Genomic DNA, 254,057 nt, shown 5'->3' with positions numbered 1-254,057 from the left:
AAGATTTCTGTAAGCATGTTGGGCACTATTGAGATGAGGAAAAAGCACAGAACTACCGTTACGGTTACGCGAAAGAGATTAAAGTACCTTTATGAGAGAGCAGACAACATAAAAAAATTGCCAATGAACGCTAGATGTACTAAAATCTCTTTGGCGTCACGCTATTTATGCAGGAATTTGAAAATTGAATCATAATAATTTGTATCTTATTTTAAATTAAAAGTGCTTAATAAAATATAAGTATCAGTTTTTGAATAGGATGATAGTGATAGGAGATAGGTATTATATGATGACATTAAAATGATATCATCATGAGATTTTTTTTATGTGAAAATTGTTGCAATTATAGAAATTGATGAAGGTAACATATTCAAATTCAAATATTTTTATTCAAAATAGGATTTAAAATCACTTATTGAACGTCAAAATCTACCACCCATTCAAAAGAGACTACCTCAGACCTGAGAAGAATGGGCGCAAGAAACTCAGCGGGCTTTTTTATTTTTTATATAAAATATTGATTACAATGTGATATCGTACAATAAACATTTATTATTAAAAAGCCTGAGGGTGTTCGCTTTATTCCCAGTCCGTGGTGTCATTAAGAAAATTGTTAATGCTATAGTAACCTTTCCCACACAAACGTTTTTTAACAATTCTTTTAAATTTCTTAACACATTTGTTTTGTACATTTTCTGGGATCATATTGTAGAAGCATATACATCGCCCAACAAAAGACTTACTAACTCGACCCAACCGAGTAGTAGGCATAACAAGTTTATGTTTGTTCCTCGTGTTAACATGATGAATGTCACAGTCTCTAGAAAATTCCTCAATGTGCTTATGAACATACAGAACATTATCAAAAATACATTGAGAAGCAACAGTCAAAATGTTTATTTCTTTAAATTTTTCTCTTAATGATTCTTTAGGACCTAGGTTATAAATCGCGCGAATAGCCCTGTTCTGCAGCACAAAGATGGTATTTATATCGGCCGCACTGCCCCATAACAATATACCATAGGACATAATGCTATGAAAATAACTAAAGTATACTAATCTCGCCATATCTATGTCAGTTAACCGTCTAATTTTCTTAACCGCATATGCTGCAGAACTAAGCCTATTCGCCAATCCTTCAATATGGGGGCCCCACTGCAATTTAGAATCAAGAGTAATGCCAAGAAATACTGCAGATTCCACTGGTTTTACCACCTCTCCATTTAATAAAATATTCGCATCTACATTTTTGACATTTGGCGCGGTGAATTTAATATATTTGGTTTTATGACTATTTAACAATAAGTTATTGGCGCTAAACCAGTACACGATGTCTTAACAAGCACACAAGATAAGGAAAGCGAAGCGATCACTAGTAATATATATATATTTAAGCAGCTGTTTACATTAGCGAATTTGAAATGATTAATCTCTGAGACTTTCTTTTAAATCGCTTGGCTAATTTTCTTAACCGCATATGCTGCAGAACTAAGCCTATTCGCCAATCCTTCAATATGGGGGCCCCACTGCAATTTAGAATCAAGAGTAAGGCCAAAAAATACTGCAGATTCCACTGGTTTTACCACCTCTCCATTTAATAAAATATTCGCATCTACATTTTTGACATTTGGCGCGGTGAATTTAATATATTTGGTTTTATGACTATTTAACAATAAGTTATTGGCGCTAAACCAGTACACGATGTCTTAACAAGCACACAAGATAAGGAAAGCGAAGCGATCACTAGTAATATATATATATTTAAGCAGCTGTTTACATTAGCGAATTTGAAATGATTAATCTCTGAGACTTTCTTTTAAATCTCTTGGCACGTGTTGGTGTTTCATCTTATGCAGTGTTGGCAAGGCGTACAATTTTAAGTTGTCATTTGTTAACATCGCATCCTGTATAAAGGTAATCAGTTTGCTGTAAGAAAAAAAAGTATTTTGGGCATATAAATGCACAGTTTTAGATAATGCACATATTTATAATTTTACTAGCTGACCTGAAACGTTGTATTGCCGATATTAAAATCGCGATACAAAAGTAACTATTGATCATAGATGGGTGAAAATTTGAAGTTGTATGTATTTTTTAATGCTGACTCATAATCCAACTTAATTATTACTACTACTACTACTAAAATTTAAAAATATAAATAAAAAAAAAATGAAAAAAAAAAAGTCGTGTGGACCACCCTTAACATTTAGGGGGATGAAAAATAGATGTTGTCCGATTCTCAGACCTACCCAATATGCACTCAAAATTTCATGAGAATCGGTCAAGCCGTTTCGGAGGAGTTCAATGTTTAACACCATGACACGAGAATTTTATATCTTAGAGAATTAATATTAAATTAACTAACATACCTTTACAAAAATTGGCAGTAGTAAAATTATTATTAAAAAAACAATACTTACAACAACATGTTTTTAAAAAGAAGCGGTGTGTGCCTCAGACCTATTTATTATAAAAAAAACCGTGGAGTGCTTTATTATTATTATTTGAAAGGGGTAGGTATTTGGCTAGTTTTAATGAGTCCTACTGTCCTAGTAACACCGCGTCCAGAATGGAACTATTGTGTTTGCCACTCATACTTATAGCTCGTCGTCAAGCCCTGCGTGCTTGATGTCATTTGCTACATTAATATAATTTATTGAGAGATATTGGTAAATGTAGAGTCATTTTGAAAATGTCTAAAAATGTACCCCATGCTTTTTTACAATAAAATATTAGAAAAAAAATACTAAAAGCTTTTAAGAATTGCTAATTAAAATTTATTGAAGACTAGCCCGACAGACGTTGTTCTGTATATAATAAATAAAATAATGTTTTTATATGAATTTGTCAATAATATATAATAACATCAAAAATTACTTCGTAAAATATGCACCCTGCTGTCGTAATGAAATTGTTTCACAGCAGAACTGTCAAACCGTGTTGCTAGGATTACATATGATTTCAACCGCTATGAAAGATATTCCTACCACCATATATATATATATATATAATATGTTCTCCTGGTGTCTATATAGTAATGCGTCGTGCGCTTGGAGTCAGAATATATTAAGGTATACTCGCGCCATACTTAAGACAATCTCTTCTTTAACTATGATCGCCTGGTACCAAAACATTGTATTATGCTTCCTATCTCATTATCTCCCATGTTAAATATAATGAATTGATGTGACTGTCGCTTTTTCGTTTCATCGACTTTCAAATCACAACGATGATAAAGAAGTTGTCACTTCAATAGTATGCATATTTCTGTCTCATTCTTTGCTGGCTTCATCCTACACGTTTTTGTATTTCTGTCTCTTACCTGTCGTTTTTTCCGTGGCATCATAACGATCCTAAAGAAGTTTCACTTCAAAAAATGATATAATATTCAAATTCAAATTCTAGCACTCCTTATATTCCTTATTGTTTTTTTTCTATTTTTGTGTGAAAATCTTAATGCAGTTTACAGAATACATCTATTTAGCAAGTTTCAACAGTTTGGTTCTTATAGTTTCGGAAAAAAGTGGCTGTGACATACGGACGGACAGACAGACACACATGAAAAATCTGTAAGGCTTCCGTTTTTTGCCATATGGCTACGGAACCCTAAAAATGGAATTCATAAGAAGGCAGGCCCTTAAAATTGATTATTGAGCTTGTACGATTAATGAAGATGGGAAAAAGAACTGGACCATCGTCGGAAAGAATAGTGATGTAAATGAGTTCGCAAATAAGTAAACAGTAAATCAGGTCATGGATATGTCCAGGTTGGATTCTCTCAGAGCACTAGGGACAAACTTCATATGGAAGCAAGGAAGAAGTCCTACGACCAAATTGGCCTTATCACAGAAACGTCCTCACTTGTCATTGACCTCTTGCGTCACAGAATAGAGAGGAATAATACAGATATTTAACACAGTCAACAAATTTTAATGAATTAGCTACTTTAGCCGGCAAGAAATAAAATTCATTTTACGTCGTGCTCAGTTCGTAGCTACACTAGACTTAGACATTGATAAATTGGTTTACGCACACTACGATCTACTCTTACTTACTGGATAACTGAGGACCGCCGCACATGAGTAAATAACGGTATAGTTACTCATGTGCAAACAGTTTTTTCATACGAGAGGAGGATGGGCAAAAATGTATGAATATTGGTCTACCTTTCCAACACTAACGCCCTCTGTGGAAATGAGAAGCTTATAAGTCCACACTCAAATTATGGTTATCGTTTATGTCTAAAAGCATGGGAGTTTTTCTTATATTCTTTGACAAAAGGTCTCGACTGTATGATGTTCAGAGTTATTTAATAACGGCGCTGTCGGAAAACAGAACGGCTGCACACAACAGTTAACTCTCGTCTATTTTTTTCCATTTTAATAATAAAAAGGAAAGCCAATAAATAATTAACGCGCACAGTTTGAAGAGTAGAACTCAATAGTCCGTTTCAGCCCAGTTTACGTCTTAAACCCAAGGACTTACAGCGATATTTCCATAGAACGAAATTAAGTACTTAAAAATAAGCTTTTCACTGATATACAGGGTGGACCAAAAGTCCGTTTACATTTGAATCGGTTGCCGCGTCTAGCAGCGGCGGCGGAGGGTGGTGGAAGGGTTACGCATTGCAAGAACGGCCAATGGGAATTTAGTACCATGGCGTCGTTTAGCGGTAGTCAACGTGCATTTTGTGTACGCGAGTACTATCGAAACAACGATTCTGCGACCTAAGCTCAACCAAAGTTTTGCAATCATTACAATCTACGACACAAAAATCAAGCTCCATCAGGTGTGTTAATTAAAAAATGGGTGCTCAAGTTTGAGAAGACGGGATCAACAATGGATTTACGTCGATCTGGCCGGCCTAGAACGTCGAGGGACCCCGAAAACGTGGAGCGAGTAAAATCGTCTGTTCGTGACCAACCTGGACTATCAACTCGAAAGCAGTCTGCTGTCCTTAACGTGCCAAGATAATGATGTATTAAACGGCATTCTCAAGAAAGATTTAAGTCAACATTCCTATAAAATCCAAATGGTGCAGGAATTAAGGCCTCAGGACCATGCTACTAGGTTGCAGTTTGCGAACGAAATGGTAGAGCGATTCACCAGTTTTACAAACATTTTTTTCTCAACAAGGCACACTTCCACCTAAATGGGCATCTTAATAGATAAAATTGTCGTTATTGGAGTGACACTATGTCATGGTATCAAAAACCCCTGCATTCCAGCCAACCAACCCAGTAACTCTTGACGAATTAAAGGATCGTATTCGCACAGAAATCCAAAACATCTCAACAGAAACATGTAAAGCTGTCATCGAAAATTTCCGCTCTAGATTGCAGCAATGCCAGAATAATGAAGGATTGCATATGGATGATGTGATTTTTAAGAAATAAATTCCCTCTTTGTTTACTATTGAAAACAATAAACCATTTTAATCTACTGTAATTAGTTTTTTTTAAATCATCATTCCAATTATAAACGGACTTTTGGTCCACCCTGTAGATTTAATTACTGTTGAGCAGGTAGACCACATTGCCCATTCTTTTTTCTTTATTTTTATGGAATAGTAGGACAAACGAGCGTACGGGTCACCTGGTGTTAAGTGATCACTGCCGCCCACACTCTCCTGCAACACCAGAGGAATCACAAGAGCGTTGCCGGCCTTTAAGGAAGGTGTACGCGCTTTTCTTGAAGGTACCCATGTCGTATCGTCCCGGAAACACCGCACAAGGAAGCTCATTCCACAGCTTCGTGGTACGAGGAAGAAAGCTCCTTGAAAACCGCACTGTGGAGGACCGCCACACATCCAGATGGTAGGGATGATATCGTAACTTGTGGCGTGTCGTGCGAAGGTGAAATGAAGGAAGGAAGAAGAAGGAAGGAAAGGAATCAGGTTGAACAGCTCTTCGGTACACTCCCCGTGATAAATGCGGTAGAAGACACATAATGAAGCGATGTCTCTACGCAACGCCAAGTGATCCAGCCGTTCACAGAGTACTGGGTCCCCGACAATTCGAGCTGCTCTGCGTTGCACGCGGTCAAATGGATCGAGCTGATACTGGGGTGCGCCAGACAAAATTGGTCCTTGGCTTTGGTAGTATGAAGTGGTCATTATTGCGTCTATGTTGTATTTGTTTATTTTTTGTAAATGTAAATTCTGAATGTATTTGTTTGTCTATAATTTTTCCGCTTAATAATAGTAAAAATATGTTCCAACTAAGGACTGGAATAAAAACGGTACGCTGTAACACTTACGGTACTTGTGTCGCCTAAAATTATCACAATGAAAGATTAAAACAGAAATCTTTAATCGCACTGAGTAATCTATGCTGTTGGCCAAAAGCTAACATTGGTTTTATGTCAATGAAATGTGTCACTGGTGCTGCACTACAAGAAACATAATTTTCAAATGTATTTACATCTAATTGGGTTTCGTTGCCAAATATTTTAAATGGCTCGTTGTTTTGGAGCGAATCTATTTGTTGCTATTTATAATTCGCTTTAAAAAGCAACTGCGACTGGTATACAGTTTTTTGTTGAAATCATCTTTTTAGGTCCTACCGGCTGCCTATTTGATGCTATGGAACTGAGCCACAGACAAGAGCGCATACCTTTTCTTATGAAAGTGAAGGACAAACACCATATTCTGATGGTTTGATGACCGCGGCACATTCTCACTTCTAACACCATAGTCACAAGAGCTTAGCTTACTAAAAATTGGGTGCAGTTGCCCCACATGACTCTATCTAACAAAAATATTGCAAAATCTTAATCTCATATAAAATAGTTTTAAGAAACAACAATTTTTATAAGCACTGCATGCTCAGTCACATCTTTAGGTATGCGAAGTCGCAGGTTTTTGTTTTTTTTTCTCTTTTTATTGAGAGGAGGAAAATACATTTACGCATTGAAGACGCCGAAGCGGGGCCCATATGTCGGGATCGGGTGTAAACACCCAACTAAAAACCTCCTCTGTGCTGATAGCCCTAAAGGCTTTTACAGCGAAGCCGGGCGGGGGCCTTGGTGCCCGAAAAATGAAGTCGCAGGTATGATCTTTTTTGTTATAGTCTGATATATATATACATATGATAAGATTGTTTATCGAATCTTTGCCGTTTGTGATTTGCATCATTGTGTAGCTACCTACAGTTCTAGAGGAGGCCTAAGTATACCCAAAGTGGGGTTCCAATTAGATAACTTTTATATTATACGCGTAGTTTTAAGATTATAATACATTATATATATATATGTATTCGAAGATTGTTGGAATCAATAAAAGGCGTATTATTATTATTACCTACAGTTAGGTAAAGCCTTAGTGCTTAGGGTAAACCCTAATCAGAGTTGCGACGTGTTTGTTAGCTAGTGATGTTATCAATCGTTGCTAGGAAACGAGAAGACAACAAACATTACAAAAAGTTGTTTTTGCGTTATTCGTGTTGTTCTTGGTAGTTGTATTACAGCTTCTTAGTACAAGTTATTACTGAAAACATGGACCTTAACATCATGGATAAATTACGAATACTAGGAATAGATGTAGAATTGCGGCCACAAATAAAGATGAAGCCGATGTGTAGATACTATTTTGTAACATCGACCAACCCCGGTGAACAATTCTTTGTTTTCGCCTCAATAGCTGCATGGCTTATTAGAAAAACTGGCAAAAATTTTGATCAGCCAAACGAAGAGGATGATCCAAACACAATTATTGCAATGATTGTGGATATATTGAGGGAAAAAGATATTGCAGTAGACTTTTCTTCACATAAGTTAAAACAAGGCTATGGAGACGAAGTCTGTTATATTTTAAATGTTTTAGCGGACGAAGCATTGAAATTTGATAATTTTGAATGGCAGAAACCAATTGTAGACATACGTGATACGGAAGAATCTGTAGAAGACACCGACCAGATAATAGATGAAACTGAAATAACACTGGATAAAGTTGAAGACGAAATGGCTATTTATTCCGAAGAATCGGAAGGAGAGCAATACAATGAGAATGATGAAAAGGATTCTAGTCTAGTAAATAAGATTCATGATTGGGAGGCGTGGAAATTGGAACTAGAGAGGGTTGCTCCAGCATTAAGATTAAAAATAAGTGCAGATGGCCGTGATTGGCGTGCTAGACATAGCCAAATGAAGTCTTACAGAGACGAACTACTTGAAAGATTTAAAACAACTGGATCGCAATTGAATAAAGTCCACAGTAATATCAGTTCTACAATGGATAAGATTAACGCTAGAGAGAATATACTGAATGAACAGTTTCAGTCAAAAGTACGAGAATATGGAACTTTACTAGACGAATTAAATAAAGTCACAAATGAGTATAAAGAGGTGAGTGTTGGTGTTACCGAGAGACAGGAAATGTTAAATGAACTCACTTTGAAAGTTGAGAATATAAAACAACGAACTGAATCGAAAGGATCTTCGATGAACGATAATGCCCCATTAATAACAGCTAAGAAAGCAGTGGAAACGTTGAAGAAGGATATTCAAGAGCTTGATTTTCAAATTGTCATACTTCTATGGATGTTAATATCACGAGAGAATCCGAAAAGTAACAGCTTTTACACGAATGCAGAGTCTAAAATGATAACTAACGAACTTTACTAAGATTTTACTTTTTGAAACTTCCATGAGATACTGCGAATTACTTTCGTAGTGTCAAATGCTATGTTGTATGCTATGTTATGATAGATAGGCCTTTGTCCAGCAGTGGACGTCTTCCGGCTGAAATGCTGATGTATGTAGATCTTGTAGAAGGTACTATACAATGGATGATACTGATCGCGGTTTGTTGCATTTTTTTGTCCATTTCTCAATATAATAATGAAGAATTACTTCATAAAATAAATATGGCGGGTATTTTATGATCCATTATAAATAAAAGGAAGACATAAAATGCAAATATTTTATTTAAAAAAAGTAAATTACAACACCTTTTTGATACAACAATAATTATAAATATTTTATTTGAGTACAAGTGATAAGCTTTGGTAAAGAAAATTATCAATTAATAATAATTATTATGAAAACTATAATTGACTTTGGTTTAAAAGGAACTCATATTCAATAAACAAAAACACTACGCAAAAACAATAATAATATTATGACGAACAGGCGATTCATTAAAATTAAGACTTATAATTATTAAACTCTAAATAAAAATACTGCGAGGAAGACAAAATATTATCTGTGACAATGATATAAATAAAAATTCTGTTCACAGAATTAGAAATCTGTAAATAAAAATTAAAGTGTTTGTTTTTAATATCAAAATAATAGTTTTTACTAAACAAATATCACTGTTGATACGATTCGATTGTGTATTCAATTGAAATAGTCCTATTTGGACAGGTCTGCCACTGACATTGATTTATTTTACTTATATTACTGACCAGTGCGGGGCTCCTTTGCACAGGATGCCGGCTAGATTATGGGTACCACAACGGCGCCTATTTCTTCCGTGAAGCAGAAATATGTAAGCATTATTGTTTCGGTCTGAAGGACGCCGTGGCTAGTAAAATAACTGGGCAAAAGAGACTTAACATCTTATGTCTCAAGGAGACGAGCGCAATTGTAGTGCCGCTCAGAATTTTTGGGTCTTTCAAGAATCCTGATCAGCATTGTAATGGGCAGGGCGTATCAATTTCCATCAGCTGAACGTCCTGCTAGTCTCATCCCTTATTTTCATTAAAAAAACACAATACTTACAACAAAATGTTTTTAAAAAAAGGTCGTCTCGTCCCTAATTTCCATGAAAAAAAATCTTGTACGTGGAAGGAATTTTTTTAGGACACTAAGGGACGCCCTTACTGTCATAAAAAAATAAAGTTAAGCAAATAAGGATATAAGGGACAGATTATCACCTCAATGAAAATACGAGGGTGAAATTGCAAGTTTTGATCACTTCAAATCGAATATCAGGATTTCTTAACTCATTTTACCCACGGGCTTTGTTGCGCTTTACAACAGCTGCGAGCCCTGTACCACAAAACAGATAATTTAGCGACTGTCGCTATCCCAGACGTTTCATAATATTTATCAACTCTAGGCGAACAGACTATAGAGGTTGTACTTTAATAATGTAATTTGTATTTAAACAAAACACTTTTAAAGGATTAAAACGCGTGTTATTGTAACTGTTTTAATCATATAAAAGTGTTTTATTTAAATGTGTAACACTCGCGTTAATCAAAGAAAATACCATGTAATTTGTAATTTAAAGCTTCTTTCGTGTATAAGAATGATTTACATCTGACTAGTAGGTCCAGAGATTAGCACTTAAAAATAAACGAACAACTCTTAAAATTAAATATTGTACAATATTATATTATTAAATAAACAACAGAATCTCAAGTTCCTTAAGACTAGCATATATTAAAAAAAAAATTGATTCTAAAATTTTGGTGAATCATACATTGATTGCATTCAATGCATCAGAGCTCATTGCGTCTGTTATGTTTAAAAAAAAACACTAATTGAAACCCATATAATTATTAATTATTACACATTTTTAAAAATGATTTTATTTTGTCGGTCATTGTCGGCCAATTAGTAGCATTTCTGGAAAATAATAATATTATATCGAACATACAACATGGTTTCAGACCAAATAGAAGTACAACAACAGCGCTTACTTCTTTTACTAATGATGTTAATACTTATTTAAATGAAAAACAATTGGTGGTAGCTATTTTTATAGATTTTAAAAAGGCTTTTGACACGCTGGAGCACGACGCCTTATTGCAGTCTATGGATGAATGCGGTATACGAGGGCCTATTAAAATCTGGTTCCAAAACTATTTCAAAAACAGGCTACTTAAAGTAAATGTCCTTGGAGCAGAGACTGATCCAGGTACAGTATTAAATGGTGTTCCAACTGGCTCCATATTTGGTCCGATAGGATATAGTATTCATGTGAACAGTATGAGCAAAGTTATAAAAAATTGTAAAGCATATATGTATGCTGATGACACATGTTTATTGTATAGTAGTAGAGACCCAAATCTTATTCAAATCATATTGCAACAAGATTTTAATAATATTAATAAATGGGCACATGACAATGGAATTATTATTAATATGGAAAAGACAAAATGTATGCCTATATTCTCACCATATAGTCAATATAAAGATATTAAAATTAAAATAATAGGACATAGTTACTCTTGCTTGCATAGTTCCTCACAAATATGTCAATGTAGTCAGTTGGAACAGGTAACGTCGTATAAATATCTAGGGCTCATTGTTGATAAAAATTTCTCATGGAATGCACATGTTAACTCAGTATGTTCGAAACTCCGCACAGTATTTGGTAAAATTTATCACTTAAAGTCATCGGTGGGTAAAAATATTTTGTACACCCTGTATCACTCTTTGGTCGAGGCAACAATTAGTTACGGATTGAGTAGCTATGGACTAACTTTTACTACGAATAAAAATAAAATCAAAACTTTGCAAATAAGAACATTAAAGCTCTTAGTGAACAGAAATGTAAAAAACAAACTTAACGGGAACTATGAACGCTTGTTTAAAATATGTAGTATTATTCCAATTGATAAAAAGGTAAAATTATTAACGTTAATCGAACAATATCGAGATATAAATAAATTTGTAGTACAGAGAGTGCATACCTACTCAACTCGGCTATCTAACAAAAACAAGCTAGTGGTACCTAAAATATGTAATTATTACGGTATGCGTAGCATGCAATGGGTAATACCTACATTAATAAATGAATTAACTACCCATATAGCGTCACAATTGTCGAATTGTAAAACAAAAAATCAGGTGAAAAACTTATTGCGAAAGTTCTACTTAGCACAATGTCCATAATAAATAGACTTAAGAAATAGTGGTAGGGACTTTTAAATTGTCACACACAAAAACATAATATTGATTTGATAATTTGCGAAACACGAGAATTACTGCCGACAAACTGCTGCGCAGTTTGGCAGAATAATATGTATACATCGTTTTATAATGTTGTATCAGAAATAAATGGTTAAAAAAAAAAAAAAAAATTTAAATGTGTGATGCTCCCGATAAATAAAATATGAAAATAAGCTCTCCCTATAATTGCTATTTGACCCTAACAATGGTCAGAGGGCAATAGAGAGGGCTATGCTCGGAGTTTCCCTGCGAGATCGAATCAGAAATGAGGAGATTCGTAGGAGAACCAAAGTAACCGACATAGAGCCCGCGCAGACAGAGAGCGGTCAGAGTTCTGCGTTCTAGTGACCGTTGACCGCCCAAGAGTTCCAACACACACAAGCGGCGTGCAAATTCTCGCGTTCTAGTTTCGTTTGGGTCTTTGCACATGCAACATGTCACTAGAAAGTTCGTCATCCGATGAAGAATTATTGATCTTGTGAAGCTCAGCAGCTTCTAAGAAGAAAAGGAAGTATTGGGTGCACCCAATTAACACAATGCGAGAAGAACAAGGCGAATTCAGTATTATTTTTCAGGATTTACCTAAAGATGAACAACGATTCTATGTTTATATTCGAATGTCGATTAATAAACTCCTTTCACTAACCAATTCAATCAACTTTTCCGTTATTCCAAACTCAGACATCGCGGCATTCCGGCGTTCTCTGTCTTGGTGGGAAAACAACTCTTGGAACGCGACGTTCCGCTTTGACCGCCGCGGTTAGTCTGCCCGCTGTGTGCGTTATTGTTATAGACTCAGTATATTCTAATGAACGCCGAACGCGGAACTCGGAACTCCTGACCGCTCCCTGTCTGCGCGGGCTCATAGTGATTGCGTGACTGAAGTGGCAGTGGGCAGGGCACATAGTGGGGCAGTAAAGTCCTCGAATGGCGACCACGTACCGGAAGACGCAGTGTAGGTAAGCCCCCCACAAGATGGACCGACGATTTTGTCAAGAACGCCGGAATACGTTGGATGAGGGCAGCGCAGGACCGATCGTCGTTGAAATCTTTGGTCTTTGTCCAGCAGTGGACGTCTTCCGGCTGATGATGATGATGATTTGACCCTAACAATAACAGTCCTTCCCAAATCGGCGGAGCTCCGGGGCACTAGATTTTTCAGATACACCAAAACCGAATATACCGTACAGCACCCTACTCCCTCACCAAATTTTGACCCTTATTTTGTTTATAAGATGGTTTATTTTGCATGGTCTTATAGCTTGGTTCAATAACTTTCTGATACATTCACTCAAATCATCCTAATTATAAGCAAGATCACAGAATGCTGCGCGAGAGTCAATATCACGCTGATCTGAGGAATATAGCGCGATCAGTTTCCAGGAACTGAAAGGTTTGACTCATACATTAACTAAACGATGTAGCCCAATTGTCGGCTAAGTGAAATTATCTTTATTCCACCTATTTATTTCTGCCGTGGAGAAGTAATGTGTAAACATTACTGTGTTTCGGCCTGAAGGGCGCCGTTGCTAGTGAAATTCCTGGGCAAATGAGACTTAACATCTTATGTCTCAAGGTGACGAGCGCAATTGTAGTAATCCGCGCTCGGAATTTTTGGGGTTTTCAAGAATCCTCAGCGGCCCTGCATTGTAATGGGTAAGACGTATGAATGACCATCAGCTGAACGTCCTGTGCGTCTCGTCCCTTAAAAAAAAATTGTTCATATTGCTTATTCAGAGATAATTTTAAATTGCCTCAATCAATAAGTTGCCTCTGTCTGGCAATCCATGGTAATAAAGTGCTCAAGCTTTTCTCTGAATATTTTAGTTATTTAACCCACGAGTTATTAAATTCTCGAGTTTTTTTCTATTTGTCCCTAAAATTGACTAATTCTTTGAATTTCTCTTCTATTATATTTCGTTATTACTCTATTTTTCACCAGTGGGATGCTCCTTTGCACAGGATGCCGGCTAGATTATGGGTTACCACAACGGCGCCTATTTCTGCCGTGAAGCAGTAATGTGTAAGCATTACTGTGTTTCGGTCTGAAGGGCGCCGGAACTAGTGATATTACTAGGCAAATGAGACTTAACATCTTATATCTCAAGGTGACGAGCGCAATTGTAGTGCTGCTCAGAATTTTTGGGTTTTTCAAGAATCCTGAGTAGCTGTAGTAGCTGAACATCCTGCTCGTCTCGTCCCTTATTGTCATAAAAAAAAAATTAAGGGCTCGAGATTTTATGTGCTTATTCCTATTTCACCTTAACGAGACATTGTAAGGGTAAGTTTCTATTGAAGTTTTCAAGCAGTTTCTGCAAATTCTAACTTAACCCTCACATCAGTATCCTGTGATGTTATCTAGAATGTCTATATATTATTGCTATTTGACGCTAACACTGACAATTTCATGTCATAGGCACTTATATACCACCATTTATTACGTTTCCCACCGCAATGTACTTTTTACATGATCTATTTAACTTGACCGAAGTGAGGTGGTTCGTTCGCAGTTTCTAAGGTGATGTTGTATTTCTTGTTCAAATCGGCCAGGAATTCTTGTTTTAGCAGCGCCAGACATCTGTAATAAAATATATATAATGAAAAAGATCCTTGTTTTAGGCTCAATCACGCCTTAACCACTGATCGTATCGCTATGAAACTACCAACATTTATGAAATGAATGAAATTTAACCTAGACGGTTTAAGGTTTATGATTTTTTATTGCATTTGTAATAAGGTGAATAAAATTTAATTTATTTCCTTTTAAAATTCTCCCAGCTAGGCAGTAAAAGTATATAATTTTTTTAAAGTTATTTTACTAAGACTATAAAACTAACTATTACTTATATTTTAAAGTATATTAAATAATTTATGTTTATATTAAAACATAGGTTATGATCTAAACAATTTATGAACGATGCGGGACTCGATCCCTCGGACGGAACCCGAGAGGTCTCGGGTTCGAGTCCCGCATCGTTCAGCAATTTTGGTTATAAATTTTATTTAATGGTTATTATGTCAATATTAAAAACTTGAAGTATAAGGTATAGGTTTAAAAGATTTGATATAAGTTTGAAATAGTAGTAATTACAGTATCGCGATTGACCACGAAGTATAATCCGGCTAAGTTTGGAACCGAGCAGTTGCTTGTAACGTAGTGGATTTCGGCTATCTCCATTCTTTACAAGATTTTAGCCGTCATCTGTCAATCTAACAATGACTGCACATTTCACACAATCGAGTTTATCGCTTTTTATAGTTTCGCTAGCCTGCTGTACTGTTCGACACCAAAGAGTATATAATGACGAGGCAACATTTCTTCGCATGACTGCAGCGCCGCGCACAGACTTCTTTCGTGAAATGGACTCTACAGACTTTTGTCATCAGTTGCATAAAACGTAGTTGATTTCGATTTCCTTTTTACATGATTATAGCTGTCATCTGTCAATGACTGCACGTTTAATTTTTCCTCATCATTATATCAGCCGGAAGACGTCCACTGCTGGACAAAGGCCTCCCCCAAAGATTTCAACGACGATCGGTCCTGCGCCTGTCCTCATCCAACGTATTCCGGCGATCTCGACCAGATCATCGGTTCATCTTGTGGGGGCCTACCAACACTACCTCTTCCGGTATGTGGTCGCCATTCGAGGATTTTACTGCCCCAACGGCCATCTGTCCGTCGAGCTATGTGCCCTGCCCACATCCACTGCAGTTTCGCAATCATCCGGGCTATATCAGTGACTTTGGTTCTTCCTCCTACGGACCTCCTCATTTCTGATTCGATCTCGCAGGGAAACTCTGGATATAGCCCTCTCTATTGCCCTCTCGGCGACCATTAGCTTCTCATCAGGCCCATAGTTTTCCACTAAATGTTCCTAGATGAATCCAAGATCTATCATTATACCTACTTATAAGTTACATTTTTAAATTGACAAATAAGCGAAACAGTGAAACGGCTCATTTCTAGAAATGCCTGGCTGCCTGATTTCTGGGTTCAAGCCTTTTAGTGAACCACGATAACGCAGTACGATTTTTCATCTTCACACATAATTTGAAATTCTTCGTAGGTGTGTGTATTTTTTGTCACGTAAAAGAAAGATGCTAAAGAGTTTCGCTTAAGCAATATAGATAACACTAGAGGGAATGGAACCTCTGTTTCCCAGATGAGAGGCAACGGCCTAAGGCTATTAGCCAGATCCACATCGATCAATCCAAAATGGATCGGCGATCCTGCGATCCGCGATCCAAGATCGTGGAGCGTGGATCGTACAATGCCGATCCAACAGCGATATTTTGTGATCCTGACTGTCTGCTCTAACACGCTCCTGCCGATCCATACTGAATCAGTTGAACTTTGTCTGGCTATGGAGACACATGTGCAACGACGTAGCAGCAACAAGCTATATTTTCCTTATATATTTACGACAAAAATTACGGAAACGAATAAGACAGTATTGGATTAAAACAATGTTTAAAAACCGGTTGGAATATGCGACTCGGCTTAACAAAGAGTTAATCGATGATGGAGCTGAAGCTAATTTGGAACGAATGACTGCAAATCAATTTGACTTATTGTGTTCACTAGCGAAGAACAAAATTAGAAAGAAAGATACAAAATATCGTGATGCCATTAGGATCCCATAAACATTTATTCTCCCTATAACGGGATATTAACCGGATACATTGCAAATTATCCATGTGACCAAAAAACCGACAACAAATGGATCGCATGCGGTGGGGAGCGCGCGATCCCCGCCGTGAGCACGGATCGCGCGGCACGTCCTCATCGCCTGCACATTTGGATCGCGCTCAAGCCGCGCGCGATCGGAGCTTGGTGGATCGTTCGGTGTGGATCCGGCTATTTAAACCCCTGCTTTACAGAATTGAACTTATTTCTTTTTTCTTCCAATAAAGGTTCGTCCACAATAGCGAGCATAAAAACGATTGTATACATTACCTTCTCCTATTGGAGTAGTGTATGATTAAGACATGAAAGAAAGAGAAAAAATTATTAACGCAATTCAAAGGAATATTGAGGGGTCACCTGAAAGTAATGATTTTTCACCTCTCGCAAACGTACAACTCCAGAAGTATTGGGCAAAACCGGTATAGATGCCGCAGTGGGATAGATGCCTCAATGTATTGGTTCATAAAGTATGCAGCTGGGTGTAAATAGCTGCTCTTTTATATTTAATTTATTTAAAAAATACTTGGGCATCTATCCCTATGATAAAGGATATATGCCCTGATTTTTCAAGGTTTATGTGCCCTTAAGGGTATCTATTCTTCCATACACCATATATGGTATCAGGGTACCTACATTTTTAGTAGTCTGTTATATGTATTTTATATATGGACTTTTTACTGATTGGAGCAGAACCAAGCCACGAAAATAGAAAAGACCGGAAGGAGTGCAAGCTCGAGAAGGTATGTTCTTGGACTGCAGAATAACTTTCGATGAAATGGACAAAAAAACCTGTGGGGGTAAACGAAATATCCCGACAATTTGGGATTACATCGTGAGCATTGTCATTTTCAGTTTTAGTGAAAACGACGATGACAACCTAGCTGATTTATGTGATAAAGAAAATGATAAGTTGAAAGTAAACCGAGCGTCACTAAATCTGCACTACTGTATGAAACCTGTACACCTTTTCAGAAAATTGGGTAGTGTTTTTCCTTTACATAATATTATTAAGAGCATCTATGCCGCACTGCAGGCATCTATCCTTCTTAGTATTTTCATGGTTGGGCAACTATCCATACTGGTAGGTATTCTCAAACAAAGTGTTCAACAAAACGCTAAATTCTGACAGGACAGAAAGATTAAAGTATTATTTTAAAATTAGAAGGCTATTTCATAAAGTGGGTTATCTATCCTGGTTTTACCCTAACGAGATTATTTTCCTTTAAGTTGGGAGCACTTCGTGTACAGAAATACGTTTTCTAGAGAAATACAGTGTGACAATGAAGAATGTTAATGGGCATCGAAATCCATTAAAACTTTGTCACAAAATCTATATGTATATAAATACACTGGTGTTTAATTTCAAAATACCAATTAGTTTAGATTTAACACACATCTAAAGGTCCCATAAATATTTATTTTCCGTGCCGGCGCGCAGCCGCTGTGTGACGTCACAGGTCAACACTCACTCCTTTATTTCCTTACTAGCTGACCCGGCAAACGTTGTTTTGCCATATAAATTATTTTTAGAGTTAGACCATTTCTTGGACATTGCTTTATTTTTCTAAAATAAACGTAGCCTAAGTTACTCCTTATTACATCAGCTACCTGCCAATAAAAGTCGCCGGATTAGCCGGAACAAACAGGCAGACAGACAGACAGACAAAAATTGTAAATTAAATGTATTTTGGTGTATGTACCGTATATATATTCATAATATACATTTAGTAAAAAACGGTTATTACAATATTACAAACAGACACTCCAATTTTACTTAAATGTATAGATAATAGATAGATAATTCACACAATATTTTTATAAATTATAGCATATATGTTATTCTGGTGTGTAAGCTATATTATTGCAAAGTTTCATCAAAATCAATTTAGTATTTGTGCTTTTACATTTCGCCACAACACATGACTTTCTTATGTTTAAATTAAACATATCAAACAATATTTGCGCAATCTCCTAGTGACCCGGAGCGGGCAAAGTATTGCGCGAGTGTTGACTTATGACGTCACACGTAGCGACCTCCGGCCGGCGAAACTCGCGCCATGCGCATATGTTTGCAATTCCATATCTCGGAAACTAATTGGAGTATCGTCTTAATTTTTATTAAAAGGCATAAAAAGGCATTTATTTTCTCGAAATTGATTCCTTTAGAATTCTTTTTGATGTCATTTCTTATGCTACTAGATACTACTACCGCTTCGGAAACAAATGGCGCTCTGAGAGAGAAGAAGGGGCGCAAGAAACTCTCCCAGCATTCTTTTTTTTTGCGCTCTTTTCAATAAAAATATACAATATTGTACAGTCATTTCTATCGCTATAAAATAATCACAATCTAGTCCCCAGGCTGTCCGATCATTTAGATATTCAGCAGTGGAGTAATAGGATTTACGACAGAGCCATTTTTTTATAAAACATTTAAATTTATTTATAGATAATGCCTGAACAGTGGCTGGGACTTTATTGTAGAAGTGTATACATTTACCCTTAAAGCTATTATGTATCTTATGAAGCCTACTAGAATTCGTTACAAGCAATCCCTTATTTCTAGTGTTATAATAATGAAAATCACTATTAAGAGCAAAAAGGTGACGATTTTTGTGAACATATATTAAATTTTCATAAATGTACACATGAACAGTCATAATATTTATTTCTTTAAATTTTTCTTTGAGAGACTGTCTATAACCAAGCTGATATATAGCATTTTCTATAAAGAATACGAAAAGCTAAAAATCAAAATGAGTGAACATCGTATAGTTTGAAAATCAAATCATACACACACACTACACATGAAACTTCCCGAATTTTCGAAAATTTTGAATATTCTTAGCGGGAAGTTAAAAATACTAATTGTACAATAAGAGTAAAATCTAAAAATATATGGTTATCAGAAATTAAAACTCCCTTTTTTCCTCAACAAATGTAACAAGTACAGCACAGTATTCTTGTTATGGGCGGTTAAGCCTTTTATAACTCGGTGCCACAAACTTGTAAAGTAAAGATGCAGTATAGATTATAGGTATCACAACGTCGCCTATTTCTACTGTAAAGCAGTAATGTGTAAGCATTACTGTTTTTCGGTCTGAATGGCGCCGTAGCTAGTCAAATTATTGGACAAATGAGACTTGACAACTTATGTCTCAAGGTGACGAGCGCAGTTGTAGTGCCGCTCAGAATTACTAATCCTGAGCGGCACTGCGTTGTATATTGAATGGGCAGGGCGTATCAATTACCATCAGCTGAACGTCCTACCCGTATCGTTCCTTATTGTGATAAAAAAAACAAAACTAAATATTTGACTATTGAAAATACTTGCATTCTATTTAAATCTTAATTTTCTTTTTGTGGTGGTGCATTGTAATATTATTAATTATCAAAGTCAACTTGACTTTGACGACCCATATAGCCGAATGGTAAGTGACCCTGACTACTAAGCTAGAGGTCCCGGGTTCGAATCTCGGTAGGTGCAATGATTTATATGATGAATATGGATGTTTGTTTCCGAGTCATTGATGTTTATATGTATTTATGTATGTTTAAATAAGTATATAGTACAAAATATATCGTTGTCTTGTACCCATAGTACAGGCTATGCCTAGTTTGGGGCAAGATAATTTGTGTAAAAGTGTGCTAAAAAAACTTTCGAGGTAGGACAACAAATTTTGACTTACATTCGATAGTGGGGATTCCCTCGGAACGCCGTGATATCTGGAGAGGGTGCATGGGGCGTATGCACCACGAAGGCATCTGGCAATACCACAAGTCGGTATCCTTGGGCCTTCAACTCCACGCTGTGTGACACCTGGAGTTCATGCGTCAAACGTCATTTCTAAATATTCGATATTTTGAAGTTATACTTCTTTAGGCCCGTTATGAAAAAAGTATGAGAGTGAAATTTTAAGATGCGCGCGCATCACTGTAACACAAATGTAACAGGGTGAAGTTGGTCCCTAATATTTTCTGACGTTTGCGTCATTCGTTATTCTTTTTTTGGTTTCTTCGTCCATTTATAATACAGGCAAAGGGTTCCAGCCCATACAGCCGTATTCATTATTTAAATATGAATTGTCAAAGCCATCTTTGCAAGATTTTTACAAAATTGATCTTTCTAAAAACGTAGAATAGCACGAGGAATAAATCATTTTAATGATTTTTGCTTTGATAGGCCAAAGAAGTATAACTTCTTTCGTGCATACATAAGTACACACACACTTTTTTTTCATACAAGTGGGGACTATCAGGTAAGTGACGGGATGGGAAGAGATGAGGCAACCCAGCCACAGAAATCCGCAACAGCAGAGGTCGAGAGATGTGTTGTCGGCCTTTAAGTTTAAATTTACCAGTGGGAGGCTCCTTTGCACAGGATGCCGGCTAGATTATGGGTACCACAACGGCGCCTATTTCTGCCGTGAAGCAGTAATGTGTAAACATTATTGTGTTTCGGTCTGAAGGGCGCCATAGCTAGTGAAATTGCTGGGAAAATGATACTTAACATCTTATGTGTCAAGGTGACGAGCGCAATTATAGTACGGTTCAGAATTTTTGGAGTTTTTCAAGAATCCTGAGCGGCACTGCATTGTAATGTGCAGGCTGTATCAATTACCATCAGCTGAAGGTCCTGCTCGTCTCGTGCTTAAAAGCACCTAAGTCGTATCAGTTCGGAAAAACAGCAGCCGGTAATTGATTCCACAAAGAGGCAAGAAATTTCTTGCAAAACACGTGGTTGTAGAATCCCAGACGTTTGCTGAAAGAAAATATTTTCTATTTGTTATTTTACATTTTTAAACTATTACATTACAATTTCTTCGTCTTGAAATATAGGTACAAAATTCAATTACAAAAAATTCCTACCTTATTCCATCCGAAGCCAGAGAACCGCGTGTCATACTTCGGTATTGATCTGTGCACAACCAGATACGGCTCATAATAAGACTGCCATTCCACCTGGAAGACATTCATATTCATAAGGGGCTATCCATAATAATTTATTTATTTATTTAAGGAAAACCAACAGCTAATACAATTTCTGTAGAAACTTAAATAGTAACAGATTAGCCAATTACAGGTTTACAGGTGGAGGGATATATCTAAGAGTTTTTTGAGGTACATTAAAATTAACTTTATGCAGCAGGATCTGGGCAATCGACATGATTGCTTATAATTTTTAACATAAATAAAAAGACAGTTATATTTCGCCGTTCTTTAAAGATATCTTAATAAATCGCCTCTGAACACTTTCTAGACGGTCAACATACGTACTATATGTAGGATTCCAAATTTGTGAAGCATATTCCAGATTACTTCTAACAAAAGTACAATATAGTATCTCAATAGTCTTAATATTATTAAAATTCTTTGAAATTCGCTTAATAAAACCTAATGCAATACCCAATAACACGTATTTTATTTTATTTATTTATTCTAAATGATACATCAACAGTACATATAAAAATTACATATAAAACTATCTAGGAAATTCCATTACTGATGCGAGTACCAATAATAGATGTACACAACATTCATACTTGCTGCTGTGATTATTATTAACTACTAGCTGACCCGACAGACGTTGTTCTGTATATAATAAATAAAATAATGTTTTTAAATGAATTTGTCAATAATATATCATAACATCAAGAATTACTTCGTAAAATATGCACCCTGCTGTCGTAATGAAATTCTTTCACAGCAGAACTGTCAAACCGTGCGTCAATAAATTATCTCGTAGGAATTATGTATGGACACATCAAAGGAAAAACAAAATTGTTGTTTTTATTTAATTCCGAACACTTTCATATTTATTCACCTTTTAAACCTTTCCTGGACTTCCACAAATAATTCAAGACCAAAATTAGCCAAATCGGTCCAGCCGTTCTCGAGTTTTAGCGAGACTAACGAACAGCAATTTTTATATATATAGATTACATACTTATTATTACTAACTATTAACTAATTACCAATATAATTTAAAATAAAATTTAATAACAATTTCAATTTGATTATAGACTTTAAGTTACATAAGTTTCATTATTACATATAAAAGGAAAAAAGATATTTATTTATTTATTTCTATATATACCGAGTGTTTTTTATTTATTGTAATGTTTTTTTTTATGGAGTAGGAGGACAAACGAGCGTACGGGTCACCTGGTGTTAAGTGATCACCGCCGCCCACATTCTCTTGCAACACCAGAGGAATCACAAGAGCGTTGCCGGCCTTTAAGGAAGGTGTACGCGCTTTTTTTGAAGGTACCCATGTCGTATCGTTCCGGAAACACCGCACAAGGAAACTCATTCCACAGATTTGTAGTACGCGCAAGAAAGCTCCTTGAAAACCGCACTGTGGAGGACCGCCTATTATTGTAATGTTTCCGAACATTACGTTTAAATTCCTGTAGACTATTGGAAAATATGTCTATGTTCAATATTTCTTTATTTATCTCATTGTACTGCCTAAGCAGTCGCGGTACTGGTGAAAATGAGCCTAAGTTTGTTCGATAGCCTGGTATATCAAAAATACACGAATTAGCTTTACGAGGCATGTTGTGAGGGACGTATATTTTAACAGCTTCTAATAATTTAGGGCAATAAATAATACCATTTATTAATTTAAATAGGAAAACTAAACCTGAATTAATTCGTATTTTATGGATTTTGTAATATAGAGTATGTAATTTCTATAAATTTTGACACGTGACGCTGACGTCACATAGCTTTTCTTCCCTCTATCCCATGTCTCACAATGTCACTCACATTTTCTTACATGTTGTCTCCGTTTGTAAAAAGCTGTAACACTTAGTTATGTATCTACTTCGAAGTCGTTTAATAATTTTTATTATTAGTGTATACAGGGCGGACTTATTTAATAAATAAAAATGAAATTCATGTTTATTCTGAAAATTTATTCTAAGAATGAATCGTCTTCAAGTTGTCTGCTCATGCACTGGCAGAGGTGAAAATTCGTGTCAGAGTTGAGCCCTACCACCCTTATACCCTGGCTCTTCTTCTTCCAATGCTCTCCTTGGAAGAGTCTTTGGGATTTTAGGCTTTTTCGCTATTTCATCGGACTGAAAACAATCACTGTAAAACTATTGTATGCATAATAATAGCTTATATTTCACATCTACAATAAATTAATATGTATATTTATCTATATGTATACAAGTACCCTTACATATTTATTTTTAAAATTTATTATCTTTAATACTTTATTATATATTACTAGCTGCCCCGACAGACGTTATGTAGATAATAAAAAAAATACTGTTTATAGGAATTTGCCAATAATATTTCAAAACATCAAGAATTATTCCGTAAAAAATGCTCCCTGTTTTTACAATGATTTTGTTACACAGCGGAACTGTCAAACCTAAACGTCAATGTCAAACGTCACTAAATTCTCTCATAGAAAATATGTCCATACAAAACAATTATTGAAAATAAAAATAATTATGGGTCCCAGATCGACATAAAAACTATCCTATCTCTCAAGTTGGACCAAACTGCACTCCATCAAGTACTCCCCATTAAAATCTGTTCATTAGTCCATGGCGGACAAACAACGTGTCACGTAATTTATATATATTATTAAGATTACTTTTAAAAGTTCAAAATAAACCCAATCAATAATACCTCACTATATTATTCTATAAAAATAACCTCTTTGTAGTCAACCCAAATGTTTTTAAGAATACCCTCAATTTTATTACTGACCGCTCAAGTACTAACCAGTAATATGTATGATAGATAAATGCTATCTATTTTCTCGTAGAACTGTCAAAAATTGTTTTTATAAGTTAAATTCTTATATACCGCTTTTATGTATTGAAGTAACTGTAAAAAACAATGTATCTGGAAGTAACTAGTATTAAAATACAGGCCCGGCCTAGTTTAATGCTAGTGACAACTAAAATAATATAAAATATTTTAATTAATTATTAGAAGCACTAACTAATTATGTAAAACTATAATTACTTTCGTCTTACGCTTATTTCTTGTGATAACATTCATATAACATCTTCACAGCTATAATATTATGTTTTATTTTTATGTTTTTATTTTTCAGCTGTTCGTATTAAATTTGCAAAATTTGGACAAATGTTTTCCGATGAGTCGCGATTCGGGTTTAGGCCTGATACAAGAAGGGTGCGAGTGTACCGTCGGCCCGGAAATACTGAAAGGCTCAGGTGCATTCAGGAAGTTCATCCATACAGCGGCTCAACAGTTATGGTATGGGCGTGTATTATGAAGTGTTCTTCAAGGCGAACTGAGCTCGTTTTTGTAGATGGAAACATGAACGCTGAAAATTACGTTGGGGATATTCTAAGACCTTATGTCCATCCATTTGCACAAACCTTTGGCTCCGATTTTACGTTAATGCATGACAATGCGCGTTCACATACAGCTCGGCGAACCAGTCAATGCTTGGCAACGGAGAACGTCCGGGTATTGCCCTGGCCTACACAATCGCCAGACCTCAACTCCATCGAGCACGCATTGGACATGCTCCAGAGACGTGTTTTGAAGGACTTGGACGGAGTGACAACAACCCAACAGCTGAAGGATTTGCTTCAATTCCATTGGGAGCGAATACCGCAAGATGGCATAAACATTCTCATTAACTCAATGAATAATCGTTGCCGACAAGTTCTGAATAGCAGAGGAGGCCATACTTTGTATTAAATTATCCTATTCTTTCACAATAAATACATTTTCTTTAGAAACTTCATTTTGTTAAAAAAATGTTAAGTTGCTAATGTACCTTAGTTTCTGCAGTATATTCTAATATTGTCAATTTCTGTTATTAAAAGAACTTATAGAGACAACAGCTGTTCTTTTTACATCATAGGACCGTAAAAATATTATTTTAAAAATAAAATACAACGTTATAATGTGAAAAACCATCCTAAAATTTAAATTAGTACATGTTGCTTAGACTTTTTGATGTGTGTATTAGTATGCAATTGCTGAGTTTGCGAATAAATAAATAAAATATTATTTATTAATTTCTACTATCATTTTTCATTTTTTATATTGCGTATCAGTTACGTTTGTTATTTTAACTGTAAACTAGTTCTACCATCTACCAAGTATAGAAGTATCAGTAACCTCGTATGGGGCAGTTGCCTCCGCCCACCTGGAGTAGTTGGTGGCTCGGTGACCCCTGGGCCATTCTCTGGCTCGGAAAGGGGCAACATCACCCCCGCGCTGATTCGCCAGTCGCGACAGCAGCGCTGACTTATACCGGGGCACTGAGGCGCGGTATCGCTGCGTTTCAAATGCCGGCACCACCAGACACTGAAATTAAGAGATTTTATTTTTATCTCTCGAAGCAGTTGATGGTGTACAGTCAGCACAAAACAATTTATACAATTTCTGGTATAATATCAAATCATTGTTTTTAATATCTTCTATTTAAAATAGTTAGATATTTATTAATTGTCCAATTAGCATGGCAGTGCCACTTACACTAATTGGACGAAACACTTAAAGGAAAAATTGCAAACAAAAAAGGAATATAAAAGAATAATTGAATTAATTATTGACACACATTTTTCACACAATATATCTTGCCCCAAGTTAAGCATATATTAAGCCTGTCTTATGGGTTACAAGATAATGATATATTTAATACAATATACTTACTTAAACATACATAAATTCATATAAACATACATACATCCATATTCATCATATAAATGCTTGCACCTACCGAGATTCGAACCCAATTATTATACAATATCGATGATCTGCGCGTACCTTAGTATTTCAGAAACTAGGGAAGTCCAACCATCATTAAACGGGTCCCATTGAGCATTCTTGTCCGAGCGCGTTGAAAGATGCCAATGAAAGCGGTATAGTTGCCATGGCTCGGGAAACGGTGCGATGAAGCGGTACCACGAAATAGTAGATTGTTAGTGGTCGAAGGAATCAATTCCCGAGGTATTTAGACCGATTTAGCCCGAGCGCAGCAAGGGCGGCTATAGTCCGAGTAGGAATTGATTCTTTTACCCGTGTTAAGCGCTTTACTTTTCATTTCGAATATGAGGTGAAACTAGTTGTTTATCTAAACTATTTATTGATATTAAATCATAAGATTTAAAATTAATTGTCAAATTAGGACAATTTATGACGACTTTTTAAATTTTAAATATGGAACTCTCCGCGTAATTGTTGCGGCTTATTCCGCTCAAAGAAGTTTGCGCTAAGTTCACACTGGCTGTTTAGAAAGTCACATGGCCGCAGCTTTTTTTTTAAATAGTTTTTTTTTACATAAAACTCTTCACAGCTGAAAGCAGTTCTATTTTTGAAGTTCATTCCGGCCCTTAGGTGGAAAGTAATTTGTATGAGTTTTTCCCTCTCTATGGAGGGTAGCAGCATTTTCCACCCAATAATCAGATCAAGACAACATTACTTTCCGAGTATGAGAAATGAAAAGTTTATTTTTTCGTGGGCGAAGATTACTGAATTTAGGGACACGTATACGACACAATTGCTCGTGAAGATCTGGAGCATCAGCGTTTCCTCGTAAAATTCGACACATAATTTTTAGTTATTGATATTAAATTAATTAATATTGATCTTAAAGTTGATACGTAATAAATATTTTAATATAGGCTGAGCCAATATGATCAAGCAAAAGAATCAATTGTTTAAATATTTCACAACGTTTCTCATATATAATTTTATTGTATTTCAGCATGATTTATACTTACAAAAATAGTAATCAATATTGATATAACAATAACAAAAATTAAATTGTGTTAATTTATACCATGTGTAATGTTACATACCAGGACTACAGGAATCGGAATACAAGATTTTAATTCTGCATAATATTAATTAACAGCAGTCAGTAATATACTTCTTACTAGGTACCAATACCGTAACAAACTAATACGGTTCTTCAATAATACCTACCCTAGCTGGATTAAAAGGCATAAAAAAGGCAAAAAAGGCATTTATTTTCTCAAAATTGATTCCTTTAGAATTATTTTTGATGTCATTTCTAATAACAACTAGATACTACTACCACTTCGGAAACAAATGGCGCTCTAAGAGAGAAGAAGCGGCGCAAGAAACTCTCCGAGCATTCTTCTTTTGCGCTCTTTTCAATGAAAATATACAATATTGTACAGTCATTTCTATCGCTATAAAATAATCACAATCTAGTCCCCAGGCTGTCCGATCATTTAGATATTCAGCAGTGGAGTAATAGGATTTACGATAGAGCCATTTTTTTTATAAAACATTTAAATTTATTTATAGATAATGCCTGAACAGTGGCTGGGACTTTATTATAGAAGTGTATACATTTACCCTTAAAGCTATTATGTATCTTATGAAGCCTACTAGAATTAGTTACAAGCAATCCCTTATTTCTAGTGTTATAATGTAATCTTATTAATAAACGCGATGTAAAGGTACTCCAAGTTTTTTTGACGACCTCTATAGCGCAGTGTTTAGTGATCCTGCCTACTGAGCTAGAGGTTCCGGGTTCGAATATCGGTAGGTGCAATCATTTAATCGATGAATATGTATGTTTAGGTAAGTATATTGTATTAAATATATCGTTGTCTTGTACCCATAGTACAGGCTATGCCTAGCTTGGGGTTAATTAATTTGTGTAAGAGTGTGTCAATATTATTATAAAGTTAACATAACTTCTCCCTGTCATGTGATTCTGTAGTGACAAAGGTAAGATAAAGACAAAAAATAAATCAATTTGGAATAACTTTACATCACGTTTATTAATAACTCAGAAAAGTTGTATCGCTTGTTGGGTGATTGCACTGACTGAGTTCACTTTATCGCTCAGTTACCTACTGAAAAATGAATGCAACTCAATCAAGTGCGCCTCTATATATACTCGTAAGGATTTTTCTCGAATGATGTCAAAAAGAATGAGGTCGAGATTCCTCTACGGTACGTAGTTGACAATTTCATAATAAACAAGTTGTTTACAAAACAGTTAAGTAAGTCGAGATTCCTCTACGCCGGTACGTAGTTGTCAATTTCATAATAAACAAGTTGTTTACAAAACAGTTAAGTAAGTCGAGATTCCTCTACGCCGGTACGTAGTTGTCAATTTCATAATAAACAAGTTGTTTACAAAACAGTTAAGTAAGTCGAGATTCCTCTACGCCGGTACGTAGCTGTCAATTTCATAATAAACAAGTTGTTTACGAAACAGTTAAGTAAGTCGAGATTCCTCTACGTCGGTACGTAGTTGACAATTTCATAATAAACAAGTTGTTTACAAAACTGTTAAGTAAGTCAAGGTCGAGATTCCTTTACGTCGGTACGTAGGTGTCAATTTCATAATAAACAAGTTGTTTACAAAACAGTTAAGTAAACGTAAGTCAAGGTCGAGATTCCTCTACGTCGGTACGTAGGTGTCAATTTCATAATAAACAAGTTGTTTACAAAACAGTTAAGTAAACGTAAGTCAAGGTCGAGATTCCTCTACGTCGGTACGTAGGTGTCAATTTCATAATAAACAAGTTGTTTACAAAACAGTTAAGTAAACGTAAGTCAAGGTCGAGATTCCTTTACGTCGGTACGTAGGTGTCAATTTCATAATAAACAAGTTGTTTACAAAACAGTTAAGTAAACGTAAGTCAAGGTCGAGATTCCTCTACGTCGGTACGTAGGTGTCAATTTCATAATAAACAAGTTGTTTACAAAACAGTTAAGTAAACGTAAGTCAAGGTCGAGATTCCTTTACATCGGTACGTAGGTGTCAATTTCATAATAAACAAGTTGTTTACAAAACAGTCAAGTAAATGTTAGTCAAGGTCGAGATTCCTCTACGTCGGTACGTAGGTGTCAATTTCATAATAAACAAGTTGTTTACAAAACAGTTAAGTAAACGTAAGTCAAGGTCGAGATTCCTCTACGTCGGTACGTAGGTGTCAATTTCATAATAAACAAGTTGTTTACAAAACAGTTAAGTAAACGTAAGTCAAGGTCGAGATTCCTTTACGTCGGTACGTAGTTGTCAATTTCATAATAAACAAGTTGTTTACAAAACTGTTAAGTAAGTCAAGGTCGAGATTCCTTTACGTCGGTACGTAGGTGTCAATTTCATAATAAACAAGTTGTTTACAAAACAGTTAAGTAAACGTAAGTCAAGGTCGAGATTCCTCTACGTCGGTACGTAGGTGTCAATTTCATAATAAACAAGTTGTTTACGAAACAGTTAAGTAAGTCGAGATTCCTCTACGCCGGTACGTAGTTGTCAATTTTATAATAAACAAGTTGTTTACAAAACAGTTAAGTAAACGTAAGTCAAGGTCGAGATTCCTCTACGTCGGTACGTAGGTGTCAATTTCATAATAAACAAGTTGTTTACAAAACAGTTAAGTAAACGTAAGTCAAGGTCGAGATTCCTCTACGTCGGTACGTAGGTGTCAATTTCATAATAAACAAGTTGTTTACAAAACAGTTAAGTAAACGTAAGTCAAGGTCGAGATTCCTCTACGCCGGTACGTAGTTGTCAATTTCATAATAAACAAGTTGTTTACAAAACAGTTAAGTAAGTCGAGATTCCTCTACGCCGGTACGTAGTTGTCAATTTCATAATAAACAAGTTGTTTACAAAACAGTTAAGTAAGTCGAGATTCCTCTACGCCGGTACGTAGTTGTCAATTTCATAATAAACAAGTTGTTTACGAAACAGTTAAGTAAGTCGAGATTCCTCTACGCCGGTACGTAGTTGTCAATTTCATAATAAACAAGTTGTTTACGAAACAGTTAAGTAAACGTAAGTCAAGGTCGAGATTCCTCTACGCCGGTACGCAGTTGACAATTTCATAATAAACAAGTTGTTTACAAAACAGTTAAGTAAGTCGAGATTCCTCTACGCCGGTACGTAGTTGTCAATTTCATAATAAACAAGTTGTTTACAAAACAGTCAAGTAAATGTTAGTCAAGGTCGAGATTCCTCTACGTCGGTACGTAGGTGTCAATTTCATAATAAACAAGTTATTTACAAAACAGTTAAGTAAACGTAAGTCAAGGTCGAGATTGCTCTACGTCGGTACGTAGGTGTCAATTTCATAATAAACAAGTTGTTTACAAAACAGTTAAGTAAACGTAAGTCAAGGTCGAGATTCCTTTACGTCGGTACGTAGGTGTCAATTTCATAATAAACAAGTTGTTTACAAAACAGTTAAGTAAACGTAAGTCAAGGTCGAGATTCCTTTACGTCGGTACGTAGTTGTCAATTTCATAATAAACAAGTTGTTTACAAAACAGTTAAGTAAACGTAAGTCAAGGTCGAGATTCCTCTACGTCGGTACGTAGTTGTCAATTTCATAATAAACAAGTTGTTTACAAAACAGTTAAGTAAACGTAAGTCAAGGTCGAGATTCCTCTACGCCGGTACGTAGTTGTCAATTTCATAATAAACAAGTTGTTTACAAAACAGTTAAGTAAGTCAAGGTCGCGATTCCTTTACGCCGGTACGAAGTTGTCTAATTGTATGACTCTAGAGAAAGTTCGACGTGATCTTCGTAAGACTATTTGACCCATGAAAGGTGCTAACCTGACGATGTGCTTTCGGGTTTTTTTTTATGACAATAAGGGACAAGACGAGCAGGACATTCAGCAGATGGTAATTGATACGCCCTGCCCATTACAATGCAGTGCCACTCAGGATTCTTGAAATATCCAAAAATTCTGAGTGGCACAACAATTGCGCTCGTCTCCTTGAGACATTAGATGTTAAATCTCGTTTGCCCAGTAATTTCACTAGCTACGGCGCCTTTTAGACCGAAACACAAATATTTTTATACATTACTGCTTTACGGCAGGAATAGGCGTCGTTGTAGTATCCATATCTAGCCGCCATCCTGTGTAAAGGAGACTCTCACTGGTTGGCTTCCATGTTCCAGGACCTGATTTCTAAGTGACACGAGGTAACTAATATGGCGGCCTTTTAACTAATTGCGGAGTTTCTTTTCATACCTTTTTCTGTGGATAAGGGTTGGTGAGTTTGATGGCAGCGCGGAGATGCTCGTACAGGCCCGCCATAGGAACAAAATCTGCGTCCATCAGGAACACGTATGGCGTGTTAACGTTCTCCAGGGCTACGTTGCGGAGATGGTTCACAGGATACCGGACCTAGAGCCACCAAACAGACTTTTTTAATACAGTTGCTCAAAAAGTGGCGTATTGCAGGGACGTATAGCGTTCGGGATGTGGGCTATTACATACAAGAGCTCTTTCTCTTTTTCCGAACAAGTGCGTTATCTTTCCCAACTGTCAAAATAATCTCTATTAAAAAGAAAAAACAAACCACGAAGTTCTTAAAAAAAATAAATCATAGAAGTTTTTATTATCCATTCAAATATTTCTAAAATAAGCTACTAATTTGTATCAATATCACACTAAATGATTTGATTCAATGAGTATAATGGCTAGGTTTCATTTCATTTTATCTCATTAAATTTCATTTTCATTTCGTATCAATAAAAAAAATCTACTGAATCTACTAACTACTCTCTTACTACTAACTCTACTACTAAAATCTACTGGCTGTATGTATAGTTCCCTTTGCCTACCCAGAATGGGTGAAGAAAACAAAAAAATCTCTGCTTATATTCTTTTACGGTTGGCGCCATTTTCCATGATTAGTTAGTTGAGTTTATTGTGTTTTTATTATTCTATTAAATTGCTTCATTTTTCGCAACATTATTCAAAATAGCTGTTCAGTACACGTGCGGAACCGTCATTGCAACTTGTTCCGACTGTCAACCCTCACCTTCGGCTGTGCCTCGGCTCGGGTACACATTTGTCGGAACTCTTTGCAATGACAGGCTTTCCGCACTCGTAATGAAATATACTAAACACCTCATATTACATATATACAATATATTATACAGAGCAATTAAATATGCAATGTTCATTCATGGGTTCCGTAGCAGCAAGTAACATAATATAAAAGTTCCTGTAGTTCGTTGTAACTTTGATCGATGTTTTAATAAAAGTGTATTTTTTTTTTCAAATAATATATTGATAATATGATTTATGACGTCTAAAAATATTTCCTAGATCTCGTTCAAACCAATTTTTTGTGGATTTGTGCATAGTAATGTACATCATAATATACAACATTTTACCACTTTGGATGTGTCTCTTGCGCAAACTACTTCAGTTTAGAAAAAAAATATATTAGAAACCTCAAAATCATTTTTGAAGACTTATCCATAGATGGACACTAATGCTTTTGATGATTTTTTTTTTAAGTTTCAGCTCTAAATATGGGGAACACCTAAATTTGTTTTTTTCTATTTAAAATCCTAATGCGGTTCACAGAATACATTTACTTACCAAGTTTTAACAGTATAGTTCAAATAGTTTCGGAAAAAAGTGACTGTGACATACGGACGGACAGACAGACAGACGTGAATCTATAAGGGTTCCGTTTTGTGCCATTTGGCTATGGAACCCTAAAAAGGAGCACAAATAGCAATATACAATAGAAACCGTCCGAATTAGGAGGTATTTAAACAATAAGTTACGTTCACTTACACTTACGCATGACTAACTTAAACTTACCACGACTTATTACAATTTGATTTCTACCAAAGAGGTCTTATTATAAAATAATATCTTGAAGAACTATCTTTTCTCGGTGGTTCATTGGCGATTGGTGCGATATCTTATACCCGATCCACATAACGATAACTAACATCTTGACTGTTGCTTCTCAATATATTCTTGATAATGTAATCTATGTTAGGCACATAACAGCCGTTCCCAATAATTTTCTTACTTGAAATAAAAATCGTAACTATCGTTGACTTTTCTGCCCCAATAAACTTATCGACGGTAACTCAACTTATTAGTACACGCTGTCTGTCAATGGGACGACGTATAGCTTACGAGCGATAGAAGTTTGTATGGAAATTGCAATTCACGCGTCCCAATATAAGGCGATAAGAATGACTTATCGGGTATATTGGGACAGCTTCAGATTATTGACCGTAGAAGGTTGTAATTTATCTGTATCTGTAGATAGTATATTGGGAACGGCCGTAAGTGAATTTTCTAGAAACTGTCATAACCGTAATGTTAACATAGTTAATGGTATAAGAAGTGTCTGTTTGAGCGATAGTGCAGGCATCGCTTCTTTCAACTGTCTTCAGCTTGAGACATTTGTCCATCGGGTGTTGTGTAGGTTGTTGGTGAGATTTTTTTTATGGAATAGGAGGACAAACGAGCGTACGGGTCACCTGGTGTTAAGTGATCACCGCCGCCCACATTCTCTTGCAACACCACAGGAGTCACAAGAGCGTTGCCGGCCTTTAAGGAAGGTGTACGCGCTTTTTTTGAAAGTACCCATGACGTATCGTCCCGGAAACACCGCACAAGGAAGCTCATTCCACAGCTTTGTAGTAAGTGGAAGATAGCTCCTTGAAAACCGCACTGGTGAGGACCGCCACATATCCAGATGGTGGGGATGATATTCTAACTTGTACCAAGCGAATGAATATCAAGAGTGACCTTTCGATGTATTTCATTGGCAGTTGTTATTTATATATGGGAAGGCCTAATTAAAAATTGTATAACATATAATATTGATAAATATTGCCCAATTTCGAATTCCATTGCGATAATACTCACATTATCGTGTTTAAAGACCAGATGGTATCCGATATTAGTTCTGAAGCTCAGCGTATCCGACCATTCTCCGATGAAAGCCTCAAACTTCGTAACTTCGCATTCAGACAGATATATCGCTGCACTGAGCGGACCTGTTAATAGCATTCATTTAATAAAGTAAAATAATTAATGTTCATATAGGACTTGTAAAAATAGCTTAAATCTATTTTTTTTATTATCGTGCGCAAAGTTCGATTTTGCGCATGCATTTGCGTTCGCAAAGTACCACTTTCCCTCACGATAACATGAGCGTGCGGGAATATAGCTGAGCGTGCGGGAATGTGATGAGCGTGCGGGAATGTATGGAAATAATTATAGTGGTCGATCTTTGCGCAACTTAATAGGAAAAATACCTAATATACGATACTCGTGCGCACGTAGGTCAACCCGCACCCGCTTCGTTCGTGCGGGAACGACCTACTTTGAGCAATTGTATCGTAATGTACTATTTTTAAGTCCGTTTAACAGAATACATACTCAAAACTTTAATAAACACAAAATGAACGTACTAAATCTGCTAATATTGTTGTACATTAAAAAAGCACCGTGTGGCTAAAATTTGATACAGTATTTTTCAAAGTTAAAGTTAAATAAAATTTATTCAATTAGGCTTAAAATAAGTGCTTTTCAATCGTCATTATAAATATTTCTATTAAATTATTGAATCTACCATAATATGTTCGGAAAAAGTAGCGCTCGTGAGAAGAACATACAATAAACTCAACTGCCATTCTTTTCAGTCAATAGAGTATTTTACAATGGCTGTTATATACAAAACCAATAACTTTGTAAGGTTTATCCAATATATGAATTGGGTTTAAAGTTAAAAGCGTTTAAATATTAAATTTTGATAAAAGTAATAAAGACCAATTGTATAAATATAAGTGATCGTATATTTATACAATTGGTCATTATTAGAAATGACATCAAAAAGAATTGTAAAGGAATCAATTTTGAGAAAATAAATGCCTTTTATATTAGATGCATCAACCTTTAGAGCTTGAATTAATTGTTTAAGGATGCTTCGTGAACATGATGGTCGTGATTACTGTCATAAGTAGTAATCGCATCCAACAAATACCTACAATGATTTATTAACTACTTATATATTATAACAGGTCTAACTGGCACCAAAAAGCAGCACTCGTTCACAAGTTGACGCATGGACCAGCCATCGTTTCCCTTCGCACATATTTGAGGGACACGACGCCGCCGCAAGCAATGCCATTTTTGCTATACACATAGCATTTAAACATAAAGTTACAATATCGTATAAGTCTCACTATAATAGTCATACTGTAGGTACCTAAGACCGGTGATAGTATTATGCGGTTGGACCGGTTTTTTTATTAAATTAAGGAAGCGAGACGAGCATGACGGTCAGCTGATGATAATTGATACGCTCTGCCCATTACAGAGCGGCACTACAATTGCGCTCGTCACCTTGAGACATAAGATGTTAAGTCTCATTTGCCCAGTAATCTCACTAGCTACGGCGCCCTTCAGACCTTAACACAATGACGCTTACACATTACTGCTTCACGGCAGAAATACGCGCCGTTGTGGACATTATCTAGCCGACATTCTGTGCAAAGGAGCCTCCCACTGTTACTAACCGCATTAGTCATTGTCGACATTTGGCTCGAATGTGCAGATTTCAGTCTTTCACGGTTTTCCAGCTGCGGTGGTCGCGTCATTGAGCGGTGGGTCTAAATGGATACCCCCTTCGATGCAGCAAGGCACTCTATTGAAAGACGAATTTCAAATTCTATTTTTGGTACTAAATGATGCGCGCGCCCTTCGTCCGCGTAGATAAAGGGTTTTTAAAAATAATAAGCAAGTTTGAAATTGAAGATTATCTCGTGTCCTGTTCCAGTTCCGGTTCCGGTTCCCGTTTTCGCTCCCGTTCCCAACATATTGTATGAATCTTATTTCGATGATGATTGCTATGGCAAACTTAACAAAAATACCCTTTTTTTTCGTTATCAAATGTGTACATCAATATTAGCGATTGGAGCTTCTATGTTAGGATACTCCGCTATTCAATGGCATATTTAAGAGAGAGTTGTGATCAAATTAATTAAATACTTTTTACAATACTTGCATACTTACTTACCCTCCCAATACTTGACAAGCCTCTCGAGAAACTGCAGTCTATCCATAGACAACTGTACCGCCAGAGTCACGTCAAAAGCGTCGAAACTCGAGTAACTATAGTCCATGTAGTTTATATGAGTGCGCAGTTTAACTCTCGTGGCGGCGCGAAAACTTTGACATAAGTCGGAATTGTTTGTCTAAAAATAATATTCAATATCAATGACGTTCGATACATATGACCATAGCCTTAGGTCTGAGGCATTGGTTTTGGAATGGGTGGTAGTTTTTGACTTTCAATAAGTGATATTACATCCTATTTTGAATAAAAATATTTGAATTTGAATATGCTCACCTTATGTGTCACCACTTCATGCTGCCAGCAGCGGTGAAGTTTTTCCCTGAGCAGGTTACCATCAAAGTTAACATACGATAGGTGAATATTTCTAAAGAACTCGGCATCGCGTATCTTGATGTTGTACTTACTCGGCGAGTTCCAGTGAATTATCTGTAAATTAATAGTTATTTATGCAACAGTTGTGTAATAAGGGGTATTAAAACACGAATGCGGGTTTATATAATAGTATCACATATGTTTTAATACCTAATTATCAACAGTTGCATACAAGACTTTACCTACACCCATAATATGAATCCTCTATAAAATATTCTGAAACAGTTAGCTTACGGCTAACATTAAAAAAGCCAGTCCTATTAACCATTACATAATCCAAACGAGTGTTGTAATGTTGTACTGAATTTCATTACTACACTCGTTTGGATGATGTAATGGTTAATAGGACATTCATGCGTGTTTTAATGTTAGCAATAATCTAACTGTTTTACAATCTTTAATAGAGTATTTAAAGCGTGGGTGTAGATAAAACAACGTAATATGCCCATTGGTCAACATTTGATCACTTAACAGTTGGAAGTCTGTTCATAGGGTATATATTATAAATCAAGTATTGAAATAGCGAAATCTTTATGACGCCATTTGTGGTAATGTCATTTGACAGTAGGCCTACTCTGAGCTCTGAGACCAATAACATTCTATACATATAGGCATATCACGTCGTATAAAACAAAGGTGAAATGTGGAACATGCCACAAATTATACCATAATAAGCTTCGACTGATATATCTATACATTGCCGCATTTACTCCAGTTGTTTAAAATATTCTTGGTTAAAAAGGAGCAATGTAAAACATTATTCCGTTCAGATTTGATTCGGACAGTGACAGTTGACACACGACTAAGAAGAAAAGTGTGCTTACATTATTTTTAAGCACAGTTTTGCCGTTCCACTATCTGACTGCGAATTTAATTTTGAGACTTAAAATGGAATTTTTCATGCGAACTAATATGACTAAGGGGCCTTCAAGCATAGAACCTACTCCCATCTTAAGGAATAGCAACATATATCTGGTAATGCGGTTTGTCCATGTAGCATGGTTTTCGTCGTCCATCAGGTATATGTGGCCTTTATAAGGATTGTGATATATTAAATAAAATATTACCAATTAAAAAAATAATAATGTAGGTACTTAACTTAAAAAATAAATTAACAAGTAAGGCCTATTATAATGTGAAATATTATTTGAATGATAAATTGGGACTAATGTTTCTAAATTTATTGTTATTATACTAACTCATTTGAATGCTATTAACACTTAATAACTTATTCAAGTTTAAGAGTGAATAAATTTTGAATTTGAATTTAAATTTAAATGAAATAGAACAGGTCCTATCGTTCACCAGTGGAAACATACCTTGACATTATTAACATCTTCGCCATAACAATTCTTGGCTAAAGTATGCGTAGACATTTGCACATTGTAAACACAGCTCACATTATACACAAAACTTGGATTGGTCTTCAACACAGCATTGATAACATCCTGGTCAGCTAGGGTTGTCTTCTTGAGAGTTTCCAGGTACTTCGTTGTGACATCTTGCCAGAGCTTAGTCCAGTCTGTGAGCGCTCTAAGTTTCTGCAGGTCTAAGAGCATCACTCCTGTGTTGAAACCCCGACCCAAGGCAGGCCAGTGGTTCTCAATATAGTACCAGTTGCTCTCATTCTCAACCAGACCTATAAACTGAAATATCATATCTATACTGGAGAAAGTGGGAGGAGGAGAGGGTGGAGATGTCTATAAAAAGCGATGTCCCGGGCGTCGACAGACTTTTTTTTTTATGAAAATAAGGAAAGAGACGAGCAGGACGTTCGGCTGATGGTAATTGATACGCCATATGAAAAACCCAAATATTTTGAGCGGCACTACAATTGCGCTCGTCATCTTGAGACTTGTTAAGTCTCATTTGCCCAGTAATTTCACTTGCTATGGCGCCTTTCAGACCGAAACACAATGCTTACACATTACTGCTTCATGGCAGAAATAGGCGCCGTTGTGGTTCCCATAATCTAGCCGGCTTCCTGTGCAAAGGAGCCTCCCACTGGTAAAGCTTTTCAACCATTGACTAGTTAGGGCATTACTCTGTCCGATTACTGTTTCAATATTTGTTATGTTTTTAAAGATACCCTCACTTCTGGGATCAATTACACAAATAAAATTTGAAGACAAAATTTTATGAACGATGCGGGTCTCAAACCCGCGACCACTCGCATTCCGCCCAAGCACTCTCCCAACTGAGCCAACCGTTCGACGACGACATGTCCTGCGTTGAGAGTTAAGTACGCAGTGCAGGGCACAACCGTGAACTCATAAAACTCACCCTGAAGGACCTCCGATTGTTCCGAAAATAGTCGTATTTACACCAATTGCATATGAGTTAATATACAGTTTTTTAAAGTTTTAATCTACCATCCCTTGGCAAAAAGAATTCCTCAGGCCTGCGAAGAAGAGGCACAAAAAACTCAGCGAGACTTCTGTTTCTTTATAAATCAGTATGAATAAACCACATCAAAATCAGTATGTTAGTTTGAAAAGATAAGATAACATTTATTACGGAAAGATTTGGATTACCTGTTCATCTGTCATATTTTTAAACATACTCCATAGCTCAGCAACATCACAAAGGAATGTCAGATCGGAATCCAATACAATTACTTGCCTCAAGCTCAGAGGCAGTATACTTGGAAACAATAGTTTGACCAGGGTGTATATGCCCGAGTAATGACTGTTTGGTATCCACCGCACTTCGATAAGCCTATTCTGGGCATTATATCGAGTATATTTAACTGAAACATGGAACAATAATATGAAGCTATTTATGGAATGGATTTGCATTTCCTTAAGTATATCATCGGCTATGTAAATAAGAAATTTTGTATTGGTCATCAACAAAAAACCTGTATTCAAATTTGGAGTCCATTTATGTCAAAAATATCGATCATAATAATTGTTATTTATGCAACTGCTGTGTAATAAGGGCTATTAAACACGAATGTGATAATAGTATCACATGAGTGTTTTAATACCTAATTATCAACAGTTGCATACAAGACTTTATCTACACCCATTATATGAATATTCTTTAAACAATTCTGAAACAGTTAGCTTACTGCTAACGTTAAAAAGCCAGTCCTAGTAACCATAATATCACCCAAAGTAGTGTTATTATGAAAACGGATGATATAATGTTGTACTTACTTTCATTACAACACTCGTTTGGATGATGTAATGGTTATTACAACATTGGGTGGTTTATTGTTGACAATAAGCTAATTGTTTTAGAATTTTTAATAGAGGATGTAAAGCATGGGTGTAGATAAAATTTATTACTTAACACCATTTTACATTTTTACTTAATATAATTAATTTACACAAACAAAATTTTGTGAATGCGGGACTCGAATCCACAACCTCTGGCGTTCCATGCCAGTGCTCTAACCAACTGAGCCAACCATTATAAAATCTTATATGCTTTGTTCAACTCTCAGGTTCTCTCTCTGCACGGCGTTCCGTGAGAACCTCATTGTTCAAAAAATTATGTTTTTCAAATTTTATTTGTGTACAAACTGTATTATCAAACCAAATACTCATTCAAACTGAAAATAAATGACATACCATCAGGCAATTCCCAAGTGTCAAAAAGTGCACTTATAACATGTTCTGACATAGTATCGACAATAATATGAAAGTGTAACGGATTCTGTCTATGATGTAACAGAGATTTGAGCATGGGAGTTATATTTCGTGTACACTTTCCCATACACACAAGAGCTATATGCACTGTTTCACATAATGAACCCACATTGTCTGGTATCTGAAAATAAATTTGTTGCAATTTTACTTTTAACTTAAGAAATATGTTAAATTACATACTTAATTTCATCAAAAAGAACAACAACAGTGTTAAAAAAATATATATATTACATGTGAAGTATTCCCAACTATACCAGGAAAGAAATTAGCTGAAATTTCAGGCTAAAGAACTTTTAATAGATTAGGATTATGTTAAAAGGGATTATAGGGTCACTGTCAGCTTTCTTCAGTACATCTGGATCATGTCACTAAACAATATGAGATTTCTCAAAAAGAAATAGCAGAACATATCATTGCTATGGATGGCTTGATTGAGTTGGCTAACAATACAGAATGATTTAACTCAATTTTCAATTTTTATTTACTTATTATTTCAATCAGATTTGTAAAGAGAAGTAGGTAATACACAATTATTGTCTTGGTGAATCTGGAAAATAAATTTGAAATTCTTACCTCAGGTACCTTATACGAAAGTTCAGTGTAAACAGGCATTTGATTTAACTCATCCACACTTTTTGAAATCCTCAACTGTTTTTTGTACACTACATGTTCCTTCTCCAATACACTCATATTTGATATCAACCACCAATAGTATGTTAAGCAGAGGAGTACCCATAATCCAAGTGGAATCCCAAATCTGGTCCGGTAGTATATACAGTACACATTATTTGTACTGAAACTCATTTTTCTTGCGTCATTTTAAGCACTATAGAATTATTTTATATCGGATAGTAATGTCATTTTAAAATTACTAAGTATTGGAGAAAATTATAATTTATTTTAGATTTATCCATTTGGCTGAGTCTATAACTTGCTATAACTATCTATATTGTTCCATTACAAAAAAATATTAAAGAACTGTATCTTGTAAAATTTTAATTCTTTATTTAAATTTATGTAGGTTTCTTCACTGAAATCAAATTGTTTATTAATTATTCAAATAAATGGAAAGAAATTAGTTGCTACCTGATATATATTTTAACTAAATAAGTTTAAAACACACAAGGCACACTGTGATAAATACAATCGATCGATATTTTATTATTTATTTACTTTAGCAAGTAGTAATCTCATATCAAGGTCCAAGTGGTGTTCTGTCAATTGTCACCTGATCTGTCATAACTCTGCAGTCATCTGTTTTTTCTGACTGAGCTTGAAAAATTGTCAATGTCTTTATGACATATATTCTTTGGTGTTCGGAGACCAGTTTAGACCACAGAGTACCTACCTATTTTATTTTACTTGACTTAAAAGTAGGTCTACTTTTCATTTAGATTTCTTAAACTTTTACTGAATATTTGTAGTTTTTTGTAAATCTACCGTAATAATTGTTATTTAATTCAAAATGATATTTTTTTTGTATTGTACGAAATCATGCTAACCATTGAAATTAAACAGACCTATGTAATATATCGCTCATGTAGAATAATACCGTAAGAGCGATTTATGGCGCGGATTGTGACTGTGGCCCTCCGCCGAACCCCAGGAGTGAAACTAATAATGGCGGCGACTTCTATCTATCGCGGGGCGGTGGCTCTGCGAGAATGGCAGTAAAAGCGCGGGTGCACCACAGTACCTACTCTCATCTTCCGTGCTTCTTGTTTATAAGCATGGCAAGTGTTGTTGCAGCGTGTAAGACGACTACTTATATAAGATGCGTCTTAAACTCTGAGTTGCAATTTTTGCAGTAGAAGTGGAAAAAACCATGTGGTGTCGTGGGACACCGGATAGGAACGAAGTTCCTTATTATAAAAATATTAATCTTACTAATTTACTAAAAAAATGAGCAGTTGCCACTGGATTCCACTGTATAAAATAAAAAAAAGTTTGTGTATACTTATATGTGCACGCAAGAAGTTATACTTCATTGGCGTAACAAAACGAATCCTTAAAATTATTTATTCGTCGTGCTATTCTACGTTTGTAGAAATAACAATATTGTAAAAATCGTGAAATAAATTTTTGAATATTAACGAATATGGCTGTATTGGCTTGAACCCTTTGCCTGTCCTAATAATGGACGAAGAAACCAAATTCCAATTCAAATATTTTTATTCAAAATAGGATGTGACATCACTTATTGAAAGTCAAAACTACCACCCATTCCAAAATGAAGGCCTCAGACCTGAGTAGAATGGGTGCAATAAACCCAGCGGGCTTTTTTTTTCATCGAAAAAATATGTTGACAAAGTAATATTGTACAATTAAACTTATTATTTAATATCCTGAGGGCGGTCACTCCATTCCCAATCTGTGGTATCATTAAGAAAGTCATTTATGTTATAGTAACCTTCACCACACAAACGTTTTTTAACAATTCTTTTGAATAACGTAATACTTTTGTTTTGAACATTTTCTGGGATCTTGTTGTAAAAGCCCATACATCGCCCCGCAAAAGACTAATTAGTAACTCGACTTATTCGAGCAGTAGGCATCATAAGTTTATGTCTGTTCCTGGTGCTAACATTATGGTTCTGACAGTTTCTCGCAAATTCACTTATGTGCCTATGAACAGACATTACATTATCAAGAATATATTGAGAAGCAACAGTCAAGATGTTAAATTCTTTGAATTTTGCTCTCAAAGATTCTTTAGGACCTAGGTTATAAATAGCGCGAGTAGCCCTCTTCTGTGGCACAAAAAAAAATGTCGCAATCGCCAGAAAATTTCTGAATGAATTTTATTTTTAGATGTCGTTGTGTGTTATTGTGCGCGCGCAACGTAATAGTCAAAGAAATTTATCTTCAATAACATATAATACAATATAAATTACACTACATTACAATATAAATTTATGTCAATAATTGTTACTTGTCAATTATTTATATTTAAATAATAATAAATAATAAATAAATTTCGTTTATTTCAAAGATTACATATACATTTTTTTAGTGGTTAAGACTTCCCAGTAAGTTGTCTTAGGACACTTGTATTGGGAATATCTAAAAATATATCTAAATAATAATAATCTTAGGTTCTGGACTTTTTTCCCGGTTATGGTACCCCTCCGCATCGTCCCTTATGGAACTTCGATCCAAAAATGTAAAAGTCAATATAATTCTCTCGAACTACTTGAGATTTTTGTTTATATTATAATTCATCAAAATTGAAGACATCCGTATTATAAGGTATATCTATTTTTCAATAAAATGTACTTTTTGGGTTGTTCACCTAATCAATAACGGCCATTCCCAATATGCTATGTACAGATAGAGATAAATTACTACCTGCTACTGTCAGTAATTAGCTTTCAATAATCTGAAGCTGTCGCAATATAAGGCGATAAGTATGACTTATCGGCTCTCGTTACTTATCGGTCGGACGCATGAATTGAAATTTCCATTCAAACTTCTATCGCTGGTAAGCAATACGTCGTCCCATTGACAGACAGCGTGTTCGGATAAGGTGAGTTACCGTCGATAAGTTTATTGGGACAGAAAAGTCAAAGATAGTATATATAGATAGGGTATAAAAATTTCTTTATCAATCTTATTTTTATACTTGGAAAATTGAAATGATAATGGGAAATAATAAAAACAAACAAAATAGCGTGGAGCACTGGCACAAATGAGTAATAGTCTATACACTACACGGTCAGTTGTTACGAACAATAGGCGCCGCTCGACCGTCACGCGACATGCAACACACAGACGAAAAAGTTTGAGACGATGCAGATGTAATAAATGTTTCATTTTAATAAAAATAAGTAAAACTGACGCTAACAATTTTTTCTTCATAAAAAAGGGAGCAAATAAAATACATGATAAATACATTAATATTTTATTTGGCAATTATAAATTTATTGATAATAAATTTAAGCTAAAGTTAATAAAAAATAATACAGGCTCTTCAAACCCGCTTAAGTTATAATTATAATAACATTAGTGTTATGTCGAAGAATATGTAATAAGTACAAGAGTAAGTATCTCTCTTCTTAGAAAATAATACGCAAATAAGAAAAAATCTTAATAATAATTACAATATTGTCATGACTAACCTAATTCTTCCGATATAAAGGTGGGCACAAAAATCTTTATATTAAAATAGAGGTTTTAAAACATTTAGAGCTAAATTCGTAAATAGGTTCGTACTTAGCTACATATTATTTTTATATCGAAATACGAAGGAGGTTATGAAAAAACAAAATCTCCGAATGAATCTTTGAAATGCGTAGATACTAATTTCTTATTAATAGTAGTAATAATAGTGATATCGTGCCATACTATGCGAGAATACACTGTATAAGTATATATTTAAAATCAGTTTTAAATAAATATAAGTATGTATCTATGTACGTACATAATTTGTAAGGAATGTAGGTAATGAATGAAAGAAAATTAGATAAAAGGCAAGTGTGTGTGGGCAAGTCGATCGCGGGAGAGCTCGTAGAACATTCGTTGTCCAAATTGGGGACGTTTTGAGAAAAGGAGAGGTCCGTAGCACCCGCAACCAGCGAGCATGAATGAACGGAGTAATGAATGTAGAGGAAGCGCGTGAGGTTTATAAGGATAGAAGCAAATGATATTCTATTGTCTCTGCCTACCCCGACGGGAACAAGGCGTGTGTGTGTGTGTGAATGTAGGTAATGTAAGATTAGAGTGTATCTGAATTTCGGAGAAAGTAAATACTGAGTAGCTACAGATTAAACACTTACTATAACTTATTTAAATAAAAAATCGGGTTATTTAATTACCTTTGGCACGAATCTGTTTAGTTAGATTAGGAAATAGTTTTTTCTTTAATGTTAATGGGCATGGGTAGCATTTTCCAAAAAGTCAGTATTAACGAAAGATCATTCTAGCGTACCTACTCTATTAGAGTTACTTACTTTAAAAAGTAAGCGTACTGTAGAGTACAACTGGCAACCCTATATATAAAATAAAGTTACTAGAATCGGTACAATATACTTTTATACCTACTTACATAATAATTAAGATAAATGTCTACTCTCTATGTCACATGGCCGTAGCGGAAAACCTGATTAAATATTTATTATAAATATATTTTATACTTGGCCTTTCAAATAACCATAACTTTTCAAAGCATTTTTTGTTAGATTATGTTTATATAAAAAAATAATTGGAAATACTGGAAGCACCACTTGTTCTTACCAACTTATACTCTCACACTAAAAAGTCTATCGTTATTTAGTACCTACATAAAACAAATACTCAATAAATTTAAATTTTCTAAACACTTATTAGTTTATCTCAGTTTCTCCGCTCCATTGTAGGTTTGTTTGTGGTTGAATTGGTGGCGGCGGTGGAAGATTTTCAGTGTAAGATTGTGGGTAGCCAAATTCTTGGCTGTCAATATCAGCAACCTTTACCGCCTCTGTGGGTTCAGGGCTATCCTGGGAGTCTTTCTTGTAAGGAATGGAGTCGTCGTCCGAATTGATCTTCAAAGACTCATCTGGGTCGATAGGACGTGATCTGAAAGTAATAATTTAATGTCTACGTAAATTACATCGATTATTTTGAAAATTTATTGAATATGCGGAAATCCATAACTTTCCAGAATCCTGAGACTAAATTTGTCTCGTGCTAGATTTTGACGAGTCAACATCTCCTGAGGATGCCTCGTATAGAGGCGAATCACTAGTCGAATTGATTAAAGACAAATCTTGGCGGAATTTACGCTCGATAAAAATCACGACATTTGGACCGAATACTTTGGATTACCTATTCGTGGAACCAACATAAACCTGGTTCATAATTTTTCACGGTTTCCAATCTGGGAGAAAAAAGTACTATAAATGTTGCGAGATTTAAAATAATTCGTAGAAACGTCTGTGTAGTAAAGGTTATTTAAATGACTTTCTAAATGATACAAAATCTTGGAAATAGAGCGATCGCCCTATTTAAATAATACCTTATATTCTAACGAAATGTTATAAAACAAAAAGAAGAAGCTCTGTGACTTTCTTGCGCCCGTATTTACACGAGTGGGTGGGAGTTTTTGACTTCAATGAGTTCGATAAAATCCTATTTTGAATATGAATGTCTCCGCATTATATTTTTTTTATGAAAATAAAGGACGAGACGAGCCGGACCTAAAAAATTCTGAGCGGCACAACAACTGCGCTCGTCACCTTGAGACATAAGATGTTAAGTATCATTTGCCCAGTAATTTCACTAGCTACGGCGCCCTTCAGACCGAAATACAGTAATCCTTACACATTTCTGCTTCACGGCAGAAATAGGCGCCGTTGTGGTAGCTATAATCTAGCCGGCATCCTGTGCAAAGGAGCCTCCCACTGTTAATCTATTGAGTGCATGAGACAGAGGATAAATTTTAAGTGGCATTTTTAGTTATGAGTTTTTTGACATAAATTAATTTATTTTTTTACCTTACGGCGAGGAACTCATTTTCTTCCCTCTCTTCCTCTTTCTTTCTCTGCAGTATTCTCCATCCAATACATATGAGTACCACCAGGATGGGTACCATCACCGCAGAAATTATCCCCCACGTTGCACCCAAAGTTCTCGATGAATACTCCTGGTTACCTGTTAGAAAAAATCTGTTAAATGTACATAGCCCTGAAAGAAAGATCAACAAACCTTTCCCTTTATTATGAATCTATGTTTTTTTATATGAGGGGGCAAACGGGTTTATTTTATTTATTTATTCAATGAACAAACTTATCTAAATATATATAATAATAAAGACATACTCGCAAAACCTCTAAGGTTTATGTGCGAGTGTTTAAGTTTGCATTACAATAATTGTTTTAATTACTTGAGACTTAATATAACATATAGTAGTATTATTAAAAATATACATCATAGGTATTCCTGGTTATTAGCTTCTAGATAGTATTTTTCTAGCTTTACTTTGAAATTTTTCTTTTGCAGATCTATTAGATCATTAGGTAAGGGTAAGTGGCTCACGGGATGAGGAGAGGTGAGGCATCCGCCCATGGACATCCGCAACAACAGGTGTGTCAAGAAATGTGTTGCTGGCCTTTAAGTATGCTTTTTTCTTGAAGGTCCCTAAGTCGTATCTGTTCGGGAAGACCGCCGCCGGTAGTTGATTCCACAAAGTGGCTGTGCGAGGCAAAAAATTTCGAACAAAACGCGTGGTTGTGGAATGCCAGACGTCTACGTGATGCGGATGGTACTTTGCACGTAATGTCCGGTGGTGGAATACGGCCGCTGGAATCAACCCGAACAGCTCCTCTGAGTACTCCCCGTGATAAATGCGGTAGAACATGCAGAGAGAACCCACATCTCTACGCAATGCTAAAGAATCAAGCCGATCGGAGATGACTTGAACGTCGATTATTCGAGCCGCTCTTCGTTGTATACGGTCAAATGGAAGAAGCTGGTACTGGGGAGCACCCGCTCAGAGGTGAGAACAGTACTCCATGTGAGGCCGAATTCGCGCCTTATAAAGTTGCAGGCGGTGGCTATATGTAGTACATTAAGGAAAACCCTTTATATAGTATATAAAGAGTATGAAAACAAAATTTAATGAACGATGCGGGACTCGAACCCACGACCTCTCACGTTCCGTGCGAGTGCTTTTCCAACTGTGCTAACCGTTCGAGTGACGTATCGTTATAAAATCTTGTATGGTTTGTTCAACTCTCAGGTTGTGGCTTCATCTACAGGATCTACTTTACAGTTGATAACCTGCTCAACGCCAATATATATATTAGGAAATTGACTTGAGATGTCGCTCTTGCAAATCTAAACAATTCGCACCGTTCATAAAATTTTGTTTTCAAATTTTATTTGTGTATTAATCCTAGAAGGGTGGGTTGTCACTTTAAAAACATATCAAATTGTTTATATAAAGAGTTACTTTTATACAGGATGTTTCGCAGTATGTATTTGTCTTTACACGGCTATGCTATAGAATTGAGGGGAAGTACCTTTAATATCTTTGAACGCAGATTAAATTGTTTTTTAAATTAAAATAACTCTTTATAATATTTAAGGTAATTCCCCTCCATGTGGCGTAGTTGTGGGACGTCCTTTATATAAAAGGTAAAGACAGTAATAACTTTGATGTAACAAAAAAAAAATTGATTTTACTGCTGAATTGAAACTGCCAACTAAATCTATGAATGCGCAGGTACTAGTATTAGTTCCCAAAAAAATGATTAAGTGTTAGAAGAAGAAGTTAGAACATTCCACTATCTGGTGAGCTCTACGTACATCAGTCCATGTGATAATTATGTAATAAAATACCCTATTTGCACAGAACGTAATTGCAACATTAACTGTTTACTAAGCACTATCTCACTACAACCTTTTATGTAAGATACAAAAATGTTACTCACCTCAATGGCCGCATAACCCCATTTCATATTTATACAGCGATAAGAAAGCAAGCAATGTCAGTTTAGGATGTTAATAAAACAAATCAAGAGACGGAGAAAATTTCTATTCCACACTCTGTGGTCTATTCCTTGCTTTCTCATCGAAACAATAAAGCCATAGTGAAACTATTCTACCGGATGTAGGAACAGAAATTTCCTCACTCTGTGACTTTGTGGATATTCTTATAAACTTTTATTTAACAATCAACATATTATATCAAATACATGAACATTAAACAATCAATGGGTAAAATCACATCACGATCTTAAATCTACTTTTATAACTTCTACTTACGAAAAGTGCATACTTATCTAATATGTGCAGCCTACTCTAAGCCAAAAGTCTCCTAAGTTTGTCATTATTTGGCATAGTTTTTAATCTACAAAAATAAATTTATAATACGATTAATTTCAGTGGGATACACGAGCTGTAATAGCTGAGGTCCTAAACCATTGTTGAGCGACTACTAAATGTAGGCATTTCAGCTGCTGGTGGGTCAATAAGAGTTTCAACTGATTTACCCCTTTGAGGGGGAAGGGTAAAAGTTTTTATTTCAGTAGCTGGAGCACTTTTAGGGGGCTCTGGTAATCCAGAGCTATTGTACGTATTTCTTGGACTATTTTCAGGTATTGGGCTGATTGGAGGTGAATATATTTCAGAATATGTTGGCGAATAATGAGATGAAATTGGGCTGAATCTATCCTCGTATTTGGGAGAATATGGATCTTCTGATTCCTTGGTGGAATAACCAGATTCACTTGGTAAATTACGACGTCCTGTTTGTCTAGGTTTTAGGAATTCTATATCTTTTGCGGGCCGAGTTAATGTAGAATCTCTATTAGATTCTGTGTCTGATGGTGAAGTTATCGAAAGTAAATCTTCTTCAGACAAATCCCAAGGTTTGTCAGGGAACTCAACATCCGGAGCATTAGGTAAAGGCTCATTTGTTCTGTATGTCTTGTCATAACCTCGTCGTTTCTTTAAAGAGGACTTATCCGACTTATTAGAATCACTTTTGTTTGAATCAGTGTAACCTATCCCAGAACTTTCACCATCCAAAGGCTGGGGTGGAGCAGGTGCTGATCGAGATAGAGCCATATTAGCTTTAAGAGGAGCTTCCTCATTTGTCGTATCAGCTATATTAGGTTTTGATGAAGATGATTGGCTACGTAAAGTTGAAGATTTCATCGTATCAGTAATGTTACCCATTGACGCGGATCTTAGATTAAGTCGAGAAGCTGATTTTGATCGCGGGATGTTTGCGAAGCTGAAGCCTTCTTTGCCCTCAGATTTTGGTTTGTGGTGACACCAGAACCAAAATAGACAAATGAGTAGAGCCAACGGTAGAATAATTGCCACTATGACGCCCCAGGTTAAAAACAAAGAGCGTTGAGAGTATTCCTGGTTACCTGGTATAAAAATTTATCATGTCAATAATTTGAATTGGTATTTTTAATATATACAATATACAAATTTTGTTAAATAATATTATAACTTACGTAAGCATTCCGTGTATCCATAGTCAGGTAGGTTCCATCTGCCGTTGTCTTCGCAAATGCGACGTTTGTCTCCAATAAGTATAAAGTTTTGATTGCATTCAAAGTTAACCTTAAATATTTAACAATATTAATAAAAAAATACATGGTTGGACTCCGGGAGTGCCGGCAGTAGTCAAAACTTGAACATTAATGCATTTTGAATATTTTGGAATGGTTGGGATATAATAATGCACAAATTACTTTATCAGTATAAAAGTACTAGCATTTATGTGGTTAAATACAATATTCATGTATTGCGCTATCGTATCTATAATTGTTACAATTATTTTACATTAAAAAGATTATATTTATACATACATATTTCAACGATTCTCTTACGAATTTTCACGTGTTTAATATTTTATACTCATCTCAAGAAAAGTGCTCAACGCCGCTACAGAACTTTTCACTTGAAAAATTAACTATTGTGATTGTTTGCCTCAAAAGTTTATCTAGATGCAATATTTAAATAATTTTAAATAACTTCATTGATTAGCCAGCAAGTTGAACATTTCTTATATGTAGGTACCTAGTTCTTCTGATTTGTCAAAAATGATAATTGAATGATCAAAAAGATTGTTTACTCTGGAGAGATTGATATCAAAATCTATGCATACATAAATTAATTAGTTGTATACAAATACTCACTCTTGTACCAGGAGTGAAGAAGAAATTGCTTTTTCTACCAAATCGCGGTGTTTCTAGAACCCCACAGCTGATGACTCGACGAGCGTTCGTTTCCTTAATATTCGTCTGAGAAAAAAAAATGTCATTCATATAACCACTACCACAATACCAGATAAATTACTATCTACTACAGAGAAATATAACCTAACATGCGTTTCCACAATGAAAATCTATGACTGACTACGTTTTCAATTTTCTGTTCCCACAATAAAACCTTGGAGCACCATAATTATGAAAACAATAGAAACTTATGATATTTGCAAAGGAAGGACACGCTATAGTAAAAATCTATGAATAAGTACGAAATAATTACAATTTTATGATTATAATTCAATGAGTGTCAAATAAATAGTATGCTTTGTAAATTATGATTGCAACCTCAATCGGGAGACCAATTTATTGGGACAACATATTAGATTAGATTTTGCTTGCAATAAATAAAAATCTGGCTGCAACCACTGTTCTGCTAACAATCTTATATTAAATTCGGTCAGATCAAAAATATTAGGTGAAGTGAGAGCCAAAATCAACATTATAATACTGTAAAAGTTTAAAAGACTTGTATGGAGACGAAAGAGCGCTATGACGTTTTCCTCTCCTTTACTAGATGGCGCTCTTTCGACGCCATACAAATCGTAGTTAACTATAACGCGATTGAATAGGTAAAATATCTCTTAGGTACTTATTATTTTATTATATAACTGTTAACTTCAATGACAAATGAAGTGAGATCTAAATGGGTGTAAAGTTTAATAGTCAGCCCTTAAATTTATTTATTACAATACAAAATATTTTAAAGAGTTTAAAATATCATATCTTTTTATAGGTAGGATAGTACCTATATGGAAGCCTTAGGTCAAAATCACTGTTTATTAAATAAGCGATTGATAAACTACTGAAAAATTAACGAATTTAGCTAGACAAAAACATTTTTATGGTCACAAAAGTAAAAACAATCCGTTTACCTCAGACTAATCGATAGATTGTTTAAATTTTATCCAGTAGGTATAATAAATACACTTTTATTGTTAATTTGTTACTCTGTGTGTTACATTATTATTTTGGACATCTTCATGAATTACATTGCTAAGTACTTTAGATATGTTTATTTATACACTACAGTGTTAGTTATTCCCTATTGTATTTATTTAAATTAAGGTGTCTATTACTTAGGTCATTAGGACACGCTAATATGATTCATAATTGAAATTAATATGCATGATTCTTGTATTTATCTTCGCCATTGAATGCAATGTCATCTATGTTTCTCACGTTTGTATTTTGCAATAAAATATTAGTAAAATAAATATCTATATTGTTGTAATTGCATTAGTTGATTTTTCAGGTTATTAAACTCGTCTATTACAACCATAGACTAACAATATACTAGCGTTTAGACTTTAGACAAACAAAGCGTATGACAGAGAAGCTTTACTCCTTTTCATGAAATAATTTATATCAGGGGTGCTTAAACGGTAGATCGCGATCGACCTGACGGTGGCGAGTTCTAATTGAGTCGATCTCGAGAAAAAAATCCGATATAAAACTATTCACAGATTTTGTTTTAGGTAACTAAAATCGGTAATTACGTACCATCTTATGAAAAGTATGCTCAGGACATGTGTGTCAGGGTCGTGCAGATTCAACATCCAAAGTCACTCTTTAGTTAAGTTTAGAACTTTAGACACTAAAACGCGTTTGTTTTGTAAGAACCAATAAACTCGCAATTTTGAATAGTTATGAGTTTTTTCATTGACATTTTAGAACAGACCCACATTTACCTTGACAAAAAAAATGCATATTATTATGCGCATCATAGTGACACTCTACCTTGACGACAATTCTTCATCACACATACTTGAAGCCTCTCAGAGTCGATCGATCGTAGTCTAACAATTTTGAGGTAGATCGCCAGCACTTCAAGCTTGAGCACCCCTGATTTATATTATTTAAACACGTCTCATATATTGGATACAGCACCTTAGAAACTAATTTTATTACTTAAGTATGTTACAGCCATTGTAAAATTTTATTGAAAAGAGTGGCCGTTGAGTATCTTGTATGTTCTTCTCACGAGCTCAACTTTTTACGAACATAATATGTTAAATTCAGTAATTTAAAAGAAATATTTGTAGTGACGATTCAAAAGCGCTTTGTTTAAACCCATTTGAATAAAGTTTATTTGAATTTGACGTTGATATTTTTTTATGGAAAAAGAAGGACAAATGAGCGAGGGTCACCTGGTTTTAAGTGATCACCGCCGCCCACATTCTCTTGCAACACCAGAATCCAGATCGCAGGAGCGTTGCCGGCCTTTAAGGAAGGTGTAAAGCGAAGCTGTTGCTACTGTAGCCTTATTTTGATTGACAATTCGTAAACAGTTAGCCATGCTTGGAATTAGCTCCTTAGAATTTCGAATATTATTCAACCAGCTAATGCACACATTGACAAACCATAATTGGTCACGCATTAATGGGCTGTTAGGTCAACTATACCTACGCTAGTATATCCTAAAGCTGGGTTGCGTCATATTTATTTATATATTTGGGCAACTTACAAATTACACTCTTTACTACGCTTATAGGACAGTAATTTTAACAATTTATAAACTAAAATCTAAAAATATTGTAATATATAATTTAAAATAAAAATGAAAATATGAAAACAAGGTTTCTAAGTCACATGTGTAAATTAAGTATTATCTTTTTATATTAGCTTGTATAGTTAAGTTTAAAGTTAAATTTAACGTTAACAATGGTAGCGCTTACTTTAGCTTTCTTCCACGTACTACAAAACTGTGGAATGAGATTCCTTGTGCGGTGTTTCAGGGACGATACGACATGGGTACCTTCAAAAAAAGCGCGTACACCTTCCTTTAACATCGGCAACGCTCCTGTGAATCCTCTGGTGTTGCAAGCGGTGATCAATTAACACCAGGTGTACGCTCGTTTGTCTTCCTCTTTACTATGAAAAAAAACAATCCACACACACCTCACGCCTTACATTTTTGAGCGTTAATCGCGCCGTGATAATTCATAAAACATAATTATATAAATGAATCATAAATAGAAATACTTACAATGGAAGATAAATAGTTCTTCGTGAATTCCGCCATATCCCTATTCAGCGTCATACCAAAGTCGTACCTACATTGGTACGAGTCTTGGCATATTTCTATCGCCCGATCAACATCTTGCGATCTGTTCGCGGGGAGGAAATCAATCGGCTCCCTTATGAAGTTCGGCACAAAAGTATTATCGTTATAATACGCTGCTGTCCGTCCATACTCTCTCACGAACAGCGCTACACCGACGTCCTTTTGTTCACGATCCGTTAACTGCCCTGAAGCAAAGAATATAATATATTATACTAGCGGACCCGAAGACGTCCTGTACACACGTGTTAAATTTGAATAATCGGTCCAGACGTTAGGAGGAGATCACTAACATACGTAGGAGAATTCTATGTCGACTGTATTAAGAATCTAAACCAATCTCAAATTCACTGGAACACTAAAAAACATCAAAATCGGTCCAGCCATTTAGGAGGTAGTTCAATTGTGAATCTTAACGATCCTGGAATCCACTTGAACTCACACAGAAAATTTAATTCCAAACGGTCCAGCCGTTTAGATGGAGTTCACTGTCAACACATGTACAGACGACGTTTATAAAGATAGTACAAGTCAAGGCGTGGCCAACCAACGGGATGGAACCTTACTAAATACAAGGTGGCTTCAGGAAGCCTGCGAACATCCCAGGAGTGTTCTGAACTTCTTTAAGGAGCTGGGCTAGATGGAATGACTGGCCAATACTGCACGCAAAATTGACTATGCCACTTAGTGGTCTAATTGTAGAAACAGGATCCCCTTTATATTGGTAAAGTAGTACAATAGTACAAGTCGTGAAGGTTAATTTTTTTTTAACTAATTGTTTATTGACCTAAACACATGATAGGATTTGGTCCGTCCGATCCATCTGATACGGTCTGGTATACCGTAAGCGATGGTATGTCTCATTGTCGATCGCAGAAATGTAATATTATAACCGTCCGGAACGTACCAAGTACGACGCCGTACCAAATGGTGCGAGGCGCCCACCGGACCGTTCAATGGTCCGTCCGCAGCCAATCTGACCATGTTTTTAGGCTATAAGTTACATGCCTTTTCTTTAATAGCAAAATAACTATTGCTATCACTTTGATTTTTAAAGTTGAAACTATAATTAAAATTAAATTGTTTTACTAAAGTTTGATTTTTATATTTATTTATTTATTGATAATTTGAGTTATTGTGACTTCAAAAAAAAACAAACAAACAAATCATGCCTATTAAAATATCACATGCACTTTAAAGTCAAATTCAAATAAAATTTATTCATTTAGGCTTAAACTAAGCTTTCTTTTAAATTACTAAATCTATCATGTGTTCGAAAAAAGTAGAGCTTGTGATAAGAATATACATGAAATAACCTCGAAAACCAGGCAAGGCCTGTTGATTGCTATGAACAGCAGAGGGGCAGACACAGGACCTGTCTAATGTTAATTTAGATTTAGTTTGAAAAATATTATTTTTATAGCAAGGTATACTGCAACGGGGCGCGTCTATCATTTCTTCTTAAACATATGGGTGTTTTCTTACAAAATTAATGTTAGGTTTGTAAAATATATTATTTTCAATTGAAATAAACTAACAATTAAATTGAAATTATTGTGCATTAAAAGTAACTTTAACATAATCAAAGCAGGAAGCAAATGTAAAATAATAAATTGTTAGTTATTGTAAATATTTTACAATTTAGGACTGGTAATGGTTGTCCTATCAGAAGACAGAAAGAGCTAGAAAAACTTACAATATTGTGCAAATTCTCGATGTGCTGTCTGGAAGTTGTTCAAGTCAATAGCCGCCAAGGTTCCGTCCGGTCTGATAAAGTCATCGTTTATGTCTAGAGACCAATTGCCGAACAATCCTCGCGTTTGATTCTGCATTTAATAATTACACACAGATTATTTAGGTTCTATTATTTATGGGTTTCATCAACTAACTTTAGCAATAACAAAGGTTACCATATAAGTCCAAGGAAGATAAACTCTCGCAGACATGAATCCTTTATTCTCAATCACCTCAACGCCAGCTCCGGAGGAGAACATGATCACGATTTCAGACTGGTTGAGGATGTACATCGGTTGGTACACTGTGACACCTAGAAACACATAATGATAGTTGTTAATACTGTATTAATAGGGTAAGAAGTTAGAAAGAGTAGCAGTAGAACTTAATTATCATTTCAGTTGGAAGACATCCACTGCTCGACAAAGGCCTCCACCAAAGATCTCAATGAGGATCGGTCCTGCGCAGCTCATCCAACCTACTCTGGAGTTCTTGAGCCTACCAACACTTCGTCTTCCAGTACGTGGTCGCCATTCGAAGACTTTACTGCCCCAACGGCCGTCTGTCCGTCGAGCTAAGTGCCCTGTCCACTGCCACTTCAGTTTCACAACCATCTGGGATATGTCGGTAGCTTGGTTCTCATACGGATCTCCTCATTTCTGATTCGATCTCGCAGGGAACTGACCGAGCATAGCCCTCTCTTTTGCCACCGGAGCGATCATGAGCTTCCTCATAAATATATTATATGTAATATATTCATCCTGGGCAGCACGAAACAGTAGTATAATTGTACCATAGTTTACCTACTCTTTTAGTTCTTTAGCTCACGATTTTTTTTTCAGTTTTCTGACTTAGTGAGTTATGATGATGATGATGATAAGATGACTCGGAAGGTACCCATCCGAGCGAGGGACCCTTCCTTGAGCGAGTTTTGCATTTTTTGCATATGGGATTCAAACATTATGAAAAATAAAAACAATAATTGTTAGTGAAAACAACATTAAGTACCTGGGAAATATTGCACCCTGAGTGCGGGTCTATCGAAGTAAACTCTCTTTCCATCTGCGAACACATCCAACCTGTACCGCCATTGTGCATGTGTTGGACGCAGTCTTACCTAATACATGTAAAAATAATGTCATTAATTGTGTTTTTGTTATATTGAATTAAACACTAATGATAAATTGTACGCTATTTACAATCTTCGACATTGTAAAATTCGCGCTTAAACAGTAGGATATTGGGGAAATGTACAAAATGACATATAGTTTTGTTTTTGTGGTAGTTCCACTGACCTGTATTAATACCACTGGACAGGCTGTTCCATATGTTTGACAGCAAATTTTTTGTTCCTATTTGAAGTGCCGCTCGCGAGCGTCCAGAGAACTAATTTTGACGTATAATAAAAATGGCTGCGAGAGAAGCGTTCAATACTCTGAAGTATTTTTACATTTTGAATTAATTTCGTTCGTTTTCCGTCTTATTTATACTTCAAGAATAAACGTAATAAAGTACACATTTTTTTTTGTAAATAGTTTCCCATCCATCTATGTTGTCCACTAGGTTGTCATCACTAGTTTTAGTACCGCAGACTACGCTACATGGACAACAGCGCTCAAAATGGCGAATACCAAACAGTCACAAAAGCATTATAACAGCCGCCAGTCCAGTGGTATATAGTAGAGGTCACTGACTTTACCAGAATACGTCAATTGGCACTGCATTGCAATTGGTTCAAATGACAAACATAATCGTGCAGTAACAGTCAATAGAAGGCCATACAGATTTTGAAACGTGTCATTAATCATGCGTCTGCGTGATGCCAGTTTACAAACGGTACTTATTATTTTGGAACTGTATGCCTAGAAATGACAACACTGTGAAGCCATGGCCTGTCCTGCAGGCCTGTCCCCAGTTTATAATATCGATGAATCAAATCGTATATAATAATACCATTACGTAAATCATACTTACTTTTACGTTTATTAGAACTGTAGGCCCTTAACTAATATTATTCAACCAAAAAGTAAGAATATTCATGTCATGAATCAAATAATAAAAGTTTTTGGCGGTGTGTTTATAACCTAGTTAAATGACTATATTTAATCGACAAATTTAGTGTCTTCAACGCACTGGGAATTGGGGTGTCGGGTTAAACAGGGTGTAAGTAATTGAGCTCACAAACGCTTTTAAATCTTAGTTGCTGTGGCATAAAAAGGCATAAAAGGCATTTATTTTCTCAAAATTGATTCCTTGAGAATTCTTTTTGATGTCATTTCTAATAACTACTAGATACTACTACCGCTTCGGAAACAAACGGCGCTCTGAGTGAGAAGAAGCGGCGCAAGAAACTCTCCTAGCATTCTTTTTTTGCGCTCTTTTCAATAAAAATATACAATATTGTACAGTCATTTCTATCGCTATAAAATAACCACAATCTAGTCCCAGGCTGTCCGATCATTTAGATATTCAGCAGTGGAGTAATAGGATTTACGACAGAGCCATTTTTTTTATAAAACATTTAAATTTATTTATAGATAATGCCTGAACAGTGGCTGGGACTTTATTATAGAAGTGTATACATTTACCCTTAAAGCTATTATTATGTTATGTTAGTATCTTATGAAGCCTACTAGAATTAGTTACAAGCAATCCCTTATTTCTAGTGTTGTAATAATGATAATCACTATTAAGAGCAAAAAGGTGACGATTTTTGTGAACATATATTAAATTTTCATACTGAGAATGAACAGTCGTAATATATATTTCTTTAAATTTTTCTTTGAGAGACTGTCTATTATAGGTGTGACCGATCTAATAGGTTTAGTCACATTGTTATACAGACGATAGCAGTGTCAACAAAAACGTTTACGTAGATGACATGGCATGTAATATTTTATTATTAGTTTCCAAACAAAAGCTGCATCATATTATGAACAATGTTTTTTTAATTTCGATGAAATATTTAATTTTAATCAGGGCATATAGGGCCTATTAAAATACTTATCTATACTTTTCTATACATAGTTAACTAAAAAAAAAACAAAAAAAGGCAAATACAAATATTGAATATGTTATTAGCACTTTAAGCTCATAGCAGATGAAGGGCCAAGACTGAAACATAATTTGCTACGAGCCCCGCGCTTGACTAATCCGGCACTGGTTCAACCGTCTCTTGGACTCAAAAAGATTGTAGCAAATCGGAGAATCTGTATTATAATAGAAAAGGTAGACTCATCTGATGAAGTTATTGACTGATATAATTAATATTAGTATCCAGACGACTGAGCCTGGCTCGGATTTTTAAGAATGTACAATACTTGGAACAAAAAAAAATTTAATAGGACATCTGGATTCGAACCGGGGTCTTCTGATTTCCGGGTCACCCATCTGAGCTATTATAGTCTTGTATATAGTGGCGAAACCTACCTTTCTATTATAATGTTATTGTAGCTGTTTCTCATTAAAACACGGATAAAACTACATTTTTTAAAATTTTAACCTAGATCGATTTATCGCCCCCGAAATCCCCTGTATACTAAATTTTATGAAAATCGTTGGAGCCGTATTCGTGGTTCAGATTATATACATACAAGAATTGCACGTTTAAAGATATAAGTTAAGATAATAAGTATAACAAATACCTCAATAGGAACAGAGTTGTTCGAAGCAGCAACCACAGATGTGAGCTGTGTTGCATTAACGGGTCCATAAATATTTCTTGGTACTTGTTCAAATCTGCCCTGAACATCCAGCTTCAATTGGGGGTGATCCACTCGGACAAGCACAAATTCACCTGAGTTTTTAATTATGATATTAAAATATATTTTCAAATTACATCGAGAATAGCAAATTTATTACACAGCTTTCTATTACTAGTAGAGCTTAATTTATCAATGTCATTCTACATTTCATCTACGTAGGTACCTACAACCTTATCCAAAATTTTGATGCCGTATTTCTGAGAAGGATGAGTTGAAATACACTTTTTCTTTCTATAACAATACGGGAGTATTTACAAATAATGAATTATTTTCATGAAGGAGCCCAAAAAGAGACGGTAATTTCCAATTCATTTGCCGCTAGTTAGTAGCGGTAGTTGGACTTTTAGGTTATTATACTAGAATTCGTAAATATTTGATTTGAAGTGAATTCTGTTGCAATGAGTTGTCCCAATCATAATCCCATATTTTATAATAGACTTTTATTTTATAATAATATTTAACTGTTTTGATAAAAATTATAAAACTTTGAAGCTTAGAAGTGTCGCATATTATAATTGATAGATTACATTTCAGACAGAAGAGGTGTGTCATTGAAGGTTTTTAAATTAATTTAATTTAACTGTTTATTGTCAATGGTGAACATTGGTTGAAAAAACTGTTAAATCGTCAACAGTTTTTCAATTATCGTTTAATGCATTAATTAATAATTTATCAGGTTATTACCATTGATAAATTTAATTTATACCAAGTAGTTATTACTTCAATATAATATCAAGTCAATGTTTTCGCTCGCAACTTCGTCAGCTGTATTGAATTAAGTACAACAAAAATATTGTAAGTTTATGACAGCAGATTAATGTTAACATTTTCTAATGAAATGATCTTCCCTTGTAAATCTGCAAGCAATAAAAGCTGTTTTTGCGAGGTCAATCATCAATTTATTAGTGTTGTTCTGGCGGAAGTGCAACTGAGAAAGGGATAGGTGCAAAAGGGTCAGAATTATGCTTCATTTATTGCGAGTTACGAGCGAAGACGTTGATTGCATTTATTAGCTTATTATTTTCAACAGGTTTTTTCGTTGAAGAAAAACAGTTAATTCATTAACAAATAGAAAACTGTTTATAAAAACAGTTTATTGAATTAACGACCACCACTTTTTTTAGCATAACGTATTGCTGACACTGTATTCTTATTTTGTTGCGAAATGCTGGTGAAAAATCTTTTATGTTTAGCCTCTTCGCGTTTTATTTTACGGAAAATCATTTTAGGTTAAATATGTGGCTAATCCATGATATAATTGTGAGTAAGAATTATTAAATTATTTATACAGGATCTGTTGAAAACTATGAAATATTTTACCTTTTCCATTGAAAGTATATTGCAGGTCGTCAAATGTAACAATATGAGGGTCCCCAAATATACCAGCGACACCAGGTGACTGATATGCAACGCAGTCTTGCGAGGGCCGACGTTCAAACCTAAAAATAGATCATCAATTCATCATGTTGCTATAATATCACCATCTTAAAATATACAGCTAGATTTGGATTTTTCCTTATTTAAAAGTTCTAGATTCGTCCCATTATAAAAAAATAACTGTCGGACTGTAGTGAAAACATCTAATGTTCACAAAATTGTAATCATTATTTTTGAGTTGGATTGGAAATATTATTACAAATATTTTTACCAAAGTATTATTATAGTTAAAATTATTTAATGAATAGCGTTTTCCTACATGAAAAATATTAATGATTATTATCTGTATCAACGAATTTATAAATCTATTATAATATCAATTTTAACAAATTACTGATCTGGATTTTCAGCTTTCATCAATTTTCATCTAAAATTACAACAATTCTCACATTTTTAAAACATACCTGAATGTTTCGCAACCAACAGCTTGTTCCTCTTGCCACATACAACATTGATAAAAGGGAATCATATCATGGAACCAATGAGATAAAGATGGCACCTAGAAATAAAATGACTTTATGAAGAAGAAACACTCCAAATAATTTCATGTTTAGCTTCAGTTCAAGTTATTTTTTAGGAAGTTCAGTTAATAACCATTGAACCTTAAATATTTTTCATCCCTATGGGTTTATTTACCTTATTAGCTTCGTTGTAAGGTGTATAACCAAAATCATGAGAACGTTGAGGTTTAGAGCCCCACATTTGGTCATACGACATCATAAGGAAACCATTCTTGTCATAGCAACATTGCTGACCGGATCCTTCAGGACTACAAAAAATAAATAAAGTGTTAAATAGCCTGGCTTATTAATAATTTTTCTACGTTCTTTTGTATTTTTATTGAAAAACTAGTACAAGACCATATGCCATGACACATATTGAATTATAACAGTAATAACTTACCTTGGTGAAGCACTTCTGACGCAGTGAACCCCACCCCAATGATATCTGCATGTTGGATTAGTATCTTTGTCACAGTCGACATCGGGCAAAAAGCGTCCTTTGTCCAAAAGCGCGTGTTCCAAGGTGCACGGACATACCCAAACCTGAGCAGCGAAATTTTTGAGAAAACGGTCTGTCCTTAACCAATTATTGCATAATGATTGTGCCCATCGTTGTCCATGGATTCTCTCCCATTGAGGAGCAAAGTACCAGCCAAGCGGAATAGGCCTACTCCACAGAATTCTAAAAAAATATCGGAAAATAGTATTAGGTCAGTATCAACGTATCTATATCAACATATTAATAAGGTTACGACAAATCAAGGGACCGACACTTATTTCTACGAGTTGATGAATTTTCTAAGTCCAGTAAAATTATATTTATAAGCATTTTGTGCCATAGTACTTGATGACTATCATCCTTCATTTATCCGAGTTTTGCTCAAAAATGGGACTATGAAACATTTAAATAATTACTTACGGAGATATGGCCATTCCCTTAATATCTGCTGGTGAAGTCAAATTGATCTGTATAAAGCCAAATTGCATATCGTTATGCATAATATTGTCACGATTTCTGAAGTTTTGAGGATTTATAACATATTCGCCTGTATTTGCTACACCAGCTTCAATCATATCGATAAATTCTAGTTGAGGTCTTATTGTAACTTCTTTGTATCCCCACAAACTTATTTGCAGCTGAACATTTAGATTTGTTGTTAAATTAAATCGATCCCAACTAATTTTTATTTCTGGTGGATATCTTTCATGTATCGCATTGTCTGTGAAGAATATCTTTTCGGCTGCAGTAGCTGGTGTTTCTGCAAAAACACAAAATTTGATTTTTATTTTAAAATGAATCCTTTCTTAGATACGATCTTTAGATTTTTAGTAATTCATTGCTTACCGACAAAGTATCTTCCCTTCCATTTGTACGGTTCATTATTGATGGCAATTTCGAATCTTGCATATCCATTGTGCCAAAACCTTGGCTGTACACATATAGCCCGATTATCATCAACTACTACACCAACAACTGATTCTGTATCAAATCTACAAGTTATACGATCGGTTGGCCTGAAGCAAGGACCGGTAATGTTAACAATAGTCCCACCCAACATATTTCCAGACTCCGGAGCGAACATAAGTGGGAGATTTGCACCATCTGCGAATAAGTATTGTACACGTAAGTTATTTCAATCTAGTAGAAGTTTGTGTAACAACCATTAAACGGCTTTGCCATACTTTTTATAACCAAGATGAAAAGTTTAAAGCATATGAAGAGCTTGGATCTTCTAGGGAATTTGTGAGACTAAAAACTGAACATTTTTTTTTTGGAATAATTAAGTGAGACTGCTTGAAATAGCAAAAAGACGAATAACAGAGTAAAACTATGTTTGTTCATCTCGAACAAATAACAATATTAAAACTCAATTTGTTCAAGCTTGATCATTATTACCAAAATGAAATATTCTCACCTATATCTTTGTTGCAAGTGCCCATTAGAATTTTCTCGTCAATTCTGAAGATGTGTCTTCCCGGGAATCCGTTCGCCCATCCTCGACCAGTCAAGTCTCTGAGCACTGATGCTTGGGAGTATGGCTTGTATTCGTAGCTTTGTGTGCCGTTACCAGCGTTAAATCCAATCTTGAATGAATAAATTTTTCATTTATAGAATGAACACAGTTGTATTTATATATGAAGGGATATAATTCATTTAGGGACAATAGATACGTTTGGCAGAATGCTTAAAAAGTATTACACGTTACTTTGCTTTTCTGTCTTACTGTATCTCAGTTAGAGATTTTCTTCTCTTTTGAATGTATTGTTCCTCTATGCAGTAATATTTTAAAAGTTTAATTAAAAATCTCAAATGTTTACTACTCAAGAGACAAGCGATCGGACTGCGTGGGGATAATGTCATTTGCTTTTAATGCCAATGATATTAAAGTAAAATATTGTAAAAATTGAATTTACTTTAAAAGACTGGGAGAATTTGTCGCACCGTTTCTTCTTGCAAAACTGTTTGTATTACCATTTAATTTTATACCACCATTTCGGTAGTGCCTTAAATTCAAAATTTATACTTAAAGTTTTATTTAGATAAAATAAATGCATTTTTTGTTATACCTCCGCGGAAAGTATATGTATTGTTGACGCATGCCTCAACAAATTCAGAGAACCGAACAGTGTTTTCGCTTTCCTCCCGGAAAACTGGGTAAAAATGCGAACTTTCTATTACAGGTGTGGTAAAAATCGTATACGCGACACGGTTGATAAAAAAGGCCATCACAAACTCTAGTATTTGGCTCGGCTCTCATTTTGCGCGCGGATTGAAAGGGCTTAATGCCTCCCTAGTTGCATAATATACTATATGCCTTGAAGATATATGTCGTAGAATTGGATTTCTCTGGGTAGATGCCGGTATAGTTATAGTCCACGCGCCTTGATCGTGAACGGACGCTACTTGTGGTGGCTCGATAAAAGGCATAAAAGGCATTTATTTTCTCAAAATTGATTCATTAGAATTCTTTTTATGTCATTTCTAATAACTACTAGATACTACTACCGCTTTGGAAACAAATGGCGGTCTGAGAGAGAAGAAGCGGCGCAAGAAACTCTCCTAGCATTCTTTTTTTGCGCTCTTTTCAGTAAAAATATACAATACTGTACAGTCATTTCTATCGCTATAAAATAATCACAATCTAGTCCCAGGCTGTCCGATCATTTAGATATTCAGCTGTGGAGTAATAGGATTTACGACGGAGCCATTTTTTTTATAAAACATTTAAATTTATTTATAGATAATGCCTGAACAGTGGCTGGGACTTTATTATAGAAGTGTATACATTTACCCTTACCTTATTTCTAATGTTATAATAATGAAAATCACTATTAAGATCATCGGGAACTCTGCGTCATGTTATAAAAATTAAAGTTATTTAATGTATTTATAGTTACATATTTATAGTTACATCTTAAATACAATCTCTCTCATTATACCTTTATTTATTAACAGTGAGTGTGGATTGATGCAACATGTAGCTACTCAATAAATCGTTTAATTTTATTAATTTGCATTTTTTTCTTAAATTACTCGTGTAAGCATTATAAGTATTTTTGTTGCATCACTTTCCAGATATTTTAATTGATTTTAAGTAATAAGCAATAGGTTTCTTGCCACTTCTTCTCATTATTGCTTTTCCGAATTTGTGGTAAATGGTAAAAAGTTATAACATTTGACATTCATAAGAGTATATATTTGACCTAAATGAATAAAATGATTGATTTTTATTTGATTTTTCGAGACCACACCCTGATATGTATTTGTCAAGTGCACCGCTATGTCTAACAATACTTACATAAGCTGGAACACCACCTTCACCAGTCGTGGTATCACCACCAGCCTCGGTGTGGGAGCTCCAATTTATTTCAAGGTAATTGAAAATAGCGTACGTGAACACTTCATCAGTAGCTAAAACCATCTGGAATGTGTTTGTCTGTAACAAAAATAATTGACTATATAAATTACGAATATTGTTTTAATATATGAGGACTAGAGTTCTAGCAGCTATGTATTAGAATAAGAAGAATGTATTACATACATATATATAGGTATTAGACGTCTACATACGAAAGTTATTCAATTATTGAAGTGAAACTTCTTTAGAATCGTTGTGATTTCAAACCGGATGCAACGGAAAAAACGACAGGTAAGAGACACAAATACAAAAATGTGTAGGACGAAGCCGGCAAAGAGTGAGACAGAAATATGCATACTATTTTATTTTTATGTATGACGCGAGTAAGTATACCTTAATATATTCTTATGTCATACGCACGACTTATAACTGCATAGACACCAGGAGAACATAAATATGGTAGCGGTGTTAGTAATGTCTTTCATAGCGGTTGAAAGCATGTGTCATCCTAGCAACATGTACCAGGACTTCATATGCAGTTTAGAGGTTTATGCACAACGCAGGTTTCACTTCTGACATGTGTACTTTGTACACACGCAATTTTTTTATACTGCCCATTACGAAAATCTGATTGAATATACGATCTTTATTTTATTAACAACTAGCTGACTCGACAGACGCCGTTCTCAAAAGAAAAATAGTTATATGTCGCCTATACTTTTTCAATAAATCATTCCTTAAATTTTACAAAAAATAATTGAATCCCCCTACAAGATAGACCGACGATCTGGTCAAGATTTTCATTGCATCAATACAAAAATATATAAGTAAATACACTGCTCTCATGGAGCTCTTAGCAATCTTACTCCTCATGAAAATGGCACTTGTTGCTTAGATTTATATGAATTAACTTAAAACCGATCACTTCCCGATTTCTAATCAATGATTTTTTGTAGCGGGAAGTAAAAAATCAATAACTAATAAATATATTATTAATTGTTGTTACGTACCATAAACAAAGAGTTGTCAATTCCACCAGCAAAGGACATATTCTTCCAGGTGATGGTAACGGCATGCTTAGGGAAGAATGTCTCTGATCCTATGACACCCTCGCGTATGTCCCACGTCACCCTCTCTCTCATTTCAACTCCAAGCTGGTCTGTTCGTGTCTAGGAAAAATATATATAAAAAGTAACGAGACGTGTATAACAGACACCTATTATTAGTTAAGTCCCACTATAATGCTGTGGTTTGAGACAAATGTTGAGTCTCAATAGTAGGAACTCTTCTCGTGTGGGTGATAGATTATTATTAAATATAAATCCTCTTTTAAATATACGCCAGCTTGTTTTGCTACGATGCTAAAGCAACATATCACATGTGGCGAGGATCGAACCGGTGCCAAAAGGGGCAGGAGTCATCCGTTCTATCTATTGAAATGAAATTATTTATTTTGCTTTGTAAGAGGGTATGTCCAGATCTTAATTGTTTTTTTTATGAAATAGGAGGACAAACGAGCGTACGGGTCACCTGGTGTTAAGTGATCACCGCCGCCCACATTCTCTTGCAACACCAGAGGAATCACAAGAGCGTTGCCGGCCTTTAAGGAAGGTGTATGCGCTTTTCTTGAAGGTACCCATGTCGTATCGTCCCGGAAACACCGCACAAGGAAGCTCATTCCACAGCGTTGTAGTACGCGGAAGAAAGCTCCTTGAAAACCGCACTGTAAAGGACCGCCACACATCCAGATGGTGGGGATTATATCCTAACTTGTGGCGTGTCGTGCGAAGGTGGAATTCGGCGGCAGGAATCAGATTAAACAGCTCTTCGGAACACTCCTCGTGATAAATGGGGTAGAAGACACACAATGAGGCGACGTCTCTACTCAACGCCAAGTGATCCAGCCATTCGCAGAGCACTGTGTCCCCGACAAATATTACAATGTGTCCTCTAACCAGCTTATATTAAAAGCATGCAAAATCTTAACACTTATTTTAACATAATACTATAAAAAATATTTTGTAGCAGCTATTTAAGCCAAGAGTCTATTGAGCCACCGAAGCATCAATGAAATCCATCAATAAATAAAAATATTTATTTATTTGTATTTTATGCAACAGTTGTATAAGAAGAGTCAAAAAACGTAAGTGGCGTAGGTTGAATTATGGGCGATGAATGAGAGGTTTTTGATTTAGTTATACAAGGTCACTTACAATAATTTTTCTACGACTAGGTAATTTGTAGATAAATGAAACAAAAATTTTTTCTTAAAAAATTGCGTCACCAATCCTCTTTGTCAGTACAATTTCACTTACCTGTAAATCTCTGTCCATTCTAAAGTAAACACCGGGTCGCCTTTGGTCAGGCTCTTCAGGTCTTTGGCTTCCAATTCGACATTTGCTGAAGAAGATTCCTATGAACGAAGGATCGTTCACGGTCGGCCAATCACGTACGGGAAAAGAGAGTGGGTACGTGTAGTGATCTGGAGGGTCACTGAAGTAGATGTAGCCATTCATTGACAACTGGAATTTATATTTAGAAATTAGAAAATAAATGCTAACTGATTTCGTGACAAGCTTAAAATATATGAGTACCGAATTGCAATGGTACAAATCGGTACGATTCATTACCATGAGGAATCGTTGCTCTTTTTAGAGTATAGGCATTATTTCTATTTATTTCATATGTAGTATAGCAGAGGATTGATGCCTTGGAGATGTGGTGCTGGAGGCGTATGTTGAGGATACCTTGGACAGCCAAGCGAACAAATGTGTCGATCCTCTCACAGCGCAAGATAAAAACCCGTCTGAAACGATATGTCACCAACGAATCCTTTCGTATTTTGGCCACATAATGCGAAGGGCTAATGAGAGCCTGTAGAAATTAGATGTAGTTGGGAACACAAATGACAAGCAAGCCCGAGGCCGATCTTCTACCAGATGGATCGACCAAATAAAAGACTCCAGGTCCCTGAGGTTTAGCTCCATGTTTAGGGCTGCAATGAACAGAAACCGATGGAAACAAATAGTTCACTCCAAGTGTGGACCACTTGTTGATGACCACGATCTTCAGTCATGAGGGAACGACTAGAGAGAGACAGTATAGCACCCATTCTATTTTAGAATCTACGCCTATATGGCCTTACCTTAAATATTTCTAGCAGATATTTGGGTTTTTCAACAATCCTGTGTGGCACTGCAATGTAATGGGCAAGGCGTAATTACCAACAGCGTCCTGCTCGTCTCATCCCTTATTTTCATAAAAAAAAAACTAATCGCGAAAGGTTCTCAAATTAGATAAATTATAAGTCTAGACAGAGCCTCTTGCTTCTAGACAACATGATATTCAAAATGTATGAATAAGTTTCACCTATAATACCCATTATAAGTCTTTTATAGTACAGTCAGCAAAAATGTTATTGCTAAAAATGATTTAAAAAAATAGATAACCATAATTAAATCAACTTACTCTGGTATAATTGAATCTAAACCCAAAGAAAGGCAGCTGAAAGTTGAAATTCTTGTGAATCTGCGGCGTGGATGTGTGTATGTCTCTCTGGTAGTCGCCAATGTTCTCGTTTCCACCCTGATCGTAGAACCAGTACATGAAGTTGCCTCGGACTTGCTGCAGTCTTTGTGGCGTGATCACGTAGGATTGTCCATTGTTCTGGTAGCTCGTTGAAGGCAGGACTCTGCCGTCGATATGTGCTGGGGAGAAAAAGAGAACATGCTTTGTTTTATTTATTTATTTGGATTAAGGTCTACCAGCAGTTATTTATTTATTTATAGGACAACCAGTATTTGTTACATTCTAATACGCTTAAAATATATCAAATATTAACAAATAATGAGTTGAATGTACAACAAATTAAGGTGTCGTACTAACAATCTCGTAATATTTTTTTTAAGCACAGGTAAAGAATCTTTAAAAATATCTACACAAATAAAATTTGAAAAACAAAATTTTTTGAACGATGTGGGATTCGAACCCACGACCTCCGGCCTTCCGTGCCGGAGCTCTAACCAACTGAGCTAACTGTTCGAGTACCGCCTTGTTATAAAGTTCTGTTTGCTTTGTTCAACTCTCAGATTGTGGGTGTATTAAGCCTAGAAGTGAGGGTAATCACTTTAAAAAAAAATTTCATATTGTTTAAAAATATCTTCTTCACCACAGATGGAGTTATAAGTTCTTGATAGACCTGGTATGGGAGAAAATTGCTTAAGGTTAGTTTTGGCAAATGGCTGGTGGAACAGGCCAGCTCCGACCTGCGCACGCCTTGGTACTCGGCGGAGAACTCGTTAGCTGATGGAGTGGAGTGCACGAGTGATGTCCATCACTCGTCTTCAGTCGAGCTGATTTCTAATTATTTTGTATAAAATATTAGATCTAGCATTGGTCGTCGAACAGAAAGACTTTTCATGTTAAAGTGTTTTAACTTATCACAGTACGAATGCAATTGCTTATGAACCCCTGAGTGATTACCATAAAACTTATAAAAAAGCAAGAAAATTGTATAAAAACTACTAATTGTATAACATAACCATCCCTACCTAAACTTAAATACAGCTTAGATAATACGTGATCAAAAAAACAATAATAATAAAGTTAAGGTTAGAAACGAAAAAATGTATAAATAATTACATATTAAAATATATTATAGTTATGATTTTGCTTTATATTTGCCAAAATAACTGGAATTTGCTAAGCTATTTATTTTAAGTTATCTCTAATGTTCTTTCTGAATCATTGGAGGATGGCGAGATGGACCCACATAATTTTAAAATTAAGGAAGCATCGTACAAGTACCTACAAGTTTATATTATTTATAAACTTGTAGGTACTTTGTTTTTCAGCTTGACGGTGCATGATACAGGGGAGAATCTTATTTATGTTGAGCCACCTATTGAATAAAGTGGTTAGGCGACGGATGAAGATAGTGATATGTATGACGAAGAACACGGTGCCCTTTTTGAATCATTTGGGACAACGACGGTTACTGCAAAGTAGTTGCGTACTGCGACGTCTGCATGCAAATGATTTACCGTCTACTTCTTCAGGTAATCGTTACATTCTATTACCATATGGCAATTTCATTCTTCATATTTCTTATTTATATAATTCTGTATTTTAGGCCTCCGTACTTCAGGTACTGTAAATATACAGACATGTTCATCGAGTGACGACAGTGATGATGAGGATAACGCACCATTGTCTTCTCTAACACAAGATAAATAGTGGAATAAAAAATTATTTTGATAATATTTTTACATCCCTCACATTGATGAGACATCTTAGAGAGTTGGGTTTTTATGCCACTGGCACAATACGAGCAAATCGTGTTGAGAATTGTCCACTCAAAGACGTGAAAAAGTTAAAACGAGAGGAAGATGTTTATACAAAAATTATTGAGGCAAGATATGAGAGTCAAAAGAAATAAATTAATATAATTTATTAAAAATAAGTCATCATGCACTAACGGAACGTTTTGGGCAATTGATATCTACATTTTTTTGACATGACATTCATTCTTTATATGGATGTTCTGACACCATCAAACTATACCTACTCAAATCAGTAATTCAGTAGTAATCACAATAAGATTCAATAAGATTATTATCGATTTTTGATACTAAAATCAGTAGGTAAGACTTTAAAAGATTCGATAGCTTCTTGAAAAAATATTGAATTGTGTATCCTCAATTATTAGCTTCTGGCCAACCTTCCATATAAATATTATATTATCTTTTAGCAGATAGTAATTAGGCATAGACATAAGATACAAATAATTGACTGAACAAAAGTTATTGATTCATAATTTTAGGTTATATTTTACTTTTATGTATATCTTTTTTCTCCCACTTTTTTAGACTTACTTACGATTTGCTTTTTTCTTAGTTTGTTACGTTATACAATTTATAATAAGTTTCCATGATGTACGCCACTTCTTTCAGTGGGTCCCAAAATGCATGCATTCTCGCCATCCTCCTTTACGACTTTGTAAAATAGAAAGCAAAGTTTCGAAGCAAAAGCCGTGCTGTGTGTATTTCATTTGGTTTTACGTGCTCTGGAGCTGTTGACTCGTCAAACGCTGGTGCACTCCCCGACGAAACACGCATCGTGATTTTGTGAAACTTAGTGGAATAAGCGTAAAAGATCGTAATTTTTATACATTAAAAAAAAATAGTTTATAGGGTGTTGCGCGATTTGATTTAAGCAAATTCACAATTATAGCATTATGTCATTCGAATTTTACTGATAAACCAGTGTTGTGTTGGTGTCTTCTTCACTAACACAACTATTTACTGAGTCAGCTCCTTTTAGCAATGATCACGCAGCAGATCTTAATTTTAAATAATATTTGTAATCTTATTTAATTGAGTGTGTTTAAATTTTTTATATATATATTAAATTGTGTGTTATGTTCTTTTTCTTGGTAATAGAGGTATTATTTCAAGTATATTTTATTATATTTATAAGGTTTTGTTCTAGAAGTATTTTGTATCATTGACAGAACATTCGATCACGGATTACGTATTAAGACACGTTCTGTAATTCGGACCTTAGAACACACTTGATATCCTACGTGGAAACCTTAGATCATTTATACATCTAGATAGACTGTGACAGCTGTGAAAAAGTCGAAAAAAATGAGGTTGACTGGTCACCTATATTTTGTGAAATGCACGCACACTAAACACTCAGTGACATACAAATCGCGCGTGTAATACGTAGTTTGTCACGCACACTAAAGTAATAAACCTGGCCTGTGTTCATCATTTGTCTAAGTAAGTTCTAACTCCATATAAATTATCAAAGGAGTAGGTAGACATAATATTATTATTATCTATACATATAAATTTCTTGCACGCAGTGTTGGTACCCCCCACAAGACGGACTGGTCAAGATGGCCGGAATACGTTGGATGAGGGCACCGCAGGACCGATCGTCGTGGAAATCTTTCGGAGAGGCCTTTGCCCAGCAGTGGACGACTTCCGGCTGATGATAGTACATATAAACAATATGTTATGTTTTTAAAGTGATAACCCTTACTTCTAGGATTAATACAATAATAAAATTTGAAAAACAAAATTTTATGAATGATACGGGATTCGAACCCACGACCTCTGGCGTTCCGTGCCGGTGCTCTAACCGTTCGAGTACCGCCTCGTTATAAAATTCTGTTTGCTTTGTTGAACTCTAGTACAACTAACTATTTATTATTTACTTCAACAATAGCGATACTCTTGTTATCTGTACTAATATTTTAAAGAAGTTAATTTTGTGTGTAAATTCTGGATCTCCTGAGCTGGTTTTGAAAATTGTTTTACCCAGATAAAGTCACACTATTTGTCAGTACCTGAAAACACTTTTTCGTAATAGTCATATTTGCAAAGTAAGCCAGATAAAAAACTGTCGAACGAAAACGCTGCCTTAACGATGAGAGATATAATATGATTGTTTTGTGCATTGGACTTTTTAACTAATATTATGTTTTTTTAAAGAAAATAAGGGACAAGACGAGCAGGACGTTCAGCTGATGGTAATTGATACGCCCTGCCCATTACAATGCAGTGCCGCTCAGGATTATTGAAACCCCAAACATTCTGAGCGGCACTACAACTGCGCTCGTCACCTTGAGACAAGATGTTAAGTCTCATTTGCCCAGTAATTTCACTAGCTACGGCGCCCTTCAGACCGAAACACAGCAATGCTTACACATTACTGCTTCACGGCAGAAATAGGCGCCGTTGTGGTACCCATAATCTAGACGGCATCCTGTGCAAAGGAGCCTCCTTCTGGTTGTGATGTGAAACTAGAAAATGCGCACGAAGTCGCGGGTAACAGCTAGATATGAATATAGTCAGTAAATGACGACGCTCGTAATGAATATAGCAAGAACAAGCGTTATATTGTAACAAATATGAAATTGTTATTGAAGTCAGTTGCCGATAACTAACGATAAGTTATCGATCCGATAAATTGAAGCTATTCATGCTAATCTTACCTTCTACATACCTACCTAATACACAATGAATTTATGTTACTTTTATATACATGTTACCTACTCAATGTCTGAGTAATTGTCGTTGAAGAACATTTTCGTCTAAATGCAAGCACGAGCTAGTTTGACAGATTAATTTTAATATATGTTTGTCACATTCGTCTGTTATAGACTCCTACACTTTTCGATTGGTGACCCTTAAATATTTTAATCTTAAATATATCTGTATCAATAACTTTATGAGATACATTTTTGACGCACAGTTTGACAGTTCTGCCCTAACATTATTTCATTTTAAGTACAGGTAAAAACTAAATAATTATTGTAATGATTATAACTATTAATTTCTTAGTTAGCAAAAAAGTTTTTAGCATTTGTTTAGGTGAAGTGAATAAGTCATTTTAAAATAAATAAAGTAAAAAAATTGCTGAGAAAAAAACGCAAACGTTACGAAAATTATCCCAAGAAAATAATAAATCTATACTACTGAGTGAAAGTGACTAGTCTTTGCCATTTATTGGAACACCAACAATAGAATATATACATTACATTTGCTTACACATTATTATGATTCCATAAAGTCTAGTATATCTATTAAATAAAGACATTCTCAGCATTTTTTAAAAATAGGCAAAAATAAGACTTAAAAATTAAAACAAAATACTAGTAAATTAAATTTCTTACAAAATATGATTGAAATTAACAATTTATGAATAAGAAGAAAATCTTATGACTATAATAAGCAATAGCAAGTAATTTACGTCTGAGATCCGCTAAATTGTCGTTAAATAGATCTAAATCAGCATTATTTAAAATGTATAAGGAACAAATTCTATAGCAAGGTGCATTCCGTCCAATACTAGTTCTCGTAACCGGTAGATAGAAAAATTTCATTTTATTTTGAGTATTACGTTGAGGTAATTGAATTTTATTCGATTTAATATGTCTATAGAATCTATTTTATTATTTACAATTTGGTACAGATATGTAATGTCAAGTGTATTTTTGTATATTGAATAAAAGTGACTTATTAGCTACTCGTAATATAATCACTTCTATTGCTTATGTTTTTATTGTGTTTACAAAGTTGTCGGGTAAACGTACGATTTATCCTCCCGATTCAGTCACTATGTACTGAATCATATGGATTCCATTATGCTACTAAATTCGAGAATGCTTCGAACTAGTGCATTATATCAAATAATTTTAGGTTTGTTACTCTTAAAAACTTTTCTCACTCGCCATATAAAGCCTAACATCTGAGCAGCTTTAGAAATTATTTTATTGTAATGTGGAATGAAGCTCACTTTACAATCTAAAATTACACCCAAAATTGTAGATTGATTGATTTAAACTATAAGTTGTTTCAAGTGAGGACCGTTTTCTGGTAAATGATATGTCTTGCACACAATAATACTCTTCGGAACATTTATAATCATTTTATTTATATCACACCACACTTGAATTCGGTCTAAGTCTTGTTGAAGTAACATAGCATTGTCCTCTCTTTGGATTATTCTATATAGTTCGGTTTAAAGAACTTTAATTTCTCATTAAGACTGTCGTCACTTACATGAGAACATAAAATCAGTGAGTGAGAGGCGAATTTGCTCATTGCTGCTTTCCGGTTTTTTAAGGCGGTGGTCCAAGTTACAAGATATAGTTTATTGTTATTATGATAAGATGTTTTTATTCATTGCTTTGTAAATGATATAGCAGCCTTTTTTTGAAAATGTTGAGCGAAGTCGCTTCTCTAACAGTTTTCGGTAGCTTATTGTATAGCTGTGCTCCTGCAAATGTTATATTATTTTTACCATAGTTGGTTCATATCATCGGCGTATAATGAATACTCTGAGTGTTTAATGCATGAAATTATATCATTTATAAACTATACAAATAGCAGAGGTCCGAGATTAGATCCCTGAGGTACTCTAGAATTAGCATGAAATTTGTACGAAACCTTGCCCTTAATAGAAATTCATTGATACCTATTTGTAAGATATGATTCAAAAAGTTTCCTCCAAGGCCATATTGCTTATGAAGTTTGGAGTGAAGGATTTTATGGTTCACTTTGTCGAAAGCACTAGAAAAGTCTGTGTATAAGCTATCAATTAGTCGTTCATTGTCCATGGCTTGAGCTATGTTATTTATATAATGAAACAGATTAGATTCTACAGATCTACTACATCGAAAAACCATACTGCTTATCATTGAGGTATTTTTTGCACTTTTGCAGTCAATTTACAACGTTGTTACTCTCACCCTTTATAAATGGGTACAATGCGAGCTTTTTTCCATTTTACGGGATTGTGTTTGTTTCCAGAGATTTGGCCCAAATCGTTTATTAAACTCAAGGCTTTCAGTTTTTTTAGTACCTGTCTTTTTGTAAATTTGATGGAATTAAGTGCCATATTGTTATATTCATGGATAGGTATATTGGTACAATGAGAAAAAGATCCAGTTGAGTCTGAGTAAACTGAGCTTAAATGTGTGGCGAAAAGTTTTGTTACGCCTAGCATGGTGTGTCATTTACATGACCTCAATTCATTTCAAGGGGTAAATTACTTTTTATAGCTTTTTTATCATAGACATAGATTCCGAAATGATTTGATATTATTACATTTATTATTTTATATATGGATAAGGAAGACGAATGGTCCACGAATACCCTTGCGGTACCCCTAAGGTCAACCTGCCATTCACGTCGATATCAAGTGCATTCTGCGATTCCTCCCAGGCATGAAACAAATTTTTGATTAGCCTCAAGCCCGCTACTGCGCAACGGGCTTATATTATAGAGAAATAGCACAGATATAAACAGAGCAATTGGGCATTGAATTGCTCAAAAAAAGTGTATAAGGACAATGTACGGGATATATCCGGAGCTATAGTGTCAACCCATATTAATTAAAAACTAAGATTTTATATATATATATAGATATATAGATATTTTTGGGATATATACCTATGTTCGTTACTAAACATAAAGCTTAGTTTAAATCAGCTCATGACTTAAATCCGCGGAATCGGCGTGATCCACAAAGACTCGTTCTACATGATGTTCCCAAACTTACTAAATATAATAAAAGTTGTTTATGTAATTGATTTCGTATTTATAATAAGTTACTTAATAGCATTAAAAATTTAAATCCTAGATTATTTTAGAATAAACTAAATAATTGGCTAAATACAAAATACATAAATATATTATACTATGTAATAGTACAAAACACGACATTACCAAACATCATTTCAAAGAACAATTTCGTTGTAACTCAACATTTTTTATAAAAAGGCATTTATTTTCTCAAAATTGATTCCTTTAGAATAATGTTTGGTGTCATTTCTAACATACTAGATACTACTAACTACTACTAAGCGCCGCAAGAAACTCTCCCACCATTATTTTTTTTAATAAAAATACACAATTATTTACTGTCATTGCTATTGCTATAAAATAATCATAATGTAGTCTCAGGCTGTCTGATCACTTAGAAATTCAGCTGTGAAGTAGTAGGATTTACGACAGAGACATTTTTTTATAAAATATTTACATTTATTTATAGAGAATGCCTGTAGAGTGGCTGGGACTTTATTATAAAAGTGTATACATTTACCCTCAAAGCTATTATGTATCTTATGTTGTATCTTTTATTCGTCTCGTTACACAGCCTTTGTAAGAAAATTATTGTAATAAAAATTGAAGTGGCTTTGACGCCCCTAAGCTAGTTTTTTTTTATATGAGAGGGGGCAAACGGGCAAGAGGCTCACGGGATGGGGAGAGGTGAGGCAACCGCCCATGGACATCCGCAACAACAGGTGTGTCAAGAAATACGTTGCCGGCCTTTAAGGTAGGGTGGTGGTATGCTTTTTTCTTGAAGGTTCCTAAGTTGTATTTGTTCGGGAAGACCGCTGCCATAGTTGATTCCACAAAGGGCTGTGCGAGGCAAGAAATTTCGATCAAAACGCGCCTTTGTGGAATGCCAGACGTCTACGTGATGTGGATGGTACTTTGCACGTAATGTCCGGTGGTGGAATTCGGCCGCTGGAATCAACCCGAACAGCTCCTCTGAGCACTCCCCGTTATAAATGTGGTAGAAGATGCAGAGAGAACCCACATCTCTCCGCAATGCTATAGAATCAAGCCGATCGGTGATGACTTGATCGTCGATGATTCGAGCCGCTCTTCGTTGTATGCGGTCAAATGGAAGAAGCTGGTACTGGGGAGCACCCGCCCAGAGGTGCGAACAATACTCCATGTGAGGCCGAATTTGCGCCTTATAAAGTTGCAGGCGGTGGCTTTTAGTGAAGTACTGTAGCGCCTTACTGAGTACACCAAGCTTTTTTGAGGCCAGTTTGGCCTTCTCTTCCAAGTGACCACGGAACTGAACGTCGCTCGATATATCGACGCCAAGTATGCCAATACAGGCTGTGGCAGTTAGAGGAGTGATCTCGAATCGAGGGGATACGACAAAGGGTGACTTTTTAGTGGTGAACGCACAAACTTGTGTCTTCTTGGGGTTGAATTGGACTAAATTTTGTCGGCCCGAGACTTTCCGAGACTTTGCAAAGCATAGTCTCGATTTCAGACACAAGTTTGTTCCGGTTCTCCTCGACGCTATCCCGGGACATGTTGGCACGGCCGGTGTAGGAAGCATACCCTGTGCTGTATCTGTTCTGCATAGCAATGAATATTGCTGATTTGCAGCATATCATTAATATGCAGAAGAAACAGCGTAGGGGATAGCACGCAGGGTGAGGTATGCAAGAAGATCACCAGCTGAGCGACCCTGACGGAAACCGTACTGGCATATGACTCGCACCGCGGAATATGCGGTGGTAGTGCACCTTGGTCATCCAGAGTCGAGTTTGACGCGAAGAGGGAGCCCAGGAGATCACCTTTCTCTTTCGCGTCATGGGCCAGCGAGTCATCATCCCTGTGCAGTGGCGGAATGGCTAGCGGGCAGAAGTTTCCTTGGACAGCCTTGGCGAGTGACCAGAACGCACGAGTTCCCGAGGGAAGGCGTGCAAGTCTCTCGCCAATTCTGCCAATGTGATTCGAGTTCGCGTCAGCAATAACTCTTTTGGAAGGACCTGGAGGCATGATTGGAGTCTTTTTTAAGTTCGCTGGAATTCACATCCTTAGATACCACCGCATTGACCCAAGCCAGATAGCACTCCTGCTTTCAGCGAGAGCGGTCAAACCATGGTTGGGACCTGCCACCGATAGGCACAGAGGAGGATGGAATGAAGAGTTCCATACCTTTCAGTACCACATCAGCAACAGCGTCAGCAGCGGCATCTGGATGCAGCAGATCCCAGCGAAAAACAGATCAGCCTCCACGGGTAGGATGCAAAAAATCACCGCATCTCGTCCCACTCTGCTGCCCTATAGTGCCACACGCGGCGACAGCCTAAGAAGCGAGGCCGTGTTAGGCGCGTGATCGGCACGGTGCTCCGGATCAGGCAGTGGTCCGACGGTCCCAGAGGAGGGTCAACGGAACCTAGGTAGCCGTCCGGATGTGAGGTCAACAGAAGGTCCAACAGTGAAGGTGTGTGATCTTGCACATCTGGGATTCGCGTTGGCGCAATAACCAGTTGCGTCAGACCATATGCTAAGGCGAAGTCGTGAACAGATCTCCCTGCATGATCGGTGGTACGTGACCTAGCCATTCGGCGTGGTGGGCGTTAAAATCGCCAAGAAACACAATCTCTGCAGTAGGGATCTGCTCCAACACGGAATCTATAGCCATTTGGATGTGTTCGAGGAGCCGGTCAGTCTCTGCGTTACCGCTATGGGACGTATACAGGCATGCGTAGATTCGCGGATGGTCATCGCAGTCTACACGCAGCCAGATGATGGATAGGTCCTGTCCTTCAATAAAACTCAGGCGTCGAGAACAGACATCCTTCCTGACGTAAACGCACACCCCAGCCCGTGGTATAAAGGAGTGTTTCAAATTAAACCCCGGGTATGAAAGGTAAGATGAATCAGCCAGGGAGGATATCTGTGTCTCGGTTAAAAAGAGCAGGGCCGGCTTCGCCGTCTCCAGGTGAAAGTGGACGGAATTTAAATTTGAGCAAAGCCCCCTGATGTTGCAAAAGTCTACAGCGAGTGTGGAGGAGGGTGGTTTGAGCCTCCTGCTCTGTTTGCCCCGAGTCAGCGCAGATTTGCCCCCTCCAGAATACGCGGGGCAGCTTGGGCAACCACTATTAGGTACAGGCCCTAATTGTGCACGCCCAGGGACGATTTCTCCAGGGCTGCATAGCCTGGTACCACCCTGGAGTAGTCTATTTTTAGTCCGTGCTGCCATTTGTATTTGGGAGGGGGGGTGTAGGCCTCCGGATACCCCACTCACCGGACGAAACACAGCGACATACCCGCTATTTCAATACGGTTAGTTATAATAGTTAGAGAGATTTTGGACTTTGCTCAAACTTATCAGAGTTAAGTCTAAAACTTAATAATTCTATAATTTAGTTTTTTGGCCTCGACACGTATGACATTTTAATAAAGAGATACAGCGCACTTCCAATTATGTTAAATGATTATTCCGTTCATAACAATAAAAATATCGAATGATAAGGCCGCACCTTCAATATAACCCAATCAATAAAAAAGCCCTCCGACAACTATACAACACCTAGATTTTCATGATAATTTTGTTTCGTCGGTTTATAGAGCAAACTTCGCAGCTAATTAGGTGACGATAAGGGCCCCATACCCTTATCTTTGAGATAAACATTTGTTACTATGAAATTTGTAATGGTTAAAATGATTTCATCGCGTTAGCTCAAGGATCATATTTTTGGGTCACATACGTAGGAGATGAGACAATATCTCGATAAGAATGGTTGTATCTAATAAGTAAAAACTAGATTAAGGATGTAATGAACGAAACCAAGAGACAGCTAAGTAATAATTCTTGCATTCAACGTATTTGAAACTGTTTGGTTTTGCTTAGTGTACCTACTTGTTTATATTGGCAATAACATTTGAAATTTGTGATGCGTGTTTTCTCTAAGACATTTAGTGACTTCGACATAAAGACAATTGCTCTCTCTCATTTATAAAAATATCAGCAAGTAACACGTTTACAAAAGTAGAACTGTTCATTCTATTTTATGTATTCATTCAATTAATGTACGAGAAGTACTTACAATAGAGTATTTTTCATTTATGTTTACTCACCAGAATCATTTTTAGATAATACTTATAGATTTTATGCATAGAATTGAGATCATCTAAATGTATCAAAAGGAAATCTTTATTAAGAGCTAATGATTATACTTTTAATAAAAAATGATCTCAAAACCTCATCACACATCATAGGGCAGAGACACAGTAGAAATATATTTCTACTGTGGCAGAGATATTATTATTGCCATAGCTTATTTTGTGATGACTAATTAGATCATATTGTTACTGTTTTTAACACGTTTAATAGCTTGGTATGTATCCATGTAACGGATTCTTTGAACCTCATTTCCACCCAATTTAAAACATCGGATAGAAGGGAAACTTTGCTCACTTGATGACAATGCAGTAATTTAAACAGTCTGTCTCAATTTTATCAGCTTTGTATGTTTGTAAGTAACGTACTTATCAAGGACCGATGACAATTGTTTTATTTATAATCTGTCCCATTTTTCACACTAGGATCTTCAGTATAAGGGATTTTTTTATGTCCTATACCCGGTATTGTCTTTGTCAAAAAGTTTGCTGTCCTCGGCAGCCCCAGCATCCATTGAAGTGGCTTGGACAAGAGAAGAAGCCAGGGTGTCGACGTAAGTCGTATCAAAACTTTCCCCGAGCCCAAGCAACTAGGGTATTTCCATCAGTACCCTTGATATCGCAGCGGGAGCCATTTGGCTCTAAAATAACTGGTATATTAAGAACGGCAAATAGAATGCGGATGACTTCATTAATGTTAGTATGACGACTGAACAAGTAATCACTGTAATTATGATGTACTTAATTCAATTGACAGTATGCGTAACAAGTTACAGCCGCCCTGGTGCATATGAAGGATTGTGAAATGTTTATCAACGGATGTTACGTATTCTGCATAGAATATCTCTGAGTCAACCACTTAACTTTATGACTCATAATGTATAGTATGTAGTTAGTTAATATTTATTCATATAATCATTAGACTAAAGGTTAGTCACCATAGCAGATTTGCCATGGAAGAAAGTTCACATGGACAATACCCCATCATTATAATATATCATGATATTTTTTGAAAGCGACTCTGACTTTTATTTATTTGTATTAATGACTACAGTAGTAGATATATTTACAATTTTGATTAAAGTTGATGAAATTTTTGAAAAAGAAGATGCTCTATTGCTTGAATTATAAAACTAAACCAGTTTGTCTATAAAATCATACTCCTTACCATATTCCGTGTTCGTCGGCGATGTTGTGCTTATCATCTGTCTCTCAATTTGAACGTTACTTAAATCAACAGCTTCCAAATTGTTAGGAATGTCTCCAGTCATGGTGTCATCCAACATTTGGTATTTACCACTTTTCTCCTCCAAAGCTGAGAGTGATAATACTTCAACTGGGTCATCTTGTACAGGAGTTTCAGATTGCACTTCTACATCTTCGACAGGTGTTTCATCAATTGTATTGTCGACACTAATAGTTCTTTCCTTTCCACTAACAGCTTCTTGACCAATCACATTTCCACTTAAAGCTAGTAAAACTAAAACGGCTAACTCAAACTTAGCCATTATTTATTCACATTCACAATGTCCATGATATGAGTTCTTTTGTCACTTATCTCATTGATAATTTTTTTGCGACGACAGGTGGTTCACTATTGTAGCGAGAGACTAGTGTGCTGGCACACTGTGTGCTCAATGATATTGTCTTATCTCGATGGATTTGATAAGATAGTAAATAGGAACGTTGGGTGTGCCAAATTCTTTGTCATAATCCACAATGCCCGTTCAGTTTTAGTTATTTTACTGTTATAATTAACTCATTAAAGTTATAGTTAAATTCTTATATTTGGCTACTTGATAAACAGGATCTAGAAAATTTATAGAAACAAGTCTGCAATAGGTACTAGGGGTTTCAAATCGGGCTTACAAAGCCTTTTATCGGTGATTTGATAAGAACTATTTGTTATACTATGAAATTATTGAAAACGTACTATATTCTTCAAATTGATAACAATAAGACAAGGAGAAATTGAACTTTATATTCATAGTAATAGGATAGATAGTTTGAAGTGTCTATAAAACGTTTTTGTATGTACTTATTACGATGACTTCATTGTATTTTTCATTGGTACTTCCGTTTCGGTAGTCATTAGTACTGTTAGTCATTAAAATAGTATTAGTAACTTATGGTTAATTTATGAATCAGATTAATTTCATTAATATATTAATAGAATTTAGAAATAGCCGTGGAAAGAGCGAGGGAAAGAGTGTATTTCGCTTAACGTGGACTAAAGTATCTACAGTATAGTAGTGTCTAGTAGTTATTAGAAATGACATCAAAAATAATTCTGATTGAATCAATTTTGAGAAAATAAATGCCTTTTTATGACTTATAAGAAGAACGAAGTATTTAACATAAATAATAGGGGTTAAAGAAAGAAATTGTCGTTTTATTGTAATAGGTACTTCGAATTGACATAGAAGCTTCATGGCTTCCGGTTTTTGAGTGAAACTTTATTCACTCTGTAGTTCTTCTCTAAAAAAATGTGCAACATTCGATTGACGACTTACAGTTGTTTTATTTATTCAGCCTAGACAAAAAAGATGGATACTTCGAAAATTCGAGTGATTTTTGACTACTAATTAACGCACTGTGCGATTTTGATTTAAACGCTTTCGAGATGGAAAATTTGATTTGAAGAACGAAATTCGTAGAAGACAGGTGAATAGCAATGAATTGAATGAGGTGGTGGAAACCGATCCGACCCAAACTACCCAGGAATTAGCGACTTTTCTGCTCTGAAAAAGTTTCTGGATTGGCCATTTTTATAAATAAATACCGATGTATGAAATTGAACCATTGCGTATACTCCGAGAGCAAGTCACATTTTAGTTTGTATGATTATCATTAGTCTTTTAAACAAGAAAGTCGCCGATGAATTTAATTGGCATTTACTAATGAAGCACCATCTTGTAGCTCTGTGTATATCTGGTGCAGTAAATTCAGACGAGGACGCGATCATCTTTTGACGAATATCCTGAAGGTCGTCCGGCGACTGCTGATACCGAATCTACTATTGATACTGTTGTAATATATAGCTGTGGATCTGTGACTCTGACTGAAACAGATAAAAGAAGTTCATGTCAGCAAATTCCTACTGTATTAGGTAGATATTCATATGGGCCAAGTGCAAAGATTCTGCAAGTACATCTGTAGATTCCAAAGGTAACTTGTAATGTATACGATAAATGTTTTTTTAACAACGTTGAATTGTGAAATTACTCATTTTATGGAAACGGAGGCAAAGCGAGCGTACGGGTCACCTGGTGTTAAGTGATCACAGCCGCCCACATTCAACACCAGAGGAAACACAGGCGCGTTGCCGGTCTTTAAGGAAGGTGTACGTACTTTTTTTGAAGTTACCCATTTCGTATCGTCCCCGAACCACCTCACAAGTAAGCTCATTCCACATCTTTGTAGTAAGTGAAAGAAAGATCCTTAAAAACCGCACTGTGGAGGAACGCCACACATCCAGATGGTGGGGATGATATTCTAATATGTAGCGTGTCGTGCAAAGGTGGAATTCAGCGGCAGGAATCAGGTCAAACAGCTGTAAGTATCGATACCTACTCTGCGATACAAGAAAATCATTATTATAATCCCTTTATTACGCTATCAGCAAAAACACATTGCTGTGGAACAGTTAATATTGACATATAGGTGCCAAAGGAGATTGAAACGCTTCCATACATTCCTGGGCCCAGGTGATAACAAGATGAAAGTAGCACCATTTAAAAGCTTACATTTAAATAATCTATAATTGAAAATTTTGCAAGATTTGTCAATCTAGGAGCTGAGTAATAGAAGATATAAAAATGTGGTTATGTCTTAAACTATATGTTGACAGCTGATCAACAGTAGGTTTATTAAATGCCTAGCTGCTAAGGATTTATCACATACATTAGCTGGGTACCAACTGTGTTTTTTTTAGATAAAAAATATCTACCTATCTTCGTATAGGTACCTATCTACTACTAACGACATTTTTTTAGATTATATAAGACAATTGGTAATTAGATATAATACTTAAAATTAAAGATAGTTTTATTTGCTCGGATAATAATAATAATATATACTCATTAGGTCATACATGAACTATAAAACAGACTGCTAGAGACAACTAATAATTGCTCCAGTTCTGTTTTTTCCTGAGAAAATAATATATTTTATTTAAATTATGGTCATTCGAACATAAACTATGCACCTAACTATTATTATTTAAATAAAACAACTGGATCTTAATGTTATTTTAATCGATTAAATATTCATTCGATTACATTTTAATCGTTTTTCTTTATTTTAATGTTTTTTCGGTCTGTAGATTGCAAAATAAGCTAGTTTTTTGTATTTTTCATTAGAAAAATATACATTTTTTTTAAAGTATATTTCAACGTCCCATTCTCCTTTTTATTGTGATTTAATATTTACTACCTACCTACTTTAAATAAAAAAAAATAATAACCATAAATCATTGTAATTGTTGGATGCGACTACTAATTACTATTTATGAAATGTTTGACATTATTCAAACACGATTTATATACTAAGTCTAAAAATAAACAAAATATTACATTTGAATTTGAAATTTCGATCGATCGTTCATTGAGTTTACTCATTTTGGCGCCAATACATTGTACAATATTTTCCGTTATTAAAATAGAGTGGGGTGATAAAGAGACCCGAATCGCTGTGATTGCATTCCACAAAGTAGGTATGGAGCCAAATGCAATTTTTAAAGTTCTCCATAGGCTTGGTATTAGTAAAATGTTTGTGTACCGGGCTATTAATAGGTACAATGAGACCTCCTCTGTTTGTGACAGCAAAGAATCTAGCCGTCCACGTAGTTGTTCGTACGAAAAAGGTGGTCAAAGCAGTAAGGGAAAGAATTTGAAGAAATCCTATCCGAAAGCAAAAGATTTTATCTCGGGAGATGAAGATAGCACCTAGAACCATGGCGCGTATTTTAAAAGATGACTTAGGATTTGCAGCCTATAAGAGACAGTCCTTAATAAGAATAGGATGGTAAAATCTAAACTACTGAAGCGCTACGTAAAGGGAGGTCACAGAAAAAGTTTACGTTTTATTTTTACGTTGTTGTTTACGGATGAGAACATTTTTACAGTTGAGCAACATTTTAAGTAAAAAAATGACCCTAAATATGCTCAAAGCTGTAAGGAAGCATCCCAATTAGTCGACAGAGTGCAACGTGGGCACTATCCGACTTCAGCGACGGTTTGTTGGGTGGTTAATAGCTATGAAGGAGTGACTGAGCCATACTTTTGTGAAAAAGGTATCAAAACATCGGCACAAGAGTATCAAGATACCATTCTTGAGAAGGTGGTGAAGTCCCCATGTTCAATAACCAAGAATGGTCCTTCCAGCAAGACTCGGCGCCGGGTCATAAAGCTCCGTCTATGTAGTCTTGGTTGGAAACGAATGTTTCGGACTTCATCAGAGCTGAAGACTGACCGTCGCCTAGTCCCGATCGTAATCCGCTGGATTATGATTTATGGTCAGTTTTAGAGAGTAAGGCTTGCTCTAAACGTCATGATAATTTGGAGTCCCTACAACAATCCGTACGATTGGCAGTGAATAATTTTACCATGGAAAGAGTGCGTGCTTCTATTGATAACTGGCCTCAACCGTTAAAGAACTTTTAAATAGTTTTATAGGTATCTATAAAATGTAAACTAACACACTGTAAATGTAATAAATGTTATTTGCAATTAATTTTGTTTTTTTTTTTCGTTTCAGTATTTGTGTCAAGACTAGGTATTATTGCATTGGACCTTAATAACTAATTTGTTATATATAATACAGCAATTGTAAAATACTCTATTTGATTGAAAAGAGTACGTAAGAATGAAAAGTATAAAATAAATCAAATAAGAAAAATCCACATTAAAGTTTTTATTTGAAGTAATCGTAGTTTTCTAAGAAAGTTTAATTTAAATTAATATGGATTTATTATTTCCCCTAGTCATATTTTGGGGTTGATTTTAATTTTGAAATGATCTCTTTTTGTTTTTAATATAATCATAGACTGAGCACATATTATTTAAAATTATTATGATTAATCATTATTTGACTTTGACTTTGGATTCAATTGTGTCTTACTCCTGGTTTCCACAACCCGTTCATCTGGCCGTTTAGCCGTCATCAAATATTCAAAATTCGTCAAAAATATTATTTTCACCTCTCCAGCCCGAAAAGGCCGCTACTGCAACGTGAAAACTCGCAGCAAAAACGCTTTTTGCGAGCGTGAGGCAAAGTGATTTAAATTTCGAACCCCACGTGACAATAAATCCGGGAATTACTCCACGTTCCGAAACTCATTTTAGCCTAGCGTATTATCTCATTGTCACAAAAAATTGTTAAAAACTCCCACGGATAGCTCACGCCCTTCTGGTTCGAAAGAAGACGCAATTGAAAGCTTCATCACGCTCTTTTGAATGCCCTCCGCAACGCACAAACCTAGAGACAGAAATCTAACGTAATACGCAACTCGCAAGTAAATAATACGAGAATCACAGTTCCAAACGAAACTTTTATTTTTAATCTGCAAAATTGCAGTAATTTTACTTTCAACTTATAAGGGTTTGATATCTACAATAAACATTGTTAAATATTATTTTAATTGTTTCTCTTATAACACTATAACACTTTATGAGAGAGAAGAAGCGGCGCAAGAAACTCTTTATTTAAGGATAGCACTCGCAGCAAAAAATAACTTTGCTTACTTGTTGAACAATAGTAGATTTTACAACGAGTGCACAAAACGAACCATTTTTTATCCGAGACTGTTAGCAGCGCGAGCCGAAGGCGAGGGCTGATAGTAATGTCGAGGATAAAATAGTTTTGTGGACGAGCTATAAACTCTGCTTTTCATTGCGAGGAAATAAAACAGTAGTGGATGGACATGGACATTTTTAACAATTTTAGCAAATTTTAAGAAATTAATAAACACATGAAAGAACAAGACCTGTTTCCCGCCGCTTTTTTTTTAAATCTTACGACATTGGTATTATGCTTGGGCTCCAGACCTATACAGCCTACTATTAAATTAATTTTGTAATATATACAGTATGGTCTGCATACCTATGAAATAAATAAAAATATAAGTAATACTAGTCCACACAACTATCGCAAAATTAATTATTTAATTAAAAAACTTTAAATTGAAAAAGTGAAATTTTCAAACAAAATAAATATACTAAGAATTAGCAGTACTGTACTGACGACGTACATTGACCTCTGGATCGTCGGCTTCACTTTTGATTTGTTTGATTATTTGCGACGAAATAAGAATTCTCTACGTTCATTCTTACGAACACTTTTTTTTAGTATAACTGAACTGAACTGTAAATTCAATATTGTGCATCTTGTTTTATATTCAAAAAAACTCACCCGTATTCGCAAACGTCAAAGAAAAACTAAATGTCAAATTTACCGTAAAAGCAATAACAATTAACAAACTTAAAAACACAATTTACACATGTATACACATACACATACAGTAGTAGAAAGTGTCCATTTCAGCTTGATTCCTTCGAAAGGCAAACACATAATCTATTTGCCCAGAAGACTCGCGATACACTGGTCACTGATTAGTGATGACTGAAGTGGTAAACATTCAAATAACGAAAAAAATAAGTCTTTAATAGGGAATACCTCACAATTATAGTTTATCGATACTTATTTACCATTATTTAGCATCCATTACGAAATACCAACCCAAGGATAGTATACAATAGGATACAACTATTTTTGTGTTATTCGAACGTTATTATAATTTTAACAAATTATAAATTTAATGAACTTCTAGCAAGTATTTTTTTACGGTTTAACTAACGAAACTACTGTTTTGTGAGTTGTGGGTGACTCAAAAGGATTTTTTGATGTGACAGATTCATGCTGTCGTCCTATGACTACAGTACGATCGGACCAGACTCGTTCGGATTAATTTCCTCACTCGCATAGAATAATGAAAGAATAATAATATGGGTAGGTGTGTTTTTTGGGGAGGATATCTGCTGTTAACGTTTCGGCAATTTCAAGGGTAGGGTGTACACCCTACCTTTCTCTGGCTGCGAGTAGATTATGAAGACCACGTCCGGTCATGTCTACAGGTCATCTGGAAGGTGTCAAGGAAGCCAAATTGGCTTCAATGAAGCTAGGGGTCATTAATAGATCACGGTAATACTTCAAGCTGACCTAGATTCTAGCGCACTCCAAAAGCGCACAAACACTGATATCTTCTTTTCAAACTTTCTTATTTAAAAAAAAATATATATTGCTCTCCAAAATTTATAGATTTTAAAATATCACATGTATGTATTTCTTATAGTAATGTTGTGCCTACCTATAATTTAAGTACATTTAAACTATTTTATTATATTTGTTTAATTCTTAGTGCATAAGTTAATAAATTGTATATAGTTGGTAAGCCTTTATGAATAAATAAATAAATAAATAAATAGACACCAGATACTGCCTGTATTGTTGTCACCTCTGGTCGGACGCACCCCAGTATCAGCTAGAACCTAATGCCCGCGTGCAACGCATAGCTGGTCGAATTGTCGGGGATCCAGTGCTTTGTGAACGGCTAGATCATTCGGCGTTGCTGGGAGTTTCCGAACAACTGCTTGACCTGATTCCTGCCGCCGAATTCCACTTTCGCACGACTTGCCACTAATTACTATATCATCTCCACCATCAGGATGTCAGGCGTTCCCTTACAGTGCCTTTTTCAAAGAACTTTCTTCCTTGACATAGATATCTTTAAAATCAGCCTGTACACCTTTCTAAAATGTACAATGTACAGCATGTTAATATTCGCTCAAAATTAAAAGTCTACTTTTTGACCTAACTAGTGCACCGATTTTTTCATGTTTTGTATATCGTCAGCAAATGTTATAACAAGTATGTGGCTAAATTTAATTCATAGATGTAAGATACATACTGTATATATTTTTTTTTACTAAATAACCTACTGTATTTAAATTAAATTTTAATATCTTTTATGTCTTAAAAACACATGGGGCAAATAAATTAAAATAAATATTATAATATAACAAATTCTATCTCTGAACTTTTTTTGTGTTTGGCTGTATGGCTCATTTACTTTGCCTTAATAAAGATACATTTATGAGTAGATCCTTTTGTGTACTTGTGCACAAAAATCGATTTTGTGCAGTCTATATCGTGCACTAATAAGCAATTTCAGAGCATGAGAAGTGAAAATAACTATTCTTCATTTGCGTTGTAGGTGTGTGAGTGGCATCCCCAGCCACTTGTCTCGAGTTGAGTATTTATATATTTTATGGAAATTGTCGAAGAACGGGACAAATATGAGACATGTAGCAAAATCCCTTTTTTGCTTTTTTTCCGGAATGTTTAAATGTGGTGACAGTGCGGTATATACGAGACATATAGCAACTCTAACTATACGGTATATGATATATTAATAACAATAGTATATTGTGTAATCTAATATATAAAATTCTCATGTCATGGTTTTAAGCCTTGAACTCCTTCGAAACGGCTTGACCGATTCTCATGAAATTTTGAGTGCATATTGGGTAGGTCTGAGAATCGGACAACATCTATTTTTCATTTTTTCTTAAATTTATTTCACATTTTTTTTAATTTGTTTGTTTTTAAATGTGTGTTTAAATTTTCACCCATCTACGATCAACAGTTACTTTTGTATCGCAATTTTAATATCGGCAATACAACGTTTGCTGGGTCAGCTAGTAAATAATATAATATACTCTTACGATGCACCAGTAACACTAATATTGATCATCACTAATATTTAATTATTAATTAATATCACTTCTTATAAATACCTACTGGCTGTAGCCCAGACTGTTCACTTTAATGAATAATGTACGCCCCTTTTTTTATATAGTTTGGCGCTAAAACATTAAATGAACTCACAGGTAGAGCTACTTAACTGTAATCGTTAAAAAATAAATTCAAAAATAAAAATACACAAGTCACCTAAATAAATCAATTTTTCATAACATCATTTCGGAACATCCTGTAAGTAATCTAGTAGCCGCGAGCTATCGCAGGCACTAACACCGCCCACGTAAATAATTAAAATTATGTTTATTTTTATTTATTTTTTAATTTCGAAATTTCAGTAATGTTAGTTTTTTGAATTTATTTTTTTATGATTAAGGTTAGATAGCTCTACCCGTGCCATTATAACGCCATGCTGTATACCGGTAAGGATCATTCTAGAATGTTGGCGAGCAGTAAAGTAGATTGCAGTAACAAGAGAATCATGGTTTTAACCGACTTCAAAAAAGGAGGAGGTTCTCAATTCATCGGTATGTTTTATTTTTTTAAGTTTGTTACCTCAGAACTTTCGTTTGGGTGAACCGATTTTGATAATTCCTCCAAAAATAACAAAAATCGTTACTAAAATTAGATTAATTAATTAGATTCTATAAAAATACGCGATTATTTTTATACTGTTTTGTGCATATTATAATATTATATCTATTGTTTTGGAAAAGTATTTGCGAAGTTTAATTAAATTTTTGCATAAATTTTTTGTGTGTTCATTTAATGTTGCCATTTTGTGTTCATTTAACGCCACGCTGTATACCAGTAAGGATCATTCTAGAATGTTGGCGAGCAGTAAGGTAGATATATAGATAGTAATATAGTAACAAGAGAAACATGTTTTTGTAAGCATGGCTGTTTACAAAAACAACAGATATATCAAGGTTCCTTTACACCGGTATCTACCTATCGAGTTCTTGCGATCATTCGTCTTATACAAAATGTGAAAAATTTGTTATTTTTTTAAAGTAACCCCTAACTTCGAGGTGTAATTAAAATGAAAAACAAAATTTAAGAACGATGCGGGACTCGAACCCGCGTTCAAACAATCATCTACAGAGTTGACCAAAAACATACCAAGATTTATGAACTTTACGTCACACGAACAGTTGGCTCAGTGGAAGAGCGCTCGAGTCCCGCGTCGTTCATAAATTTTGTTTTTAATTTTTTTTGTGTTACATTAAATGTATTTGTTCTTCATTCGATTCTAATAGTATGCCATCAAAAACATAACTTGTAAAAAAACCAAGTCTCGCAACTCAGTTCATCTACCGTAAAAAGTTGTGAGATCGATGACGTAATACCAAGACAGTCAGTTTATTCAGTCCCTAGATAAGGGTTCTTCTGTATTAAGTTATTGCATAGATAATTAGCTCACCTATAGGCCGACCGTTTTGTAATCGCTCATTTCACTAAGCGCCCCCGCCGCCCGCACCTGTCTCAGTCCCCTTTGTCGTCATACCCCCGCGCCCCTGTACCCCGCAGATGAGGACTCAGATAAACGGTCGGCCTATAACAAAATCTTATGACCCTATCAATATAATTATGTTTTATATAAATAGATTAACTTGGACATCGAATGAAAGCACAATGTACCCTTTTTATATTTTTAATTATAATCGCAATAATACAATATCTATTATACATATTAAATTATTTTTCATAAGTTTTGATTTTATTTTATATATAATAACTTCATCTGTACTTTATTCACCGAATAGAATTTCGTTTCACGAAAGTGCGAAACCTGTGTTGTTTGATTTTCGTGTGAAAACAGTTATAGGAGAATTATATGAAGAAGTACCCATGTAAAATATTAATATATAAAACTAAATTACATTAGAAGTTTATTTATGTTGTATCATACAACATACAATCTGTCTTTACTTTCGTTTCAAACTCTCTTATATAAAAAAATAGAAAAAAGCTCAAGGATTCAACTTAGCACTGCAGATCAAATAACAATTTTACATTAATCCCCTTATTCATAATGGTCCGCTAACTTTAAACAGACACTCCTAAGAGTGTTTTTTCTCATTCTGACTTAGGTCAATAGAAGAAGACGGAGTGAAAATTAGCAATGCTTTAAGTTAGCAGACTATTGTGAATAAGGGGGTAAATCATTAACAACTTTTGTGTTTTTGCAATAAATTTTCACATCAAATGTTTTTGAATTAGTCAAGCGCTTGAAATAAATGATTGAAAACTGCTTATGTATCCAAATCAACGTTAATCTCATCGCAGAATTCAGCAAGCCATTGGTTGATAATAGAGCCCAAAAAAATGCTGGGAGAGTGTCTTGCGCCGCTGCTTCTCTCTCAGAGCGCCATTTGTTTCCGAAGCGGTAGTATAATATATAGTAAGATTTTAAAATCTTCATTTTACTAGGTACTTTTTCTAGGTGATTTTCAACCCGTGTGTGTTGCCAGTGATGACTTACGGTACGCAGACGTGGTCGCTAACTAAAGAAGAAAAAGAAAGCTCATGGTCACTCAGATGGCAATGCTATGCTTGGAGTTTCCCTGCGATATGGAATCTACGGATGGATCCGTAGGAGAACCAAAGTTACCCACATAGTCGAAGTGATTGCGAAACTGAAGTGGCAGTGGGCAGGGCACATAGTTCGACGGACAGATGGCCGTTGGGGCAGTAAAGTTCTCGAATGGCGACCACGTACCGGAAGAAGCAGTGTTGGTAGGCCCTCCCACAATAATCGCCGGAATACTTTGGATGAGGGCAGCGCAGGACCGATAGTCGTGGAAATCTTTGGGGAGGCCTTTGTCCAGCAGTGGACGTCTTCCGGCTGATGATAAGTAGTATCTAGTATATTAGAAATGACATCAAAAATAATTCTAAAGGAACCAATTTTGAGAGAATAAATGCCTTTTAACAAAGGATAACGGGTGACTTATATATTATATCTGATGTTTAATTTACAATTACTTTTGGTTCTTATTAAGGGCAGGTTTAGAATTCATTTTTGGTAGGTAAATTATAACATTCAGAAACTGAAATAGATTTTTGGATCCTCGATAGGAAAATATACGAAATTCCATTTGAAACATGTTTTACTCCTTTTCTTCTAAAATTAATATCAATTTATAGGTAATTAATGTTGGAATCGATTCTACCAGATCGAAGCTCACATAAGAAAACTCACAACATTTGGGTTATTATGTATTTTCGCAAAATTCACACCGCGCCTAATTCAAACTAAGCGCTTTTGAATCTTCACTACAAATATTTAATTTAAATTGCTGAATCTACTATTTATGTTCCAAAAAAGTTGAGCTCGTGAGAAGAACATGCAAGAAATTCAACGGCCACACTTTTCAATCAATAAGAGTATTTTACAGTGGCTGTAATATACATAACAATGAAGTGGCATATCAGAAGTGTATAGTTTTGTATGATTATCTATCTATATATTATATAAAAATGAATTGCTGTTCGTTAGGCTCGCTAAAACTCGAGAACGGCTGGACTGATTTGGCTAATTTTGGTCTTGAATTATTTGTGGAAGTCCAGAATAGGTTTAAAAGGTGCATAAATAGGAAAATGCTGCTAAATTAAATAAAAACAACAATTTTGTTTCCTTTGATGTGTACATACTTAATTTCTATAAGAGAATTTATTGACGCACGGTTTGACAGTTCTGCTGTGAAACAATTTCATTACGACAGCAGGGTGGATATATTATTGATAAATTCATATAAAAACATTTTTTTTTTATTATATACAGAACAACGTCTGTCGGGTCAGCTAGTTTCAAATAAAATTCTATGTTTTATGTTAATTCAAATATACCATAGATAGATTTAGGGACGCAACTCTGCTCAAAGATTAGTAGATATGATATTGAATTTAATTATAATAGGTATATAACATTGAATCTCAATTTATAATACCTATACGTGATCACAGATAACTCTAGTAAATATTATTAATACAGTGTAATCTAATCTTAAGCACGCTATAGATATTGCTTTATATTATTGATTCGAAATATTTCCACTTCTTGTAACAAGCACTGTTCCGAGTGCAAAACAAACCACCACACTCATCAAGCTTTTACTACTATAATAGAAAACTCTCGATAAATTACTATTGATTGATATACACTGAAGAATAAGGGCAGTTAATGAGACTAAGCGTCTTGAAGGCACAGTAATGAATTGTAAAATTCTTGTATGGCAACAGTAACAATATATTTCACTGATATAGTCCAGTGCTTGCTAATAGATGTTAAAACGTGCGATCGGATACAGAAATATAGGTAATAATTTAAATCAAAAATAATGTTTGTATTCATTATTTTAAGTAAGTGTAAAGAGTAGGGTTGGAATACTAAAAACATCCGATGATATTTTTCTCATAAATAAATCAAGGAGTCTTGAAAGTCCATTGTAGGTGAAATATTAGCTGTATTAACCCAGGATTCTCGGTGTAAGTGGGGTTGTCAAGTCACATCATTGATGATTTATTCCGATATAGCACACTGGTATCTGTTTAGACAGGTGCAATTTAAGCTAGTTATAAAGTTCTTCGGGTAGAACCTTACAATAAGCCTTGACAATTGAAAAGAGAAAATTATAAAAAAAGAATAAATAAATAATTAACTTATAATACTCTGTCGGCTTATACTCGTCAAATAGCCAAATAAAAAATATAATATAATGGCGTTGCGTAGAGACGTCGCTTCATTGTGTGTCTTCTACCGCATTTATCACGGGGAGTGTTCCGAAGTGCTGTTTAACCTGATTCCTGCCGCCGAATTCCACCTTCGCACGACACGCCACAAGTTAGGATATCATCCCCACCATCTGGATGTGTGGCGGTCCTCCACAGTGCGGTTTTCAAGGAGCTTTCTTCCTTGTACTACAACGCTGTGGAATGAGCTTTCTTGTGCGGTGTTTCCGGGACGATACGACATGCCGGCAATGCTCTTGTGATTCCTCTGGTGTTGCAAAAGAATGTGGGTGGTGGTGATCACTTAACACCAGGTACGCTCGTTTGTCCTCCTATTCCATAAAAAAAAACATCGTATACAGTTGGCAGGACGTTTCATAAGCAATGTAGTGATACACATAATACGACATACGATAGAGTGAAGCGGCAACAGGAACGTGAAATATAAGAACAAGCCAGGGAAACTCTCTTAAGAAAAAAAAACTACGTTTAAAAAAACCGACTTCAAAAGCTGAAAAGTATCAAATAAGTAAAAATTTTATTTAATACACCTCTTATGCAAACCTTTACCTTTAATATTAATAAAATACTATTATTTGTATGTGTAGCACATATTGATAGGTTTTAAGTCAGTGCCAAGCTGTAATTATATAGGTTATCTGGCCACGCATGTCTGTTCACTTGGGTTGTTTTGTTCTAGACGAAGCTATCCCGCTCAAAGTCACGCGTGACGAGTTAAGGCACCTCTATTACATTTGGCTTGGCACCGACTTCAAAGCTATTAATATGTAGCACATACAAATAATAGTATTTTATTAATATTAAAGGTAAAGGTTTGCATAAGAGGTGTATTAAATTAAATTTTCACTTATTTGATACTTTTCAGTTTTTGAAGTCGGTTTTTTTTAAACGTTGTTTTTTTTATTTTTTACATTTTAGTGTCAGTTAATAATAATATAAAATCAACCTAAATGAAAACTCAAAAAAAGCCGTACACAGAAAACAATTATGTCATCCAGGCAGACGAAAATTTTCATATAAATGTTCATAAAATCAAAATGAAAACTACTGGGCCAAACTATGTAAAATTTTTATGAGACCAAATGTCATCTATTTCGCATCAAACAAAAGAAGAACTAATTGATTACCTCCTCCTTTTTGAAGTCGGTTAAAAAAAGCGATTCACTCGATCGTATGAAACGTGCAGTCATTGATAGATTGACAGATAACGGCTATAATATTATAAAAAATGGAGATAGCCGAAATCCACTAGGTTTTAAGGATTATACTTCGTCGCCAATCGCCATACTGTAATTACTACTATTTGAAACTTATGTCAAATCACTCCACGTTTCATACTAAACTAAATTTTAATTTTTACTTTTAAACGTAGTAGGTACTTCCATCCTTGATAAGAACTTCGTCCGCAGTACATCTTCGCTATCCTTCATATTAATAAAAGGCATTTAATAGAATTCTTTTTGATGTCATTTCTAATAACTATTAGATACTACTACCGTTTCGGAAACAAATGGCGTTCTGAGAGAGAAGAAGCGGCGCAAGAAACTCTCCCAGCATTCTAATTTTTGCGCTCTTTTCAATAAAAATATACGATATTGTACAGTCAGTTTTATCGCTATAAAATAATCACAACCTAGTCCCAGGCTGTCCGATCATTTAGATATTCAGCAGTGGAGTAATAGGATTTACGAGAGAGCCATTTCTTTATAAAACATTTAAAATTATTTATAAATAATGCCTGAATAACATGTATTATTTTTTATTTAACTGGACTATGAAAGAGCTTAGAATATCGTACGAAAATAAAACAAGCAATTATTAATTAGTAATAAAACAATGTAGTGTAAGTATCCGAACGAGTTGTTATCGTTAAATAAACTAAAGTAGGTACATATAGAAGCCGGTATAAATTGACGTCCATTGCATCGAGTGCATTCGAAGGAAGCCGTCAGTTAAGAGTTTCACTTGCAATTTACAAGTAAAATTGTATTCAAAATGCCTTGCGGTGGTTGCGGAGATGGTGAGTTATTTAATAATAACACTCTAACACAAATGATAATAATATTTCAATATTCATTTTGTTAACATTCAAAAATATTAATACGAAACTTAAAATTATGCATTGTAATATTTATGAACTTAGACATAAACTCAAGAACATGTTAAGAAACCAAAATTACGAAGCAACTGAGAATCTTATTCGTTAACCACTACTTATATTAGGTAGTTAACTTATATAGCATTTGATGAATAAAAAGCTAAACACATACACACACAACACATGCCCTAAATTATACATAAAATAGTTTTTGTGTTCATAATTTGTTGCATAACTTCCATTGTTAGACCTTAAAATATGTTGATGTTTGTTTTTTGAGTTTTTACATCGCACAACTGGGAAGAGACTGACCCCCATGTCACGGGCTGTCCTAGTTTGGGGGTCGAGAGTAATTTTAAGCAAAATTGTATTTTTTTTGCAACAAATAAAGATTTATTATTATTATTATTATAGTGGTTAGTGTCGGGTACACTGGTATAACATCTTAAAGAAAATAATTTATGTTTATAAATGATTTTGAGTGTCTTGTTTGTTTCTTATTTTTTTTTCATTTATCACAGCATTCACATAGAAGTAATTGAAAATGGTCCCACAATCTTGATGGGTCAATTTTTTTTTCTTTTTATCGGTTAGCCCACTTCGGAAAAGGTTGAGATGTAATGAGAAAAAGCAAGCAACTTATTGCCACCGTTTTAAATCAAAATTATCACTTTAAACGTCTCACATTTTTAAAAAAAATACAATATCTGTGAAAAGATGCAACAAAAATACTTCTGCAACAAAAGTACTAACTACCAATACAAAAGGTATTGGTAGTTAGTACTTTTACGTCTCATCTTAACCTGTTTACTACCTCAATATTATTATCATGTGCAACAATTACATGCCATTTGAGCCATATAAGAATCTAAAGAAATAACGGCACTCCCGGGAGTGCCGGCAGAAGTGAAAACTTGAACATTAATGTTGTGCATTTTCGAATACTTTGGAATGTTAAGGGAATAATTTCGCATGAATTGCTTTATTTATTACTATAAAAGTACTCTAAGTATTTATGTGTTTAAATACAATATTTATTTATTGCGCTATCGTACACAAAAATAATAATTTATATCACAACGAAGCGCCGATGCCTGCCTCCGTCTTACGAATTTTAGTCCTGACGCGAGTTTTAAATTTTATACAAAACCCCAAGAAAAGTGCTCAACACCGCTAAAAAAGTTTTCACTTCAAAAATATAAATATAAATAAACACAAAATAGATCGAAGTCTTGAAACCCTTGAAAATCCACTTTAATATATTTTTTAAAATTGTACGAATTTCGATCAAATATGTCAACTATCATGATATATGTTAACGTCCCTGGTGATTCTATTCAAAAGAGAGTAATATCCCAATTTAAATTCTCTATAATTACAAATAAAGGGATTATATATCTTACAAGTACGAGTATTATGAAGTATGAAAATTATCTTTGTAAATATCACCGATATAAATAATAATAATTTATTCAAACAAAAGAAATCTTATAACTATATTTACAACACTATGATTACACATCATTACGGGGAAGGCAGCATTTCCACGTTGGATGGTTAGGCTGACCCGTTTGCAATAGGCCTATTGAGGCGCGTAGATAATACTTTGTGCCTCCGGGCTCCACGGGCCAAGTATCTCGACACCAAACGGCACAAAGATATTATTATTTATAATTGTAAATTATATCAATTAATATAATTCATTTGTTCACAGCTTGCAAATGCAGCGCGAGTCAGTGTTGCCAGAGCTGTAAATGCGACTCATCTTGTTCGTGTTCTTGCAAACGAGCTACACCAACGGCCACGACTACTGCCACTAAAAAGTAGACAATAATGATTATAACAGAAGAACATGCGTTATATAATAAGTTTTCATCTTTTGTTTGATACTTGTGAAAATATGTAAGATTCCTAAAATTTGTATTTGTCTTAAATTTAACAATAAGTCTGGAATGTTCCTCCATTCAATTGTATTGTATGCAGAAGTGCATCTTAGCATCGATTCTTTGGATACCAGTTGAGTTATTTAAACCATTAATAGCGGATATATACTACCTTATTATGTAACAAAAACATTTTTTTAACTTTTATTGTATAAGTGGTCGCTTTGTCTTTTTGATTTTCTTAAACTATCAAGATATAGTTTACTTTAGTTGCTTACGATCTATTTGCTTTTACAATTGTCTACTCGTCTATATTCGAATCATGTATGTATGTTTTGAATTATCTTATTACTTCAAACTAAATAAACATCAATGAAAATTTGCTAGACATTGTTTTATTTCTGCCCTTTTTCTGTACACCTAAAGTAACTTGACAGTAAAAACAAGTAAAGTTAAATCTATCAGTAATCATTCTGACAACTTTCATGTTATAACGACTTTATATATTCATATTCATTTATTTGCTATTAAATAGGGTGGTACAAATTTGGTCTTACAATAGCTTAAAGTATCTCCTATTTAGCCATTACCAATAGCAAGCAAACTTGGTCTTGGGCAAAATTTTTATTACAATATAAATTAATTTATTTTGTATAACACAAAATTATAATTTTATACAATACAAAAAAAATATTAAAGTCAAGATAAGAATAATCCACTTACAATGCAATGTCAAAATCCTTTACTCTTTGTGGTCAAACAACTCTTCTATTGAATAAAATGTGTTTTGAAGAAGCCAACTGTGTAAGGATACTTTAAAACTTGAAAAAGGTAACAACTTAAATGAATCAGGGATCTTATTGAAAGTTTTCATGCCCATTCAGAAGCAATTTTTCTGAAAAAAAGTGCTATGTGGAACGACTCTAGTCACTAACCTATCAGCTTTCCTAAGTATTCTAGTACTGTGGGTCATATGCATTTGCTGTAAGTATAGCACACTGTGATTTTCCTTTACAAATTTTGCCATCTCGTAAATGTATAGATCGGGCAGTGTCAATAGTTATATATTATATTATACTTTAAGTTAGGTGACACAAATATCCGGATTGCATAAAAAAGATTCGGCCGAGTATCGTTTATTTGCTCCTTAGTATTGAAGAGTTCCGTTACTTATTTTGTCATGGATCTCAAAATCAGAATCAAACTCTCACCAAACTATTATTGAAGTATCCTTTACAATAAAAATAGAATCATCGAAAGCGGTTCGCGTGTTATTGAGTTATTCACAAAATATGTCGCGCACATACTTACAGCAAATTTAAGACTTAATTTATGGTTTTCTCATGGATTCCATTGTCAGATCTAAACCAAATTACAATGGGACACGGGAAGCACCAGTCGAAACTTCTGAGGTAACAAACATACCATAACAACATTACATCCTCCTTATTTTAAGTCGGTTAAAAACTTTCTTTAACACTCATAGCTGATTTTAACCCTTGAGGATTTAGGCACCTCATAATTATCCAACATTGTAAAGAGTAGCCATGTATTGGTAACAAAAAACAAAGCTGCCATTGTTAATGCAGCAGCTGCAAATGTTAAGATTACAATTTTATGGAGAAAAAAACATATTTAAAATTTAAATTTCTATCATAATATCGTCTACTAGCCACGTAATTCTTGTATTCTCATTTATGTATATAAATGAGAAGTATAGTCTAAAAAGAACTGTTTGCATTTGCCTTTGTTAAAGTCTTATTTAAAAAGGCAACTGATACGTGGCAAAGAATATGTAAAAAGAAGTATCCGCGTCTGAACCTGTTATATGAAACGGGGTTCCCCAAGAATCTATTTTCGGGCCAATCTTGTTTCTTGTTTACAATTACGACTTAAAATAATTTGTAGTTAGCCATGAGACTTTTGTTTACTGATGATAATTTTTCTGTACTTAAAGTTAATCGATGTACAAATTTTGATGACGAGTTGAACTATGCACTAAAGATTAGGTATTGGTTAATGTGTAAGTCCCTGCCTGAAAATGCTATTTGTTCTTCTCCTACTTCATGTGATCCGCTCACAATAAATCGGTTTATAAGCTTACATTATGTCTGTATCACTTACCATAATCTAAAAGTATTATCTCGATAGAAAAAAAACACCAAAGTAGATATCTGTATATCTGTATATATGTACACCAGAATTGCATTATATTTATTTTATTATAAATTTACAAGAAAATATTTTGAATATTATTTATTTTATGGCGCTTGTTATTACGCGATAAGCGATATTGACTGCTGTCTGTATGTCTATCTCTTATTCGTAGATATAGAAAAACTGAATTATATTTCAGACTATGTTCTTGCCATATATTAAGGGTACATTATGACTTGACATGTTGAGGAGTCCTATATGGAGCATAATATAAACAATTTTTTATACTTATTCTTTTCGGGAAACTTATAGCTAGGTTATTGACTAGTACATTGTTAGTACATAATTAAATTCTGAAACTAATCGGTACTAAACCGATTAGTTACATTAATTTATAATGTTTCATTGGCTCCAACACGGTACTGCTTCACGGCAGAAATAGGCGCCGTTGTGGTACCCATAATCTAGCCGGCATCCTGTGCAAAGGAGCCTCCCATTGGTATATATCGGAACCAGCGAGAATATATGAAAAGAGTAATGAATGTCAAGGAAGCTCGTGAGGATAGAAGAAAGTGACGTTCTGTTGTCTCTGCCTAGCCCGACGGGAAAAAGGCGTGAGTGTGTGTGTGTGTCTGTGTGTGTGTGTAGGTAAGTGTATATCGGTGGATCAGTTTCATTAGATAAAAATAACTCGATAACTCGAAAATTTATGTCTAATTCAAAGAAACATAAGTCAAAAACATTTTATCGATTGTTCCAATTAAATAAGTTAGCATTAAGCCGTTTCTTGCTTATTGTCGATTAACTCTACTTCATCCGTTTAATTTGAGAGCGTGTATTATTATTAATCTTCGAATACAATAGTCGTAAATTTGCATTTCGAATGATAAGGTAAATTATATTCTAAGGCATAAAATACTATAGATCTATCTGCAAGTAACCCATAGTTTGATTTTACATGCGTGTAAAACTTATATAATATTTGATAATATCTTTTTCATATTATCGTGCGCAAAGTTCGATTTTGCGCATGCATTTGCGTTCGAAAAGTACTACTTTCCCACACGATGACAGGAGCGTGCGGGAATGTGGTGAGCGTGTGGGAATATTTGAAAATAATTATAGTGGTCGAATTTTGCGCAACATAGTTATACGATACACGTGCGCACGTAGGTCATCCTGACTTTGAACGACCTACTTTGTGCACTTGTATCGTAAATTATTATTATCTACACCCGTGCTTTAAATCCTCTATTAAAGATTCTGAAACAGTTAGCTTATTACCAACATTAAAACACTTAATGTCGTAATAACCATTACATCATCCAAACGAGTGGTTTAATGTTGTACTGAATTTCATAACACTCCCTGTTTTTTTTTTCGATCCCTTCATGCACAAAGAGTTTCAACAAACAGCCACATTCTTATTGCTCGATGCGTGGTATCTGAATGAATTTCAAAAAAGGAACATTTTCGTTTACGCGCGTTCCACTCTACCAGAACATGGCGCGCCGTAAAAAAAAAGTAGATTATTCGAAACCCCGCCATTTTTCTTGAAAAAATGAGCGATTCAAGTTTTGACAGCACACCGCCGGATATTTTAAACGCTGCAAAATAACATAATAATCAAGTGAATTTTAATAATTGCACTCTACAAAATGTAAATTACTACGAAAATTAATAATTCTTTCATTAATACTTAGTTTATTTGTATATAATCAGTAAGGGATAATAATAGGTTACTATTAGGGCTGGCTGTTTTAATGTTAGCAGTAAGCTAACTGTTTCAGAATCTCTTAGAGGATTCATATTCGGGGTGTAGATAAAGCTAGATAAACCCCAGGAGGGTACCGGCTCTGGTAGAGCCGGTACCCTCCGCTCTCCCCGAGCACTCTCGCTCGGGCTGCCCTTCGTATTCTGGGGTGGGCACAGAACCGCGCATGACCGAGGACAAACGTGGCAGAAACACCACGGCACCCCGCCCCACGCTCAACGTGGACTTTTGCAATATCAGGGGAATTCACTCCAATTTAAACGCCGTCCACCACCACCTTGAGACGGCGCAGCCGGCCTTGAGTTTCCTTACGGAGACGCAGATATCTCGACCTAGCGATACGTCATATTTAACGTACCCCGGGTACAAAATTGAGCACAATTTTTTGCCTCATGCCGGGATATGTGTGTACGTTAGGGAGGATATCTGCTGTCGCCGTCTCGGCAATTTTGAGGGTAGCCGTGCCCGTGAAATCGCCCGTGCGAAGTCTAAGCACGTCGTCAAAATCAGCGAGCAGCTTTCCAGTTAACCGACCGGAACACGCAAGTTCTGGACGTTGTCGAAAGCTGCTCTTGGTAACTTCAACCAGCCGTCCATGCCGCCGTTGCACATGAGGAATGACACCCTGGCCCATACGGCAAAAGAGAAAGCCGAGCTCCTGTGCATTCTTTTCGCCTCCAACTCGACTCTTGACGACAACGGAAATACACCGCCGACCATCCCGCGGTGTCAGAGCTCTATGCCTGAAGTACAGTTCAGACAGAAAACTGTTAGGCGAGCTCTGTTTTCGTTGTACGTCAGGAAGTCGAGCGGGCCGGATGGCATTTCTCCAATCGTGCTAAGAACGTGTGCCCCTGAGTTGACGCCGGTGCTAACGCGTTTATTCCGGCACTCTTATTCCAAAGGCGTAGTCCCTGACTCATGAAAGTCAGCCCTTGTCCATCCGATCCAAAAAAAAGGAGACAGTTCGGATCCGGCGAACTACAGGCCTATTGCTATCACCTCCCTGCTCTCTAAAATCATGGAGAGCATAATAAGCCGCCAGCTTTTAGTATACCTAGAGGATCACCAGTTGATCAACGACCGACAGTACGGCTTTCGCCATGGACGGTCGGCAGGTGATCTTCTGGTATACCTAACACATAGATGGGCGGCGGCTATTGAAAGCAAGGGGGAAGGCCTGGCAGTTAGCCTGGATATAGCGAAGGCCTTTGATCGTAATAAAAAGTTTTTTATTATATTATTATATTATTCATTTTTTATTTTTACAAGGCGCTCCTCTCAAAACTTCCATCATTTGGGCTGCCCGAGAGCTTGTGCAAGTGGACCTCCAGCTTCCTCACTGGGCGTAGCATACAGGTCGTTGTCGACGGATATTGCTCGAACCCGAAGCCCGTGAATGCTGGAGTGCCCCAAGGCTGTGTGCTATCTCCTACGCTGTTTCTTCTGCATATCAATGATATGTTGGACACCTCCAACATACATTGCTATGCGGACGACAGCACTGGTGTTGCCGTATACCCGGGCCATGCAGATATCTCTCGGGAAATCGTCGACCAGTGCCGGGAGAAACTTGTGTCTTCTATCGAGTCCTCTCTCGAGAAGGTCGCGGAATGGGGAAAATTGAACCTTGTCCAACCCCCAGAAGACTCAAGTTTGCGCGTTTACCACTAAAAAAACCCCATTTGTCGTATCACCGCTCTTCGAGAACACTTCTCTTAAAGCTGCGCCTATTATCGGAATACTGGGTCTCAAAATCTCGAGCGATTGCCAATTCCATGGCCATCTGGAGGGCAAAGCCAAATTGGCTTCGAAGAAGCTGGGAGTCATCAATAGAGCACTCCAATACTTCAAGCCGGCCCACATTCTAGCGCTCTACAAAGCGCAGGTCCGGCCACACATGGAGTATTGCTGTCATCTCTGGTCTGGCGCACCCCAGTATCTGCTCGATCCATTTGACCGCGTGCAACGTAGAGCAGCTCGAATTGTCGGGGACTCAGTACTCTGTGAACGGCTGGATCTCTTGGCGTTGCGTAGAGAAGTCGCTTCATTGTGTGTCTTCTACCGCATTTATCACGGGGAGTGTTCCGAAGAGCTGTTTAACCTGATTCCTGCCGCCGAATTCCACCTTCGCACGACACGCCACAAGTTAGGATTTCATCCCCACCATCTGGATGTGTGGCGGTCCTCCACAGTGCGGTTTTCAAGGAGCTTTCTCCCTCGTACTACAAAGCTATGGAATGAGCTTCCTTGTGCGGTGTTTCCGGGACATTACGACATGGGTACCTTCAAAAAAAGCGCGTACACCTTCCTTAAAGGCCGGCAACGCTCTTGTGATTCCTCTGGTGTTGCAAGAGAATGTGGGCGGCGGTGATCACTTAACACCAGGTGTCCCGTACGCTCGTTTGTCCTCCTATTCCATAAAAAATAAAAGTCTTGTATGCAACTGTTGATAATTAGGTATTAAACACTCATGTGATACTATTATCACCCACATTCGTGTTTTCATACCCCTTATTACACAACAGTTGCATAAATAACTATTACATAATTTTAAATTTAATAATAGTATTTATAACACATACATATTTTTATATTTTTTACATTTTTACTCCGTGTATGCTTTGACGCAAAAGTTCGTTTAGTATCAAATTCAAATTTAATTCAAATTCAAAAAAATCTTTATTCACTGTAAAACTTTATAAGTTATTTAGTGCAGTCAGGATGAAGTTCAAAAGTTACAATAGCATTCAAACAAGTACAACAATATTCACTAACAATAAATTTCTATCTTTATCAATCAAATAATCTTTCATTATAATAGGCATTAGATGTTAATTTATTCTTTACGATACATATGAATTTTTAATTAGTAATATTTTTATGTCATTTCGGAGTTTATTATAAAATATAACATAATCCACTTTAGACATTGACTTTAGAAGATTTAGCAATTTTACGGAGCCTAGTAGATGGAATTGAGAGTTTATGTTTGTTTCGAGTATTGACATTATGCACATCACAATTCTTTTTAAATTGGCTAATATGTTTATGAGCGTACAGGAGGTTCGTATATGTACTGCCAGTGTACTGTCATTTTATTAATTTCACTAAACTTTTCTCCCAATGAATCCCTTGAACGCATTTTATAGACTGCTCGGATTGCCCTTTTCTGCAGCACAAATAAAGTCAATCTCTGCCTACCCCAAAATAGAAGTAGGTAAGATTTTACTATGTTTTTAGGAATATTATTAATTAATAACTAAGTAATGTATTATGTGTGTATTAGTAATAGTGTAGATAACTTACAATATAGGTATAGTTTAATTTATTATAGATACAAGATATTATAGTATAGTCTAAGAGCGTAAACAAACTGTTGCAACAGTTTGGCGAGATGTAAAATTTAAGAACCAACTGTGCATACTTTTATAATTAAATAAATAAAAAAAAGAAGGCGATATTGATTCTTTATATACCAGTTCAATGAATCTTATAAGCCATTCAAAGCTAATTTACATAATACATATCTATTCTGTTAGAAATAACTATTACAACTAACCTAGTTTTGCAATTATTAGCCGTGATGACAAATTCCTCTTTTATAATGTCAGTACACATCTAATATTACATAAATTAATTTTGAAAATAAAATTTATGATCGATGCGGAACTCAAGGCCGCTGCTGTCTTGCGTTCCGTGCGAGCGCTTCTTCACTGAGCCAACCGTTCCAGAGACGTAAAGTTCGTAAATCTTGATATGCCTTTGTTCAACTCTCAGGTTGTTGTTTCATCTACAGGTTCTACTTTACACCTGCTCACCCCAATAGGTATTTGGGAAATTGGCTTGAGATGTCGCTCTTTCAAATCTAAACAATTTGTTATTACTTTTAAAAGATAAGAGAATAGGTCGCGAGTCCCGCATCGTTCATAAATGTTTTCAAATTTAATTTATGTAGTTAATCCCAGAAGTGAGTGTTGACACATTCAAAAATAAAACAAATTGTTTACATCTAATTTTTTCGAAAAAAAAAAACGTAATTAAGCAAGCTTATATAAGATCTGTAACGCAAATAACTGTATTATTATTGTTTTTATTGACAGTGTGCCATGGTAGCTGAATGACATCACGCCTGTGAAATCAATGAACGCGGAGATAATATAAAAAAACAAATCTTCAAGCGACACGGTGATGATTACTGATACCGTACCGACCGGTTACCGGCTGTTTGCCGTATTTTATACTGTATATTATATTTTTACTGAATATACGTTTAATCTCAATATGTATAATATCAAAACTGGCTCATTGTTTATTATCCTATCACCGTACTACCTATATTTTTACTTTCGATTTATATTTTGATTCTAGAATGCTGTTATAATGTCAATCAGGTGAAACAGCTAGGGATGAATCGGTACTACTGAGTACTGATACGGTATCGATACTAGTACCTACTCAGTATAGAATATTGGCAACTCTCGATAATGAGTACTTACTAGTATCAAATGAAAGAATCGTATTGATTGATGCCGCCAACTGCCTCAGCCCGAGCCCTTTGCCATCCAGCGGCCGCGCTCCTATTCCTCAAGACAAATTGAGATACTACATAATATGAAGAATCTATTTGTCAAATTAAATAATAAGTGTCAGTATATAAAATAAACATCGATATCGATACTTTGATTCGATACAAGTATCGATGAAGGACTGGTATCGTTTCATCTCTAGAAACAGCTCTTCGGTACACTCCCCGTGAGAAATGCGGAAAGACACACAATAAAGTGACGTCTCCATTCTCCACGCAACGACAAGTGATCTAGTAGGTACTTATTTGTATAAATAGTAGTAGGTAAGTAAATTTGTATTGTTATCTGTTTCTCAACGAATACTCCTCATGAAGTTTGGGGCTTAGGATGCAGAATTACACGAAGACCCTAAATGAATTATTATTATATTTAAGATGTCAGCAGATACTAAAATTTGTATCTATACCTAAATACGTGTGGTAAAATAGCAAGTGTGCGTACGCAAAAGTGAAAAATCTTCTATACAAATTTTAAATTACCAAATAAAATGTACCAACACAAAAAATAGTTTAAATTTTATCTATTTGTCTGTTTATTAACCTGAATGTGGTTTAACTTTTTTTTGTGCCAAACTCCGTAAACATACAGAATTAAAGGAATAAAAAAAGAAATGTCCAAAAGCAGGAAATGGATTAAAATATTAAAATCAGATCGCCAATTTAGTATTGCGGTTGAATGAAGACACATTTTGGAATCCAGGAATTAATAATTTAAAAACAAATTAAACTTCAACAATCCATTATATTAAACAGAAGAAAAGTACAATAGTAATGATGAAAACTACAGAGAAAGCGATAGGGAAGAAAGCTTCAAGAACTTTGGTGACGCGTGGTGGAGGGCGGACGTCTCCCTGTCTGTCCATTCTTAGCAGCAACTTCCTGGAAACATTATATTTTTATTAAGAAGTTAAGTCAAGAAGGATTCCACTTACAACTATACTGTGTAATTTTTATACACTATAGTTTTTTTTATGACAATAAGGGACGAGACGAGTTCAGCTGATGGTGATTGATACACCCTGCCAATGCAGAGTAATGACAATGTAGAGCCGCTCAGGATACTTGAAAAACCCAAAACTTCAAACTGGCACTACAATTGCGTTCGTCTCCTTGAGACAGCTACAACGCCCTTCAGACCGACACAGAAAAATGCTTACACATTACTGCTACACGGCAGAAATAAACGCCATTGTGGTACCCATAATCTAGCCGGCATCCTGTGCAAAGGAGCCTCCCACTAAAAGTCGCTAAAAGAATATATAATAAAGGTAAATTTTTGCAGTCACAAATATTAGTTGATTTGTTTTTCTTATTGTCTCTATAACATCATCCTGTTTATATCATTTCACTGCCAGTATGCTGTTTATCCTGTTTTTGCTTAGGAATAGAAAATATTAGACGTTTTGCGAGTAGGTGTGGGTAGTTACTACCAATTAGTCCAGTTATTTCTGGACTCCAGAAACGTCTTGATATTTTCGAGGAGACATGTGCTGACGTTACGATTGAAATAAGTGCGTGCTATTCCGCCTTATTTAATATTTGGCGACTAAACCAGCCTTTATATTATATAATAGATGACTTTTGAGTTTGGATCTAACCATTGAAACTGAACCCATTGAAAATTTTGCCCACTATTACCTATTCTTCAAATTAACTAAACTCACCTTTAGTAGAAGAGCAGTCCTCACAATTTTTGTCCTTTTCACACTCACAGTTGTCGTTGCATCCGTCTACACAGGAATCTAGAAAACAAAATTAAAATTGTAAAAGAAAGGTAGGAAAAATATTTTTATTATCTGGCATTATCTGCAAGAAGAACAAAGAAGTTGAACAGAAACCCAATATCTGAGACAAGTATAAAATGGATTTTTAAATAAAAAAAGAGAAATTCAATTCAATTATTTCAATTTTAAAATTGTATTCAAAAGTTATCTGTTCCACAAAGGTGTCATAGTACACAGGCGAAATAATGGCTATTAAATTGCATCTTTACTTAAAAAAACTAAGAACTTCTGAATTGTTACTTATGTATTCTCAACCAATAAGAATACAAGAAATTCACTGCTGAATACGTTATTCGTCTTGAATTCGTAAAATTTTTAGTTTGTAAAACACGAAATCGTTATTAGAGTTCATAGAGTAAATTTGATTTCTTGGCTTTTACTTATATTATTGGATGGTTCTCACAATATTAAATTACAATAATCGAATTGTATTACATACCTTTGCACGGTTCACAAGGAGAAGGCATGGTTATGAACTGAATTGGCTTATCTAACTGTGTCTAATGCTACGCTTAAATCATGTTTTATACTAAATTTGATGGACAAAAAGTTGGCATTGCAATGGCGAGCAAGGCTGCCCATTGTTCGGCGAAGTGCATTAAGATACGTCACTTTGATAAAAAGTATTTAATTTCTGGAGCATCAAGAGTTTTTATTCTATTCACTGGGCGTAGTATAGAAGTCGTTGGAATGGTTGGGGCTATCATAAGCCAATGAACGCTGTTGTTTCCCAAGGCATGTATTTTTGAATAGAAAACTTCTGTAGAACCGCTGAGAACTTTATTTTGTGAGTATTGAAACTGAGCTGTTACTTTCGGCTATGTGATACTCATTCAAAGTTTGCGGAAGTTGACAAAGGGAGCGCGAACAATCAGAGTAATTCATAAACACAATTATAATTAAATATATTGCAAATTTTATTACAAGTACAAAAAAAAAATTGCATTACGTAGTCTTAATTGATGAAGTTTTCACTTCTATCGCATGCTGTACACATATCATTTCAAGAGGAGACTTGTCTTCATGGAATCTACGAACCTTTTCAGATCTATCATCCTTTGGCTAGGCATGGCAAAATAACTTCTCTAGACAACCTGCTTTATGCTAATAATATTGGAGGAGGAGGCTTTAGGAAACATTTGTAATGGACTTGGACTGTCCAAGTCGAGTTTCAGAAGGGAACTATAAGCAAGATTAAAGGTTTTTTTATTACTATTTTATAGAATTAACTTTTACAACGTTCGTAAATTGTTAAAAATGCGCAAAAAAGAAAATGGGACACATTTTCTTGCGTTTGTTTTCTCTCTCTCAGCGCCATGTGTTTCCGAAGCAGTGGTAGTAGTGTATTAATTCCTATGAAAAAGATTTCTGGAGGGTCAATTTTTGAGAAAAAAATTACGTATAGCGCACACTTTATTTGATGTGTGTGTGTGTGCCAAGTGTTTCATTTCGCGACAAAATCTACAGCTAGAGAGGTCGTTGAGCCTTTATCATAATACGATGCAATGTTTTGTTTGGACTATTTGCATGTCGCTTTCCAACCTTTTTGTACCCCCGGATTTATAATAAACTGGTCCAGCTATGTAAACTTAAAGAACACCCCATCTTTAAGGCTAAAGAGCTTCTACCAAAATATTTAATACAACTATCCTATATGGAAACTGAAAATATTCTTAAGGTACAATCCTAAAAAATACACACAGTTTCACCTACATATACACACAATTAATACTTGTATAGTTATTACTTTTAGTTTATTTCTTTATATGATTAGTTAAATTTTAGTAATCAGCTTGTTGTCACTAGCCGCGTGTATATCTTTATTTTCTGTTAATTCTACTATTTCCCCCATGAGACAGGCATCGCCTAGTGTGGGGGTCAATATAAAATGTTAATTTGTACATGAAAAGTGCGAAATAAATATTTTGTATTTATTTTTTGTTTTTTTTTTGGCTTCAATGGACAGTAAATGTTTTTGGTACTAACTAAAAATTTTGGAAGCACCCATTCCGCCATCCTGCAGCAGCAACCCCCCCAGTCCTCGAAGAACTTTGACCCTTGGACGGTATATTTCTTGTCAAAGTCGGAGAATCCTCCCGCTGCCCGTCGTATTCACAGAAACACCTTCCTAAAAGGTTGGAAACGCTCTTGCTATTTTTCCAATGTCGCAGAAGAGTGTGTGCGGAGGTGATCATTTAACATCTGTCTGATGTGCCCGTGCATGCTCGTTTGGCATAAAGGCATAAAAGGCATTTATTTTCTCAAAATTGATTCCTTTAGAATTCTTTTTGATCTCATTTCTAATAACTACTATATACTACTACCGCTTCGGAAACAAATGGCGCTCTGAGAGAGAAGAAGCGGCGCAAGAAACTCTCCCAGCATTCTTTTTTTTGCATTTTTTTCAATAAAAATATACAATATTGTACAGTCATTTCTATCGCTATAAAGAAATCATAATCTAGTCCCAGGCTGTCCGATCATTTAGATATTCAGCAGTGGAGTAATAGGATTTACGACAGAGCCATTTTTTTATAAAACATTTAAATTTATTTATAGATAATGCCTGAACAGTGGCTGGGAGAAGTGTATACATTTACCCTTAAAGCTATTATGTATCTAGCCTACGCCTACTAGAATCAGTTACAAGCAATCCCTTATTTCTAGTGTTATAATAATGAAAATCACTATTAAGAGCAAAAAGGTGACGATTTTTGTGAACGTATATTAAATTTTCATAAATGTACTGACAATGAACAGTCATAATATTTATTTCTTTAAATTTTTCTTTGAGAGACTGTCTATAACCAAGCTGATATATAGCACAAAGTCGAGCACGAGTCTTTGAAATTATGGATGAAAGTTGATTTTTCTGAGAGATTTTTTTAATATAAAATAATGGAAATAGTTATGAAGTTTATATGTTATATAAATTGGTTTTTTTTATGATAGCGGAATAAATGAATATTGTATTTAACCACATACATGCTAGAGTACTTTTATGGTGATAAATAAAGCAATTTGATGCGAAATTTCCCTAACCATTCCAAAACATTCAAAAATGCACAACGTTAATGTTCAAGTTTGCACTTCTGCCGGCACTCCCGGAGTGCAACCGGAGTGTAATGTTTTTTTATTTTTACCATTACATACCTAAACATTCATACCTATACCATTATACAAACAACTTACCTAAGCCATATTTTTTGCCTAAGTAATTAATTGAAGTTACGCATTTTTCCGTTCCACTGCACAAACTGTTAACATCGGATGAAGTAGCAGCGACAATGAAAAACCCCGCATTTCCTTAGTTTTTCTCAGAGGCAACCTTCCGCCTTTATTATATGAATTATATTTAAATCTTAAATTATTTTCGGAAGTTCATTGGTCGATTAATATTGCAGAGGATAACATGGCAACCATTTGCGCGGGTGTGCAAGGTATGTGTAAAATAAATAAATATTATGTTTTAGTATAATTTGGACAAAATAGTGTGTAATTAAGACTACTCTGTTTTTTGTTGTATATTAACATATTAATTTACAATATACGTTTATGATGGCAATCATAGATTTGAGTATATTAGCGTTGAGAAGATCAGACAGCCCGATAATACGTGAACAATTTAGAATTAACTAGTGGTTTAATATTGAAATTGCTTAGGTGATAATGTCGTGCTTGGCTGGCTGTTTACGACTTTTCAATCAAAATCAGTTACAGTTACAAAGTAGTCTTTTAACTTAACATCCAATGTCTCAATTACTGCAATGCCGTAGGTGTACGTCTATTTTTTTTATATGAAAATAAGGGACGATACGTGCAGGAAGTTCAGCTGATGGTAATTGATACGCCCTGCCCATTACAATGAAGTGCCGCTCAGGATTCTTGAAAAACCCAAAAATTCTGAGCGATACTACAATTTTATTGCGCTCGTCACCTTGAGACGTAAGATATTAAGTGTCATTTGCTCAGTAATTTCACTAGGCTACGGCGCACCTCAGAAACACAATAATGCTTACACATTACTGCTTCACGGCACAAACAGGCGCCGTTGTGGTACCCATAATCTAGCCGGCATCCACGGCCTACCACTGGTTGCTTTTGTGGTCAGTTTTTCTCATAAAGACTTTAATACAGATTGTAAATTTATCCAGGAAACCATCAACCAACAACATGTCCAATCTGCAATATTACTGATGAGAAGGCATCAAAACCAAAAACAAAGAACAGAAACCTGATCTTCAACGCCGTGGGGATCCTAATAGCAGTGCTTGCGACGTACATGATCATCAGTACTGACTCCAAGTTGTACATAGTTTTCTGGATATTCTACTCCGTATTACGAAGACTGATGGTGAAAACCAACGCAATGAAGAGTAAGACTTTGTAACGCTCAAATATTCTTTGTCAATTTTCTCTTTTCTGTGTAGGCTTTTGCTCTTCAATGGACTTCTACGTCTAAATACTTTCTGTATTTTTTTAATTACTACCTGGTCTTAAAGCGACACTAAATGCCAGCGACCTTGAGCGATATGAGTTCACGGCTGCCGGCCCGCCGTCTATGTAACAATGCCGATATTTTCAAAATTCTTGCGTGGAAAACAGTTTATATGCTAGCGATCCCTCGTTATTCACTACTAATCTGAATAAATGAACCTACACAAAAGAGTACAAGCTATAAGAATAACTTTTCTGAGAGAAGTACCAAAAAAATGCGTCACGCCATGCCAAAAAACTTGTTTAACTTCAAAGAAATGTGGTAGTTCAAAAAGGCTCGGCAGTGTTAACTATAACCAACAGCAAGCATAAGCAACTTACAAATAAGACTTAAGGATATGTGTAACAGGATTAAGTAGTGTTCATAGCTCGAAATGCTATACTTTCATCACAAAACTTGTCTAAAAATACCATGTTTGCGTGTTATCTGCTTACTCTTCGCCAGGATACTTATTGACAAATCCGGGAATGTGGTCTTATATAATATTACACTGCTAAAGTCCAAGACTCAGTTATTTTTAATCTCTGGCAGATTTGCAGATTATGTAGATTTAAGAGAAAAGATTGATTAAGAATTAAGATTGTAAAATTAGTAATTTATTTTTAAAATCTGTTTGCCAAGATTGATAAGTGTTATGAAATGTCTCGCTATAGCAAATGTCGCATGGTAATCTGTGTGTTTTGGTGGTACGGGGTACACAGCTGTTGTTAAGCGCAAGGTGACCGGCGTTAGTACCGCAACTTGGAAATGATTTGGAAACCCTGACTGTATTTTATTTTTTTAATTCTCAGCGAACAGAATTTATATTTGTATAACAATTTATTTTTTTACTGTCAGGTGACTTACCATCTGATTTGTTCCTCGATTCCACAGAAAATATGAAATTATTGTTTAATGCGTAAATTGTCCTAAAGCAAAGTAAATTACTACGTTGGCGTTATAATTACGGTTTAATGTATTTGATGACTATAGAAGTAATAAATTTAATTAAATGTGAAGCTGAAATAAATCATAATTCATACAAAAAATCCGTTGTAAAAATAGAAAGTAATCGCTAAATATTAGCAGCTCTTCAATTGTATGAAACAATATTGAATACAGGCACCAGGCATTCCTTGGTGTTGGGGTTGGGTTGCATAACGCTACTTAATAGCGGCCGTTTTCAATAACCTATCTATCCCGAGTTTAACTTACAAGAGGTAGACAAATCTATCCTTTTACGCTTACTTACATTTCAATAATCTATCGACAGAAAACATTAGACTATATTGGACATAACTATGGATAGATAAGACCTTGTCATCAAACGGTGACAGCAATGTATCCGTAAGTAGAGATACGTTATTGAAAACGGCCGTAGATCGTTTTACACTGCGTTACCAGTTACCACTCAGACCATATTGACACTGTTGGGATATTGATGTCACCGTTAATTTATATACATTATGATATTATTGTTTTATTTATTATGGAAGTGTTAATTTATTGAACTAGATTTAAGGAATATAATTAATTTTCTCGATAGTGTTTTTATTTCTTTTACTTATCATTCGTAAGCACCCAATAAACTTTATATAAATCGTTGAATAGAGATAACTTTAACGACACCCGTCATATTTTTTATACAAACGCTCTTATGTAAGTTGTTTTAACGCATCTTTCTTAAAAAAAAAAAACTGAACTCGGTATCTTGTGCTTTTCGCTTCGGTGGAAATGGATCAAGCGGAGAGAAGAGGCTCCTATTTTTGTATAGAATATTGTGCCGCGCGGCGCAGCAGAGCGGAGATGCGCGTAGACGGCCGTGATGACGTCTTCGTTTCGTAGACACCGCTTGACTGATTTCGAGATCGCACAGCTCACATCTCCTCTCCGTTTTGGTGGTAATAACAGTTTCACGTCTTTTCTCCTCTCGTCTCCTCTCCTTTCCGCTTTGGTGACCGGGCCTCAGAGTTTTGCATACTCATTTACCAGACTTCAAAATCAAATTATCTACCCTCAGGGAAAATAATAATTATGGGGTAAATTATATTACAAACAGTCGATACCTATCGATGTACTTATTATTTATGTTTTTTAATAATACTTTACATTCAATAAAGCTGGTTGAAAAGGTGATACTAATTAAAATGTGTAAATAGTGCCATCTAGTTCATGTTTACGGAAGCTTGTTTTAACAGTTAGTTCTACAATGATATAAAAGAGGGCGCTATGATATCAACGTTAACAATAAATATCAAACAATTTGACATTAACCGCCATATTATTATGTACTCAAGTATGAATCGTTTATAACTAATCAAGTGGCAATCTGACTCGTACACGAGTTACGATGGGTTCCATACCTTCGAACAACATTCGCCTAACAGTGTGGACTGTGGAGTATTTGAATACTCGTGTGAAAAAGGAAACTTTTGTGTTAGCGGCCATATTGTTTTTATAATTAGATATTAGTATAAAAGTTAAACATCGCAAGCATTACATACACATTACACATTTTACGCTGAGAAAATTTTATTTGTCACTACGACGTTGTGATACAATCATACAATCCGTTGTCAAACCAACGAATGGACAGCGGAGTGGTAGTAATACAGTGTTCAGTGCTTGAACATAAAAAAAAGAAATGCACTTTTAATGTGTATAAATATATAATAAGTATAACAATATATTAATGGTGAAAACAATTACTAGGATGACGTGCGTGGAGTTATGTTACGTGGAATGAACTTAATCCTGGAGAACCGGTTCCCCGGCTTATGAATCGTATCATTCCCATGTTCGATTCGTTGAATTAATTAATTCACAGGCGGCACCAGTACGGCTCTCGTTGCTTTACGAAACCCTGAAAATGAGACGGAACCAAAAATTATGTTGTTACTAGGTAACTACTATCTACTCTTCCCAGTGGAAGGCTCCTTTGCACAGGATGCCGGGTAGATTATGGGTACCACAACGGCGCCTATTTCTGCTGTGAAGCAGTAATGTATAAACATTACTGTGTTTCGGTTCGAAGGGCGCCGTAGCTTGTGAAATTACTGGGCAAATGAGACTTAACATCTTATGTCTCAAGGTGACGAGCGCAATTATAGTTCCACTCAGAATTTTTGGGTTTTTCGAGAATCCTGAGCGGCACTGCATTGTAATGGGCAGGGCGTATCAATTACCATCAGCTGAACGTCCGTCTCGTCCCTTATTATCATAAAAAAAACAACTAAGTAGTAAAATTGTAAAGTTGAAAGCACATGAAGTTTGCCTCCAGGTAATGGTTATTACAGAGGTCCTAGGTCCGCATTAGCAACTAACTATAGCGATTATTATGTGCCGGGAATTTTAATAAACAAAAGGCATTTATTTCAGGCATAATGAGGCCTATTATGATATTATTTACTATGGTTACCTACTCAAATATTGGACTCTGTAAAGGGTTGCCAAGTTAAAAGTAAAATTAAACGTACTAAAACTACATAATGCACATATTTTTGCAGTCATTTTTTGTTCTCGTCCATGTGATCAGAGATCCAGCGCTTAATTAAAAAAAAAATATATAATTATATTATCTATGGCACTAATAGCACCGTCCTCCTGGCGACGTTTGTAGAAAATAAGCAGGAGCCGTTCCGAAGATTCGAGAGCAAAGCAATTACATGAGTTTCGCAAAAACGGAGTACAAAATGGTTAAACAGGAAAAAGACGAAGATCATGGTGACTGATCGTCCTGGAAAACTGATTAACCAACCCCTTGCCAACATCGACACGATGGCAGTTGCGCACCGGAGCTAAGGAGGCGTGTAGCTATGGTTAAGGACGCCTGCATGACCTGACTCAGTACCAACTAGAATAGGAGGGGAATTATCAATTCCAAAAATAACCGTTTAATGCCCGAACTTAATTTTCTAAGTGGGGTCAATTCGATTTCGAATCGTGGACGATACGAGCTCAAGGAAGACAAAGGATAGAAGCATTTGAGATGTGGCGCTGGAGGCGCGTGTTAGAGATACCCTGGACAGCCAAACGCATCAATGCAGCTATTCTTTCGCAGCTTCGTGTTAGAACCGGCTTCTCTACAATCTCAAGAGAATTCTCACCTATTTCGGTCTCATAGCCGTAGCAATATCGTATATAACAGAAGGCAAGCGAGCCCGCGGACTTTCCCCTACCAGAATGAGCGATACAATTTGTCAGCAGAGAATTCGCACCTATTTTGGTCATATAATGAGGAGGATAAATGAGAGCCTTGCAAAGCTGATCGTAGTTTGGAACACAGAAGGCAAACGAGCTCGCAGACGGTCCTCTCCCGGATGGAGTGATCAAGTGAAAGGCCCACCTTCGACTAAGTTCTATTCTAATGTCAGAGAGGCAATGGACAGGTATCACAGCATCCTCATCTGACGATGACCACGAACCACAGTCATGAGGGAACGAACGCAGTGAGATAGAGAGAGAGATATCTATAGCAATACTCAGCTCTCCAAAAGTACAGTATTTTAATAGGGCATTCAAAAATGTTATTGAATAGCATTATTTTTCAGTTTAGTTTTTATTGAAGAGATCTTAAGTGATCACTGCCGTTATATAAACTCAGCTGATTCGAATGCTCGAAAGCTGCTAATTGCACACCTTACCTTGTTTTTCAAGTGCCCTGTGATCTGATGTTCAACTCTTCTGATCCACTGAGTTTTTCTGTATGTATCACTTCATTTCATAATCTCTTGACACAAAAGATTATGAGCGGCAGTGATCACTTTTTTTATAACAATAAGGGACGACACCAGCAGTTCAATGCAGTGGTACTCAGGATTCTTGAAAAACCCAAAAATTCCGGGTGACACTTCAGTAGGGCATAACATAAGATGTTAAGTCTCATTTGCCCAGTAATTTCATTAGCTACGGCGCCCTTCAGACCGAAACACAATAATGCTTACACATTACTGCTTCACGGCAGAAAAAGGCGCCGTTATGGTACCGATAATCTTACCGGCATCCTGTGCAAAGGTGCCTCCCACTGGTAAAACTTACTCACTTATGATCAGGTTACAGCTCATATCCTGTTCAATAAAAAGGAGTAGTGGTGAAGCTAGTTTAAATTGTTACGTTTATATTACAACACTAATACTTTTTGTACGATTTTTATTTATATAAGCGAAGACACGTACAATTGTTATAGCTGTTCAATAAAGGCTCACTTACACGGGGCGAGTTACCAAGCCGGTAGTTGATGAGCTTAGATGCGGGTTCCTCCGCCGGTCTCCGCGAGTAGCTTTTAGTTTATTGATAGCGTTTCAAGGCATACTGCATGGAAGAACGGGGTACATTGAGAATAACAGCCACCTCACGCTGAGTCAACCCCTGCCCGATCAGTGCTACAGCTTGTGCCACCAGTTCTGGTGTTATTTATTAATGGCATTTTAGTTGTTGATAGACACGTTGAATGTTAAATCACAACTAAGGAACACAAAAATGTTTTAATTCACAGCAAAAATGGATTAATTCACAGATAAAATATTGAAAAACACAAGAATACAAAATTGGTTGTTAATCGCTCAAATGACAGCCTTTGACTAATTTTCAAAAAAACTCTTGCAAAGAACACTAAAACTTAATATTGAGATACTGTTGCATCCCGGTTGACATACTTACCTTTAAACGAATATAAATCAGTTCTAAAGAAAAAGTTGTATACAAAAGTGTACTACAAACTATCAGAATATCTGGGCATAAATAACTCTTGGGAGTGAGCTGCTGGGGTTTTGCATGTCTTTCACAGATTGATAAAGGGTCGGGCTTTTAAAATTTAAACAAAATGGTCAAATTGTAAGTAAAGCTATTGTAGTGAGTATCGTTATAATATTATGGAGATGAACATCTTTTGTATTTTGGTAGAGTTCTCGTGACCGGCATCGTCATAATGCCACTGCTTGTGGCGGCGACGTGGGGCGGGTCATTCCCTTCCCTTAAAATTTGGTGAAGGGAGGCGATGGCTGGTCTATGCGTCATGCTCGTAAATCTCGTGGCAGGATGATCCTCTCACTGGGAAATCTGATGTATGTTTTTTTATTTCTTTTATTTTTTATATTTTTTTAATCAAAGTTATTATGTATATTTTTTATATAATAGCTAATAAAATGCTCGCACAATGCCTTTATTTGTGGATTGATGCATCTACTGTACTGTACTTTAAGTATGTACTCAATAACTTTAACTATGTTTTTACTTATTAATTTACATTTTTTTCCTTACTCGTGTAAGGCATTTAGTAATTGACGTTTGTGTATTTTGTTGCATCACTTGGCATATATAGTAATTGAAATGATTTGTAAAATTAATTTAAAAATAAGAATCTGTAATATCATTCAGTTTTGAAAAGAGCAACCTTAGAGTTTCTTGACCGTTCTTCTCTAAGAAAATCTGTCTTCCGAACGAACTGTAAGAAAAACAAATGACATATTTCAAATGTAATGCAATTTACCTACGAAATAAAGTTATGTTTGTTTGTTTGTTTAATGAATTACCCTAATTTACCTCGAGTTATAATTTGTCAACCTATCTTCTTAAATACCAATCCTTAAAAATAGTTTAATTATTGTTATCGTAAAATAAGTGCGTGGCTAAGATTCCGTGCAGCTGAAGTGTATTACTTACATTGTAGATGTAAAATATTGCCTATTATTAGTCAATTCGCGAACTCACAGCGTGTAAACTATCCCCGTGTGACCGAGTCTTTAGTAGATATAATATCAGTCTCAAGGCCAAGACAAATTGCCTCAGAGGTCTTTGCTCGTAATTCCAAGTGATTCATTTCTAATAAAAAACCTCGGTAATAACCCTGACGATGCTAAGTATCATAAATTACTAACGATTGCTTTCTGAATGATACCTACACCAAATTTTCTATAATAGGGCTGTCACCGCAACTTTTGTATCAAGGTAAATAAAAACAACCCATAACCTGACTTCCATATAGTCTGTTTTGAAGAATTTTTGATACCACATGTTTTTGTATTAACGTTCTAACTTCTACTCTACTACTAAGGATTTATGGTTGGCCAGTAAATGCCAGGTTAGAATTGTTAGGTTAGAAAATGTAGGATTAAAATGTTTCATGAAAAAAACTGATATACGGCCGATACTGCTAAGGTAAAATGGCCGCTGTTTTGTCTCCTCGCACCGGCTGTTCAGCATTAATTTGTTTTGTCAATAACCTTATCTACTGAACCCAAATTTTTTGTAATCTTGGACAAAATACCTACTATATATTTATTATTCATATTTATCTATAGTGAGATAGTAAGCTCTTATGTCAATATTTAATAGTATTTTTGCCATCCGGCCCGCTTAACTTGTTTACGTCCAAGAAAAACAGAGCTCGCGAACAGTTTTCTGTCTAAACTGTACTTTCGGCATATAGCTCTGATACTGCGGAATAGGCAGTGTCTTTCTAACGTCGTTTAGAGTTAAAGTTGACACTCAAGAGTTGGATGCAAATACAATGCTTCTGAGCATCGACTTTTTCGATTGCCGTAAAGGCCAGTGTTATTCCATTCCCCATGCGCAGCGGTGGCACTAAAAACCTATGCGAAACAGAACATAAATAGCAACTTAATGCCGGTTTTCTGTGCTGGTTTGGTAGGTACTAATCCGGTCGCGTCTAGCCTGGAGCCCTATTACGAAAATCGAAATACGAAGTTTCGGTTGACGGATCGTACATTTTTCTATTACGAAAGTGTTTCGAATCCGAAGATCGAAACGAAGTTCGAGATTAGACATTTTGTCTTTCGTTTACCTTATTCCCAAATTCACTCGACACTTACGTTTTCGTTGTTTGACATTTTTATGGTCGTAACAACAACGTCACTTTTAACGACAGACTTATATGTTTCGTTTTAGATAAAACATATTTATTTTATTATAAAATGGCACGTTTTCAATGAACGAAGAGGTCTTCTTGTACGAAGAAAACCTTGAAAGAGCAAGAGAGCGACGTCGACTCCGGCAATATTTATTAAATAAACAAATTCCCGATGGTTGATTCCCTAATTTGTTATGAATTATCGCCATAATCATACTTTATTTGAAAAACTTTGTGAAGAGATTATAGTAATAAAGCCACTATAAAAATACGAGAGGGATTGATCCCTCTATCAAGGTAAGTTATATTAGTTATAAAGGAGCTCCATTACAAGCCAGGAATGGTCGCAAAGATCACAATCACAATCGCATGTTGTGTTTTACATAACATGTGTGTTCAGTCGGGGAAGATGAAATGCAAAGCAGGATGAACCAATATGTTACTGGACCACCACGCACACGAAATGAGGTAATACAATAATTACTCAACAGAAATTTAAGAATAATAATCTACTAGATATAACTATTATTGCAATCTGCCTGTAAGTGATAAAATAAAAAGATAAGATGAAGACTAGTCTGTTCAATATTCAACAAATTATATTCTAATAAATCATAAAAAATTGTGTATAGTCGTGTAAACACAAACTGCAACAAAAAAAAATATTATTTCTTTTGTTGCAGATAAAGAGAGAGATTTTTGTACATATAAATAAAAAAATGGATTAAATTTATCATATATTATATTTTTAAAATTATTATTTAGTTCTTTTACTTTCGCCCAGGATGCCTTCTAAATTTTTCTGAAATCTATAAGTAAGTATTTCTTGTAAAAAATAAAGTGTTTCTATTCTATTCTAAATAATACTTACTCGCATATAACTTTCACATTACTTCTGAAAAAATTTAAACTAAAAAACCGCGAAAGTATGTTAAACTACCAGAGACTAAATAAAAATATAATGCAGTAGATGACATGATACGGCAAATTTAATTTAACTAATAAAGCATATTTTCTTGCAGTAAAATAGGATTATTTTTTAAATAGATAACTTAAACGGAATATAAAGCAATTCCATTATTTAAATACATGTTAACACAACGAAAAACTTATTTTAAAATTTCTAATTTGTTATCGGTTTTGGCACGATTTACCGGTAATATAAGTATGTACATTCATATCATCTTTGTACAATTTTTTTATGTCTACGGTTCCGAAACGAATTACGTCCGCACTAATCGGATCCGAAGTACTTTGGTAATAGGATTTAAATCGAAGTTCGTCGTTCTTTCGTTTCGGACCGAAACTACGTATTTCGGTTTTCGTAATAGGTGCCCTGTTCGTGTTGACATCATAGGACAACAACTTGACTTTCCCACCGACGTCAAACCATGCATTATTTGCAGAACTTATCTTCCATAGGTGGATTTGATAATCAAATAGAATTAGTCCCTCCTTAAAAGCAGGCAGGTTTGGCAACACAGCATGGGTGGGGTTTATCACCCACCATAAAAATAGCAATTTTAACTGATTACCATAACCAAGATCCACTAATATCAATAAATGAGAGGTTTCTTAAAACCCAACCTAAAAGTGTTGTCTTTGATATTAAACTGCGCGACTTTTTGACCGACTTCAAAAAGGAGGAGGTTCTCAATTTGATCGTTATTTTTTTTAAGTATGTACACCGATTACGCTGACATTTATGATCCGATTTACATGATTCACTAATTAAATCACCAAAAACATAAGTATACCTTGTTTATTGTCGAATCATTTGAAATATTATTCAAGTAATCGTCTATTAGACGATACGTGGTAAAGACAATACCGTGTGTTCAACTCTTATTTTTCAGGCTTTTTGATAAAATCATCAGGCAACCGAAAGGCCACTGTATAACTCCTCCAAATAAAAAACAACTTAATTTGCAATCGGTTTTAATATATTTAAGAATTACTTACACAAGCAGTGGCGGCTTTTACCAGTGGGAGGCTCCTTTGCACAGGATGCCGGCTAGGTTATGGGTACCACAACGGAGCCTATTTCTGCCGTGAAAAGTAATGTGTTAGCATAACTGTGTTTCGGTCTGAAAGGCGCCGTAGCTAGTGAAATTACTGGGCAAATGAGACTTAACAAATCTTGTGTCTCAAGATGACGAGCGCAGTTGTAGTGCCGCTCAGAGTTTTTCAAGAATCTTTAGCGGCACTGCATTGTAATGGGCAGGGTGTATCAATTGCCATCAGCTGATCAGACGTTCAGCTGAACGTCCTAAAAAAGCAATATTAAAAACAGTTTTCTGATTAAGAATTTAGTATTCGAATAAAACTTCTAATCTGGTAACTAGACGCGTAAAGTATAATTTATTTAGTGTAACCAAAATTCATTTATATTCCATAAAATAAATAACATGTTGAAATTACTATCGAGATTGATTGATAAGTGGATCGCAGCCGCTACGAACCGGTTTGTGAAGGCATGTTTTTGTTTAGGCACAGTGATCATTTTATTGTGGCTTGCTCACGATATATATACATCGTAAGTTATTTACCTATCTCGTTTGGACAAAGAGATGCTGATTTATTCGTGCACATGACTCAAGGTCATAATTAGTATTACCATTATACTGTGTAGTTTTTTTATAGTAGGACAAACGAGGTTGCTCCCATGCTCTTTTGCATCTCGAACAACATTACCTACAGTAATAATTTTAAGAGATATTTTTTGTGTGTGCTGGGTAAGAGAAAAGTTGTTCCCGCGGACACTCGTCAGATTTTCAGATTTTTATATTATTTATACAGTACAGGATCTTTTAAGACAAATGGGACCAAATTTGGGAAAAAGACGGTAAAAGAAAGAGCATTGCACAAGATTACTCGTTTCAATTCGAAGCCATATAGGCTTTACATATGACCGTAAAATTGAGGAAACGAATCGATCAATTAAAGGGAGTATCATCGAAGAGTAGTGTTACAACAAAAGGGTTTTTTTGTTAACGAATGATCACAATATACCATTACAAACTCTACTGGATATCGTGAATGTATAATAGAACTATTTCCTACTCTGAAAACGATCGTTAATTGTAAATTATTACCAAGTGGCTGGACTGTGTGACGTTCATGAAAGATACAAAATGTGCAGTAACTCATTTGACGTTTACTGACATCTGAAAATTAACGACATTTTTAGGTCCACTATACCATAGTTGACATATGTACGTATGTATGTATAATTGTTGAGATTTAAACCACTTCAGGTTTAAACCACTTTAAAGCACTGATAAGGGCATTCAACAATAGTTATGCGAATGAAGCCCTATCTTTGAACAGAACAAATCTATGCATACTTAGTAGGATGCTAACCGGGCACTGTCGCCTCAACAAGCACCTCAGTGTGGTCGGCATCAAAAACGACAAAACTTGCAGATTCTGCCTTGAGGATGATGAAACCTATCCATCTACTCTGCGACTGCGGCCCACTAATGCATAAGCGTAACACAATCTTTGGCAACTACTTCGTGCCACCAGATGGTGTTTGCAACACTCGCGTCAAGGAGTTACTGCGGTTCATAAATGCGGCAGGACTTGACGTCGAGCTTTAGTATGAGTGGCGAACAAAATAGTTCAATTTTGGACGCGGTGTTACTAGGAATCTTTAGGACTAGGAAATAGCCACCCTCTTCAAATAATAATAATCATAATAACTGTTGAGATACTAAGGAGTCGGTTGTCGATTCTCATTATAAATATTTCATAAATCTGGTATTTAATTTTTGAACATAGTTCCATACAAATTAATGAAGTGTGAACTTTCGTTAATTAAGAGCAATCACTGACAGGTCCGTGTATCTGCCTTCCTGATTCCAACTTACGCTCCTAAGATGAGCGTGTAATACATGGGTCTGCACGGTGTTAATACACTTACTTACACTTTGAGTAAATTTTACTAAGTAGTTAATAAATGCGTATTCTTAATAGTATTCTCTTGAACTAACACTAGTATTACACATTAAAATAAAAAACATTTTCAAGTATTAAAACGCGCGTGTGTAATTGAACCTGTCCCCCTGAAACGAGCTCTGGAAAATGAAACTTTTACGCATAATCTAATGTAAAAACAATTTTCAATCAATTCAAGTTTCAATAATTACACGCGTTTTCCTTGAAAATTTTTTTAACGAATTCTTAATGTTATTGTTTTCTTCAAATATGATCGCCATTCTCAATACCACGTTCTCGAGGATCGTTAGTGTATCACCAGTTATTATGCTTTTAAATAATTTTCAGAGTTATAATTTCTTCGTACATTGATTTGAATTGAGATAAGATTTTGTCTTGTTAATTTGAATTAAATTTCAATAATTAAATCATCCAAATGATTTGAGTTTTCTTTAGTGTTAATTCCGCCAATATCCGTCTTCAAACAATTTGACAACTCTACACGAGGCATGTTGATTGAACAGTGATGGTTCATATTTATAGAAAATGTTGAATAGCCGTACAAACAATTTGCTAATAATTTGTTGTGTCTCTTAGACTATATCAGTGAAGGAACACCGATCGTCTGATTCCACTGCGAAGCCGCTCAGTTATTGACCCGACTAGATGACCGAGGTTCAGTGCGCGCGCAGTCTGCCAGCACTCACCATTCTAGACCATCTCTAGCGAGAGATGCCGGCGCCCTGCGATTCCTGTAAAAGTAAGAATTTTTTTTAATCATAGACAAATAACTTTCATAAACACTTTTTTTTATTTTACCACCGAGTCAAAGGTTTTTTTAGATTTTTATTTAGGTTATATAAAATTTCAGGCAAAGGTTTATTTATTTGAAATCATTGTTATGTGTGAAGGTTGTATATTTTTAGTGCAACCGCAATAGTGCGGGCATTTAATAAAGTTTTTATTAAGATTATCGAACTTAATGATAATATTACACAATGTAAATTCAAGCTAAAGTTTCAAGCCAAACAATATTTGATAGATAGACAATATGATAGATATAAATTATATTGTAATGTAAAATTGTAAAAGGAATTTTCTTAGTTTGAAAAGCAGACATAGCATAACATACTTTTATGACATAACTTTCTCATCTTATTGTTAAACTACAAATGTAATTAAAGTAACTATTACTTTAAGTTAATCAATTAAGTAACCTAAAGATTATGTCATCTTGGAATTATGAAAATGATGAAGATTTTTGTAAATTATTTATTGCCCCGGAGATTACGTAAAGTATCTACCTAATAAAATTATGCTCTTTTCAGAAAGAGAAATAAAATTCTTAAATAACGAATCTATCCCTGTATAGTAACAGTTTTGCCATTTTGAAACTGTTGTTTATTTTTGGAAATGCGTTAAAATTACAGTTGAAATATGGTTTCGACGTCTATAATTTTCAACACATTTTTTTTTTACTTTTTCTATGTACAAGGCTAGATAATAATGAGACAAATAAATTACTTAGTTTTCATTTCTAAAGCAAAAGGCAATCAAGGTAGTAATAACCATACTTCGTTTGTGTATAGAATGACCGTCTAGCGCAGCCTTAATTTCTAGCAACCGTCTTAATACGTAATCTATGATAGTTGTGTTATTGTCACGGTTTTCATCAATCATCAGCCTAACGAAACTGTCTAAGAAAAAAGCGATTCACTAGATTGTATGAAACGTGCAGTTATTGATAGATTGACCGAAAACGGCTATAAAATTGTAAAAAACGGAGATAGCTGAAATCCACTACGTTTTAAGCAACTATTCGCTTTCAAACTTAGCCGGATTATACTTCGTCGCTAATCGCCATGCTGTAATTACTACTATTTCAAACTTATCAAATGACTGCACGTTTCATACTAAACTAAATTTCAATTTTTATTTAGACAGTCCGGTCTCTTATTACGTAGTATTTATATCCTCTTTGGTTTTTATGTCTGTGCATACACAAGACAACAGTAGGTATGTTAATAGATTATTTATTTAGAAGCTATCTGCAATACGGACATTTAAATATTCTTCTAGAGTCGGTATCAGCCAAACCAGCCAATATAACTGCATATATTTGATGATTTTATATATATAGGTGAGATGTGATTGTGTCGCACGCGCGACGCGACAAGGCGGCAGCAGGACAGCGATACCAAAAATAACAATAATTGTAACTAGATTATATTATCATAATAATTTTATTGATTTTAGGTAGGAAAAATTGTTTTATTTTTAATTTTTCAATTATTCTTCCAGAGGTAACCAATTATTAATTGATTGCAGGTACATGTGGAGGGGGTAAGGCGGCCTGTGGGGCAGCATGCACGTGCGGCCCTACCTGCGCTTGCGGCGATGGCAAGCCTTCGGGTGAGTTGTCATTAGGACCAATTACATTGAATTATTTAATACCATTAGAGGTTCTTTTAAAAAATCTATCAAGTGGGAAAGAAAATATGTATTTTTTTTTCAAATTCCCATCTCGTTACATTTCTGGCCAAACATTAAAGTTATAACCAATGTATGCGTTCTCAAAGTACTTTCTTCCATGTACAACCGAACTAGTGGAAGGAAATAGGAAAATTAAAGGCAATGCTACTGTGATACCTCTAGTGTTGTAAGAGAATGTGGGCGGCGGTGATCACTTAACTACAGACGCTCGTTTCTCCTCCTGTTCCATAAAAATAAGAAACACTTGAAAATCATAAGTTACAAGTTCAATCTTTTTTTGCAATTGCGCTCGTCACCTTGGGATATAAAATGTTAAGTCTCATTTGCCCAGTAATTTCGCTAGCTACGGCGCCCTTCAGACCGGAACACAGTAATGCTTACACATTTCTGTTTCACGGCAGAAATAGGCGCCGTTGTGGTACCCATAATCTAGCCGGCATCCTGCGCACAGGAGCCTCCCACTGGTAAATCTGATATTATAGCAACAAAAAACGGTAAAGTGCGTGTCGATGTGTCGTGTGCGGATTCGAACACTCATATATTGATTATATTAAATAACATGGTTTGACAACAGACAGCATGCCTACAGATTGGGAACGTTTTGTGATTCTATATAAGAATGGCAATGCAAAATGTTTAAGCCCGTCGACGCAGCGAACCACTTTTCAAAAATAGAAATACCAGGAAGTCCAGTTGCGCTGACTGATTTCCCACCCACGCATCCCGGAGTGAAAAATGTCTGGATAAGGAATTCATGCAACAACAATTCAATTTGAATTCACATGATGTTATAAATAAATTTTTAAACGATATCACAGTCGGAATGGCGTGAACGAACGAACCAAGCTGTTTTATGCAACATAATATATCTTAGTAGGAACTGCAATATGAAAGAAGTCCGTTGAATATCTTGCACCTGTTCAAATCAAGGTTGATGCAATTCTTGTGTGAATGAATTAATCGCGCCTTTCAGCAAATAAATTCGATATTTCTCAACGGAATTTCTAATCAGAGAGTAAATTATATTTTTAAGATTTTATTATTTTAAAAGACCGCAGATACCAAAATTACCTAAAAATACCAAGTGGCAGTTACAGTACACTTTGCTGCTGATTTTGATAGCTATTGAACCCAGCACTATGGAACCCTAATATTCACGTAGACACTTCACCTACACTGTTAAATAAAACCGAACTGATGATATTCACAGTATATTTGTTTTGAACTATCTACTACAATATCATGATAAATGATTGACAATTATCGAACATAAATTGAATAGAATTATCTAAATAAACATTAATAGCGCCAGGAAAAATAATTGCTTCTGTATTCAGCGCCATCTATTGGAATCCAATCAAAACCACATATCAAATCAACTTGAACAATAGCCAAGGCAAAGAATCAGTGTGAATGAGAAAACTTTTGAGATAATATGTTGATTATTTCATGTTCTTTGTTTTTTTTCAGGCGACAAGCCATGCTGCCAGGGGAAGTAACTGTTTAGAACTTCTGAATCTCTTCAAATACAAAGGCTATTATTCTTCTTAATGTAGCATATAATCACTACAGTAGAATTACATACTTATAATGTAGTTATTCTACTATTAATAATCGTACATGTATAGATGATAAGTGAAATTCTACTATAGCTTATAATATTGTGTGGTCATGAAACAAAACGTAGTTAATTACTTATGATTATAATATATAGCTTAAATGTTTAGAATAGTTGCTTTATTGGCTAATGTATCTAAGTGTTAAATTTTATCACATTCAGTGTTTATTCTAATTTAAAAATCTCTTACGAAAAGAGTCCTTAAAGTACTTATAATACTCATAAATGTAAGCTATTAATGTATGGGCACGCACACACGCGAGAGTATGAATGAATGTAATGTAGAAATTAAACTATCTATAGAGAATATTGTTTTATTCAAACCCCCTAATTCATAATGGTCCGCTAACTTAAAACAGCTGTTAAGGAGTGTTTTTTCTCATTCTGACTTAGGTCAATAGAAGAAGACAGAGTGAGAATTAGCAATGCTTTAAGTTAGCAGACTATTATGAGTAAGGGGGTAAAGATTTACATTTGACTTACGCTACGACTAGACGCCGCGTTGGCTAATATCAACAACTCCAGCTATGTGGCAAATATTTTGCCTCTGTAATAGGTGTAGCTGCATTTTAAAAGCATAACGACACGCGGGGATACCTATCAATAACCTATGAAGGGTAGAGGTAAGGAGAACCATCTCTGTATCATTGTGTATGAAAAAGTGTCCGTAATAACGCGTCCAGTAAGGGTGGCGCTGCGGTAGCCTACGATAAATCTGTCAATCAATCTGAGACATTCATTTTTTTTTAATTTGTCTAAAGCAAAGGGTTCGACATAATATTGCCATGTCTTTGAAATTTTCTGTATTTTTTTCAGCACATTCTTATAGTACAATTAATGAAAAATCAATAGTGCTATGTGATCAGAGTTTAAAAGAGTGCACTTTATAAGGGGAAATTATTAAACAAAATATTACTTCAGTGTTTAATGACCCATCAGCACCTAATAGTTTAGTTTACCTAGTTCTCTTATGTGATCTGTTCTTAAAGAGAGCACATTCATAGAGTACCTAATTCTTAATCGATAGCTGACTTAAGTATTAATAATAATCCATAAGGCCCGTTATTACCCAGCTTACCTAGTTCTCTTATGTGATCTGTGCTTAAAGAGAGCACATTCATAGAATACTAATTCTTAATAGATAGCTGACTAAACTATTAATAATAAACCATTAGGCCCGTTATTAACCCAGCTTACCTAGTTCTCTTATGTGACCTGTGCTTAAAGAGAGCACATTCATAGAACACTAATTCTTAATAGATAGCTGACTAAAGTATTAATAATAAACCATTAGGCCCGTTATTAACCCAGCTTACCTAGTTCTCTTATGTGACCTGTGCTTAAAGAGAGCACATTCATAGAACACTAATTCTTAATAGATAGCTGACTAAAGTATTAATAATAAACCATTAGGCCCGTTATTAACCCAGCTTACCTAGTTCTCTTATGTGATCTGTGCTTAAAGAGAGCACATTCATAGAATACTAATTCTTAATAGATAGCTGACTAAAGTATTAATAATAAACCATTAGGCCCGTTATTAACCCAGCTTACCTAGTTCTCTTATGTGACCTGTGCTTAAAGAGAGCACATTCATAGAATACTAATTCTTAATAGATAGCTGACTAAAGTATTAATAATAAACCATTAGGCCCGTTATTAACCCAGCTTACCTAGTTCTCTTATGTGACCTGTGCTTAAAGAGAGCACATTCATAGAATACTAATTCTTAATAGATAGCTGACTAAAGTATTAATAATAAACCATTAGGCCCGTTATTAACCCAGCTTACCTAGTTCTCTTATGTGACCTGTGCTTAAAGAGAGCACATTCATAGAATACTAATTCTTAATAGATAGCTGACTAAAGTATTAATAATAAACCATTAGGCCCGTTATTAACCCAGCTTACCTAGTTCTCTTATGTGACCTGTGCTTAAAGAGAGCACATTCATAGAATACTAATTCTTAATAGATAGCTGACTAAAGTATTAATAATAAACCATTAGGCCCGTTATTAACCCAGCTTACCTAGTTCTCTTATGTGACCTGTGCTTAAAGAGAGCACATTCATAGAATACTAATTCTTAATAGATAGCTGACTAAAGTATTAATAATAAACCATTAGGCCCGTTATTAACCCAGCTTACCTAGTTCTCTTATGTGACCTGTGCTTAAAGAGAGCACATTCATAGAATACTAATTCTTAATAGATAGCTGACTAAAGTATTAATAATAAACCATTAGGCCCGTTATTAACCCAGCTTACCTAGTTCTCTTATGTGACCTGTGCTTAAAGAGAGCACATTCATAGAATACTAATTCTTAATAGATAGCTGACAAAAGTATTAATAATAAACCATTAGGCCCGTTATTAACCCAGCTTACCTAGTTCTCTTATGTGATCTGTGCTTAAAGAGAGCACATTCATAGAATACTAATTCTTAATAGATAGCTGACAAAAGTATTAATAATAAACCATTAGGCCCGTTATTAACCCAGCTTACCTAGTTCTCTTATGTGATCTGTGCTTAAAGAGAGCACATTCATAGAATACTAATTCTTAATAGATAGCTGACTAAAGTATTAATAATAAACCATTAGGCCCGTTATTAACCCAGCTTACCTAGTTCTCTTATGTGATCTGTGCTTAAAGAGAGCACATTCATAGAATACTAATTCTTAATAGATAGCTGACAAAAGTATTAATAATAAACCATTAGGCCCGTTATTAACCCAGCTTACCTAGTTCTCTTATGTGACCTGTGCTTAAAGAGAGCACATTCATAGAATACTAATTCTTAATAGATAGCTGACTAAAGTATTAATAATAAACCATTAGGCCCGTTATTAACCCAGCTTACCTAGTTCTCTTATGTGACCTGTGCTTAAAGAGAGCACATTCATAGAATACTAATTCTTAATAGATAGCTGACTAAAGTATTAAAAATAAACCATTAGGCCCGTTATTAACCCAGCTTACCTAGTTCTCTTATGTGACCTGTGCTTAAAGAGAGCACATTCATAGAATACTAATTCTTAATAGATAGCTGACTAAAGTATTAAAAATAAACCATTAGGCCCGTTATTAACCCAGCTTACCTAGTTCTCTTATGTGGTATGTGCTGCACTTTCTTATAGTATACGCGGTATTACCATGTCGATACGGCATGCGTTCCCTTAACAAAAGCACATACACCCAAATAAAAAGATGTCAGTACTCATGTGTTACTGGCCATATCAACCCATACTCTCACCTAGACTTTCAAGAGAGAGTATGGGTTGATATGGTATGCAATGTATTGGCTGCGGTGATCACTCAATAAATAGACCAGTGCAATTTTGAGGTTATGTGAAAAGAGTGAAAAAACAAAAGTTGTAGACCTTTTTACTACCTGCAACTTTGCAGTTTAACTTTTTGCCATAGGACTTGTAGTTTCACCGGAAATCGAGATAAACCGATTTTATCCTTATACCCCCCTTCCCCCACTTACCTTTCCATTCTATATTCTCTTCCATTTCCAATGGGTTGTAATAGTAGGAAGTATTTTCTTTGGTTTGAAAAATTATTGACCCTGGCCTTATCAGATATGCCGTACCTAATCTCGTTTGTCCTTCCATAGGTAAATAAATAAAACAGCATTTATTAATAGTCAATAAATCTCTTTTATTATTGACAGGCTTATGCCTGAATACATTGGAAGCAGTTTATGGGACTTGAACCTTAACAATAATAATAAACATATTTCTAATCTTATATTATAATAAAACACATAGGAATATATTGTATTTAGTACAAAAATATAGCTAAGAGACAAATAATGCAAATGATATAAAAACTTACTTTATAAAACATTAGCAATAATTTTTATTGACTTTAACATTTCTAAAATCCTAACGATTACATATTTTGAAACATATGAATGACTTCTTTCACCTTTGATAGTCAAAGAATTGTTTGACCACTGGAAGTCTCCTTTGCACACGCTGCCGGCTAGATTATGGGTACCACAACGATGCCTTTTCTGCCGTGAAGCAGTAATGTGTAAGCATTATTTTGTTTTGGTCAGAAAGGTGCCGTAGCTAGGGACATTACTGGGCAAATGAGACTTAACATCTTAAAAGATGTCTCAAGGTGACGAGCGCAATTGTAGTGCCAATCAGAATTATTGGGTATTTCAAGAATCCTGAGCGGCACTGCATTGTTAATGGGCAGGGCGTATCAATTACCAACACCTGAACGTCCTGCTCGTCTCGTCCCACAATCTCATAAAAAAAAATGTTGCTGACCCAAACAAAAGGTATGTAATATTAGGAGACCAGCTTATGTTTAATTGTCAACAAATAATAAAGGCACGAACATTCAATGAAACAATTTCATTGCAATGTTGCCACATCTATAAATAAGTAAATACTTAATCCATTTTTAATGGATTAAGTATTTTAAATGAAAGTCACACAAAGAGCTTCAAGTATTAAAAGATTTTGAAAACTACATTCAACATTATAGACTCTAAGTTTAAAATACGGACAATATGAATAATATGCTCTTCTAATACAATTATTATCAAAATATAAGTTTTCAAACATGTGGCCATAAATTAATGGCTCATAAATCCTTTAATAAAATTTACTCATCATAAAAACGAAAATAACTTTTCTTGATCATTCAACAATAAATAATCTAATAATAATATAATATGTTCTCATACAACATCGACATTAAAAATATCTTTTATTATGCACAAGTGTCTTACCAAAATGGTAGGATGATTATCAAACACAATTAAATGTGTAAGAATAATGATTAACTTTAAACGCAACATTTTAAATACATAAAATTATTTTAGAATAAAATCCGCGCACGGATTTAAACTATCCCTTTGGTCTGTGACCAAAATGTGTTTTTCTTGTATTTTAATACAAAAAACAAAAAGTCAGTAAATAAAATAACACAATGAGAAACTATAATTAATACTAATGGTCATAATCACAACGCAATCACTGAGTAAATAATAAAATTATGGCATGCACTGTTGACAGTAAAACTTGAGTTTTGGCGGTAAAATTAGTTTGTTTATAATCTATGGCACATATTCTTCTTCCGTGCCGTCATCTGAATCGTAGACTCGAGCGCCATTTTTCATCTGTATCACAGATTTCTTTCTGTGTCTCTGTTCTTTTTGATCTTTGTCGACATTTCTGGAAGAAAATCAAGTCAGTTACAATTAATACAAAAATATTATGTTACGTGTGATTTATATATTTATGTCGAACTCTTAGATAATATATACGTTAAGACTGTGACAGCTGTGAACACGTAGAAAAAAATTTCGGCAAACTGATTTTTAAGCAACGCACACTAAAACAAAGTGACATACATATCGCGAGTGTAAGACTTAGCTTGTTATGCACTCTATTGTCTGAGGCTCTATCTAGTCTAAACGTATAAATTATCTAAGGCCGATTATAGGTATTAAACGAGCCATTTTTGTAAAATTTTGCAATATCGTTATTAATTTATAACTATTTCGGTAAAGGTTTTAACTTAAAAATTATGATAAAACCACACTGAGATTCCTAGAGGTAAAAAACCAGCAGGCTTAGCAAAGTTTAATATATTTATAATAGTAGATGCTTTAAAAAAGGAAATATAATATGGAAATTAAGCCCATGAAACGGTAATTATATCAACTATTTATGAACCACGCTTGTATTCCAGCATAAACATAAATATAGCATAGACAGCCAAACTAAGCGAAACTTGTATCAGAGACAATTCTCTTTGTGATTGTGGACCTAGATGAGGGATATGGGGCTTATATGATGTTTAATTATTGCCCTTTAATGCAATCCTCTTTGTGCAATTATACCTCCTGAAAATCCCCACCCAACTTATTAATTATGTAGGTAGCTCTATGGGTAATGTTTGAACCTGTACAGCTTTTGATCCCGACTTAAAAACGTAAATTCACGATTCTAAGATATTCTTCTTAGATAATTATTACATAGATAGGTTTCAGGTAGGTATAAAAATACAATAACTAATAACGTGGTTCAATCTTACCAAGCTCGGTGGTCTACTGTAACATGATACCTATAATTATACTATTTATCTTTTTTTTTTAAGGAATAGGAGGACAAATGAGCGTACGGGTCACCTGGTGTTAAGTGATCACCGCCGCCCACATTCTGTTGCAACACCAGAGGAATCAAGGAGCGTTGCCGGCCTTTAAGGAAGGTGTACGTGCTTTTTTTGAAAGTACCCATGTCGTATCGTCCCGGAAACTCATTCCACAGCTTTGTATTACGTGTATCTTTTCTATAATTTTTATTTTCTATCTTTTCTTATTTAGAACCGTATATAAGAGTATTTTGTTGTTTTTTATAATGTGACGTCATCAATCGAAATGTCACGTCACGTGTTTACGCGCAAAATTTTAAAGTGATCATAAAAACATAATTTTATTTAATAAATAATACTTTACACTGTTATAGATAGCTGATATGAATAAATATTTGTTAGACCATCAGCTCGTTGAGTTGTTTGTTCAAATAAAAAAGTTCTCGTTTGTATTCCGTAATTTTCGGGCTATTTCCGTTACTCAACGTCTAATCAGTCAGTATTAAGCCGACCACACATTGTGACACCGTCAATGTAAGTTATAACAATGTGTCAAAAATAATGAAAGTGGGTATTCTAAATATATTTACCTGCCGCTAATAAGAGGGTGTAAAGCGCTCTTTAGACTACTGTACATGTACGGATGCGTTTGTTCCTGCTCGTCTAGAATATTGCGAGCAGTTACAAGTGGAGAATCCTTTTCAGAGTCTAACTCCAACACTTCTGCTGAGCTGCCGCATGGCTCTGATATTGAACGGGTTAGAGGTTTGCTGAAATTTAAATTGTAAGATTAACACGATATTATAAATAATGTGTAGGTGATTCGCTGTATTAATTTTAAATAATTAGTTAATATTTTAAGTTTTGTAATTTCTGTATATTTTTAAATGTTGGTTCTCGCTCGAATTTGTTTTTGACGCGGTGAGTATACATTTTTTTTGCTAAAGTTGCAATAGACAAAAGCAGTATTTATAACACACATTTACTCGTAACTATGGTAATTTATTAAAATCCCGTAACAAAATATAATCTCTCAAACTTCTAATACAGTGAATTACCTCATTTGAGCATATTTTATTTTATTTTGTTAATTCTATTGTAATACTGATAACGGTCTACTAAGTAGACCGTTAGTACACTCTACTACATGCTAGCAGATACTTTCGCTGGTTAGAATCAATCACAGTCAATTACTATTGTATTGTTTATATAAAATGTGGTATATGAACGATTATAATATCCTACCTTGAATCAATCTCGTCCGTCTGCATAGACGAGAAGTTTGGTAGAGATCGCGAACAACAGAATGCTTCCAGCGAGCTTGCTCGGACGTATATGAATGGCCTTATAACACGGATATCGTCATCCCTGAAATGTAAAACATTATACATATTACAAAAGGTTACTTAAATCTTTTAAATAAAAATTTCGTGTCACGTCCTCGATGAACTCCTAAACCGATTTTATTCAAATTTAGGATAGATTTGTATCGATTAATATTTTTGTAATTTCAATTGTTATATTTGTACAATACAGAAGTATTAATAACTCTATGAGACAAATATTTTGTCGCACAGTTTGACAGTTTTGCTATGAAATTCTTCCATTACAAGAACAGCGAAAAGGTTAATAATTTTTGTAAATAATGAACTTCCATGAATTTCATAATTGCTTTCCGCCTTTTTTTAAAAAGTTAGATTATATATTACATTTGGCTTGGCACCGACTTAAAACCTATCACATATAAATAATAGTATTTTATTAATATTAAAGGTACAGTTTTGCATAAGAGGTGTATTAAATTATAGTAATTTTAGTTAATTGATACTTGCAGTCTTTCAAGACGGTTTTTTAAATGTAGTTTTTTTTCTAAATGTATATAATATTGAATTCATAAATTTATTTGAAGGCAACAATAAATATTATCATTATAATAATAATAAGTTAACAAACCTCAGTCTATAGTGTGCCTTCAGTGTCTTGAGTGAGCCTCCATAGAGGGCGCTAGCGAGGAAGGCGCGGGTGGCGTGGTCGAGGTTCTGTGCCACCGCAGCGACGCCGTAGCCGTGCGCATGCGCAGCGCTACACATACTGCGACGGACGGCCGCACTCGCCCAGCGGTGAACGTCCTCCAACTTGTTGCTGTTTCTGCCTGAAAATTGAATAATGGACGACACAATATAAATTCAAGAAATTATCAATTTTATTTCGGTGCAATTACACAAGACTCACAAAATGCAAGAACGATGACAGCTGCAAATGTATAAAACTGTAGCGCTGCTAGCAACTTAATTCTATTTTATTTTACTTTTTTATGAGTGATATGCTCTGGTCATTACAATGCAGTGTCGCTCAAGATTCTAGAAATACCCAAAATTCTGAGTGGCATCCCCCATCATTTTGAAAGATACAATATAAAGTAACTATTGTAAGTGACTGCGAGAAAAAACGGAACAATCCTACCTAACAGAATGGAAAAACAGTAAAGGATTCAGGGCAACAATGAATGCGGTTCCAGCGCCATGAAAGAGATTCGCCCGCAACCTTATGAGACTATACAGGGATAAAATACGCTAAATAGTAGTTGTTATCACCGGTCACTGTCCCTTGAACAATCATCTATCAAAGATGTAGCAACAGCCATTTGTGCAGAGGATGCATTGAGGCAGAAGAAACCCCAGAACACGTGCTTATGGAGTGCAGGAATGTGGCAGGAACAGGCACAAGTCCTACTATCTCCAGCATGGCTCTCTGATGCCTGCAGCACTTTTAAAAGACTAGACGTCTGGGCTGGTTGGAGTAAGGAGAAGAACAGACACGCAGATCAAGAGGCAAAATGTGTAAATAGCCAAGCTAAGCTAACTCACTAAGTAGTAAGTGCTCTGTGAACGGCTTCATTGTGTGTCTTGCGGCAACGTCGCTTCATTGTGTGTATTCTACCGCATTTATCACGAGCAGTATTCGAAATAGCTGTTTGACCTGATTCCTGCCGCCTAATCTACCTTCGCACGGCACGCCACAAATTAGGATATCATCCGCACCATCTGGATGTGTGGCATTCCTCCACAGAGCGGTTTCCAAGGAACTTTCTTCCACGTACGACCAAGCTGTGGAATGAGCTTCCTTGTGCGGTGTTTTTTTTATGTAATAGGAGGATATTTTACATTAATTTCATAATAAATAAAAATAGGATAATTTCCAGGACGATACGCCATGGGTACCTTCAAAAAAGCGCCTACACCTTCCTTTAAAGGGCCGGCAACGTGTGATCTTGTGATTCCTCTGGTGTTGCAAGAGAATGTGAGCGACGGTGATCAATTAACATCAGGTGACCCATACGGTCGTTTGTCCTCTCTTTCATATAAAACTCATATCACCCTAGTAGTTTCGGTAGCTACGTTGCTCTAGAAACCAAAACATAATTGCACATTATTGCTTCACGACAGAAAAAGGTTCTGCTGTGCTAACGAACAGCCAGCATGGTCTTCAAAGTAGTAAATTTTTTGAATACTCACGTTCGGTGTCGTCAATTTTGTCCTGGTATATAAGCTTCACACCAAGAGTTCTGCAGTACGCCATTAGGTGCAGGGGATCCACTTGTGACTGCTCTACGTGGATGTATAAAGCACCTGTAATGATAAATAACGTTCAGTTAATCGTCCACTTCAACACAATCGTCATTCTCACTTTCTTCGGACATGTATCGCGACGTGGAAGCGACTCCATAGAACGCTTAATAGTGCAGGGTAAACTCGAGGGCACTAGACCACGAGGCAGGTCCCCGATGAGGTGGACGGACCAAGTGAGGCAAGCTGTCGACGGTACTCTGCACGAATGCACGAGGAGAGCGGTAGTTCGCGACGAGTGGCGTCGCTTTGTGAACCAGGCCACTAACCTCGACGTGACGACCACGACCACTCTGACAAGAGTGTAACGCCGAAGAAGAAGAATCGTCACATAAGCATGTCGTTTCTATCATTATACATTTAACCATTTATCAAAGGAAAGGTTAAGCTTTAATAAGAAGTGACAAGAAACTAATTTCGGATCTTTTATTACAGGTCGATTCACACATATCAGTGATGTCACAGTTCAGATACATTGCGAAATTTTCTTTCATACATTCTCTATGAACGCATCTCCACTTCGTCAGTGTGAGGGTCAACACTGGCAGTTACCGACGCATTCGTTATGCCTTTTATAGCCTACAGCAGGGGTGCTCAAACGGTCGATCGCGAGTGCTTTTTGAGTCAATCTCGAGAAAAAAATCTGGTATAATAAACTAAAATCAGTAATTACGTACCATCTTATGAAAAGTATGCTCAGGACATGCAGTGTCACGCTTCAACATCCAAAGTCACTCTTTAGTTAAGCTGAGAACTTTAGAACGCGTTTGTTTTGTAAGAACCAATAAACTCGCAATTTTGAATAATAATTATGAGTTTTTTCATTGACATTTAAAAGCAAACCTACACTTACCTTGACTAAAAAAATGCATATTTTGCGCAAAACTAATATCTATGTCATCGTGACACTCTACCTAGACGACAATCCTTCATCACACATACTTGAAGCCTCTCAGAGCCGATCGATCGTAGCCTAACAATTTTGAGGTACATCGCCAGCAGTTCAAACTTGAGCACCCATGGCCTACAGTATGTATGCAGGTATAAACTAAGAAAATTAAACTTGTTTCAGTCTTTAACCACCGAACACTATCATTAAAATTAGAAAACATATACTCTAAGCTTGGTTGTCTACTTTAACTTACAGCAATACACAGCAGGAAGAATAGATTAGAATAGAACAACGATATTTACGTGGCATAAAACTAAATGAAAGATGAGAGAGGCAAGATCGACCTAAGCGTTCGGCTTATGACGCATCTTGTTCATTGATTATTGAAAAAAGTAGCATCGGTCGGTGAGTGTAGTAATAAAAGTTTATAATACAATTTGATCAAAAAATTATTATGACTCATATAAACGATCGTATAAAAATATATTTTCTTATGACGTTGTCGCGTAAAATTATCGTCGGTAAACTAATTTTTACACATTTGAACGGTGTGGGGTACACAAACCTGCAGTTTAAGCCAAATTAATGATCTGCAGACGTAGAAATAGAGATTGGCTGTGAAACTATTATAGTCTGATTAACTTGGCTAAGCCGTTTGGCCAGACATGAACATCTTATATGTAAAAATAAATGGTCACACACCGATTGAGAAGTGGATCCCTTTAGCTCTGGAGTAGAATTGGAATTGGTGCAGAGTGTGAAGAAGTGCGATGGACTCCCGGCTGCCAGACAGACAAACTAGTACTTTGTCCCCTCCGCGGATCATATTGAACTCTTGTATTGCCTGAAATAATTAATTTCATTTGTCATGAAAATTCAATCACCGATAAGAATCATATACATATAATTAATTAAATATAAATAATATAAGATTAAATCTAATTTTGCTTTCTTTTTCAAATGTTTTCTTACACCGCTGCTAGAAACAATACAATAATCAAATGTCTCGTTTAGATCCCTTTACAACAAATTTAAGAACGTTTGCAAAAAAACATTATTATTTTCTTTTATTTTCTCCCTTTGCATTTACATTGTTCTTTTCTTAAGTTTCTAATTCTACCTGAATATTAATATTACTGTTTGTTGCCAAAATAAATTAAAAGAAAATTAAATACATCTTTAGGATATGTAACAAAGACTGTCATTACATCCTTTTTTACCCTTCTCCTGCACCGTATTACCTACTACAAACATGGAACGGTAGATGACGGATCACTCACAAAAAATCGTTTTTGTTTTGTTTGTTTTTCATTTTTAATTAATTTAATAGAATTACAATTACGATTATGCTTTAGACTGCACTATTTCCGAATTATTACATAATATTATTTCTACTCACGGAACAGCGCCTGTCGGGTCATACTATACTTTATCTTCTATGTCTATACTAATAAATAAATGGAAAGCTGTTTTTTCCTTCGGTTCATCAACATCTTCATCAGCCGGAAGACGTCCACTGCTCGACAAAGGCCTCTCCCAAAGATATCCACGACGATCGATACTGCGCTGCCTTCATCCAACGTATTCCGTCGATCTTTACCAGATCGTCGGTCCATTTTGTGGGGGGCCTACCAACACTGCGTCTTCCGGTCCGTGGTCGCTATTCGAGAATTTTACTGCCCCAACGGCCATCTGTTCGTATATGCCCAGCCCACTGCCACTTCAGTTTCGCAATCATTAGGGCTATGTCAGTAACTTTAGATCCTCTACGGATCTCCTCATTTATGATTACGGCGCCTTCAAGGCGAAACACAATAATGCTTGTACATTGTGTTTTTTCGACACACACACACATTTTGCCCTGCTAGCTAAATAGCCGGCATTCTGTGCAAAAAAAACTTCCACTGGTATTAAATACCATAACAATATTATACTGAATTATTAGGAAAGTTTATTAAGACAAAACAAATCTTATAACTTTATTCACAATGCTATGATAACATTAAATTAAAACTATCATTACGGGGAAGTGTACCAAGAATACTGGCAGCATTTCCGCGTTTGATAGCTAGACTAATCCGTTGACCGAAATAGCTGCCAGCGCTTGGATTTCCAGTAGCCCTATTGAGCATTTTGTACATTGTCCGTGCCTCTGGGCCCCACGGGTTAAGTGCCTCCACACCAATCGGCACAAAGATAGGAAAGGGAGCCTAAAGGAAGCATGCTACAATAACATAAATGGCGAGGACGATTACCTCGATTGTGGCCTTCCAGACAGGTTTCGGTAGGCGGTGCCATTTCCCCTCATCATCGAAGGTAAATTCCGTCAGGGAGGTGTCACTGCATGCACTACTATCGTCATGCTCTGTCTCCTCACCGCAATATTCTGACTTAAAAGGGCATTCCGACTCACTGTTGAAAGAAAAAGATCAAAATTTTATCGATTCTTCGTCGAACATAAATACATCAACAAGCGTAATCAGCCGGGTTAGGATGCGCACCACGAGTAAATTATCTCTACGCATTTTCTCGTCTTATCTCGACATGTCTATTAAAGCTAACATGGTTGCATATTTATTTCGTCTCGTTACGTCAAAAGTAGAGATAAAAGTAATTTGGACATAACTGTGGTATCCTTTTCTACGAACCCTAACATGACAACGTAACGTTTCTCATATTTTATTAAATTGACAATTAAAGTAGAGTGACATAGTGACTGGTTTAGGGTATGTTCCGATATGCACTGCAACCACTGTACAGTGTGACGTCAATTTAGTAAACTGTGAAGCGGTTCCTTTATAGCCAGTTATATACTGGTTACTATTTAAAACGGAACGCAATCCCGTATACTGTCAGCTGCATTTTTTGACGCAGCATTCAAATGAGTGTATTAAAGTTTTCTAGTTCATTAAAAAACTTTTGTTGGAATGCTGTCAAATTAAAAATATTTTAGACACTCGAGTGGTTTTGACCGATCACGTGATCAAAGTACTGCGAGTACCTCACCTCGAAAACGCCAGTGCTCACAGTAGAATATGGCGGCGATTTATGACGTCATATATTTCCCTAGGGTACGGCGGCAGTATACTGGCAGTCCATAACTGAACGAATTTTTCTACAGTGATAGCACTGTGTAGTGCTCGCAGTGCATATCGGAACATACCCTTAGTTCGTTAGTATTGACGACTTTTGGTATGGTAGTGGATTTTTCGTAGAAACTCTAATTATTGCTTCTTGATGTTAACTATAAACCTATGTTAATCTGTTATTACTTGTTATATTTAACTAGTTTTTGAGGTTACTCATTCAAAAAAAGCAACATGTTCTCTACTTGTATATCCGCAATAATTTACGATAATTTACAATATTCTACGCATATTGTTCACTTAATAAACTTTACATAAAAAAAACGACTTAGAAAAACTTGGTCCAAAATAATAAATACCAGTCGGAATGGAAATACTCAAAATACAAGTATACAGGGACTAATCAAGTTTTTAATTACCTTCTGTCACAATAAACTTCGTCTCGCGAAGACCTCTGAACATCAGTGCTGTATCCACTAGATCTGGAACTACGCTCCGAACAGCTGGAAGAAGCGTTAGACGAACGACTTGAACGTTTCAAATCTAACGTGTTCCTGAAATGCAGAAGAACTGGTTGGTGGAATATTGGACTATATGAACTGTTCCGAAACTATGGAATCAAATAAGATGGTGCAGATATCAGATGAAATAGGAATCAAACACAATGTACAATAGTACTTTGAGATCGAGATTTAAGTTCAATGGAAGACAGAAATTTGTTCATCCAATATGAATAAACCTTGACTAAACTTCATAGGATCAAAAATAAAATGAGAAACTACTTCTTGATAGCAAAACTCAGGGCTTGAACTGAAAAAATTCGATTTTAATAAAGGATATCTATTATCTAGACAGGATTAAGCCATTTTCCGGATAAGCCACTATAAAAAGCGAAGGTTCTGTTTATTTCTTTGCTATTTTAATAAAAGATTATTTACCTATTTTGTTTTTCACCAGGCATCTGAAAGAGGACTCTTCCCGGTATCGTTTCCGGATACGGCTGTGGTCCCGAACACACAGGAACACCTTCGATTATATCTGGTACTTCACTTTTCTCATGTTTCTGGCATATTCTTAGTCTGCCCTGGAGCTTTTTTAACTTGTTTGTAGTTGGATCTGAAGATGTGCGCCATTTTGCTGAATCAATTAAATCATATTCAAAAGAAAATTTATAATGACTGGCTAAACAATTAAAGTTCGATAAAATATATTGTTGGGCCGAAAAACCTTTCCTAATATTTGCTATTTTCAAATTCAATATTTTTATTCGATGTTGTTTATTTGTCACTACTGAAAGGCAGACAGGGTATTGTCATTTAAAAATGCATCAGACCTGAGAAGAAGAGACGCAAAATCGTACAGGAAGCTTATTGCATTATTTTAATTAAAATTATATCATGAAATCTAGCTTGGTGTTCAAAATATTGAAGGTTAAAAGGGATAAAACATGCAGTTTGTGTTTAATATATTTTCTTATGCATATTAAAGTTAGCTAATGATACACATTCCAAGTTACCCAATTACCTATATGAACTTGACGGGAGTTGTGCCATTACCAAGTTCATTTATCCTGAGGGGAGGCATGAGTGTCTCGTTCATTATCATATTAAATTTGAGACAGAAAGAGCTACAGGTTTAGAGTGTGCAAAAGCATATTTGGTCTGCAATCATTAAATGTGGAGGTAAAAACTTCTGTTAATCAAAAAATTACATTGCCGTTTTAAGTATATTGTCAGTCGGAACATAGAGCCATAAGAGTTTCTTCTATTTGTGTTGGTATTATACTGAAAAAAGTACACTTATTGAGAGTACCCGTAGTTTTTACTTCAAGGTTAATAGGTCCTTCAATACTACAAAGCGAATTACTTTCTAGAAAATGGAGTTCATAATAAATCTATAAACAACTGTTTCTGGAATGCACAAGAAAACATAAAATATCTAGTTACGGATAGTTCTTCACCAGATTTTAATCGTCAATAAAATAAATCAAGTCCACTTTACGATTCTTCACGTAACGTACAATTAACAACTGAAATGTGTCAGTTTTAATAATAAATTATGAGGAATGAATTGTTTCAAATAAATTTCTCACAACATGGTATTATTTAATTGTAACGCAATTGAAAATATAGAATCCTTAGAAATCCTTTAACTACATTCCTAACATACACAAGCATTTAAATTGGTAATTTGAAAAAAAATACAAATAATACATTAGAGTGTCATCAATTAGGCAAAATACAAATAGAAATTGTAAAGAACCTGTATCGCTCTTATAATGAGGATACTTATAAAATTAGTAGAGCTGTGATTTAAATAATATAGAAAACTTACCCAAATCTAAATAAGAGTCAGTTTCAGTAAATGTCATGTTGATGCCACTATCCTGCGAGCTCACTGATGGGTTTTGGCACAAACTCTTCTTCACGCAGCAATGTCGGCAAGCTACATCCGTGCAACTGTTTTCATCATCTGACAGTTTATTTGAGCTTAAAGACTTCGGTAAATTAGGAGAGTTTTGAGTTGAAATCACTTGTATTACTGTATCTGGTGTTGAGGTTTCACTAGAGTTAAATGAGATGCTGTTAGGGCCTGATGTTTCCAGGGAGGGTGTGCGTTGTACTGATTTAGGAGATGATAAACACTTGAAGCTTTTGTCATCTTCATCATATTGTGACGAGAATACTGGACTAGTAGGACATTTCTTCAAGATTTGTTTAGAATTGGGTTTGTGAAGGTCCAAGCCTAATTCTGGCCCGGAACCTATTCTCTGCCTTATAGGTTTTGGTGGAGAGTTCTTTCTGGAACTTGATCCTGTATAATCCGGTGAAATCATCTCATCTACCTGATTTACCATTTCACGGATCTCATGTTTTACTTCCGAAGCCATTTCTCTTGACACACCCATTAAATATTCAGCGACATCTATAACTGACACAGAATTTCTGTCGCTTTGACTAGAAATGGATGTCATACTAGCATTGGATTGTTCAAGTAGATCTGAATTTTCAAGTATATCATCCACTTTTGAAATTACCTCTCTTATTTCAGATTTGATTTCAGTAGCAATATTCTTTGTAAATTCTTTTACATATGTGAGATCTTCCGAAGTTTGAGATGTAATAGAAGCCGTTGGTGACGTTCTGCCTACTTGGCTGCAGTCAGATATGGATGTACTACTCTGTGTACTATATGGGTATTTTTTATTTGATGACGCGTCTGTATTCTCTAATGACTGAAGATCTGTTTGGCTGCCACAGTTACAATAATTAGTTTTTTCTTCATTGCTACCCGCTTCCTTTAATCCAAGATTCAACTTTGCTGCAAGGCTGAGCGGGACCTGTGGAATGTCAGAACCCAAACTGTAGCATCTCGACCTCACTAAAGTTGGTCTCGAGTTTTGAGTTATTATGCGTAAAGGTGAAACTGACTCTCCTAACGCAAACTGTACAGGTTGTTGTGTTACTGTCACTGCCTCTTCTTTGGTAGTTTCTTTAAGACTTGATTCTCTAGAATAAAACTTTTCTTTATGCTTAAGTCTGAAGATTTGGCAATCATCAATAGATGACAGACTAAAGTGTCTTGGAGATGAGCCCAATATAGGTGAAGAAGTTGTAGAAGATCTGGATATATTAATCAGGCTTTTTCTTGCTCCTGTAAATCCTGAGGGATCGAAAGGCACAATGTGTTTCACGTTAGCTGATCGACCAAGTAAAAGCTCGTGAGCTTCTTTAGGCAACATGAACCATCTAAGATAATCAACTTTTGGATTGAAATCTACTATAGGTTCAATAGGTGGGTACTTCATTGCCAGTTTTCTAGCTCTGTTAAAAAGATTTCTAGCAGTTTTCAAACATTCATTATATGAAGTCGGGAATATTCCTGGTCCTGCAAAATTTACACAATATATTAAATTTCATCTTACTTTAATTCGGTTGATCATAAAACACTGATAATAATAAGTATCCGAAGGCATTTACCAGATATTCGTCTTTCATTGGCCGTCATTTTGCCATCTTGAAATCTGATAGAATGTAGTGACTTTTTGTCTCTAAGTATTGAACAAGTGTGATGTTTCCATTGTCCCGTTTCAGCATTGACGACGTATTGAGGCAGAATCTTCCAGCCTTCTGTAGCTACCATCTTCAGAGCTTCGAGAACAAACGCCAGTTCACCATCCGACATAAAAAAAGGTAAAGAAATCCTACAGAAGCCGGGTCTTAGTGGTTCATTATGTATCGGCACTTCAGGCGATTTAACAACGCTTAGTTTCCGAATTTTTGCAATTTCTTTTTGCCTGAAAAATTCATCATTAGTCTGAGTATCAAAATTATTTCCATATTTTTGTCGAAACCAAACACCTGAACAAAATAAAATTCAAAGTAAAATTATGAGCTATTTTTAATAATGTTAATATTATAAGTATAATTTGAAAGAAATAAATTTTACAATTAGATAGCACTCTTATAAATTTCGCGATGGAACAGAGTTGTACAAAGAAATTCCGGCCACTTTGATGGAACCCTGGTGTTGCAAAAGACAGCATACTGAGTGAATCCATCATATAGATTATTATAATATACTTGCAACTTACTTTATAATATAATTTAAAATTATTGTACGCTGTTGGTCTTCCTATATGAAATAAATAAATACTTGCAAATCAACTCCTTAAAAAGTCAAAAGAAATAACTTACGCCTCCACATTCAATAACTTTTCATATTCCTTAAGGAGTTGGTCATCTATTCCCAATATATCACATCCATAGCTCAGATTACTATTGAGACCACCTCTTGCCTGGATACCGAAGACATCATTGAGTATGGCGCAGACGAAGTTATGGTGCAGAAATGTGCCTCTGGGATGCTTTACCATTAGAGAGAATATAGGCAGCCTCCTAACTGTAGGCACTTCGCTGCCCAGTAATATTACCTCCGGGATGTTCTTGATGTGCGAAAGAACTTGTCTGGAACAATTGAAAATGATAATATATTAAATTCTTATATTGCCAATAAAACACATTATTGGGTGCTTACACATTACTGCTTCACGGTAGAAAAAGGGGTCGTTGTGGTACCCATAATCTAGTCAAAGTTCTTTATTTGCCAGGAACATGTTTCGTCTTGACAGACATGCAAATATTTTTGTGGTTTCGCTTCACAATATTATAAACCTAACAATCAATAATTACGTCTACATACATCCAAAATACACAATTACAGTAATAAATGAAATGCTAAGAGATAATGTAGTAAAAATAATCAGAAAAAATATAATATTATTGATAAAAATAGTATTGGTGCCAGTTACCACTTCGTTTGATAAAATTCGTTTATTGAGTAAAATATTGTTACACATAGCATGACAGTTTTTTGTTACAAAGTGGTTCTTATGTGGGGTACTCGAAGTAGAGTAGAATCACGCGATGGAAACAAAGAACAGTCGCCCAGCCGAGTGAATAAATTTAAATTTTTCTTAGCAAATAAACTAGCCTCTAGTATATCTAGCCGGCATCCTGTGCATAGGAGTCTCCCATTGGTACAAAGGAGCCTCACACCTCAGCTGGTGATTTCAGTGAATTCAGCGAGGCTAACGCAGTTTTCACTTCAGAAGTAGAAAAATTATGAGTAAGATATATTATTAAAGTAATTCGGTTAACTGATTTGATAACAAAAGGCACGTTTTGAGTGGGCGATCATTAATTATTCATCGGTTGGTACATAAAGTTGTGACGTGGTATATGGTGGTATCATTTGTATGTTGATTTATTTAAATTACCGTGCGGAGGCAAGCCGAGGCGCCGTGAATGAGATATTAAAACTAAATTTATTAAGAAAAATTCCGTCATCAACGACACTAGCGAATAGGTCATTTGATTAAATCATCATAAATCCTCTATTTTGCCAGAAAACATGAACAATGTGTGTAAATAATTTTAAGGTATTAATGTAATCGGCCATTTCTGGCATGCAAAATTATTATTAAGCATTAATGCATTTTTCATTTCATTACAAAATTCCAGTTATTATTATAATTGATTTAACAATAATAAACTCTAAATTTAAAGCACTTAGGCCAATTTAAATTATAATAATTATTTTTAGATGTCATTATTTAAAGACTAGAATTAATGTATTTTTTAAGGTCAATTTAATTTAATCGAATGTGTCAATATTTCATAATTTCAATCAAAAACGGTTATAAAAATAATAGATTCGCTTTCCTTTGCTGTCTAGCTGTACCTTCGCTATCGGTGTTATTCTCTCTTGTAAGCTTTATCTGTCTATAAGCTAGTTTTTTGTAAGTCTATGGAATAAATAGTACCTACTCCTTTTTTAATCTGTTCTCATCATTTAGCTCTCTTACATCAATATACTCTGCAGTTATATCTTTTAGTTGGAAATCCAAAGTACTTCGGATATTAAAAAACTAGGTTTTGGTAGCTATAGCTCGGGTCGATGGGTTTTCTTCTCGGAGGCGAGGGAAGCGATGGCTGGTCCACGCATCATGCTCATGAACGGGCGCTGCTTGCGATGACTGGTTTGTCCTATCATCGAGATTTCTGCTTTTGGTTGTACTTACTTTTTCTAAAAAACTGCGGTTGAAGATTAGAAATTATATTTAATATATTGTGCAATGCTGTACCTGTAAATATTTATTTAAAGAGTGGCATGTCTTTTAGTATTTAGTAGTATGGACGGGAACCACTACTACCCAGACCATGAGGTCTGAGCCCAAATCGAAACATGGCTCAAAAAAAATGTAGAAGTCGACTTAAAGAATGGAGAAACAGGCAATGAAAGAATTCAGGTGACATCAAAGAGGTTTGCCAGCAATCTTTTTTTTATGGAAAACGAGAAAAAATGAGCGTACGGGTCACCTGGTGTTAAGTAATCACTACCGTCTACGTTTTCTTGCAACACCAGAGGAATCACAGGAGCCTTACCGGCCTTAAAGGAAGGTGTACGCGCTTTTTTTTAAGGTACGCATGTCGTATCGTTCCGGTAACACCGCACGATGAAGCGACGTCTCTTTGCAACGCCAAGTGATCCAGCCGTTCACAGAGCACTGGGTCCCCGAGAATTCGAGCTGCTCTGTGGTGCAAGCGGTCAAATGGATCGAGCTGATACTGGGGTGCGCCAGACCAGAGATGACAGCAATACTAGATATATGGCCGGACATGCGCTTTGTTGAGCGCTAGAATGTGGGCCGGCTTGAAGTATTGCCGTGCTCTATTTATAACGTCCAGTTTCTTCGAAGCTAATTTGGCTTTGCCCTCCAGGTGACCACGGAATTGGCAATCGTTAGAGATTTCGAGACTCAGTATTCCGATACTAGGCGAGGCTTTAAGGGAAGTGGGAGGCTCCTACCAGTGGAAGGCTCCTTCGCACAGGAAGCCGGCTAGATTATGGGTACCACAACGGCGCCTATTTCTGCTTTGAAGCAGTAATGTGTAAGCATTACTGTGTTTCGGTCTGAAGGGCGCCGTAGCTAGTGAAATTACTGGGCAAATGAGGCTTAACATCTTATGTCTCAAGGTGACGAGCGCAATTGTAGTGCCGCTCAGAATTTTTGGGTTTTTCGGGAATCCTGAGCGGCACTGCGTTGTAATGGGCATGGCGTATCAATTACCATCAGCTGAACGTCATGCTCGTCTCGTCCCTCATTATCATAAAAAAAAAGTGTTGTCGAATAGCGGTGATACTGATCAGAATGAACCTGACAACATAGGGAAAAAAGTGTAGATATTATAACCACCCGCCCTACCTTAAGCAGACACCAATTTATCATAGGCATAATAGACGGTTCTTCATGCAAGGGATGCATGGAGGCAGAAGAAACGCAACAGCTTACAGAGTACATAAGGTTGCCCGAACAAAGGGCACAATCTGATCTCGAGGACTGCTTCAGGACGCTTGCAGCAGTCTGAAAACGATGCTAGCTGTCTGGGACGGCGTGGGCTGGTTGGATTAAGAAGATGAACAGACACAGTTTGGGCCATTGTACCTCAATAAATTAATCATATTAGCTATTATAGTTGATCTTTAAGTCAAGTTTAAGGTTAACAGTAGCGCTGACCTTAACATAGACTGCGGAATGTGTTGCACCATCGTATTCCTTGGCATAGTTCAAGTTATAAAAGTGAAATATCAAGTCAATATCGAATATTTATTTGAAACTTTTGACAGGTCGCTATTTAGCATTAACAAATTTTTAACAGGCGAAGATTAGACGGCTACGGTAAACAGTTAACGTTATGACGTCATCTAGTATAACAGTAGTGTGTTGGTACTTTTTAGACAATTTTATAACATACTAGCTGACCCGGCAAACGTTGTTTTGCCATATAAAGTATAATTCACGCGATAGTTTTATAAATAATAGCCTATGTGTTATTCTGGTGTGTAAGCTATATTATTGTAAAGTTTCATCAAAATCCAATCCAGACATACAAACTTTCACATTTATAATATTATTATTAATAGGATTTTGCATGTCAATTACAAAATAAACAAACAAACAAAAGGTATTGGATTATCAATAATATAATTCTAACATCTTAAGTACAATGTGTCTTGCAAATAAATATTCATTATTTTGCTTAACCGGCACTTTAACATGTTTGTTATTGCTAAAGTTAGTTGGTACAACCCAGCCTAAGACGCCTTAAAAGCCCAGTTAACTAAACAGCCAACAAATTATAGGAAGTTACATGTTAACGCAAACTATATGTATAGGTAATAAATAAGTTTTATTCCCATTATATATACCTATAGAACAATTGAATAAAATATAAACAATTATACTCGTACATAAGACGCATTACATTAACAATAAATTCCTACTTTCTGTTTCGAACCTTGACAGCAATATTCAATTCTAACAAACATTGATTGTTTGGGGCACGTCCTAATACTGTTATGGTGTTGAATTTTAAATTATGTGATTATTAAATAACAATAATTTTTGTTGATTGTTTTATAAGGTTTATAAATTTCGTTTATAAAGGGTTATATATTTGGTTTATAAAAAATTCGTTTGACTACAATAGTTTTCATAGAGAATTACATTTAACTCCCGATAAATCAACCAGGTTAACAGCGGGAGGCTCCTTTGCACACGATGCCGGCTAGATTATGGGTACCACAACGGCGCTTATTTCTACCGCGAAGCAGTCACGTGTAAGCATTATTGTGTTTGAGTGAAAGGCGCCGTACCTAGTGAAATTACTGGGCAAATAAGATTTAACATCTTGTGTCTCGAGGTGGCTAGCGCAGTTGTAGTGCCGCTCAGAATTTTTGGGTTTTTCAAGAACCCTGAGTGACACTGCATTGTAATGGGCAGGACACGGTATTAATCATATCAATTACCATCAGCTGAACGTCCTGTTCGTCTCGTCCCTTATTGTCATAAAAAAGAGGTTTAACTAAAAAAAAAAAATCTAGAAAACGATTTACAAAAGGAGACCTCATTTCTAGGTTGTCTATCGTTTAAAGACATAAAAACGTTGCATTTTAAGTTAAAATTAATTTTGGACTACACACGATAAAGGGCAATAACTTTCTGATACCATTTCAGGAAAATAGATCTTATATTAATCTACTACTGATAGTGCCAATAGCGACTGTTTTAGGAATGTTGTGATTATTACCTGACCAATGAGCATTCACTATTTCAGTATACCGCGACATCTTTATTACGGCCTTAATTATATTTTATCTATAAGAATGCAACAATCCAATTATTTTCCTGCCAATACTCGTTTTTCAATTACTGTCAATTGGAATAGCGAACGAAGCCCGTGAACTTCCAGCTAAATTGATGGGAAGCATACATAATGAATTAGGTATCTTTCCTGTACTTGAGAAGTTCCATCCTTCTCGAACGTATTAGATGAAAAGGCGGTTATCCACTATGCTCGATATCTGACTATTTATAATATATCTTTACACATATACATTATACGTAATATTTTGGTGCGGCTTAGTTCCTTAAAAGCTGGTGTAATTGAGATGATTATAGATTAGATAAAATTGGTTTGCTTGTATTTTTTAATTATTTACTTATTAAGTTATTCGGTTAAGTGTGTGTAGGTAGTGCATTTTAATTTAAAGAGTTCATTCTCCCAGTGACAATAGTGACTAAGTAAATAACAAATATATGAGTGGTCCTTCGAGCCGGATATGAACCAGCAACCTATGGTCCTGGTTGGATCACCTTTCATGTCATAACAACACATATTATTATTATGTAATAAAAATATACGCAAACTTAAAAAAGTATTTTAATTTTTATTTTTAGTGAATCTGAACTACACTAACTAATAATTTGTGTAAATATTTGTAGATATATAGAAACACATCCACTCGTCGCACAACAAGGCAGATATCACACCAACTATCGTGGCCCACAACCACTCTTGCTTACACTCCTCCTGCAGTTCAAATTGTACATGTGACAAAATTGAACAAGTGCAATCTCAAATGTACGTAGGCCTAATAATCGATGACAGATTTACTTGGGGTCCACATATAGCGCATGTTTGCTCAAAACTAAGATCAATCTTGAGCAAACTAAGCATACTCAAATTCAAATTACCATATGAGACATTACGATTCCTGTACATGGCCCTAGCTGACTCTGTCATCGCTTATGGTATTAGTAGTTATGGCAGGTCCAGCAAAACAAATCTGAAAGATATTTATAACCTGCAGTTAAGATTACTAAAAACAATTGTACCAAAACATGTACTAAATAAAAATAAGGAAAATTATGATGAGCTGTTTGGACATTGTTGTGTCATGAATGTTTATGATAAAGCTAAATTTTCTATTTTAACCGAAATTAATAATCCCACCCTGTTAATCGAAAAAAATAGACCCTTTGGTTTACGACAACTTGATATAAACCACAAATACATTTTACCAAAAAATAATAATAAATATGGGAAGAGAACGGTCAATTACGTAATACCAGATAACATTAACGAACTGCCCAAAGAGCTGCAAGAAATGTACATAAATACCACGAAAATCAAAACTCGCTTTAAAAGATACTTGCTGAAAAAATAATAGAATTTGGAAAAAAAGAATTGAATGGCTCTAGGTACCCAGATAAACCGGTGAGGTTTTCGTGGTACTTATTTTATAAAAATATATGTATTTGTTCTGTATTGGCCAATAAAAAAAATAAAAAAATCTAGTATATTTTACAATGCAGCAATGAACGTAAGCGCATTGCAATTTGATTACAGAGAGTTAGAAATTCTGCCACAGATCGCACCCTTACTGTAAGTCCTTAAGGAGTTCCATTGATCATTATATTCGACTAAGACAATAACTTGACCAAAGGGCGTTACGGTGACTCAAATATCTGAGATTCGGCCGAGTATCGTAAATTTACCAGGAAATACCAGCTTTATCAATTAAGAATTATCAAAATCGGTTCACCCAGTCGAAAGTTCTGAGATAACAAACCTCCTTTTATGAAGTCGGTTAAATACACATTATCCGTCATTTTCGATAATTAAAATGTTTTATCAAATAACATAAAAATCCCATCGGTTTAATTACAGAATAAACATTGCACGACAATAGACCTTGAATGTTCACAGTTCACACATAACCCGACTAATGTTTCGTCAATAACTCACATGACGTATGATGGCTTGGCGACCAATGGCGCCTTCCGTCTGGACCAGAGAACGAAGTTTTATAGACAAACCTTCAGGATAAAGGATGTCCTTGATAAGAAATACTACAAGCAGCTGTTTGGATGTGAATCTCGAGTTTTCAGAGAAAAGTCAATGCGTTACTTAAATTATTTTATCTACACCCATTCTTTAAATCCTCTATTAAAGATTCTAAAACAGTTAGCTTATTGCCAACATTAAAACACCCAATTTCCTAATAATCATTACATCATCCAAACGAGTGTTGTAATGAAATTTAGTTCAACATTATATCATCCGTTTTCATAATAACTCTGCTTCGGATAATATGGTTACTAGGACTGGCCTTTTTAATGTTAGCAGTAGCTAACTGTTTTAGAATCTTTTATAGAGGATTATATTCTGGGTGTAGATAAAGTGTTGTATGCAACTGTTGATATTTAAAAATTAAAACACTCATGTGATACTATTATCACATTCGTGTTTTAATACCCCTTATTACACAACAGTTGCATAAATGACTATAATCAACGTATGGTTCAATAAAAAAAGTCGGTACCGAGGAAATGAAAACTTTATACTTTAAAGTTTTTAAGTAGAATAAATACGCGAGTCAACATGGAAGTTTATAAATAGGATAAATTCTAAAATTAGGTCATGTCAAAGAGAAATGGAAAAGGACTTACATAATATAATAGATAGAGTCATAGTATATCACGTTAGAATGGGCCACAAGGCACTAGAAGCAGAGGTGGTCGCAGTGGTCTGATGATATCATAGCTGGCGAACAGTGGATAGAGACTGTAAAGAACAGGGGTATTGGAAATCTCTAGAGAAAACTCACTCTCTCTCTCATTTACATCCTCACCCCTATTACTATCCTAAAATAAATAGACAAAATATAAACAAATACAATAGACATATCACGTCGTAGAAAAGAAAGACGGAATGTGGAACATGCCACAAATTACATCATAATATGCTACAACTGCCGATAATGTATCGGCTGCATTTACTCCAATTGCTTAAAATATTTTTAGTCAATAAGCAGCAATGTAAAACATTTATTAAGTTCAGGTTTGATTTGGCAGTGGACACACGAAAAAGGAGATAAATGTACTTAAATTGTTTTTAAGCACACTTTTGTCGTGCCGCTGTCAGACTGCGAATGATATGTCCATGAGCTCGTGAGAAGAACATATAAGAAACTCAACGGCTACTCTTTTCAATCGAATAGAGTATTTTACAATGGCTGTAATATACATAACAAATAAGTTTGTAAGGTGCTGCGTCCAATATTATATATGAGGAACGTCAGTGTACCCACCCAATAATAATTGTATATAGCTGACTCTGATTTAGTGATCACCGCCATTCACATCCTCCTGCATCACCAGGTAAATCACAGGAATCAACATGTGACCTAAACGCCGATTTATTTTACTTCTACTACTCTAGAATCAAGCTTCGATCTTTACATTGGAGTTCCTAGAAAGAGTTAGAGAAAATTAATTGCCTCCATCTGATAAAAGTTTATCTATGGTTAAAATTGATATTGAACGTTCGCCCTACATTGCACAGTGGCGACAGGAAGACTCAATGCAACTCTATCGAGGGTTGAAAACACTGAAATTCAAAGAATATAGTCCAGCTTTAAGTCATGCTATAAAATTGCATTTATATTTTTATGACGTAATAGTTATTTATGCAACTGTTTTAATTGTGAGTATTTTAATACCTAATTATCAACAGTTGCATACAAGACTTTATCTACACCCAGAATATGAATCCTCTAAAAGATTCTAACATTAAAACACCAGTCCTAGTAGTAACCTAATATCATTCGTTACTGATTATATACAAATAAAATAAGTATTAATGAAACAATTATTTATTTTAGTAGTAATTTACATTTTAATAATTAAAATTCACTCGAATATAATGTTCTTTTGCAGCGTTTAAAATGAATCGCTCATTTTTTGTAAACAAAACAATAAAAATATCGAAGTAAAATGGCGGGGATTCGAATAACCTACTTTTTTTTTACGGCGCGCGACGTTCTGGGAGTGTGGAGCGCGAGTAAACGAAAATGTTCTTTTTTTGAAATTCATACAGATACCACGCATCGAGCAATTAGAATGTGGCTGTATGTTGAAACTCTTTGCGCATGAAGGGATAAAAAAAAACATAGGAGTGTTGTTATGAAATTCAGTACAACATTACAACACTCTTTTGGGTGATGTAATGGTTATTAGAACATTGGGTGTTTTAATGTTGGCAATAAGCTAACTGTTTCAGAATCTTTAATAGAGGATTTAAAGCATGGGTGTAGATATAACAACTTACGTGTGTATTTATTCAAATAAAACACTTTTAAAGTATTAAAACGCGTGTAATTGTCACTGTGTTTTTACATTAGATTTTTGCCCAGTACCTATTCCTGAAAACGAGATCTGGAAAGATTTTGTAATGTTAGGTTAACTTAAACAATAATATAAATGTCTTTTACGCAAAAATGTAATGTAAAACACAGTTACAATTACACGCGTTTTAACCCTTTAAATAGTGTAAAAAGTTTTATTTTTTTTTATTTTTTTATTTTGTATTTTTTTATTATAAGTGTTTTATTTAAATGTGTAACACTCGCGTTAATCAAAGAAAATACTGTGTATTTATTTATAAGTATCGGTGGTACATAAAAAACCTTTCGTAATAACTACCCTTGGCTTAAAGTAGGCTTTTAATCTATCCGGCCACCAATATGTGGATTTACGCCGTAATTTGAATTCAAAGAAACAAGAAAATTTGAAGGTTTTAAGTTACAACAATAACACCTGGCTGTAAGTATTACTAGTAACATACACAGATAACATAAGTCCGAATCCAATCTATGAATGAATAAAATCTATATTAATGGCAAAAATAAGCCACAGATTATACAGAAAAAATAACACAGCTAAGAAAAAAAAAATATTAACAAGAAAAAGAACGTACACAATAATATATTGACGTTCTACAAGTACCTACTTCGCAGTTATAATATTGATAGTAATAATAATATTGACACACTTTTTACATAATTTATCTTGCCCCAAGTTAAGCATATTATATAGCCTGTGTTATGGGTTACAAGACAATGATATATTTAATACAATATACTTACTTAAACATACATAAATTCATATAAACATACATAAATACATTTAAACATCCATGACTCGGAGACAAACATCCATATTCATCATATAAATGCTTGCACCTACCGGGATTCGAACCCGGGACTAGATAGAGCTTAGTAGGAAGGATCGCTAACCACTCGGCTATACAGGTCGTCAGTTATAGTCTGTAGTATATACTTATTCAGACATAATGCTGATTTTCGGCAGCGTGGAGGCTGGTGCCAATTTGAACAACTACTATTTTTGTTAAAAAATATATTTAAATAATATTAATTTATATAAAATTAAATAAAATTTATGTTATTTGCAGGAATCGTGGTTACATTGTTCTTAAAATTGGTAGTTTCATAGCACAATTTCAATTTTCAACTTTAATTGTATATTTTAGTTTTCCTAAAGCAAAACCACAACTATATTACTTCTTCATCTATCATAATATGATCATAATATAACTCTACTACCCCTTAACTATTAACTAATCTATCCGGTTACATAATCTCTGGACTGACGATGACGTCACTTCCTCGCTTTTTACGGCGTGCTAAACAAGCATCATTAGGATGTATTTATCAATAAAAAATGTACTATGATTTATTTTTTGAGTCTTATTGATTGATTTAAAGGTGTTGTGTTGCGGCGCTCCTTATTATTATTATAATAATGAAAAATAAATGAAAGAATCTGGGCTAAGTACAAAAAATATTTTATTTTTCTATTATATTATATTAAATATTACTAGCTGACCCAGCAAACGTTGTATTGCCGATATTAAAATCGCGATACAAAAGTAACTGTTGATCGTAGATGGGAAAATTTGAAGTTGTATGTATTTTTTAATGCTGACACAATCAAACAAATTTAAAAAAAATGTCAAAAAAATTAAAAGAAAAAATCGTGTGGACCACCCTTAACATTTAGGGGGAAGAAAAATAGATGTTTGATTGATTGTATCAAGCCGTTTCGGAGGAGTTCAAAGTTTAACACCATGACACGAGATTTTTATATATTAGATTAGAAATATACTAGCGATAAAAACAGAAGTTTTACAACAACAATTAAAACTTCAAAAACAAGCAGTGATATCAAGCAAAAATATCGCGACGTAACGATAATGAAACTGCCAAGTGCCAACCGTACTGACGCAACAGGACAAGCGTGAGGGGGTGAAAGGGGTATGTATGTATACCTTATTTGAACTCAACCATACTAAACTACTTCTTATCGTCATCAAACCTTTAAATGTTACAAAAATAAGCTCTATTTGGTTAAAATCGTGCGATATTATTGCTAACCATAATGTAATATAAATAGAATACAAATATTATATATGAATATTTGTACAATAATAAAGAAAATGAAGCTCGAGACCAGTAAAATGCAAACGCAAATAGATTTGTTGATAAAAACATGCCTCGCAATATCAATATACCTTCTTGTTAACACTGGATTAGGATTGGATTCGCGCCATATTATGTGTTTATTTTTAATCATTATTTGAATAAGCAATGGCCCTACGTCGTACAGCCAGCACATTTGATGTTTATAATATTACTAGCCGTTCCCGCCCGCTTCGTTGGGCGAATTTTAAAAGGAAATAGATTAAACAATAAAAAAATAAGTAGCCACGAACCATCTAGGATAAATATCGCATCGAATGGTGGTAGTTTCATGTCGATACGATCAGTGGTTTAGGCTTGAAAGTGCCTTTTTTTTTATGGAATAGGAGGACAAACGAGCGTACGGGTCACCTGTTGTTAAGTGATCACCGCCGCCCACAATCTCTTGCAACACCAGAGGAATCACAGGAGCGTTGCCGGCCTTTAAGGAAGGTGTACGCGCTTTTTTTGAAGGTACCCATGTTGTATCGTCCCGGAAACACCGCACAAGGAAGTTCATTCCACAGCTTTAAATACGTAGTACGTAGCTTTGTAGTACGTGGAAGAAAGCTCCTTGAAAACCGCATTGTGGAGGACCGCCGCACATCCAGATGGTGGGGATTAACTTGTGGCGTGTCGTGCGAAGCCTCAAACAAAAACCATTTTCATTATATATATATATATATATATATATATATATATATATATAATGAAAATGGAAAGGAAAGAAAAATATATATATATATATATATATATATATATATATATATATATATATATATATATAATGAAAATGAATATATATATATAGATAAAAAAAAATTGTCTTTAGACTGAGCAATATCTTTATAATGCGGATATTTATTCTATGAAATAATTTTCTACTGAAATATTCTGTAAAGATTCAGTATTCATTGCGTTCTGTACCTCTTAATAAGCGTCTATCCATTAATAAACGATTATTATGGCTTTTGAGACTTGAATTTTAATATTACTCTGATCATAAGTATTTTAATATTATTATTAAATTTGCTAGTTTGTTAGAAAAGGAGAGAAAGTCTAGTGGTGGAAAGCATAATCTGTAGGCCAGTTCCGCCGCGACCACGATTCATGCAATTGGATCGAAATATCGACAACAAAGCAATTAAGTATATATCGTGAGTACCCGTCATAATAATTACTAGGGTCACCTGATGGTCAGTGATCACCGACAACCGTGCAAGCCCAGAGGAATCAAAGGAGCGTGGCCAGCCTTTTAGGAATGTGTAGTGTGTACGCAATTATTGAAGGTACCCAGGTTTCGCTCTGGAAACACTGCGCATGGAAGCACATTCCATACGTTGGTTGTTTTGTGGTTCTTAATATGATTATCAGTTTCAGGCGTAACTTATTTATGATTTGTTACATTCTTCATCTCATAGTCTTACTGGTCTTCAAAACAATTTATAAGGTCCATTATCAAAGATTCCCTACCCACGTAGTAAGCTGTTGACAAATAAAAACCAACCTACAAAAATATAATATAATATTTCTGCTTAATTCCAGGCTGTCCCATTTCGGATTTGGCTATGTAAATAATATAACAACACGTGCCAAATGGCGTCAATGGATTGGTTAAATATGCTACTATTAATACTAAACGATGTGGCGAAACATAACTATTATGTTATTATAAGTATATTATAGTGTATAGTGGATATTTCCCCTGAACTAACAGTGGGCAGGGCACATAGTTCGACGGAGAGATGGCCGTTAGGGCATTAAAGTCCTCGAATGGCGAACAGGTTCCGGAAGACGCAATGTTGGAAGGCCCCCCACAAGATGGACCGACGATCTGCTCAAGACCGGAATACGTTGGATGACGGCAGCGCAGGACTGATCGTCATGGAGATCTTTGGGGGAGGCCTTTGTCCAGCAGTGGACGTCTTCCCGCTGATGATGATGACAGCCATAGCATGAACTGAACTAGCTTGGACGTGAGAAGGAGCTACAGTGTCGCGTCCCACACCAGCGCCCTCCCCCGTGCCACTAGAGTCATTTCATCAGGAGGCTTGCCATCGCGACGGCTAATACTATTATAATCGTGACATACCTTGTAATAGCATCTTGTCTATCAGCAATGTTCTGAAGACCGACGGCATCGCGAAGTTGCATCACAATTGCTGCTCGTACTGCCTCCGTGCATCGCATATTTTCGATTGATTCTGATAATACCTGTTAATACCATTATACTTTAAGTAAGTTACCAAGGGAAATACATACTTACTCTAAATACTTTGGCATAATATTCAGTAATAGATAAATTTCTATAAATAAATAACATAAGCAACAAAATATTGTTTGAGACTACGTAAGAAAATTCTTATACAATTGCCTTGATTAGTTGGCTTATTGGTTGAAACTTATGTCGTGAGTAATCGATTTAAATGACAAATCGAAGGGAATTTATGTAAATCATGATGACATATAGTTTTTAGTTTTACTAATCGAATGAAATCATGATTTTTACACTACAGTGGTACTAAACAAATCTCATTCATAAAAGTATATTAATTATTTAATACTATCGTGTAAGCACGGACGCACGGACTCCACGCCGTGATATTAGCAAGTGAAGCACCGTTATGCTAGTGTGTGTGCGGTTGCGGGGGATATTTTTCTCCCTTAAATAATCATTATATGGCCACAAATACTTATATAGGATTGTTTATACACTTTTTCACAACGCACGATGGCATTTTTAAAATATTTTATTGAGACGCAAACTGATCTGTCACAGACGATGACAATTCTCATTATGGCCGCCTATCGGCTTGTAGTAGTGTAAGTGTGTCCGTGGGGCTATGTATTTACACGTTAATCGGCTTGTTTTGATGCTACACTGTTATGTAAGGTGACATGGAGTCCTTATTTTTTTACTAGTCCGTGTGTGTAAGTACACATTTTATTATAATATATTATATCTACTATCGCCAAATTTTGATAATCACTTATCCTTTACAGGCTTGTGACATTTGGGTTCTGAACTATTCTCATTTTGTTTCTCATTATCCTTTGTGAGAGCTATTCTGTGTGCGACCGTGACGGTAGTACTTGGCTAAAGAACAGGTTCATATATATATTTATCTGTCATTCACATTCCAGCAATCTCATCTCAAATCAATAGTTTAACTATCGCCATAGGAAATATTTATCTTAGTATTAATGAGTTCAGTAATAGTGATATACACAGAATGACCAATATTATTCCGTTTTTTATTTATCACACACTGGTGGTGGCTTCAACGACTGTATAAACTAGGACCATCTTGAGTTATGCAATTGCTAATAACATATCTGCTTCTATTCAATAAATTATTGATAACAGTATCATCAAACACTTAAATAATACTACAAATAAATTATAAATTCTAACTACTAACGTGGTATTGCTTAACATGACCATCAAGCACCCACAGTTAGTTTAAAACACAAATATTGCGTAACTTACATCAACATCCTCACAATATATTGAAGAATTCTTGAACACATCCCTCTTCACTACGACCACATAGGGCCCCTGTACTCCTCCAACAAACTTCTCAACGTTGAAGAAGACAGCATCCTTCTTGACCATACCCTCTTCAACGCCAGGAAACGTTGGATTCATATCCACTGCTGTAGTTGGTGCTACAAATGTATAATCCCAGAACGACCAAGCTCCGTATTGGTGCAGGAGTAATGTTGTTGCCACATCATCAGCCAGTAGTCCTGTTAGCTTCGACGCAGCAGGAAAGAAACCAATCATTCTTTTCCCTGTCCCTGTATTCTCTTGAAGCTTGTGCTCCAAGTTGTTGAGATCTATGAATCCTTCTTTTGTCTCTGGTATTTTGATGATCTGCAACAATGACGTTTTAAAATCAGTTGGAAAATCAATTACCAGATATCTTAAATCGTATTTAAAATATATTATTCTTTGTGTTTTAACTTTGCTTCTCAATACATTTTTGATAATGTTTTGTATGTTCATAAGCACATTGAGGAATTTTCTAGAAACTGTGACATTCATAATGTTAACACGAAGTGTTCTTCGTAGTAGGCATAACAAGTTTATGTTTGTTAACATAAACTTGTTATGCCTACTACTCGGTTGGGTCGAGTTAGTCTTTTGTTGGGCGATGTATATGCTTCTACAATATGATCCCAGAAAATGTACAAAAACAAATGTGTTACGAAATTTAAAAGAATTGTTAAAAAACGTTTGTGTGGGAAAGGTTATTATAGCATAAACGATTTTCTTAATGACACTACGGACTGGGATTAAAGCGAACACCCTCAGGCTCTTTAATTATATATGTTTATTGTACGATATTACATTGTATTCCATATTTTATATTAAAAAAAAGCCCGCTGAGTTTCTTGCGCCCATTCTTCTCAGGTCTGAGGCAGTCTTTTGAATGGGTGGTAGATTTTGACGTTCAATAAGTTATTATAAATCCTATTTTGAATAAAAATATTTGAATTTTAATTTGAATTTGAACTGGCAAACGGATTTTAATGAAATTGTTTATGTAACTTATAAGGGTGAAAGATTGCAAAATTTTTATAGTTTATTTATTCACATATTATTTTCCGTTAATTTACTAGGTTACATCATTTCCAGAAGAAATCTTCCCGACAATAATAACAATTAAGAAAATGTTTAGCTTATAGGAGCTAAAGTTAATTTAATAATTGTTACTTCTATATTTATCACGTCATCCACGTTATTGTGACAGACATGCTGATAATTTTGTTTAATGCCGTAATCCTTTGTCTGTGACTAGATATTTTTAATACATTCGCTGGTCTCCCAGAGAGATAGGCAGAGATATAGGCGGTAAACCACCAGTGTGAGTCACCTTTGCACCGGATGCCGGCTAGATTATGGGTATAACCGTATATCCATATATATAATCGTTAAAAGTACGTTGATGGAAAGGATGATAATATTTTCAGAAGTGATTTGTAGCGCGATTCAGCGGCAAACACTGCTCGTAGTCGCGATAGAAAATACGCAATAAAGTGACTGATCTCCGCAAGGTCAAGCCATATTTAAAACCCTTAACAGAATACTGGATCCCAACGATTTGAGAGATGAGAGCAATACTGTTCGGCTAAGGCTAAAAGTATTGCTTTACTTTATTGAAGACTCCTAGTTTCTTTGAAGCTAATTCGGCTTTGCCTTTCAAATGGCATATCTAGTAATGAGTCTTCTTTTACTCAGTGTTTTTAGGTGCATAAATGAGCATGCGTAGTCTCAAGAAGAACGTGCACACCTATCTGCAATGTTCTGTAAATTTTCTGGAGTGTGTGCTGAGCAGGGATCATTAACTATCAGGTCGCTTTATGCTCGTTTGCCTTCCTATTTTAGAAACCAGAGATAGTCATATAATAGATAAATTTATTCTGCAATGTAGTAACAAATTATATTACAATGACATCAGATAAAATCGCAATCGGAATTAGAATTGTGTGCACGTTCATTGCCAATGTTATTGCGTAGGCTAAACTGTAAGGTGAACAACCCACGTTGAAGAGATTGCTTTCAAATTATAGTTTGTCAAAATACTTCAATACCTAGGTCTACTGCATGCTGCCCGTATTACGAAATATTGGCATTAAATTGCGCCTTAATTAGGGTTACCATATTTTAGTAATTTGAAAAGTCCTGACAAAAAGCCTGCCATCTGGATAAAAGTCCGGACTTTTTAGTTGATCTCGTTTAGATTTCGTTTCTCGTAATGACTTATTTGATATTGGTTAATATGTATATATTACTATATTCCATCTAATTAATAATAAAAATCCGGACAAGTTAGAGAGACGGACAAAATCTGGACTAGAGTTTAAAAGACCGGACATGTTCGGATTAATCCGGACGGATGGTAATCCTAGCCTTAATTGACTCTTGCTTTTTTTAGATATTTGTGGGCCCAGAATATGCGTGAATACTTATTCTGTATAATATTTCAATAAAAAACTGTGCATTACAGGGGTACGTTTTGCAGTCACGGGGATTGTGTCTAGCTCCTGCCTATTGACCTCTCTGTTCATCATCATCAGCCGGAAGACGTCCACCTTTGTGGCCTTTGTCCTTATCGTCTGTCAATCCATCTTTATTTATGTTGTTGTATTTCAATTTGTCAGTTTTAATTTCCAAATCCATACACTAAAGAAAATACTCATTTGCCACATTCATACACATACATGGATCGAGAATGAAGGTCACAAACGTAAATCTCGTATCGTACACGGACGAGTAAAAAAAGAAGGACTACGCGCCGTGATATTAGCAAGTGAAGCACCGTTATGCTAGTGTGTGTGCGGTTACGGGGGATACTAGTTACACAATTTTTACTCCCTTAAATAATCATATATGGCCACAAACACTTATATAGTATCGTTTTACACTTATCCACAACGCACGACGACATTTTTAAATATTTTACGCACACTGATGTGTCACAGACGATGACAATTCTCATAATGGCCGCCTATCGGCCTGTAGTAGCGTAAAATGTGCGTGGGGCTATGTATTTAGACGTTAGTCGGCTTGTTTGGTGCTTCACTGTTATGTAAGGTGACACGGAGTCCTTATCTTTTTACTAGTCCGTGCTTAAAAACTAGAAAACCATCAATCACTGTATAGGGGTGTGGTGTCCAAAATATAAAAATATAAAAATTCGTTATAATAAAACAAGTCCAATTTATTATTTGTTGTTCTTCATGTGAAAAGATATCCACCGTTTATATATAGGAAAAAATATTAGTTTAATTAATGATAAGCATTTTATATCAACTTTAATATGCTAAAATGAGTCTGAAAAAAGTCTGTTAAGACTACGTTTATATGAAATAGTTAAAATTCACTTGATTTTTTAATTATTGAAATATTCAGACAACCATCAAAGTTGCGAAATATTTTCTAGCGTATTAAATCTGGTTTAAAACGCTTTTCCCATCCATTAAGTTAATGGGTATAGACCGCTTCCCATACGACGTATCATAGATTATTGCAAATGGATACGGGAACCTACTTTACCCTGCTCAATAAATATAAGGTTTAATTCCAGGTGTTACTACCAAGAAACTATTGCTTTCAAATAATGAAAGTCCCTCCAAAGATCGTTGTATTAGCACCGTCGTTGTTTTGCCATATAAATTTTAAATTTCACCTTCCACAAGTTACGATATCACCCCCACCATCTGGATGTGTGGCGGTCCTCCACAGTGCGGTTTTCAAGGAGCTTTCTTCCTCGTACTACAAAGCTGTGGAATGAGCTTCCTTGTGCGGTGTTTCCGGGACGATACGACATGGGTACCTTCAAGAAAAGCGCGTACACCTTCCTTAAAGACCGGCAACGCCCTTGTGATTCCTCTGGTGTTGCAAGAGAATGTGGGCGGCGGTGATCACTTAACACCAGGTGACCCGTACGCTCGTTTGTCCTCCTATTCCATAAAATAAAATAAAAAAGACCCAGACCCACTCATTGTATGAATATTTGTCATATAATGTAATGAAATGTCATTGAATGAATTATTTTTGTATTGCGAATCTATAGATATTTCTAAGTCAAAAAAATATACATTATGGATAAGTACTCACCAACAAATATATTCTAAAACCTTCGAAACACGCCGCATCTTATGGTATAAGTATTAAATCGATGGGTTCAGTAGTTTTAGAAATATAACCGAAAGAAAAATGGCTCTCCATTTATTAATATAGATTCTTAAGTAAGTAATTTTACCCACGCAACCAATTTCGACGACAGTACAGACAAATTGTCAAATTATGTGATGACAGTTCGTGAAGATGACATTTACCTAAATAAATATAAACTTATTCGTTTCCTTGTCACTGAAATGATTTAAAGTGTAACGATACGGTGTAACGAGCTTTGGTCATTATCATTTTTGTGAGTGATCGAAAACCATTCAAAAAGGCAAATAAGAAATACTTTTTTAATAAATTTACTCAGAAAGTAGACTTTTCCATATGTATTTAGCGTGCGGAAAGTTATTCCTTTCCGCACTAGTGCTTTTTGTTTAATAGGATTGGTGTTTTTTAACTTTTTTAATATATTTGCTCAAGAAGTACATTCCTCCGTGTTTATTTAAGGTGCGGAAAATTATTCCTTTACGCACTAGTGCTTTTTGTTTGTTTGAACTTGGTGAGTACTTATCCAGAATGTATATTTATTTCACCTTCGCACGACACGCCACAAGTTAGGATATCATCCCCACCATCTGGATGTGTGGCGGTCCTCCACAGTGCGGTTTTCAAGGAGCTTTCTTCCTCGTACTACGAAGCTGTGGAGTGAGCTTCCTTGTGCGGTGTTTCCGGGACGATACGACATGGGTACCTTCAAGAAAAGCGCGTACACCTTCCTAAAAGACTTTCAACGCTCTTGTGATTCCTCTGGTGTTGCAGGAGAGTGTGGGCGGCGGTTATTTATGTTTCCTACCTAAGAACTCTGTTTGTGTTTTTTTTCATTTGGAAGGTATACATTTAGTTTTAGTAATATATAATATACGACCGATATAGCCGAATGGTTAGTGACCCTGACTACTAATCTAGAGGTAACGGGTTCGAATCCCGGTAGGTGCAATCATTTATATGATGAATATGGATGGATGGGTTTGAGTAAGTATATTGTATTAAATATATCGTTGTCTTGTACCCATAGTACAGGCTATGCCTAGTTTGGGACAAGATAATTTGTGTAAGAGTGTGTCAATATTATTATTACAATAATATATTGATTTCAGTGGTTGTAATAGTAATAAATAGATGGCCGTTGGGGCAGTAAAGTCCTCGTATGGCGACCACGTACTGGAAGGTGTAGTCTTGGTAGGCCCCCCACAAGGTGACGATCTGGTCAAGATTGCCGGAGTATGATAGATGGGGGCAGCGCAGGATTGATTGTCATGGCGATATTTGGGGGAGGCCTTTGTCCAGCAATGCACGTCTTCCAGCTGAAATGATGATGTTGAATGAATAGTAATAACTACAGCAAACCGAAATCAATATAGTATTACTTGTAAAGTTTTAACATTACAATATTTGTAGTGACAGGACCGATATTCAACATTTTAATAGTATCGGGTAGTTTATTAAATACTAGCTGACCCGACAGACGTTGTTCTGTTCATAATAATAAAAACTCTTGCGGATGGAATTTTGGAAAATCTGTTCTTAGCTGAACTCTACTCGGTGAAAAGAATATTCCTACCAAATTTCAAGTCTTTACCTCTAAGGGACTACGCGCACTTATTCAGCTCTTTTCTTTGTCCATAGAAAACAACAATTTTGTATGGAGACGTGTACGCGTCGATTCAGCTTTTCGCGTCCATTCTGCTTTCGCGGCAAACCAGCATAAAATGAGGATAAATGTGTTTTTATTATGCGAATGCTATAGAGAGCGTTCGGCGCTGTTCCGCCGCGAACAGCGCTGTTCAGAACAGCTCTTAACAGAGATGGTTCGCGACTCCTTGTCGACAAGTTGCGACCTGTATTGTTCCTGCATTGTTTTCACGTAATCTTTATGCACGCAAAGATTAAAGAGTGCAGACGTGATTTAAAGTTCCGTACGCGTACGTTTAGTATACAAAGTCATAGTAAATAATATATAGCGAGTAAACCCATCACATATATATGTAGGATTATCACTAAACCAACAGTGTCGCCCCTCTGTCCTTGATGATACGGAAGTGAGCATAAAATATAGGATGAATTCACATTGCGTGTCCAAATGACCAAACAAATGTCCGTCCTTGGAGCCCGGCAATGAGTCCCTCGCTAATAAACATCTGACCGCCAGACATAATATACTGGTTTTTTCCATTAGGCTTACTACACACTTGGCGTTTATAGAGCATCAACTCTTACGGCCGTACCCAATATACTATCTACAGATAGAGAAAAATTACTACCATCTACTGTCAGTAATAAGATGTCAATAATCTTAAGCTGTCCCAATATACCCGATAAGTCATTCTTATCGCATTATATTGGGATTTGTGAATTGTAATTTCCATAAAAAATTATATCGCTGGTAAGCTATACGTCATCCCATTGACAGACAGCGTCTACGGATAAGGTTAGTTACCGTCGATAAGTTTATTGGGACAGAAAATTCAACGACAGTTACGATTTTTATCTCAAGTTAGAGATAGACTGAATATTGGGAACGGCCGTAAATAACCAAACAAACGTCCGTCCTTGAGGCCCGGCAATGAGTCCCTCGCTAATAAACATCTGACCGCCAGACATAATATACTGGTTTTTTCCATTAGGCTTACTACACACTTGGCGTTTATACAGCTTCAACTCTTAAGGGAGCGTTTGTAAATTTTGGCTTTAGTTAATCGTTCTATCACATCTTGGTTACTCTAGATCTGATTTTTTGAAGTGGAACATAATATTAGGATTTTTTTTTATCACGAGTTAAGGCCACGTGGAGAGGGTAGACGATATATCGCGTGGTGAAATTATTATAATATATATAATAATTTATAATATGTAACAACGAATGTTTATGTATTTTTAAATTAAATTAATTTAATTTAATATAATAAATGTAGATATAAAATTATTTAATTAAATCAATATAATATTACATAACATTGAAAAATATTTTCAATCAATATTTTTTTGGGAAATATTTTTTTTAAATAATATTTTTTGTAATTGGTATGTTTTTTAATGTTTACTTTAAATATACTGAAATATAATATTTATTGTAATATTTTGTTTAAAATATTTTTTATTCAACCATTTTTTTAAACCTGTATTAATTCTGTGAATATGTAAAATCTGTTAAAATTATAGTTTCACGTCTACTATGTGTCCCAGCACATATTTTGTTTTTTTTTTTAATTGAAATTTACAATTTCCTTAGTATTAATTTAAAAATATGTATTTCGTTTGATTCTGATATTGCTTCTAAATTAATTTCTCGTCACATTGCTTGATTATATTACTTTCACATAAGCAGCCCGTACTATTTAACTACCTACCCCCTTATTCATAATAGTCTGCTAACTTAAAGCATTGCTAATTCTCACTCTGTCTTCTTCTATTGACCTAAGTCAGAATGAGAAAACACACTCCTAAGCTGCTGTTTAAAGTTAGCGGACCATTATCAATAGGGGGGCTAGTACCTAGCGTTGTGATGTCACTCGAACGGTACGGATTGCAATTTTTTTTTTTTTTTTTTTATATGAGAGGGGGCAAACGAGCAAGAGGCTCACGGGATGGGGAGAGGTGAGGCAACCGCCCATGGACATCCGCAACAACAGGTGTGTCAAGAAATGCGTTGCCGGCCTTTAAGGTGGGAGTATGCTTTTTTCTTGAAGGTCCCTAAGTCGTAACTGTTCGGGAAGACCGCTGCCGGTAGTTGATTCCACAAAGTGGCTGTGCGAGGCAAGTAATTTCGAAGAAAACGCGCGCTTGTGGAATGCCAGACGTCTACGTGATGCGGATGGTACTTTGCACGTAATGTCCGATGGTGGAATTCGGCCGCTGGAATCAACCCGAACAGCTCCTCTGAGCACTCCCCGTGATAAATGTGGTAGAAGATGCAGAGAGAACCCACATCTCTACGCAATGCTAGAGAATCAAGCCGATCAGAGATGACTTGATCGTCGATGATTCGAGCCGCTCTTCGTTGTATACGGTCAAATGGAAGAAGCTGGTACTGGGGAGCACCCGCCCAGAGGTGAGAACAGTACTCTCTGTGAGGCCGAATTTGCGCCTTATAAAGTTGCAGGCGGTGGCTTTTGTCGGCCCCATTCCGAGACTTTGCAAAGCATAGTCTCGATTTTAGACACAAGTTTGATCCGGTTCTCGTCGACGCTATTCCGGGACATGTTGGCACGGCCGGTGTAGGAAGCATACCCCGTGCTGTCGTCTGCATAGCAATGAATATTGCTGATTTACAGCATATCATTGATATGCAGAAGAAACAGCGTAGGGGATAGCACACAGCCTTGTGGGACACCAGAGTTTATGGGTTTTAAGTCGGAGCATGCACCGTTGATAACAACCTTGATGCTCCGATCAGCCAAAAAGCTAGTGACCCATTTGCACAACTTCTCGGGAAGCCCATACGATGGCAGTTCCGCTATAAGCGCTTTATGCCACACCCGATCAAAGGCCTTCGCTATGTCCAAACTCACCGCCAACGCCTCTCCTCATAACATAAATTCGAAAAATATTTTTGATACTTTTTTTTTCGATATGCCCTGTGCATTTAATGATGAAATTACCAAAACAAACCGGTTCATCAGTAATTACTACCATTGTTACTGTATTATAAAAAAAATCTTAAAATTATCCCATGTTCATTCTAAACGATACGTAGTATTTTTATGTTGTTAGTACACGTATAACTTTAAGCAGGATTAATGACTATTACGGCGCCAGCAAGTAAGGATTTACGAATAAAATTGTGAATTGTGCCAAATTTGTTAACGAATAACTATTAACTATCTCCGTGGGATAATTTTTCGATAGTATTTTTCAAGTTTTTTTCATATTAGTAATGTTAACTGATAAATCACCTTTTTGGTATACCATAAATAATCAATTTTTTTCGACGTTTTCACAGCTGTCATAGTCTATCTAGACGTATAAAAGATCTAAGGCATTTGATATAAAATACTTTTCGGTTATTATACATATGTACATAAATGGGACCAGGCTGCTTTGCGCAGGATGCCGGCTAGATTATGGCTGCCACAACGGCGCCTATTTCTGCCCTGAAGCAGTAATGTGTTAGCATTACTGTGTTTCGGTCTGAAGGGCGCAGTAGCTAGTGAAATTACTAGGCAAATGAGATCTAAGATCTTATGTCTCACGGTGACGAGCGCAGTTGTAGTGCCGTTCAGAATTTTTGGGGTTTTTCAAGAATCCTGAGCGCACTGCATTTTAATGGGCAGGGCGTATCCATTACCATAAGTCCTGCTCGTCACGTCCCTTATTTTCATAAAAAAATAAGATAGGTGAAGGGCGCTTTTCGTTCGAGTCCTCTACTATTATTGGCATGACCAAACTACCAGCAATTACAAAACTAAAAACATCAAAACGCTATCTAACAGTACAATAAGTATGATCCTTCACGATGTAGAAAATTATGACGCAATTGAAAACCGTTAAATAGCTGATAAGCCAGCAATTTGTTGTGTTCTGTTGACATTGCGTGAAACCGCAATAACTGTACGTGACCTAGGGTATGTCGATAAAAATTTGCAATAATAACAACATTTTATGTTCAGAAACAGGTAAACTATAAAACATATAATATACGACATAGTAGCCAATAAAAACTATTGTCACTTGTACTAACCCCCTTATTCATAATAGTTTGCTAACTTAAAGCATTGCTAATTCTCACTCTGTCTTCTTTTATTGACCTAAGTCAGAATGAGAAAAAACACTCCTAAGCGGCTATTTAAAGTTAGTGGACCATTATGAATAAGGGGGTAAGTCTTTTGTGTTTCCCAAAAATGTTCAAAACAAAAGTATCACGTTATTCAAAAGAATTGTTGAAAATCGTTTGCGTGGTAAAAGTTACTATAACATAAATGACTTTCTTAATGATACCACAGATTGGGAATGGAGTGACCGCCCTCGGGCTATTAAATAATAAGTTTAATTGTACTATTGTACAAATTGTAAATAGGAGTAATATTGTAAGTAATATTTTACTTTAATTACTTACAATATTACTCCTATTTTGAATAATAATATATAAAGCTGCAGTGTTTGTTTGTTTGTTTGAACGCGCTAATCTCTGGTACTACTGGTCCGATTTGAATGATTCTTTCAGTGTTGGGGTAGTCCATTTATCGAGGAAGGCTATAGGCTATGTTTTTTTTCAAAATTAGGGATCCGTAATAAAATTGCTGTTTTGTAACACAAGGTGTAAAATCGAAAACCTATTTTTGCGTGCGCTGCAAAAACTATTGACAATAGAACAAAATGATGTGCAGGCTATAATATAGGCAATATTTTATTACTTATAAAACTATCGCGTGAATTATACTTTATATGGCAAAACAACGTTTGCCGGGTCAGCTAGTTTTGAATAAAAATATTTGAACTTGAATTTGAATTCACAAAAGACACGAGTTTGGGCTCAATATCATTCGCTAGGGATGGGTGTAAGTGACGTGTTGAAGTTATTTTTGTAAATTCTAATTTTTACTTTCATTTAAATCGTATGGACTTAGATATATCGCTTCAACAAACATTTCCTAAGTACCTGTTATCATTTTATTTGGTACTAACAGTCCACCATCTTTCTCGTGCAATTAATAACCTATGATTTTATAATAAAAAAAAATATCAGCAAAGTGGGCTATGAATCAATTTTGTCGATGGTATTTGGCGTTTCAAACAGTGATCCTATTATAATACAGAAATTTTAAATGTAATATTTTACTGGTAAAAAATTATAAATCATAACAAAATACCAGAGGGAGACTCCTTTGCACAGGATGCCGGCTTGATTATGGGTACCACAACGGCGCCTATTTCTGCCGTGAAGCAGTAATGTGTAAACATTACTGTGTTTCGGTCTGAAGGGCTCCGTAGCTAATGAAATTACTGGGCAAATGAGACTTAACATCTTATGTATCAAGGTGACGAGCGCAATTGAAGTGCCGCTCAGAATTTTTGGGTGTTTCAAGAATCCTGAGCGACACTGCATTGTGATGGGCAGAGCGTATCAATTATCATCAGCTGAATGTCCTGCTCGTCTCGTCCCATGTTTTCTTTAAAAAAAGAAACTAAATTAATCAGTGAACATTGAAATACAGTAACATCAAAAAATGACTTCCTACCTCTGCAGCGGACTCTCTCCAAGAAGCAAGCTGCTGCTCAGTCTCTCTCGAAGACACGAACACCACAGCCTTCTGAGGTCGCAAGGCTCTAAGGAACCTGCCGAGTGACGCTCCCAAAACCAGCACATCCTCATGACTAGCACCAACAGCCTTCCGGATTATTTCTTTTGATTCTGACCTGAAACAAAAGAGTTATATTCACCCAAGATGGTGGCAACTGACCGCTTTTATTTTTATGTCAGTCATCAAGAGAAAAGCATTGGCCAGGTGATCATCACCGCTCATGATGAGAGGATATAAGGCTCAACTAATACAAAAAAGTTTTTTTTTTTTAAATTTTGATACGTATAAGTAGTATGAACACATTTAAATAAAACACTTTTAAAGGATTAAAACGCGTGTAATTGTAACTGATTTTACATTAGATTTTTGAGTAAAAGTTACATTTTTATTTTAGTTAACCCGACGTTTCAACACCTTTCTATCTTCAGGGGGACTGCAGATGAAATGAGTCAAACATGAGTATTTGTCATCGGTTAGGTATGAAGTTTAACGCCGTTTGTTACCTCGGAGGTGGTATTTGCTGTAGACAGATGGTTTTTGGCAAAATTTACTGACAGTGTCCTCTTATTTTTTGGCATGTGAAGTTTTGGGTTTTAATTTGGAGATTATTGGATAGGACACCTAGGTGCTAGATAATTTTAGCCCGTCTTTTCTATTGAAATTTGAATGTTTTTTAAATTCACGTACTAGTTTTGGGAGAAATCTATATTCTCTTATGCCAAGACATTTGGTTGTAGGAAGCGGATGTAGTGGTTTGGATTCACCATCGAATCATTATTTTTGTGGATGTTGGCCTTAGTTTACACCTCACACCTCGTCTTAAAATTTGATTTTTGTGATGTCCGAAGAAAAAGGGAACTAAATTTGCGTACTAGTTAGTGATACGTAAACCCAATTTTCTAATAATATATAAAAAATCCTAAAGTTATCCCTCGTAAATATAAAAATTCCATAAAACTTTATGTTTATTTAATAATTTTTTTTAATTCTTATACGTAAGCACAGATATTTTACAAATTAAATTTGTAATAAAAATTCATGAACGTTGCGGGACTCGAACCCGCAACTCAGGAGCCAAAGCCTGGAATTTGAACAAGACATACGAATATTTACGAACCATGCATCACTCGCTGGCTCAGTTGGTAAGAGCGCTCAGACGGAACCCGAGGGGTTCGAGTCCTGCATCGTTACAAATTTAATTTGTATAATTAATACCAGTAGTGAGGGATATCAACCTTAAAAATAAAAAATTGCACAGATATTTTATGACTCAAATTATTTGTAAACCTCGTAATTTTTGTGACGAACTTTCTAGCGCCTGCAGAGTACGAGTGGGTAGATTCTATTTGTGTTTAAATTTTGACGACGCCATTAGCAAGTGATAGAACTTTATTAAGATTTAAAATCTTTACCTCTATGTGAATAGCGCAATCGCAGTGCAGCTCTGAATTAAAATCTCTAAGAACTGAGAGTCTCACTGCATCAAAATGAGCAGAACGTCGAACACAGTGCTACAGATGCGTGCGATAAGGAAAGCGAGAGTGTCATGATCAACTATACAGCAAAAAACGTAAGTAATAAAATTTTTTTATCTAATAATTTATATGTTTCACGTGTAATTTGAATAAAACTGTCTAATAAGTATTGAGTATTTTATTAGTATCCTAACCTTCCGTCAGTGTAATGTAAAACCACGTTTGAACCTGCGTTAAAAGCGTAAGACAATGCAATAAGATTCATGTTATGGGGTGTGTTTAAACATATTTAAGTATACAATAAAATATTTTCAATTAATAACTCTAGAACGAATGTGAAACAATACGGTCCTTATAATAGAATATCTACTACATTTGACGATATCAACGATCATGAAGTTGACATTTTTAACGACACGTTTAGGTCATATAGAAATAAAGTTTAGAAAAAATAAGGACCACGATAGATAATAGTTTGTTAACCACTTATTAATTTCACACTTATCACATTATAATTATTTACTATGTATAATAGATTTAAGATTTATTATTAAGTTACTTAATTTTTTCTTATTTAAAATGCTGAATGTACCAATTTAGAATAACCAACCTAGAATAAGTATGTAAGTGCAAATAAATTGTTTATGTTAAGTTGAGTTATTGTTGGTACATTTAAAATAGATAAATAAATACAATACATACCGATATATTTCGGACTGCCGCGACGTCAAAGAGAGCGCGGTAGACAGAGACGCATGTATCGGCAGTACTTCTCTCTCTATGTATTCCTCGATCCATTGCAAGCCTCGACCCGACCCGCTGTAGTCGCAATATACAACTGTAAACAAACATATTTATCGTCTTTACTTAGTTACTAGTTTAGTTCACGTACATACTATAAAAATTTATAGTAAATATATAAAAAATATAAATTATATACTAACAAATCTTAGCGGCGTTATCACTGAAGATATCTCATAATATTTAGATAATTATTATTATTCTTACCAGTGGGAGGCTCCGTTGCACAGGATGCCGTTATGGGTACCACAATGGCGCCTATTTCTGCCGTGAAGCAGTAATGTTTAAGTTATATGGTGTTTCGGTTTGGAAGTCGCCGTAGCTAGTGAAATTACTGCAAAATGAGACTTGACATCTTATGTCTCAAGGTGACGAGCGCAGTTGTAGTGCCGCACAGAATTTTTGGGTTTTTCAATAATCTTGAGCGGCACTGCATTGTAATGGACAGGGCGTATCAATTACGATCAGATGAACATCCTGCTCGTCTCGTCCCTTATTCTCATTAAAAAAATTGAGGCGAGAGAAAAGGAAAATCTTTACGTGGACAAAGTCTAATGCAAACAAAATTCCAGGCAGAATCATGACGTAATGTTACTTAGTCCTACGATGTTACAAAACCTGACCCAAACATATCTAACAATTAGCTCTTTGATCTGCGGTTTGTATGATACTGTTCTAGATTTCAGCAATAAAATTTTAAAATGACAGCAACATCGACAAACATAATCACTAGAATTGTTTCTAAAACATCTACAGCCGAAAGTAGAGCACAGAGATATTTATTTGTGGATGTGTTTTGGGAATTCTGTGCTCAATAGTTTCATTCAAAGCTATTGAGGTATTGAGACTATTCTGGCGAAACAATAAAAGGTGCGAGTTATCCTCTATGTATTCTTTTAGAGTTTTATACATACATACATGCAATGCATCTGTCTCCCCAGAAGGGTATGTGCTCCTTTTTTTTAATAAAATCCATTCTACATCCTATACTACCTAAACTACCTCGGAGATTATTTCTGTGAAATGTGCATAACAGCGTCACACTAACACTTAATCTTTGAAGTAATAATTAAGTACAATGGTGGTTTTGTCATTATTTATTCATGAAGTTTCCCTTTACCACATACTAGATGGCGCTAGTGGTGGTGGCAAATTATTTTGCAAACAGCTATTGTAGACGAAACATAATATAAGGAAGTATCTTTCCAAGTCGCCTTTCTCTCCCCAACATAGGTCGCCTCCGATGAAGGCGTAACGGGCACTTGCCCAAAGCCAACCGCATGTGCTGTTTAGTGGGCAGGCCCGTAGGTTCTTGTGGGTCCCACATTACCAACGCAGCCGGCTCCGTTGGTATGCATGAGCATTCAATACCTCCTTTCTTTTGCCTCTTCCTGTTGCCTTTTCTCTTTTGTCTGGGAGCATAAAAAAGGGTATCTATCTATCCCTTAACTATCCCTACTCTGTGCTATAACAAGCATTTAGATTAGTACAGTAGCATTCGTCGAGGCGAGTGAAAGGAAAGTGATAAGGAAAACTGCAGGCTGCAGCTCCTATTAAAAATACTGAATAAAAATTTCCTCCACCGAAATTAGCTTATCGTAACAAAATTTTGAAAACTTTAGAAGATATTCTGTGTCGGATTTTAAATTTTTAACCTTCTTGTATACAAATGATTTAAGTTTTCTTTAGTGTTAATTCCGCCAATATTTGTTTTTAAACAATTCGACACGTGTTTCGCCTCTACACGAGGCATCCTCAGGACGTGTTGTCTCGCCAAAATCTGGCACGAGACGAAAACAAATATTGGCGGAATTAACACTAAAGAAAACTTAAATCATTTGTATAATTATGGATTTACGCAAAGTAACGCCTACTATAATAAACCTTCTTGTAGTCAAATTTGTGTTCAAGGTTTCTATTTTCAACCTTATGAATACGCCGTTTTAAGTAATGTTGGAAGTAGCACCATTTACAAAAACAAAATATCACAAATAGCAAAATATATACAGATGATAAAGATATGTATATTTTTTTAAATTTATATATGGTTAAAAATAAAGGAGAAAACAGTTAAGAACATTTGAATAAATTTCTGCTAATGATGCCTGTTAGTACACCGGAACTAATACAATACACAAACTGTCATAATAAACGCAATGAAAAGTTACACCATGTTTAAAATTACTTCTCTCTGTCATGTAATTTTGTAGTGACAAAGGTAAGGTAAGACAAAAAGGGTTTAAATTTGGAATAACTTTACTACGCGTTTATTAATAACACAGATTAGATTCGTATTTCACGTATTAAAACCGAAAATATAATATTTTATAACATCAATAATTATTTCGTAAAATATACTCCCTGTTGTTATAATGAAATTGTTTTACAGCAGAACTGTCGAACCGTGCGTCAATAAATTCGTAGAAATAATTCGTAGAAAATATGTCCATAGAAAACAAAATAAATAATATGGGTCCCAAATCAAAAACTATCCTATCTCCTAAGTCAGACTAAACTGCACGCCATGAAATAGTCCCATTAAAATCCGTTCATTAGGTTTGTAGTACACTGGGAACAAACATCAGCACACTGTATTTATATATATAATACAAGCTGACCCGACAGACGTTGTTCTGTGCATAATAAATAAAATGCTGCTTTTTATGAATTTGTCAATAATATTTCATTACATCAAGAATTATTTCGTAAAATATGCTCCCCGTTGTTTTAAATTGCTTCACCGCAGAAATGTCAAACCGTGCGTCAATAAATTTCTCACAGAAAATATGTCCATACAAAATAATTATTGGAAATAAAAATAATTGTAGGGTCCCAAATCGAAATAAAATCTATTCTATCTCTCAAGTTGGACTAAACTGCACTCCATGAAGTAATCCCCATTAAATTCAGTTTATTAGTTTAGGAGTCCATCGGGGACAAACAACGTGTCGCGTAATTTATATATATTAAGATAATATATATATTATATTAGGATATTGGACAGCTGTGATTGCCAAGTTCATTGTTATCGTCTGGAAGATTGATTTAGGAAAATTTTACTTCTTATCTTATACCACTATATTTATAAAGAAGATAACTAATATTATTGGACAATATCGTACGTTCAAATATATCCAATCGATAAAGATAGATTAGATTCTTTTATAGCCTTTGACAAGAAAGTGTTCCATGTACGAGTACGGTATCAATCAGTATTTTTCCTTTTCTACACTTCTAGGACTATACTGGGACTCCCATTACCAGTAGGAGACTTCTTTGCACAGGATGCCGGCCAAATTATGGGTACCACAACGGCGCCTATTTCTGCCGTGAATCAGAAATGTGTAAGCATTATTGTGTTTCGGTCTGAAGGGCGCCGTAACTAGTGAAATTACTGGGCAAATGAGAATTAACATCTTATGTCTCAAGGTGACAGGCGCAATTGTAGTGCCGCTCAGAATTTTTGGGTTTTTAAAGAATCCTGAGCAGCACTGCATTGTAATGTACAAAGCGTATCAATCGCCATCAGCTGAACGTCCTGCTCGTCTCGTCCCCATCATTAATAAAATGAATAAAACTAAGATTGTAATTATAATTAATTAACTGTCACACAAATGATCTTGCCCCTAAACGAGATACGCGGTATCTTCAATAGGTGTTCGAGAATATTTGTTTTTAAATTTTTAAACAAACTTGATCTTTATTTAAGTATAAGACTTATGTAGGTTCCTCCACAGTGCGATTTTCAAGGAACTTCCTTCCTCGTACAACGAAGCTGTGGAATGAGCTTTCTTGGGCTGTCTTTACGGGTCGGTACAACATGGGTACCTTCAAACTGTAGGCCTTATATCATGTTAAGTAATTAATAATATGGATACCGAGTCTTGACACTTACGACGCAACAATTGAAGCAAAAGCAATCCAATATGGTAAAATAATTGTTGGTTGTTACCCATATCTATACCTACTAAAGGGGAAAGATTTGATTGTTTGTTTGTTTGCATTGAATAGGCTCCAAAACTACTGAATCGATTTGAAAAATTCTACGTTAAAAAAAATTGAAAACCTTGCTAAAACTACAATAATGTTGGTGAAACCACCTTGGGTGAAAAATTAACTTAAATATTTTTTACATCGCGTGCGCTGCGAAAAGTATTGATGATAGAATACAATAATATACTACGACTTTGCAGAACACATCATTACCTACAAAAAGTGTCGCGACAGCAAATTTAATAAGTTTTATTAAAAAAAAAATTAACAAAAAACAACCGACTTCAAAAACTCTATTCTAAAACAATAGATGTAAAATAATTGCGTATTTTAATGCAATGTAATAAACAATCTAATTCTAGTAACTATTATTGTTATTTTTGAAATCGGTGCCCTACCCGCGTCCCCGCTCTCGCATCTCGCCTCCTCACGACTCAAGCACATCTCACCTATAACCATGTATGTAGTTACAAGCCTATCTTGGATGACTCCGACTTCAAAAATTACAATAATCTTAACTAGAATAGGATTAGTTAATTAAATTGTATAAAATACGCAATTATTTTCATTGCAAAGTATTGAGGTAACAAATATAAAAAAACACATACCGACGAATTGAGAACATCCTCTTTTTTTGAAGTCGGTTAAAAAATTTATTGAAATGTCGCTACTACGTGCTCAGTCCTGGGTCTAATAAATTTTGACACTAATAATAATTTCGAATATTCAAAAAGAGTAAGGCTCTTGTAACCTTTTAAGTAAGATAGCCAAAAACATTTTTTAAGTTGATGTTATGTGCAACTTGAATAATAAATATCTTGCGATTCCTTATAAAGTATTTGCACGACCTTAACAGCTTAGCTTAATCGCATAAACGCAATAAAACAACGGAATATACTTAAACTTAGCAAGGCTTAACGATTTTATTGACTTCCGGGCAAATGTGTTTCCGCAACTAAATTCTATAGGCATATTATATTTGTGAAATATAAATTAAATAAGGGGTAAGTCATTCGATATTAACTCAGTAAAAATTTATTGAAGTAGGCGTTATTTTGCGGAAATCCATAATCATCCAAATGTTTTGAGTTTTCTTGAGTGTTAACTTACGAGACAGTCTCGTGCCAGAGTTTGGCGAGTCAACATGTCCGGAGGATACCTCGTGTAGAGGCGAAACACGTGTCAAATTGTTCGAAGACGAATATTGGCGGATTTAACAGTCAAGAAAACTCTAAACATTTGGATGATTTACTCCTTGTTTTGATTTTACCGTAGCAATAGATATAATAAGATATTGTCAATGATTAATAACACTCAAGTTTATTTATTTATTAGGGCAACTTTTCGTAATTCAAGATCACAAAATTACGACTGAAGAACTCCATGGTCAAGAACTCAATAAAAAAAAAACAAAACAAGATCAAGAATCTCTGTTAGTGTACAAAAATTATGTCTCGTATTGTGTAGACTTTGTGACATGTCGAAAGAAATAGCGGCTAACAGTAAGCTTATATTTTCAGCAAGGCACGCACGATAAAATCACTATCGAATCGCGAGTGTAAGATGGTGTAAGACGTAGCTGTAATGCATACATATATAAAAATGTATATAAAGTAATAAACCTGGCCTGTGGTTATGCAACATTATAGGCGCTATGTAGACTCTAATGAGATATCACAGAATTAAAAAATATCGCATAAAAAATCGTGAACAGATTATGATTGGAGAGTCTCTCTGTTAGAAGTCAATGGAGTGCCTTGTGCACCTCACACAGTTCATCACATGGATGACCTTCCTTGTGGTGTGGTGCCTTGCACCTTATGGAAGAAAAGGCCGCTCTATCGACTGGCTGCCTCGGATCAATACATGTTCCATGAAAACCAATATCTCGCACTGTGCTATGACAGATAAATGCTTGATATCAAGTTCCTATATTATCGAGACATTTGTACAAATACTCAAGAAGGCTCACAACATATGAATAAAACTATTTCATTCTTATTTTTGCATGCAGTATTCACCTTAAAGGCTTAATGCATTTAGCAATAGCAACTTTATTACTTAGTTACTTATTCCTGTAATATTGTAATAACCACTTAAAACCACTCTTATCAATCTTAAATATATATTGATCATGATGAATAAAATTGTTATTATAAGTGAAAACCAGTCGATGTATATAATTGCTCGAGATCACTCGAGACCTACTTACTTGCTTTTCGAATACACATAAACGATTAAAAACTCACAATAAATTTTATTTGTATACAATAATTAACAATAAATTGAACTCCCTTGTGTATGATTATCGCAGACTTGACCCAAGAAGTCAAGTATAAAGCGATATGTAATGAAGTCATACTCTGTCCTTGAAACTCAACTAGCTTCCAACTGGCATTGAGTAAATTCCATTATACACACATATAAACATAGAAATGGACCAGAGATACAGCTTCTTTAGAAGGGTAAGTCTTCAAAATAGATTGAAACTGCATGGACGTAACTTAAGATTGTTAAGGCCTTAAATTATAAATTGCACTAACCCCCTTATTCATAATGGTCCGCTAACTTTAAACAGCCGCTAAGGAGTGTTTTTTCTCATTCTGACTTAGGTCAATAGAAGAAGACAGAGTGAGAATTAGCAATGCTTTAATTTAGCAGACTATTATGAATAAGGGGGTAATATTACCGATGTATATTATTTTAATACCTATATTCGTAGTTTACCACTTTTGTTAAATATTATTAAGTTTTTGATTTGAATACTGTAATTTTTTTTACTTCTTTTTATTATTTGTGTGAAAATGTTGTGACTCCTGTAGTAAGTGAATTTGTGTTTGTATAGATTTGAGTATAATTTTATGGATGTAACAGCTATTATTACCGCCGGATTCCACCTTCGCACGACACGCCACAAATTAGGATATCATTCCCACCATCTGGATGTGTGGCAATCCTCAACAGTGCGGTTTTAAAAAAACTTCTTCCACGTACAACCAAGCTGCGTAAATAGCTTCCTTGTGCGATATTTCCAGGTCTATCCATTACAATGAGGTGACCCCGTACGCTCTTCCATAAAAAATAACCGCGTACTAGTCTCTTTCCCCTCAACTGTCCAAAAACAATTGAAGTAAGCTCCATAACATTTTGAAGTTATACTTCTTTAGGCGCGTTATGAAAAAATGATGAAAGTGAAATTTTAATATGCGCCTGCGTCACTGTTACACAAAAGTAACAGGTTGAAGTTGGTTCCTAAAATTTTCTGACGTTTGCGTCATTCGTTATTGTTTTAGGTTTCTTCGTCCATTATTAGGACAGGCAAAGGGTTCAAGCCCATACAGCCGTATTCATTATTTAATAATTAATTGTCAAAGTCATCTTTGCAAGATTTTTACAAAATTGTTCTTTCTTAAGACGTAAAATAAACATTTTAATTATTTTTGCTTCGATAGGCCAAAGAAGTATAACTTCTTGCGTGCAGACATAAGTACACACAAACCAGACCAGTCCGTAGACCACACAGGGATAACTAGAAAAAAAAAATGCAAATTTTGAAAGCAGGCCTTAACTACAATGTTTGTAGAGATAGCTATATCTTTAAAAAATCTTTATGTATACCGTCTTCTCCTTCGAGAAAGATTTTCGAAAATCGGAGTGGATTAAGTTTATCCATTACAAACGAACATAAAATCACCTTCGCACGACACGCCACAAGTTACGATATCATTCCCACCATCTGGATGTGTGGCGGTCCTCCACAGTGCGGTTTTCAAGGAGCTTTCTTCCTCGTACTACGAAGCTGTGGAATGAGCTTCCTTGTGCGGTGTTTCCGGGACGATACGACATGGGTACCTTCACGAAAAGCGCGTACACCTTCCTTAAAGGCCGGCAACGCTCTTGTGATTCCTCTGGTGTTGCAGGAGAGTATGGGCGGCGGTGATCACTTAACACCAGGTGACCCGTACGCTCGTTTGTCCTCCTATTCCATAAAACAATAAAACTCAAAAAGGTTTTTATTACGTTTTCTTTTATCTCTATACTACTCTTACTATTATACTAATATTATGTTTACGGTTTTATTTAAATCAATAACACATTTGCTTCATAAGGTTGGCAACATCGGTCTTGTAATTTGGTAATTCCTTTGGTGTAACAAGAGAGTAATAATCCTGTTCTTACTCGTCTTCCATTAAAAAAAATAGCTTGGTGACCAGAAACCAGAAAACTTCAAAAAGAGATAAAAACAACAATTGAATTTATGTATTTCTCATAGTTGTCATAATGAAGTTTAGCGCCATTTTTATGTTGCCTCGGAGGTGGTATTTGCTGTAGACACAAGGTTTTTGGCAAAATTGACTGACAGTGTACTATTTTTTTGGATTTATGTGTAGTTTTGGGTTTTAACTTGGAGATTATAGGATCCCCGGTGTTATAATTTTAACGAGTCTATAATTTATTGAAACACATCGGTTAGATTAAAACCAGCCCAAGAATTGAGTACCTTTCACAATTTTTAACCATTTTAAAAATTAAACAAAACCATAAATCAATGAAGTCTATAAATTAATCAAGACTATATTAATAATAAAATCAACAGCGTCCGTGAAGTATTTTAGCCCACTTGTTCAATATTGACTCAATATAAAACATACTTAAAGATTAACTGTAGTGAACGAACTCGTAAAGATACAAAAATATTAACTCATCGTATTTGCGTTCATAAATCTGTTGCCAAGTAAATAGTATCACACGCCCAACCCGTGCTTCTTTCAAACTTTATCACTAATTCTTCCGCGATATTAAATTAAAACAAAAATTTAACAACGTTGAATTGTCAAATTACTTTTTTTATGGAAAAGGAGGAAATAAAAGAGCGCAAGGTTAAGTGTTAAGTGATACCAGCCACCCATATACTCTGGCAACACCAGAGGAATCTCAGGCGCGTTGCCGGCCTTTAAGGAAGGTGTAGGTACTCTTTTTGAAGGTACCCATTTCGTATCGTCCTCTAAAATCGTCAAGGAAGCTCATTCCACAGCTTTGTAGTACGTGAAAGAAAGTTCTTTAAAAACCGCACTGTGGAAGAACGCCACACATCCAGATGATATCCTAATTTGTGGCGTGTCGTGCGAAGGTGGAATTCGGCGGCAGGAATCAAGTGAAAATTACATATTGAAAACTGAATCTAACTAATTCATTCGTAAGATATATGGCTCAGAATTGGAAATAACTACACAAAAAATTCAAAGGAACTTTATTATATTTATAAACAGAAAAGACCTGGTAGTAATAGTCCTATTTGCCAAGGTTTACACAAACTTTTGAAGCTGGCTAAGTAATAAAAATGTTGAGGAGAAAAATGTTACATAAATATAGCAATAAACTGAATTTTAAGATACAAAGGATTTAAAGTTTATCGTGTATTTAGTTCTAATGACAATAGTAAACAATTTCCCCAAAACTTGTCCACCACCAGTGAAAGGCTCCTGTGCACGGAATGCCGTCTAGATTATGGGTACCACAGCGGCGCCTATTTCTGCCGTGAAGCAGTAATGTGTAAACATTATTGTGTTTCTGAAAGCTACTGAAATTACTGGGCAAATGAGACTTAACATCTTATGTCTCAAGGTGACGAGCGCAATTGTAGTGCCGCTCAGAATTTTTGGGTTATTCAATTACCCTCAGCTGAACGACCTGTTCGTCTCATCCCTTATTGTCATAAAAAAAAACTTACAAATACAGCTCATATAATAAGAACGTAATGGAAAAAAGAATAATTTGTTATCGAGTTTGTAAAGTTAATAAAAATCAATACAAATATGTTAGTAGTTAATTATTTTAAGTCAACAAACTGTATGTAGGCCAATAGCCAGCTGAAACTAACGCGAACGAATACAAAAGTCTTGTAAACATGATTAAGCATTTATTTTGACGATATCTATGTAAGAGATAAAATGTTGACTGAGTGTACTGTCACGATTGATGATGAAAGGGTAGAACAAGTTTCAGAATTCGTATATTTAGGTAGCATGTTTACAATAGACGGAAGATATGAAGGTGATATTGAAAGGAGAGTGACTGCGGGAAACTGTGTGAATGGAACTGGTCAGACTGTGCCAATAGAAGCGCGAATGGCTGTACATAATGGAGTGCTTGTCGCCACGTTAATGTATGGAAGTTAGAGTTGGGTATGGCAGAAGAAGCATAAAAGCAGAATTAACGCAGTTGAGATGCGATCACTGCGTAGTATGTGTGGGGTAAGACTGACTGATAGAAAAGGAGAGCATGTATGAAAAAAGGCATAAAAGGCATAAAAGGCATTTATTTTCTCAAAATTGATTCCTTTAGAATTCTTTACGACAGAGCAATTTTTTTATAAAACATTTAAATTTATTTATAGACAATGCCTGAACAGTGGCTGGGACTTTATTGTAGAAGTGTATACATTTAAAAAGAGTAATGAATGTAGCGGAAGCGCGTGAGGTTTGTAAGGATAGAAGCAAATGGCATTCTATTGTCTCTGCCTACCCCGGCGGGAACAAGGCGTGAGTGTGTGTGTGCGTGTGTGTGATAAAATGTTATTACTGATGTCAACAGATATTTTGCTGAAGAAATCTATTGACAAACAGACAGATATAAGAACCAATGATATTGGTGAGAATTAAAATTATATTGTTACAATTTATGGACTCTTGGTAAGTGGACAAAGCTGGTCACCAATTCGTCTGGACCACGAGGCAAGAGAGCCAGAGGACGCCCTAAGAAACGCTGGACTGATGAGATCAAAACAATTGCTGGAGAAATCTGGACTCAGAAAGCAAAGTCAAGAACAACCTAGAAATTGTTCGAGGAGTCCTATACCACCCACCAGGGGCCTTAACTATGAAAATATTATTTAAATATATATATTTCTTATTTTTTTTATATTATTATGTTAGTTAAGGAAATAAAAAGGCTTTATAATTGTATATAAAACTTCATGTGACTCCTCTGGTGTTACAAGAGGCTTACTTGTTTGTCCTCGGTTCCAAAAAAAATGTGAAAATCGCTAGGGCCAGAACAACTTAGCTTTTTTTTTGCTTAAATCATTTACATGTCTAGATAGACTATAACAGCTGTGAGAACGTCGAAAAAAAAATGAGGTTAACTGTTAACCTCTATTTTGCACAATCGCGAGTGTAAGACGTACCTTGTCACGCACACTAAAGTAATAAACCTGGCCTGTTTTCATTGATTGTCTATGAGTGATAGGCTCTATCTAACGGTATAAGTTATCTAAGTCTTTTTGAGCGAACCTCTGTCACTTTTTTGTGTGTATGTTGAATCTAAATGTATATATAATGTATGTTTTTAATCAATAACACGATGCGTATACGTAAGCGAGGCTAAAAAATTAATTATCGTCTGTATGTTTGTGCTCGAAAATCTTAGAAACGACAAGTTCGATTTGATAACAATTTTCACTGACGAGCCAAGGTCCTTAACACTTAGTGTTGAATTCCAATTGGTTCATAAAAAAACAACTATTTCAATTAAAATATAATGCCAAAAACTGCGCGGTGATAGTCGCGGGTTCTCGCTTGTCTTCTAAAAGCACCGCAAAAATATATCATTTAGCAAACTATGAGGTTTACTAATGAAAACTAGGCTATGTAAATAATATAATGGTTTTGAAGCGTATCTAGTTAAAGTGAAGTTATTTGTGTCCTTATCAAAAACGCGTTTGAAATAGTCAAACTTTATTATGAATATCCGGACGATCGAGCCTTGCTCGGATTTTGAAGAATGCACAAAACTTGAACAAAAAAAAAACACTAATAGGACATCTGGATTCGAACCGGGGTCTTCTGCTTTCCGGATCACCCAATATCCCTTCTGAGCTATTATAGTCTGGTATATAGTGGCGAAATTTACCTTTGTATTCTAATGTTATTGAAGCTATTTCAAATTAAAACAAGGATAAAACTAGGTATATTATTTAAAATGAAACCTAGCTAGATCGATTTATCGTCCCCGAAATACCCTGTGTACGAAATTTTACGAAAATCGTTCCGAGATTAAGATTATATATAAGTATATACAAGAATTGCTCGTTTAAATATATAAGATAAAATTTGTAACTAAAATTTATAAACAAAACGAAACCGACTCAAATCCGAGACATCTAGGGTTCCGTCCGAGCGCACTCCCACTGAGCCAACTGTTCGAATGCCAATCCCAGGATATATCCGGGATATCATTTAAAAATAATAAATTGTTTATTATATAATATTTAATGAGTGATTAAACCACAGAACAGTAGAAAAATATGTATGGTTTTGACACAAAAAATTGTTAGTTCAAACTTCAAGCATTTATTTACGCTACAATAACCATTATAACTGCGTGAGTATAACCATTATAATAGCGTGAAAATAGAGGTAGAAGTACGCCGCTATTTTTTTCGACGTGTTCACAGCTGTGACAATCTGTCTAGTCGTCTGTATTATCAGATTGTGTATGGTCTGGCTCTACTGGTGATGTAAATTTCCTTGATGATTGAGTGTGTGGTTGAGTGTAAATGATTTGAGTGTGTGGTTAACCGAAAAGATTTTGAGTGTGTGGCTGAGTGAAAAGACTTTGAGTGTGTGGCTGAGTTTAAATGACTTGAGTGTGTGACTAATGGAAAGGTTTTGAATTTGTGGCTGAGTGGAAAAGTTTTGAATGTTAAATGTTTCTGTGAAAGCGATGTGCACGTGCGCACACTAGCAAGCTCCGTGAAGTAATGCCAAACTGAGCGATCGCCGTCCACACGCAACGATAAAACTGTGCAAATGTAATCGACAACGATTTATCTGATTGAAACCGACGAACGATTATCAACAACAATTTTTCATACACACGATCGATAAAACTGCGCAAACTGGTCTGCACAGATTTATCGCTACAATAAATCGTTACGTATGTATGAGGCTTAAACTATCTAAGATCTAATTAAATAAATGTACAAAAAAAGATTGTCTTAATAGGATTGTCTTAAAAAGATCTAATTAAAATATTGTCTCTATGAAAGCGTGTACATTACGTCTTAGATTAATTCTTCTAAATTGACTGTGACAGCTGTGAAAACGTCAAAACAAAATTGGCTTTAGAACTACCCTCTAAATTGAACAATTCACGCACACTAACACAAAGTGACATACAAATCGCGAGACGTAACTTGTCACGTACACTAAAGTATTAAACTGGGCTGTTTTTATCGGTTGTCTAACAGCAAGAGACTCTACCTAGACGAATAAATTATCTAAGGTAATTGTTTATTGAAGTAGGCGTTTCTTTGCGGAAATCCATAATTATACAAATGATTTAAGTTTTCTTTAGTGTTAATTCACTTGGCAATTCAATTGGCTCTGACAGTGCCAGATTTTGGCGAGACAATACGTCCTGAGGATGCCTCGTGTAGAGGCGAAACACGTGTCGGATTGCTTAAAAACAAATATTGGCGGAATTAACACTAAAGAAAACTTAAATCATTTGTATACTTTATTGTTTATATGTGTATTTGTAACGTTGAATGTAGAACTAGGTCTTTCACAGATTACCACCAAGATCTGCAGACTGTGAAACAAATACTGATAAGATAACACGATCGGTGTTTTCTCGTTACATAAGTCGGGGCCATGTGAATGTCTTTTGTTTAACTATTCAAGAATATTCTTTTCAAGATACCTTCTGATTTATAGACATACATACTTTCAAATACCTATTATATTACTAAATATCATAAGTAATTTACATAAATATCATTGTTAATAGAGTCATACTTTAGTTTGTATTATTGTAGTTAATTATTTCCTTTATTTTTTTTAAATAATTAACTTCCCTTTAATTTCATTTAGTATTGTGTAAACGCTTTTTCTATGTACTTAGCATTGTATACCTCATAGTTTTACATATAGCGTATTTCTGACTACAATTTTTTTAAACTTATGTGATTTCTTTATAATTTACTCTGATTTTACACAGCTGAAAATCGGTTGTGCCGTAAGGCACACTTTTCCCTCGCCGGGTTTTTAGCCTTATGTTGTTTGCGAGATGGTTTCTTTATCCTATACTCTTATTAACCAATGAAATCCGAGCAAGATAAGAATTCGTTTCGTTATATGACATTAAACATGTTAAGAGACAAATAGGACAAGTACGAGTGAGACTCTCACATTAAGGGTTCCGCACATATTATTAGGTTCCTACCTATACTTATAAAATAGAGAAACAGTTTCTTTTAATTAGTCGCCATAAATCGAAAACTATACATCATAAAAATAATTAAGAATCTGTTTAAGCTTGTGCCAATAAAACCCTTTCATAACCTAGTTTTCAATAACCTATCTATCCTTAGTACTTGCTAGAGGTAGACAAATCTATACTTTTACAATTACTCACATTTCAATAACCTATCGACATAAAGCATTGGACTATAATGTTCTTAATATTCTTTAACAAAGTTATTTTGACTCTAGCTGATCCGGCAAACGTTGTTTTATAAATTATTTTTATGGTTAAACCGTTTCTTGGAAATTGCAACATTACTTTATTATTCTAAAATAAAATATTTTTTCTAAAATAAACTAAGTTACTCCTTATTACATCAGCTACCTGCCTATAAAGGTCCCGTCAAAATCGGTCCAGCCATTTCAGAGATTAGTCGGAATAAACAGACAGACAGACAGATAAAAATTGTAAAAAATGTTATTTCAATAGAAATAATAAAAGAAATGGATTCTTAATATCAATTATTTTAATGAGTGAACATTTTTACAATATGAAAGTGATAATAATAAATTTTATATAGAATAGAATAGAAAATAAAATAATAATAATAGTTAAATGAAATGGCGGAGTACCAGGAATATTTAGTTGGTAACACGGCTTTAATTAAAAGTAATGTAAAATCAAGCAAGCGGGCTTAATTTTTTCGTACGTTATGCCGCGTCAGCGAGTTTTAAAATTAAATTCATTAACTATTTTCTACTTTTCGGCCAAAGCAAAGCCAGTAACAAGAGCTAGTTATAATAATATAATCATGCCCACTAACTATAAAAACAGCCATGACGTCACGCATCAATAGAACAGCATTATATTTTTTAATAGATACAGTAGCTATCGTAAGCATGTACATAAACATGTCAACAGACCGAGGTCGAGGCAAGCGCGCGTGGCGAGTAGGAAAATAAAACAAACATTGGCAGACAGACTTGTAAGAGCCACGGACGAGTAAAAAAAGAAGGACTCCGCGCCGTGATATTAGCAAGTGAAGCACCGTTATGCTAGTGTGTGTGCGGTTACGGGGGATACTAGTTACACAATTTTTTCTCCCTTAAATAATCATTATATGGCCACAAATACTTATAAAGTATTGTTTTTACACTTTTTCACAATGCACGACGGCATTTTTAAAATATTTTATTGAGACGCAAACTAACCATTCGAGTACCACCTCGCTACAAAATTCTGTTATAATATTGGGGTTGAGCAGGTTATCAACTGTAAAGTAGATCCTGTAGATGAAGCCACAACCTAAGAGTTGAACGAGCAAACAGAATTTTGTAGCGAGGCGGTACTCGAACGGTTAGCTCAGTTGGTTAGAGCACCGGCACGGAACGCCGGAGGTCGTGGGTTCGAATCCCGCATCGTTCATAAAATTTTGTTTTTCAAATTTTATTTGTATATATTATATAGATGAAGAGATTTGCAGCAGTTACACCTAGAAACATAATATCGTACCTAGCCTATTATGCTAAGACGTGAAGATATGTATGTTTTTATATAACGAAATTTAAACGAATCCTCTGTTGTACAATAGAACATAAACAACACGAAAGTGACGCGCATTACCATCTAATATTAATTGTTGATCGTAGTTTTCCACAGAAACCTTGTCATCACATTTTACTGGCAGTAAACATTATTTAAATATGGTATTGTTTAATAAAAATATATGTACATAGAAATATTATACGAAGTTTATACGTTTGTTTAATTAATTTACATACTTTTCTTCTAGCATGAAGCCGTCCTGTACAAGACTGATTTCGGTCAAAATTTTCAGGTGATTCTCAGAATATGTTACAAAGCATTATCCAAACTGTGCACGTTATGGATAGCATAACTCTTTATCTTGCATGTGGCTAGAAAGGATTTACAAAAAGTCTTCACAATTAATCGGAATCCGATTAATTGTGGATTATTGTGAATTAATTGGATTGAATATTTAATATTCAATCCAATTTTCTTCAAAATCGACGTCAGAGTGAAGTTTGACCATCGTTTTAAGAAAAACTACAAGAAAATTTTAACTATTTAAAAATATAAGTAACAACAACACAAGGTTGTTTTTAATACTTATATTTTTTTATGTTTGTGTTGATTACTTTTTTCCACTCCCATTCAAAAATTAGCAGAAAAAAATATGAAAATACGTACACTGCTTTGTGGTCTACAAATTTAGATTTTCTATAAAATCAAGTAAACAATAAAAAATAATTTATCAGTATGGAGCTAGCTCGACATTTGAAATTAAAATTGAGTCACATTCAGAAACTTTATTCACCACAAAAAAAACTGTAAGTTATTTCTTACTTCTGAAATAGTGATCATTTATACGTATAAATTAATATCTAATCTTCTGTGTTCGGAATATATTGTATAGTTTTAAAAAAAAGTATTTTTCTCAAATTCAAAATCAAATTCAAATATTTTTATTCAAAATAGGATGTGACATCACTTATTGAAATTCAAAAACTACCACCCATTCCAAAATGAATGCCTCAGACCTGAGAAGAACGGGCGCTACAAACTCAGCGGGCTTTTTTTTTTCGAAAAAATATGTTTACAAAGTAATATTGTACAATTAAACTTATTATTTAATAGGGCGGTCACTCCATTCCCAATCTGTGGTATCATTAAGAAGTCATTTATGTTATAGTAACCTTTACCACACAAACGTTTTTTAACAATTCTCTTGAATAACGTAATACTTTTGTTTTGAACATTTTCCGGGATCTTGTTGTAAAAGCATATACATCGCCCCACAAAAGACTTACTAACTCATATTATGTATTTCATTACGGTCCTTAGAGTATCTACAACATTTAACGATATCAACGAACATGACATTGACATTTTTCATGACACGTCTAGGTCATAGAGAAAAAAGTTTTAGAAAAAATTACGATCACGATAGATAATAGTTTTGTGTTAGATTGTTAACTACTTATTGATAATTACTTTTATTTTTGTAATTTGACACTTATAAATATTCACACACGGACGTAAAAAAAGAAGGACTCCGCACCGTGATATTAGCAAGTGAAACACCTTTATGCTATTGTGTGTGTGCGGCTACGGCGGATACTAGTTACACAATTTTTTCTCCCTTAAATAATCATATATGGCCACAAATACTTATCGTTTTTACACTTTTTCACAACGCGCGACGGCATTTTTAATATATTATATTGAAACGCAAACTGATCTGTCAAAGACGATGACAATTCTCATAATGGCCGCCTATCGGCCTGTAGTAGTGTGTGTCCGTGGGGCTATGTATTTACTCGTTAATCGGCTTGTTTTGGTGCTACACTGTAATGTAAGGTGACACGGAGTCCTTATTTTTTTTCTAGTCCGTGTATTCACATGTATAATTTTATATTAGACTAACCGTTCCCGTCCGCTGGGTGAATTTTAAATGGAAATAAATTAAACAATAAAAAAATAAGTAGCCATAAACCATGTAGGGTAAATTTCGCATCGAATGGTGGTAGTTTCATGTCGATACGATCAGTGGTTTAGGCTTGAAAGAGCCTCAAAGAAACACCATTTTCATAGAGATTTTGGATTCAAACTTTTCCTTTTTAAAATGTTCATTGTACCTAATTAGAACATCCAACCTAGAACAAGTATGTTAGTGCAAATCAATTATTAATTATTGTTGGTACATCTAATAAAATAATGCACGCCTTTATATATTTTATAAATTAATTATTGTTGGTACATCTAATAAAATAAAATAAAATCATATGCCAAATTTTACTTAGTTTGAAGTTTTAAAAAATATCACAAATTTGAAATTCCTCTTGAGATTTTCTAATTGAATTATATTACAAACTTAAAATCAACATTTTTAGTATTTTCTTTAATCAACGCGAGTGTTAATTAATTAATTGATATTAATTTTATTAACATTTTAAATAAATCACTTTTTAAAAGATTAAAAAGCTAATTGTAACTATGTTTTTACATCAGTTTATGCGTGCAGTCCACCTGAAAACGAGCTCTGAAAAAATCACGAAACGTCGGGATAGCTAAAGTAATAATAAAATGTAACTTTTACATGCGTTTTAATCCTTTACAAAGTGTTTTATTTAAATCAGTATTTATATAACAACAAATCCCGGCAATACGACCTGATTTATCGGCTATTTACCGGCGCGAAGCTATTTCAGCCACGTGTTCCTACAAGTATATTGGCGGTCGCGGACAGTTCGAAAATAACATCGTCTTCTCTGGGTCAAAGCCAATTTAATTCCCGCTAACGTGATACAAATATGTAACAAGATTGATTCAACTTTACATTCGAATCAACACAGGAGTTTTGGGACGTCTAATATTATAATATTTTCTAGCTGCGACAAAGCTTTAAATTTGTAACCAAAATTTATGAACGTTGCGGGTTTTTTATCTTTCAAATCTAAACAAATTTGTTTTTTAAAGTGGTATCACTCACGGAACCCGGGAGCGACATCTCAACTAAATTTCCTAATGCATATTATTGGAGTCAACCCCAATAATTATGCAATTGTTGGGCAGCTTATCAACTGTAAAGTAGAACCTGTAGCCACAACCTGAGAGTTGAATTAGACATACCGAGATTTACGAACCGTGCCTTGTAAATTCTTTTTTTTTATGGAAAAGGAGGATCTCTTGCAACACCAGAGGAATCACAGGAGCGTTCCTGTTAATTCTGTAGTTTTAATGTTGTTCTTCTGTCTTAGCACTTAAATCCTTATACTTTTGTTGTGTTTTTAAGGAATTAATATTAGAAGGTATGTAATTTTAAATTATTTTTTTTCTTTTGATAACTATTATGCTTTAAATTTAAATAATATTTTGTAATTTTGACGAACCTTGTTCAAGATAAAACCCGAAGGACCCCCGATTTGTGTATTCTGACGCTCACTATTGAAACTCGATCTTGAATTAAAGTCACAATAAAACTAAAAGTATAAGTTAATTTCCTTTTTCTTAATTAAACGTTACCATCCTATGATTAACAATATTGTATCGAATGACAATGGTACCTTGGTCTAATAGGTACTATAACATATTATTATATTGCACAGAATACAGTATAGCGCCCCTGGTGGATGATATGGAACATTTTTTTTATAAAAAATTGAAAAAAAAAGGTGAAACGCATAGAAGAAGTGAGTGATATCAATGTTAGACAAGTAAAAGATGTGATAATATCTACTAATGTTACATTTATTTTAAAATCTTAGATAATTTATAAGACTAGATCGACTGTGACAGCTGTGAACACGTAGAAAAAATAGCGGCGAAGTGTTAGCCTCTATTTTCAGCAACAAACGCAAACTCAAACAAAATGACTGACGAATCGTGAGTGTAAGATGTAGCTTGTCATGCACACAAAAGTAATATTCCTGGCCTGTTTTCATCCGTTGACTAATAGCAAGAGGCTATCTAGACGTATAAATTATCTTTGATTAAAATATAAAAATAGACTCATAGTTATACAAATTATTTAGGTTTTCTTTAGTGTTAATTCCGCCAATATTTGTCTTTAAAACAATTCGACACGTGTTGCGAAACTTAAATAATTTGTATAATTATGGATTTCCGCAAAGTAACGCCTAATTCAATAATTTTTTTTTTTAGACTCATAGTGTTTTCTTTGATTAACGCGAGTGTTTTTACAGTAGTACGTGATCTGGGAAGGTCTCGAAACGTCGCGTCGGGTTAACTAAAAGAATAATAAAATGTAACTTTTACGCAAAATCTAATATAAAACACAATTACAATTACACGCGTTTTGAACCGTTAAAAAAAGTTTCATTTAAAGAATACATGCTGTATAATACAATTAATAAAGAAGCCTTACTGTCTGTATTGTCTGTAAGTAATTTAGCCTGTGTCCTGCCTATAGTGTCCGCACTTTAAAAAAAGTGTGGGTGTACTTATGTATGCACGTACGAAGTTATACTTGTTTGGCCTAACAAAGCAAAAATTATTAAAATGATTTATTCCTCGTGACATTCTACGTTTTTATAAAGAACAATTTTGTAAAAATCTTGCAAAGATGGCTTTGACAATTAATTATTAAATAATGAATACGGCTGTACGGGCTTGAACCCTTTGCCTCTCCTAATAATGGACGAAGAAACCAAAAAAAAATGACGCAAACGTCAGAAAATTTTAGGAACCAACTTCAACTTGTTACTCTTGTGTTACAGTGATGCGCGCGCATCTTAAAATTTCACTCTCATCATTTTTTCATAACGCGCCTAAAGAAGTATAACTTCAATGAGTATTTATCTACGCAATACGCAAACGAAATTATCTAATTTTGCAGTTGAATCATACACGATAAATTCATATATGTATGAATAATCAATTACGGTATTGTTTACAAACAACCATGAAAATTTCCACTTAATCTTTGTTTACAAAACAAAACACGAACTATTGAATCGTAAACATAAATCGAATATTGTAGCTGTTTCGCAACTTTTCAGTGGGTGAGTGAATACTGCTGGCTGGTAAATAACACTTCGACCTTTTTGGAACGAAGTTCCTTACGGCAGGCTTGGAGGAGATAGGGATTTTGCTGCGAGACCGAAATGAAAAAAATTTGATAGTAAAACCGTAAGAAAAAGTCCGTCGAATTTTTATTCGACGAGTTACGGTTTTCCGTTAAATGAGACGTGCGCAGGCGCGACAGTCGTTCCTATTTCTATGTAATTTAATGTTGTCAAACAAAAATAAAGAGACATATTTTGTTATTTTAACTGATAATTTGGATTACGATTTTTTTTTATTTTACGTAATTTATTATTTCCTAAAATACTGAATTTCCTAAATATTTTCGTGTAGTTAAATAAAAACTAATCTGCAAAATTTAAGGGAGAAATCAAGAAAACCTGCATAAAATTTAACACGTTTTTTTTTTACAAATTGTGTCGATTCTACATTAGCCGAAGGAACTTCGTTCCTACCTGGTGTCCCACGACACCACATCTTTTTTTATTACAATAAGGGACGAGACGAGCAGGACGTTCAAGTGACGGTAATTGATACGCCCTGCCCGTTACAATGCAGTGGCGCTCAGGATTCTTGAAAAACCCAAACCCAAAATTCTGAGCGGCACTTATTTTATATAGGTTTTATCTCTATTTATATTATAAATGTGAATATAAGTTTGTTTGTCACGGTTTCACGCCTAAGCCACTGAACCGGTTTTTATGAAATTTGGTACAGAGATAGACAATAGCTTGGGAAAGGACATAGGCTGTTGTATGTTGAAATATATGGAAGGCTGTATGTCATATCTAGGGAAGTTCGTCATTATCGAAGATAACACCATGAAACTTTGTATTTAAGCACTTGATAAAACAATAAATAACTATTTGTTCTAGCGTTTTTAAAATTTACACCTGTGAGGGGATGATAAAGGGATATGATAGTTCTATAGTTAACCACCGAAGTTTCCATGTGTATTATTTGCAAAGTGAGTATATCTATATATATAAAAACGAATTGCTGTTCGTTAGTCTCGCTAAAACTCGAGAACGGCTGGACCGATTAGGCTAATTTTGGCCTTGAATTATTTGTGGAAGTCCAGAGGTTTAAAAGGTGAATAAATAGGAAAATGCTGTTAAATTAAATAAAAACAACAAATTTGTTTTTCCTTTGATGTGTCCATACATAATTTCTATGAGAGAATTTATTGACGCACGGTTTGACAGATCTGCTGTGAAACAATTTCATTACGACAGCAGGGTGCATATTTCACGAAGTAATTTTTTGATGTTATGATATATTATTGACAAAATCATATAAAAACATTATTTTATTTCTTATAACAACGTCTGTCGGGTCAGCTAGTTTTAAAATAAAAATTGCTGCTCAAAGTAATTATTGCACGTGGACGAAGACGCAGGCAAAGCTAGTAAGATTATAACTATGATATAACCTATCTGGCAAAATACTTCCCACTGTTTGTTATTTTTGATAGCAGTAATAGGACAACGTTCTATTTCCCTATTTACAAAAACTGGAACGAAGAATAATTACTGTTCTTATTTGTGTCGACGAAAGTCTTACATGATATCTGTAGTTATCTATAAATAATACTAACTGTTTATTTTTATAATCTAATATATAAAATTCTGGTGTCATGGTGTTAAACATTGAACTCCTCCGAAACGGCTTGACCGATTCTCATGAAATATTAAGTGCATATTGGGTAAGTCTGCGAATCGGACAACATCTATTTTTCATCCCCCTAAATGTTAAGGGTGGTCCACACGAATTCTTTTTTTAATTTTTTTGACATTTCATTTTAAATTAGTTTGATTATGAGTCAGGCTTAAAAAATACATACATCTTCAAATTTTCACACATCTCCGATCAACAGTTACTTTTGTATCGCGATTTTAATATCGGCAATACAACGTTTGCTGGGTCAGCTAATTTATGTATATATTTTTTGTTGCGGGCATCCCCAGAATACTATATCAAAGTTTCAGTTAGACAAAATCTGATCAATCGTTTGGGAACAAGTATACAAACTTAATTTTTGAAGTTATACTTCTTTATTATGAGGGTGGAATTTTAAGATGTGCGCGCAACTTTCATGGTTGTTTGTAAACAATACCGTAATCGATTATTCATACATATAATTATGAATTTATCGTGTATGATTCAACCGCAAAATTAAATAAATTCGAGTATTCATTGTGTTTTCCGTTTGCGTATTGCGTAGGTATATATATACATATATAAATACTCACTGAAGTTATACTTCTTTAGGCGCGTTATAAAAAAATGATGAGAGTGAAATTTTAAGATGCGCGCGCATCACTGTAACACAAGAGTACCTACTTATCAAGTTGAAGTTGGTTCCTAAAATTTTCTGACGTTTGCGTAATTCGTTTTTTTTTTTGGTTTCTTCCTCCATTATTAGGACAGGCAAAGGGTTCAAGCCCATACAGCCGTATTAATTATTTAATAATTAATTGTGAAAGCCATCTTTGAAAGATTTTTGCAAAATTGTTCTTTCTTAAACTAAACTTAAGAGGAATAAATCGTTTTAATGATTTTTGCTTCGTTAGGCCAATGAAGTATAACTTCTTGCATGCATACATAAGTACACACACACTTTTTTATTTATATAGATAGATTTTAAGGATGCCGTGTGATAGAGAAAAATGTAAATTTTTACATTAAAAACATACTGTTCAATGAATTGCACTGGTTCAATTAGTTTTTTTCTAAACAACAAAAACTTTCACTGGTTTTAATATATTGTGTAGTTTTAGATGATTTTTGTTTGAACATAAATAATTTTAATTAATTGAATAATAATTTAGATGCAACAATAACAAAACAAAGGAAAATTGAGATTTTTGTTCCTTTTATGTTCTTCTCGCCGGCTCAACTTATAGCGCTAAGTTTGTATGCTATATACAGGGTGGACAATTATTATGAGGATCACTTTAGGTTTTTAAATAAAAATAATACGCGTTTCTTGAGTTGAGTTGAGTTTCACTGTCCAAAGTTCCCAAAGGATACGTCATGTCGAGGATTCAACAGGACGAGGAATCTGTCACACATTTACGGATGTGGAGGTCATACGGATATTCCCATGAAAGGTGATTTTTCATGGATGAACAAACAAGCGCACGGTTCATTTGATGTTAAGTGATCACCGCCGCCCACATTCTCCTGCAACACCACAGGTATCACAGGAGCGTTGCCGGCCTTTAAGAAAGGTTTATGCACTTTTTTTTCACGGTACACATATCGTATCGTCCTGGAAACACCGCACAAGGAAGCTAATTCCATAGCTTGGGTGTAGGTACGTTTTTTTATGATAATAAGGGACGAGATGAGCAGGACGTTCAGCTGATGGTAATTGATACACCCTGCCCATTTACAATGCAGTACCGCTCAGGAATCTTGAAAAAGCCAAAAATTCTGAGCCGCACTACAATAATTGTGCTCGTCACCTTGACCTTCAGACCGAAACGGCAGAAATAGGCGCCGTTGTTGTACCCATAATCAGATCGGCATCCTGTGCAAAGGAGCCTCTCACTGGTAAAACGTACGTGGCAGATAGTTCATTGAAATATGGAGGACCGCCACACATCAACAGATAGTGGGGACGATATCCTAATTTGTGGTGTGTCCTGCGAATTCTGCGGCAGGAATCAGGTTAAACAGCTTTTCGGAACACTCCCCGTTAGATATATAGCGGTAGAAGACACACATTGACAAACTATTTACATAGCACAGTATTTCTGCGTCGCAATAAGTATGCAATAACATAACATCTTAAATCAATTAATACAATTGTTATTCAGCACATTGTTATGTTGGAATTCACGTTCTGTTTGCGAAATTACAATAGTGAAGGTCAAGCGATAACATTCCATAGTATTTATTTTCGCAGCCTGAAGCGATATCAAACAGTTAACTCGTTGATGGAATTGGCTTCTTAGCCATAGTTAACTAGTGATGGGAACTCTATTTTAAGAGTCCTGTCCTTCGAACTTTATTTTTCTTTAATTAAGATTTGGAACTCGTTTAATTTATGGGAAATATCGATCATTTCCCACCATTTCACGTTTATTTCGAGGTAAATAAAACAGAAATGTAGGGTCTTGCACAAAGTCTAAAGCTAGGTATCAGTCCTATGTTCGTATATACATGTATAGGATACACATACTTTCGAAGACCATAAAAGATCAAGGAGGCCACGTGTGTCAGAGGAAAGAAAGGTGTTGATACTGTTAAAGCCAGATTTTAAATATAATAAGAAACAAAAAAAATATTACCGAGAAATGAAGATATCAATCCTAACATACAGAGCTTAGTAAGTATACATGGGACACACTAAAAGTTTTGCACTTCTAGGTAATCGGAACTATTTTAATTTCGAATGTTATATTTTTTAAAACGTTTCAACCTTCTTAGTAATAAAAAAACAATTGGCGGGACGCAACGAAAATGGAATTAAGTCCAACAGATTTTAGTGCGATGATTTTTTATGATTTTAAAAGTTCTCTCTCTTTTCGCAAGACTGTGCCGCTCGTCTTTACAATCCTTTTGGGAGAGAAGCACCTTGCTTGAGCACTGTAAGGCGATGGTTTGCTGAATTTGAGAGAGGTCTGGTTTCTTAACATTTACGAATTTCGTGAAGGGCGGCCTTCAACTGCCGTCAATGAAAATAGTGTGGCTACTGTTAAGCGGCTAATTGAAGAAAAACCGCGGATTACCTAAGAGACAATTAGTGAACTATTGGGGATTGGTATGGGCTAATTCAGGAATTTTTACACGAATAATTGAAAGTTTGAAAATTTTGTTATCGTTGGATCCCTCAGAAACTGACAGCGGAGCAGAATCGGGCTCACGTGGAATGGTGTTCACAGATGCTAATGAAGTACGACTACGGACATTCTAATGCTGTTTATGATATTTTCACAGGAGACAAAACGTGAATTTATTGTTTCCGAAAAAAACTTGTGAATGGGTGTTTGAAAATGAGAACAGGCCAACAAAAGTGAGGCAGGCGAGAAACGTTGGTAAAAAATTGATCGCATTTTTTTTCTCAGCTCCACCATTACACTTGAAGATCAAAAGAGTGTTAATTCCGAGTGGTATTCTACCATTGGTTTACCCAGGGCGTTAAAAAAAGTTCGCGAAAGTTCTCCTACATCATGACAACGCTTCTTCACACACGGCCAACAAAAGTAAGACATTTTTAAGTTCCGAAAAAGTAGAACTCATCATCCATCCTGCTCCCTGTGATTTCTGTATTTTCCTCAAAATAAAAGATTTGATGAGAGGTTTTACTTTTACCAATTCCGAAGAGGCAGTGATAGCGTTCAATCAGCACGTAGAAAACATGCCTTCAGATCTGTGGTCCACCTGTTTTAAAAAATGGTTGGATCGCATGAAAAAATGTTTAAAATGTAAAGGAGAGTTTGAAAAGCAATTCAAATTCAAATTCAAATATTTTTATTCAAAATAGGATGTGAAATCACTTATTGAAAATCAAAAAAACTACCACCCATTCCAAAATGCCTCAGGCCTGAGAAGAATGGGCGCAACAAACTCAGCAGGCTTTTTTTTTTCATCAAAAATATGTTTTTTAATTTAAGTAACATTTACAAAGTAACATTGTCCAATAAACTTATTATTTAATAGCCTGAGGGCGGTCGCTCCATTCCCAACCTGTGGTATCATTGAGAAAGTCATTTATGTTATAGTAACCTTTGCCACACAAACGTTTTTTAACAATTCTTTTGAATAACGTAATACTTTTGTTTTGAACATTTTCTGGGATCTTGTTGTAAAAGCATATATACATCGCCCCAACAAAGACTTACTAATAAACATAGTATTTTGGTTATAACATCTTTTTTTTTTAAGTTACGCAAAACTTTTAGTGTGACCTACGTACATTCAGAGACTGTCTTAGATCGTGTTGTGAAACCTCTTGGCTCTACTTTGCACCTTCTCACAAGCCACGAAGTACCCAAGCTCGGCTTCAAAGTCAGTAAATCTGGTAAATTTTTCGGTTCAATTCGTGTAAATGTACTTATAACTAAACTTTATCTAATTAAAGACGAAATGTAACTATTACACAAGAAACCGAGTCGGATATTTTGAATACTAATCATCGAGTAATCGATACATCTATATATATAAAAATGAATTGCTGTTCGTTAGTCTCGCTAAAACTCGAGGACAGCTGTACCGATTTGGTTTATTTTGGTCTTGAATTATTTGTGGAAGTCCAGGGAAGGTTTAAAAGGTGAATAAATATGAAAATTCTCGGAAAAAAATAAATTTAAAATAATTATTAATTATCTGTTTTTCCTTTGATGAGTCCCCCGTCGTTCAGAAATCAGATTGAAAGAATAATTAGAAAAAAATAACTAATTAGATTTTATACATCTTTCTTTCTAAATGATACTAAGCACTTCTTGGCCTACATTTAGAAATATAACAGCTGTTTCCAGATGACATCTATTTTACATACCCGTAAATGATTAACATAGATAATTATAAAATAACTGTATAATCTAAATATATAGTCTGAGAATCGGTCGTCATCTATGTTTCATACCCCAAAAATTTTAATTATAAATTTTTTTATTAATTTATATGGCAATACAACGTTTGCTGGGTTAACTAGTCTCTTATAAATAACCCACTCTCCATTGGATACAACTAAAAATATACTATTCTAAATAAATCAAATTTGAAGTTTTTTTTTATGTAATTTATAAGTCCTACAAAAACCTGTATTATATTTAATACTAGTTTTATTATATTTGCGCTACTTCTTTTCACCTGTTATTATTTTTTCCCAGACAGTTAAAAAGATTACATGAAAAGTCTTATTGATATTTAAAAAAATTGTCCAGATGTGTAATACATCTGATAAAAAAATATAATACTATTGTTTATATGTATTGGTATTAAACAGCATCTTTTGCTTATTAAGCGCGAAAATATATTCTACTTTAAAAAGTCACTCAAATCTAACTTAATTAAAAAAGCATACTACTCATTAAAAGATTTTGACGATAAAATAGTAAATTATAAATATTAACTTCGAATGAACTCAATATCACTGTATAGCTATTATATGACATTATATTTTAAATAAAAATGAATAAGCCAATGAAGTTATAACTATTGTATGATTGACGTTAATTCGTTTTTGCTTAGGATGTGTATCTTTTTTAGCATAGTATAGTATATTAAGATCGGGAAAAGCCGTAGGAGAATTACATGGTACCGAGAACAACAACATTAAAACCTGGATAGGAATTCAGAGAGCTGATAAGCTAACAATAATGGCTAAAGATAGAGAAGTGTATATAGAAATGATCGCCAATATTCTTTAGAAGGATATGGTACCCGAAGAAGAATGTTTAAATACTGCTATCACGGGGTTATAGTATTTTCTTGATAATTTGATTTCCATCACAATAATACCTAATCTTGCCATAAATACTGAAACAAAGAAAATAAATTCTATTGGAAATATCTTAGTTTACTACATAAATATAAAACAATTTAAAAAATAAAAAGTTTATTCTGAGTGGTCTCCATTGGCTGCAATACAGTCCTTTAAACGTTGGCGTAAATTATAAATAGAAGCAAGCACTCTTTCCATGGGAAAATTCTTCACTACCAATCGTGCGGACTGTTTTAGGGACTCCAAATTATCATGACGCTTAGAGAAAGCCGTACTCTCTAAAACTGATCATAAATAATAATTCAGCAGATTATAATTGTTACATCGATGACAAAAAGAATTCTAAAGGAATCAATTTTGAGAAAATATATGCCTTTTATACCTTTACAGAAATTAAAACGTGAACTGACTATGTATTCCACTATAAGTTGGTATGCCTTATGGGTTAGGATAAGAGCACCTGTTAATTATAAACAAACAACACCTTACTATTACCTTATCTTGCAAATAAAGATGATTTTAGAATATAATTTGGCTTCCTCCAAATTATCGCAGCTAAGAAGCCTGTATATACATAGTACATAGGTACGTACTGGAACGAGTTTATTTCCTTTCTCGAATTAAAATCATACCTGAAACAAAAATAATATTTTTAATATAAATGCGAAGTGTGACGATGTTATCTCAAAATAACATACTGTTTAAGTTTTTTTATATGAAAATAAAGGACGAGACGAGCAGATCGATCAGCAGATGGTATTTTTTACGAACATATGGTAAATTCAGTAATTTAAAAGAAATATTTATTAATGCCTAATTGAATAAAGTTTATTTGACTTCGACCTTGAATATAATCCTGCATAAAACAATACTATAGGTTTGTACTATATTCTTGACCAGTTAAGTACACATAAGTCGTTTACTATTTATTCACGTTCGAATATGATAATTTAATAATACAGTAATAACATAGAGTAGGTAATAATCATAACAGGCACTCCAATACACAGTATCAAACGTAATAGTTATTATATAATCTGTGATAAAACTCCGCTGACAACAATCACGTGTTTGGCATATTTATTCCACGGCCCAAGGCCACAAAACCCGTTTCGTTCGTTGATAACTTGATTCAGGTTTCTTTAACAGGCTAGGTAGATCTTAAAGCGTGAATCTTTTAAAGTGTGTTTGGCTGTTTGTTGATTGTGTTGAAAGAAAATCGATTTATGTTAAGAAAGTATTTTTATGGAGTTTTTGTAAGATTCTAATTCATGATATTGTCATAGTCATATGTAGTACAAGTAATTTGTATGTATGTATGTATGGCGGCTACTTTCTACCTAAGTGATCTAAATGAAATTTACGGTATATTTTCGTAGGACAACTTTTTGTGCAATATTTTTTTTCTCATAGTCAGTAACTCTAAAACCATTTTGGTATGGTTTATATATTTTAAAATAACAGTGTATGAGATACCTAACAAACTATTGCAAACTTTATTTCTTATTAATTACACTTTGTTTGTGCTATACCAAAAATGATTTTTGGTTAATCCTGATGACTGTAGGTGGATCTAAGTCAACTCTATCCACATTAACATCTATAAATGTCTGCATTCAATTTTTTTACCTCTCTCTGCTTTTGTTAACCTGTTAATACAACTTTAGATGTTCGATCTATTAAAGGAACTTACTGTAGAAATACGACACTCTAACCTAAGTTTGGATATGCTGATTAACTTGGACAGTTTTTCAATGAACACTTTGGGATCGCGTGGCGTTGTATTCAAAGCGCGGTCGAAACACAACTGATGGAAAACTCTGCCTTATACTGCGTGATTGTGAGTTTATTTGACATGACAATGGCTGTTGTGTGTAGTTTGGAATATGTAGTTACCTACTCATGGAAGTGTAGGATGAGGTTTTGTTTAACCAATATTGAAAGAAAAAGACATAGAGTAAAATGCAATTTTCAAAGAAAACAAAGATTCAACATATTATAAAAACATTGAAGAAGTGATGAAGAAAATTAAGACTGACAATAATTAACAGTCACTTAATATTAAGACTAACTAATCACCTAACTCACTATAATCTGTAATAAGTTTGTAAGCCGTCCTAGACCTAATCCCAGTTAAAACTCGTTTATCAGTACTATCGACAGCAACAGAGCATTATAATTTACTAATATGGTAATACGTTAAGTAAAAGTTATATATTATACACAGTTCTCAGCTCTCCAGAAAATCTAAACATTTTTGCGCGAATTTATACAATCAAGGACAAGAAATAAAGTGGCAACCTTATTGTCATTTCTTTGATCTATTATTTATTGTTGGCTATGGAATCAGTTTTCAATCTCTACCTACTCATTCTCTTAACCAGAGGACTCTTTTTGCAGATTTAGCATACACACACACTCACGCCTTGTTCCCGTCGGGGAGGCAGAGACAATAGAATGCCATTTGCTTCTATCCTTACAAACCTCACGAGCTTCCTCTACATTCATTACTCTTATCATACATGCTCGCCGGTTGCGGGTGCTTCGGACCTCTCCTTTTCTCAAAACGTCCCCAATTTGGTCGACGAGTGTTCTACGACTTCTCCCGCTACCGACTTGCCCACACACACTTGCCTTATATATTTGATGTCATTCTTTCTTCACTCATTCGCTCCACGTGTCCAAACCATTTACCAGATTTAAATGCAATCTAAATCGAGAATTACACACACAACTTCGTTATTCTTTGTAACATCGAGTCGAAACTAACCAAACACATCACTATTCCAAATATTTGCCTTCGTTAAAACACGAAATGTTCATGCTTCCACGTGCGGTCCAATCAACATGTTTGATGAAGTGTCGATATTGGCAACAAAACAGTTAATAAATCAATGCTATTTTTGTTTCAAACGGTCGGAAGTTTCATACTGCAAGCCCAAAACAAACTCAGTTTGTTTGGAAATTTACTATCTAAACATTGTTCAACATTCGTAAGAAGAATTCTGGATTTAATTTTTCTAACTCTACTTCTGTTTCTAGTAATGTAACTGCTGTTTAGAAGGCTTTCTTTGTTAGTAATTATGTATATTTTTTTGTTTTGATAATTAAAGTTCAGGTCATCAATGGCTCGACCGCTCTGACATCCGTTTTTTTTAAACACAACAGCGTAGCTGACTAAATAATAAATTTGTTGGTTTTACCTTTTTTATTGGTAGATTATGTAGGTTAATGCAAGTACAGAGTTCATAACTTATGTTAGTTACCTTACTCCTCCAAAACGGCTTTACTGATGTTTACCAAATTTTATATGCATATTCAGTAGGTCTGAGAATCGGCTACTATCTAGTTTTCATCCACCTAAGTGTTAGGTGTAGTCCACCCGAAATTGATTTTTTTTTATTTTTTGACAATTTTTTTTTATTTTTATTTTATTATGATTCAGCATTGAAAAATACATACAACTTTAAATTGTAAAAATCGCCTTTCTACGATCTACAACTATTTTTGTCTCACGATTTTTATATTATTCTGTTCCATCCACCAAACCGATGTAGGGCTGCAAGATAACAATCGAATACAATAATTGTAGTACGATCTATTTGGTAGGTCTGACAATCCGTTGCATCAAAATATTAATAATTGATTTTTTTAAATATGTTATATGGCAATACGACGTTTGCTGGGTCAGCTAGTTACTTAATATTTTTTTGTTCTTACTCAGATAAGGCAATAAGTTGTAGTACCGTTTTGTGTTGCATCCTTGGAGAGACATCTTCACATCTGATAAATACTTTGTGAAATGTTCAAACTCTAAATGATGATTTCGAACATAACAATTACTGAAGACTTATTAAATATTTAATTACCAAAGTATTGTAAATGTTTTTAACAACTTTGAACATTCATCAGTCTCATTATTTATCTTAAATTAATGCTTGATATTTATATTCGAAAAATTACTATTTACTGTAATGTCATGATTATCTTTGTCTTTCTGTCTTTCTTTATTTACTAGATTGTATCGTGCATCTTTGTTCTAGCTTATAACAAATTAACACATACGATGCTGCATAAAAGCCACAGTTTCCGAAGATTGAAATTTTACGAATATTGTGTAGGACCTTTTTTTACTAAAATATTCATGACTGCAATTTAACCCACAAACAGTCTGTTGAGAATTAAAAGACTTTAAACGTTCTAGATAGACTATAATAGCTGCGTTAAGGCGAAAAAAATTGAGTTTAGATTAAAACTAGCTGACCCAGCAAACGTTGTATTGCCGATATTAAAATCGCGATACAAAAGTAACTGTTGATCGTAGATGGGTGAAAATTTGAAGTTGTGTGTATTTTTAATGTTGACTCATAATCAAACAAAATTAAAAAAAAAATAATCACTTTAACACACTTAATTTAGGGGGATGAAAAATAGATGTTAGATCTATTTTGAGCAATGCACGCACACTAACACAAAGTGTCAAACAAATCGCGAGTGTAAGACATAGCTTGTCACGCACACTAAAGTAATATTCCTGGCTTGTTTTTATCGGTTGTCTAACAGCAAGAGATTCTATCTAGACGTATAAATTATCTAAGACGAAAGAAAATTATAATATGAGTAAAATAGTGTAAATGTGTGTTCTAAAAAAATATATTATATTAATTTTTGTTGTAATTATAGTATAGTATATTATGTAAATAGATAATTAAATTTCGCTTGCTGTAATTTCATTGTTATCTAAATATAGTACTTTGAATATTTTTCTATTAAATAAATATTCGTACAACTACAAATTACCTTAGTTCATAGTTGACATGCGACCTATGCGATGACAAGTGTTTTTATGTAGGTATATTGTTTACAAGTTTAGTGTGAGCCACGCAAATATTAATCTACCTTCAATATTGAAACAAATTTTTAGTTTGTTTATTTTATGCCTAAGATTGGTTTATTTAAGTATAATTTATGTTTTTGTTAAATGTGTAAGCATTCTTATCCGTTGGAAAGAGCGGTCTTCCCTAACACAGGTTCTGCGAACTTAAAAGGGAAGTCCTTCAAATACTATATACTAAAATGCTAAATAAATATTTGTTTTCATTTTTTTTTGAAGACTTTAACTATAGATAATTGAAAGATTTAGTACAACACAGATCAAATTGGTTTTTTCTTCGAGAAACATTGTTAATCTATATTAATGAAACGCATTATGTTTTGTTTGATACATCCCTGTACCAACAACAGACATTTTTACATACTGTGACATTATTTCTCTTGTAGTTTTATAAGATTCTTGTAAGGCGAAGTTCTCAAAGGGCGGCTCAGTGAGAGCATTTCAAGAACCCTTGACATGTTTTGTTACAGTGACGGGGGTCAAACTTGAAACAGTAATAATTTGTTTATCATTAGGCACACCAATAAATGGTGTTCTCTGATTAACGCGAATGTTACAAATTCAAATAAAACACTTTGTGTAATTTTTGTAATTTTTTATTATTGTGATTCTGACCCCGAAGACACAGTTTTAACTAGTTTCGGGGTCAGAGGTCAGAGGTCCACCCCTTTTAATATCACTGCAAAACCAATGTTATTATTATTACAATTAACGATAAAAAGATGTTAATTATTAGTATTATACAATAAATATTGTACATTTACCCCCTTATTCATAATAGTCTGCTAACTTAAAGCATTGCTAATTCTCACTCTGTCTTCTTCTATTGACCTAAGTCAGAATGAGAAAAACACTCCTTAGCGGCTGTTTAAAGTTAGCGGACCATTATGAATAAGGGGGTTAGTAAATAAGGGTACTTGCAGTGAGTGTAAGAAAATATGAAATAAAATATTATTATTATAAGTTAACCTTACGTTTCGTGAATTTTGCACATCACGTTTTCAGGTGGACTTGAAATTAGTCTAAAAATGCTATATAAAAACACAGTTACAATTACACGCGTTTTAAAAGATGTTTTATTTAAATATGTAACATTCGCGTTAATCAAAGAAAATACAATTAAATAAACATTGAAAACACATAAAAATCGTTGAATTAAAATCTTTCAACCACAGATGAAATTATAAAATACTTCTAGATTCTACACAAAGCAACCATTCAGTAAATAAATACTTCCGACAACACATTCTTACGTTGGGGAGATGACGTAACAGTAGAGTATCCCTTTATCGACCCAGAGGGTGCCGGGAGTAGGCCACCAAGTAATCAGGGTCAACATTGTTTGATACCTATCTCTTTCTTACTTATCGCGCCTTTTCTCTCTGCCACTGGCCTTGGCAACCAAACCCGGAACTTCGTCTCTACGGCAATAAATGGAATTGAACTGTGAGTTTTAGAATTGAATCGATATAAAAATATAAAAAGACATCTTACACAGATTGAAAATCTAAATATACATATTATGCATAGCTTTTTTGTTCTTTTTTACTTGCAATTCTTTAGACTGCGAGCAAATTTAATAATTTCAAACGTCTTTCAGTTATAAAGTAATCGAGTATTTTGTGGCGTTTTACGGCCGTTCTCAATATTCAGTCTATCTCTTACTTGAGATAAAAATCGTAACTATCGTTTACTTTTCTGACCCAATAAACTTATCGACGGTAACTCACCTTATCCGTTCATACTGTCTGTCAATGGGCGACGTATAGCTTAGCAGCGATAGAAGTTTGTATGGAAATTTCAATTCACGCGTCCCAATATAAGACTTATCGGGTATATTGGGACAGCTTCAGATTATTGACAGCTAATTACTGACAGTAGAAGGTAGTAATTTATTACTTTGCTCTTCATGTTGATTCAACAAAGTTTAACACTCTGTTACCTGGCGATCTAATAATATGTTTAGGTGATATTTTAGCCGTTCATCATAGTGTTTTGATCAAAAACTTGCCCTGCATGATGTTGAAGAGATTGCACACGTAATTCTGGAGTGCCATATATGAATTACATACTGTGCTAAACACCTGGGGTCACCGAATTAATCAGAGATTTGATAAACTATCTTGAAGAGTTGGGATGGCAAGATTAGCCTTAAGTATATATTTTTTATAGTATAACACCCTATAGTATTGACACAACTTTATCATACTTATAATTAGCATAATTTCGACAAGAAAATAAAATTAATGAACAAATTGCCATCAAACAAATGCTTCATAAGTTAGGTGTATAATAAAAAAAATATTTTATTCATCAGTTTATCTACATAATGAAACACAGTAAAATCTTTAACATTAATATGTCAACAATGAACAAAACCAAGTACAAGACATAAAATACGATAGGATCTGTTAAACTGATAATGCACGTCTCTAGTGTAGGTACGTAGTTTCCTACGAGGATAAACAAAGAGATATGGACAAGACGCCACGTCAATAAAATGTTAAATAGGTTCATAAGATCACTTATTCCATTCACTTACTAAAATGGAACATGAAAATAAAGGAACGAGACGAGCAGGACGTTCAGCTGATGGTAATTGATACGCCCAGCCCATTACAATGCAGTGCCGCTCAGGATTCTTGAAAAACCCAAAAATTCTGAGCGGCACTACAATTGCGCTCGTCACCTTGAGAAATAAGATGTTGTCTCATTTGCCCAGTAATTTCACTAGCTACGGCGACCTTCAGACCGAAACACAGTAATGCTTACACATTACTGCTTCACGGCAAAAATAGGCGCCGTTGTGGTATCCATAATGAATAACATAACAAATAATGTGCAAAAGAGCCTCCCACTGGTATTGGTTCCTGTTTAGTATCACATCATTTTTAAAATATTTTGTGAGGAATTTTTGAAGTGAAAATTTATCTAGCCGCGTTGGGCAATTTTTGGTAGGGGAAAATCTTATCGCGTCACCGATATATGCTCATGACTGGCGCAGGCGTCTAACCGATTTAACAGGTGACCCAAGATCTGATAAGTAGCTCTGTCAAAGGATAAGTTTGGCTATACAAAAAGGTAACGTTGCCAACTTCATGGGCACCTTACCTGCCGATAGCGATCTTAATGATATTTTCTATTTGTAATTAATTAATTTTATTAGATTATTTAAGTTTTATTTTATATTATTTATATAAATAGCGTTATTAATTATTAAGTCATATTATTATTAATATAATATTATTAAAAAGTAAATATATATATTTACACACTGTTTGGATGGGTGAAATGTCGTGAGTTCGCGTCACCGAAATGCTTATAGCATTATATCTGTAGATATACAGCTGACGTATTGTGCAACAATAGAATAACAATACAAGTGAAATAATAAAACTTCTCAATGAGTATTACATCTTTGTGCCGTTTGGGGCTACTAGGGCTACTGAAAACCCAAAAGACTATTACAGCTATTTCGGTCAACGGATCAGCCTATCTATCGACCGCGGAAATTCTGCCAGTTATCTTATTATACTTCCCCGGAACAAAAGTTTAAATTTAATGCAATTATTGTATAGTAAAAATAGTTTTTAATTTAAATATAAACCAAAAAGTTTAAGCTTTATAATATATTTTTTGATTTAGATCAAATTAAGATTAAGGAAATGCACGGCGAGTTAACAGCCAACCTTGCAGCAGTCATAAAACCCTTTCAACTGAAACACAATAGAATTGAACGGGGCCTGGCACGGTTCCACCTGGCGCCATACTTTCACAAATCAATTCACCGATTAATTTAGATGAACACACAATAGAACAAGTACATTTCCACTGTTTGGCTGTCGATCAATCTTACAATCAACATGTGTTTCTAATTTTCCTTTCGATTGCGACGTCATGGCAGAATTTCTAAATTGTGACAATCACTTATACATAATTATATGTTATTAGTTTATTTATTTATTTATATAAAGAAACTTACAGCTTTTTATATTACATAAAGGTATGATAAACAATAAATATTACAGTAGCCAAGTTTTAAGACTTATTAAATACAAATACAAAAAAAAAATACAAAAGTTTAAATAGCCAATTCTGGCTCGGGTTCGAGTCCTGAAGAGTTAATAAATTTTGTTTTCAATTTTTATTTGTGTATTAATCCTCGAAGTGAGGGTTATCACTTTAAATAACAAATTGTTTAGATTTGCAAGAGCAACATCTCAAGACAATTTCCTAATATGCAAATATTGGGGTTGAGCAGGTTAACTGTAAAGTAGATCCTGTAGAATGTAGATGAATCCACAACCTGAGAGTTGAACAAAGCATACAAGATTTTATGACGATACGTCACTCGAACGGCTAACTGAGTTGGAAGAGCAAGAGAGAGAGGCCTTGAGTCCCGTATCGATTATAAAATTTTGTTTTAAAATTTTATTTGTGTATTTACCTAGATGTGAGGGTTATTACTTTAAAAACATAACAAATCGTTTTATTTTTTTTTTAACAAAAGATACAAAATCGTACATATTACATCGAAATATGTCTATTTGGTTATAACATTCATTGTGTGTTCTGCAAGCTCTTCTTCTTCACAGTCGTTCCCTCATTGCTGAGGATCGTGACTCCGCTGAAGTTCGTCTACAGCTTTCCTCCATGTGTTTCGGTCTTTCGCATGGTGGACTGCGATGCTGATGGGTTGGTTAGTCTGCTCGGATATTTGATCAGACCAGCGTCGTGGGCTCCGGCCTCTTGGTCTCTTCCCCTCAATTTTACCGGTGACCATTGAACGTTCTAGGTTATCAGCACCGCGTCGTGCAAGCTCTAATCAGAAATCTATTCTTACAATAATAAGTTCTAAAAAATGACACTAAAATATTTTATTGGTGGAGCAATAACCTATTGTTGGTCATTTGAAGCAAATACGACTTAGTAGGAGTTGAGAGTCAAGAAAGTTATTAATTATTTTGTACATTTATTACATTACCTTAGATAATTTCAACAGGACTTTTGCTGTTTTAAGAGTGCATGACGAGCTACGTCTTACACTCACGATACGTCACTCATCACTTTATTTTAGTGCGCGTGCGTTGCAGAAAATACAGGCTAACAGTTCACCGCTATTATACGTGTTCAGTTGCCACCGTCTATACTCTATCTAGACGTATAAATTATGTAAGGTTAAATAGGGTCTTTATTACATTATTAATAAAAATAAAATATATTGTTGTCATCTCATCTCGTTTTTTCCATCTTATTTCATAAAAATGAACATTTAAAGCAAGCTGAGAAGTGTCGCCTAATGCTCACTCAAATAATAGAAAAATAATAATTCATGTCACATGGGTAGTTTCAAAGAGTATAAGTTACTATTTTGAGTAGAAACCTCTGTAGTAGTCTATCGTTTTGGGAACCATAGTAATCTTTTGATTTACAGTTTCAAAATAAATATTCACATTATACGAGAGAGATACTCTCATAACTTTTCCCAAGCTCCGCCATAAAGGCATAGAGGCATTTATTTTCTCAAAATTGATTCCTTTAGAATTATTTTTGATGTAATTTCCAATATAATAGATACCGGAAACAAAGGGTGCTCTGAGAGCAAAGAAGCGGCGCGAGAAACTCTCCCATCATTCTTTTTTTGGGCTCTTTTTAATAAAATATACAATATTGTACTGTAATTGCTATTGCTACAAAATAATCATTATTAAGTCCCAGGCTGTGCGATCACTTAGATATTCAGTTGTGGAGTAGTAGGATTTACGACATAGCCATTTTTTAATTAAACATTTTCTATTGATTATGCTTGATTATGGCTGGGACTTTATTATAAAAGTGGATAGGTACATTTACCCTTAAAACTATTATGTATCTCATGTACACACATACGTAGGTAGGTAGATACGTTACGTACGTAGAAGTATTACATCAAACATATTTTGAATGTGTACGTAAGCAGGTTGATCGTAAATAGATATATCACATACCTAGGTAATATATTGAAAACATGGCATCTAATATTGAGCATTTCCTTTTGTATGTAAACAGTAACTCGAGCTCAAAGCATCGGGTTCTGTTATGAACGCGATAAGCACAATAATTTCAATTACAATGTGTTTGTATTCACATACGGTATCATGTTACTAAATATTTAGTTGTGTTCACACGACCACTGTTTTGTATTGTGAAGTAATTTCATCGACATAAAATACCACACGATTAATAATAATTATAACCCTCGCAAGTTTGTGTACAAACATATTTTACCCTTATAACCCTTGTTATTTTAACTCCTTCGTGACATTGCGAACGGTGCTTTGATTAGTGAACTTTGACGTCACCATTACATTACTAAGATGGCGCCTGTCTCAACGCTCGGTGCTTAAGGCGAAGAGTAAGCAGAAAACACGCAAACATGGTGTTTTTAGACAAGTTTTGTGGTGAAAGTATAGCATTTCGAGCTATGAACACTACTTAAACCTGTTACACATATCCTTAAGTCTTATTTGTAGGTTGCTAATGCTTGCTGATGCTTATAGTTAACACTGCCGAGCCTTTTCGAACTACCACTTTTCTTTGAAGTTAAACAAGTTTTTTGGCATGGCGTGACGCATTTTTTTGGTACTTCTCTCAGAAAAGTTATTCTTATAGCTTGTACTTTTTTGTGTAGGTTCATTTATTCAGATTAATAATGAATAACGAGGATTGTAAGCATATAAACTGTTTTCCACGCAAGAATTTTGAAAATATTGGCTTTGTTACATAGACGGCGGGCCGGCAGCCATGAACTCATATCGTTCAAGGTCGCTGGCATTTAGTGTCGCCTTAAACAATGGATACTCGTAGCATATACAATTTGTTATTTTAAAGTGATATCTGATGATTATACAAATTAAATATGTAACCAAAATTTATGAACAATGTGGCTTGCCCCGCGTCTCTCGAGTTCCGTCCGAGCGCTCTTACCAACTGAGCCAACCGTTCGAGTGACGCATGGATCGTAAATCTTGGTATGTCTCCATGTTCTCCATCTAAAGGATCTGCATTACAGGTGATCACTTATTATTTTTGTATTAGGAAATTCACTTAAGATATCGCTCTTTCAAAGCTAATCAGTTTAATAAATTAAATTAATTCGTACTATATATTTTGACTCTGCCGTAACCGTGATCCAAGGAACTGGGCCAAAATAGCAGGTACAAGCTGTGCTATATATTTTAAATCGTGAGTAGGGTAGGGCGGGGCTAGTTGAGCATAGGGGCAAGTAGGGCAATCGAAATATCTCGAAAACTATATACCGCACGCAGAAACATCAAATAGCGAAAAGAAAGTCGCTAGAGGAGAACTTATCGCACGACCGGCAGTGACGATACGTCGATCGAGTAAACTACACAAGTGCAATGATTATTTTGTCAACAAAAAGTAAAATAATTGTAAACAGTAACATTTCGTCTGTAATAGTCAAATTTCATTCGTTTTCAAATGGGTAAGTGTTATACTATGATTAAATTTATTCTACTTTTGATACTTATAAAGGTTCAGCGTATAATTCTAACAGTTTTTTGTCTTAAAATTTCGGGGTGGGGCTGGTTGAGCTATACTTGCTCAACAAACATGGATTCAGTGTAACAGATATTTGCAATGTGGATGAGACAGGAGTGTCCACTTTTTGAAGCCAAATAAGATTGTAGCTCGGAAGTTTAAAGTTTACAAGGAAAGAAACATGCATACAATGTCAAGTTTGCAGAAAATGGGCTCATACAAAATGTGTGCCTGGTGCTGGTCTTACTTTCGTTTGTAAAACAGTGACATGAGTTCATTATTCAATGAATTTAGTTTAGTCGTTTTGCCCATAAAAATTATAAATAAAAGATGTTAGTCAAAAACAAATTTGATTTCGTGTCTAGTTAACATTGAATCCATCAGAGTGCTCAATTTGCCCCATACCCTTGCTCAACTTACCTCACCCATGGAGTATGTTGAGCAAACATGACTTTCTGTATTTAAACAACTGTAGCTCTTAAATTCAACTAGCTAGAAATAATTACTATGAACACTTTTGCTAAGGGATATATTAGTAATTGATCAGTGTGTATAACAAGACATGAAGAGTTATCGTTGAGGAGCTATAGCCGCTCAAGTGAACTAGCCCCGCTCTACCCTGTGTAAAGGAAACAGTCGTACCCCGTCCCCGCTACCGTCGGTCACCCCGTGGGACAGTCGCGCACGTAGTTGTCGGACTATAGTACTCATAACTTTAACTGATTTTTTTATATAAATATTCATTAACAGTTTTATGTTATTTTTGTGAAATTCAAGGTTATAGGAGGGCTTGTGCAAATTAAACTGGTCCTTAGCTTCAGATTAGATTACTGAAATGGCAATGATTAGATATTTACATTTGAAGACCGATTATCATAATATCAGCTAGCCCTATAGCGCACCTTAATGATGAATCGATATAAATAAAAATATGTAGGTACTAGAAGTGACATTAAATGAAATTTTTAACCGACTTCGAAAAGGAGAAGAAGAATTTGATCTTTTTTTTTAAGTATATACACCGATTGATTCTTATTTAGTTTGATGCGGAACATTTGCCATTTGGTCCCATAAAAATTTGACACAGTTTGACCGAGTAGTTTTCATTTTATGAACATTTTTTAAGAATATTTTTGTTTACGTGGATGGTGTTATTATAGTTTCTTTTATAACAAAATAATATCTGTAGAACAACTTTTATTCAAGTTAAGTACATTCATTTTTGTTTAAAAAATAAGTTAACCTTAACTGAGGTCTTCTCAGATTAAGGAATTTTATATCAATATTTATAATTTAAACGCGGGCGAGACAAAACTCATTGCCATAAGAACAATTGGACGTAATTCCAGAAAAACGTTCCAAACGACAATCCTGTCAAAATTGAGTTAAGAACACAAAACTGGTCACGTGATTCACATTAACGGACTGACAAAAAATGCCAGCCCTACCGTCACTCTTTATCTGACATCATGACTTAGTAGCCCAACCCATGTATCGAATACACTAATATTTATTAAGCTTTAAACACGAATTCCTTAAAATGTGATAATTGTAGATCCTACTAAAAATAATTTGTAAAAAACTCAAAAAGAAGGATTTTGGTTCTCAACTATTGTTTCCTCCAAAATCGGTAACGTTATTTTGGAAACTAAATGGGGAGGAAATGTTCTGTGTCGAAATGTTTTAAGTTTTTTGTTGTCGTTGTTTGATTGGTATGCCAGGCGGTTTGCGGCGTATTTGTTTCAACCGTTTTCAGAACTAGCCGCAGCCTCGCTTCGCTTCGCAGCTTCGCTATAAGCCTAGCGAAACTCTCCATGAAAAAACGATTGTATGAAACGAGCAGTCATTGATAGATTGACAGATGACGGCTATAATCTTATAAAAAACTGAGACAGCCGAAATCGTTGAAAGCAACTGTTCGCTTTAAAATTTAGGCGGATTATAGTCGCCAATCGCCATACTGTAATTGCTCCTATTTCAAACTTATGTCCAATCACTGCACGATTCATAGTAAACTAAATTTCAATTTTTACTTAGGCAGCCCCGCCTCTTAATATCGCCGCCTCATAGTATTAACATGCTCTTTGTTGATCACCTTAATATTTTTTTTAATTTATTAAATTATCAGTTTGTATTATAATTCAGTCTCTAATAAAAAAATTGACAAAGACCAAGTTTGCATGCAATTTGGTAATGGTTAAATAGGAGATACGGTTAGCTATGACCAAATTTCTACCACCCTATTTAATGGCAAATAAATGAATATGAATACATAATTGGAAAAAATATCGATCGAGGGTTAAAAACTAAGACAAAAACAGTCGAGAATGTTTCTATGGAGAAATTTCTGGCAATGTTTTCCGGCGTTAACAAGATATGAGAAACAAACACAGCGTTCATTACGAAACCAAGTTGCTCAAGAGAGACCTTTCAATTTATATTAGTAGATATAAATCGAAAACGTTAGGTAATTAGTTTCTCATTAAGACTGTTCTAAATTAAGTCGTGTTTTACAACAAGTTTACTACAAAACCCTTTCTGATTGCTGTAGTTAATGGTCTTGCTCTCATTATTTAAGTGAACAGCACTCGCCTTAAGGTGCCTTAAGCGTTGTAAAAAGTTGTTCGATAGTTTTAAAAGTCATAAAATGATCAGTGTTATGTTTAAAGAATTGATCACTTGATTACTTCAGCAATTAATACGTCTTCAGATAGAGTCTCTTGCTGTTATAACAGCGAATGATAACAGACCAGCATTATTACTTTTTTTTTCAAATTTAAATTTTGTAAATATTAATGATAGCATTGTGAAATCCGACATGTTTCAGTATAACAGTAGTGTTTAGACAATTTTGTAACATATTTTGCATGTCAATTGACGAAACATATTGGATTATCAATAATATTATGTTAACATCTTAAGTACAATGTTTCCTGCAAATAATATTTCATTTCATTTCATAAAAAAACGAGTTTCTTGCGCCGGTTCTTCTCAAGTCTGTGGCAGTCTATTTTGAATGGGTGGTAGTTTTTGACGTTCAATAAGTGATTTTGTATCCTATTTTGAATACAAATATTTGAATTTTAATGGAGAGTTGGCTTTTGCAGGTCCCTCAGTCGTATCACTTTGGGAATACTGCAGCCGGAAGAGCTTAGAAGTTTCTTTCAACATGGTCTGGTTAAATCTTGTATTTTAACATGATGTCATATGACGATACTTTGGATTTTCAGTAGCTCTGTTTACTGTTTGTTCACTAGAAGAAAGACATATATTTTTTTTTAAATATCATCTTTCTCTTGTGAAGAAGTCACAGTCAAAGTAATTTTATTCAACTGACTTAAAATAAGCGCTTTTGAATCGTTAGTAGTTAGTGAAATATTTCTATTACTGAAACTACCATATTTTCGGAATATGTAGAGCTCTTGAGAAGAACATACAAAAAAACTCACATTCTATGTTACAGTAACATTTTTCCAATGCAACTTACCTTTAGTTACTACACCAGTGGGAGGCTCCACCGGATGCCGGCTAGATTATGGGTACTACATTGGCAGGACCTTCGTTGCCAAGATTGGCTAGGTTAGCCACGTTCGGGCACACCAACGATGCCCCCACTAGTCCTTTGCAGTCGCCAGTCAGAAAGATATCACTACAACGGCGCCCATTTCTGCCGTGAAGCAGTGATGTGTGCATTACTGTGTATCGTCCGAAGAGCGTCGTAGCTAGTGAAATTTACTGGGCAAATGACGACCAAAACCGGGCTTTTTTATAAAAATATGGATAACAATGTAATATCGTACAATAAACATTGATATTTAAAGAGCCTGAGGGTGTTCGCTTCATTCCCAGTCTGTGGTGTCATTAAGAAAATCGTTTATGTTATAATAACCTTTCCCACACAAACGTTTTAAATACACACAAAGGCTGTAGGTCATCTCTTGGCCTCTGGTATTACAGATGTCCCTCGACGTCTAGCTTTCACTTTCCATCAGGGTCTCATCCCTTTCTCCCCCTCTGATATAAAGGTACGAGAGCTATCACTGATTTAACTCAACGCATCAGTGTAGCTATCCATCGCGGAAATGCTTTTTTTTATGAAAATAAAGGACGATACGAGCAGGACGATCAGTTCATGGTAATTGATACGCCCTTCCCATTACAATGCAATGCCGCTCAAGATTCTTGAAAAACCCCAAAAATTCTGAGCGGCACTACAAATGCGCTCGTCAACTTGATACATAAAATATTAAGTCTCATTTGCCTAGTAATTTCACAAGCTACGGTGCCCTTCAGATCGAAACACAATAATGTTTACACAATTGCTTCACGGTGGAAATAGGCGCCGTGTGGTACCCATAATCTAGCCGGCATCCGGTGCAAAGGAGCCGTAAAAATTACTTAATAATAAAAAAAATGATTAAAGTTATCAAGACAAGAGTGATCTAGAATGCAATGTCAAATTACTCGTTGTAGTAAAAAAAATCTTCTACTTGATAAAATGAGTTTAAGTAACAAGAGTGTAACGAGATTTTAAATCTTAAAAAGGGTAAATCCAGAAGCAATTTTTTCCATTTACTTGGAGTCAGCCTTTTCACATTCGGCGCGGTTTGTGGGTACGGTTAAATGGTATTATTTAAGTCTTTTTGGACCATTCGTCAACCATGGGTGGTCTACCAAGTTCCACGCGTACGCTTCGTTATTGGCATGTCTAGGGAAAGCCTCACCATAATATGATCGTCTGGGCGCCTTTGAATATGAAATCTTTCACCTTGTATTGTATTGGGGCATCTTTTAACTTTTTTACTTCACACAAAGTTAAGCATAATTACATCAGCGTTGTGATTTTGTAAGTAAAATAATTTCAGTTAATGTTTGTGTAGACTTTTTCGCAGTACAGCAGCATTAAAACAAATTTATGTCACAGATTCGAAAATAAATCAGAACAAACAATAAGAATGGTCTCATTTCAATAAGTCCTGAAAACAGGGAGGATTGAGGTCAGTCGTGAGTCATGAGGAAAACATACAATTAACTAAGTAGGTCTTCTGAATGTTGTCAGTTATCAAGCACAATGCGCATTGTTAGCCTTTTATTAATAATTATTGTACACCGATAAGGGAAAGCCACAAAGGAGATATTTTTTAAAGTTACTTAACACATTATTTTTTAGCAATATGTTGCTCTAAATATACATACGTTTTAATATACTGGCTAAAATTACATTAATGTGCCAACAAAAAAGACAAATATCTCCAAAATTGCTTGTCCGGACGGATATTGGAAATCTTTGCCTTATCGCGAAAATATGGCCGCTATAGTAAGCGTTAAAACTATTTTTGGTGACCAAGACCAAAGTTACTTATTGTCATGTATTGATAGTATTACTTATTAAATAAATATTTTGAATATCACATTAAATGAAGATTTATCGACTAAGTTCATATCGTCGGACACTTTTCGCGCACATCATAAAATTATATCAATAAAGAAGACAAAATATCATCCTTATCTGTGTCTCGCATTTGATATATTTGTTTTAGTAAGTGCAAGAGCATTTCAAAAAGTGCTTAAAACTGCTTAATCATATATTTCGCAAACTGAGGCCGACAAACAATCTGACACAAAATATTTCCTTTCCATTCAGTTTCCAAAATTTCATTACTATTGGTTAATTTTTAGAAGAGGAACTTGCCGACAACGATAACTTGATTTTTCAGTTTTTACTCACGATTTTTAGTCGGAGCTGCAGTCGTCCTTATCACCTAATGTTTCCCCTCAAGGAGGGAAAGAATAATAAATAAACAAAGAAACATATATTTATAATATACGTATTATTACTTTAAATGTGAATTGTTGGGAATAGATAAAAATGTAAATATTTGACGATTGAAGTATAACTTTAAAATATTCCACTTCGCCAATAAGCTTATCTTTTTTGAAGTTGTGATAAATTATTTTTACTATCGTCGAATGTTATTTGTTTTGATATTAAATCAAACGTTACGTTTACATTATCATCAACTAAGGGAGCGCGATCTGCATAAATGTTGTTAAAGTTATTGCTTCATCTTATTCCGCATCATCATCAGCCGGAAGACGTCCACTGCTCGACAAAGGCTACCTCTAAAGACCTCCACGACGATCTATCCCTGCGACATCGAATCAGGAATGAGTAGATCTGCAGGAGAACCAAAGTCACCGACATTGCCAAAACTCAAGTGGCAGTTGGCAGGGCACATAGTTCGACGGATAGACGGCCTCGAATAGCGACCGCGTACTAGAAGACGTAGTACTTGGTTGGCCTCCACAAGATGGACTGACGATCTGATCAAAATCGTCGGGATAGGTTGGCTTAGGGCAGCGCAAGACCGCTCGTCATGGAGATCCCTTGGGGAAGGCCTCACCCTTGTTCATGATGATGCTAGCTATGGTGCCCTAGAAACCAAAACACAAATAATGCTTGCACACTATTGATTGGAAGCAAAAAAAGGGGGCCACTATGGTCTATCTGGCCCGCACTCTGTGTTTAGAAGCTCCCACTGGTAAAAAATAGGATGAACATTGCAGGTGCTCCCACAATCTAGATAATATGTCTTAAGAACGTATACAGTGTGTCCCAAAGTTATGGGACATGAAGGGAAAGTACCTTAAATATCGAAGATAGGCTATTTTACTGAAAGAAGACTTTATGTTATTTTTAAAAGTTAGTAATTCTGCATTACTTAAGAAGAGTTATTAGTTTTTGGCCATTCTTTCGATTAGCATCATAAGAATAGGGGTGTTTTTTTTTTTACATTTAAGTCGGTTCGATTCCCAGACGAGGCAAGTAATTTTTACAAAATCATTGAATGCATAATTACTAACTTTTAAAAATAACATAAAGTCTTCTTTCAGTAAAATAGCCTATCTTCGATATTTAAGGTACTTTCCCTTCACGTCCCATAACTTTGGGATACCCTGTATATGACAATGATAGTGCATATTATTTTCCTGCAATAGACATAATTGCCTTACGTAATAGTCATTGCATTATTTTACAATAACACTGACACAAACTGCATTATTCATAATATAGATAAGCGCAGTGCTTTTAATTGTGATGAGGCTAGATGCGCTATTTTATCATTATTACTAGAAACTGGTTCTATATTGACTTTATCGGCATTACTCAGTCCAATATGACGACGGTCTGTATGGAATAAATTAAATAACTGCGGGCAATAAAGTATGCAAGAGATAAGAGGAACTTGAAGCCCATTCTTTCTAGAACTCATATTTGACTGTTTCGTCGTCGTATGCATCCTTGATGTCTAAGACTTTCCTTTGAATTGTAGTCAAGCAGAAAAGTATCTATCGGAATGGGTCTATGATAAGTTGATGAGGAATTAGAAATGACATCAAAAAATAATTCTAAAGGAATCAATTTTGTGAAAATAATTTTAATTTTACACAGATGCTTATAGGCTATTTTTGGATTCTATAGGCCTTTTCAACTAACGCGAGTATATTTGTCGACTTAAACCAAAAAGTTCGCTAATTATGCGCCTGAGTTGAGCACCGATAAAAACCCGTCAAGGACGAATCAGCCATTGAAATGAAATGAACGAAATTTGTTTATTGCGCCGAATACAGTATACATTCTAAGTCTGATATTTTCAATTAACCATTTAAACAGAAATTCAGAAAATCGTTGCTGGTTGAAATGATTATTTTAAGAAGGGTGAATCGGACACAGTGTTCCACACTATCCTACAAGTTACACTACGCACTTCACAAATGCAATAATTTCATTTCATAGTGGCCATTCGCCCACATGTTTTCACCCTACAGTAGCAATACACACTCTATCAAAATTTCAGCTATCTAACTTTGCGGTTTATAATATATAACCTTCTGGCCGAATCTTGCCAGTAGCAACTGTTAACAGTTTTGTTATATTATTGATATGAAAGTGTTTATTCATTGTAGCATTCCATTACTTTATGTTTCTAATATGAGCCGTTTCGTTATAAAAATGTACTGCGTGATTGATAACATATAGTGGATCAACGGAACGAAACAGAAGCTCTTTGTTATGAGTCATGAATGATAAACATTGTTAATGTGAGACCCTCTCTAGTGATAATATTGTGGCATTGTTAGCGTCAATGTCACTGAAAGGGTGGCATATTACACGTGTGTCTCACCTCACTCGAGTTTCCTACACGTGTCAAAAGCTTTCCACGTGGTAACTTTCCATACTTCCTCCTCCAATTGAATCTCTCTAGTTTTCACTGATTGATCACATCACTACACATATTTAATAACTTAAGCAATTTTATTTGTCTATTGGTCCTTTATAATTTATTTATTAGGTTATTAATTTATATGATGAATATGAATGTTTGTTTCCGAGTCATGTATATGTATGTTTTAGTAAGTATTATTATTTATATTAATGACTTTTGTAAATATTTTGTGTAAATATATTTAAATTAGATTATTACTTAGGTACGTATATTTAATAACTTAAGTAATTTTAATGGTCTATGTAAGAACACAGTAAGTAAGTAAGTAGTTAGTTAAGCCGTCCAACAACACCATGTTAAACTATAAGATATAGTTTAACATGGTGTTGTTGATATATTTGTTTCATGTAATATAACCGGTTATAATAAGAAAATAAAACTTTGGTTCAATCTTATCACTAAGTCTACTTTAACGTTACATTGGCTAAATTATGGTGTATCTTCCATAAAAGCCACAGTGAGAAGAATAGAATAGAAAAGTTTAAGATTAATTATTGCGGAAATTTTATTAAAGTTATCAGAACCATTCATACTTCGCCAAATAAACATCAAAACCTCAACCAATATTGATCTTCAATTGTCGTTAGCATATTTATGTTCAAGGCAATGTACGCTGAGATATTTACAAGTTACATTTTAGTAATTCTAAGACTAAGTCGAACAGGATGCAAAGTCTTCCTAGATGCCCATTGTTAAGCACAGGAATCAGGGATTGTATAATTTCTTGGAATCGTGAATAATTCAGGATGTTTGAAGAAACAGGGACAAGAAAACCGACAGACGGCGCCCACCTCTATCGGCGAATGAATTAGCCATTTCAAATATTTATACTTCTTGTTGCGAACAGGAAATTGCAATTATTTTATACGGGAATGATTATCTCTATATAATATTAACTCTATTTTACGGTTAGAATTGTAACAGCTTTAATCAAATCTATTTTTGTTTAAGTAAAATAATCTATTGTTTCTGTAACCGATTTTGAATGAGAAGCCGTAAACAGTCACCCACGCTTGGAATGAACTCCTTAGTATTTTGAGTAGCTAGCCCACCAAGAATTAACAGGCTTTCAGATCGTCTATATGCAATGTATATGAGCTAAAGATTGTAGCCAAATAATCATAAAATCTCAAATGACAATACGTTGCGTTAAATCCTTACTAATATTATAAATTTAAATGTATGTTTGTTACGCTTTCACGCCTTAAACACTGAACCGATTTTGATGAAATTTATTACAGTCATAGACAAGAACTTGACAAAGAACATAGGATTAAAAACATTGTGATTAAAAAGCTTGGCGAGGTTGAAATAGGGGGTGAAAGTTTTTATGAAAGTTCGTCATTGTCGAAGATAACACCATGAAACTTTTAAATATTTGTTCTAGCGTTTTTAAGATTTAGACCTGTATGGAGATGCAAAAGGGGATCAAAGTTCTATAGTTGGTAGATTATAAGAATGTATTAACCACAGTAGCTTGTAGTGTATTTGCAAAGTGAGTATATTAATAAATAAAAAATGCTGCCCAAAGTAACTATTGCACGCGCACGAAGTCGCGGGTAAAAGCTAGTCTAGAATATTTTAACGAATTACCAAAGTGTGACCACTTCTAATAAATGTCGTTATAAACATAATATATTAAATGATATATTATCTTCTGTTTTAGAAGTACATTAGCAATGAATGTATCGTGTTAAGCCGTCCACGTGCCGTAATAACATCTCATTCCCACGTTCGTCGGAAGCGATAACTAGAAGTAAACAACATCATAAACTTCACATTCAACGTTAGTGAACGTCGCGATACAATAATCCTTATCTATTCCTTCTTGGTACACATTTGCATAAAATTTTCCTCAGTTTGTTTTTTATTACACGCTTTTTGAAGTTATACTTCTTTAGGCGTGTCATGAAAAAATGATAAGAGTGAAATTTTAAGATGCGCTCATTACTGTAACCATAGAATAATAACGCTCAGAATGATAGTTTCATTCATAGTTCCTTTCAATATAGAATTAACATTATAATTAATGTGTGCGTGAGCGTCACGTACTTACACTCGCCAACACGCACACAGACAGCCAAATAATGTTGCAAGTGAAAAGATATTTCTCTAAATCAGTAAACTGTAAGAAATACAAGAGTTTATTATGTAATAAAGAAAGATGAAATAAAATATAAATTAAGAATGTAAGAAAAACATCACGTATTTAATTATTATTGCAACGATTTTTTAAGTGTAAGTAAAGAAGTTTTTAGAATAGTTGTTTTTTGATAATCGATGAAACGAAAAAGCGAGACGATAGAGACGCCATTCCCAGTTATATCCGAGGTTTTCTAGAGTGCATAGAACGAATTTGGGATTATTTTATAAATCCAAGATGGCCGCCGTCCAAAATTATGATTTCAACAGTATGGATATCGTATCCGAGGTCCTCGAGGGTGCAGAGAATGAATTTAGGATCATTTTTTAAATCCAAGATGGCTGCGGTGAAAAAATATTTTGGGGGCTATACGTATGCGTGGTGGTTATAATGATAACCCTTATGCCAAACAACTTATGGCATCTTTCGGTCATAAACGACCACATTGAAACTGCTTCATTTCGCTTGGGCCTATTCACGTTCTAAGCTTTACTATTCTGAGACTGTAACACAAAAAAACCTTTACGCGCGATTGAAGTATAACTTAATAATAATTAACTTTAGGAATAATTAAAAGATACATAAATATATTAAATTATATATACATTAAATGAAGCCGTGGTACCAACTAAGAACTCACGTATTACTGAAGAGCTAGGAGCATTCCTAGATTTTTTCTCGGAAATGCTGACGATATAACTACATCTTTGAGCAAAGTTGGCAAAAATTTTCTGTACCCAAAATAAAAAAAAAGTGCCTTTATCAATATTTATATTAATATTATTTTATCAAGTGAGATTTTATATATTTTACAAAGAATGCTATAATGTTATGTTTTGATATTATTATTCATCAGAAGATAAACACTTGCTTTACAGGTCAAGTCATTATCAGCTTCTTGATTTTCTCTTTTATTCTTATTGATGAAAGAGGGATTCCTGAGATTCCGCCATTTTATTTGACAAATTATTATTTTCATTATATACTCTATTTGTCATTTAATACTTCTATTCGCACATTATAAATTTTCACTCATTAAATAAAATAATAGATGATAAGAAATTGAAGGTTTAAAATAACAATTAGGGTGTGCCAAATCGAAACTTACTTACTCAAAATTCCAGCGCTTTTAACAGGAGTTGTGTTTGGGCATTTCGTGACATATTTCGAGCATTGAGGATTTATTTTATATTTATAAAAAATTTTAACAGGAGTTTGCCTAAAAAATGCCTAAATTAATTAAATTCATTCAAAGACAATCGTTCTTGAGGACACGGACTAGTAAAAAAATAAGGACTCCGTGTCACCTTACATAACAGTGTAGACTGTAGCACCAAAACAAGCCGATTAACGTGTAAATACATAGCCCCACGCACACACTTACACTACTACAGGCCGATAGGCAGCCATTACGGGAAATGGCCTCCGGTCCTCGACACTAACCTATACGAAACATATACTTCTCGCCGGTATTCTGTGCGAGTGTGGTAATTAACCCGGACGAGTCTGGCCCGACTGTGCTGACGTCAAAAGACGGCTGCGTGACTCTCCCACTTCTAAAAAGCCCTTAGTCGCCTCTTACGACACCCATGGACCTGGGACTCCTCTATTCTTTTTATGCCCCGGGGAAAGTACAGGGTAAATTCGTTAAGTTCATTATTTAATAATTAATTGCCTTTGGAAGATTTTTCAAAAATTGTTATTTCTACAAACGTAGAATAGCACGAGCCAAATAGGCCAAAAAAGTATAACTTCTTGCCTGCATTAATAAGTACCCATACACTTTTTAGCTTCACCTGTATGTATGTTTGTTTTTTGTAACCGACTCGTTTGGGCGCGATACTGACCCACTTTAAACGGCCAGATTTCGTTCAAACTTCGTAGATTTATCTAGGACCGATGACAAGCACTGGCTTCAAAAAATGATAAGTTGGAAAAAATGCTTATGTGAAGGACAGAGTATATTTCTCCGATTGCCGAATGGTTGCCGTGATGCAACAGAGCATAAATATAACCGACGAAGGTGCGAATGCCATATCCCGACGAGCGAGGTTGTGTATTGAGCAAGGCGGAGCACACTTTGAGCCAATTCTGTAAATTTGACGTTTATTATGAAAAATTATTATTAGGTCTTTTAAAATTTTTGTCGTTCCGCGAATTAGGTAGAAATGTAGGTAATAATATTTTTTTTTGGGTATGTTCTTCAGAGTTACTACGGTTCTTAAATATTGTGAATAGACTCGTTATAACGCCGCGTTTAGCCTCCTTTCGGCTTTACGGGTAGTTTTGTAACATCCTGTATAAATGACATTAACTGTACGTGAATCATTTATTTTAATAGTTAATATTAATTGACAGCTAGTCTAAGCGCTCTAGAACATTCTCTGTAGGAAGTATAAAGTGCAGGGTTACGTCATACAAGAATTATCATTACTTGCGACCACAACATACCTAACTCACTAAGTATAAATAACATAAAATTCCTGACATCGCTCCCGTTCCCTATAGCTCTGGAATTCCAGGAAATGTGTTTTACTTCATACCAGATGTAATATAGGAAATTAATCTTTATAGACATAAAAGTAGGAACTATAAATCAAACCAAATTAAAACTAGCAGATAATTTGTTTTATCTTACAGTTCCGGGGATCTCTAGCATTTACTGTTCTGTTTTTCAGTATGTCCGTATTCATTTATGGTACTCAAGATTCTGGATAAAGATTTTTATTATGACAATAAGGGACGAGATCAAAAGGATGTTCAGCTAATAATTGATACGCCCTGGCCATAACAATGCAGTGCCGGTCGGGATTCTTGATAAAAACTCAAAAATTTTGAGCGGCACTGCAACTGCGCTCGTCACCTTGAGACGTAACATGTTAAGTCTCCCTTATCACTGGATAATTTCACTAGCTACGGCGCTACTTCAGACCGAAAAACAATAATGCTTAGACATTTCTGCTTCACGGCAGAAAAAGGCGCCGTTGGTGGTACCCATAAGCATACCCATAGCCAGCATCGTGTGCAAAGGAATCCTGGTATATTGTTGCCTTAGCAAAAAAATATTTTTATATATTTTAAATTTAGGTAATTAATACATCTTCATAAACTGCCACAGCTGTGAACACGTCGAAAAAAAATAGCGCCGAACTGTTGCCTATATTTTCAGCAAAACACGCACACCAAAGCAAAGTGACTGACGTATCGTGAGTACAAGACGTAGCTGTCATCTAAGATACAACAATACAATGGTGCAATACATTCCGCAGTCTATGTTAACTATAACAGCTAATAAGATGCAACCTACACTTCTTTGATGAGAAACCATTTTTTTTTAAGTCTAATTAAAATTTGCAAATTCCCAAAATTCGCCGAAAAGATGAAACTAAATCAGCCTATTCCTAGAACATCGATCTTCCGTTGATTCGGTTGAACAAACATGCATGATAACAGATGACGTTATTGATAAGAATATAACGTTTATATCTCACCTAACTGAGGCGTTAAAAACAATGCCTGAATTATGTTGTGAAATAGGCCTAAGAACAGCGGAATTTGTATGATTCACCTGTGATCTGAACTGCAAAGTTAACAAAACGCCTTGATATATAAATAATGTTTCAAAAAATATATTTAAAGTGAAACTTTTATTACATAAGTCTCAAACTTTTTCGTCTGTATTCTGCATGTCGCGTGACGGTCGGGCGGCGCCTATAGTTCGCAGCAGCTGACCGTGTAGTGTATAGACTATTTTGTGCCAGTGCTCCACACTATTTTGTTTGTTTTAATTATTTCCCATTATCATTTCAATTTTCCAAGCATAAAATTAAGATTGATAAATCGATTTTATACGCTTAATAGAATATTATTCCAAAAAAATTTTAGTTAAATGTCTATAATGTGAAAAAAAGTTTCACTTGTACCGTGGTTTCATAAAACCACACAATCCTTTATTAAATGCATGTTTAGTTAGTCACACGCATTTTGATCATTTAAAAGTGATCCTTATAAATCAGTTAGTTAACGTTTTGCCGACTTTGAAGTTAATATCGTTTCGAACTGCACCTATTGTTAATGTAAACAATTTCATGAAAAGATTTAAGTAAATATAAAATATTTCAAGGATCTTCAAGAAAAGAGCATACTCCCACTTTAAAGGCATCTCTTGACACCTGTTGTAGCTGATGTCTATGGGAGGTCACCTCACCATTCTCCATCCTGTCTTCCTCTTGCCCGTTTGCCTCCTTTTATATAAAAAAAATCCAATAATAGTGATAGCAATTTAAATACAAATAAAAGGCGGTATGATCTATAGACTATAGCTTGCCCTTAGTAGTTTATGTTATACCAACTTCTATATCGGTTAACTGATTGTTGCTAAAAAATAGTGTCCTGCTATATACGAACACAGAATGTATTTGCTGTATTTATTCATAACTGTAAAGTGAGGTCCTTTTGGTGATTCGGGTTCTAAATTGAGTGTTGAAATTCCAAAATTCGTAAGCAGAAGCAAGTTATATTTAAGAAGTCAAAACTGAGATTTTGAGGCAAAACTGTAGTACAGTACTGTACATATTTTATAAAAAATCAAGAGGCAAAAAGTGAAAATATATGAGCCCCAACGTTTTATATATATAATTATAGCAAAAAAAGTTAATAGTGGTTGTGATCCGACAGTTCCAGGGACCCAAACAAGGACCGACAAAATATTACTAAATGAATATCGGTTCAGCGGATTCGAGGGAATTTAGTGCACAAGAATTGCACAATTTTATATAATAAGTTAGACGTCAAAAGCAATCTTAATTAGTGCTGTAAGTATAGTTACACTTCTTTGAATCAATTATTTCCGCGATCTTTTTTAATTATAGGACAATTATTGTGATTGTAAGCACACAAACACTACTTCGATTTATTCAATTATTAATAGCATTTGACAAAGAATAATAAATTCTAGATTTGCTTTGTGACGTACATACGACAGCAAGTGTATTTTGAATCTTTTATGCAGACAAGACGACTAAGATACGATTAGATAGACAAGTGTAGTATGTACTGTACTCTGTACTGATTAAGGTTCGTATTCTAGACAGTGTGTCGATACGTAATCCTTCACCAAATGTATTCTGAATCTTTTATGCTGACAAGACGGTGATAAAACACATAATCGGTCACCAAGTGTATTTTGAATTTTTTATGATGAAAAGATAGTGATGTGACAGTAAGTGTAAAATATATTAAAATAATATAGATAAACATTATACATTTTCTATTAAATTTCTATCAAATCTATCTGAATATCTCCATTACATTGTAAGGAATGTTTTCCGTATCACAATATCAAATCCAATACAATAGCTTTGTATCTCTCTGGCATGACACAGGAAATATTGCAAGGTGAGCATCTGTAGGCGAGGTCGTACTACAAAGTGATCGACGAATTATACCTCATCTAAATCAAAAACGGCTCCTGTATTCGGTAAGCAATACTTTAGCATGTCAAAATGTCTTTTAGTTATGACGTGAGTCATAAAAATAGGTTAAGTGCTTCTATATCAAAGCTACAAACATTCACGAATAAAATCACTTGGAAGTTGCGCTTTGTCTGAAGGTAACCTGAACCCTACTACTACTGTTATATCAGCCAGGAATTCTGAATCAAGTCTGAGGCATCCCCTTTCAGATGAGTGCTAGATTCCAAATTTAAATCCAAGTGTTAATCCTTATTGATAAAACAGCTACAAAACATAATATTTTATATATGAGGCACTGGATGCTGGAGAACAAGTTGACTCAGTGTATACAGATTTCATGAAAGCTTTTGATAAAGTGGACCACTTATAATTATTAAAAAAATTGGCATTTAACGGCATAAAGGGAAGATTGAGATGGTTAAGTCTTATATCAATAATATAACGCACAGAGTACTTGTTAATGGCTATTAATTTTGTAGCGCAATTGTGTAGTGCATCTTCAGGTGTCCCACAGGGCTCAGTGTTAAGCCCTTTCCTCTTTGATATATATATATTTTTTTATGGAATAGGAGGACAAACGAGCGTACGGTCACCTGCTGTTAAGTGATCACCGCCGCTCACATTGTCTTGCAACACCAGAGGAATCACAAGAGCGTTGCCGGCCTTTAAGGAAGGTGAACGCGCTTTTTTTGAAGGTACCCATGTCGTATCGTCCCGGAAACACCGCACAAGGAAGCTCATTCCACAGCTTCGTAGTACGAGGAAGAAAGCTCCTTGAAAACCGCACTGTGGAGGACCGCCACACATACAGATGGTGGGGATGATATCCTAACTTGTGGCGTGTCGTATGAAGGTGGATGTGGAATATATATTAATGACATTCGTAATATCATTAAAATTCCAAACTCTTGATGTTAAAAATCAGCGGAACATGTCATCTAGAATACACGTTTCATAATTTTTAGAAGTCATTGTCTACTCATTTATTTGTATTTCTGTTTGTGTTTTTCTCTTGAATCACCTTCTATGCAGGATACTAGTTTCGTCAAATCACCACATATTAAGTACACGACCAATTGACACATTCCATCCGCTAACAGGCTTGTTTGCTCAACAACTCGCTTTTCAACTTATCCCTACACTGTAGAGTGCTAATTATATTTATCAATATTTAACGTTTATTGTTTAAAATAGAATTTCATGACAAACTGGTTATAGGTTATCGTACAGTCGACATTCAAAAATGCTGAATATTAATTTTGAAATCAATAAGTACGAGAGTTTGTTACAGATTAGTTTGTGTCATAAGTCTACGTAAAATGGGACCAATTCCAACTTGCGCCAATTGGGAGGCTCCTTTGCACAGTATACCGGCTAGATTATGGGTATCACAACGGAGTCTTTTTCTGCCGTTAAGCAGTAATGTGTAAGCATTATTGTGTTTTCGTCTGAAGGGTGCCGTAGCTGGTTAAATTACTGGGCAAATGGTACTTAACATCTTATGTCTCAAGGTGGCGAGCGGAGTTGTAGGACCGCTCAGAATTTTTGGGTTTTTCAAGAATCCTGAGCGGCACTGCATTGTAATGGGTAGGGCATATGAATGACCATCAGCTGAACGTCGTGCTCGTCTAGTCCCTTATTATAATAAAAAAGTGATCTCTCTATAGTTTATACCCCTTTAATCATGGGGTATGTTCGGAGGCGTTGTTCATAGATTGTCAATATCCGCAGCCGAATTTCATTTCAATTCACCACTTAAAATACGAATTTTATCCGCATCTTCAATTTCACCGGCATTCTACACGTGTTTCGCAAGACTCTTGTTCGAACACCGACAATGCATATCTAAGACCGTTGTTATTCCACAGCGAAGTGGTTTTTGAAGTATTACTTCTTTTGGCGCGGTAGGGAAAGGATCACGCAAATTCTACACCCTGACGTTAGCTGGTCAACTAGACCATTTGTATCATACTCCAGCTACGCACTACAAGCCCCTTGGTAACTCATGTCTACTGAACTACAACCAATGGACAAGAGTTAAATAAATTTCAATATATAATTTCAATTCTTAGACAAGTTTTAAAATAAAAAATATATTTTTTCTCTAATTGTATAAAATAAGTCATTAATATTTAATTACACTTTGGTTGTCTTTAATACCATCTTTATAATAATATTGTTTTTTTTACAAACGTTCAATATATAGCCCGAGGAATTTTTTAAGAATTTTTATGTTATTACGCCACAGAAGAATAACATCTTGCGTGCGTATATAAGTACACACACTTTTTTTTAAGTAGAAAAGGCATGGGATTGATGGATTGTATTTAAAACATTAGCAAATAGAACCGGCCTTTAATTCCCATCGGGCATTACGCGGGATACTTTAACAAGTTCACTAACCTTAACTGAACACAATTTGTATTAATTACAAACGTTTTTTGCCGGACATTCATATTAATAGAAGTGACGGACAGACAGCTTGACGCCCAGAGAGCGTTGAACCACCAAACTTGCTGGATGGCGAATTGTTTGGTCACGCAAATGACGTCAACCGCTCCAATTATGGCGTAATTATGAATAATGACTGGTTGATTGTAATTAATGCAAATTGAGTACCACTTCCACTACACTGACCTGTGGAGCACATAGTGTGTATACATCAAAATAATATATTTAATTAAGAATGATTAAAACTATTGCTTATGAAACAATCAACAATTATCTATCAATGTGACGTGAACTTTCTAAGAATAAAGCGATCGTATGCAATTGTACGAAACGTGCAGTCATTGATAGATTGACAGATGACGACTATAACCTTGTATATAAATCAAATCAAATCGAAAATATTTTATTTCGTAGGTAAATTGCACATATATATCGCGAACATAAGACGGAGCTTGTCACGCACACTAAAATAATAAACCTGGTCTGTTTTCATGCGTTGCAACAGCAAGAGGTATCTAGATTCTAGACGTATAAATTATCTAGAGTGTTTTACATTTTTTTCCCTCATCAATTTATATTGTACTTATATTGAAACCGAAAGATTTTCAAATGAATTAACATTAAAGACAATATCGATATTTCAGTAGGTATAGTATCAACGATCTAATATAATACTGAGTTCACCAGAACCCGTGGCATGTAATACATAAAGCTAGGCATTACATAAAACAACCGGCTTCGTGAAGTGACCGTTTGGCACAAATGTGTCACTTCAGTATTCTTGGTCGGACTTGACCTCATTGCACTAATGCACTTCGCAGAATGACGGATTATGTGATCCATATTTACGACAAGGTATTTCTTTAACGACTGGTCTTCTTGAGTTGTGACGTTTTTCAGAAGGAACTCTGTATGTTCGGTATTTATTTATTTGACATACACTTTTTATAGAAGAAACATTATTTTGCATAAATCCATTATTATCAAAATAATATGGCTTGTTTGGGTTTATTCAAACGATGATCTCTCGTTCCAACAATTATATACATATTATACAAATAAAATTTGAAAAACAAATCTTTATGAACGATGCGGGACTCGAACCCAGCACCTCCGGCGTTCCGTGCCGATGCTCTAACCAACAGAGCCAACCGTTCGAGTAATGCATCGTTATAAAAATTGTTAAAAAAATAAAACTGAAAACAAAATTTTATGAACGGTGCGGGAATCGAACCCGCGACCGCTTTAAAGTAGATCTAGTATAGTATCGTGCTGTCGTTTAACATGTTCTTCTCACTCGAGCGGTTTGTTTGTTCGAGTCAAGTTCGATTTTTATCAGACTCAGCTAAGTCTTACGTAACTAAGGTCTGAGCTTGAAAGCTTGAAAAATGCGCAGCTGCCAAGAAGCCTTCCTACTATTATAAATATTTAAAGAAGGTGCCAAGCATATACCAAGTATAGTAACTACCTATATATATAGGTAGATAATATAACACAAGTGTTCTTTCATTATCACTTTTACATCGTAAAACACAACATCGCACCATATTTCCTTCGATTCTACTTAAAATTGTCACTGATGTTGAATAATGGATATTTCACGCGTTTTACAAGTTTTCTGTGCAGCGCTGTCAAGTTTGTTTAGCACACCGGGTGTGCTGACCTTGAAAAAACCGGCACGCATGGCGATACAAAAAATCTAATCACTCTATCGCATTTCTTTACATAATACTCGCATAAGTTTTTCTTTTTCTCGTGTGAGTGAGACGGAAGCTATCAATTAGTCTAGTTACTATACTTGGTCTTTGGTGGCAAGGTTCGCCACTCATACTTATAGCTCGTCGTCAAGCCCTGCCGCGTTTACGAACCGCAGTATCTTCTTGACGTGAGTTTTACAAACAGCATCTGGAGCAGGGTGTAGTCATCAAAGGATGGTATATTTATGTATCTGTGGGCCGCAATCACAGAGGAGATGAAGAGGCGTTTCATCGGCCTCAAGGCCAAATGTGTGTCTTCTACCGCATTTATCACGGGGAGTGTTCTGAAGAGCTGTTCAACCTGATTCCTGCCGCCGAATTTCACCTTCGCACGACACGCCACAAGTTACGATATCATCCCCACCATCTGGATGTGTGGCTGTTCCTTGTGCGGTGTTTCCGGGACGATACGACATGGGTACCTTCAAGAAAAGCGCGTACACCTTCCTTAAAGGCCGGCAACGCTCTTGTGATTCCTCTGGTGTTGCAAGAGAGTGTGGGCGGCGGTGATAACTTAACACCAGGTGACCCGTACGCTCGTTTGTCCTCCTATTAAATTAAATAAATTAAATCTGCAAGTTCTTTCGTTTTGGGTGACAGTGCCTTTTTACAAGATATTATCCTCGAATTTTCCCTTTTTCTCCTTTACTGTATTTCATCGCTTTGCACTTATCTGTAGTTCTTTTAGATGAATTAATATGTATATAAGGAAAAGTGGCATTAAAGTTTCATTTGTAACGTTTCGTGCTACAAAAAAGGCACGGCTCACTCTTACTAATTAGTTGGCATGTAAAATAGAACAAAGGTTGATGGACGTTAAATCACGGGTACGGTTACACGTCCAAATATAATTAACACCACATTTTGAAACTATGGACAGAAATAATGTTCTGATTTTTTAGCGTTGACTACGTTTACTTACCGACTTGTGTTACCAAGGCGGGATTTGTTCGTTTTCATTGATATACAGTTCAGTTTTTAATAAAAATCGTGATTTTAATTGCTATTGTAGTAACTGCTTACTAAGATAGACATAAAAGATACAAATAAAATAAAAAGTCTTTGCATATTTTCTTGGTTCAAAATATACGAAACTATCAAAAACATATCATGTAAAAAAACCAATTTTCGTAATACCAAGTAGGTTAATTATTCAGTACCAACTTAAGGGTCCTTCTGTCTTAAGTGCCTTAAGTACTCTGCCTTCTGTCGTAATTAGTTCACCTAACAACATCTTACAGTGACCAATTAAATATGAAAAATCTTTTGTTATATAAATAGATTGACTTGGCTAATATTAGTAGTAATTTTTTATTAAAAACACAATGTAACTCACAAGTAAATACATATTAAAATAGCTTTCACCCGCGACTTCGTCCGCGTTGTATAGTTACTTTGGCAATATTTTTTTATTTTTTAGGAGACTTCAAATAATACACATACAAACTGCTCTTTCCGCTGCTGGCAGCACTCTTCTATGATACAGCACACATCCCTTGTCATTGTGGACAGTCTCTTTCATAGTATTTTCCTGAGAACTTTAATGTCCTATTTCATCCCCATGTAGGTCAAAGTTTCGAAAATGCTCGAACAATGTTTATAAATTATTTCTTATCAAATGCGTATATACAAAGTTTCATGGTTCTTAACCGACTTCAAAAGGAGGAGGTTATCAATTCGATCGGTATTTTTTACACCGATTACTCTGAGATTTATGATCTGATTTACGTAATTCTCTTTTGTTTGATGCGAAATAGATGCCATTTGGTCCCATACAAATTCTACATAGTTTGGCCCAGTAGTTTTCATTTTATGAACATTTATATGAAAATTTTCGTCTACCTGGATGACATAATTGTTTTCTGAGTACGGCTTTTTTTTGAGTGTTCATTCAGGTTGATTATATATAATTATTAACTGACACTAAAAAATAAACTACAACGGCCATCTCCTATTTCAACCCGTCCATTTATTTTTGCAATTAAAGGTAGTCTATATGCTTTTTCAAGCTCTAGTAAACTAAATTTGATCGGTTCTTTGACATAACATAAAAACCGCAAAAAGAATACTTGAGCAACATTTAAAACTTAAAAATAGGTTTTATATTCTGAATGAAGAAAAGCAGTGTTGCATGTGTACAATTAAAATTCTTTCACGAACCAACAAAATTGTTATTGACCTAATTAGCTTCGCTTTTATAGCTAACTAGAATTCTGTCTAGACCAACATGTATTGTGTATCTATAAATATATACAAATTGGTAAACTTAGATTCAGGATTGGTCTCCGCTGCGCTCCAACTAGATACACAACTGAACTAATAGATGGACCGTGGTACCGTGTTGAAACAATTTAGTGGCCATTAGTCTCCTGTCAAAGGGGAACGCATTTTAATTTCAGTGTTTTTATCGTAATTGTTCTGCTTTAAAGGATATTAATTAAATAATATAATGGTGTCGTGTTCTGTGTTCGATTGTGTTGTCATCTATAGCAACAATCCAAATAAAGTAACATTTCACAGGTATTTTTTTATGAAAATAAGGGACAAGACGAGCAGGACCTTCAGCTGATGGTAATTGATACGCCCTGCCCATTACAATGCAGTGCCGCTCAGGATTCTTGAAACCCCAAAAATTCTGAGCGGCACTACAACTGCGCTCGTCACCTTGAGACAAGATGTTAAGTCTCATTTGTCCAGTAATTTCACTAGCTACGGCGCCCTTCAGACCGAAACACAGTAATGTTTACACATTACTGCTTCACGGCAGAAATAGGCGCCGTTGTGGTACCCATAATCTAGCCGGCATCCTGTGCAAAGGACTAACTGAAGGTAAGGTAACTGATTCTTCTTTAGTAACTTACTTTCATGGTGCTTATTTTCGTAGACCATATTCACTTAAATATTTTGTATTACATTTTAAACACGCAGTAAACACTCTATTTTCTAAAGATTATAATAATTAAAAGATGTGATTGAAAATAAAATATTGTATACGTGAATATGACACCGTTTATCAATATTTGTCATAGGGATTGTCTTAAAGCAAAATACTACACACTTCACTAACTCACTAACACATCTGTAAAACACACATGGACATTTTAAAAGTCTCGCCGTAATGAGGAGTGTTTGTCTGTCACGCTACTGTACGGATTTTTATCTTTTGAACCATTGGTCGAATTGTTATGATTGTTTTGTATAGATGCATATCGATTGGAACTCTAATATGGTTACAGTGACAAACGCGGACGAAGTCGCGGGTAACAGCTAGTAATATGATCGCCAAAATAACGCATAATTATAACAATTTATTGACGGTTTATATAAAGTATATATTTTTACTAAAAATAATAATATGAAAAGAAAATTGATTTTTCTTTACATTTCTATTTTTTTATCGACAGTGCGAATAAAAACACCAAAAATCAGGGGTATTTTACTTGAACAGTTGGCTGCTAATTATTTAATCTAGATTTAACTTGTATCGAAATATATTTACATTCAAATTCAAATATTTTTATTCAAAATAGGATGTGAAATCACTTATTGAAAGTCAAAAAAAACTACCACCCATTCCAAAATGAATGCCTCAGGCCTGAGAAGAACATCAAAACTAAAACCAACATCACATATAATATAACATAGTTATGTTAGTTCTGTAAAGAAAAATGTAATGTAATGTAATGTTTGTAATAAATTAAAAATGCTTCTAATTCTGAATTAAAACTATGGCGATCTTGTACGGGATTATATCTTGTACGGGAGAGATAATATTGTACACCAATACTATTTAACTTGACATAGTTTTGTTAGTTTTGTAAATAAAATTGTAATTATGTTTGTAATAAATAAAAAATGCTTCTAATTCTGAATTAAAACTATGGTGATCTTGTGCGGCGAGGTAAACTAGGTCCGCTCGATTCCTCAAGGCCATTCGCGCGGTCCCCAGCCTTAAATGACGTAGATGCTCCAATACAAGAGCAGTTCATTACATAATGCCTACTAACATAATATTGTTATTATGATTATACTATTGCACTATCTGTTCATCTTATCAATGTCATATGGCACTTGTTAATACAAACATTAGTTGATAAGTCGTATTTAATTGAATGAATAGCGAGCAAAGATAAGGGAGTTGTTTTCGCTGAGAGATAACAGGCAATATTGCAAACTTTACATAAGTAAAGTCTTCAGTCTTTAGTCGCAATTATTGGTAAATTATTATATTTTAGGGGGCTTATGCAAATACAGTCCACAGTTATAGATATAACGTATATACTATACAGAATCGATGAGTGTATTTTCCTTTTTGGCATCAAGACGGCTGGAAAGATTTTTGATGAAGATTTCATGCAATCTACCGCCGAGAGATCATTACAAATCCCGAATTTGTGGAACGTTTGGTCTATAAGCTTGTAACTTACATAATATATTTCACAGGTATGCAGTACCTTGTAAATGGCTAGATCGCTAAGCGTTACGTAGAGACATTTATTGCGGAGAGTGTTCTCTGCATATAAAAGTATAGTAGAGAATAAAATCAAAGAGTTTAATTAATATTTAAGGAAAACTATTTATTTATTAAAAAACTTTATATTCAATTGTGAATTATATGTCTATGATATAAAAAAAACAATTTTTTTCTATATGATCCAGGGCAGTTTTTTGATTACGTGTCATTTTATTCAGTTCACCATACTGTAAGCCGTGTAAAAGAATTTGGTTCCATTAAAAACTGAAGTTTATTACCTATATGCTAAATTTAACTTAATTTATCACGATATTTCTATATCAACATCGACCGTGACTATGTTGTATATAAAGTCATCGAAACGTCAAGATAAATAAGTAAATAAATAATGATAATCATAGAAATTATTAATGGCAAAATTCAGTTATAATTACTAATAATAGCACAACAATCTACTAGATAATAAAACAATTATCAACGTACGTTTATCGTAAACGTAATAACTCAAGGCGCCCTCAAGTCTGCCAATACACGTCTAAGTACTCAATAAAATCCAGCCTCAAGTGACACAGTTTCCTTATCCGTCACTTAATGATCGCTCCGAAAAGCTGTTGTCCCGTTAACCAAGTTTTTACTTGATGTCGCAAAGCCTTTTCCTAATTAACTTTTAATAAAATCATGCGGAATTAATGCACATATATTGCATGTTCTTATTCAGTTAAGGATATATCGATTTTTAAAGTTATACTTTTTTAAGCGCGTTATGAACAAATGATGAGAGTGAAATTTGAAAAGATGAATATAGAAAAGTTACACAAAACTAACTGGGTGAGGTTGGTGACTAAAATTTTCTGACGTTTACGTCATTCGTTATTTTTTTTGGTTTCTCCGTCCATTATTAGGACAGGCAAAGGGTTCAAGCCCATACAGCCGTATTCGTTATTTAATAATTAATTGTAAAAGCCATCTTTGCAAGATTTTTGCACCTTATTTTACAAGATTTTATTTTTAGGAGGAGGAATAAATAATTTTAAGGATTTTTGCTTTGTTACGCCAAAGAAGTATAACTTCTTGCGTGCATACACTGACACACACACTTTTTTTCTTTCATCGGATGATGGAATATGATAGAACAATATTAAACAGCTCTTACAACGACAGCAACAGAGTATAGCATGGCTTTAAAATCATAAGTAGAGTAATTTATTTATTAAGAGCTTAGATAATTTGTACGTCTAGACTCTAGATAGATCGCCTTTTGCTGTAAGGCGACGCATGAAAACAGGCCAGGTATACTTTAGTATGCGTGATAAACTACATCTTACACTCGCGATTTGTATATCGCTATGTGTTTGTGTGCGTGCATTGCTCAAAATAGAGGTTAGTTCTCAACCTCAGCTTTTTTCGTCGTTTCCAACACGTGACGATAATTTCCGTGTTCGCAGGCAATTTCACTTTGCATGTGAAATAACCAAATGGCTAGGCGGTATGGTGTAGTTACATCATTTTTAGTCTTTATAAGCCATATGTTAATTAATTTTTAGGTAATTTCCTTTGCCTATATTGTTTTGAATGGTAAAAAAGGCTACAAAAACATCATAAATCACGCTCAAATGACCATACAATAAAAAACATAATCACAACTGAGTAAATATCCCCCGCTAGCATCCACACGAAATTTGAGCTAAAAAAATATTTTATATGGTAACACTGTCACCGTGTCGGATGTATTCGTAGCTTTTTCAGGAAAATTATCTATTGGTGTCTTTAGTGATCATTTAGAAACCACACACTGGTTTGTCTTCGTATTCCATAATAAAGCAATTATTTATTAAACAAGTGTAAAATAGAGTGTCTCTTAAAACATATTTAATTACAGATTCTTGCGTTTGTATTTTTTTCATATAGGAAACCGTAAAATAAAAGATATTTGGTGGGATCTTAAAAGTTTAGTCTATCTTTAAATTTAAATCTTTTATTAAACGCAGACTTATGTCGAAGGCTTAATACAGTATTGAAGATTACGTAAACGATATTACAATATGGAATGGAATAGTATTATAGTTGTTATTTTTTATGGATTTTATGATTCAATTGTTTTACTGATTTTCATTATTTTTAATATATATATATATATGTTTAAACTTTTGTGTAATTAGCATGTATTTGACCTGTATTTTTGGTGATTAACGTTCACAAGCAATCTGTTGATTTTATGTCAATACAATATTTTTAACTTTGACTTTAGGAACATCTGAGACACACCTTACGATAGATAATGGGTATGTTCCGATATGCACTGCGAGCACTGCACAGTGCTATCACTGTAGAATAAATCTACAAAGTTTGAACGAAATCTAGCTGTTTAAAGTGGGTCAAAATCGCGCCCGAAGAAGTCGGTTACAAACATACAAACATACAGGTGAAGCTAAAAATACGCTCCGTTATGGACTGCCAGTATACTGCCGCAGTACCCTAGGGTAATATATGACGTCATAAATCGCCGCCATATTCTACTGTGAGCACTGGCGTTATCGAGGTAAGGTACTCGCAGTACTTTGATCACGTGATCAGTCAAAATCACAAGTTTTATCCCAAATATTTTTAATTTAACTCCAACAACAGTTTTTTTTAATGAACTAGAAAACTTTAATACACTCATTTTAATGCTGCGTCAAAAAATGCGGCTGACAGTATACGGGATTGCGTTCCGTTTTAAATAGTAACCAGTATAACTGGCTATAAAGGAACGGCTTCACAGTATACTAAATTGACGTCACGCTGTACAGTGGTCGCAGTGCATATCGGAACATACCTACTATGAGCCTAACAAAATAAGGCTCCTATAATATTTCACATTAATACACAAACACAGACATTATACAATGGTACGAATGTACTAACGCAAAAATAATTTCTACGTTTATTTTCAAATTTATTCATCCTGTAAGCAATATCTTTGATGATATTATGTAACATCTCTTGGTATCGGTATATTTCCGCTATAAAATCAATCGTGTACACAATTTTATTAGTCAGTGGGTCGTGTTAGTTAGTCAACACGACAGAACCCGTATCACACGACCACAGCATAAAAATAAACAGTTTGTTTGCAGTTGACAACAATTAGAAGCGATGTTAGTCAAGCAAAATCTATACATCAACAGCAGAATGCAGTGTCTGTACAGTAAAATAATAGTACCTATTATAAAAAATAACCGAAATTTGTGAAATATATATTTTGGATTGTAAATATAGAATTGCGATTGAATATTGACGCACATTTGTGTCGAAAAGTAGTAATGTGTAAACATTACTGTGTTTCAGTGTGAAGGGCGCCGTAGCTAGTGAAATTACTGGGCAAATGAGACAACATCTTACGTCTCAAGGTGTCGAGCGCAAATCCTGAGCGGCACTGCATTGTAATGGGCAGGGCGTATCAATTACCATCAGCTGAACACCCTGTTCGTGTCTTCCCTTATTTTGTCCATAAATAAGGGACTAGACATACGAATTTATTTATGCATATATAGTATATAGAAACCAGCCTTAAAATTCGTATAAATCTCATTAAATGTTATCTAATGGTAAACGTCTAATCAGTCTAATCTGGAATTCAATATAAATGACGAGCTACAAGCACCTGTACTGTGGCACGACATTGAGCCCAGTGATTTGTAATTCTAACTATATTAAATGCTCATTTGCAATCGCACTACTGTTGTTTCTTTGTGGACTTCTACAAATTCAATATGCTCCTTGATTTATCGCTAGCTACTGCATGTGGGTTTTTCCACTTAGATTTATGTAAAGACCTTGATTAACGAGATTTGTTTACAGAAAGTTTATTACAGAAAAGCCTTCACAAATATTTTCAAAATTAAAACTTACATAGCACTTTATTTTTTGGGTATTTAATGAGTCTGAGCCATCACGATCGACAGTGTAACGATCGTTCAGTCTGCTCGAGTCGAGTAAGCACAGTTGTATTTCGTATTATAAACCTTGCCTTGACAACTTTACTTATTTTGTGTGTCTTATTCAAACACCATTTTTTTGTAAAGGCGGCTTTTAAGACCATTAACTTACTGTTGCTAGTAAGAAAATGCGATTATTTCAAAAATTTCTTCATATCTGAGTATTGTTATCAGAGGAGGTATATCCCGGATAGTGAGAATCCTTAACTTATAAATTCCAAGGTTAAGAACACCCGCTCTATAATATTAATAATACATTTGTTTATTGTTGACTACGTTTTAACTGACAATAAAGACTTAAACAGCCGCTTAGGAGTATTTTTTCTCATTCTGACTTAGGTGAATAGAAGAAGACAGAGTGAGAATTAGCAATGCTTTAAGTTAGCAGACTATTATGAATAAGGGGGTTACTATAAATCGTCACCTAAGACTTATATAAATAGACGATTAAATTCAGCATCAAAAACATTGAAGCAATTTATGTATGTGTAAAGACGTGCCACCTATATTGTTTGTAACACGAGTTGTGGCCAACTATAGTCAACTCACTTAGTCTATGCTTAGCGTTTGTAGAAACAACACGCATTTGAGCGCTGCGTTTTGTTTAAAATATGCCTTTATGTGTATTGGTATACTGTTTTAATAATAAAATGAAAAGAAGTGACCTTACATCACTAAATCCAACATACTATATGTAAAATACATATAATTTTATTGTATTTTTGTCGTTTTAACTGATCCGGTAAAACTTGAGCGAATTTGAATGTCCAACTCAGAAGTGTTGGTCCCGCAGTATTCCGTACTCTACTATTCTAGTAGCCTCAAAATGGAGGTATTATAGGCATAATATGCTAGTTGATCAAAAAAAATTTTAATAAAAAAACAACCGACTTCAAAAACACTATTCCAAAACAATATATATAATATGCATTAAGAAGTAAAAAAATAATTGAGTATTTTTATACAATCTAATTAATTAATCTAATTCTAGTTATAAATGTTATTTTTGGAATCTTTGTCCTTCCGCCGCGATCCGCTCTTATCTCGCCTCTCACCTCCTCACGACTCAAGCACATCTAATCTATAACTATGTATGTAGTTACAAACCTATCTTGGATGACACCGACTCCAAAACTTTGCTCCATTCAACTATCTTTGAAGTATATCCTGTCCAATAAAAAAAGAATCATCGAAATTGCTTAGCGCGATATTGAGTTATTCGTAAATTTAGCATCCACTTTGCTAAACGTATGTATAGCAAATTTAAGACTTTTATGGTTTTCTCATGGATGCCATTTTCAGATCTGGACCAAATTACAATGGGACCACACGGGAAGCACCAGCTTTTAAATAAAAAAAGAAATATCACAATCAGTTCACCCAGTCGAAAGTTTTTTGAGGTAACAAACATAAAAAAAGACATACCGACGAATTGAGAACCTCCTCCTTTTTTGAAGTCGGTTAAAAATCAATGAAAGCTAATGAAGTATATTTGAGTTATGACAACTCGGCAATCACTTGTATTCATTGAACAGTTGTAATTACTAGATTATAGTTTTGCATTTGCAACACAGGGAACTGGCACGGTTGACCTTATCTCGAAGCGACCTTGCATACTAGATGTGTTATTGTCGTTACTGTGCTAAGTCTATAAAGTTGTCTGGACTGTCAAGGGTACAATCAACTTTGATTTCAAAAGAAGTATTCATTGAATAATACCCAAAGCTTCTGGCATACGAGGCCAACTATATTCAAAAAATTAGGCTTTAATTACTTAAATTCAAATTCAAATATGTTTATTCAAAATAGGATTCAAAATCGCTTATTGAACATGAACATTTAAAATAGACTGCCTCAGACCTGAAAAAAACGGGCGCAAGAACTCCGCGGGCTTTTTTTTAATAAAAATGTGGTTTACAATGTAATATCGTACAATAAAAATGTATAATTAAAAAGGGTGGTCGCTACATTCCCAGTCTGTGGTATCATTAAGAATATCGTTTAAGCTGTACTAACCTTTCCCACACAAAAGTATTAACATCGCCCAATAAATATATATTAAAGATATGTCGACGCCAGAATTCCTCTCGTAGTATCTTTACCATAAGAGGTTTTACTATATCGACTCATTACTCAAATATAACTGTACTATACTTCATCTAATTCTACTTCTTACATCCGACAGTTTCACTACACAAAGAAAATACCACTATAATTCTGTTAAAACAATTTAAATATATTATCTTTGAAAAGATATCGAAATCCTTCTTTTGTTAATCGCGAACAAGGTATAAGAATATCATTTATAGAGTGCATCGTGTTAAGGTTTGGTACAAGTTTCTTTGTAGAGGATTTGTAAAAATACAAATACCTACAGAATAACTAATACCTAGAGAAAAACTCGTATTTTCGTTATCGATGTGTATAGCTAATGTCGTTTTTACAGCAGGACTGGCGAACATAAATATATGGAGAAACATAAACATAAAAATAATAATAAATGTAAATTTACTTCTTGGTAAACTTAATTAATTTATTACACAAAGCATGGTCACCGCGCAGTCACGGGGGGTAAGAAACTAAAAGTAGAAAGCGGGAAGGGTACGCGAACCTGTCGGTGCTTGCGCTCAAGTAATGAAAAATTGCGAGCTCAGTGGTGATATATCCACATTCATTAGATTCCTAATTTTATGTAATAAAATTATAACAAAAATCACAACAACAAAAATCATAATATCTATTATATTATGTATATTTAATCCACAAAAATATTTTGCAATTATATTCCGAACACTCAAAGCCTAGTTTCATTACAATTAAAATAAATTACTTATCCGTTTGAATTTTACTGAAGAACATTCAAAATTGAAACATATTTAACACTATTTTATGTTATTTCTACTCAACGTTATTCAATTAAAAAATATATTATATTATGTGCTATAATTCTTGTCTAATATAATGACGGCTCGATAAACACACGTATTATTCTACTAATTATTACAATCGTAGGGTTGCCAGCTACGCGTTCAGTTGTTATGAAGTAGACAGCTTATATGAAACCGATATTTGTGTCTATAAACTTTTACGCGGGAATTTTTTCTCCTGCTTGAAGGGGCAACAAACTAAACCTGATATTTCGGCGCGGTGAATGCCTCTCACTCGAGTTTTTATGACAAAAAGGCTCAGTTACCTCGGGCTTTCATGGTGCCAATAAATTTGTGCGTACATAAAACATGAACGCTAAAGAAAGCGGATATTTAAGTTCCGAATTTTTACATTCAAAATTCGTATAAAATATTATTTAAAGAAAATTATAGTAAGCAATGTTAGTGTAATACTTAGGTATATGTTTTAATTACCTTATCAAAACTAACTAAACTCATTATTAGTTAAAGTACGGGATCGCTCGTCAAATTCGATAGAAACAACCGAATATTCCTGCCTATATTGTGTGTTAAGATTTTTTATTTTGATAAAATTGTACCTTAATAATTTATTGTTACTAAATAATCTCCCTCACTTTTAGGATTAAATAATAAATAAATAAATAAATGCTTTAACTGGTAAAATAAGTAAGTTAAAGGTCTGAATAACGAATGATCATGTGTACTTAAAAATACGCATTCAACGATTGTGATCAAATGAAAAATCTGTATTTAGTAAATTAAAACCAATCGAGAATCCCTTCATCATTATTATTATCATATCAGCCGGAAGACGTCCACTGCTGGACAAAGGCCTCCCCCAAAGATTTCCGCGACGATCGGTCCTGCACTGCACTCATCCAACGTATTCCGGCGATCTTGACCAGATCATTTGTCCATCTTGTGGGGGCCTGCCAACACTGCGTCTTCCGGTACGTGGTCGCCTTTCGAAGACTTACTGCCCCAAGAATCCCTTGCTATTAAAATATTTTTAAGGATCCTGTCCTTTATTTTTATCTTATATGATTTTATCATTAGACAGTCTTTGAAAAGTTAAGAATTAAAACATAGTCATATGTGATTTGCACATTTCTTCTTCATTTAAACTAGCATTAGTCCTATGCTTGTTTGTCAATGTTAAACACGAAATAATTAATTAAATAATTGAACAATTTGTAATTAATAATACATCTAACTTAAAAAAAAACATGAAAGTTCTTGAATTTGTAATATTTTTTTTATGAAAATAAGGGACGAGACGAGCAGGATAGGCACCGTTGTGGTACCCATAATCTAGCCGGCTTTGTGTGCCTCCCACTGGTAAAATAGTTAATTTCACTAAGGAATGCAGTTTAACATACTAAATTATAAAAAAAACTGCTAAATAGCAGAATTTTACGAGAGTGTATTGACTTGTTCCACAATTGATTGTAAATTCGTACGAAGGTCAAGACGTTCCGCCAGAGATGTTTACATTTGAGCGTATTTTTTTTGGTAATCATTATGTAAATGGTTCTATTTTTAAACATTACGTGGCTGTATTTGATGGCGCCTGTGCCGTCTCTAAATTTTATATTATATCTTTTGTGTAAATAAAATTTTCGCGTGGCTGAATTAAATTGCGGCAGAGAGTATAATATTTTCGTTAAATCAAAGAATAATTTGTTTGATCAAGATTTCATGAAATCCCAAAATTTTATAGTTTATTACAATACTTTTTTTGGATGATTAAATCATGTTTGAGGGCCATCAGATTATAGGTGACCTTATAGAGATGGGCTATAAAGTGTAAGCCGTTTTATTTTATTTGTAAAGAGTATTTGCTATATGAAGTTCATGAACGACTTTATAAAGAGGTTACTCTCTTGTTACACTGTATTTTCCTTTTCGTTACAACGCAGTAGCAAAATATTCGTATTAAGTTTCAAATAGCACCGCAGTGTGATCTATTTGCCAGCTCGATGGAATGTTTGGTCAAAGAATGTAAGAAAAGCTTTGAGAGTTTGATGCCTGAAAGCTCTATAAAATAAGATAACTAGTTTATAATTTTCATTGTTTGTTATTTCTTTAGTATAATATCTTTGTAACGCTTTAGATTTAATCTGTAATGTTACATTGTATCTTTGATAAATAAATAAATTCTTTGATTCTAGAGCTGAGCTTCAACGAGTAATATGATACTAGATTACTAAGTATTTTCATTGAGTATTGAAAAGAGGATGAAATAATTAGTAGTATTGTTTGGTTAAATTGTTTAATAAACAAATATTGTGTTATTTTACACTACATTAATTGTATTCATTGACACTATATAACTTAGATAATTTATACGTCTAGATAGCTTGTGAAAGCTGTTAAAACGTCGGGAAAAAATAGAGGCGAACTGTTAACCTCTATTTTCAACAACGCACGCATACTAAAACAAAGTGCCATACAATATCGCGAGTGTACAAGACGCACACTAAAGTAAAAAACCTGGCCTGTTTTCATGTGTCGTCTTACAGAAAGAGGCTCTATCTAGATGTATAAGTTATCTATGCTATTTTGTGTAATAAATCGACTTGATTATCCAAAAAGTAATTTATTTTTAGGTTTAATGGCTAATAATGAAGTATGTATAGACTGAATCATATATACAAAATATGCATAACCTATTTGTTTTAGTTACGCCTCATTAAATCGCATACAAATTATGAACATAGTCTTATCAACGACCGGACGCTGATTCTAATACACGTTTTCATTAAGAAGAATGTTAATAAAAAATCGTTCCTAAATAAATTATCTATGTACGTATTTAGATATTATATTATTCTTAGTCATAATTTAAAACACGTGTGACTGAAATACAATGACAATTTCATTCTACAAACCACAAGTGCTAGAAACTGACACAGTAAATTAAAATCAGCCTCGGAACACACATGTAACAGCTGCGACGCGGAAACAAACAGATAAAAATAATATTATCACGCCAACGAATTAATAACGTTACTGGATAGCTCTTAGAAATTCTAATAATTAATGTACAATCGTATTCTCAAATAGAAAAATACTCCGTTAATATTTTCCCATTATTTTTTTTATGAAATCGGAGAACTAACTATCGAACTCTTTAACTAGGTTATCAATTATAATAGCCATAACAGATGATCGAATTGGTACGGCCGAACCATCTTACTCGGTCTGGTACCGGACCATATTAGATGGTATTATTATATTTATTATATATTATATTAGTATATTATGACACAAAATTATTATTATTACCGTCGGGACCGTACCGAGTACGACGCCGGACCAGTTGGTACGAAGCGCCCACCAGATTGTCCGATGGTGCCGATGGTGCGGCCGTACCAAATCCGATCATGTGTTAGGCTTTAAGGTATCAAATTATATTTGATTCTATTAGTTCCTCTATCATTTATCAATCGTTTTCTGTATTTCCCATAAGGCTTTACTTTATACATAAATGTCTGTTGGCCTGTACTTTCATAAACGTACCATTGTTAAGTGCAGGTGTTTAATACGATACGATGATTATTTTACAAATAATCAATTTAACTTTCCTTATTATTTCCTTAAATTGTAACATCCTAGGTAACGTAACTAAATAATTAAAATAAAGGTGTGTGTTTGACGCTCTGAGGTGAATAAAAATCTACATAATTTTCTAAGTTTAAAAAACACCTTGGGTTATTCGGTGTTGACATTTTTACCATTGACAAAATTTCCCTTTGCAATAATTATTTTTGTCTGTTTATATTACAAAACCTCTGGTATGACCTTATTATTTTTACTTTAATATTTTTTATTTTTCTTATTATAAATATTTAAAAAGCAGTTGGTATACAAATATATTTATGAATTATTTCCTAATTTCTAACAATAAGCGGGTAAGGAAAGTTCATTTAAAAATATTAAATTTTGTATGATTTTATTAGTCACTTACCTTTTCTACGTCCGAATGGTCCGCAAAAAGAGTTTCCCTTGCCGATAATACTGTCGTCAATATATTTGATAAGCTTGGCAACATCTTCTCCTCTGTGCCCTCGGGACACATTCCATCTTGAAGGCAAATCTTCTTGCATGGATTCTGATTTTCCTTTAGTGCCTCTAGATTTTTTTAACACGCTTGTCATATTACAGTCACATTACACATTAAACTGCGGCGTACCACAATAACAATAAACACAGAACACTGGATCAAATAAAAAAGGTCAGTCAAAAAGCGCGCGAATGTCAACAAGGTTATCGTGGACGAATGAGTGACTGTATACGTTCACGGTAGAGTATCTACTGAATCGTAAAATTGTACTACGGCGAACCGTATCGCATAGTAGCATCCACGCATGCGTGTAATGAAGTTGCCAGTACTATAAAACTACTAAATGGTAGATTTAAGAATATAAGCACAGCAAAGCTTTGAGGTAGTGTTTTACTCTTGATATGTCATAAAAAGCAGTTACTTGCAACTGAAATAGTTTTTTTTTATTTATTTTAGAACACGTTTGTAAGGAATCACAAACGAACAAAAGCTTGATAATTTTTTGGGCTCCGTACCTCAATAGGAAAAAACGGATCCCATATAAGATCTCTTTGTTGTCCA

General features: G+C 34.9%; 4 protein-coding genes and 3 long non-coding RNA genes across 11 annotated transcripts; 3 read left to right on the top strand and 4 right to left on the bottom strand.

Annotated features, from left to right (window-relative positions):
• Window positions 1-7,452: 7,452 nt before the first annotated feature.
• On the top strand, window positions 7,453-8,928 carry LOC126970847 (intraflagellar transport protein 57 homolog). Its single transcript, XM_050816995.1, has one exon. The coding sequence runs from the start codon at window positions 7,495-7,497 to the stop codon at window positions 8,620-8,622; it is 1,128 nt and encodes a 375-aa protein (XP_050672952.1). The 5' UTR covers window positions 7,453-7,494; the 3' UTR covers window positions 8,623-8,928.
• LOC126970774 (xylosyl- and glucuronyltransferase LARGE2s-like) lies at window positions 8,907-40,457 on the bottom strand. Its single transcript, XM_050816847.1, has 8 exons — window positions 40,406-40,457; window positions 36,392-36,415; window positions 34,241-34,371; window positions 31,580-31,735; window positions 25,718-25,906; window positions 21,461-21,553; window positions 20,281-20,411; window positions 8,907-14,482 (listed from the first exon to the last, which is right to left on the bottom strand). Exons 1-8 carry the CDS (start codon window positions 40,455-40,457, stop codon window positions 14,377-14,379), a joined length of 882 nt encoding a protein of 293 aa, XP_050672804.1. The 3' UTR covers window positions 8,907-14,376.
• Window positions 40,458-44,368: 3,911 nt separating this feature from the next.
• Window positions 44,369-82,466, bottom strand: LOC126970785 (protein mesh). Of its 3 annotated transcripts, XM_050816874.1 has the most exons (22): window positions 82,013-82,466; window positions 69,077-69,315; window positions 67,924-68,130; window positions 66,619-66,777; window positions 65,549-65,686; window positions 63,665-63,833; window positions 63,094-63,351; window positions 62,668-63,007; window positions 62,149-62,430; window positions 61,882-62,014; window positions 61,650-61,744; window positions 61,129-61,247; window positions 59,689-59,840; window positions 57,053-57,161; window positions 56,221-56,357; window positions 56,007-56,136; window positions 54,236-54,498; window positions 51,118-51,222; window positions 50,431-50,539; window positions 49,453-50,340; window positions 46,954-47,110; window positions 44,369-46,036 (listed from the first exon to the last, which is right to left on the bottom strand). In XM_050816874.1, the coding sequence occupies exons 1-22, from the start codon at window positions 82,350-82,352 to the stop codon at window positions 45,805-45,807; spliced, it is 4,761 nt and encodes a 1,586-aa protein (XP_050672831.1). In that variant the 5' UTR covers window positions 82,353-82,466; the 3' UTR covers window positions 44,369-45,804. The 3 variants fall into 3 exon arrangements, with proteins under 3 accessions (XP_050672831.1, XP_050672827.1, XP_050672826.1); XM_050816870.1 differs by lacking the exon at window positions 49,453-50,340; XM_050816869.1 differs by lacking the exons at window positions 44,369-46,036; window positions 46,954-47,110 and having other exon boundaries at window positions 49,109-50,340.
• Window positions 82,467-97,300: 14,834 nt separating this feature from the next.
• Window positions 97,301-99,782, top strand: LOC126970903 (uncharacterized). The gene is made up of 2 exons (XR_007730717.1): window positions 97,301-97,435; window positions 99,228-99,782. It is a non-coding gene; the product is annotated as an uncharacterized LOC126970903 (long non-coding RNA).
• Window positions 99,783-108,637: 8,855 nt separating this feature from the next.
• Window positions 108,638-110,196, bottom strand: LOC126970909 (uncharacterized). Its single transcript, XR_007730722.1, has 3 exons — window positions 110,139-110,196; window positions 109,580-109,657; window positions 108,638-108,794 (listed from the first exon to the last, which is right to left on the bottom strand). It is a non-coding gene; the product is annotated as an uncharacterized LOC126970909 (long non-coding RNA).
• Window positions 110,197-120,223: 10,027 nt separating this feature from the next.
• On the top strand, window positions 120,224-130,400 carry LOC126970902 (uncharacterized). The gene is made up of 4 exons (XR_007730716.1): window positions 120,224-120,238; window positions 126,580-126,742; window positions 128,311-128,394; window positions 129,946-130,400. It is a non-coding gene; the product is annotated as an uncharacterized LOC126970902 (long non-coding RNA).
• Window positions 130,401-133,734: 3,334 nt separating this feature from the next.
• Window positions 133,735-253,754, bottom strand: LOC126970783 (uncharacterized). 3 transcript variants are annotated; one of them, XM_050816865.1, is made up of 17 exons: window positions 253,401-253,754; window positions 177,159-177,294; window positions 174,919-175,096; window positions 163,538-163,924; window positions 162,140-162,261; window positions 148,518-148,787; window positions 147,801-148,117; window positions 146,155-147,708; window positions 144,759-144,957; window positions 144,240-144,374; window positions 142,990-143,146; window positions 141,437-141,578; window positions 139,732-139,845; window positions 138,170-138,368; window positions 137,462-137,584; window positions 136,807-136,986; window positions 133,735-135,294 (listed from the first exon to the last, which is right to left on the bottom strand). In XM_050816865.1, the coding sequence occupies exons 1-17, from the start codon at window positions 253,588-253,590 to the stop codon at window positions 135,177-135,179; spliced, it is 4,521 nt and encodes a 1,506-aa protein (XP_050672822.1). In that variant the 5' UTR covers window positions 253,591-253,754; the 3' UTR covers window positions 133,735-135,176. The 3 variants fall into 3 exon arrangements, with proteins under 3 accessions (XP_050672822.1, XP_050672823.1, XP_050672824.1); XM_050816866.1 differs by having other exon boundaries at window positions 144,759-144,936; XM_050816867.1 differs by lacking the exons at window positions 133,735-135,294; window positions 136,807-136,986; window positions 137,462-137,584; ... (6 more) ...; window positions 146,155-147,708; window positions 147,801-148,117 and having other exon boundaries at window positions 148,514-148,787.
• Between the last annotated feature and the right edge of the window lie 303 nt (window positions 253,755-254,057).

Source organism: Leptidea sinapis, chromosome 22, assembly GCF_905404315.1.
Source record: "Leptidea sinapis chromosome 22, ilLepSina1.1, whole genome shotgun sequence".
Classification (NCBI taxonomy): Eukaryota; Metazoa; Arthropoda; class Insecta; order Lepidoptera; family Pieridae; genus Leptidea; species Leptidea sinapis.
The sequence above is the reverse complement of the archived record's forward strand: the minus strand, read 5'-3'. Positions and strand labels throughout refer to the sequence as shown.

What these genes read in the sequence shown, in the direction of transcription:
- LOC126970847 (XM_050816995.1), top strand. Translation starts at nt 7,495, where the DNA reads ATGGACCTTAACATCATGGATAAATTACGAATACTAGGAATAGATGTA.
- LOC126970774 (XM_050816847.1), bottom strand. Translation starts at nt 40,457, where the DNA reads ATGTCAGAACATGTTATAAGTGCACTTTTTGACACTTGGGAATTGCCT. An exon ending in CACTTGGGAATTGCCTGATG is followed by an intron (nt 36,416 to 40,405) that starts GTATGTCATTTA and finishes GTTTCTCGAGAG; the next exon opens with GCTTGTCAAGTATTGGGAGG. An exon ending in GGGAATCCCCACTATCGAAT is followed by an intron (nt 14,483 to 20,280) that starts GTAAGTCAAAAT and finishes ATTTTATTACAG; the next exon opens with ATGTCTGGCGCTGCTAAAAC.
- LOC126970785 (XM_050816874.1), bottom strand. Translation starts at nt 82,352, where the DNA reads ATGGCTAAGTTTGAGTTAGCCGTTTTAGTTTTACTAGCTTTAAGTGGA. An exon ending in CACTTGCAACAAAGATATAG is followed by an intron (nt 63,352 to 63,664) that starts GTGAGAATATTT and finishes ACTTATTCGCAG; the next exon opens with ATGGTGCAAATCTCCCACTT. An exon ending in ATATACTTTCAATGGAAAAG is followed by an intron (nt 59,841 to 61,128) that starts GTAAAATATTTC and finishes TTAAAAACTCAG; the next exon opens with GTGAATTTGTGCTTGTCCGA.
- LOC126970783 (XM_050816865.1), bottom strand. Translation starts at nt 253,590, where the DNA reads ATGACAAGCGTGTTAAAAAAATCTAGAGGCACTAAAGGAAAATCAGAA. An exon ending in TATATTGTGAGGATGTTGAT is followed by an intron (nt 162,262 to 163,537) that starts GTAAGTTACGCA and finishes TGGTATTAACAG; the next exon opens with GTATTATCAGAATCAATCGA. An exon ending in TCTGGAAGGCCACAATCGAG is followed by an intron (nt 141,579 to 142,989) that starts GTAATCGTCCTC and finishes TAATTATTTCAG; the next exon opens with GCAATACAAGAGTTCAATAT.